Source organism: Chiloscyllium punctatum, chromosome 12 (genome assembly GCF_047496795.1).
Source record: "Chiloscyllium punctatum isolate Juve2018m chromosome 12, sChiPun1.3, whole genome shotgun sequence".
NCBI lineage: Eukaryota > Metazoa > Chordata > Chondrichthyes > Orectolobiformes > Hemiscylliidae > Chiloscyllium > Chiloscyllium punctatum.
In genome coordinates, this window is record NC_092750.1 from 74,228,737 (window position 1) to 74,517,094 (window position 288,358).

At 49.8% G+C, this 288,358-nt stretch overlaps 3 protein-coding genes and 1 pseudogene across 13 annotated transcripts; 3 read left to right on the plus strand and 1 right to left on the minus strand.

Annotated features, from left to right (window-relative positions):
• Positions 1-64,556: 64,556 nt before the first annotated feature.
• LOC140483939 (transmembrane and coiled-coil domains protein 1-like) lies at positions 64,557-169,621 on the minus strand. 8 transcript variants are annotated; one of them, XM_072582790.1, is made up of 5 exons: positions 169,449-169,620; positions 165,893-166,637; positions 84,829-85,754; positions 81,157-81,292; positions 64,557-66,167 (listed from the first exon to the last, which is right to left on the minus strand). In XM_072582790.1, exons 2-5 carry the CDS (start codon positions 166,463-166,465, stop codon positions 65,865-65,867), a joined length of 1,938 nt encoding a protein of 645 aa, XP_072438891.1. In that variant the 5' UTR covers positions 166,466-166,637; positions 169,449-169,620; the 3' UTR covers positions 64,557-65,864. The 8 variants fall into 8 exon arrangements, 7 of the variants coding, with proteins under 7 accessions (XP_072438891.1, XP_072438893.1, XP_072438892.1 ...); XM_072582792.1 differs by having other exon boundaries at positions 165,893-166,425; positions 169,449-169,606; XM_072582791.1 differs by lacking the exon at positions 169,449-169,620 and adding an exon at positions 168,679-169,410.
• Positions 169,622-169,708: 87 nt separating this feature from the next.
• On the plus strand, positions 169,709-208,662 carry abhd14a (abhydrolase domain containing 14A). 3 transcript variants are annotated; one of them, XM_072582798.1, is made up of 6 exons: positions 169,740-169,758; positions 189,508-189,636; positions 190,222-190,507; positions 193,054-193,169; positions 201,912-202,147; positions 207,339-208,662. In XM_072582798.1, the coding sequence occupies exons 3-6, from the start codon at positions 190,245-190,247 to the stop codon at positions 207,516-207,518; spliced, it is 795 nt and encodes a 264-aa protein (XP_072438899.1). In that variant the 5' UTR covers positions 169,740-169,758; positions 189,508-189,636; positions 190,222-190,244; the 3' UTR covers positions 207,519-208,662. The 3 variants fall into 3 exon arrangements, with proteins under 3 accessions (XP_072438901.1, XP_072438899.1, XP_072438898.1); XM_072582800.1 differs by lacking the exon at positions 189,508-189,636 and having other exon boundaries at positions 169,709-169,758; XM_072582797.1 differs by lacking the exon at positions 169,740-169,758 and having other exon boundaries at positions 189,444-189,636.
• A 2,837-nt stretch (positions 208,663-211,499) lies between these two features.
• Positions 211,500-219,662, plus strand: rpl32 (ribosomal protein L32). Of its 2 annotated transcripts, none has more exons than XM_072582801.1 (4): positions 211,500-211,641; positions 214,495-214,595; positions 215,307-215,488; positions 219,483-219,662. In XM_072582801.1, the coding sequence occupies exons 2-4, from the start codon at positions 214,500-214,502 to the stop codon at positions 219,610-219,612; spliced, it is 408 nt and encodes a 135-aa protein (XP_072438902.1). In that variant the 5' UTR covers positions 211,500-211,641; positions 214,495-214,499; the 3' UTR covers positions 219,613-219,662. The 2 variants fall into 2 exon arrangements, with proteins under 2 accessions (XP_072438902.1, XP_072438903.1); XM_072582802.1 differs by having other exon boundaries at positions 211,504-211,641; positions 214,492-214,595.
• Positions 219,663-251,114: 31,452 nt separating this feature from the next.
• LOC140483943 (cyclin-dependent kinase 17-like) overlaps positions 251,115-288,358 on the plus strand; it is a 151,185-nt pseudogene continuing 113,941 nt past the window's right edge.

A 288,358-nucleotide genomic window follows, 5' to 3' on the forward strand; every position in this document is an offset into this window, starting at 1 on the left:
CCCCCCACACAGATTTAATAAAGTGATTTTCACACTTCAAGTGCAATTGTATGATAACTTTTTCAGATTCCCAACTAACCCCAACATATTTCACAAAATAAGCTTTGACATAGTATAAAACTGAAGAAGGCTCACTGGACTTGAAATGTTAATTCTGCTTTCTCTCTCCCCAAGTGCTGCCAGACCTGTTGAGGTTTTCCAGCAACATATACTTTTGGGTCTGATATAACATTAACCCGAGCTAATTCAGTAATGTGTTCGCTCTCTTTGGCTTCATTCTCCAACTTACATCTGGAAATTTGATGAGGTTGATGATTAATTCCCCACATCCTATGGTTATTCCATTAGTTTTGTTACAAATTCTAGTATTTATCAATTAACACTCTAATGATCTGGTAAGTGCTCCCTCCAGCGTTTTGTGCCCCTTGTTATTTCTGATCGCCACCTGTTCTGATTCTACTTCCAGATCGACTGAGACAATGCCCTTCCTCAACACGCTGCTACACCAAGCTTTATTACAGAACTCTATGTTCCATTCCCCATCTATGAAAAGTATCAAGTTCCCTACAATGCATAGTTCAAAAGCCTGATTATTCTGTTTATAATAACTCATTTGGGATCTTGATCAGATGGGCCAATGAGCTGAGGAGTGGCAGGTTGAGCTTAATTTAGATAAATGCGAGGTGCTACATTTTTGGAAAGCAAATCTTAGCAGGACTTATATACTTAATGGTAAGGTCCTAGGGAGTGTTGCTGAACAAAGAGACCTTGGAGTGCAGGTTCATAGCTCCTTGAAAGTGGAGTCGCAGGTAGATAGGATAGTGAAGGAGGCGTTTGGTATGCTTTCCTTTATTGGTCAGAGTATTGAGTACAGGAGTTGGGAGGTCATGTTGCGGCTGTACAGGACATTGGTTAGACCACTGTTGGAATATTGCATGCAATTCTCGTCTCCTTCCTATCGGAAAGATGTTGTGAAACTTGAAAGGGTTCAGAGAAGATTTACAAGGATGTTGCCAAGGTTGGAAGATTTGAACTACAGGGAAAGGTTGTGAATAGGCTGAGAGGTGACCTTATAGGTGTTTATAAAATTATGAGGGGCATGGGTAGAATAAATAGACAGTCTTTTCCCTGGGGTGGGAGAGTCTAGAACTAGAGGGCATAGGTTTAGGGTGAGAGGAAAAAGATATAAAAGAGATCTAAGGGGCAACTTTTTCACACAGAGGGTGGTGTGTGTATGGAATGAGCTGCCAGAGGAAGGGTGGAGGCTAATACAATTGCAACATTTAAAAGGCATTTGAATGGGTATATGAATAGGAAGGGTTTAGAGGGATATGGGCTAGGTGCTGGCAAGGGGGGCTAGACTAGGTTAGGATATCTGGTCAGCCTGGATGAATTGGACCGAAGGGTCTGTTTCCATGCTGTACATCATTCTGACTCTATGTGGATATTGCTGGCTGGGCCAGTATTTATTGCCCATCCCTAGTTGCCCCCTTGAGAAGGTGGTGGTGAGCTGCCTTCTTGAACTGCTACAGTCCACCTACTGAAGATTGGCCCACAATGCCCTTAGGGAGTGAATTCCAGGAATTTGACCCAATGACAGTGAAGTGGGAGATATGTTGACATCAGTCTGTAAGAACTAGGAACAGGAATGGGCACATCAGCCCCTTGAGCCTGCTCCGCCATTTAACATGATCATAGCTGATCTTATCTGGGTTTCAACTTTACTTGCCCCTGCTGGCTCTCCATAACCCTTCAACCGGTTGCTAATTAAAAGCCTATCTCCTCTTCAAACCTACTCAGTGTCCCAGTATCTACTGCTCTCTGGAGTAGTGAATTCCCCAGATTCTTGACCCTTCGAGAGAAGTCATTTCTCCAATCTGCTTCCCCTTCTCCTAAACCTATGACCCATCTAGATAGCCCCATGTGAGGAAACATCCTCTGTACGACTATGTTGGCAATCTCGTTAGTATCTTATTTCTCTCAATTAGATCTCCTCTCATTCTTTTAAACTCCAGACAGTATAGTCCCAAACTGCTTAATCGCTCCACATAAGACAGCCTCTTCACCTCTGGAATCTAGTGAACCTCCTCTGAACTGCCTCCAATACAACTAGGTCCCTCTGCAAGTCAGGGGGCCAAAACTGTACACAGTACTCCAGATGTGGCCTCACTAGTGCCTTGTACAGTTGCAGCAAAATTGTTCTACTTTCACACTCCATTCCTTCAGCAATAGATGCCAAACTTCCATTTGTTTTCCTTATCACCTGCTGTTTCTGCATATTAGTTTTCTGTGGTTCAAGCATAAGGACATCCAGATCCTTCTGCATTGAAGCACTCTGAAATTTCTCTCCATTTAAATAATCAATTGACTTTCTATTCCTTCAATCAAAATGGATAACCTCAGACGTAAACACGTTAAACTTTATCTGCTGAAATTTGGCCCATTTACCTGTCCATATCCATTTGTAAATTCCTTATTTCTTCATTGCAACTTATCTCCAGCTCCTCTAAGACCGTGTTAGGGAACTGGAGCTGGAGTTGGATGAACTTCGGATCATTCGGGAGGCAGAGGGGGTCATAGATCGGAGCTTTAGGGAAGTAGTAACTCCAAAGATTGCAGACAGATGGGTGACAGTGAGGGAGACTGGGAGTAAGCAGCCAGTGCAGGGACCCCCTGCGGTCGTTCCCCTCAATAACAAGTATACCGTTTTGGATACTTGGGGGGGGGGGGGGGGGCGACTTACCAGGGGTAAGCAACGAGGTTCAGGCCTCTGGCACGGAGCCTGTCCCCGTTGCTCAGAAGGGAAGGGCGGAGAAAGGTAGAGTGATAGTTATTGGGGACTCAATAGTGAGGGGCGCAGATAGGCGGTTTTGCGGGGGCGACAGAGACTCACGTTTGGTATGTTGCCTCCCAGGTGCAAGGGTACGTGATGTCTCTGATCGTGTTTTCCGGGTCCTCAAGGGGGAGGGGGAGCAGCCCCAGGTCGTGGTCCACGTTGGCACCAACGACATAGGTAGGAAGAGGGGTGAGGATGTTAGGCAGGCTTTCAGGGAGCTAGGTTGGAAGCTCAGAGCTAGAACGAACAGAGTTTTAGATTAGATTAGATTAGATTACTTCAGTGTGGAAACAGGCCCTTCGGCCCAACAAGTCCACACCGACCCGCCGAAGCGCAACCCACCCATACCCCGACATTTACCCCTTACCTAACACTACGGGCAATTTAGCATAGCCAATTCACCTGACCTGCACATCTTTGGACTGTGGAAGGAAACCGGAGCACCCGGAGGAAACCCACGCAGACACTGGGAGAACGTGCAAACTCCACACAGTCAGTCGCCTGAGGCCGGAATTGAACCCGGATCTCTGGCGCTGTGAGGCAGCAGTGCTAACCACTGTTGTTGTCTCTGGTTTGTTACCCGTGCCACGTGATAGAGAGTCGAGGAATAGGGAGAGAGAACAGTTAAATGCGTGGCTACAGGGATGGTGCAGGAGGGAGGGATTCCGGTTTCTGGAAAACTGGGGTTCTTTCTGGGGAAGGTGGGACCTCTATAAACAGGATGGTCTCCACCTGAACCTGAGGGGCACCAGCATCCTTGGGGGGAGGTCTGCTAGTGCTCTTTGGGAGGGTTTAAACTAACTCTGCAGGGGCATGGGAACGTGGACTGTTGCTTTAGGGTACAGGACCTTGAGTGTAGGGAGGTTAGGAACAAGGCATCGATCTCGAAGGAGGGTGCCGGTAAACAGGAAGGTGGCTTGAAGTGTGTATACTTCAATGCCAGAAGTATAAGAAATAAGGTAGGTGAACTTGCAGCGTGGATTAGTACCTGGGACTTCGATGTTGTGTCTATTATGGAGACATGGGTAGAACAGGGACAGGAATGGCTGTTGCAGGTTCCAGGGTTTAAATGTTTTAGTAGGGTTAGAGGTGGGGGTAAAAGAGGGGGAGGTGTGGCATTGCTTGTCAAGGATAGTATTACAGTGGTGGAAAGGACGATGGAGGAAGACTCGCCATCTGAGGTAGTTTGGGCTGAGGTTAGAAATAGGAAAGGTGAGGTAACCCTGTTAGGAGTTTTCTACAGGCCTCCTAATAGTCCGAGAGACATAGAGGAAAGTATTGCAAGGATAATTCAGGAGAAGAGTGAAAGTAATAGGGTGGTTGTTATGGGGCACTTTAACTTCCCAGATATTGACTGGGAAAGCTATAGTTCGAGTTCGTTAGATGGGTCAGTGTTTGTCCAATGTGTGCAGGAGGGTTTCCTGACACAATATGTAGACAGGCCAACAAGAGGTGAGGCCATACTGGATTTGGTTCTAGGTAATGAACCAGGCCAGGTGTTAGACTTGGAGGTAGGTGAGCACTTCGGGGGCAGTGACCACAACTCGGTGACTTTTACTCTAGTGATGGAGAGGGATAAGTGTGCAATGAAGGGCAACAGTTATAGCTGGGGGCAGGGAAATTATGATGCGATGAGGCATGACTTGGGATGTGTGGATTGGAAAAATAGGCTTCAATTGATATGTGGAGCTTGTTCAAGGAGCAACGATGGAGTGTCCTTGATAAGTATGTACCAGTCAGGCAGGGAGGAAAGGGTCGTGTGAGGGAGCCGTGGTTTAATAAAGAATTGGAATCCCTTGTGAAAGGGAAGAGGGCGGCCTATGTAAAGATGAGGCGTGAAGGTTCAATTGGGGCGATTGAGAGTTATAAGGTAGCCAGGAAGGATCTAAAGAGAGAGCTAAGAGCAGCAAGGAGGGGACACGAAAAGTCCTTAGTTGGTAAGATAATGGAAAACCCAAAGGCTTTCTATAGGTATGTCAGGAATAAAAGAATGACTAGGGTAGGAATAGGTCCAGTCAAGGATAGTAGTGGGAAGTTGCGTGTGGAGGCTGAAGAGATTGGGGAGACACTGAATGAATACTTTTCGTCAGTATTCACTCAGGAACAGGACATTGTTGCCGATGTGAATATTGAGTCACAATTAATTAGAATGGATGGCTTTGAGGTTTGTAGGGAAGAGGTGTTGGAAATTCTGTAAAGGGTGAAAATAGATAAGTCCCCTGGGCCTGATGGCATTTATCCTAGGATTCTCTGGGAAGCAAGGGAGGAGATTGCAGAGTCATTGGCCTTGATTTTTATGTCCTCGTTGTCTACAGGAATAGTGCCAGAAGACTGGAGGATAGCAAATGTGGTTCCCTTGTTCAAGAAGGGGAGTAGGGATAACCCTAGTAACTATAGGCCAGTGAGTCTCACCTCTGTTGTGGGCAAAGTCTTAGAGAGAATTGTAAGGGATAGGATTTATGAACATCTAGATAGGAATAATGTGATCAAGGATAGTCAGCATGGTTTTGTGAAGGGCAGATCGTGCCTCACAAACCTTATTGAATTCTTTGAGAAGGTGACTAAGGAGGTGGACAAGGGTAAAGCGGTAGATGTGGTGTATATGGATTTTAGTAAGGCTTTTGATAAAGTCCCCCATGGTAGGCTACTGCAAAAAATACGGAGGTATGGCATTGAGGGTGAGTTAGAGGTTTGGATTAGGAATTGGCTGGCTGGAAGGAGACAGAGGGTAGTAGTTGATAGTAAAGGTTCATCTTGGAGTGCAGTTACTAGCGATGTTTTGGGACCATTGCTGTTTGTCATTTTTATAAATGACCTGGAGGAGGGGCTAGAAGGTTGGGTGAGCAAGTTTGCGGATGATACGAAAGTCGGTGGAGTTGTTGACAGTGAGGAAGGATGTGTCAGGTTACAGCGGGACATAGATAAGCTGCAGAGCTGGGCAGAAAGGTGGCAAATGGAGTTCAATGTGGGTAAGTGTGAGGTGATTCACTTTGGTAAGAGTAACAAGAAGATGGGGTACTGGGCTAATGGTCGGATACTTGGTAGTGTGGATGAGCAGAGGGATCTTGGTGTCCATGTACACAGATCTCTGAAAGTTGCCACCCAGGTAAATAGTGCGGTGAAGAAGGCATATGGTGTACTGGCTTTTATTGGTAGAGGAATTGAGTTCCGAGTCCTGAGGTCATGTTGCAGTTGTATAAGACTCTGGTGTGGCCGCATCTGGAGTATTGTGTGCAGTTTTGGTCACCATACTTTAGGAAGGATGTGGAGGCAAAGGAACGGGTACAGAGGAGGTTTACCAGGATGTTGCCTGGTATGGTAGGAAGATCCTATGAGGAAAGGCTGAGGCACTTGGGGCTGTTTTCATTGGAGAAAAGAAGGTTTAGGGGAGATTTGATAGAGGTGTACAAGATGATTAGGGGTTTAGATAGGGTTGACAGTGAGAACCTTTTTCCGCGTATGGAGTCAGCTGTTACTAGGGGACACAGCTTTAAATTAAGGGGGGGTAGGTATAGGACAGATGTTAGGGGTAGATTCTTTACTCAGTGAGTCGTGAGTTCATGGAATGCCCTGCCAGTAGCAGTGGTGGACTCTCCCTCTTTATGGGCATTTAAACGGGCATTGGATAGGAACATGGAGGATAGTGGGCTAGTGTAGGTTAGGTGGGCTTTGATCGGCGCAACATCGAGGGCCAAAGGGCCTGTACTGCGCTGTATTTTTCTATGTTCTATGTTGTATGTGTCAAGTGAGCTGTAGTACTTTCTATCTCTGTATCCAAGACATGAATCTAGGTTATAACATTAATGTGACCTAAGGAGCAAAGCCTATAGTAACTGATTTGTTGCATCTTACCATTTATCTTGACTGTCTCTTTTCTGTTGGTTAGCCAATCCTCTATCCAAATTAAAATAATTATTCCTAACCCCAAATGATCTTACCTTGTGTGAGGCACCATTACAAACACCTTCTGAAAGTCCAGATATATTGCATCTACCGGATCCCCATTATACAAATAAAACCATAGAAATCTACAGTGTGGAAGCAGGCCATTCGGCCCATCAAGTCCACACAGACCTTCTGAAGAGCATCCCACCCAGATCCAACCCTCTGCCCAATCCCCGGAGCATTTACCATGGCTAATGCACCTAGCCTGCACATCCCTGGACATTATGGGTAATTTAGCAGAGCCAATCTATCTAATTTGCACATCTTTGGGCTGTGGAAGAAAACATCACTCTTTCCATCTTCAAAGAACTCTAGAAAATTAGTGAAAAATGTTTAATCCTCATAAACACATGATGACTGTGATTTCCAAGTCAGGACGGTGAGTGGGTAGGTGGGGAACTGGGAGGTGGTGTTCTAATCTATCTACTGCCCTTGTTCTTTTAGTTGGAATTGTTTGTGGGTTTGGAAGGTGCTATCTAAGGATTGTTTCTGCGGTGCATCTCATAATTGTTATACACAGCTGCTACTGAGCATCGGCGGTGGAGGGAGTGGATGTTGAAGGTGACGGATGGAGCGATTGGGCTGGCTGTGTGAATATTCTACTCCGGAGAAAATACAATAGACAATAGGTGCAGGAGTAGGCCATTCTGCCCTTCGAGCCTGCACCACCATTCAATATGATCATGGCTGAACATCCTTAATCAGTATCCTGTTCCTGCCTTATCTCCATAACCCTTGATTCCACTATCCTTGAGAGCTCTATCCAACTCTTTCTTAAATGAATCCAGAGACTGGGCCTCCACTGCCCTCTGGGGCAGAGCATTCCACACAGCCACCAATCTCTGGGTGAAGAAGTTTCTCCTCATCTCTTTCCTAAATGGTCTACCCCGTATTTTTAAGCTGTGTCCTCTGGTTCGGCATTCACCCATCAGCAGAAACATGTTTCCTGCCTCCAGAGTGTCCAATCCTTTAATAATCTTATACGTCTCAATCAGATCCCCTCTCAGTCTTCTAAACTCAAGGGTATACAAGGCCAGTCGCTCCAGTCTTTCAGTGTAAGGTAATCCCGCCATTCCAGGAATTGACCTCGTGAACCTACGCTGCATTCCCTCAATAGCCAGAATGTCTTTCCTCAAATATGGAGACCAGAACTGCACACAGTACTCCAGGTGTGCACCAGGGCCCTATACAGCTGCAGAAGAACCTCTTTGCTTCTATACTCAATCCCTCTTGTTATGAAGGCCAGCATGCTATTAGCCTTCTTCACTACCTGCTGTACCTGCATGCTTACCTTCATTGACTGGTGTACAAGAACACCCAGATCTCTCTGTACTGCCCCTTTACCTAAATTGATTCCATTTAGGTAGTAATCTGCTTTCCTGTTCTTGCCACCAAAGTGGATAACCATACATTTATCCACATTAAACTGCATCTGCCATGCATCTGACCACTCACCTAACCTGTCCAGGTCACCCTGTAATTTCCTAACATCCTCATCACATTTCACCCTGCCACCCAGCTTAGTATCATCAGCAAATTTGCTAAAGTTATTGCTAATACCATCTTCTATATCATTAATATATATTGTAAAAAGCTGCGGTCCCAGTACTGATCCCTGCGGTACCCCACTGGTCACTGCCTGCCATTCCGAAATGGAGCCGTTTATCACTACTGTGTTTCCTGTCAGCCAATCAACTTTCAATCCAAGTTAGTACTTTGCCCCCAATACCATGCGCCCTAATTTTGCTCACTAACCTCCTATGTGGGACTTCAATAACAAAATACTTCAATTTAATACTCGCTTATATCAAATTTCATCTGTTGTCGATTTGCCAACTCACTTAATCTGCCCTAATTCATGTTGTAACCCTCAATCACAGAATCCCTACAGTGCAGAAAGAGGCCATTCAGCCCATCAAGTCAGCACTGACCCTCCAAAGGACTTCCCAAACTATATCCGTAGCCACACATTTACTACGGCTAAACCACCTAGTCTCCACATCCCTCAACACTACAAGGCAATTTAACATGGCCGATCCACTTAACCTGCACAACCTTGGACCGGGACAGAAAACTGGAGCACTCAGAGGAAACCCGGGCAGACACGGGGAGAACGCCAAAGGCTGAAATCAACCCCGTGTCCCTGATGCTGTACAAAACACTGAACATTATGCCACCTTTATCCTCGCCACCAACCATGCATTCCTTACTGTCCCACCTCAATCAGCATTGGCCAGAACCCTGGAGATATACTTGTTCCTTCTTTTATCCACCTCCCTATCCATCATGGGAAGTACAGGCTCACTTACAGAGTTTCAGTGAGCGCCACTTGGTCACAGCTTGTCAGCCCAGGTCTCCCTCCCTCACCTTTAGGCTGAGATTGGACCAGCCAGCACCAGGAACTGAGGAGACAACCTGAAAGGTGAAAGGTCCAAAAGAATGAACACAGGGGCTTAAATTACCTGAGGCTTCCTGAGGGACAGGGGACATTGCCCCCAGAGGGCCACCGAGGAGAGCTGTCGAACTGTGATGGTTACCCACAAAGGCCTGACTGAAAGAGGTTGCAGTTTCGATTGGTGACACTGATCTAGTGTTGATTTGTCTTTCTCCCTTGCTCATGTCCTGGTGATCCAAGTCCCATGTCCTGTCGGCCTCAGCTCCATGGCCGGTTGGTCTGTGTCCCTATGTCCTGCTGGTCTCCCATGTCCTGTTGGTCTGTGTCCCTGTGTCCTGCTTGTCTCCACCCCATGTCCTGCTGGTATCTGCCCCATGTCCAGCTGGTCTGAGTCCTGTGTTCTGCTGGTCTCAGCCCCATGTCCTCCTGGTTTCAGCCCATGTCCTGCTGACCTCAGCTGCAGGTCCTGCTGGTTTGAGGCCCATGTCCTGCTGGTCTGTGTCCCCGTCTCCGACTGGTCTGAGCCCTATGTCCTGCTGGTCTGTGTCCCCATACCTGGCTGGTTTCAGTCCCATGTTCTGTCGCCCTTAGCTGCAAGCCCTGCTGGTCTGTGTCCCCGTGTCCTGCTGGTCTATGCCCTACTGGTCTCAGCCCCGTGTTTGGCTGGTCTGAGCCCTATGTCCTGCTGGTTTCAGCCCCCTATGTCCTGCTGGTCTGTGTCCTCACGTCCTGCTAGTTTCAGCCCCCTATATCCTGCTGGTCTATGTCCCCATGTCCTGCTGGTTTCAGCCCCCTATGTCCTGCTGGTCTGTGTCCTCACGTCCTGCTAGTTTCAGCCCCCTATATCCTGCTGGTCTATGTCCCCATGTCCTGCTGGTTTCAGCCCCCTATGTCCTGCTGGTCTGTGTCCCCATGTCCTGCTGGTTTCAGCCCCCTATGTCCTGCTGGTCTGTGTCCTCACGTCCTGCTGGTTTCAGCCCCCCTATGTCCTGCTGGTCTGTGTCCCCATGTCCTGCTGGTTTCAGTCCCCAATGTCCTGCTGGACTGTGTCCCCATGTCCTGCTGGTTTCAGCCCCCCTATGTCCTGCTGGTCTGTGTCCCCATGTCCTGCTGGTTTCAGTCCCCAATGTCCTGCTGGACTGTGTCCCCATGTCCTGCTGGTTTCAGCCCCCTATGTCCTGCTGGTCTGAGCCCCCACGATCTGCCAGACACTATTCTCTCACTGCGCTCACACTAAGCTTGCCTCTTCGTGGGAAAATCCAGTCAGAATGCAATATTCCCAGAAACTGCTGGCTCTCCTCCAAAAAACAATGTCCAAATAAACTTAGCAGATCAGCAATCCCAGCCCCCTCCCCCGTGCTTCTCCCAAACTCCGAGCTCAGACACATCGATCCGAATGCTACTTCCACATTGGAATTATTTATCTCACTAGAAAGGGACCATCAGGGAGTGAGTCGGAACCCCATCCCACAATTGCCACTCCCAGGAAGCCCTGTGTAGGAGGTTGTTAGCCCCTAGATCATTCACTCTGACAGAGAGCAGCAATCCTGTCAATTTCCATCCACCAGGAAATACCATGAACAGCAATCCTGAACAAAGTCCCACGGGCTCTGGGTACAATGTTGAGGGACAGGCACTGCGTCCCAGCACATGGAGCCAAGCTTCCAGCAGCCATACTCCAGGCATAGGTACATTCACCAGCTCCCATTGGAGGCTGCACATTGTCCAGCCTCAGGGTATGATGCTGAGTGGAAAATTCTGCAATTGGGCATTCACACTGGGAAGGCAAGACACTCAGACTGGTCTGATTGAGGCTTATTAGAATTTGGAAGGAATTTGAGAGAGACAGACAGAGAAAGAAAGAGATAGGCCGACAGACAGAGAGAGGGTGACAGACAGAGACAAAGTGACAGAGAGAGAGGGTGACAGAGAGAGAGAGATAGACAGACAGAAAATGACAGAGAGTGACAGACATAGAGAGAGAGAAACATACTGACAGACAGAGAGAGAGACAGAGAGAGAGAGTGACAGAGAGAGAGACAGAGAGAGACAGACAGACAGACATAGAGAGAGAGACAGAGAGAGAGAGTGACAGAGAGAGACAGAGAGAGAGAGACAGACAGAGAAAGTGACAGAGAGACAGACAGACATAGAGAGAGTGATAGAAAGAGAGACAGAGAGAGAGAGTGACAGAGAAGGAGAGACAGACAGACAGAGAGAGAGTGACAGAGAGAAAGAGAGGGGTGGACAGCGTGTCAAGAAGTATGAGGGAAAGAGCCAGAGGGAAGAGAGAGAGAGGGACAGAGACAGACAGAGAGACAGACGCACAGAGAAAGAGTGACAAAAAGAGACAGAGACAGACAGACAGACAGAGGGACAGAGAGAGGGTGACAAAGAGAGAAAAGAGAGAGTGACAGAGAGACAGACAGAAAACAGAGAGTGACAGAGAGAGAAAGACACACCACCAGAGGGTCAGTGACAGAAAAGAGAGAGAGAGAGACAGAGACAGAGACAGAGAGGCAAAAAGGGAGTCACAGAGACAGACAGATGGAAAGACAGAGAGATTGAGGCACACAGACAGACAGATAGTGTAAATAACTGAGAGAAACAGAGAAAGTGTGTACTGATTGGAACAAGGTCAGTCAGGTGGATCACATAGAGTACTAGTCCCCTGATTGGGGCTGTCAACCTAGTCCAATCGGGAGCCCTGGCTGACAGATATAAACAGGAGTGAAATAAGCACTACCGCAGTTAGGGGTAGTGTGGGGGTTAAAAAAATTAAACAGGAGTGCCACAAACTGGCCTTCAACAGGTCGAGGCAGTGGGCCGTGGAGGGAGTCGTTAGGGCCGACTGCCTGCCCCTCTTCCGGGGTTACGTTAGAGCCCGGGTGTCCTTGGAGAAGGAGCACGCGGTGTCCACCAACACCCTGGAGTTGTTCAGGGAGAGGTGGGTGCCGCAGGGAGTGGAGTGCATTATTTCCCCCTCCAACTCTATTTTGATTTAGTCCCTACCCTCCCCTTCACTGTTTTGGTCACACAGCATTGCCCTGTGATGTGAAGGGCAGTGCTTGTCACTGGCCACTCGGGTGTTTTCATATCTTCCTGGTGGTGGAAATTGAATAAAGATTCGTGCACCTTGTGTCTTTCACTGTGTCTCACACCCGCACACACACACAATAAACAGGAGTGCCGGCTCTGAGCTGGCTGGGTCAGTGTCATGTAATGTGCACATGTTAACAGAGGGTGACTTGGTGATGGGTTGCTGGCCTTACTGCAGTGTGATGAGAGAAAAACCTGCCCCTGAAGAGATTCGCTCACAACAGTCATCTTTCAGTTTAAGCATCTCAGGCATCACACTGCTATTTGGGAAGTTTGACTTGCTCAATCCAGCAATTGGAGACTCAGCCCAGTATATGGAATGAATATGATATTTCTTCTGGGCAAATGACATCGGTGCAGACACAAAACAGTGAATAATTCTCCTGACTGCTTGTGGACCCGCAACTTTTTCGGTTACTGGGAGCCGAACTTTCCCTGCAGCATCAGATACTAAAACTTGTAAGAGTTGACGGATTGAGCTAAGAAATATTACAACCCCCAATATTCCTCTAATTCTGAGACACTATTAACAGTTCGAGAACCTGGGGAATCTGTATCGGGAATTTTGACATGGTAAGGACAACTGGCAGAATGTGATTTTGGTTTAACCCTAAGTGAGGTGCAGAGAGACCGTTTGGTTTGTGCCAATGATGATGTAACCATACCACTAGCTGGACTTCGAACGAGCACTACAACTAGCTTAGTCATTGAAAATGTGGTTCGTGGAGGGTATTCAGATGTAAGTGGACACCCTCCCCAGGCCAACTGAACTTGGTGAGGATCTCTTACATGAAGGCAACTGCATGGCCTCACACAGGGCCTATCCTGAGCACAGTGATTCTAGTCGGCCCACAGCAAAACACCAAAACAAAGCCAAGCCTTGGCCCAAATGGCTGACATTTTCCTGACGATCCAGGCCAGTAAGCCATTACAGTTTCTGCAAGTATGTGGACTCATTTGGTCTGAATTGAGTAAGAGAACTCACAGGCCAGTATTCGGGAGAGTGCACACCCTGGAAAGAACACTCTTAGCTGATTTGGAACAGTTACGTTGCTCAGCAATAGCCAAATCAGAACCAATCAAAACAGACGTCTGGTTAAATGGTCAGCCAGTTCAAATGCAGGTTGAAACAGGCATGGCTGTTATCAGTGATTGTGGAACAAGCCTTTCCCGAACATCACTCTGGATTCCAATCCTAACGTTTGTTTAAGCCTTAGGCCAGGCTGAGACCCTGTACCAGGGACCCCTGGTAAGGGGACAACTTCAGTTCCAGCTTCTTGTGAGAAGAAGCTGGTTCAGTTACCACTGACTGGAGTAAGATTGAACTTGATTGGCTCAATGTTTGACTTGGGGACAGCACGATGGCTGTTGCCTCACAGTGCCAGGGACCTGGGTTTGGATCCATCCTCTGTCTGTGTGGAGTTTGCACATTCTCCCCGTATCCGCTCCGGGTTCCTCCCAAAGGTATGGAGATTAGGTCGATTGGCAATGCAAAAGATTCCCATCATGTCCAAGATTGGGCAGGCTGGGTGGATTAGCCATGGGAGTTACAGGGATAGGCTGGGTCTGATTGGGATGCTCTTTTGGGGTGGGGAAGGGTGGGGGGGGGGGGTCAAAGCTGGACATGAGCCACGTGTGCTTGGCAAAACTAAAACATCTGGTGGTGTTGGGGGAAACAAAAAGGTCATCACAACCAGAACTGAAACCCTTCCGGGCCTGGCGAGATCAGACCACTGTGCATTATGACGGTGGGGAGCAAGAGTGATTGTCCAGAGTAAAATTCACCATCAGATATTGACTGAACTCCACTGGGGTCATCAGGGGCTTCCAAAATGAAGATGTTGGTGAGGTATTATACCCGATGGCCAGGAATGGATGCCAACGTAGCCATTTTGGTGGGTCAGTACCCAAAATACCGAGAAAGACAGAAATTGCTGCCAGCAGATTTCCACCCCCAACATTTGTGGAAACGGCCAGGTCGAGCTTGGACTTGGTAACACTTTGACAATGGCAGTCCATTCATGGGCTCTATATTTTTAGTCATTGTGGACGCCCATTCAAAGTGGTTGGATGTGCATAGAGGGATGACAATTGACAAGTTGCGAGCATCCTTGGCAACACATGGACTCCCAGACGTGTTGGTCACAGGCAACAGGCCATCATTTTCCAGCAGGGAATTTGAACATTTCCTAAAGTTGAATGGCATTCGGCATATGAGGACAGCCCCATACCGTCCAACGGTCGGGTGGAAAGAGCGGTCCAAACTTTGAAGCCAGGCTTAAAGAAACAGCCTAAGGGTTCACTCTGTACCAAACTGTCCCGGTTCCTGTTTGATTATCGGACCATCCCTCCTGCAGTGTTGCTAATGAAGAGAAGACTCTGCATTCCCTGATCTTCCCAGACCTGGTGGGGGAGGAATGTGAAATGGCAACAGGAATATCAATGCCGGATGCAAGACTCTTCTGAGTAAGAGAGACGATTTACTTCATGGGATGGTGTTCGGTGCCGACACCATACGAATGGCCCGGAATGGGTCAGAGACATGGTCAACGTGAGGTCAGATCCCGTGATGTAGAAATTTAAAGTATGAGTGGCCGTCCTGAACAAGCACAGAGACCACATGAAAGCTGTAACCTCGCAAATGGGGCAGGAGCAACACCTACCTGGCCCCTCCGAACATCCAGCAAGGTTGTCAAAACCCGTAGCTTGTCCTCTTCTGTCTAGTGTTGAAAAAGCCCTGGCATCTGAGATGGACACAGCCAGGAATCCGTTCCCAGCTGCAGAGGATGGATTTCGGCTTGCTACGGTCAGGTCCGAGTCTGAGTCGAAGGAACCGACTGTTTTTGTGTGCTACATGGGTACACAGCCATGCTGTGTTCTGGAATGTTCTGTCTGTGCTCCATGGGTACACAGCCATGCTGTGTTCTGGAATGTTCTGTCTGTGCTGCATGGGTACACAGCCATGCTGTGTTCTGGAATGTTCTGTCTATGCTGCATGGGTACACAGCCGTGCTGTGTTCTGGAATGTTCTGTCTGTGCTGCATGGAGAGTCAGCCATGCTTGTTCTGGAATGTTCTGTCTGCACTGCGTGGGTACACAGCCATGCTGTGTTCTGGAATGTTCTGTCTGTGCTGGCTGGGTAGGTAGCCGAGCATTCTGGAATATTTTGCCTGTGCTCAAGCAGCTTCCACAGTCCAACACCCAGGGGACGAAGCAATCTTTGTAAAATGAAGACACTGAGAGTGTGCTGTTCTGTGGGGGCTGTCAGTGAGTGGGTGAGTGTTGGTCAGGTAGGAGGCCCCACGCTGTTTCAGACTGGAGCCTGGTTCACATTGCACAGCATGGGATCAGGACTAACCTTACCTGCATTAAAAATTACCTCCCCTTTGAGTGACTGTTCCTAGGGAATCTGGACGGCCAGGCGGATTGCACTCACCCACTGCCTCAGGCACTCCCCAAGAGCACTCTTCCTCAAGTACTCCCCCAGGGACAATGTTTCTGCTCTCTCTCCTTTATAAAGGAGAGGTCTGCTCCTTTATAGACGTCAGCACCACTCTCTCATGCCATTGGCAGGGCTCCCAGTCCCTGTTCTTTCAGCCAGCCTTGCTAATTCCACGCTGGTTACTGGGCAACAACAGATGTTCCCTTGAGGAATTGTACGTAGCTCCAGCCAGGAATACATTCCCAGCTGCAGAGCAGGCCTCAGAACCCCAGCCAAGCTGCCTCAGCAAAGATCATGGAGTGGGAAAAGAACAGTTTTATGTCAACGGCGCTGCAGCTCCTGACAGTGCTCCCGGGAAGATTGGAAGCACAGGCTGGAACTTTGTCATTCGCTGAAGGGGTTCACTGTCCCGAGAGAACAGGCCAGCCGGCAGCTCAAAAAGCAGCGCTACAGGTGGGCGAGGTAGGGGAATGCGACCGTAATGATGATAGCATTGACCCTGCAGTTTGGGAGGGGTGAATGGTATTGCAACTGAGTGAAGGTAACTGCAAAGCTGTGAGGGAGGAACTGGCCCGAGTTGATTGGTGCGGGAGCCTGACAGGGAATATGGTGGAGCAGCGATGGCAGGAGTTTCTGGGTTGGGGGGGGTGGGGGGCGCGGGCACAGCAGCAAGGTATCCCAAAGAAGAAGGCATGCTAAGGGATGGGAGTGGAAGAGGAGAGGAGGAGCAAGGCACTAGAGAACTCAGGGACTGCATAAAAGAAAGAGGAAAAGCGTGCAATGTGGTGGCTATTCATGGGAAAACAGAGGATTGGGAGTCCTTTAAAAACCAGCAGAGGATAACTGAAGAAGTAATACGAGACAAGAGGATGAAATATGAGGGTAAGCTACCTAGTAACATAAAAGAAGATGGCAAAATGTTTTTAGATATCTGAAAGGTGAGAGAGAGGTAAGAGTGGACTTTGGAACACTGGGAAATGAGGATGGAGAAATAATTAAGGTGGGACAAAGAAATAGCAGAGGAACTGGAGAGCTATTTGCCTCAGTTTTCCCAGTAGAAGACACCAGTAACACACAAGAACTTCAACATAGTCAGGGAGCATCACAAAGGGGGGTGGGAGGTGTTGGGAAAGCGAAAAGGTCTGACGGTGGATAAATCAGGTGGACTACACCTCAGAGGTCTGAAGGAGATAGCCGAGCAGATTGTACAGGCATTGGTGGTAACTCTTTTCAGGAATCATTGAAGTCAGGGAGGGCCCAGAGGACTGGACAACGGCTAATGTAACGCCCCTATGGAGGGAGGTAGAAAGCAGGGAATTATGGGCCGGTTAGCCTGACCTCGGTCGTTGGTAAGATTTTAGAGTCCTTTGTTGAGGATGAGATTGCAGATTGCGAGGAAGTACATGGCAAAATGGGTGAAGTCAGTACATTAAAGGGGAGGTCTGACCTGACAAATCTGTTAGAATTCTTTGAGGAGGTAACCAGCAAGTTAGACAAAGGAGAGCCAATGGATGTCATCTATTTGGATTTCCAGAAGGCCTTTGACAAAGTGTCTCACAGGAGGCTACTAAATATGATAAGCCCATGGTGTTAGGGGCAAGATACTAGCATAGATAGAGGATTGGTTGACCAGCAGAAGGCAGAGAGTGGGGATGGAGGGGTCTTTTTCAGGATGGCAGGGAGTGACTAATGGGGTTCCACAGTAGTTAGTATTAGGACCACAACTACCACATTATACAGTAATGATCTGGATGAAGGTACTGAGGGCATTGTTGCTACATTTCCAGGTGGCACAAAGGTAGACAGAGGGATAGGTAGTGTTGAGGAAGCGGGGGGGGGGGGGGACTGGACCTGCTAAGGGAGTGAGCAAAGAAATAGCATATGGAATATAATGTGGGAAAGTGTGAGGTTATGCACGTTGATAGGAAGATTGCAGGCATAGAGTATTTTCTAAAGGGGGAAAAGACTTTGTAAATCTCAAACACAAAAAGGGACTTAGGAATCTTTGTTCAGGATTCCCTTCAGGTTGAAATGCAGGTGAAGTGGGTGGTAAGGAAAGCAAATACAATGTTAACATCCATTTCAGGAGGGCCAGAATACAAGAGCAGGGATGTATTGCTGAGGCTGTATAAGGCTCTGGTCAGATTGCTTTTGGAATATTGTAGGCAGTTTGAGCCCTGTATCTCAGGAAGGATGTGCTGGCATTCGAGGGGGACCCAGAGGAGGTTTACAAAAATGATTGCGGGAATGAAAGGCTTGGTCGAGGACTTTGGGGTCTGTACTCAGTGGAGTTTCGAAGGATGAGCTGGGGTCTGATTGAAACTTTCAGAATACCGAAAAGCCTGGACAGACTGGCCCTGGAGAAGCTGTTTCCACACTAGAAGGAGAGACTGGAACCTGAGGGAACAGCCTCAGAATGAAGGACCGATCCTTTGGAATTGAGATGAGGAGGAATTTCTTCAGTCAGAGGGTAATGAATGTGTGGAACTTATTGTCGCAGGGGGCTGTAGAGACCACGTCATTAAGAGTATTTAAGACAGAGATACATAGGTTCTTGATTAGTAAGTTGATCAAGGATTATGGGGAGAAAGCAGAAGGATAGGGCTGAAACATATCAGTCATGAATGAATGATGGAGCAGACTTGATGGGCTGAATGGCCCCAATTCTATTCCTATATCTTCTGTTTTTATGGATTTATTCTGCATTCCAGGGAGCAGAGCAATCTAAATATTGTAGTGCGTGAGTTCAGGTAAATTAGCGTGCAGGTCCAGCAAGTAATAACGTTATCCTTTATCGCGAGAGGGACTGAACATAAAAGTAAGGATGCAATGCTTCAGTTAAACAGGACAAAGGTGAGACCACATCGCCAAATACTGTGTGCAGTTTTCGTCTGCTTAGTTAAGGAAGAGCGTAAATGCTCAGAGTAGGTCTCAATAGTTTGATAGAGGTAAGCTTTTGCCCGAAACGTCGATTTTGAAGCTCCTTGGATGCTGCCTGAACTGCTGTGCTCTTCCAGCACCACTAATCCAGAATCCTCACTAGTTTGATAGTTGGAATGAGTGGCTTGTCTTGAGAGCTAAGATGGGACAGACTGGGCTTCTTTCTGCTGGAGTTGAAACGAGTCAGGGGATAATTCGATTGAAGAGTTCTTGACAAGTATATTTGCAGACGACACCAAAAATTGGTGGCATAGACAGCAGTGAAGAAAGTTATCTGAGACCGCAACAGGATCTTGACCAGCTGTGCCAAAAGGAATGGCAGATGGAGATTCATTTAGATAATTGCGAGGTTTGCATTTTGGTAACCAGGACAGGACTTATGCCAGTTAATGGTAGGGGAGTGTTGTTGAACAGAGAGATCTAGAGGTGCAGGCCGATAATTCCTTGCAAGTGGCATCACAAGTGGACAGGGTGGTGAAGAAGGCATTTGGCACACTCGTCTTTTTCAGTCAGAGCATCGAGGACAGGATTTGGGATGTCATGTTGCAACTGTGCAGGACATTGGTGAAGGCACTTTTGGAGTACTTCTGGTCGCCCGACTGTCGGAAGGATGTCATTAAACTTGGAAAAGTTAAAAATAGATGTACAAGGATGTGACCCAGACTGGAGGGCTTGCAGCCGGGACTTCTCTCCGCGAAGGATAGGAGGCTGAGCTGTGGCCTTACCGAGGCTTATAAAACCATGAGGGGCATAGCTGAGGTGAATAGCCAAGCTCTTTTCCCTAGCATAGGGGAATTCAAAAACTAGAGGTCACAAGTTTAAGGTGAGAGGGGAAAGGTTGAAAAGGGACCTGAGGGGCAACGTTTTCACACAGAGGGTTGTGCACATATGGAATGAGCTGCCAGAGGAAGTGTCAGAGGCAGGTATCATTACAACATTTAAAAGATCATTGGACAAGTATATGGATAGGGAAGGTTTACGGGGATATGGACCAAACACAGGTAAATGGGACGAGTTCCGTTTAAGACACCTGGGCAGCACAGATGAGTTGGGCCGAAGGGCCTGTTTCCATACTTGTGGGTGAGTCCAGATCTAAACGCAGCTTATTAAAACTCGGGGCACCTTTTTAAGGGCAGAGATGAGAGGATCTATTTTCCTCTGAGAATCGTGTGGCTTTGGAACTCTCTGTCTCAGAAGAAGGTGGAGGTGGTCTTATTAAATATTTTTAAGGTGGAACTGGATCGGCCTGTGTCGGGGAAGGAAATGATGTAATAAGGTAATGTGCTTTTCGGAACCTAAACAGATCATGTTGGACGGCAGCACAGACTGTGAGGGCTGAACGGCCTCCTCCTGCTCCAGTTTTCTATTCTCACCCAGTCTGAGGTTCTATGTGAGGAGCTGGAGCGGTTCGGCGTTCGGAGTGTGTTAGAGCTGGTGTGAGGCTCCACACAGAACAGGATATGGTCTGTACATCAGGGGAGGGAAAGGCCTCCCCCAAGACTGACAGAGTATCAGCAGAATACAGTTTCTGTGTGGAGACAATTGCCTTGTTTTGGATTCTCCGCAAGTCTGGGCTGTGGTCACCCAGACAGGAATGTGCAGATGAACAAGGCTTGTAGTGTCAGGGACTCACAGCGATTTAGTAATAGCCTCAGGAATCTTTCCCATCCCAGGCTTCTACTGATTTCCAAGCCCCAGAGTTTCCTCAATCTTTCCGTATGGGATGAGTGCTTCTCTGTCTGTCTGGGCTTCTATTTAATTGGCTCCTCTTGATCTAACAACAAGGCAGCGACTGTCACTGTTCTGTCTCTTCCTTGTCTTGGGAAGAATTGTCCGATGTTTTCCCCTGCAGCCCTCTCTGCAAATTTTCCGATGATGGCTCAATGGGAATGTGATGGGTGGAGCTTAGCCTGTGATGGACAAGTTGTCCTCAATCCCCCTCGCAGTGACATGAACCTAGCTGGAGACATGTCTGCAGAGGGACAGGGTGAAGATAGTGCAGCGTGCAAATCAGTAATGAGATCCTGAGGAGAAGTTATCCTGCGATCAGCTCGATAGTGGGCACGGTGGCACAGTGGTTAGCACTGCTGCCTCACAGCGCCAGAGACCCGGGTTCAATTCCCGCCTCAGGCGACTGACTGTGTGGAGTTTGCACATTCTCCCCGTGTCTGCGTGGGTTTCCTCCGGGTGCTCCGGTTTCCTCCCACAGTCCAAAGATGTGCAGGTCAGGTGAATTGGCCATCCTAAATTGCCCGTAGTGTTAGGTAAGGGGTAGATGTAGGGGTATGGGTGGGTTGCGCTTCGGCGGGGCGGTGTGGACTTGTTGGGCCGAAGGGCCTGTTTCCACACTGTAAGTAATCTAATCTAAAGTCGTTTCTGTTATGAAATTACTGTGTTAATCAATTGCCTGAGACCTCAGCAGAGGTAGACTCATAGAGGTCTGCAGCCCTGAGAAAGGCCCTTTGGCCCATCAAATCTGTGGTGGGTAGAAACAACATCTAACTATCCTCATCCCATTCTCTAACACTGGGCCCATAGCCTTGTGTGTCTTGACACATTGAAATACTTCTTCAATGTTCTAACAGTTTCTGCCTCTGTCGGCAAATTTCGGGGAAGTGTAAAAGCGAAAGGGAAGTGATAATTGGGGATTTCGACTTGCCCCACATTAACTGGGATAGTCATCGTGTGAAAGGTTTGGAGGGAGCAGAATTCTTAAAGTGCTTCAAGTTTCGCTTTCTGAGACAGCCTGTACAAGGCCCGAAAAGTGAAGGGCCAGTCCTGGACTTAATTTTAGGTGATGAAGCTGGTTAAAGTGTCAGTGGGGCAGTATTTTGCAGACCACGATCATCACTCTGTTCGACTCAAGATCTAACAGAGATCTTGGGCCTGAATTCAAAGTTCTCAACTGGGAGAAGGCTGATTTTAATAAGTTCAGACATGATTGGGTCAGACTAGACTAGGAGCAGATACTTTCAGGTAAATCTGTCGAGTACAGGACCAATATGTTCCAAGAAAGAAAGTGGGTGGGACCGTTAAATTCTGTGATATACAGGATTGGATTAAGAGAAAAAGGGAGGCTTATTGCAGATCCCAAGGGCTCAAAAGAGCAAAAACCCTAAAGGAGCACAGAATACGCAGGAGGGAATTTAAATGGGAGATTAGGAGAGCTAAAAGCAGGTAATATAAAGGAAAATCCGAAACTGTTTCACACGTACATTAAGATAAAAGGATAACGAGAGAAAGCGTGAGGCCCATTAGACGAAAGTGAGGTCTACAGATGCTGGAGATCAGAGTCAAGATTGGAGTGGTGCTGGAAAAGCACAGCAGGTCAGGCAGCATCTGAGGAACAGGAAAACTGATGTTTTAGGCAAAAGCCCTTCATCAGAAAGGGCTTTTGCCTGAAACGTCAGTTTTCCTGCTTCTCGGATACTGCCTGACCCGCTGTGCTTTTCCAGCACCACTCCAATCTTGACTAGAGCCCATTAGAGACTACAGTAATAATTTGTGCGTTGAACCCACATAGCATTTAGGAAGTATTTAATGTATCCTTGCGGTGCCAAGGCGTACAAGGCTATGGGCCAAGAGTTGCAAAATGAGTTTGGAATGTGGGAGGAAACCAGAGCACCCGGAGAAAACCCGCACAGACACAGGGCAAATGTGCAAACTCCACACAGACAGTCACCTGAGGTTGGCACCAAACCTAGATCCCCGGTGCTGTGAGGCATCTGTGCTAACCACTGAGCCACGGTGCCACCCCAATCACAACCCATTTGTCCATAGTGTTCAGGGATGCATAGGTTGGGTGCATTGGTCAGGGGATAATATGTGGGATAATAGGGTGGGGGAATGGGTCTGGATGGGTTACTCTTCAGAAGATCAGTGTGGGCTTGTTGGGCTGAAGGGTCTGTTTCCACTCTGCAGGGATTCGATGATTCTTTGATTCTATGATTCTATGAGGATAGTTTGGTGGTTCTTTTCGACAGGTGCAGTCACAATGGGCTAAAGGGCTTTCTTCTGTGCTGTAGGTCTCTATGAGTCTGTGACACCACAGCAACTTCCAAATTCCCACCACCCTCGGGCTAGAAGTATTTTTCCTCAGATCTTCTTTAAACCTCCAGCCCCTTACCCTTAAAGCCTGCATCAATGATTGAGGGTGTCACATTACTGGATGACAATCACCAACAATCTGTCCTGGTCCAACCACATCAATGTGATGGTCAAGAAAACACAACGACGTCCCTACTTCCTCAGGAGGCTAAGGAAATTCAGCATGTCCACAAAGACTCCTGCCATTTTTATAGATGCCCTACAGAAAGCATCATAATGTGATATGGCAGCTGCTCTTCCTAAGACTGTAAGAAACTACAGAGAGTCATGAACACAGCCCAGTCCATCATGCCAATCAGCCTTCCATTGGTTCTGTCTATCCTTGATGTACAGAGAGATCTGGGAGTTCAGCTCCATTATACCCTGAAGGTGACAATGCAGGCCTGTAGACTGGTCAAGAAGGCATACAGCATGCGTTTCTTCATCAGATGGCGTATTGAGGTACAGAGTTGGCAGGTCATGTTACAGTTGTGCAGGACTTTGGTTCGGCCACATTTAGAACACTACGTGCAGTTCTGGTCACCATGTTACCAAAAGGGTGTGGATGCTTTGGAGAGGGTGCAGAGGTGGTTCACCAGGATGTTGCCTGGTATGGAGGGCGCTACATTAAGATTGTTTTCATTAGAAAGATGGAGGTTAGGGGTGGGGGTGGGGGCGGGGGGGGGAGGCGGTGGAACCTGATAGAGCTCTACAAAATCATGAGAGGTATAGACAGGGTGGATAGCAAGAAACTTTTTCTCAGAGTGGGGGACTCAGTTACTAGGGGTCACAAATTCAAGGTAAGAGGGGAAAGGTTTAGGGGAGATATGCATGGAACGTTCTTTACGCAGAGGAAGTGGGTGCCTGGAACACGTTGCTCATGAAGGTGGTAGAGGTGGGCACGATAGTGTCATTTAAGATGTAAGACAGATACATGAATGGGCAGGGAGCAGAGGGATACAAATCCTCAGAAAATAGGCGACAGGTTTAGATAGACAATTTGGATCGGCACAGGCTTGGAGGGCCGAAGGGCCTGTTCCTGTGCTGTAATTTTCTTTGTTCTCTTTGTTCTCTATACTTCACACTGCCTCGGGAAAGCAACTAACATAATCAAAAGCCCCAGTTATATTCTCTACCACCCTCTTGTATCAGGAAGATTATATAAAGGTTGAATACATGTCTGAAGAGATTCAAGAACAGCTTCTTCCCCAGTATTATCAGACCTTTGAACAGACCTCTCAAGTGTTAATTCTGATCTCTCTGTCTGCACCTTCTCTGTGGCTGTAACACTGTGTTGTGCACTCTGATCTGCTACCCTAAACCACTTTGTATTTTACAATCTGCCTGTACAGCATGCAAAACAACACTTTTCACTCTATCACGTGACAACAATAAATTAATCAATAAATCTACGCCCACCCCCACTGGTCATCGATCCTTCCATTAAGTGGCAAAGCTACTTCCTGTCTACCCTATATAAGCCCCTTATCATTTTATACGTATCAATTATGGCCCCTCTCAATCAGTGAAGAACAGAGATTGAGCTAACTGCTGTTATTTTCCCCTAGGGCACAGGAGACCTGTGGGCATAGATTTCAGGTGAGGGACAGGAGGTTTAGAGGAGATGTGAGGTAACGTGGTTTCATTCAGAGGCAGTGGAAACCTGGAACTCACTGCTGTGCCCTCGTAACATGGAAGAGGTACTCAGATGAACACTCGCATACAAGGCTCTTGGCCAAGTGCTGGAGAATAGGATGAGAATAGATAGGTGGCTGCCTCAGGCGGGGTATTGAGTACAAGAGTTGGCAGGTCATGTTACAGTTATTTAAGTCTTTGGTCGCCACAATTACCAAAAGGATGTGGATGCTTTGGAGTGGGTGCAGAGGAGGTTCACCAGGATGTTGCCCGGTATGGAGGGTGTTACATTGGGATCGTTTTCTTTAGAAAGATGGAGGTTGAGAGGGGACCTGATTGAGGCCTACAAAATCATGAGAGGTGTACAAAGTTAAAAATCACACAGCACCAGGTTATAGTCCAACAGGTTTAATTGGAAGCACACTAGCTTTCGGAGCGACGCCCCTTCCTCAGGTGATAGGACTACCACCTGAGGAAGGGGCGTCACTCCCAAAGCTAGTGTGCTTCCAATTAAACCTGTTGGACTATAACCTGGTGCTGTGTGATTTTTAACTTTGTACACCCCAGTCCAACACCGGCATCTCCAAATCATGGGAGGTGTAGACAGGGTGGATAGCAAGAAGCTTTTTCCCAGAGTGCGGAACTCAATTACTAGGGGCCATGAGTCCAAGATGAGAGGGGAAAGTTTAAGGGAGATGTCATATATGGACATGATGGACCAAAGGGCCTTTTTCTGGACTGTAGATCTCTGTGACTGCAGCTGTTCCTCCTGTCTGTTACCCAGCTATAAACCTTCATTCCTGGAACCATTCAGATCCCCTACTAAATTCTCCGGAGGTATCACATCCTTTTAACGTGTCAGCTGTGAAATTAGACATAATGGTTTAGTTGATGGGGAAGGTGGGGTGCACGCTGCCTTTTTTTTTAACCATTTTAAAATAACTTCCTTGTTTTCATTCTGGATGACTCCATTCATAAAGCCCAGCATCCTGTGTGCTTTACAAAGTGCAGATGGTAATAATCTGTAATAAAAACAGAAAAAAAACAACTCAGCAAGTGAGGCAGCCTGTCAGCTTGGTGGTAACTCGATTGACCTCTCATTATCTGCAATGATTTCTGCTTTTGTGATTATTGCTTTGTTCAACACTCTCTCAACCCGCCCTGCCACCTTCAATTGTTTCGTGTACTGCAATCCCCCTCCAAATCACTGGCCATCCTGACTTGGAAATATATTGCCGTTCCTTCAGCTCGCTGGGTCAAAATCCCTCAGAATTCCCTCCCTCAGGGTGTTGTGGATCTACCTACAGCATGTGGAGCATCAGTTCAAGAGGGCAGCTCAGCACCACCTTCTTAAGGGCAACTAGGCACAGGCAATAAATACTGACACAGCCAGCGATGCCCACTTCCCATAAGTGAATTTTAAAGCCGTTCCACCTCAGGACTTCCTGCAACCCCTTTACCCTACAGCTGATACTTTCTCTCCTACCAAAATGCACCACCTCACTTTCAATACCACATTCCACTTGCCTGCTGCCCCCATATCCTTGTGGACACACTCACAGTTCTTCTCAGTGTTGATCTGTTTTGAGTTTCATGTCACCAGGACTTTGGAAATTTTGCAAGTTTGGACATTTTGTGCCCTGCTGTTCCTCCTCTCAGCTCCCTCCTTCACTGGGGTCCTGTCGCAAGAACAGATCGTCAATTCCAGCATGAGAAGATGATGGTGAGATCAGGCTTGAACCTGAGTCATTGGCTTGGACTGAGAGTCGGCAGGGAGGCTGGGACAGTGTCAGGCGAGGGGGCTGGAAGGAGGGGGGAATGGGTGAACGTTGACTTTGTAAAATATTGAATTGTGAGCTCACATGAATACCGTGAATTGGATGGCTTTTGAAAAATATTTGCTTGTGAGTTGAATGGGCAACTGCTAGGGCGACACGGTGGCTCAGTGGTCAGCACTGCTGCCTCACAGTGCCAGGGACCTGACATCGATTCCAGCCTTGGGTGACTGTCCGTGTGCAATTTGCGCATTCTCCAGTTAACCCCCCACAGACAGAAGGGAAGTGAGTAGCTCATTATTAAAATAATCAGTAGTTGTTCTAGCAACTTGTCTTATCTAATAGAGAGATGAATGGCAGGCTAGCTCTGAGCCCCAACCCCCCTTGGTGGAGTATGCACTGTGTGCTGTTTGAGAACAATGGGTCACGTCCTGTATCCTGTATGTGCAGGAAGTACTATCCGACTGAAGTTTTGGAATTTGAACAGCAGCTGTGGAACCATTGTTGTGTATCTGGTGTGTTTGAGAGCATGGTGTTAGCACCATTTTGGAATTGGTCACTTCACAGCTGAAATGCATGGTGGGAATGTGGCAGCCAACAAGTAATTACAAAGAAACAGGCAGCTTTCTGAATGGAGCTCAATGTCCACCCTTGGGGGGGAGAGGGGAGCGGGGGTGGCGGGGGGTGGGGGGGGGTGGGGGGGGTGGGGGGGAGGAGGGTGTATAAAGAAGATTGGAACAACACCCACGAAATAAATCAACTCAATGGAAGTGCACCAGTATGGGGGTAATACACGAGAATGAATTTATTTTTCCCTTTTCTCTTTTTTATTTGTGGGATGAGGGAATTGCTGGCTGGGCCAGTATTTATTGTCTGTCCCTAATTACCCTGGAGAAGGTGGGGGTGAGCTGCCTTCTGGATTTGCTGCAGTCCACCTGCTGTGGGTTGACCCACAATGCAACAAGGGAGAGAATTCCAGGATGTTGACCCAGCAACAGTAAAGGAATGGCAATATATTTCCAGGTCAGGATGGAGAGTGGCTTGGAGGGGAACTTGCAGATGGTCATGTTCCCATGTAGCTGCTGCCCTTGTCCTTCTCGGTGGACGTGGTCGTGGGTTTGGAAAGTGCTGACTGAGGATCTTTGGGGATTGGTTAACAGGCAGAGAATGAGAATAAAGGGGACACGCTGAGTTTGACAGACTGTGACCAGTGGGATACTACAAGGATCAGTGCTTCTGGAGAAGTGTCATACCAGCCTTGAAACATTAATTCTGTTTCTCCCTCTCTCTCTCTCTCCCCCCACCCTCCCCACAGATGCTGCCAGACCTGCTGAGTGTCTCCTCCACTCTTTGCATCGATTGTAATATTTTGAGGTTTGCTGATGATACAAAACATGGTTGGAACGTAAGCTGTGAGGAGATGCAAAGAGGCTTCAAGGGGATTTAGACTGGGCCAAGTGGGTAAGAATATGATGACAATGGGTGAGGTGTGAGGTGATTCAATTTGTTGGCAGAATGATGGTGCAGAGTTTTCATAACTGTCAATGTCCAAAGGAACCTGGGTGTCCTTTTGGATGAGCCACTGAAAGCTAGCTTGCAGGTTCAGGAAGCAATCAGAAAGGCAAATGGTATAGTGGCCTTTATCATCAAAAGATTTGAGTTCAGAAGCAAGGAAGTCTTGTTTCAATTGTACAGAACTTGGTGAGACTGGAGTATGGCGTACAGTACTTGTTTCCTTGTTTAAGGAAGGAGTGGAAAAGTGAGGACTGCAGATGCTGGAGATCAAAAAGTGTGGCATTGGAAAAGCACAACCAGGCAGCATCCGAGGAGCAGGAGAGTCCATGTTTCAAGCATAAGTTCTTCATCAGGAATGTGGGAGATGAAGAACTCCTGATGAAGGGCTTATCCTCGAAACGTCGACTCTCCTGCTCCTCGGCTGCTGCCTGACCGGCTGTGCTTTTCCAGCAACACCCTTTTTGACTAAGGAAGGGGGGGGAGAGCTGTTGAGGGAGTCTAGCAAAGGTTCACCAATCAGATTCCTGGGAACGTGGGACTATCCTGTAAGAAGAGATCTGAGGAATTTGGAAGAATGAGAGATGATCTCATAGAGGCTTACTCAATCCTTAAAGGGAGAGACGGAGTCAATTAAAATGTGATGTTTCAGTCACTGACTGTGGGCTGTAGGATCAAGGGACACTGTTTCAGAATAAAAGAGAAGCCATTTCAGACTGAGATGAAGAGGAGGTTCTTCAGAGTGTGGCGAATCTTTGAACTAGTCTGTCCCAGAGGACAGTGAGAACAAGGGGGGATAGCCACGGTGGCACAGTGGTTAGCACTGCTGCCTCACAGCGCCAGAGACCCGGGTTCATTTCCCGCCTCAGGTGACTGACTGTGTGGAGTTTGCACGTTCTCCCCGTGTCTGTGTGGGTTTCCTCCGGGTGCTCCGGTTTCCTCCTACAGTCCAAAGATGTGTAGGTCAGGTGAATTGGTCATGCTAAATTGCGCGTAGTGTTAGGTAAGGGGTAAATGTAGGGGTATGATGTGGGTTGCGCTTCGGCGGGGCAGTGTGGACTTGTTGGGCCGAAGGGCCTGTTTCCACACTGTAAGTAATCTAATCTAATCTAAAAAAAAGCTTTAAATTAAGGGGGGGTAGATATAGGACTGATGTTAGGGGTAGGTTCTTCACTCAGCGAGTCGTAAGCTCATGGAATGCCCTGCCAGTAGCAGTGGTGGACTCTCCCTCTTTATGGGTATTTAAGCGGGCATTGGATAGGCATATGGAGGATAGTGGGTTAGTGTAGGTTAGGTGGGCTTTGATCGGCGCAACATCGAGGGCCGAAGGGCCTGTACTGCGCTGTATTCTTCTATGTTCTATGTTCTATAACTCGGTAATTGAGTAAATTCAAGAGGAAGATTGAGAGATTTATGGAGATTCATGACATCAAGGGACATGGGGATAGCACACGAATTGAGGTTGATGATGCAGAATGGCAGAGGAGGTTTGGGGGCTGAATGGCCAGTTGGGGGCTGAATTGGCTCCTGTGCCAATCTTTTAATGATTCGACAGTTTAACAGATGGCTATTGGATAGGCAGGGGAATGAACAGACATCTCATGATGGCGTGTTGGCCTCTTGATGCCAGAGGCTGGCTCTGCAAAGCTGTCTGACCCTGGGCAGTGGAGTGGCTGGTGCAAGCTGACAGCACCAACATCGGTAGAAAGGGAGATGGGGAGCAGAACTTAGGTAAGAAATGAACAGGCTGTGTCATGAAAGTAGTCATCCACAGATTACTCCCAGTGCCAGCAGGTAGAGAGATAGAAGAATAAGGCAGAGTAATGTGCAGCTAGGAATATGGAGCAGGAGAGAATGCTTTAGATTCCGAAAGCATTGGGATCAGCTCTGGGGAAGTTGGGAGCAGTACAAAATGGACAGTTCACACCAAAATGGAGTTCCGGAATGGGATGCTTCACAAGTGCTGTTGGAGACTATTTGAATTAACTTGAAAACTAAAACATGATGCCAGACAGAGATAGTAGACTATTTGGGAGAGAGAGTTAGTACTACAATAGGGATTTATGGATGGATATGGATGGATGCAGTTTGATAAATAAGATTAAAGAGGTACAGACATAGATCACTAAGTGGAAATATGACGTTGTGGTCAATACAGAGAACTGGCCCAAAAGAGAGCAGGACTGGGTGTTAAACATTCCTGGATATTAAGTGCTCAGAGAAGGTTAAGGTGAATATTGCAGTGCAGGAGGCAGAGTAATCCCAGTGGGGTCAAGGACACAATCGATTTGGCAAAAAAAAGTGCAGGTACATTGCAAGGAGTATCAGAAATAAGGTGGGTGAACTTAAGGTGTGGATCGGTACCCGGGACTATGATGTTGTGGCCATCACGGAAACGTGGAGAGAAGAGGGACAGGAATGGTTGTTGGAGGTTCCTGGTTACAGATGTTTCAGTAAGATTAGGGAGGGTGGTAAAAAAGGAGGGGGGGGGTGGCATTGCTAATTAGAAATGGTATAACGGCTGCAGAAAGGAAGTTTGAGGGGGATCTGCCTCTGGAGGTAGTATGGGCTGAAGTCAGAAATAGGAAAGGTGCAGTCACCTTGTTGGGTGTTTACTATAGGCCCCCCAATAGCAGCAGAGATGTGGAGAAACAGATTGGGAAACAGATTTTGGAAAGGTGCAGAAGCCACAGGGTCGTAGTCACGGGCGATTTCAACTTCCCAAATATTGGTTGGAAGCTCTTTAGATCAAGTAGATTGGATGGGGCAGTGTTTGTGCAGTGTGTCCAGGAAGCTTTTCTAACGCAGTATGTAGATTGTCCAACCAGAGGGGAGGCCATATTGGATTTGGTACTCGGTAATGAACCGGGACAAGTGATGGGCTTGTTAGTGGGTGAGCATTTTGGTGATGGTGACCACAATTCTGTGACTTTCACCTTGGTTATGGAGAGAGGCAGGTGCGTGCAACAGGGTAGGTTTTACATTTGGGGGAAGGGTAAATACGATGCTGTAAGACAGGATCTGAGGAGCATAAATTGGGAGCATAAGCTGTCAGGGAAGGATTTCTTGGAAATGTGGAACTTTTTCAAGGAACAGATACAACGTGCCCTTGATATGTATGTACCAGTCAGGCAGGAAAGAGATGGTTGTGTGAGGGAACCTTGGTTGACGAGGGAGGTTGAATGTCTTGTAAAGAGGAAGAAGGAGGCTTACATAAGGTTGAGGAAACAGGGTTCAGACAGAGCAGTGGAGGGATACAGGATAGCCAGAAGGGAGCTGAAGAAAGGGATTAGAAGAGCTAAGAGAGGGCATGAAAAATCTTTGGCGGGTAGGATCAAGGATAACCCCAAGGCATTTTATGCATATGTGAGAAACATGAGAATGACGAGAACGAGGGTAGGTCCAATCAAGGACAGTAGTGGGAGATTGTGTATTGAGTCGGAAGAGATAGGAGAGGTCTTGAATGAGTACTTTTCTTCAGTATTTACAAAGAAGAGGGACCATATTGTTGAAGAGGAGAGTGTGAAACGGACTGGTAAGCTAGAGGAGATACTTGTTAGGAAGGAAGATGTGTTGGGCATTTTGAACAACTTGAGGATAGACAAGTCCTCCGGGCCTGACGGGATATATCCTAGGATTATGTGGGAAGCAAAAGAGGAAATTGCAGAACTGTTGGCAATGATCTTTTCGTCTTCACTGTCAACAGGGGTGGTACCAGGGGACTGGAGAGTGGCGAATATTGTGCCCCTGTTCAAAAAAGGGAATAGGGATAACCCCGGGAATTACAGGCCAGTTAGTCTTACTTTGGTGGTAGACAAAGTAATGGAAAGGGTACTGAGGGATAGGATTTATGAGTATCTGGAAAGACACTGCTTGATTAGGGACAGCCAGCACGGATTTGTGAGGGGTAGGTCTTGCCTTACAAGTCTTATTGAATTCTTTGAGGAGGTAACCAAGCATGTGGATGAGGGTAGAGCAGTGGATGTAGTGTACATGGATTTTAGTAAGGCATTTGATAAGGTTCCCCGTGGTAGGCTTATGTGGAAAGTCAGGAGACATGGGATAGAGGGAAATTTGGCCAGTTGGATAGAAAACTGCTAACCGGTCGAAGTCAGAGAGTGGTGGTAGATGGTAAATATTCAGCCTGGAGCCCAGTTACAAGTGGAGTTCCGCAGGGATCAGTTCTGGGTCCTCTGCTGTTTGTAATTTTTATTAATGACTTGGATGAGGGAGTCGAAGGGTGGGTCAGTAAATTTGCAGATGATACGAAGATTGGTGGAGTTGTGGATAGTGAGGAGGGCTGTTGTCGGCTGCAAAGAGACTTAGATATGATGCAGAGCTGGGCTGAGGAGTGGCAGATGGAGTTCAACCCTGTCAAATGTGAGGTTGTCCATTTTGGAAGAACAAATAAGAATGCGGAATACAGGGTTAATGGTAGGGTTCTTAGTCAGGTGGAGGAACAGAGGGATCTTGGGGTCTATGTACATAGATCTTTGAAGGTTGCCACTCAGGTGGATAGAGTTTGTAAGAAGGCCTATGGTGTATTAGCGTTCATTAGCAGAGGGATTGAATTCAAGAGTCGTGAGGTGATGTTGCAGCTGTACAGGACCTTGGTTAGGCCACATTTGGAGTACTGTGTGCAGTTCTGGTCGCCTCACTTTAGGAAAGATGTGGAAGCTTTGGAGAGGGTGCAGAGAAGATTTACCAGGATGTTGCCTGAAATGGAGAATAGGTAGAACGAGGATAGGTTGAGAGTGCTAAGCCTTTTCTCATTGGAACGGCGAAGGATGAGGGATGACTTGATAGAGGTTTATAAGATGATCAGGGGAATAGATAGACAGTCAGAAACTTTTTCCCCGGGTACAACAGAGTGTTACAAGGGGACATAAATTTAAGGTGAAGGGTGGAAGGTATAGGGGGGATGTCAGGAGTAGGTTCTTTACCCAGAGAGTGGTGGGGGCATGGAATGCGCTGCCTGTGGGAGTGGCAGAGTCAGAATCATTGGTGACCTTTAAGCGGCAATTGGATAGGTACATGGATGGGTGCTTAAGCTAGGACAAATGTTCAGCACAACATCGTGGGCCGAAGGGCTGTATTGTTCTATGTTCTATGTTCTACGTTTGCTGTTATCTATTGGTCAGCTGATAGGAACAATGCAGAAGGACAAACTTGCAAGCAAATTGCAAAATGCAGCAAGAATTATCAAGTATGCAAGCAGTCATTTAGTACAGAATGTGAGCATTGCTGGAAAAAAGATACATTTTGTCAAAGCTATCCATCTTGCACTCAACAGGACTATTCACAAGAATACCAAAGTCACATAGCAGAGGAGAGTGCTGATTGGTTGACAGGTGCACTTTGATGGGCTGGGCATTGCCATGGAGAATTTACCAGTTTGAGTCAAAACAGAGAATTACTGAACAGTTCACCTAGTCATGGGGAAAATGCTAAAGTCTAGTAGAAAACAAAAGTGTGATAACAGAACTTTGGACAAAGCCAGCTTGGGTCAATGAAAGACCAATCATCCTTCTCAAATCTACTGGAGCTTTCTGAGGATGTAACTGGTAGAATAGATAAAAGAGAACCAGTTGGTGTGGTGAACTTGCATTTTCAAAAATACTTTTGATAAGTTCACTCAATAAGAAGTCAGTGGCAAAATGCAAAGGGTAATATATTGGCATGGATTGAGAATCAGGTGATAAACAGGAAACAGAGGAAAGAAATAAATAGGTCTTTTTCTGAGAGGCAGGCGCTGACTAGTGGTTTACTGCAAGGATCAGTGCTGGGGTCCCAGCTATTTTTGATGTACATAAATGACCTGCATGTGGGAACCAAATACAACATTTCCAAATTTGCTAGCAGCACAAAACTAGGGTAAGACTATGAATTGTGAGCAGAATGCAATGAGGCTTCAAGGTGATTGAGGCAAATTGAGTGAACAGATGGCAGATGAACCACTTTGGTGTGAAAACCAGAGGGGCAGAGTGTTATTTAAATGGTGATAGGTTTGGAAGAATGGATAAACAAAGGGCTCTGAATGTCCTCGCTCATCAGTCAATGAAACTAGAGAAGAAGATGCTGCAAAGTCAAATAATATAATGGCCTTCATTGCAAGCGGATTTGAATTATAGATTCATCACTGTGGAAATAGACCCTTCAGGCCAACCAGTCCATGCTGAGCATGTTCCCACACCAAAGTAATCTCATCTGTCTGCATTTGGCCTATATCTCTCCAAAGTTATTTCAACATATTGAATGGGCAGCACGGTGGCACAGTGGTTAGCACTGCTGCCTCGCAGCGCCAGAGACCCGGGTTCAATTCCCGCCTCAGGCAACTCTCTGTGTGGGGTTTGCACATTCGCCCCGTGTCTGAGTGGGTTTGCTCCAGTTTCCTCCCATAGTCCAAAAATGTGCAGGTTAGGTGAATTGGCCGTGCTAAAATTGCCCGTACTGTTGGGTGTAGGGGAATGGGTCTGGGTGGGTTGCTCTTCGGAGGGTTGGTATGGACTTGTTGGGCCGAAGGGCCTGTTTCCACACTGTAAGTAACCTAAAGCTTTTCTGATTAATGAACTTATCCAAGTGTCCTATAAACGTTGTAACTGTACCTGCATCCACCATTTTGCTCTAACAGTCCATTTTACACACAAACTACTCTGTGTAAAACATTTGCCCCTCATTTCCTTTCTAAATGTTTTCTCCCCTCACCTTAAAAATACACCCCCTAGTTTTGAACTGCCCCACCTCAGAAAATAAAACCTGTCTTTCACCTTATCCATGCCCCTCATGATTTTATAAACCTCAATAAGGTCATCCCTCAACCTCCTACGCCCCAATGAAGAAAAGTCCTAGCCTATCCAGTTTACTTTTATATCCCAAACCGTTCAGTTGTGGCAACATCCCGGAAAATCTTTTCTGATCCCTCTCCAGTTTCATAAGATTCTTCCCATTACAGAGCAAGCAGAACTGCACACAATACTCCTCAGATGCCGATGGCTAGCACGAGGGGATGTAGCTTTAGATTGAGGTAGTTTCTTTAATCAGAGGGTAGTAGGGGCGTGGAATGACCTGCCTGCCAAATTTAAGGGCATTTCAATGGTCGTTGGATAGACATATGGATGTAAATGGAATAGTGTAGGTTAGATGGGCTTCAGATTGGTTCCACAGGGCTGCACAACATCGAGGGCTGAACACGCGTTCGATGTTCTAATGTTGAGAGCCGAAGGGTCTGTACTGTTCTGTTCTGTTCTATGTTCTGTGATTGCTTACGATGGGCTGGGCACATTGTCCACATAACCGACACGATACATCCCAATCTTGTGCTCTACTCCCAGCTCCAAAATGGCGGGCGAGCCCTAGGTTGACAGAGGAAGTGCTTCGGTGACACCCTCAAGGCCTCACTGGCAAATTGTAGCGTTCCCACAGACGCCAGGGAACACAGGCCTAAGACCATCCAAAGTGGAGGAGGACTATTTGGGAAGGCGTTGAGCACCTCGAGAAGTTGCCATCAGGAAAAAGCATAAGCCATGGAAAAACAGTGTAAGGAGCGCGCTGACACACCAACAGCCCAGTCAGCCCTTCCTGTTGCCCCAAGTGGGACAGAGTCTGCGGAAGCTGCATCGGCCATCTGCAAACTCACTCTGAGAGTGAAAAAGAGTCATCTTTATCTGCGAGGGACCGCCAACGAATGAATAAATGAAGTGTATCAAAGTGTGGGATAAGTGTGAGTGTGTCAGTGTGTAGGGTCGGTGTGAGTATGTGAGATAAGTGTGAGTGTGTCAGTGTGTAGGGTCGGTGTGAGTATGTGAGGTAAGTGTGAGTGTGTCAGTGTGTAGGGTCGGTGTGAGTATGTGAGGTAAGTGTGAGTGTGTCAGTGTGTAGGGTCGGTGTGAGTATGTGAGATAAGTGTGAGTGTGTCAGTGTGTAGGGTCGGTGTGAGTATGTGAGGTAAGTGTGAGTGTGTCAGTGTGTAGGGTCGGTGTGAGTATGTGAGGTAAGTGTGAGTGTGTCAGTGTGTAGGGTCGGTGTGAGTATGTGAGATAAGTGTGAGTGTGTCAGTGTGTAGGGTCGGTGTGAGTATGTGAGGTAAGTGTGAGTGTGTCAGTGTGAGAGCACCAGGGCATGGGGTATGGGTGTGTCAGGGTGTGAGTGCGTCAGGGTGTGAGGTCAGTGTGTAGGGTCAGTGTGAGTGTGTCAGTGTCAGTGTGTGAGGTCAGTGTGTGGGGTCTGTGTGAGTGTGTCAGCGTGAGTGTGTCAGGGTGTGAGTGTGACAGTGTGTGGGGTCAGTGTGAGTGTGTCAGGGTGAGGTCACTGTGTGGGGTCAGTGTGAGTGCGACAGTGTGTGGGGTCAGTGTGAGTGTGACAGTGTGTGGGGTCAGTATGAGTGTGTCATTGTGAGTGTGACAGTATGTGGGGTCAGTATGAGTGTGTCAGTGTGTGGGGTCAGTGTGATTTTGTTTGTATCGTAGCCAGTCATGTTGACTGACCCTGTCTGCCTGGCTCTTACCATGAAACCTGTTCTGTCTGTTCTGTGAATAGTTTGGGCTGTGGACTGTGGTTTAGCTGCTACTGATTACCTTCCTGGTCTTAGTCTGATTAAACTCTCGGCTCTGGTCTATTTGTGTCAGCTTTGTGGTGAGCTTATTGCTGTTCCAAGGCCACACTTCCTTGTTATTGTGTTTCCCTCCTTCATATCAGCAGGAAACAGGCATTTGTTCGTGTATCTGGGCCAGGAACCTCCCTTCAGAATGACAATAAAAAAGAATCTGTGACAAAACACAGCAGGAGCAGGAAACAGAGTTTGAAGGAGGAATTCAGGAGTGGGATTAGCAAACACTAGGAGCAAAGAAATCAACAACATTTATGAAACAACAAAAACACAAAAGCAGACATTGGAACCTCACAGAAACATAGACCAACTTTAGTAAATGTTACATTGTGTACAAACTGGCAAAATCCTAACCTTTAAATCGATTATATCAGTCAAATTGTGTTTGATTCCAATTCAGATTTTGACACCCTGTGTGTTCACTGGTGATTTCGGGTGCTGGGATTCTCCCAGTTCCTACTGGGACTTTTCCTGTTGCCGCTAGGAATCTCTCTGCCCTGCTGAGATTCTCTCAGCTCCTGCTGGGATTCACCCTGTTCCCACTGAGGGGAATTACCCATTGCTTTCCATTCACCTCAGTGTCAGTTACCCGGAGAAAAAAAAACATTCTTTCTCCATACTGGTCCCAGTCTTCGATGGCGGGATCAAGCTTCCCAAATAGCGGCATGATGTTAAAAATGCTTGCCCCTAATGCTTCACTCCCTCGGCAACGGCTGCAGTGGGAGGAGCGACAGCGAGGACCAGAGGCCTGATGGGAAGGAAGGGGTAATGTTTAAAAAGTTTTTTTAAAAATAGGCAGAGCGCATGAATGAGCAGGAGTGGACATGGGACTGCTGGGTAACTCAGGCTTGATATTTGGGTGGTTGCTTTACCCAAAACACTACTCGGGTAGTGTGTCCCACCCAACCTCCTCCTCTAACCAAAACATATATGTTCTGAGTGCTGGAATGTTAAGGTGAATAGTCTTCTTTTTTCCCTCCCTTTTAGTTTTCAGTAGTCTCTTTGGGAATTTGGAATAGTGGGAATGGAGGTTAGGGCAGTTGAATGTTCCTCCTGCAGAACATGGGAGAGAACAGTTACCTCTGGTGTCCCTGCTGACTGCATCTGTGGGAAGTGCACCCAACTCCAGCTCCTCGAAAACCGTGGTAGGGAGCTGGAGCTGGAGCTGGATGAACTTCGGATCATTCAGGAGGCAGTGGGGGTTATTGTATGGAGTTACAGGGAGGTAGTCACACCTCAAGTAAAAGAAGAAGGTAGATGAGTTACCGTCAGGGGACAGAGAGGGAACCGGCAGACAGTGCAGGGATCTCCTGTGGCCATTCCCCTCAACAACAAGTATACCGTTTTGGATACTGTTGGTGGGGGGATGACTTACTAGGGGCAAGAAATGGGGCACAGGTCTCTGGCACAGAGTCTGTCCCTGTTGCTCAGAAGGGAAGGAGGAGCAGAGCATTAGTCATTGGGGAGTCCATAGTTAGAGGGACAGATAGGAGGTTCTGTTGGAATGACAGAGGCTCATGGTTGGTGTATTGCCTCCTATGTGCCAGTGTTTATGGTGTCTCTGATCATGTTCTCAGGATCCTTGGGGGAGGGAGAGCAACCCCAAGTCGTGTTCCACATCGACACCAATAACATAAGTAGGAAAAGGGATGGGGATTTAAGGCAAACTTTCAGGGAGCTAGGGTGGAAGCTTAGAGCTAGAACAATGAGAGTTGTTTCTCTAATTTGTTGCCCTTCCATGAGTTAGCAAAACGAGGAATAGGGACAGAGAGGAGTTGAACATGTGGCTACAGGAATGGTGCAGGAGGGAGGGTTTTGGATTCCTGGATAATTGGGGTTTTTTCTGGTGTAGATGGGACCTTGCACAAACAGGAAGGTCTTCACCTGAACCAGAGGAGTACCAATATCCTGGTGGGGAGCATTTGCTAATGTTCTTAGGGTGGGTTTAAACTAATTCAGCAGGCGTATGGGAACCTAAATTGTTGTTCGAGTATACAAGAGGTTGAGAGTAGTGAGGTCAGAAATCAGGTTTCAGGGTCGCAAGAAGGCACCGGCAAGCAAAAAGTCGGTTTGAAGTGTGTCTACATCAACGCCAGGAGCATCTGGAATAAGGTGGGTGAACTTGCAGCATGGGTTGGTATCTAAGATTTCAATGTTGTGGTCATTCCGGAGACATGGGTAGAGCAGGGACAGGAATGGTTATTGCAGGTTCCGGGATTTAGATGTTTCAGTAAGAACAGGAAAAATGGTCAAAGAGGGCGGGTTATGACATTGTTAGACAAGGACAGTATTGCAGCTGCAGAAAGGACATTTGAGGATTCGTCTACTGAGGTAGTGTGGGCTGAGATTAGAAACAGGAAATATGAAGTTACACTGTTGGGAGTTTTCTATAGCCCCCCCCAGTAGTTCCAGAGATGTAGAGGAAAGGATAGAAAAGATAATTCTCGATAGGAGCAAGAGTGACAGGGTAGTTGTCATGGGGGACTTCAACTTCCCAAATATTGACTGGGAATACTATAGTACAAGTACTTTAGATGGGACAGTTTGTGTCCATTGTGTGCAGGATAGTTTCCTGACACAGTATGTAGATCGGCCAACAAGGGACAAGGCCACATTGGATTTGGTGCTGGGTAATGAACCAGGCCAAGTGTTGGCTTTGGAGGTAGGTGAGCACTTTGGTGATAGTGACCACAATTCAGTTGTGTTTAGTTTAGTGATGGAAAGGGATAGGTATACACCAGAGGGCAAGAGTTACAGTTGGGGGAAAGGTACGATGCAATTAGATAAGATTTAGGATGCATAGGATGGCGAAGGAAATTGCAGGAGATGGGCACAATAGAAATGTGGAGCTTATTCAAGGAACAGTTACTGTGTGTCTTTGATAAGTATGTACCTGTCAGGCAGGGAAGAAGTGGTTGAGCAAGGGAGCTGTGGTCTACTAAAGAAGTTGAATCTCTTGTCAAGAGGAAGAAGAAGGCATATGTTAGGATGAGATGTGATCGCTCAGTTAGGGTGAGTGAGAGTTACAACGTGGCCAGGAAAGACCTAAAGAGAGAGCTAAGATGAGAGAGGAGAGGGCATGAGAAGTCATTGGTGGATAGGATCAAGGAAAACCCTAAAGCTTTGCATCGTAATATAAGGGTTAAAAGAATAACTAGAGTAAGATTAGGGCCAATCAAGGACAGTAATGGGAAGTTTGTGCGTGGAGTCTGAGGAGATAGGGGAAGCGCTAAATAAATATTTTTCATCACTATTCACACAGGAAAAAGACAATGTTGTTGAGGAGATACTGAGATACAGGCTACTAGACTAGATGGGATTGAGGTTTGCAAGGAGGAGGTGTTAGCAATTCTGGACAGTGTGAAAATAGATAAGTCCCCTGGGCCGGATGGGATTTATCCAAGGATTCTCTGGGAAGCAAGGGAGGAGATTGCAGAGCCTTTGGCTTTAACCTTTATGTTGTCATTGTCTACAGGAATAGTACCAGAAGACTGGAGGATAGCAAATGTTGTTCCCTTGTTCAGGAAGGGGAGTAGAGACAATCCTGGGAATTATAGACCAGTGAGCCTTACTTCGATTGTGGGTAAGGTGTTGGGAAAGGTTATAAAATATAGGATTTATAATCATCTTGATAGGAATAATTTGATGAGGGATAGTCAACACGGTTTCGTGAAGGGCAGGTCATGCCTCACAAACTTTATTGAGTTCTTTGAGAAGGTAGCCAAACAGGTGGATGAGGGTAAAGCCTTTGATGTGGTGTATATGGATTTCAGTAAGGTCTTTGAAAAGATTCCCCACGGTAGGCTACTGCACAAAATAGGAAGACATGGGATTGAGGGTGATTTAGCGATTTGGATCAGAAATTGACTAGCTGAAAGAAGACAGAGGGTGGTGGTTGATGGGAAATGTTCATCCTGGATTTCAGTTACTAGTGATGCACCGAAAGAATCTGTTTTGGGGCCACTGCTGTTTGTTATTTTTATAAATGACCTGGATGAGGGAATAGAAGGATGGGTTAGAAAATTTGCGGACAACATTTAGGTTGGTACAGTTGTGGATAGTGCCGAAGGATTTTGTAGGTTACAGAGGGACATAGATAACCTGCAGAGCTGGGCTGAGAGGTGGCAAATGGAGTTTAATGTGGACAAGTGTGAGGTGATTCACTTTGGAAGGAGCAACAGGAATACAGAGTACTGGGCTAATGGTCAGATTCTTGATATTGCAGATGAGCAGAGGGATCTCAGTGTCCATGTACATAAATCCCTGAAAGTTGCCACCCAGGTTGATAGGGTTTTTAAGAAGACATATGGTGTGTTAGCTTTTATTGGTAGAGGGACTGAGTTTCAGAGCTATGAGGTCATGTTGCAACTGTACAAAAGCCTGGTATGGCTGCACTTGGAGTATTGTGCACAGTTCTGGTCACCGCATTATAGGAAGGATGTGGAAGCTTTGGAAAGGACTCAGAGGAGATATACTAGGAAGTTGCCTGGTATGGAGGGAAGGTCTTATGAGGAAAAGCTGAGGGACTTGAGGCTGTTTTCGTTTGAGCGAAGAAGTTTAAGAGGTGACCTGATATAAGATAATCAGAGGGTTAGATAAGGTGGGCAGTGAGAGCCTTCTTCCTTGGATGGTGATGGCTAGCACAAGGGGACAAAGCTTTAAATTGAGGACAGATATCAGAGGTAGTTTCTTTACTTAGGGAGGATTAGGGGTGTGGAAAGCACTGCCTGCAACAATAGTAGACTTGCCAACTTTAAGGGCATTTAAATGGTCATTGGATAAACATATGGATGTAAATGGAATAGTGTAAGTTAGATTAGCTTCAGATTGGTTTCACAGGGCATCACAACATTGAGGGCTGAAGGGCCTGTCCTACACTGTACTGTTCTATGTTCTATGTTCTAACTCAAAGGCGAGTGTTGCAAGCAAGTTTCTCCAGGAGTGTGTTTTTCTCTTGTCACCATTGAAATAACTCCACACAACGTCACCACGTCATCCTTTATTGACACATGGAGAGCCCTGACCCTAATCCAGCTCTGTCAGAGCCGGCTCTCAGAGTGAACAGAACCTCTGACACACCTGTTTAAATCTTCAATTCCTGATGAAGGGCATATGCCCAAAATGTCAACTCTCCTGCTCCTCGGATGCTGCCTGACCTGCTGTGTTTTTCCAGTGCCTTACCTTTTGACTCTGACCTCCAGCATCTGCACTTCCACCTGTTCCTACCTGTTAGCCAGGCCAGGTTAACAGCCCCATGCAGGGAATTCATATTGGCGAATGGTGCCCATCCTTACTTGGGACTCAATGACCTTGGGACTGGCACTGGGTACCATCGGGACCCCTCCAGCAGAGGGTGAAGTTCCCTATCTGGGGGATTTTATCCACTGAGTGAGTGAGAGTGAGTGAGTGAGTGAGTGAGAGCGTGTGAATGAGTCAGTGAGTGAGTGGCTTTTCTGAGATTTCATTGGTGAATTTCCTGTGCCTCAGAGATTAGTTTCAGAACGTTTAATACACTGATTTCCAACACAGGGCCAGACACTGTCTTACCTTTGAATCCCTAACCCTCCACAACTTGAAGTCTAGCGTTCTGCTGCAGGAGATACAGAAAATTCCAGAACACTGTCGGGAAGCTGAATGAGGATCAAGGAGTTTAGGAGAAACTGAAACTGGGGAGAGGGGAATCTATTCAGGGGAAGCTCAGTAAACCATTAGTGGGCAGGAAATGAAAAGTTGGAAATTGAGTTCTGTCGAGCTGAGGCAGTGAGGAAATGAGCCAGGGTCAGAGGGAGAAAAGCCAAAAATCAAATTCCCCGTTTCCGTGCCAACTAACTATTGTCTTACAATGGGAATGAAGTATAAAAGTAAGGAGCTTTTCCAAAAACAATACAAGGCGCATTGAATACATTGAACAGATTTGATTGGCTTATCTAAGATATAATAGGTTAACTGCGTTAACCCCGAATATGCAAAGATTTTCTTAGGAGTTGAAGTTGAGCAGATTGGGTTTGTACTCATTGGAGTCACGAAGAATGAGAGGCAACCTTATTAAAACAATCAAGATGATTCAAGGACTTGACAGGGTAGACATGGAGAAGTTGTTTCCCCTTGTGGGAGAGTCTAGAACCCGAAGGCATGGTCTCAGGATAAGGAGTCACCCATTCAAGACAGAGACGAGGAGGATCAGACTTGATGGGCTGAATGGTTTCCTGCTGCTCCTGAGGCTAACGGTGACACAATATCTGAGCGCGCGGAGCCTGATCAGACAGCCAACCCATTAGTGTCAGGGTGAGCTGAGTGGAATGAGCAATTCCTGCAAAGCAGGGGGGGGGGGGGGGAAGTGGAGGAGAGGAGAGAGGGAATGAAATGGAGGAATTTTCCATGGGATAAGGAAAGGGGGTAGGGTAAATCCAGCTGCTGAGAATGGCCACACTGGGGCATTTAGTCCTGATGGAAGACACAACAAGTCAAGGCAGAGAGAGTAAAGCCAGATCAGGTATTTGGTCAGAGGACAGTAAGTGTTTGGGGGGGGGGCCAATAGGAAAGCCCAGTCACAGTAGGAAATAATGGAGATGTGCAAACACCTTGAGTATATCTGCGTGTGGAAGTTTAACTCAGACCAGATACCCTGGTCTTGACTGAGTTTTATTCTATTCCGCCAGACTTTCGAGTGCAACAGAAATGTACATAGAAAATGGAGGAGGAGAGGACAGAACGTAGCTTTATGATGGTGAACCAAGCTGGAGTTGGAGAGGATGGGAGAAAGCAGTGGGGCTGGGGGTGGCAGCTGTTTCAGACACCAGACCAACGTGTCAAAGGAAGCCCCTACATTCCTGCCTTTCCCACAATGACCGCCTGCCTGTGCCAACTGATACCAGTCTCTGTATGGAGAGCTGTGGGGTAAGAGCTCAAACTCAATTCACCACTGATCCGTCATTTCAAAATGGCTGACAATTTCAGTACATTCCAGACCCTAACCCCTCGAGTGAATCTCTCTCCCCCCACACTCTCAGACAGTACATTCCAGACCCTAACCCCTCGAGTGAACCTGCCTCCCCCCACACTCTCAGATAGTACATTCCAGACCCTAACCCCTCGAGTGAACCTGCCTCCCCCCACACTCTCAGATAGTACATTCCAGACCCTAACCCCTCGAGTGAACATGCTTCCCTCACACTCTCAGACAGTACATTCCAGACCCTAACCCCTCGAATGAACAGCCTCCCCCGACACTCTCAGATAGTACATTCCAGACCCTAACCCCTCGGGTGAATCTGTCTCCCCCTACACTCTCAGACAGTACATTCCAGACCCTAACCCCTCGAGTGAACATGCTTCCCCCACACTCTCAGACAGTACATTCCAGACCCTAACCCCTCGAGTGAACCTGCCTCCCCCCACACTCTCAGACAGTACATTCCAGACCCTAACCCCTCGAATGAACAGCCTCCCCCCACACTCTCAGATAGTACATTCCAGACCCTAACCCCTCGAGTGAACATGCTTCCCTCACACTCTCAGACAGTACATTCCAGACCCTAACCCCTCGAATGAACAGCCTCCCCCCACACTCTCAGATAGTACATTCCAGACCCTAACCCCTTGGGTGAATCTGTCTCCCCCCACACTCTCAGACAGTACATTCCAGACCCTAACCCCTCGAGTGAACATGCTTCCCTCACACTCTCAGACAGTACACTCCAGACCCTAACCCCTCGAGTGAACCTCCCCCTCCCCCCACACTCTCAGACAGTACATTCCAGACCCTAACCCCTCGAGTGAACATGCTTCCCTCACACTCTCAGACAGTACATTCCAGACCCTAACCCCTCGAGTGAACCTGCCTCCCCCACACTCTCAGACAGTACATTCCAGACCCTAACCCCTCGAGTGAACCTGCCTCCCCCACACTCTCAGACAGTACACTCCAGACCCTAACCCCTCGAGTGAACCTGCCTCCCCCACACTCTCAGACAGTACATTCCAGACCCTAACCCCTCACTATATGAAAAGGATTTTCCTTCTTTTCCCATTCCTTGTTAACCTGAATCCTATGGTTTTGATCCATCCATCAATGCAAACAGTGTGTCGTAACCAGTTCCTTCATGATCCTGAACATCTCAATCAAATCTCTCCTCAACCGTCTCTTCTCCAGGGAGAGCCGTACCAAATTCCCTAATCCATCCACATAACTGATCTTCCTCATCCCTGGAATCATCCTCATTAATCCTTTTTTCACCCCTCTCTCTCTCCATTGCCTTTTGTATTAATTCTAAAGTTAAGGAGAATACTCAGCTGAGGGTGAAAACCGTGTTTTATTTAGAATTTAACAGCATCCCCTTACTCTTATGTTATATGTCCTTATTAATAAAACTCAATAAGCTGTATGCTTTATTAACTACACCTCCAGCCTGTCACTTTCAATGATATTAGCATAAATACCTCCAGACACCTTGACCTTTAAAACTATATCCTATTCAAAATATATCACTTCCCATTTCCCCATATTAAATTTTAATCTGCCATACATTCACCAGCCAGTCTTTATACTGTGGAGGTCTGCAAACTCCCTTCTGCAAACTCAATTTGAAACAAAGCACTGCACAATCTGAAGGAGACCTTTGTAAGTACTGAAAACGGTCATGTCTCGAATCTTTCAAATTACACCCCTGCATGAAATCACGTTCGTAAGTGCAGGTGTTGGCAAGTCAGATCTTCGTGAATCAGGGACCCACCCTTGTGTATCCACATTTGGTATCATCTGTCCAGTCTGAAACTGTGACCCGTAGACCCAAGTCGAGGTCCTTAAACAGTTGGGATGGATCAAACAGTGGTGTGCCTCAGAGAATCAGTGCTGGGGCCGCCTTTATTCACAACTTACATCGATGATTTGGAGTTGGGGACCACGTGTGGTGTGTCAAAGTTTGCAGATGACACTAAGAGAGAGCAAAGTGTGCAGAGCACTGTGAAACTTTACAGAAGGATAGAGATAGTTTAAGTGAGTGGGCAAAGGTCTGGCAGTTGGAGTACAATGTTAATAAATGTGAAGACATCCATTTTGGTAGGAATAACAGTAAAAAGGACTATTACTTAGTTATAGAGTCATAAAGATGTACAGCACAGAAACAGACCCTTCGGTCCAACTTGTCCATGCCAAACAGATATCTCAACCTAATCTAGTCCCACTTGCCAGCATTTGGCCCATATCCCTCTAAACCATTCCTATTCATATACCCACTTGAATGGTAAAAAGGTTGCAGCATGCTGCTATGCAGAGGGACTTGAGTGTCCTTGTGCATGAATCACCGAAGGTTGGTCTGCAGGTGCAACAGGTCATTAGGGAAGGCAAATGGAATTGTGTCCCTCATTGCTCAAGGGATTGAGTTTAAAAGCGGGGAGGTTACATTGCAGCTGTACAGGGTGCTGGTGAGGTCACATCTGGAGTACTGTGTATGGTTTTGGCCTCCTTTCTTGAGAAAGATGTACTGGCACTGGAGGGGGTGCAGAGGAGGTTCACCCGATGTTGAGGGGTTTGGTTTATGAGGAGAGACTGAGTAGACTGGGATTATATTCATTGGAATTTCGAAGAATGAGTGGGTGCGGGGGGGGGGGAATCTTACAGAATTTTTTAACGTTAGGAAGGGAATAGATAAGATAGAAGTGGACAGGTGGGTGAAACTAGGACAAAAGGGCATAGCCTCAAAATTAGGGGGAGCAGATTTAGGACTGAATTAAAAAGGAACTTATTCAGGGCTGTGAAACTATGAAATTCCTGCCCAGTGAAGTGATTGAGGCTTCCTCAGTAAATGCCTTTAAAGCTAAAATAGATGTTTTTTTGAACAATAAAGGAATTAAGGGTTACAGTAAGAGTGTGAATAAGTAGAGCTGAGGTCATGATCTTATTGAATGGCGGAGCGGGCTTAAAGGGCCAGACCATCCTAGTTTGTATGTCCTTATGTTCTTATCTCTATCAGTCAGTCTTTTTATCAATCTATCAAGTCCTACAATTAACCCAGGACTTTGGCAACATCTCTTTCTTCAGTAAATAGAGGTGAAAGGTTCTCATTAAAACCACCTACCTTGATACACTCATTCACCCTCCTCCCATTTCACCAGCCTTTTATTATTTCCATGCTGACTGTAGACTTTGGGATTCCCTGCTGGTGTCATCGAGTCATAGGGACGTACAGCATGGAAACAGACTCTTCAGTCCAACTCGTCCGTGACATCTTAGATAAATCTTGTCCCATTTGGCAGCACTCGGCCCATATCTCTCTGAACCCTTCCTGTTCATACACCCATCCAGATGCCTCTTAGATGTTGTAATTGTTCCAGCCTCCACCACATCCTCTGGCAGCTCATTCCATACTCGTACCACCCTCTGTGTGAAAAAGTTGTCCCTTTGGTCTCTTTTATATCTTTCCCCTCTCACCCTAAACCTATGCCCTGGAGTCTTGGACTCCCCCCACTCCAGGGAAAATACCTGTCTATTTACCCTCTAAGGTCAGCCTGCAGCCTTCAACATGCCAGGGAAAACAGCCCCAGCCTATTCAGCTTCTCCCTGTAGCTCAGACCCTCCAACTCTGGCAACATCCTTGTAAATCTTTTCTGAACCCTTTCAAGCTTCACAACATTCTTCCTAAAGCATGGAGACCAGAATTGCACGCAGTATCCCAACAGTGGCCGAACCAATGTCCTGTACAGCCGCAACATGACCTCCCAACTCCTGTCCTCTTTCTTTGCTTCTCTTGTATATTTTGTTTAGGATATTGTTCACGTGTTTTAAAATAGGTCATTTCCTTTTAGAATACAACTTGTAGTTTTACGAATTAATTCTTTGAACTGTAGAAAGTGGGATGAGGGCAATTGGAGTTTTGAGTCGATTACATTTTTACAATTGGAGCTCTAATGATTTAGGAAGTCAGCAGAGAGACAGAGGTAAGACCATAAAACAGCAGGTCAATTTATGTAGCTGGAGAACTGGTGATGTGATGTGGTGTGATGCAGTCTTTCGAATTAGGAACCAAAATTGTTTCAAAGCCTTCAGGAAGCTCATTTATTTCATCAGATCCAAGAGGAAATTAGAGATATGAAATAATTAACCGAAAGTTTGAGGACAGCACAGAGCAGAGCATTTTGGAGATGGATGGAGACTAGGGAGGTTCTATGGTCTTAATTTATCTGGGCATTTGCTGAGAGTTACTTGTAGTTTGGATATCATGTGACTTGCAAGTCATAGAATAGAATCCCTACAGAGTGGAAACAGGCCCTTTGGCCCAACAAGTCCACACCGACCCTCCAAAGAGTAACCCACCCCCCTACATTCAACCCTTGACTAATGCACCAACCTACACACACCAGGGGGCCACCTTAGTTTGGCCAATTCACCTGACCTGCACATCTTTGGAAGGAAACCCACACAGGCAGTCACCCGAGGCTGGAATCGAAGCTGGGTCCCTGGTGCTGTGAGGCAGCAGCAGTGCTAACCACTGAGCCACCGTGCTGCCCTAAGTCTCTAAGAGATAGCCAAAGTAAATTATCCTGACCTAGTTCTGCACTATAGAGTAGCTTCATCATTGACCATGTGGCATATGGATGAGAATTGAACTGTGTTAGTGTGAGTGGAAAAATCTACAGTGGTCCACCCCCCCACCCCCCAGAGTCTTGTGGTAATGATTGCACCCAGAAGATTCACTTGGAAGCAGTGAAGAAGTAACCAGAAAAGGGGAATGAGGGCCTAATCATCAAAAGAGGGTAAATGAAATCTCATTGGGGCTGAGAAAATCTCAGTGTCATTCTTGGAAACCCTAAAGAGATGAACATCTTTAAGACTGATTCAGACTAATATGGGAATTCTTGCTGAAAATAAGAAGTAAATCAGAGTGGATGGTATATGTGGTTATACACCAAAGTGTGTGGTGCTGGAAGAGCACAGCCGGGCAGGCAGCCTCCGAAGAGCAGGAGAATTGACGTTTCAGGCATTAGCCCTTCATCGGTAATGAAGGGCTTATGCCCGAAACATCGATTCTCCTGTTCCTCGGATGCTGCCTGACCTGCTGTGTTTTTCCAGCACCACACTCTTGGACTCTGATCTCTATCATCTGCAGTCCTCACTCTCTCCTCGTAGTAATAAACCCCGTTGTTAAGTTAATAGTGTTTGTTTTATTTAAATCTTTTATATCCAATAAAGTTTGCTTCGTTATTAAATATAATAAAGTCATGTGGTGTAGCTTGACTTGTTAAAAGAAAACATTCCGAATTCGTTATAAAGCAAGGCTGACTAGACTGGGACATCTTTCACCAGAGTGTAGGAAGTTGAGAGGTGACCTTATGGAGGGTTACAAAACCATGAGGGATATAGAATTAAAGGTAGGTGTCTTTTCCCTAGGATGGCGGATTTCAAGGCCGGGGGGGCATATTTTTAAGGTGGGAGGGGAGAGATTTAAAAAAGACCTGAGGGGCGCATGTTTACCAAGTGGTTTGCATGTTAAATTAATCTTCTGAGGAAATGGTCAATGTGAGCACAGTGTTTAAAGACACTTGTATAAGAACATGAACAGGAAAGCTCTAAGCTCGGTCTATGGGCCAGGAGCAGGTAGGTGGGACTCGTTTATGTTCAGTACAGACTGGTTAGCCTGTAGGGTCTGTTTCCGTGCTGTATAACTCCACCGCACTATCACTCTCAACTGGATCACTATAGCAGCTTTTCACCTCCCCCATCCCTTCACTCGTTTTCCCAGCTTCCCTTTGGGAATTTCCAAACAGATTGAAGATCTCTTGACCTAGTGTGAAAACCTGCAATGACACAGGATCGCCCATAACTTGTCAGAAGTGAAAACCCAGCCAAACGTATGAGGAGCGAGAACATCAAGGAGCAGAACAACCCACTTTAGGCCATTCGTGCATCTTTCTGTGGTCATCGCCAGACAGTCAGTGCTGGTGACAGAGAGAGTATTGAGTGAGCAATAATTCTTTTGTAGCTCAACTGAGAGGGGGGGGGGGGGGGGGTGGGGGGGTAGGGGGGGAGACATCTTCATTCACAGAAGAGGGCTGAACACAATTTAAAAATGAGGAACAGCATAGAACTCCATGGGAGTCTGAAGAACATTCATAAGTTGTGGGCATAGTTTAAAAACAAAGAGAGATGACCTGGTTTAAACTGTGGGAGAGAGAGTACCTGTTCCAAAACAGGGAGATATTGCTTGGACTATAATCCCAGGTCATAGCAAAGAAGAAAGTACAGGGCTTCAACAGATAGTTTAACTTCCTTGATCGTCATTAAAGGGGCGATTAGCTGAGTTGGTAGCAAGGAGTCCCACTGCAAAAGGAAATTCTTGAGATTACAAGTTCGCCAGCTTTGGTAATCGACCAAACAACAACATCTTCAAGAATGGGAAGGAGATCTGAGAGATGGGAGATTCCCTAGGAGAGAACGGATCCATGGATAAGCACTCAAGCAGGAAAGCTATCATTATTTCCATGTGCAGACAGACTGTTTCCTGAGAAAAGTTTGAGAAGACAGACACTTGGGGGAGGTGGACTTGTTATAAGTGTAGTGTAGTTGCATTGGGGATTCTATAACGTGTAACCTATAGGGAGAAAGTTTGTGAGGAAATATAGTATAATTTATTGTTCCTGAGGGGATTAGTTTCCATATTACAGTAGCTTCTATGGACGGTCTTTGGGTGGAGACAATGAGCTCTAAGCTCGGGAGCATCTGGACCATCTCCCTGAGATCCAAGTAGTTATGTCAGAGCAAAGGTAAGCTGTACTTACTGCCATTGTGCACAAATCTTCTATCCATCTCTGAACCGTGCCTCTTCTATAAAGTGTCTCCTCTACTTTAATCATTAGATAGAGCCAGGGCCAAGCAAAGACAAAGGTGGACTCATGGCAGTGAATATCTCTCTTACCCAGTACCACAGTTGTGCAGAGGTGGTAAATACCACAAGGTGCCAGTGGTCATCACCTGGCAAAATACCATCAACACAGACTCTTGTATTCCATGAGCCTCATTGTTTTATTTAAATCTTTTACATCCAATAAAATTTGCTTCATTATTAAAAATAGTAAAGTCATATGGTGTAGCTTGACTGGTTAAAAGAAAACATTCCAAATTGTAAGCTTTTTTTTTAATGTGGCTCTTTGTCAAAATCCATATCAACAATATCTACCATGTGGCCTTCACAGGCCTTCGCTATTTCTTCATCAAAAAAGCTCATTTGGATTGGTCAAGCCCAATCTGTTTATTACAAATTCATGCTCCTCTTAATTCAAACCTGTCTGAGCTCCTGTAAGTGTTTTTGCCCAGATTCCCTTGATAATCTTACCCACCACCGATGGTAAACTTGTAGTTTCTCGGATTGCCTTCGCACCCCTTCTTGAGTAAGGGTGTCATGTTTTTGCCTTTGTCTGGATTGAATTCCATTTGCTACTGATCAGCCCATACCCTTTTGTAATCTATTCTCCTCATTATTTACCACTTCACCAATTCCTGTACTATTGGCGATATCATTTATCAGTAGCTATTTCAGCCTTGCCCATGATGGGACACAAAGCCATCTCTTAATACCTATTTACCTGTTAGATTTCTCGACTCCCTTTCTAGTTCTATTCTCCTAATCTCTCTTCAACGACATAACGTCCCTCTCGGCCTCCGCTCTCTGCTTTTTTTATTTCTCACATGAGGAATTTACCTGACATCCGTCATTGCCTTTTATTTCGTTTAATTATAATCTCTCACGCCCTGTAGGGTTTGAGTGCGCTGTTTCCTGACTTTCTCACGTTTCAGACACCTCTGTCAAAACATTCCAGAAAAGTGGAACGTTTCTGCACTGTGCACAGTTCTGGTCCCCTTACTTGAGAAGGGGTTCACCAGATTGATTCTAGACGCTTGTCATGTGAAGAGAGATTGAGCAGCTTCTGCAGTTAAGAAGAATGAGAGGAGATTTATTTGATGTTGATAAAGACGCCAAAGGGGACTGACAATGTCAATGTCCACCTGTGAGGCAACCGAGGAGAGGTCATAGTGTTAATCTAAGGGGTTGCAGATTTAAAACCAAGATGATTGTGTGAATTTAGGGAGGAGATTTTTAATTAGTAAGGGGTTGGAGGGTTGTTGGGAGCAGGTAGAAATGTGGAGATGGGTCTGAGATGAGATCAGCCATAATTGCATTAAATGGTGGGTCTGTTGCTATGAGACCTGTGGGATTGGCTATGCACAAATGAGAGATGGTGAGCGCTGAGGGATGGGGAAATCTGCTGTGACTCAGTGCGATCTCAGGAGCGGTATAATGCTGACAAGCACTGCCCCGTCCCAGACAGAAAGATGAGGCCATATGTCGGGAACGATGTGAGAGCGAGTGGAAAGGGCAGCGTTACACTCTGAGCAGGCTCACGGTGCCAGCTCCCGAATATGTTATCATAAATCTCAGCACCATGTGTGGTGCCAGGGCAACTGCTGAGCTCTCAGCTGTCAGAGCGGGCTCACACTGAGCTCTCACACGGCATCCTGGTTCACTAGCACAGCAGAGTCCGCAAGCAGTGAACTCACCGGGTCAGAGATGGAGAGGCACAGAGAGATTCACCGAGACAGCATCCGAGATGCAACAAAGACAGGGGCAGAAAGGAAGGTGGAGAAATAGGGACTGAGAGAGATAAAAGAGAGTGAAAATAATATAAAGATGGAGGAAGGAAGATACTGTGCCTGAGTTAGAGAAAAGCGAAGGATCAGGGAGGATAAGAATAAGAAAGAGAAATGAAGACTGAGAGAGAAAGTTTTTTAAAAAACGAGAAAGATAGAGGCGTGTCAGAGACGGAGAGTGAGATTAAGAGAGACAGAGAAAGAAAAATGAAAAATGAGAATAAAATATAGAAGTTAGGGAGGCACGGTGGCTCAGTGGTTAGCACTGCTGCCTCACAGTGCCAGGGACCCAGGTTCGATCCCAGCCTCGGGTGACTGACTGTGTGGAGTTTGCACGTTCTCCCCGTGTCTGCGTGGGTTTCCTCCGGGTGCTCTGGTTTCCTCCCACACTCCAAAGATGTGCAGGTCATGTGAATTGGCCATGGTGAATTGCCCCATAGTGGTCAGGGATGTGTAGGTTAGGTGCATTAGTCAGGGGTAAACGTAGAGTAATAGAGTAGGGGAGTGGGTCTGGGTGGGTTACTCTTCGGAGGGTCAGGGCGGACGTGTTGGGCCAAATGGCCTGTTTCCACACTGTTGGGATTCTATGATATGGAGAGACAAAGAGACGAGGAGAGTGAAAATGAGAGAGAGATGGATACAGACTGAGATTGAGAGAGATAGTCGTAAACACAGCCCAATCCATCGTGCAAACCAGCTTTTCATACATTGACTCCATCTACACTTCCCACTGGCTCGGGAAAGCAACCAACATCATTGAAGACCTCTCCCAAACTGGTTATATTCTCTTGCACCCTCTTCTGTCAGGAAGAAGATATAAAAGTTTGAATACACGTACAAACAGAATCATGAACAGCTTCTTCCCCGCTATTTTGAACGGATCCCTCAAATGTTAATGTTGATCTCGGTCTCTCAGCACCTTCTCTGTAGAATACACTGTATTCTACACACTGTTCTGTTAACCTGACACACTTTGTATGGTATGGTCTGCTGCGGAGCATGCAAAACAACACTTTTCACTGTATCTCAGTACATGTGGCAGCAATAAATCAAACTCAAAGCAGAGCTATCTGAGGGGCAGAGAGAGTGAGAATAAGACACAGAGACTGAGACAGGCAGACAGAGCTGGAGAGAGTGAGAAAGGTATTTGAGGGGCTCAAGGTCCACAAAGTGGCTGGGATTAGGCTCATGAGGGTCCTGATTGAGGCGGTCTGAAGAAAGATGAGAGTGGTGCTGGAAAAGCACAGCAGCTCAGGCAGCGTCCGAGGAGCAGGAAAAATCGACGATTCGGGCATAAGCCCTTCATCAGGAATTGATGGGATCTGAAGAAAACTGAGTGCCATTCTCCATTGGCCTTCTGTTTCTGGATTGATGGGAGTGTGGGGATAACAGATCATGTAGAGGCAGGTCTCTTATTACCTGTTGCCTGGTTGGTGGTTGACTGAGGTGGGAGGTGGGGAACGGTCAACCGTCAACCAGACAGAGCAACCTGTGAATGACAAACTATCTCGCCTTGGGGCTTGGACTCACCGCAGCCTGATAGCTGCTATTCACTTCCTGATATCGCAGTTCCCAATCAAACTCTCTCTCACACTGGCTATTCCTCCTGCTATCGCTCCCTCAAGTTATACTGACGTGAGGATCTGTCTAACCCCTGGGGTTTAACCACGTACTGTTCGATCATGTTGGTCAACATAGAGCCCTCTCAGGGCCCATATTCTATTGCTGAATCTGACCACAATCTCAGGACGATGTCACAATAATTGCCCTTCTTCATTCCACTCCAAACTGTCTCCTTAAACCCTTCACCCTAGTCACCTTCATCCTCACCTTTGGGTCTCCAGCTGAGCATCAATACCCAGTTTCCCTCTCCCATGTAGGAGGCAGAGGGGTGACCTTATAGAGGTTTATAAAATCAGGAGGGTCATAGATAAGGTGAATGACAAAGGTCTTCCTCCCAGGCTGGGGGAAGTTCAAAAACTAGAGAGCGCAATCTCAAGGTGAGAGGAAGAAGTTTGAAAAGGGACCTGAGGGGCAACCCTTTCCCATAAAGGGTGGTTTCTATGTGGAATGAGCTGCTAAAGGAAATTTTTAGATAGATTCCGTACAGGCCCTTCGGCCCAACCAGTCCACACCGACCCTCCGATCCATGTCTCTCTGACTAATGCAGTATGGGCAGTTAAGCATGGCCAATTCACCTGACCTGCACATCTTTGGATTTGAAATGATTGATGCAGGTACAGTTACAACATTTAAAAGGCAGACACATGAACAGGGAAGGTTTAGAGGGATATGGGCCAAATGCAGGCAAATGGGGACAGTTTAGTTGGGGAAACGTGGTCAGCACGGATGAGTTGGGCTGAAGGGTCTGTTTTTGTGCTGCATGACTGTATCTTGGATAGTTGTCCCTCTCTTATCCATGAGGCTGCTATCTTCTCTATCATCTTCGACCCCGGTTAGTGTCCTAAACTTGATAGATTTTTCTATTTGTTTACGGACTTACTCAGCACCTCCTAGCCCAAAAAGTCAATGATTTATTCTGTGTCTCTTTATCATGTGGAAGTGAATCCCCAGTAAATACCCCATCTCTGTACACAGTTAACATACAGCTCAAACACTGATCCCCTTTGTTAATTAATTTAGAGACATGGGTGGCAGTATAATTTCAAAACCCCTTCTCATCATCCCTTGCTCCCCTGCATTAGTTGATTTCGCCCATGTTCTGAAGCACTGTGGGGTGTTTTATTACTGCACAGATATACAATGTTTTTCATTGTTGTACAGCAAAGCTTGAACACTCTAATGGGGCTGTAACTGACAAACTGGCTTTAATTATGGATGTGCAAATATTGGGAGTGGCTCTTGTGTGAACAGAGCGCTTTCAGACACTGGGAGTGTCCAGGCTAAGGAGAGCATAGCAGAGAGTGAGGCACAGATTGTGACAAAGAGAGAGAGAGAGAGAGACAAATACACTTGGACTTGCAGCCCCCTTTTGATGAAGTTCCCCACAGGCTGGGGAATAGAACAATTAAAGCATATGGATTAGGAGGTAATGGGACAAATAGGTTAGGGGAAAAAAAAAGAGAAAGTGAAACAGCACAAGAAAGAGAGAGCAAGAGTGAGAAGGATAGAAAGACAGGAAGAGAGAAAGAAAGAGACAATGATGGAAACAGACAAACAGAAAGGGTAGAGTAAGGCAGTTTCTGTTTGGATCTCTATTTGTTGAGAGCCTGGTGCAGCAGCTCCATCTGGTGGAAGGAGCTGGTAACAACAGGCAAACCACTGGCAGCCAAAGTAGACAAGCATAGAGTCATATAGTCATAGAGATGTACCAGCACAGAATCAAACCCTTTTGTCCAACTCGACCATGCCGACCAGATATCCCAACGCAACCTTGTCTCATCTTCCAGCACCCAGCCCATTTCCCTCCAAACCTTTCCTATTCATATACCTTTTAAATGTTGCAATTGTATCAGCCTGCACCATTTCCTCTGGCAGCTCATTCCATACATGTACCATCCTCTGCCTCTTAGGTCTCCTTTATATCTTTTGCTTCTCACCCTAAACCAATGCCCTCCAGTTCAGGACTCCCCACCCCAGGGAAAAGACTTTGTCTATTTATCCTATCCATGCCCCTCATGATTTTATAAACCTCAATAAGGTCACCCCTCAGCCTCCGATGCTCCAGGGAAAACAGCCCCAGCCTGTTCAGCCTCTCCCTATAGCTCAAATCATCTAAACCTGCCAACATCCTTGTAATTTTTTTCTGAACCCTTTCAAGTTTCACAACATCTTTCCAATAGGAAGGAGACCAGAATTGCACGCAATATTCCAACAGTGGCCTAACCAATGTCCTGTACAGCCGCAACATGACCTCCCAACTCCTGTACTCAATACTCTGACCAATAAAGGAAAGCATACCAAACGCCTTCTTCACTATCCTATCTACCTGCGACTCCACTTTCAAGGAACGATGAACCTGCACTCCAAGGTCTCTTTGTTCAGCAACACTCCCTAGGACCTTATCATTAAGTGTATAAGTCCTGCTAAGATTTGCTTTCCCAAAATTCAGCACCTCGCAGTTATCTGAATTAAACTCCATCTGCCACTTCTCGGCCCATTGGCCCATCTGGTCCAGATCCTGTTGTAATCTGAGGTAACCCTCTTCGCTGTCCACTACACCTCCAATTTTGGTGTCATCTGCAAACTTACTAACTGTACCACTTATGCTCACATTCAAATCATTTATGTAAATGATGAAATGTAGAGGACCCAGCAACGATCCTTGTGGCACTCCCCTGGTCACAGGCCTCCAGTCTGAAAAATAACCCTCCACCACCACCCTCTGTCTTCTACCTTTGAGCCAGTTCTGTATCCAAATGGCTAGTTCTCTCTGTATTCCATGAGATCTAACCTTGCTAATCAGTCTCCCATGGGGAACCTTGTCGAACGCCTTACTGAAGTCCATATAGATCACATCTACTGCTCTGCCCTCATCAATCTTCTTTGTTACTTCTTCAAAAAGCTCATTCAAATTTGTGAGATATGATTCCCCACACACAAAGCCATGTTGACTATCCCTAATCAGTCCTTGCCTTTCCAAATACATGTACATCCTGTCCCTCAGGATTCCCTCCAACAATTTGCCCACCACCGAGGTCAGGCTCACCGGTCTATAGTTCCCTGGTTTGTCCTTACCACCCTTCTTAGACTGTGGCACCATGTTAGCCATCCTCCAGTCTTCCGGCACCTCACCTGTGACTATCTATGATACAAACATCTCAAAGATAGAAAGATACAAGTAAGAGGCCCCACAATCACTTCCCTTGCTTCTCTAGCTTCCCACAGAGTTCTGGGTTCTGGCAGGAGCTCTGTGTGGAGTTTACATGATCTCCCCGTGTCTGTGTGGGTGTCCTCCAAGCGCTCTGGTTTCCTCCCACAGTCCAAAGATATGCTGAGTTAGGTGGACTGGCCATGCTAAAATCAGTCACAGTGTCCAGGGATGTGCAGACTAGGTGGATTAGTCATGGAGGGTTAGAGGGACAGGTTAGGGGAGTGGGTCTGGGAGAGATGCTGTTTGGATGGTTGGTGGAGCCTCGATGGGCCGAATGGTCTGTTTCCACACTATGATTCGATGATTCCAGTGCAGAGAGTCGCCCATGACTGATTGTTGCAGACTGGCATATTCCAAAGGCACTTCTGAAGCTGCTGAAGGGTGGCAGAGGGGTATTTCGCTATGGTATAATGAAGGAGCTGGACACTACAGCCTCGGGCTGTGTGCCATTGGGAAATACTTGACGTGTAGTTGTACATAACAAATACGATCTGTAATGGCGAGCATAATGCAAGTCTGGATATGTAACAGTTTACATATTATTAAATTTGAATACAGATGAACCTCGATTATCCAAATATTGGATTACCCGGCCAGATCACAAGGTCCAGAAGTTTGGCAAAACTATGTTATCCGGCATTCCGTTATCCAGAATTCGATTATCCGAACAAAATATCCCCCACCTGTGACCTTTGGGTAATCCAGGTTCCCCTGTAGTTATATACTGCAAACTATACACACCCAGACCAATTTTAGAAATGAAACATATTTTTTGAGAAATCCATTCTGGTCATAATTTTCGTGAATGAAACTGGGTTTTAACTGGAGAACTTTTCATTCTGTACAGACCATGTCTCACTTTGATTTTGAGCATTTAGAAAAATGGAGTTAAAAGCAGGGTGGAATAAAAGCTTTAATTCGAAGCTTTACTTTTACAGGCCCACACAGACCCCAGAAGAGTCTGGAAATTAAGAAGGCAATTAGAAAGGCAAAGACAAGTCATTATAAAATATTGACAGGCAAAAATCAAAGAAAGCCCAAAGATATTTTCAAAGTACATCAGCATCAAAAGGAAAGAGTAGAACCCATTAGAGACAGCAAGGGTGTGGAGGCAGAACATGTAGTTCTAATTCTTAATGAATATTTTGTCTGTTTTCACAAAAGAGGAAAATGAAGTGGACTTTGCAGCTATGGAGGACTGTTAATTACTGCATGGAATGTACATTAACCGAAGAGGATAAATCACCCAAGAGGAAGTCTCTCCCACGCCACAAAGACAAGCCAGGAAGCTTTACTTTTTTTTTAAACTGCTAACCCCCACACTCCGGCCTAACTGTGGTAGTGCTTATTTTTTCCCCAGCACCCATGGTGTGTGTGTGTGTGTGTGTGCAGGTGTGAGACACAGTGAGAGACACAAGGTGCACGAATCTTTATTCAATTTCCACCACTAGGAAGATAGGAAAACACCCAAGTGGCCAGTGACAAGCACTGCCCTTCGCATCAAAGGGCAATGCTGTGTGATCAAAACAGTGAAGGGGAGGGTAGGGACTAAATCAAAATAGAGTTGGAGGGGGAAATAATACACTCCACTCCCTGCGGCGCCCACCTCTCCCTGAACAACTCCAGGGTGTTGGTGGACACCGCGCGCTCCTTCTCCAAGGACACCCGGGCTCTAACGTAACCGCGGAAGACGGGCAAGCAGTCGGCCCTAACGGCCCCCTCCATGGCCCGCTGCCTCGACCTGTTCCAGGGAGCTTTATAGAAGCTCTGATCATCATTTTTCAATCCCCTCTGATTACAGGCTGACTAGTGAGCTGCTAATATTGTACGCTGGTTTAAAAGTGAGAGATTTGTTTTTATTCATTTACAGCTTGTCCAGCATTTATTGCCTGTCCTTGTGAAGGTGGTGGGGAGCTGCCTTCTTGAACCCCTGCAGTCCATGTGCTGTGAGTTGACCCACAACATCCTTTGGGAGGGACTTAAGGATTTTGACCCAGGAAAAAAAGTGATGGCAAAATATTTCCAAGTCAGGACGGTGAGTGGCTTGGAGGGGAACTTGCAGGTGGCGGTGTTCCCATGTATCTGCTGCCCTTCTCCCTCCAGGGGGAAGTGGTTGTGGGTTTGGGAAATGCTGTCTGAGGGTCTTTTGTGAAATTTGTGCAGGGCATCTTGTTGATAGTACACACTGCTGCTGTCGGTGGTGGAGGGACTGGGTGCTTGTGGACTTGGTGCCAATTGAGCAGGCTGCTTTGTCCTGGATGGTTCAAGCTTCCTGAGTGTTGTTGCAGCTGCAACCACCCAGGCAAGTGGCAAGTACTCCATCACACTCCTGACTTGTGCCTTCTAGATGGTGGACAGGCTTTGGGGAGTCAGCAGGTGAGTTCCTCACCACAGTGTTTCTCGCCTCTGCCTGCTCTTATGGCCACTATTTATATGGCAAGTCCAATTTAGTTTTTGGCCAAGGTAACCCTCAGAATGTTGATATTAAAAGGATTCAGTGATGGTAACACTGTTGAATGTCAAGGGGTGGTGGTTAAATTCTCTTTTGCTAGAGATGGCATTTGTGTGGCATGAACATTACTTGCCACTTGTCAGCCAAGCCTGGATATTGTCCAGATCTTGTTGCATATGAACATGGAATGCTTCAATATTTGAGGAGTCACAAATGATGCTGAACATTGTGTAATGATCGGCAAACTTCTGACCTTATGATGGAGGGAAGGTCATCGATGAAGCAGCTGAAGGTGGTTGCACCGAGCACCCCGAGGAACCCCTACAGAGATGGCCTGGAGCTGAGAGAACTGATCTCCAACAACGACAGCCATCTATGTGCCAACCAGTGGAGAATTTACCCCAAATTCCATTGATTCCAGTTTTGCTCGAGCTCCTTGATGCCACGACTGGTCGAATACAGCCTTGGTGTCTCAGGCTGTCACTTACACCTCACCATTGAAATTGATCTCTTTTGCCCATGTTTGAACCTAGGCTATAATGAGGTCAGGAGTTGAGTGGCCCTGGCAGAACCCAAGCTGGGCCTCGCTGAGTGACTTGGCAGCACTGTTAATGATTGAGAGTAGACTGATGGGAGAAAGTGAGGACTGCAGATGCTGGAGATCAGAGCTGAAAATGTGTTGCTGGAAAAGCGCAGCAGGTCAGGCAGCATCCAAGGAGCAGGAGAATCAATGTTTCAGGCAGGAGCCCTTCTTCAAGAAGGGCTGATTCCTGAAGAAGGACTCATGCCCAAAACGTCGATTCTCCTGCTCCTTGGATGCTGCCTGACCTGCTGTGCTTTTCCAGCAACACATTTTCAGTAGACTGATGAGGCATTGATTGGCTGGGTTAGATTGGTTCTGCTTTTAAGACATAGCTGGGCAGTTTTCCACATAGTCTGGTAGATGCCAGTGTTTTAACCGTACTGGAAAAGCTTGGCAAGAGGAGTGGCAAATTCTGGAGCACCAGTCTTCAGTATAATGACTGGAATACCCTTCCCCATTGCTTCTCCAATCATATACTGCTTCTCTCCACTGTTTGCTGCTGATTGGCTGACACAGCAGTAAGAGTAGGATGGGAAGACCCCCTATTCTACATAATGTCAATGAACAAGGCCTTGATAGGTTGGAAAGCTGTTTTGTGGCCAGTGAGCTGCCTGTATTTGCACTGTTCCCATGACTGATGTCAGGCTAACTGGCCTGCCATTCCAGGTTTTGTCTTGTGCCCCTTTCTTGAATAGCAAAGTTACACGTTGCTGCTTTCCAAGCTAATATATCCATTTCAAAATCTAGGGAAGTCTGAAGAATCACAGTGCCTAATCATGCTCAGAGCCTTCTTGAACCTTTGGTAGCAGGCTATCGGGCCCAGTAGATTTGTCAGTCTTTAATCTAGAATCTCTTTGAGACCTTTCTTCTATAATATCCATCATGTTACGGCCGTGGTCACACTCTGTCTCTGTTCCCGATTTCCTCCACGACATTCAGCACTCCATTTCCTGTGAAGATCCAGATAAGTGATATCTCGGCTAATCCAACATTCCTCGTTATGATTTCCTATTTCTCTGCCTCTAAGAGATCCATGTTTACTTTAGCTTCATTTTAACATACTTGTAGAACTTAAAATCTTTTTAAAAGAAGAGTTTTTCATATTTATCCCTGTTTCCTACTTGCTCTTGGTCATCTTGGCTATTTTTAAAGTATCTTCCTCTCCTCAGACTTCCTACTATTTCTGTCAATAATTGTAATAAGTCTCTTCATCTTTTAGTACCATTCTTGATGTCTCTGACACAGAAATTCTAATTGTTATTTTAAAAATCACTGGAGACCATTCAGCCTGTCTTCACTATACTGGGCAAACAAGTTGTTCAACTTTAACTCCCAATTTGAACATATGCTTGTAGAACTAGGGTCACTGTGTAAAAATAAGGGACCACCTATTTTAAACAGAGATAAGGAGAGATGGTTTACTGCTGAGGGTTCATGAATGTTTGGAATTTTGGTCCTGAAAATGCAATGGAAGAAGACTCCTTGAATATTTTTACAGCAGAGGTTATTGAAGGGCAAAGCAATTTCAGGAAGGGCCAATTGGAATACCCCTATTCCAAATTAGGTACGTTCCAAGTTTTTGATCTGTCACTGCATAGTGAGAGTATTTCAAATGCACGTTTTCATAAATGTGAGGAGAGTTTGCCTCTTTATCACTCTTTCAGGCAAAAGAGTTCCAAATCCCCACCACCCTCTGGAAGAGAGAGAAACAAAAAACACTCATCAAGCGTTCTCTAATCCTTCTAGTAGCCACTTTAAATCTACAACTTCTGGTTATTCATTCTTTCCTCTTGGCTATTATTCTCCAGTCTTGGCAACATCTTGGTAAAGATCTGTGTTCCTTCCCTCATGTGATCACATCCTCCCTGTAATGTAGTCACCATAACTGTACACAGTTCTCCTATGCACAGTGACCCAACCAGTGTTTTAGATCGTTTCAGCAAACATCCTTCCTACACTTCTAGACCGTGTCCAAGAAATGAAACAATGCTAATGTTTTACACAGAGGGAGGTTTGCATGTGAAATAAATTTCCTAAGGAAGTGGTGGATGTGGGTACAATCACAATGTTGAAAACACATTTGGGTAGATACACAAATATAAAAGGTTTAGAGGGATATGGGCCAGGAGCAGGCAGCTGGGACTGGTTTATTTTGGAATTATGTTCAGTATCGACTGATTGGACCAATGGGTCTGTTTTTCTGCTGCATGATTCTATAGGTCTTTTTCATCATCTTACCAACCGTTCTGGTACCTTGAGGGATCTGTACTTTCACTCACATCCCTCTGATCCCCTCCACCTCTCCATTTTCCTCCCATTCACGGTGGGATACCTTTAACAGCTCACTCCTCTCCAGATTGAATTAAACGAACCCATTTAGCTGCCCATCTGCAGAACACTCATTCCATTCCGCAGCCTACAAACAGGAAGTTTACAATCTTCCCTCTTTCCAGGTGATTAAATGGGCCATTTTTTGTATATTCTGCAAATTTCTTAAACAATGTTCCCCGCAATTAAGTCTCAGTCATTGGTATCTGTCACAAACAGTGAGCTTTAATTTACTGACGGTCTGCCACACTAGAACTTGTCAAAAGCCTTGCTAATATCCATCTAACAATCTGACCCTCAACCCTCTTTGTTAACTCCTCTAGGAATTCAATCAAATTAGTCATTCTTTGAACAAATCTATGATGACTGTTTTTGATTAACCTGTACCTTTCTAAGTGATGGTTTATATTGTTTCCCAATAACATGCTCAACATCAGATTTAACTTTACTACCCTGTAATGACTCATGGAATCCGCAACCCCCCACAGCAACGAGAAACTAAATTGGTCTCACCAAATACATCCAGGTCAGACGAGACATCTGTATTAGTGCATACCTGGCCATCCTCTCTGCTTTCACGGATGTAGGTGGTCATTAAAGAAGGAAACCACAGGAGCTGCAAGTTCTCTTTCTCTCCCGCTCTCCATAGAAGGCCTGAGGCACCGGACAAAGTCTCAGTGTCTATGACTACCTTTGAAAGCCTGTGGCCACTTTCCAAAGACTCCGAACCAGCTTGATTTCAATCTGAATTTCTGATCGTCAGTCTACGGCTGTCAGAAATTCAATTTCATCAACAAGAAACCCAGCGTCCCATTGTGCTTGATACTTCATGAATAGGCCCGTGGATCAACAATATTGTTTTTCTTTTGTTTAAAATGTGCATTCTAGATTCTGGTGCCGTTTATGTTGCATGTTTGTTTGGGATTAAGGCAACATAGGTCTTATTCTGGATTATATCAAGAGCGTTTTATAATAAATAGGTTACTTGAGCCCATTAAAGGAGCCCGATGAAAGTATCTTATTCTGGATTGAAATAGAAATGAGAAGAAATCAGCCTTCCCCCTAACTGAACTAACACCTATACACCGATGACGAAGCTGTGGGGCTCAATTACCAGCATATTTCTCCAATCACTCAAAACACAGGAGAAAGTATATTTACAGTTGTGAAAGATCAGGGATAAGAGAGTATCGGGGATAAGCAGGAAGGCAGAGTTGAGGTTAAATCAGATCAGCCATGGTGTCATTGAATAGTGCAGCAGATCTGATAAGCTGAATGTTGTACTCCTGATCTGTATGTTCTTCAAAAGCGATATCAGTAATTCACCAGTAAAACTGGGGGGGGGGGTAAAAAAGCAGCTTTTGTAACACCAGATGGACTTTAGCCATGTAAAAGCATCGTTTGGAATGGAAAACACACTGACAACTTTCCAATGATTAACCAACAAAGTGACTAGAGAATTAAGTAACTGTTTAAAAAAAAACCGTGGATGGTGAAAATCAGAAACAAACATAGAGCTTGCTGGGAAAACTCAGCAGGCCTGGCAGGATCAGTGGAGAGAAAGCAGAGCTAATCTTTCAGATCTGGTGACCCTTCTTCACAACAGAGTAATTGCGTTACCTACACTGAAAACTTGGCTATCTTCAGCCAAACCTTGGACCAACATTTACACCATTTGAACCAACAATTTGAGTCAACTTGGTCATCAGTTGATTGACAGTGAATGTGCCACAGTGGAAATGACAACAGCTGCACAGTGGGGTAAGGCCAGGTCATACCTAGACCTGGTAGAGTAGTTTGGATTTTCCCACGCTGAAGAAAAAAACGCAAAATTCTCCAATATGAGTGGACTTTATCTCTAACCTGTCGAACTCTAGGTTGCCTTTACAAATTTGTAGGAAGGAATTCAAGAAATGTGAAGGGTAAAAAACACATGTCAGAGTGCCTTTGACAATTTGAGAACTGGACCAATTACAACACTTTAGCAGCACTAAATTATGAAGAACCATTCAAACTGGTAGCTGATGCCAGCCATTTTGCCATTTGGATGCCATTTTAGTGGAACGAGTTGGGGATTGAACAACCTGCCAATTATTCTTCTCATTACTAAATGCCTGTTGAGAGGAATATTCAAAGGCGGAAGAAAGGAACAAGCTGAAATTCATTTGCTTTCCTTATTATCTGCTGAACCTGTACACTAATTTTCTGTGATTCATGCAAAAGACACCCAGATCCATCTGCACCAAAGCACTTTGAATTTTCTGTCCATTTAGATAATCATCGGCCTTTCTATTCCTCTAATCTAAAATGAATCTGTATTTGTGCTGGTACTTCTTGTGAATGTAACAGTGGGTAATGCACCAGAGATGATCCATGAGTCAGACATTGAACCTGGATTTAAAACATGCAGCGATACCCTCTCCCCAGTTCCACAAGAAAGGGACAGTGATTAACAGCGATGGTCTTTATTTAAGTACGGTACATGGCCTGCTGCTGACAATCTGAGATAATCAACAAGCTGCGAGGGTCATTGATGGGATGGAGCAGCAAGAAGCTAACCTAGTTGTCACTGAAGGAATTCCAAAGTCTCCCAGCCCTGTTCGCGGCTGAGAGTGCCCCTGCTCCTATTGATGGTTGGGACAGTGTACATTCACAGTTTCACACTCTTGTGCTGACAGGAAGAATATAACTCTTTATTTTGCGTTTCTGTTGACTTAAATTAAACATCTCATTCCAAATGGGCATGTCTTCTGTAGGGTCTCTTAAAACCTCCTTGTTACAAAAGGCAGGAGTGGCTGGTTTTCTGTGTACCCCCTTTGCCTCTCCGGTGCTCTGACAGCCTTCACTCAGTCAACCAGGACTTGGACAGTAGGCACTGGGCTCAATGATACAATTTGTCACTTCATTTGAATTACTCAAACTCTACTTTGCTGCTTGAATGTTAAAAAACAAAACGTCTGCTAAAAAGAAACAGTATATCTCTCACAAGCAATGAGGAAGCCACTGAGGTGCTTTGAGTGTTACACTCTTCAAGTCTGTTAGTTGATACAGAATGGGGTATATGCTCAGGAAGGAGGTGGGAGGGAGTGTGTGTGTGTATCAAGGGAGGAGTGCATGGATTTTGAAGGCAGAAAGGACGGGCCCGAATGGCGACCCCGAATAACTGTGGCATCATCAGTCCACAATACGATCATTTGGATCGGCCCGAGACAAGGCCGTGACTTGCAACGATTACTTCAAGCTCATCCCAGTCTGGAGTCTTTCAACACAGGTGACGGTAGAGAGACTGAAATAACAATCTTGGATCCATTTGCTGACGACGGAATGTGCTCTTATTTCACAGTGAGCTACTTCTCAATAACGCAGGTCAGGGCACAGTCAAAGTAAATACAAAAGATTATTTTTGTTTTAAAAAAAAGTACACCGTGCACTAAATTTTAGGCAATTCTGTTATCGATTCCATACTTCCACCCTCCCCTGAGAGAGATTTGGAGATGGAGTGGGGGGTATTATTATTATTATTATTAAACAATCAAGCTTATAGTCCCTTTGTCCATTTATCTTCATTTAGCCAGTACCTGTGCTGGAGGAGAGTTCCCACAATTATGACTCAAATGCCAAACAGTTCACTTTGAACTTCAAACACTGTCGGCAACTTCCAGTCAGGGATAGAGAAGGTGACTTTTCTATCTGTAAACAAATCCACTCAGATTCCACATATACTCCATTCACTGAGGCCCATGCCCTGGGCTTGGTGTCATGTCAGAAGGGGAGTGAGTTGTCCCAGGGAGCCACTGATGGCCTGCCAGTTCCTCCAGGCCAGGCCCAGAAAAACCAGGAAGAACAAAGTGCTACACGTCCTGCTTCGCGTCTTCATCAGCGGCACCAGGGTGGACACAAACACCAGGAGGACAGCCATGACAGCCAGCAACACGTTGATGAGCTTCCCCAGGAGGGTGCGCGCTGTCCCATTCTCCAGCCCCTCCAGCTGCACCACCTGCTGCTGCTGCTGCTGCAGCTCCATCTTGGAGATTCGGGTCTGACAGGCCTCCAGGGCTTCCTGAGAGGGTGACAACAACAAACACGTTACCCCGCAGGGAAAAAAAACCGTTAAGCAGCGGGTGGAAACCCAATACCCCGCAGGGGGAAATCCAACACCCCTCAGGGGGAAACCCATTACTCTACTGTGGGGAACCCATTACTTCACTGGGGGGGGAACACGTTACTCCGTGTGGAGGAAACCCGTTACCCCGCGGGGGGAGACCCGTTACCCTGTTGGGGGGGGGGGGTGACCTGTTACCACATGGGGGGGGACCCGTTATCCAATGAGGGGGAAACCCGTTACCCTGTGGGGGGAGACCCGTTACCCTGTTGGAGGGGGGGGGGGGCGACCTGTTACCACATGGGGGGGGACCCGTTATCCAATGAGGGGGAAACCCATTACCCTGTGGGGGGAGACCCGTTACCCTGTTGGAGGGGGGGGGGGGGCGACCTGTTACCACATGGGGGGGGGGGGGGACCCGTTATCCAATGAGGGGGAAACCCGTTACCCTGTGGGGGGAGACCCGTTACCCTGTGGGGGGGGGGGGGGGGCGACCTGTTACCACATGGGGGGGGACCCGTTATCCAATGAGGGGGAAACCCATTACCCTGTGGGGGGAGACCCGTTACCCTGTGGGGGGAGACCCATTACCCTGTGGGGGGAACCCGTTACCCCGTGGGGCGGGGAACCTGTTACCCCGTGGGGGGGGGGGGGAGCCCATTACCATGTGGGGGGGGGGGGAACCCGATACCATGTGGGGGGGGGGGGGGAAACCCGTTACCCTGTAGGGGGGGGAACCCGTTACCATGTTGGGGGGGGGACCCATTACCCCATGGGGGGGGGAACCCGTTACAATATGGGGGGGAAACCATTACCCAGTGGGGGGGGGAACCCATTACCATGTGGGGGGGGAATCCGTTACCATGTGGGGGGGACCCCATTACCCCATGGGCGGGGAACCCGTTACCATGTGGGGGGGGGGGGGAACCCGTTATCATGTGGGGGGGGAACACATTACCCCGTGGGGGGCGGAAACCCGTTACCCTGTGGGGGGGGAATCCATTACCATGTTGGGGGGGAACCCATTACCCCGTGGGGGGAGACCCGTTACCCTGTTGGAGGGGGGGGGGGGGCGACCTGTTACCACATGGGGGGGGGGGACCCGTTATCCAATGAGGGGGATACCCGTTACCCTGTGGGGGGAGACCCGTTACCCTGTGGGGGGGGGGAATCCCGTTACCCCGTGAGGGGGAGTCCATTACCCCGTGGGTGGGAACCCATTACCCCGGGAAGGGGGAACACGTTACCCTGTGGAGGGGAACCCATTACCCCGTGAGGGGGAACCCATTACCCCGAGGGGGGGGGGCGTTACCCTGTGAGGGGGAACCCATTACCCCGAGGGGGGGGGAACCCGTTACCATGTGGGGTGAACCCGTTACCTTGTGGGGGGAACCCGTTACCCCGTGGGGGGGGGGGGGGGGAACGACCCATTACCCTGTGGGGGGGTGGGGGAAAAACCAGTTACCCTGTGGGGGGAACCCATTACCCTGTGAGGGGGAACCCGTTACCCCGAGGCGGGAGGGGGGGGGGGAACCCGTTACCATGTGGGGGGAACGCATTACCCCGTGGGGGGGAACCCATTACCCCATGGGGGGGAACCCGTTACCATGTGGGGGGAACCCGTTACCATGTGGGGGGGAACCCGGTACCCTGTGGGGGGGAACCCGTTACCCTGTGAGGGTGGGGAACCCATTACCTCATGGATGGGAACCCGTTACCATGTGGGCGGGAAACCGTTACTATGTGGGGGGAACCCATTAGCCTGTGAGGGGGAACCCGTTACCATGTGGGGGGGGGGAAACCCATTACCTCGTGGGGGGGAGCCCGTTACCATATGGGGGGGGAACCCATTACCCCGTGGGGGGGGAACCCGTTACCACGTGGGGGGGGGGGAACCCATTACCCCGTGGGGGGCGGGAACCCGTTACCCTGTGGGGGGGGGAATCCATTACCATGTTGGGGGGGAACCCATTACCCCGTGGGGGGGGATCCCGTTACCCCGTGGGGGGGGACCCGTTACCATGTGGGTGGAACCCATTACGCCGTGGGGGGAACCCGTTACACTGTGGGGGGGGGGATCCGTTACCATGTGGGGGGGAGATCCCGTTACCCCATGGGGGGGGGGGGGGGGGGATCCCGTTACCCTGTGGGGGGGAGATCCCGTTACCCCGTGAGGGGGAGTCCATTACCCCTTGGGTGGGAACCCATTACCCCGGGAAGGGGGAACACGTTACCCTGTGGAGGGGAACCCATTACCCCGTGAGGGCGAACCCATTACCCCGAAGGGGGGGGGAACCCGTTACCATGTGGGGTGAACCCGTTACCTTGTGGGGGGAACCCGTTACCCCGTGGGGGGGGGGGGGGGGAACCCATTACCCCGTGGGGGGGTGGGGGAAAAACCAGTTACCCTGTGGGGGGAACCCATTACCCTGTGAGGGGGAACCCGTTACCATGTGGGGGGAACCCATTACCATGTGGGGGGAACCCATTACCCCATGGGGGGGAACCCGTTACCATGTGGGGGGAACCCATTACCCTGTGGGGGGGAACCCGTTACCCTGTGAGGGTGGGGAACCCATTACCTCATGGATGGGAACCCGTTACCATGTGGGCGGGAAACCGTTACTATGTGGGGGGAACCCATTAGCCTGTGAGGGGGAACCCGTTACCCTGTGGGGGTGGGGAACCCATTACCTCGTGGGGGGGAGCCCGTTACCATGTGGGGGGGGGGAAATCCGTTACCCTGTGGGGGGGAACCCGTTACCATGTGGGGGGGGGGGGGAACCTATTACCCTGTGGGGGGGGAACCTGTTACCATGTGGGGGGGGGGAACCCGTTACCCCGTGGGGGGGAACTGTTACCATGTGGGAGGAACCCGTTACCTTGTTGGAGGAGACCCATTACCCCGTGGGGGGGAACCCGTTACCCTGTGGGGGGGAGGAACCCATTACCCAGTGGGGGGGGACCTGTTACCCCCCGGGGGGGAGCCCGTTTCCCCATTGGGGGGGGGGGGAGAGCCCGTTACCATGTGGGGGGGGGGAACCCGTTACCCAGTGGGGGGGGACCTGTTACCCCCCGGGGGGAGCCCGTTACCCCATAGGGGGCGGGGGAGCCCGTTACCATGTGGGGGGGGGAACCCGTTACCATGTGGAGGGGAAACCCGTTACCCTGTGGAGGCGAACAAATTACCATGTGGGGGGGGAACCCGTTACCATGTGGGGGGGGGGGGGACCCATTACCATGTGGGGGGGAACCCTTTACCATGTGGGGGGGACCCCATTACCCCATGGGGGGGAACCCGTTACCATGTGGGGGGGAAACCTGTTATCCCGTGGGGGGGAGCCCATTACCATGTGGGGGGGGGGAACCCGTTACCATGTTGGGGGGGAACCCATTACGCCGTGGGAGGAACCCATTACCCTGTGGGGGGGGAAATCCGTTACCTTGTGGGGGGGAACCCATTACCCCCTTGGGGGGGGATCCCGTTACCATGTGGGGGGGAACCCGTTACCATGTGGGAGGGGGAATCCGTTACCATGTGGGGGGGGAACCCATTACCCCGTGGGGGGGATCCCGTTACCCCGTGGGGAGGGGACCCGTTACCATGTGGGGGGGAACCCGTTACCATGTGGGAGGGGGAATCCGTTACCATGTGGGGGGGGAACCCATTACCCCGTGGGGGGGGGATCCCGTTACCCCGTGGGGAGGGGACCCGATACCATGTGGGGGGGAACCCGTTACCATGTGGGAGGGGGAATCCGTTACCCCGTGAGGGGGAACCCATTACCCCGGGAAGGGGGACCCGTTACCATGTGGGGGGGAACCCATTACCCCGTGAGGGGGAACCCATTACCCCGAGAGGGGGGGGGGGAACCCGTTACCCTGTGGGGGGGAACCCACTACCATGTGGGGGGAACCCGTTACCCCGTGAGGCGGAACCCATTACCTCGTGGAGGGGGGGAACCGTTACCATGTGGGGGGAACCTGTTACCATGTGGGGGGGGAACCCGTTACCATGTGGGGGGAACCCGTTACCCCGTGGGGGGGACCCGTTACCCCGAGGGGGGGAACCCATTACCCCGTGGGGGGGGTGTGTGGGGGAGAAACCCGTTACCCTGTGGGGGGAACCCATTACCCCGTGAGGGGGAACCCGTTACCCCGAGGGGGGAGGGGGGAACCCGTTACCATGTGGGGGGGGAACCCGTTACCCCGTGGGGGGGGAACCCGTTACCATGTGGGGGGGGGGAACCCGTTACCCCGTGGGGGGGATCCCGTTACCTCGTGGGGGGGTGATCCTGTTACCCCTTGGGGGGGGAGAACCCGTTTCCCCATGCGGGTGGGGAACCGGTTACCCCTGGGGGAGAATCCCGTTACCCCGTGGAGGGAGGGGAACTCGTTACCATGTGAGGGGAACCCGTTACCCTGTTGGGGGAGGTGGAGAGGAACCCATTACCCCGTTGGGGGAGCGGGAGGGAGGAAACCGTTACCCCGTGGGGGGGAGTGGAACCCGTTACCATGTGTGGGGGAACCCATTACCCCTTGGGGGGGGGGCCCGTTACCCCGTTGGGGAGGAACCCGTTACCCTGTGGGGGGAGACCTGTTACCCTGTGGGGGGAGACATGTTACCCTGTGGGGGGAAACCCATTACCCTGTGGGGGGAGACCTGTTACCCTGTGGGGGGAGACCCGTTACCCTGTGGGGGGGAGGAACCCGTTACCCAGTGGGGGGGGACCTGTTACCCCCCGGGGGGGAGCCCGTTACCCCATGGGGGGGGGGGGGGAGCCCGTTACCATGTGGGGGGGTGGGGGGGGAACCCGTTACCCAGTGGGGGGGAACCCATTACCCCGAGGGGGGGGGCCCGTTACCCTGTGAGGGGGAACCCATTACCCCGAGGGGGGGGGAACCCGTTACCATGTGGGGTGAACCCGTTACCCCGTGGGGGGGAGTGGAACCCGTTACCATGTGTGGGGGAACCCATTACCCCTTGGGGGGGGGCCCGTTACCCCGTTGGGGAGGAACCCGTTACCCTGTGGGGGGAGACCTGTTACCCTGTGGGGGGAGAGACCCGTTACCCTGTGGGGGGAGACCCGTTACCCTGTGGGGGGAGACCCGTTACCCTGTGGGGGGGAGGAACCCGTTACCCAGTGGGGGGGGGACCTGTTACCCCCCGGGGGGGGAGCCCGTTACCCCATGGGGGGGGAGGAGCCCGTTACCATGTTGGGGGGGGGGGGGAACCCGTTACCCAGTGGGGGGGGGGGACCTGTTACCCCCCGGGGGGAGAGCCCGTTACCCCATGAGGGGGGAGGACCCGTTACCATGTGTGGGGGGGGGGGGACCCATTACCATGTGTGGGGGAACCCATTACCCCTTGGGGGGGGCCCGTTACCCCGTTGGGGAGGAACCCGTTACCCTGTGGGGAGAGACCTGTTACCCTGTGGGGGGAGAGACCCGTTACCCTGTGGGGGGAGACCCGTTACCCTGTGGGGGGAGACCTGTTACCCTGTGGGGGGAGACCCGTTACCCTGTGGGGGGGAGGAACCCGTTACCCAGTGGGGGGGGACCTGTTACCCCCTGGGGGGGGAGCCCGTTACCCCATGGGGGGGGAGGAGCCCGTTACCATGTGGGGGGGGGGGGAACCCGTTACCCAGTGGGGGGGACCTGTTACCCCCGGGGGGGGAGCCCGTTACCCCATGAGGGGGGGGGGGGGGGAGCCCGTTACCATGTGGGGGGGGAACCCGTTACCATGTGGAGGGGAAACCCGTTACCCCGTGGAGGTGAACAAATTACCATGTGGGGGGGGAACCCGTTACCATGTGGGGGGGACCCCATTACCCCATGGGGGGAACCCGTTACCATGTGGGGGGGGAACCCGTTACCATGTGGGGGGGACCCCATTACCCCATGGGGGGAAACCCGTTACCATGTGGGGGGGGAGCCCGTTACCCTATGGGGGGGGGGGGGGAGCCCGTTACCATGTGGGGGGGACCCCATTACCCCATGGGGGGGGAACCCGTTACCATGTGGGGGGGGAAACCTGTTACCCCATGGGGGGAACCTGTTATCCCTTGGGGGGGAGCCCGTTACTATGTGGGGGGGGGACCCGTTATCCAATGAGGGGGAAACCCGTTACCCTGTGGGGGGAGACCCGTTACCCTGTGGGGGGAACCCGTTACCCAGTGGGGGGGAACCCGTTACCCTGTGGGGGGGGGGGGGAGCCCGTTACCCCGTGGGGCGGGGAACCAGTTACCCCGTGGGGGGGGGTGGGGGGGAGCCCGTTACCATGTGGGGGGGGAAACCCGATACCATGTGGGGGGGGGAGCCCGTTACCCCGTGGGGCGGGGAACCAGTTACCCCGTGGGGGGGGGGTGGGGGGGAGCCCGTTACCATGTGGGGGGGGAAACCCGATACCATGTGGGGGGGGGGAGCCCGTTACCCCGTGGGGCGGGGAACCTGTTACCCCGTGGGGGGGGGAACCCATTACCATGTGGGGGGGGAACCCGTTACCATGTTGGGGGGGGGAGGGGGACCCGTTACAATATGGGGGGGAAACCATTACCCAGTGGGGGGGGAACCCATTACCATGTGGGGGGGGGAATCCGTTACCATGTGGGGGGGGACCCCATTACCCCATGGGCGGGGAACCCGTTACCATGTGGGGGGGAACCCGTTACCATGTGGGGGGGAGGGAACCCGTTACCATGTGGGGTGAACCCGTTACCTTGTGGGGGGAACCCGTTACCCCGTGAGGGGGGGGGGGGGAACTCATTACCCCGTGGGGGGGTGGGGGAAAAACCAGTTACCCTGTGGGGGGAACCCATTACCCTGTGAGGGGGAACCCGTTACCCCGAGGGGGGAGGGGGGGGGAACCTGTTACCATGTGGGGGGAACCCATTACCCCGTGGGGGGGAACCCATTACCATGTGGGGGGAACCCATTACCATGTGGGGGGAACCCATTACCCTGTGAGGGGGAACCCGTTACCCCATGGGGGGGGATCCCGTTACCCCGTGGGGAGGGGAACCCGTTACCCCGTGGGTGGGAACCCATTACCCCGGGAAGGGGGACACGTTACCCTGTGGGGGGGAACCCATTACCATGTGGGCGGAACCCGTTACCCTGTGGGGGTGGGGAACCCATTACCTCGTGGGGGGGGGGAAACCGTTACCATGTGGGGGGAACCCGTTACCATGTGGGGGGGGAACCCGGTACCCTGTGAGGGGGAACCCGTTACCCTGTGAGGGTGGGGAACCCATTACCTCATGGATGGGAACCCGTTACCATGTGGGCGGGAAACCGTTACTATGTGGGGGGAACCCATTACCCTGTGAGGGGGAATCCGTTACCCTGTGGGGGTGGGGAACCCATTACCTCGTGGGGGGAGCCCGTTACCATGTGGGGGGGGGAAACCGTTACCCTGTGGGGGGGAACCCGTTACCATGTGGGGGGGGGGGGGGAACCTATTACCCTGTGGGGTGGGAACCCGTTACCATGTGGGGGGGGATCCCGTTACCATGTGGGGGGAACCCATTACCTCGTTTGGGGGGGGGGGGGGGGTGGGGGAACTGTTACCATGTGGGAGGAACCCGTTACCTTGTGGGAGGAGACCCATTACCCCGTGGGGGGGAACCCGTTACCCTGTTGGGGGGGAACCCGTTACCCTGTGGGGGGAGACCTGTTACCCTGTGGGGGGGAGGAACCCATTACCCAGTGGGGGGGGACCTGTTACCCCCCGGGGGGGAGCCCGTTTCCCCATTGGGGGGGGCGGGGGGGGGAGCCCGTTACAATGTGGGGGGGGGGGAACCCGTTACCCAGTGGGGGGGGGACCTGTTACCCCCCGGGGGGGAGCCCGTTACCATGTGGGGGGGGGAACCCGTTACCATGTGGAGGGGAAACCCGTTACCCCGTGGAGGCGAACAAATTACCATGTGGGGGGGGAACCCGTTACCATGTGGGGGGGGGGACCCATTAACATGTGGGGGGAACCCGTTACCATGTGGGGGGGGACCCCATTACCCCATGGGGGGGAACCCGTTACCATGTGGGGGGAACCCATTACCTCGTTTGGGGGGGGGGGGGTGGGGGAACTGTTACCATGTGGGAGGAACCCGTTACCTTGTGGGAGGAGACCCATTACCCCGTGGGGGGGAACCCGTTACCCTGTTGGGGGGGGAACCCGTTACCCTGTGGGGGGAGACCTGTTACCCTGTGGGGGGGAGTAACCCATTACCCAGTGGGGGGGGACCTGTTACCCCCCGGGGGGGAGCCCGTTTCCCCATTGGGGGGGGGTGGGGGGGAGCCCGTTACAATGTGGGGGGGGGGGGGAACCCGTTTACCCAGTGGGGGGGGACCTGTTACCCCCCGGGGGGGAGCCCGTTACCATGTGGGGGGGGGAACCCGTTACCATGTGGAGGGGAAACCCGTTACCCCGTGGAGGCGAACAAATTACCATGTGGGGGGGGAACCCGTTACCATGTGGGGGGGGGGGACCCATTACCATGTGGGGGGGAACCCGTTACCATGTGGGGGGGACCCCATTACCCCATGGGGGGGAACCCGTTACCATGTGGGGGGGAAACCTGTTATCCCGTGGGGGGGAGCCCATTACCATGTGGGGGGGGGGGAACCCATTACCATGTTGGGGGGGGGAACCCATTACGCCGTGGGAGGAACCCATTACCCTGTGGGGGGGGAATCCGTTACCATGTGGCGGGGGGAACCCATTACCCCCTTGGGGGGGGATCCCGTTACCATGATGGGGGGAACCCGTTACCATGTGGGAGGGGGAATCCGTTACCATGTGGGGGGGGAACCCATTACCCCGTGGGGGGGATCCCGTTACCCCGTGGGGAGGGGACCCGATACCATGTGGGGGGGGAACCCGTTACCATGTGGGAGGGGGAATCCGTTACCATGTGGGGGGGGGAACCCATTACCCCGTGGGGGGGGGGATCCCGTTACCCCGTGGGGAGGGGACCCGATACCATGTGGGGGGGAACCCGTTACCATGTGGGAGGGGGAACCCGTTACCCCGTGAGGGGGAACCCATTACCCCGGGAAGGGGGGACCCGTTACCATGTGGGGGGGAACCCATTACCCCGTGAGGGGGAACCCATTACCCCGAGAAGGGGGGGGAACCCGTTACCCTGTGGGGGGGAACCCACTACCATGTGGGGGGAACCCGTTACCCCGTGAGGCGGAACCCATTACCTCGTGGGGGGTGGAAACCGTTACCATGTGGGGGGAACCTGTTACCATGTGGGGGGGGAACCCGTTACCATGTGGGGGGAACCCGTTACCCCGTGGGGGTGTGGGTGTGGGGGAGAAACCCGTTACCCTGTGGGGGGAACCCATTACCCCGTGAGGGGGAACCCGTTACCCCGAGGGGGGAGGGGGGGAACCCGTTACCATGTGGGGGGAACCCATTACCCCCGTGGGGGGGAACCCATTACCCTGTGAGGGGGAACCCGTTACCCTGTGGGGGGGGGGATTCCGTTACCATGTGGGAGGGTGAACCCGTTAACCGGGTGGGGGGGGGAACCCGTTACCCCGTTGGGGGGGAACCCGTTACCATGTGGGGGGGGGGGGGGGGAACCCGTTACCCCGTGGGGGGGATCCCGTTACCTCGTGGGGGGTGATCCTGTTACCCCTTGGGGGGGGAGAACCCGTTTCCCCATAGGGGTGGGGAACCGGTTACCCCTGGGGGAGAATCCCGTTACCCCGTGGAGGGAGGGGAACTCGTTACCATGTGAGGGGAACCCGTTACCCTGTTGGGGAGGTGGGGGAGGAACCCATTACCCCGTTGGGGGAGCGGGAGGGAGGAACCCGTTACCCCGTGGGGGGAGACCCGTTACCCTGTGGGGGGAAACCCGTTACCCTGTGGGGGGGAGGAACCCGTTACCCAGTGAGTGGGGACCTGTTACCCCCCGGGGGGGGAACCCGTTACCCTGTTGGGGGGGAACCCGTTACCATGTGGGGGGGGGGGGGGGGGAACCCGTTACCCCGTGGGGGGGATCCCGTTACCTCGTGGGGGGTGATCCTGTTACCCCTTGGGGGGGGAGAACCCGTTTCCCCATAGGGGTGGGGAACCGGTTACCCCTGGGGGAGAATCCCGTTACCCCGTGGAGGGAGGGGAACTCGTTACCATGTGAGGGGAACCCGTTACCCTGTTGGGGGAGGTGGGGAGGAACCCATTACCCCGTTGGGGGAGCGGGAGGGAGGAACCCGTTACCCCGTGGGGGGAGACCCGTTACCCTGTGGGGGGAAACCCGTTACCATGTGGGGGGGGAACCCGTTACCATGTGGGGGGAACCCGTTACCCCGTGGGGGTGTGGGTGTGGGGGAGAAACCCGTTACCCTGTGGGGGGAACCCATTACCCCATGAGGGGGAACCCGTTACCCCGAGGGGGGAGGGGGGGGAACCCATTACCATGTGGGGGGAACCCATTACCCCGTGGGGGGGAACCCATTACCATGTGGGGGGAAACCCATTACCCTGTGAGGGGGAACCCGTTACCCTGTGGGGGGGGGATTCCGTTACCATGTGGGAGGGTGAACCCGTTAACCGGTGGGGGGGGGAACCCGTTACCCCGTTGGGGGGGAACCCGTTACCATGTGGGGGGGGGGGGGGAACCCGTTACCCCGTGGGGGGGATCCCGTTACCTCGTGGGGGGTGATCCTGTTACCCCTTGGGGGGGGAGAACCCGTTTCCCCATAGGGGTGGGGAACCGGTTACCCCTGGGGGAGAATCCCGTTACCCCGTGGAGGGAGGGGAACTCGTTACCATGTGAGGGGAACCCGTTACCCTGTTGGGGGAGGTGGGGAGGAACCCATTACCCCGTTGGGGGAGCGGGAGGGAGGAACCCGTTACCCCGTGGGGGGAGACCCGTTACCCTGTGGGGGGAAACCCATTACCATGTGGGGGGGGAACCCGTTACCCAGTGAGTGGGGACCTGTTACCCCCCGGGGGGGAGCCCGTTACCCCATGGGGGGGGGGGGGGGGGAGCCCGTTACCATGTGGGGGGGGGGGGGAACCCGTTACCCAGTGGGGGGGGACCTGTTACCCCGGGGGGGGGGAGCCCATTACCCCATGGGGGGGGGGGGAAGCCCGTTACCATGTGGGGGGGGAACCCGTTACCCCGTGGAGGTGAACAAATTACCATGTGGGGGGGGAACACGTCGCCATGTGGGGGGGACCCCATTACCCCATGGGGGGGAACCCGTTACCATGTGGGGGGGGAACCCGTTACCATGTGTGGGGGGGGGGGGAACCCATTACCATGTGGGGGGAACCCATTACCATGTGGGGGGACCCCATTACCATGTGGGGGGGACCCCATTACCCCATGGGGGGGAACCCGTTACCATGTGGGGGGGAAACCTGTTACCCCGTGGGGGGAACCTGTTATCCCGTGGGGGGGAGCCCGTTACCATGTGGGGGGGGAACCCGTTACCATGTGGAGGGGAAACCCATTAAGCCGTGGGGGAAACCCGTTACCCCATGGGGGGGGATCCCGTTACCCCGTGGGGAGGGGAACCCGTTACCCCGTGGGTGGGAACCCATTACCCCGGGAAGGGGGACACGTTACCCTGTGGGGGGGAACCCATTACCATGTGGGCGGAACCCGTTACCCTGTGGGGGTGGGGAACCCATTACCTCGTGGGGGGGGGGGGGGGGAAACCGTTACCATGTGGGGGGAACCCGTTACCATGTGGGGGGGGAACCCGTTACCCCGTGGGGGGGACCCGTTACCACGTGGGGGGGGGAACCCATTACCCCGTGGTGGGGGGGTGGGGGAGAAACCCGTTACCCTGTGGGGGGAACCCATTACCCCGTGAGGGGGAACCCGTTACCATGTGGGGGGAACCCATTACCCCGTGGGGGGGAACCCCGTTACCATGTGGGAGGGTGAACCCGTTACCCCGTGGGGGGGGAACCCGTTACCCCGTGGGGGGGGAACCTGTTACCATGTGGGGGGGGGGGGGGGAGAACCCGTTACCCCGTGGGGGGGGGATCCCGTTACCTTGTGGGGGGGTGAATCTGTTACCCCTTGGGGGGGGGAGAACCCGTTTCCCCATGGGGGTGGGGAACCGGTTACCCCTGGGGGGGAATCCCGTTACCCCGTGGAGGGAGGGGAACCCGTTACCATGTGAGGGGAACCCGTTACCCTGTTGGGGGAGGTGGGGAGGAACCCATTACCCCGTTGGGGGAGCGGGAGGGAGGAACCCGTTACCCCGTGGGGGGGGCCCGTTACCATGTGGGGGGAACCCGTTACCCAGTGGAGGGGAGCCCATTACCCCGTGGGTGGGAACCCATTACCCCAGGAGAGGGGACCCGTTACCCCAAGGGGGGAGGGGGGGGGGGGAACCCGTTACCATGTTGGGGGAACCCGTTACCCTGTCGGGGGAAACCCGTTACCATGTGGGGGGCAACCCGTTACCCTGTGGGGGTGGGGAATCCATTACTTCGTGGGGGGGGGGGAACCGTTACCATGTGGGGGGAACCCGTTACCATGTGGGGGGGAACCCGTTACCCCGTGGGGGGGGAACCCATTACCCCATGGGGGGGGGAACCTTTTACCCTGTGGGGGGGGAACCCATTATCCCGTGGGGGGGGGGGGGAGAGAGAAACCCGTTACCCTGTGGGGGGGAACCCATTACCCCGTGAGGGGGAACCCGTTACCCCAAGGCGGGAGGGGGGTGAACCTGTTACCATGTGGGGGGAACCCATTACCCCATGGGGGGGAACCCGTTACCATGTGGGGGGAACCCATTACCCCATGGGGGGGGAACCCGTTACCCTGTGGGTGTGGGGAACCCATTACCTCGTGGGGGGGGAAACCCGTTACCATGTGGGGGGAGAGCCCGTTACCTCGTGGGGGGGAACCTGTTACCCCGTGGGGGGGGAGAACCCATTACCCCATGGGGGGGTACCCGTTACCCTGTGGGGGGGGAAGCCATTACCCTGTGGGGGGGTGGAACCCGTTACTCTGTGGGGGAACCCATTACCCCGTGAGGGGGAACCCGTTACCATGTGGGGGGGGAACCCGTTACCCTGAAGGGGGGGAACCCGTTACCCTGTGGGGGGGGGAATCCGGTACCATGTGGGAGGGGGAACCCGTTACCACGTGGGGGGGGGGAACCCGTTACCACGTGGGGGGGGAACCCGTTACCCTGTGGGGGGGAACCCGTTACCATGTGGGGGAGGGAGAACCCGTTACCCCGTGGGGGGGATCCCGTTACATCGTGGGGGTGTGATCCTGTTACCCCTTGGGGGGAGAACCCGTTTCCCCATGGGGGTGGGGAACCGGTTACCCCTGGAGGGGGAATCCCGTTACCCCATGGAGGGAGGGGAACCCGTTACCATGTGAGGGGAAACCGTTACCCTGTTGGGGGAGGTGGGGAGGAACCCATTACCCCGTGGGGGGGGGGGGAGGGGAACCCGTTACCATGTGTGGGGGAACCCATTACCCCTTGGGGGGGAACCTGTTACCCCGTGGGTGGGAACCCATTACCCCGTGAGGGGGAACCCATTACCCCAAGGGGGGAGGGGGGGGAACCCCGTTACCATGTGGGGGGAACCCGTTACCCCGTGAGGGGGAACCCGTTACCCTGTGGGGGTGGGGAACCCATTACCTCGTGGGGGGGAGGAAACCGTTACCATGTGGGGGGGACCCCGTTACCTTGTGGGGGGGAACCCGTTACCCCGTGGGGGGGGGAACCCATTACCCCATGGGGGGGAACCTGTTACCCCATGGGGGTGTAACCTGTTACCCCATGGGGGGGGGGACCCATTATCACGTGGGGAGGGGGAGAAACCCGTTATCCTGTGGGGGGAACCCATTACCCCGTGAGGGGGAACCCGTTACCCCGAGGGGGGAGGGGGGGAACCTGTTACCATGTGGGGGGAACCCATTACCCCGTGGGGGTGGAACCCGTTACCCTGTGGGGGGGAACCCCTTAACCTGTGGGGGGAACCTGTTACCCCATGGGGGGGGGGGGAACCTGTTACCATGTGGGGGGGGAACCTGTTACCCTGTGGGGGGGGGGGGGAACCCCTTACCCTGTGGGGGGGAACCCATTACCCCGTGGGGGGGAACCTGTTACCATGTGGGGGGAAACCCGTTACCCTGTGGGGGGGGGGGAACCCCTTACCCTGTGGGGGGGATCCCATTACCCCGTGGGGGGGAACCTGTTACCATGTGGGGGGGGAACCCGTTACCCTGTGGGGGGGGGGGAACCCCTTACCCTGTTGGGGGGGAACCCGTTACCCCGGGGGGAAACCTCGTTACCCTGTGGAGGGAGACCTCGTTACCCCGTGGGGTGGGGCATCCATTACCCCGCTGTAAGCAGGCATCATTACCTTACAGTGGACACCCATTAGCCCTGCAAGAAGAACCCTTTACCCCACATGGAGAAAACCACTACCCTCCCATGGAGTACCTGTTGCCCCACGGGTCCATTTACCCCAAAGGGAGGAACCAGCTCCCCCACAAGTGTTCTGAGTTACCTCTCTGAAGAGGAGTGGGACATGGAGGGCAAGAGGAAAGAGGTTAGGATTCGGGTTAGGAAGGGTATTAGTGAATCAGGCACTCATATTCCGGGCTGGGAGCAGTTGGTGATACAGGGTTGATACAGGTACCCCTGCTTTTCGAACGTTCGCTTTACATCACTTCGCTTTAATGAACGACCCGACATTCAGACCAAATTTTGCAAATCCGAAGAAGATTTTCGCTTTTACGAAAAACAGCGATGTTTTTCCCAGATCAATCATATATCTTCGCTTTATGCCATTTTCAGCTGACAAAAGGTTTCCTGGGAACACTCTGGCAGGGGATACTGTGTCCCACTGTACTGTCAGTGTGCTGTGTGAAGATAGTTGCTGCCTGACGAAAGAAATTCAGCAGTGATTGCTGATCCGGCTGGATACAATGACAGATTGCGCACTGACCTGGATGTCCTGGGCTCGCTCGTGAGACTGGTAAGCGATCTTCTCCTCCATACTCGCCAGCTCCTGCTTTAGGTTATGAATCTCGTTCTGGTGAAGCTCAGTCAGATCGTTCAGCTGATCTTCTAGTCGCTCACACCTATATCACACATCAAATGTCAGCGATCAAAGTGAGATACATCCCACTTCAAAGCAGCACCACGCACACAAAGCTATTTACTTTCACTTTAGAATGGGAGGTAGAGAGTCAGACACAAGGAGAGAAAGGGGGGTGGGGGGGGGAGACAGTCGGTCACGGGAGAGGAGGAGGAGAGACAGTCAGATATAAGGTTGCGACCAGGAGGAGGACAGACAGTTGGATACAGGGCAAGGAAGCAGAGGAAGAGAGAGTCAGACATGTTGTGAGAAAGGACAGTCAAGTTATCAACCTCCTCAAAATACTTTTTGTCTGCCACTTGTCTCTGAAGAATTGAAAACCTCAGAATCTCAGTATGGGGGTAGTCTCTCTCTCTTTCTCTGTGTGTGGGGAGTACAGCCTCTCTCTCTCTCTCTCTCACTCAGTCTGAGGATACAATCTCTCTCCCTCAGACTGGAGATAAAGTGTCTCTGCCTCTCTGAGTCTGGGGTGTACAATCTCTCTCTCCCTCAGTCAGGGGGCACTGCAGAGGGTGGCAGACATTTATCAGGATGTTGCCCAGGCTGGAGAACTTCAGTTTTGAAGGGAGATCAGACAGACTGAGCTTGTTTTCCAAAAAGGAGATAGAGAAGGAACATGTCAGAGATGTATAAACTGATGAAGGCATAGATGGGTAGACAGGAAGTAACCTTTCCCCTTGATGGAGGGATCAATAACCTTTAAGATAAGGGGCAGGAGTTTATAAGGAGATGTGAGGAAAAGTGTTTTCACTCAGAGGGTGGTGGGAATCTGGAACTCACAACCTGTGAGGGTGGTGCTGGCAGAAACATTCATTACATTGAACAAGTATCTAGAACATAGAACATAGAACATAGAACAATACAGCACAGAACAGGCCCTTCGGCCCACGATGTTGTGCCGAACATTTGTCCTAGCTTAAGCACCCATCCATGTACCTATCCAAATGCCGCTTAAAGGTCGCCAATGATTCTGACTCTACCACTCCCACGGGCAGCGCATTCCATGCCCCCACCACTCTCTGGGTAAAGAACCCATCCCTGACATCTCCCCTATACCTTCCACCCTTCACCTTAAATTTATGTCCCCTTGTAACACTCTGTTGTACCCGGGGAAAAGGTTTCTGACTGTCTACTCTATCTATTCCTCTGATCATCTTATAAACCTCTATCAAGTCACCCCTCATCCTTCGCTGTTCCAACAAGAAAAGGCCGAGAACTCTCAACCTATCCTCGTACGACCTACTCTCCATTCCAGGCAACATCCTGGTAAATCTTCTCTGCACCCTCTCCAAAGCTTCCACATCTTTCCTAAAGTGAGGCGACCAGAACTGCACACAGTACTCCAACTGTGGCCTAACCAAGGTCCTGTACAGCTGCAATATCACTTCACGACTCTTGAATTCAATCCCTCTGCTAATGAACGATAATACTCCATAGGCCTTCTTACAAACTCTATCCACCTGAGTGGCAACCTTCAAAGATCTATGTACATAGACCCTAAGATCCCTCTGTTCCTCCACCTGACCAAGAACCCTACCATTAACCCTGTATTCCGCATTCTTATTTGTTCTTCCAAAATGGACAACCTCACACTTGGCAGGGTTGAACTCCATCTGCCACTCCTCAGCCCAGCTCTGCATCATATCTAAGTCCCTCTGCAGCCGACAACAGCCCTCCTCACTGTCCACAACTCCACCTATCTTCGTATCATCTGCAAATTTACTGACCCACCCTTCGACTCCCTCATCTAAGTCATTAATAAAAATTACAAACAGCAGAGGACCCAGAACTGATCCCTGCGGAACTCCACTTGTAACTGGGCTCCAGGCTGAATATTTACCATCTACCACCACTCTCTGCCTTCGACCGGTTAGCCAGTTTTTTTTTAGATTAGATTACTTACAGTGTGGAAACAGGCCCTTCGGCCCAACAAGTCCACACCGCCCCGCCGAAGCGTAACCCACCCATACCCCTACATCTACATTTACCCCTTACCTAACACTATGGGCAATTTAGCATAGTCAATTCACCTGGCCTGCACATCTTTGGACTGTGGGAGGAAACCGGAGCACCCGGAGGAAACCCACGCAGACACGGGGAGAACGTGCAAACTCCACACAGTCAGTCGCCTGAGGCGGGAATTGAACCCGGGTCTCAGGCGCTGTGAGGCAGCAGTGCTAACCACTGTGCCACCATGCCGCCCACCAATTGGCCAAATTTTCTATCCAATTGGCCAAATTTCCCTCTATCCCATGCCTCCTGACTTTCCGCATAAGCCTACCATGGGGAACCTTATCAAATGCCTTACTAAAATCCATGTACACTACATCCACTGCTCTACCCTCATCCACATGCTTGGTCACCTCCTCGAAGAATTCAATAAGACTTGTAAGGCAAGACCTACCCTTCACAAATCCAAAGCCTGGATGCCAAAGCCTGCAAGACTGTGAGCCGAGTTCTGGGAAATGGGATTAGAACAAGTAGGTGGTTGTTTTTAGGAGAAAGCGAGGACTGCAAATGCTGGAGATCAGAGTCGAAAGTGTGGTACTGGAAAAGCACAGCAGGTCAAGCAACATCTGAGGAGCAGGAGAATCGACGTTTCGGGCAAGAGCCCTTCATCAGGAATGAGGCTTGTGAGCCAAGAGGTTGGGGGGGGGGGGGGGAGGTAGATGAGAGTGCGATAGGTGCATGGAGGTGGGGGTAAAGGTGATAGGTCAGAGAGGAGGATGGAGCGGATAGGTGGGAAGGAAGATCGACAGGTGGGACAGGTCATGAGGGCGTGCAGAAATGGAAGGTTGGATCTGGGATAAGGTGGGGGGGGGGGTGGAGTGGAGAGGAAATGAGAAAACTGGTGAAGTCCACATTGATGCCCTGGGGTTGGAGGGTCCTGAGACAGAGGATGAGGCGTTCTTCCTCCAGGCGTTAGGTGGTTAGGGAGTGGCGATGGAGGAGGCCCAGGACCCGCATCCCCTCGGCAGAGTGGGAGGGGGGAGTTGAAGTGTTCAGCCACGGGGCGGTGGGGTTGGTTGGTGCGGGTGTCCCGGGGATGTTCGCTGAAGCGCTCTGGGAGTAGTCGTCCAGTCTCCTCACTGTAGAGGAGACCGCATCAGGAGCAATGGACACAGTAAATGACATGTGTGGAAGTGCAAGTGAAACTTTGATGGATGTGGAAGGCTCGTTTGGACAGGGGTGAGGGGAGAGGGGAGGGAGTGGGCACAGGTTTTGCAATTCCTGTGGTGGCAGGGGGAAGGGTGGGTTGTTGGGGGGGACGTGGACCTGACAACAGAGTCGCAGAGGGAATGGTCTTTAAGGAAAGCAGATAGGGTTTGACCAGTGTGGATGTGATGGGCTGAAGGACCTTTTTCTGTACTGTAGGTCTCTATGACTAGTTGATGTCAGGCTAACTGGCCAGGCATTGCCACACACACACACAGCAGACAGGAAAGGTGATGCCAATCAGATGCAGAGTAAATAAACTAACCCAAGTGGAGGAGAGTTGCCTGCAGCATCTGACTGTACCTGTATCGCTCTTCCTGTAGTGTTTGCAACATGAGGGTATAATCCCTTTGGTAGTGAGATTTCAGCCTGTCAAACGACTCCTCTAGTCGAGCTTGGGTCTCCTTCACTTGCTGCAGCTCCTGCAAGATCCCCTCAAAGCCACAGCCAGACAGCTCCAGGGGGTCGGGTTTGGAGGAGGCTGGCTCGAGGGGGGCCCCGGACATGCTGTTGGCCCCTGACCCCGAGGTGCCGCTGGAGCACTCCTCCTCGCTGCTGTACCGCGGGCTGAACTGCAGCTGGCCGCAGATGCCCAGGGCCTCGAGGCACTCCTCCGCCTGGCTGTCGTCCAGCGGCTCCTTCAGGGCCGGGATGTTGTCCGCGCTGCCAAGCCGGTTGCGCAACAGCGACGCAAACTCCCGCGGCTTGGCGGCCACGGCGCCGGCGGCCGTGTGGGTGGCCTGGGAGAAGCTGGAGAGCCCGCCCCGCATGCTGCCCACCACGCCCTCGCTGAAGCCGGTCACCTTGGCGCCCACCCCCCTCAGGCCCTGCTGCACGTCCCGTAGCACGTCCTTGGGCTGCCGGGGGACACCGTTGTGCTCGATCTCCCGCAGCTTGTGGCGGTAGTGCTCCAGCTTGCGCTGCAGGTGCAGGATGGCCTGGGCCGACTTCTGGTTCTTTTTCTCGAAGACCTGCTTGATGCGGCTGCCCTGCTGCCGGTCGGCGCTGCCCGCTAGCTTCAGGTACTCGGCCACGTTGTCATCGCGCGCCGTCTGCTCCACCTTCAGCTGCTCAGTCAGCCGCAGCACCTTCTGCTGGAGCTGGGCGATGGCCGCACGGGTCCTGTGTGGGTCCAGGCCGCTGTCCGCGCTCTCCGCACTGACCCCGCCATCCGAGCCTGACGCCACCCCACCCGACGGTGCCAGGCTGTTCAGCTCCAGCCGCTCGATCTGCAAGAAAACAAGCCCAGGGTCAGTGCCATGGCCTTCTAAACGGCACACAAGTCAGCGAGCCCTCAATACCGGGCTGAAGGAACACTCCCGTGGAATGCACACTCACAATGTTGACAGGCTAGAAAAACTCGGGTCGTTTGCTCTGGCCTGGCAGAGGCTAAAGGGAGACTTGATGGAAGTCTTCAAACTATGAGAGGCGTCGATAGGGTTGACATCAGAATCCTCTTTCCCCCCCAGACCTGAGATACCTAATACTAGGGAGAACGCATTTAAGGGGCAAGTTGATAGGAGATGTTGAGGGGAGGGGGCGAGTTTTTTTTTATACAGAGAGTAGTAGATGTCTGGAACATGCTGTCAGGGGTGGTGGAGGAGGTAGATACGATAGGGGTGTTTAAGGGATTTTTAGGTAAGTACATGAATATGCAGGGAATGTAGAGGTATGGACCAGGGTTAGGCAGAAGGGATTAGTTTAATTTGGCTTCAAGTTCGGCACAATATTGTGGGCCGCAGGGCCCGTTCCTGGGCTGCGCTGTTCTAAGTTTCAGGATTTTGAAGTATCCTTAAGTATTTCGTTCACCTAATTCAAACAAATGGAATCCTGGCACTTATACAGTTGTAGAATGCCTACAGTGTGGAAGCAGGCCATTCGGCCTATCAAGTCCACTCTGCGCTTCTGAAGTGCATCCCACCCAGACCTCACCCCACTACCCTATCCCTGTAACCCGACATTTCCCATGGCTAACCCACCTAGTCTACACATCCCTGGACAGTATGAGCAATTTAGCATGGCCAATCCACTTAACCTGTGCAACTTTGAACTGAAAAGGGAAAACGGAGCACTCGGAGGAAACCCATCCACATATAAACTCCACATGTGCAAAGCCCCCACCTGAGCCGCGAATTGAACCTGGCTCCCTGGTGCTGAGAGGCAGCAGGCCTAACCACTGAGTCACCATACTGCGTTATGGCTAAAGGACTGCATTATAAAAGTTGTGTCGTTGCAATGATATAAGGCGTTGGTGAGACCACATCTGCAGTACTACACCCAGTTCTGGTCTCCTTATGTGAGGAAGAATGTGGTGGCACTGGAGGCAGTTCAGGGGAGGTTCATCAGGTTGATTCCAGAGATGAAAGGGCTGTCGTACGAGGAGCTGAAGAGTTTGGGCTTGCTCTCGCTGGAGTTCAGAAGAATTGGGGTTGGGGGTTTGATTAAGTTGTATCAAATGCTAAAGAGGATGGATAGGGTGTATGTTGGACAGTCTCAAACAAGAGGTAGAGTGAGAGGAGGTAGATTCAAAACCAAGATAGGAAGAAACTATTACCTCAAACGGTTGTGAATCTGTGGAACTCACTGCTCCACAGAGCAATGGAGGCAGAATCAATCAACAGATCCAAGAAAGAAAGATATACTTCTGATGAAAAGTAGGATAAAGGGCTGGTGGAAGCAGGCAGGAAAGTGGATTGAGACTGGGATAAAATCAGCAATGATCAGTGGAATATGCTCAAAGGGCTGAATTGTCCACTCTTGCTCATAATTCCCAGATAATTCAGAGGCCATTTCAGAGCTGATGCCATCATTGTTGGTTCCCTACAGGGCATTTATGAACTGGATGGGTTTTTTTTACAACAAGCAACCTTGCTTCCACGATCCACATTACAAACAGCATGATTCAATTCCAAGTTGATTCACTGAATGTAAACAGCTGCTGAGCTTCGGCCTTTTACCAATGGATTGCCCATCCAGGAACATAACCTACCTCTTACCATCACACCACTACCTCCCCACAATCAACTTCCATGTTTCTCCCGAACCTCAACTAAGTAGATCCGACGTGCCAGGTTGAACTGCTTAGCAACTGGCCAGTATCTGTGCTGTTTTTGTAGAACAGTGATTACACTTCATTAGTGCTTTATTGGCTGTAAAGTATTTTGACATATGAGGTGGCAATGACAATGTAAGTGTCGTGCTTTAGTAACATTTCTGACTTAATAGGTGAATCACATGGAACCGAAAGCAACAAAACAGGCCATTTTGTATTTACCGGTCTATCGATGCCAGAATTTATATTCCATTTATGCTTCCTCATTACATTTTTCTATTCTGTCCCATCGACCTTCTCTCTCATGCATACACCAATCTCTCCTTAAATATTTCACTGTTGTCTGATTCACCCACTCAATTTGACATCATTCTCATCAGCAACAAATTCTTTGATCCATTGATCGTTAGCTGATATTTAAGTGTATTTCATCACGTATTAGACACTTGCTAGACCCCAGCAGTATTGTGTACAGTTCCGGTTGCTACTGAAGAAGAGATTCATTAGAATGGTTGGAGGTATGAGGAACTTCAGTGATGAGGATAAATTTAAAATTCTGGGACTGTTCCCCTTGGTGAGAAGGTGGCAAAGAGGAGATATGATCGAGGTTTACAAAATCATGAGGTGACTGGATACAGCAGACAGGGAGAAACTATTCCTGCTTGTGAAAGGAACAAGGAGCAAGGGTGAAATAAGGAAGAACTGTTTTTGCACTACCTGGAAACACGATAGAAGCAGGTTCCATTGAGGGATTCAAGAGGTTATTGGATGAATATTTGGATAAAATTAACATACAACGGTATGGGGAAGAAGTGAGAGATTGGCACTAGGTAATAATGCTCATTTAACAAACCCGTCAGGTTTGCTGCATCATTCAGTGAGATTGATCTGATCATCCTCAACTCCATTTTCCTGCCTTGATTCCTTTACTGTTTAAAATTCTGTCCATCTCAAAGCTTTGGACATACTTAATGGTCCCGTCTTGACAGCTGGATTCCACAGATCCTCTGCCCTCTGGCAGGCCCCAGCCCAAGCTGCTTTGAGAGTCTCAGCAGCTATGAACTGTCAGCTCCAGTGATGACTTGCTATCATTTACATCACATCTGAACAAGCGTGTGTGGATAACTGGGCTTGTCCAGAGGCTGCACAGGGGTACAAACCCTACCTGTCTAAGAGTCTGAACTGCGTTCACAGAATCCGAAAATCAAAAGCTGGGAACTGCATGACTAACGAGGTTGACTCATATCCTGTAAGGATGTAAAGCTGATGTCCTTAACCAGTGTGGGGCTCTTTGGGACTCCAGCCCACCCTAATGTGCTTGACTCTTAATCGCTCCCTGAACTGGTCAAGCAAGGCACTCAGTTGGATATAACTACCCAAAGGGAATGCAACCAGCTCAGGGCAATTCGGAGTGGGTACATTCTGGGAAACGTTCAGGCCATCAAACAGTTCAAGTGGCCTCAGCACTGACTAGCAATCAGAAATAGTCGAGCAGCAAAAAGACAGCAGAACATGAGCATTTATTTTTCAATTTAAATAGAGATGATTACGAGGGCTTGGAAATACAGCGAGATAATGTGAATTTGCAAACGAGGCTCAAGGGTAGGTCAATAAAGATGCAGTGTCAGACATTAAACTAGATTACAAATGATAGATGAACTCCAACAAGAAAATGGAATTCCAAGGGACAGACCCAGCGTATGTGGTTAATTAGAAAAGTTAAAATAGAATCAAGCTTAAATAGAAAGCATTTAACTGTGCAAAGACGGGTGGTGGGTCAAAAGATTGGACAAATGTAAGAAGCAAAATCAGAAAGTTAAAAGGGAGGGAAAAATTAGAATACCAGAGAAAATGAGCCAGAAATATAAAAACAGGTAATAAGCGTTTCTATAAATAATTGGAAAGCAGAATTGATAAGAGTCCTGCAGAAAGTGAGACTTGAGAATTAATGACAGAAAATGAGGTGCCAAAGAATTGAACAGCTATTTTCACTATAGAGGAGGCCAGTAATGTCCCAGAAATAGCTGCAAATCAGTGACTAAAGGGAGAGAGGAACAGAGGAAAATCACAATCACCAAAGATTGTACTGAGTGAATTGTTGGAGCTGTATACAGTAATAGACTTCCAGACAGTGTACACACCCCCACTAACTACTGTTAGTGTTCCTCCTCCTGGTCTGATTACATATATTAATCATATAAAAGGAATGAGAGTTGCTGTTAAAAAAAAAGACATTTCCTGGATTAGTTTCGATCACCTCATCTGCAGTCAGTCTGCTGTGCTGAGAGAGCAGCTAATGGGCTGCTGCTAATAGAAACCAAGTGATCACATAATACTGATCTGGCAGAGATAACAGGCACAAAGCAAAGAGTAGTTTAACCCTGAGAGTTGACTGAGTTAGAGCAGGGAGCAGCTCAGTTTCGCTTCTCATAAAGAAGTGCGTTAGTCCAATTAAATCTAGAGAATGTGAAAGGCAGGACAGGGTCAGCCAATATTTGTGGGTGAGGGGTCAATATTTCTGGGCATACAGCCTTGTGGCACTGATGAAGGATTTGAAGACCAATTGTCACCGCACACATTGCCGGCAATGCCAGGCGCAGCTTTGGCAGGGTCCAGTCACCAGATCTCAGCGCCCACAGGACTAGAAGCTTTAGACCAAGCGAGTGAGCCAATATTCTAGCTCTTGATTAATGTCCAGTGATCCCTGGGTTAGACAGAGAGAGAGAGAGAGACAGACAGATAGAGGGGGAGAGTGCGCAAATCAGCCATGGATCCTGCTCCTGGTCACTGTCCAGTGATCCCTAGGCGACTGACAAAAAGCAGAAATCAGTGAGATTCCCCGCTCCTGACCTTTGCCCACTGTCCAAATCTCCCTCCATACAGAGAATATGGGAGAACAAGTGTTTCGACATTCTGGATTCAAGGAGGCTGGCAGTAAATGTACCGGGGTGGGAGATAAGGGCCATGAGATATTGCTTTCACAAACACAAACAGATCATTCAGAAAGTACAAACAGACCGCGAATGTGAGCAAACTCACCAGTGAGAAAGCAGGCTTTGTGCAGCTGCTCTGCTTCACCCTCACCTTGTGATACCTCCGTTGCTGTTTCTTCCAGTACATTGTCACCCCAAGAAGGGCGCCCTTGTTCTTCTTACTGAACACAACCCGAAGCTGCACTGTTCACTCACATATCCACACAACTGCTACAATACAAAATCGTGTGAGCCACACGCTCACCTGAAACTATGAAACACCCTACAACCAGCCTGCAGCTAAATGATGTCACCCAGAGCGTGAGCCAAGTCAACATTGTCAGCTCAGGCTCACCTGAGAACTGGCTGGATTGTCTGCACAGAGGGAGGGATGAGGTACAAAACAACACAGCGACAGGGAGCACACTGGCACCAGCAAGGCAAACTAAACCAAGGCACGCACCAAAACTGGGACGACACGCAGGACAGAGAAACAGACTGAGGCAGGCCATGACAGGATGCATACTGGGACAGATACCAGTAACAGTTTCCTTATCAGTACACTCACTGCAGGATGCAAAAATGAGACAGCTCAGAAATAAAAGAAATTTTCTGATAGAAACTGTGTTTGAGACCGCAGCGTAACGCCATCTCAGCCAAAGGTCATCCAGCACACACACACACCAGAGTCTGGGATTGGTACTTTTGGGATTCAAAAAGACTTTTGGTACATTTCCTCGACAAGAAGTCAGTGGGAAAATGTAAACCACGTTGGATGGGCATGGATTGAAAACTGGGTAAAAACAATGACTGCAGATGCTGAAAACCAAATACTGGATTAGTGGTGCTGGAAGAGCACAGCAGTTCAGGCAGCATCCGAGGAGCAGCAAAATCAACGTTTCAGGCAAAAGCCCTTCATCATGGATTGAAAACTGTTTGATAAACAAGAAACAGAGGGTGGGAGTAAACAGGTATTTTTCTCAGCAGCAAACCCTGACTAGTGGGCCCCAACTGTTTATGATATACATAAATAACCAGCAAGGGGGAAACCAAATACAACTTTTCCAAATTTGCTGGCCACACAGAACTAGAGTGGGATTATGAATTGTGAGCAGAACGCAAGGAGGCTTCAAGAGGATTTGGACAAATTGAATGAGTGGATAAACACGTGGCAGACACAGCAAAATGTGATTAAATATGGGGTTTTACATTTTGGGGCAGAGTATTATTTCAATGGTGATAGATTTGGAACAGTGGATATACAAAGGGATCTGAGTGTCCTCACACACCAGTCAATGAAAGCAGACCGGCAGCAAGTAATTATGAAGGTAAATGGTATATTGGCCTTCATTGAAAGATGATTTGAGTTCAGAAGTGGGGATGTTGTACTGTAGTTAAACAGGACCTTGGTGCGTCTCCACCTGGAATATTGTGTGCAGTTTTGGTCCCCAACTAAGAAAGGTCGGTTTACGAGGTGGACAGGGATTCTGGATGAAAGATAAACGGTCAGTCCCTGTAGAATTTTCCCCGATATAAAGTCACTGGGTACATTCAAGAGAGACATTCATACATTTTTTGATATTAAAGTGTTCAGGGAGTATGGGGGGAAAGCAGGAATACAGTACTGAGATCGGCAATCAGCCATGATCACTGAATGGTAGAACAGCCTCAAAGGGCAAAATGGCCTCCCCTGCAGCTTATTTTTATGATTTTGTGCGACTGTGACAGCGTCCTGTAGACACACAAGGCTCTGGAGTCACTGGGACATTATCCTATAGATGAACCAGACCCTGAGGAAACTGCAACAGTGTCGTGTAGACACACCAGACCCTGGGGCCACTGTGACAGTGTCCTGTAGACACACCAGACCCTGGGGCCACTGTGACAGTGTTCTGTAGACACCCCAGACCCTGGGACCACTGTGACAGTGTTCTGTAGACACACCAGACCCTGGGGCCACTGTGACAGTGTCCTGTAGACACACCAGACCCTGGGGCCACTGTGACAGTGTTCTGTAGACACACCAGACCCTGGGGCCACTGTGACAGTGTCCTGTAGACACCCCAGACCCTGGGACCACTGTGACAGTGTTCTGTAGACACACCAGACCCTGGGGCCACTGTGACAGTGTCCTGTAGACACACCAGACCCTGGGGCCACTGTGACAGTGTCCTGTAGACACACCAGACCCTGGGGCCACTGTGACAGTGTCCTGTAGACACACCAGACCCTGGGGCCACTGTGACAGTGCCCTGTAGACACAGCAGACCCTGGGGGCACTGTGACAGTGTTCTGTAGACACACCAGACCCTGGGGCCACTGTGACAGTGTCCTGTAGACACACCAGACCCTGGGGCCACTGTGGCAGTGTCCTGTAGACACACCAGACCCTGGGGCCACTGTGACAGTGTCCTGTAGACACACCAGACCCTGGGGGCACTGTGACAGTGTTCTGTAGACACACCAGACCCTGGGGCCACTGTGACAGTGTCCTGTAGACACACCAGACCCTGGGGCCACTGTGACAGTGTCCTGTAGACACACCAGACCCTAGGGCCACTGTGACAGTGTCCTGTAGACACACCAGACCCTGGGGCCACTGTGACAGTGTCCTGTAGACACACCAGACCCTGGGGCCACTGTGGCAGTGTCCTGTAGACACACCAGACCCTGGGGCCACTGTGACAGTGTCCTGTAGACACACCAGACCCTGGGGCCACTGTGGCAGTGTCCTGTAGACACACCAGACCCTGGGGCCACTGTGACAGTGTCCTGTAGACACACCAGACCCTGGGGCCACTGTGACAGTGTTCTGTAGACACAGCAGACCCTGGGGCCACTGTGACAGTGTTCTATAGACACAGCAGACCCTGGGGCCACTGTGACAGTGTCCTGTAGACACCCCAGACCCTGGGGCCACTGTGACAGTGTTCTGTAGACACACCAGACCCTGGGGCCACTGTGACAGTGTCCTGTAGACACACCAGACCCTGGGGCCACTGTGACAGTGTTCTGTAGACACATCAGACCCTGGGGCCACTGTGACAGTGTCCTGTAGACACACCAGACCCTGGGGTCACTGTGACAGTGTCCTGTAGACACCCCAGACCCTGGGGCCACTGTGACAGTGTTCTGTAGACACCCCAGAACCTGGGGCCACTGTGACAGTGTCCTGGTGACACACCAGACCCTGGGACCACTGTGACAGTGTTCTGTAGACACACCAGACCCCGGGGCCACTGTGACAGTGTCCTGTAGACACCCCAGACCCTGGGGCCACTGTGACAGTGTTCTGTAGAGACACCACACCCTGGGGCCACTGTGACAGTGTTCTGTAGACACCCCAGAACCTGGGGCCACTGTGACAGTGTCCTGTAGACACACCAGACCCTGGGGCCACTGTGGCAGTGTCCTGTAGACACCCCAGACCCTGGGGCCACTGTGACAGTGTCCTGTAGACACCCCAGACCCTGGGGCCACTGTGACAGTGTCCTGTAGACACACCAGACCCTGGGGCCACTGTGACAGTGTCCTGTAGACACACCAGACCCTGGGGCCACTGTGACAGTGTCCTGTAGACACACCAGACCCTGGGGCCACTGTGACAGAGTCCTGTAGACACAGCAGACCCTGGGGTCACTGTGACAGTGTTCTAGATTAGATTAGATTAGATTACTTACAGTGTGGAAACAGGCCCTTCGGCCCAACAAGTCCACACCGCCCCGCCGAAGCGCAACCCACCCATATCCCTACATTTACCCCTTACCTAACACTAGGGGCAATTTAGCATGGCCAATTCACCTAACCTGCACATCTTTGGACTGTGGGAGGAAACCGGAGCACCCGGAGGAAACCCACGCAGACACGGGGAGAACGTGCAAACTCCACACAGTTAGTCACCTGAGGCGGGAATTGAACCCGGATCTCTGGCGCTGTGAGGCAACAGTGCTAACCACTGTGCCACCGTGCCGCCCAAGACACAAGACCCTGGGGCCACTGTGACAGTGTTCTATAGACACAGCAGACCCTGGGGCCACTGTGACAGTGTTCTATAGACACCCCAGACCCTGGGGCCACACCGACAGTGTCCTGTAGACACCCCAGACACTGGGACCACTGTGACAGTGTTCTGTAAACACACCAGACCCTGGGGCCACTGTGACAGTGTTCTATAGACACCCCAGACCCTGGGGCCACACCGACAGTGTCCTGTAGACACCCCAGACACTGGGACCACTGTGACAGTGTTCTGTAGACACACCAGACCCTGGGGCCACTGTGACAGTGTCCTGTAGACACACCAGACCCTGGGGGCACTGTGACAGTGTCCTGTAGACACACCAGACCCTGGGGACACTGTGACAGTGTCCTGTAGACACACCAGACCCTGGGGCCACTGTGACAGTGTCCTGTAGACACACCAGACCCTAGGGCCACTGTGACAGTGTTCTGTAGACACACCAGACCCTGGGGTCACTGTGACATTTTTCTGTAGACACACAAGACCCTGGGGCCACTGTGACAGTGTCCTGTCGACACCCCAGACTCTGGGGTCACTGTGACAGTGTTCTGTAGACACAGCAAGACCCTGAGGCCACTGTGACAGTGTCCTGTAGACACCCCAGACCCTGGGGCCACTGCGACAGTGTTCTGTAGACACACCAGACCCTGGGGCCACTGCGACAGTGTTCTGTAGACACACCAGACCCTGGGGCCACGGTGACAGTGTTCTGTAGAGACACCAGACCCTGGGGCCATTGTGACAGTGTTCTGTAGAGACACAAGACCCTGGGGCCACTGTGACAGTGTTCTGTAGACACAGCAGACCCTGGGGCCACTGTGACAGTGTTCTATAGACACAGCAGACCCTGGGGCCACTGTGACAGTGTCCTGTAGACACAGCAGAACCTGGGGACACTGTGACAGTGTCCTGTAGACACACCAGACCCTGGGGCCATTGTGACAGTGTTCTGTAGACACACCAGACCCTGGGGCCACTGTGACAGTGTTCTGTAGACACACCAGACCCTGGGGCCACTGTGACAGTGTCCTGTAGACACACCAGACCCTGGGGGCACTGTAACAGTGTTCTGTAGAGACACCAGATCCTGGGGCCACTGCGACAGTGTCCTGTAGACACCCCAGACCCTGGGGCCACACTGACAGTGTTCTGTCGACACTCCAGACCCTGGGGCCACTGTGGCAGTGTCCTGTAGATACCTCAGACCCTGGGGACACTGTGACAGTGTCCTGTCGACACACCAGACCCTGGGGCCACACTGACAGTGTCCTGTAGACACCGCAGACACTGGGGCCACTGTGACAGTGTCCTGTAGACACCCCAGACATTGGGGCCACTGTGACAGTGTCCTGTAGACACCCCAGACCCTGGGGTCACTGTGACAGTGTTCTGTAGACACACCAGACCCTGGGGCCACTGTGACAGTGTTCTGTAGACACACCAGACCCTGGGCCTACTGTGGCAGTGTTCTGTAGACACACCGGACCTTGTGGCCACTGTGACAGTGTTCAGTAGACACCCCAGACCTTGTGGCCACTGTGACAGTGTTCTGTAGACACAGCAAGACCCTGGGCCTACTATGGCAGTGTTCTGTAGACACACCAGACCCTGGGGCCACTGTGACAGTGTCCTGTAGACACACCAGACCCTGTGGCCACTGTGACAGTGCCCTGTAGACACCCCAGACCCTGGGGCCACTGTGGCAGTGTTCTGTAGACACACCAGACCCTGGGCCTACTGTGACAGTGTTCTGTAGACACCCCAGACCCTGGGACCACTGTGACAGTGTTCTGTAGACACACCAGACCTTGTGGCCACTGTGACAGTGTTCTGTAGACACACCAGACCCTGGGCCCACTGTGACAGTGTTCTGTAGACACCCCAGACCCTGGGGCCACTGTGACAGTGTCCTGTAGACACACCAGACCCTGGGCCCACTGTGACAGTGTCCTGTAGACACACCAGTCCCTGGGGCCACTGTGACAGTGTCCTGTAGACACCCCAGACACTGGGGCCACTGTGGCAGTGTCCAGTAGACACACCAGACCCTGGGGCCACTGTGACAGTGTTCTGTAGACACACCAGACCCTGGGGCCACTGTGACAGAGTCCAGTAGACACACCAGACCCTGGGGCCACTGTGACAGTGTCCTGTAGACACACCAGACCCTGGGGCCACTGTGGCAGTGTCCAGTAGACACACCAGACCCTGGGGCCACTGTGACAGTGTCCTGTAGACACACCAGAACCTGGGGCCACTGTGGCAGTGTCCAGTAGACACACCAGACCCTGGGGGCACTGTAACAGTGTTCTGTAGAGACACCAGATCCTGGGGCCACTGCGACAGTGTCCTGTAGACACCCCAGACCCTGGGGCCACACTGACAGTGTTCTGTCGACACTCCAGACCCTGGGGCCACTGTGGCAGTGTCCTGTAGATACCTCAGACCCTGGGGACACTGTGACAGTGTCCTGTCGACACACCAGACCCTGGGGCCACACTGACAGTGTCCTGTAGACACCGCAGACACTGGGGCCACTGTGACAGTGTCCTGTAGACACCCCAGACATTGGGGCCACTGTGACAGTGTCCTGTAGACACCCCAGACCCTGGGGTCACTGTGACAGTGTTCTGTAGACACCCCAGACCCTGGGGCCACTGTGACAGTGTTCTGTAGACACACCAGACCCTGGGCCTACTGTGGCAGTGTTCTGTAGACACACCGGACCTTGTGGCCACTGTGACAGTGTTCTGTAGACACAGCAAGACCCTGGGCCTACTATGGCAGTGTTCTGTAGACACACCAGACCCTGGGGCCACTGTGACAGTGTCCTGTAGACACACCAGACCCTGTGGCCACTGTGACAGTGCCCTGTAGACACCCCAGACCCTGGGGCCACTGTGACAGTGTTCTGTAGACACCCCAGACCCTGGGACCACTGTGACAGTGTTCTGTAGACACACCAGACCTTGTGGCCACTGTGACAGTGTTCTGTAGACACACCAGACCCTGGGCCCACTGTGACAGTGTTCTGTAGACACCCCAGACCCTGGGGCCACTGTGACAGTGTCCTGTAGACACACCAGACCCTGGGCCCACTGTGACAGTGTCCTGTAGACACACCAGTCCCTGGGGCCACTGTGACAGTGTCCTGTAGACACCCCAGACACTGGGGCCACTGTGGCAGTGTCCAGTAGACACACCAGACCCTGGGGCCACTGTGACAGTGTTCTGTAGACACACCAGACCCTGGGGCCACTGTGACAGAGTCCAGTAGACACACCAGACCCTGGGGCCACTGTGACAGTGTCCTGTAGACACACCAGACCCTGGGGCCACTGTGGCAGTGTCCAGTAGACACACCAGACCCTGGGGCCACTGTGACAGTGTCCTGTAGACACACCAGAACCTGGGGCCACTGTGGCAGTGTCCAGTAGACACACCAGTCCCTGGGGCCACTGTGACAGTGCCCTGTAGACACACCAGAACCTGGGGCCACTGTGGCAGTGTCCAGTAGACACACCAGTCCCTGGGGCCACTGTGACAGTGCCCTGTAGACACCCCAGACCCAGGGGCCACTGTGACAGTGCCCCGTAGACACATCAGACCCTGGGGCCACTGTGACAGTGTCCTGTAGACACACCAGACCCTGGGGCCATTGTGACAGTGTTCTGTAAACACACCAGACCCTGGGGCCACTGCGACAGTGTTCTGTAGACACCCCAGACCCTGGGGCCACACCGACAGTGTCATGTAGACACACCAGACCCTGGGGCCACTGTGACAGTGTTCTGTAGAGACACAAGACCCTGGGGCCACTGTGACAGTGTCCTGTAGACACACCAGACCCTGGGGCCACTGTGACAGTGTCCTGTAGACACACCAGACCCTGGGGACACTGTGACAGTGTCCTGTAGACACACCAGACCCTGGGGGCACTGTGACAGTGTCCTGTAGACACACCAGACCCTGGGGGCACTGTGACAGTGTCCTGTAGACACACCAGACCCTAGGGCCACTGTGACAGTGTTCTGTAGACACACCAGACCCTGGGGTCACTGTGACATTTTTCTGTAGACACACCAGACCCTGGGGCCACTGTGACAGTGTCCTGTCGACACCCCAGACCCTGGGGTCACTGTGACAGTGTTCTGTAGACACAGCAAGACCCTGAGGCCACTGTGACAGTGTCCTGTAGACACCCCAGACCCTGGGGCCACTGCGACAGTGTCCTGTAGACACACCAGACCCTGGGGCCACTGTGACAGTGTTCTGTAGAGACACCAGACCCTGGGGCCATTGTGACAGTGTTCTGTAGAGACACAAGACCCTGGGGCCACTGTGACAGTGTTCTGTAGACACAGCAGACCCTGGGGCCACTGTGACAGTGTTCTATAGACACAGCAGACCCTGGGGGCACTGTGACAGTGTCCTGTAGACACAGCAGAACCTGGGGCCACTGTGACAGTGTCCTGTAGACACACCAGACCCTGGGGCCATTGTGACAGTGTTCTGTAGACACACCAGACCCTGGGGCCACTGTGACAGTGTTCTGTAGACACAGCAGACCCTGGGGTCACTGTGACAGTGTCCTGTAGACACACCAGACCCTGGGGTCACTGTGACAGTGTTCTGTAGACACACCAGACCCTGGGACCACTGTGACAGTGTCCTGTCGACACCCCAGACCCTGGGGTCACTGTGACAGTGTCCTGTAGACACACCAGACCCTGGGGTCACTGTGACAGTGTTCTGTAGACACAGCAAGACCCTGAGGCCACTGTGACAGTGTCCTGTAGACACCCCAGACCCTGGGGCCACTGCGACAGTGTCCTGTAGACACACCAGACCCTGGGGCCACTGCGACAGTGTTCTGTAGACACACCAGACCCTGGGGCCATTGTGACAGTGTTCTGTAGAGACACAAGACCCTGGGGCCACTGTGACAGTGTTCTATAGACACACCAGACCCTGGGCCTACTGTGGCAGTGTTCTGTAGACACACCAGACCCTGGGGCCACTGTGACAGTGCCCTGTAGACACCCCAGACCCTGGGGCCACTGTGACAGTGTCCTGTAGACACACCAGACCCTGGGGCGACTGTGACAGTGTCCTGTATACACCCCAGACCCTGGGGGCACTGTGACAGTGTCCAGTAGACACACCAGACCCTGGGGCCACACTGACAGTGTCCTGTAGACACACCAGAACCTGGGGCCACTGTGGCAGTGTCCAGTAGACACACCAGACCCTGGGGCCACTGTGACAGTGCCCTGTAGACACATCAGACCCTGGGGCCACTGTGACAGTGTCCTGTAGACACACCAGACCCTGGGGCCACTGTGACAGTGTCCTGTAGGCAAACCAGACCCTGGGGCCACTGTGACAGTGTTCTGTAGACACACCAGACCCTGGGGCCACTGTGACAGTGTTCTGTAGACACCCCAGACCCTGGGGCCACACCGACAGTGTCATGTAGACACACCAGACCCTGGGGCCACTGTGACAGTGTCCTGTAGACACACCAGACCCTGGGGACACTGTGACAGAGTCCTGTAGACACACCAGACCCTGGGGGCACTGTGACAGTGTCCTGTAGACACACCAGACCCTGGGGGCACTGTGACAGTGTCCTGTCGACACACCAGACCCTAGGGCCACTGTGACAGTGTTCTGTAGACACACCAGACCCTGGGGTCACTGTGACAGTGTTCTGTAGACACACCAGACACTGGGGCCACTGTGACAGTGTCCTGTCGACACCCCAGACTCTGGGGTCACTGTGACAGTGTTCTGTAGACACAGCAAGATCCTGAGGCCACTGTGACAGTGTCCTGTAGACACCCCAGACCCTGGGGACACTGTGACAGTGTCCTGTAGACACCCCAGACCCTGGGGCCATTGTGACAGTGTTCTGTCGACACACCAGACACTGGGGCCACTGTGACAGTGTCCTGTAGACACCCCAGACACTGGGGCCACTGTGACAGTGTCCTGTAGACACCCCAGACCCTGGGGCCACTGTGACAGTGTTCTGTAGACACACCAGACCCTGGGCCTACTGTGGCAGTGTCCTGTAGACACACCAGACCCTGGGCCTACTGTGGCAGTGTTCTGTAGACACACCGGACCTTGTGGCCACTGTGACAGTGTTCTGTAGACACAGCAAGACCCTGGGCCTACTATGGCAGTGTTCTGTAGACACACCAGACCCTGGGGCCACTGTGACAGTGTCCTGTAGACACACCAGACCTTGTGGCCACTGTGACAGTGTTCTGTAGACACCCCAGACCTTGTGGCCACTGTGACAGTGTCCTGTAGACACACCAGACCCTGGGGCCACTGTGACAGTGTTCTGTAGACACACCAGACCCTGGGGCCACTGTGACAGTGTCCTGTAGACACACCAGACCCTGGGGCCACTGTGACAGTGTCCTGTAGACACACCAGACCCTGGGGCCACTGTGACAGTGTTCTGTAGACACACCAGACCCTGGGGCCACTGTGACAGTGTCCTGTAGACACACCAGACCCTGGGGCCACTGTGACAGTGTCCTGTAGACACACCAGACCCTGGGGCCACTGTGACAGTGTCCTGTAGACACACCAGACCCTGGGGCCACTGTGACAGTGTTCTGTAGACACACCAGACCCTGGGGGCACTGTGACAGTGTTCTGTAGACACACCAGACCCTGGGGCCACTGTGACAGTGTCCTGTAGACACACCAGACCCTGGGGCCACTGTGGCAGTGTCCTGTAGACACACCAGACCCTGGGGCCACTGTGACAGTGTCCTGTAGACACACCAGACCCTGGGGTCACTGTGACAGTGTTCTGTAGACACACCAGACCCTGGGGCCACTGTGACAGTGTCCTGTAGACACACCAGACCCTGGGGCCACTGTGGCAGTGTCCTGTAGACACACCAGACCCTGGGGCCACTGTGACAGTGTCCTGTAGACACACCAGACCCTGGGGCCACTGTGACAGTGTTCTGTAGACACACCAGACCCTGGGGCCACTGTGACAGTGTTCTGTAGACACCCCAGACACTGGGGCCACTGTGACAGTGTCCTGTAGACACACCAGACCCTGGGGCCACTGTGACAGTGTCCTGTAGACACCCCAGACCCTGGGGCCACTGTGACAGTGTCCTGTAGACACACCAGACCCTGGGGCCATTGTGACAGTGTCCTGTAGACACACCAGACCCTGGGGCCACTGTGACAGTGTTCTGTAGACACACCAGACCCTGGGGGCACTGTGACAGTGTCCTGTAGACACACCAGACCCTGGGGCCACTGTGACAGTGTCCTGTAGACACATCAGACCCTGGGGCCACTGTGACAGTGTTCTGTAGACACACCAGACCCTGGGGCCACTGTGACAGTGTCCTGTAGACACATCAGACCCTGGGGCCACTGTGACAGTGTCCTGTAGACACATCAGACCCTGGGGCCACTGTGACAGTGTTCTGTAGAGACACCACACCCTGGGGCCACTGTGACAGTGTTCTGTAGACACACCAGACCCCGGGGCCACTGTGACAGTGTCCTGTAGACACACCAGACCCTGGGGCCACTGTGACAGTGTTCTGTAGACACCCCAGAACCTGGGGCCACTGTGACAGTGTCCTGTAGACACACCAGACCCTGGGGCCACTGTGGCAGTGTCCTGTAGACACCCCAGACCCTGGGGCCACTGTGACAGTGTCCTGTAGACACCCCAGACCCTGGGGCCACTGTGACAGTGTTCTGTAGACACACCAGACCCTGGGGCCACTGTGACAGTGTCCTGTAGACACACCAGACCCTGGGGCCACTGTGACAGTGTCCTGTAGACACACCAGACCCTGGGGCCACTGTGACAGTGTCCTGTATACACACCAGACCCTGGGGCCACTGTGACAGTGTCCTGTAGACACACCAGACCCTGGGGCCACTGTGACAGTGTCCTGTATACACACCAGACCCTGGGGCCACTGTGACAGTGTCCTGTAGACACACCAGACCCTGGGGCCACTGTGACAGTGTCCTGTAGACACACCAGACCCTGGGGCCACTGCGACAGTGTCCTGTAGACACCCCAGACCCTGGGGCCACTGTGACAGTGTCCTGTAGACACACCAGACCCTGGGGCCACTGTGACAGTGTCCTGTATACACCCCAGAACCTGAGGCCACTGTGACAGTGTCCTGTAGACACACCAGACCCTGGGGCCACTGTGACAGTGTTCTGTAGACACACCAGACCCTGGGGCCACTGTGACAGTGTTCTAGATTAGATTAGATTAGATTACTTACAGTGTGGAAACAGGCCCTTCGGCCCAACAAGTCCACACCGCCCCGCCGAAGCGCAACCCACCCATATCCCTACATTTACCCCTTACCTAACACTAGGGGCAATTTAGCATGGCCAATTCACCTAACCTGCACATCTTTGGACTGTGGGAGGAAACCGGAGCACCCGGAGGAAACCCACGCAGACACGGGGAGAACGTGCAAACTCCACACAGTTAGTCACCTGAGGCGGGAATTGAACCCGGATCTCTGGCGCTGTGAGGCAACAGTGCTAACCACTGTGCCACCGTGCCGCCCAAGACACAAGACCCTGGGGCCACTGTGACAGTGTTCTATAGACACAGCAGACCCTGGGGCCACTGTGACAGTGTTCTATAGACACCCCAGACCCTGGGGTCACTGTGACAGTGTCCTGTAGACACCCCAGACCCTGGGGCCACTGTGACAGTGTTCTGTAGACACAGCAGACCCTGGGGCCACTGTGACAGTGTTCTATAGACACCCCAGACCCTGGGGTCACTGTGACAGTGTCCTGTAGACACACCAGACCCTGGGGCCACTGTGACAGTGTCCTGTAGACACACCAGACCCTGGGGCCACTGTGACAGTGTCCTGTAGACACACCAGACCCTGGGGCCACTGTGACAGTGTTCTGTAGACACAGCAGACCCTGGGGCCACTGTGACAGTGTTCTATAGACACCCCAGACCCTGGGGTCACTGTGACAGTGTCCTGTAGACACACCAGACCCTGGGGTCACTGTGACAGTGTTCTGTAAACACACCAGACCCTGGGGCCACTGTGACAGTGTTCTGTAGACACACCAGACCCTGGGGCCACACCGACAGTGTCCTGTAGACACCCCAGACACTGGGACCACTGTGACAGTGTTCTGTAGACACACCAGACCCTGGGGCCACTGTGACAGTGTTCTGTAGACACACCAGACCCTGGGGCCACTGTGACAGTGTCCTGTAGACACACCAGACCCTGGGGGCACTGTGACAGTGTCCTGTAGACACACCAGACCCTGGGGACACTGTGACAGTGTCCTGTAGACACACCAGACCCTGGGGCCACTGTGACAGTGTCCTGTAGACACACCAGACCCTAGGGCCACTGTGACAGTGTTCTGTAGACACACCAGACCCTGGGGTCACTGTGACATTTTTCTGTAGACACACCAGACCCTGGGGCCACTGTGACAGTGTCCTGTAGACACCCCAGACCCTGGGGCCACTGCGACAGTGTTCTGTAGACACACCAGACCCTGGGGCCACTGCGACAGTGTTCTGTAGACACACCAGACCCTGGGGCCACGGTGACAGTGTTCTGTAGAGACACCAGACCCTGGGGCCATTGTGACAGTGTTCTATAGACACAGCAGACCCTGGGGCCACTGTGACAGTGTCCTGTAGACACAGCAGAACCTGGGGACACTGTGACAGTGTCCTGTAGACACACCAGACCCTGGGGCCATTGTGACAGTGTTCTGTAGACACACCAGACCCTGGGGCCACTGTGACAGTGTTCTGTAGACACACCAGACCCAGGGGCCACTGTGACAGTGTCCTGTAGACACACCAGACCCTGGGGCCACTGTGACAGTGTTCTGTAGACACACCAGACCCTGGGGCCACTGCGACAGTGTTCTGTAGACACACCAGACCCTGGGGACACTGTAACCGTGTTCTGTAGAGACCCCAGATCCTGGGGCCACTGTGACAGTGTCCTGTAGACACACCAGACCCTGGGGGCACTGTAACAGTGTTCTGTAGACACCCCAGACCCTGGGGCCACTGTGACAGTGTTCTGTAGACACACCAGACCCTGGGGCCACTGTGACAGTGTCCTGTAGACACCCCAGACCCTGGGGCCATTGTGACAGTGTTCTGTCGACACACCAGACCCTGGGGCCACACTGACAGTGTCCTGTAGACACCGCAGACACTGGGGCCACTGTGACAGTGTCCTGTAGACACCCCAGACATTGGGGCCACTGTGACAGTGTCCTGTAGACACCCCAGACCCTGGGGCCACTGTGACAGTGTTCAGTAGACACCCCAGACCTTGTGGCCACTGTGACAGTGTCCTGTAGACACCCCAGACCCTGGGGCCACTGTGACAGTGTTCTGTAGACACAGCAAGACCCTGGGGCCACTGTGACAGTGTTCTGTAGACACAGCAAGACCCTGGGGCCACTGTGACAGTGTTCTGTAGACACACCAGACCCTGGGGCCACTGTGACAGTGCCCTGTAGACACCCCAGACCCTGGGGCCACTGTGACAGTGTCCTGTAGACACACCAGACCCTGGGGCCACTGTGACAGTGTTCTGTAGACACCCCAGACCCTGGGGGCACTGTGACAGTGTTCTGTAGACACATCAGACCCTGGGGCCACTGTGACAGTGTTCAGTAGACACCCCAGACCTTGTGGCCACTGTGACAGTGTCCTGTAGACACCCCAGACCCTGGGGCCACTGTGACAGTGTTCTGTAGACACAGCAAGACCCTGGGGCCACTGTGACAGTGTTCTGTAGACACCCCAGACCCTGGGGCCACTGTGACAGTGTTCAGTAGACACCCCAGACCTTGTGGCCACTGTGACAGTGTCCTGTAGACACCCCAGACCCTGGGGCCACTGTGACAGTGTTCTGTAGACACAGCAAGACCCTGGGGCCACTGTGACAGTGTTCTGTAGACACAGCAAGACCCTGGGGCCACTGTGACAGTGTTCTGTAGACACACCAGACCCTGGGGCCACTGTGACAGTGCCCTGTAGACACCCCAGACCCTGGGGCCACTGTGACAGTGCCCTGTAGACACACCAGACCCTGGGGCCACTGTGACAGTGTTCTGTAGACACAGCAAGACCCTGGGGACACTGTGACAGTGTTCTGTAGACACACCAGACCCTGGGGTCACTGTGACAGTGTCCTGTAGACACACCAGACCCTGGGGGCACTGTGACAGTGCCCTGTAGACACACCAGACCCTGTGGCCACTGTGACAGTGTCCTGTAGACACACCAGACCCTGGGGGCACTGTGACAGTGCCCTGTAGACACACCAGACCCTGGGGCCACTGTGACAGTGTTCTGTAGACACACCAGACCCTGGGGTCACTGTGACAGTGTCCTGTAGACACACCAGACCCTGGGGGCACTGTGACAGTGCCCTGTAGACACACCAGACCCTGTGGCCACTGTGACAGTGTCCTGTAGACACACCAGACCCTGGGGGCACTGTGACAGTGCCCTGTAGACACACCAGACCCTGTGGCCACTGTGACAGTGTCCTGTAGACACACCAGACCCTGGGGGCACTGTGACAGTGCCCTGTAGACACACCAGACCCTGTGGCCACTGTGACAGTGTCCTGTAGACACACCAGACCCTGGGGCCACTGCGACAGTGTCCTGTAGACACACCAGACCCTGTGGCCACTGTGACAGTGTCCTGTAGACACACCAGACCCTGGGGGCACTGTGACAGTGCCCTGTCGACACACCAGACCCTGTGGCCACTGTGACAGTGTCCTGTAGACACACCAGACCCTGGGGGCACTGTGACAGTGCCCTGTAGACACACCAGACCCTGAGGCCACTGTGACAGTGTTCTGTAGACACACCAGACCCTGGGGCCACTGTGACAGTGTCCTGTAGACACACCAGACCCTGGGGCCACTGTGACAGTGTTCTGTAGACACAGCAAGACCCTGGGGCCACTGTGACAGTGTCCTGTAGACACACCAGACCCTGGGGCCACACCGACAGTGTCCTGTAGACACACCAGACCCTGGGGCCACTGTGACAGTGTCCTGTAGACACACCAGACCCTGGGCCTACTGTGGCAGTGTTCTGTAGACACACCAGACCCTGGGGCCACTGTGACAGTGTCCTGTAGACACACCAGACCCTGGGGCCACTGTGACAGTGTTCTGTAGACACACCAGACCCTGGGGCCACTGTGACAGTGTCCTGTAGACACCCCAGACCCTGGGGGCACTGTGACAGTGTTCTGTAGACACAGCAAGACCCTGGGGCCACTGTGGCAGTGTCCAGTAGACACCCCAGACCCTGGGGCCACTGTGGCAGTGTCCAGTAGACACACCAGACCCTGGGGCCACTGTGACAGTGTCCTGTAGACACACCAGAACCTGGGGCCACTGTGGCAGTGTCCAGTAGACACACCAGTCCCTGGGGCCACTGTGACAGTGCCCTGTAGACACACCAGAACCTGGGGCCACTGTGGCAGTGTCCAGTAGACACACCAGTCCCTGGGGCCACTGTGACAGTGCCCTGTAGACACCCCAGACCCAGGGGCCACTGTGACAGTGCCCCGTAGACACATCAGACCCTGGGGCCACTGTGACAGTGTCCTGTAGACACACCAGACCCTGGGGCCACTGTGACAGTGTTCTGTAGACACAGCAAGACCCTGGGGTCACTGTGACATTTTTCTGTAGACACACCAGACCCTGGGGCCACTGTGACAGTGTCCTGTCGACACCCCAGACCCTGGGGTCACTGTGACAGTGTTCTGTAGACACAGCAAGACCCTGAGGCCACTGTGACAGTGTCCTGTAGACACCCCAGACCCTGGGGCCACTGCGACAGTGTTCTGTAGACACACCAGACCCTGGGGCCACTGCGACAGTGTCCTGTAGACACACCAGACCCTGGGGCCACTGTGACAGTGTCCTGTCGACACCCCAGACCCTGGGGCCACTGTGACAGTGTTCTGTAGACACACCAGACCCTGGGGCCACTGTGACAGTGTCCTGTAGACACAGCAGAACCTGGGGACACTGTGACAGTGTCCTGTATACACACCAGACCCTGGGGCCATTGTGACAGTGTTCTGTAGACACAGCAGACCCTGGGGTCACTGTGACAGTGTTCTGTAGACACAGCAGACCCTGGGGTCACTGTGACAGTGTTCTGTAGACACACCAGACCCTGGGACCACTGTGACAGTGTCCTGTAGACACACCAGACCCTGGGGCCACTGTGACAGTGTTCTGTAGACACACCAGACTCTGGGACCACTGTGACAGTGTCCTGTCGACACCCCAGACCCTGGGGTCACTGTGACAGTGTTCTGTAGACACAGCAAGACCCTGAGGCCACTGTGACAGTGTCCTGTAGACACCCCAGACCCTGGGGCCACTGCGACAGTGTTCTGTAGACACACCAGACCCTGGGGCCACTGTGACAGTGTTCTATAGACACAGCAAGACCCTGAGGCCACTGTGACAGTGTCCTGTAGACACACCAGACCCTGGGGCCACTGCGACAGTGTCCTGTAGACACACCAGACCCTGGGGCCACTGTGACAGTGTTCTGTAGAGACACAAGACCCTGGGGCCACTGTGACAGTGTTCTGTAGACACAGCAGACCCTGGGGCCACTGTGACAGTGTTCTATAGACACACCAGACCCTGGGCCTACTGTGGCAGTGTTCTGTAGACACACCAGACCCTGGGGCCACTGTGACAGTGTTCTGTAGACACCCCAGACCCTGGGGCCACTGTGACAGTGTCCTGTAGACACACCAGACCCTGGGGCCACTGTGACAGTGTCCTGTAGACACACCAGACCCTGGGGCGACTGTGACAGTGCCCTGTAGACACACCAGACCCTGGGGCCACACTGACAGTGTCCTGTAGACACACCAGACCCTGGGGCCACTGTGACAGTGCCCTGTAGACACACCAGACCCTGGGGCCACACTGACAGTGTCCTGTAGACACACCAGAACCTGGGGCCACTGTGGCAGTGTCCAGTAGACACACCAGACCCTGGGGCCACTGTGACAGTGCCCTGTAGACACATCAGACCCTGGGGCCACTGTGACAGTGTCCTGTAGACACACCAGACCCTGGGGCCACTGTGACAGTGTCCTGTAGGCAAACCAGACCCTGGGGCCACTGTGACAGTGTTCTGTAGACACCCCAGACCCTGGGGCCACACCGACAGTGTCATGTAGACACACCAGACCCTGGGGCCACTGTGACAGTGTCCTGTAGACACACCAGACCCTGGGGACACTGTGACAGAGTCCTGTAGACACACCAGACCCTGGGGGCACTGTGACAGTGTCCTGTAGACACACCAGACCCTGGGGGCACTGTGACAGTGTCCTGTAGACACACCAGACCCTGGGGCCATTGTGACAGTGCCCTGTAGACACACCAGACCCTGGGGCCACTGTGACAGTGTCCTGTAGACACACCAGACCCTGGGGCCACTGTGACAGTGCCCTGTAGACACCCCAGACCCTGTGGCCTACTGTGGCAGTGTTCTGTAGACACCCCAGACCCTGGGGCCACTGTGACAGTGTCCTGTAGACACACCAGACCCTGGGGTCACTGTGACAGTGTTCTGTAGACACACCGGACCTTGTGGCCACTGTGACAGTGTTCAGTAGACACACCGGACCTTGTGGCCACTGTGACAGTGTTCAGTAGACACCCCAGACCTTGTGGCCACTGTGACAGTGTCCTGTAGACACACCAGACCCTGGGGTCACTGTGACAGTGTTCTGTAGACACACCAGACACTGGGGCCACTGTGACAGTGTCCTGTCGACACCCCAGACTCTGGGGTCACTGTGACAGTGTTCTGTAGACACAGCAAGATCCTGAGGCCACTGTGACAGTGTCCTGTAGACACCCCAGACCCTGGGGACACTGTGACAGTGTCCTGTAGACACCCCAGACCCTGGGGCCATTGTGACAGTGTTCTGTCGACACACCAGACACTGGGGCCACTGTGACAGTGTCCTGTAGACACCCCAGACACTGGGGCCACTGTGACAGTGTCCTGTAGACACCCCAGACCCTGGGGCCACTGTGACAGTGTCCTGTAGACACCCCAGACCCTGGGGCCACTGTGACAGTGTTCAGTAGACACCCCAGACCTTGTGGCCACTGTGACAGTGTTCTGTAGACACAGCAAGACCCTGGGCCTACTATGGCAGTGTTCTGTAGACAGACCAGACCCTGGGGCCACTGTGACAGTGTCCTGTAGACACACCAGACCTTGTGGCCACTGTGACAGTGTTCTGTAGACACACCAGACCCTGGGGCGACTGTGACAGTGTCCTGTAGACACCCCAGACACTGGGGCCACTGTGACAGAGTCCTGTAGACACACCAGACCCTGGGGCCACTGTGACAGTGTTCTGTAGACACACCAGACCCTGGGCCTACTGTGACAGTGTCCTGTAGACACACCAGACCCTGGGGGCACTGTGACAGTGTCCTGTAGACACATCAGACCCTGGGGCCACTTTGACAGTGTCCTGTAGACACACCAGACCCTGGGGCCACTGTGACAGAGTCCTGTAGACACACCAGACCCTGGGGCCACTGTGACAGTGTCCTGTAGACACACCAGACCCTGGGGCCACTGTGACAGAGTCCTGTAGACACACCAGACCCTGGGGCCACTGTGACAGTGTTCTGTAGACACCCCAGACCCTGGGGCCACACCGACAGTGTCATGTAGACACACCAGACCCTGGGGCCACTGTGACAGTGTTCTGTAGACACACCAGACCCTGGGGCCACACCGACAGTGTCATGTAGACACACCAGACCCTGGGGCCACTGTGACAGTGTCCTGTAGACACACCAGACCCTGGGGCCACTGTGACAGTGTCCTGTAGACACACCAGACCCTGGGGACACTGTGACAGTGTCCTGTAGACACACCAGACCCTGGGGGCACTGTGACAGTGTCCTGTAGATACACCAGACCCTGGGGGCACTGTGACAGTGTCCTGTAGACACCCCAGACCCTGGGGCCACTGTGACAGTGTCCTGTAGACACACCAGACCCTGGGGCCACTGTGACAGTGTTCTGTAGACACCCCAGACCCTGGGGCCACACCGACAGTGTCATGTAGACACACCAGACCCTGGGGCCACTGTGACAGTGTTCTGTAGAGACACAAGACCCTGGGGCCACTGTGACAGTGTCCTGTAGACACACCAGACCCTGGGGCCACTGTGACAGTGTCCTGTAGACACACCAGACCCTGGGGACACTGTGACAGTGTCCTGTAGACACACCAGACCCTGGGGGCACTGTGACAGTGTCCTGTAGATACACCAGACCCTGGGGGCACTGTGACAGTGTCCTGTAGACACCCCAGACCCTGGGGACACTGTGACAGTGTCCTGTAGACACACCAGACCCTAGGGCCACTGTGACAGTGTTCTGTAGACACACCAGACCCTGGGGTCACTGTGACATTTTTCTGTAGACACACCAGACCCTGGGGCCACTGTGACAGTGTCCTGTCGACACCCCAGACCCTGGGGCCATTGTGACAGTGTTCTGTAGAGACACCAGACCCTGGGGCCACTGTGACAGTGTTCTATAGACACACCAGACCCTGGGCCTACTGTGGCAGTGTTCTGTAGACACACCAGACCCTGGGGCCACTGTGACAGTGCCCTGTAGACACCCCAGACCCTGGGGCCACTGTGACAGTGTCCTGTAGACACACCAGACCCTGGGGCGACTGTGACAGTGTCCTGTAGACACACCAGACCCTGGGGCCACTGTGACAGTGTCCTGTAGACACCCCAGACTCTGGGGCCACTGTGGCAGTGTCCAGTAGACACACCAGACCCTGGGGCCACACTGACAGTGTCCTGTAGACACACCAGAACCTGGGGCCACTGTGGCAGTGTCCAGTAGACACACCAGACCCTGGGGCCACTGTGACAGTGCCCTGTAGACACATCAGACCCTGGGGCCACTGTGACAGTGTCCTGTAGACACACCAGACCCTGGGGCCACTGTGACAGTGTCCTGTAGAGACACCAGACCCTGGGGCCACTGTGACAGTGTTCTGTAGAGACACCAGACCCTGGGGCCACTGTGACAGTGTTCTGTAGACACACCAGACCCTGGGGCCACTGTGACAGTGTTCTGTAGACACCCCAGACCCTGGGGCCACACCGACAGTGTCATGTAGACACACCAGACCCTGGGGCCACTGTGACAGTGTCCTGTAGACACACCAGACCCTGGGGACACTGTGACAGAGTCCTGTAGACACACCAGACCCTGGGGGCACTGTGACAGTGTCCTGTAGACACACCAGACCCTGGGGGCACTGTGACAGTGTCCTGTCGACACACCAGACCCTAGGGCCACTGTGACAGTGTTCTGTAGACACACCAGACCCTAGGGCCACTGTGACAGTGTTCTGTAGACACACCAGACACTGGGGCCACTGTGACAGTGTCCTGTCGACACCCCAGACTCTGGGGTCACTGTGACAGTGTCCTGTAGACACAGCAAGATCCTGAGGCCACTGTGACAGTGTCCTGTAGACACCCCAGACCCTGGGGACACTGTGACAGTGTCCTGTAGACACCCCAGACCCTGGGGCCATTGTGACAGTGTTCTGTCGACACACCAGACACTGGGGCCACTGTGACAGTGTCCTGTAGACACCCCAGACACTGGGGCCACTGTGACAGTGTCCTGTAGACACCCCAGACCCTGGGGCCACTGTGACAGTGTTCTGTAGACACACCAGACCCTGGGCCTACTGTGGCAGTGTCCTGTAGACACACCAGACCCTGGGCCTACTGTGGCAGTGTTCTGTAGACACACCGGACCTTGTGGCCACTGTGACAGTGTTCAGTAGACACCCCAGACCTTGTGGCAACTGTGACAGTGTCCTGTAGACACAGCAAGACCCTGGGCCTACTATGGCAGTGTTCTGTAGACACACCAGACCCTGGGGCCACTGTGACAGTGTCCTGTAGACACACCAGACCTTGTGGCCACTGTGACAGTGTTCTGTAGACACCCCAGACCTTGTGGCCACTGTGACAGTGTCCTGTAGACACACCAGACCCTGGGGCCACTGTGACAGTGTTCTGTAGACACACCAGACCCTGGGGCCACTGTGACAGTGTCCTGTAGACACACCAGACCCTGGGGCCACTGTGACAGTGTCCTGTAGACACACCAGACCCTGGGGCCACTGTGACAGTGTTCTGTAGACACACCAGACCCTGGGGCCACTGTGACAGTGTCCTGTAGACACACCAGACCCTGGGGCCACTGTGACAGTGTCCTGTAGACACACCAGACCCTGGGGCCACTGTGACAGTGTCCTGTAGACACACCAGACCCTGGGGCCACTGTGACAGTGTTCTGTAGACACACCAGACCCTGGGGGCACTGTGACAGTGTTCTGTAGACACACCAGACCCTGGGGCCACTGTGACAGTGTCCTGTAGACACACCAGACCCTGGGGCCACTGTGGCAGTGTCCTGTAGACACACCAGACCCTGGGGCCACTGTGACAGTGTCCTGTAGACACACCAGACCCTGGGGTCACTGTGACAGTGTTCTGTAGACACACCAGACCCTGGGGCCACTGTGACAGTGTCCTGTAGACACACCAGACCCTGGGGCCACTGTGGCAGTGTCCTGTAGACACACCAGACCCTGGGGCCACTGTGACAGTGTCCTGTAGACACACCAGACCCTGGGGCCACTGTGACAGTGTTCTGTAGACACACCAGACCCTGGGGCCACTGTGACAGTGTTCTGTAGACACCCCAGACACTGGGGCCACTGTGACAGTGTCCTGTAGACACACCAGACCCTGGGGCCATTGTGACAGTGTCCTGTAGACACACCAGACCCTGGGGCCACTGTGACAGTGTTCTGTAGACACACCAGACCCTGGGGGCACTGTGACAGTGTCCTGTAGACACACCAGACCCTGGGGCCACTGTGACAGTGTCCTGTAGACACATCAGACCCTGGGGCCACTGTGACAGTGTTCTGTAGACACACCAGACCCTGGGGCCACTGTGACAGTGTCCTGTAGACACATCAGACCCTGGGGCCACTGTGACAGTGTCCTGTAGACACATCAGACCCTGGGGCCACTGTGACAGTGTTCTGTAGAGACACCACACCCTGGGGCCACTGTGACAGTGTTCTGTAGACACACCAGACCCCGGGGCCACTGTGACAGTGTCCTGTAGACACACCAGACCCTGGGGCCACTGTGACAGTGTTCTGTAGACACCCCAGAACCTGGGGCCACTGTGACAGTGTCCTGTAGACACCCCAGACCCTGGGGCCACTGTGACAGTGTTCTGTAGACACACCAGACCCTGGGGCCACTGTGACAGTGTCCTGTAGACACACCAGACCCTGGGGCCACTGTGACAGTGTCCTGTAGACACACCAGACCCTGGGGCCACTGTGACAGTGTCCTGTATACACACCAGACCCTGGGGCCACTGTGACAGTGTCCTGTAGACACACCAGACCCTGGGGCCACTGTGACAGTGTCCTGTATACACACCAGACCCTGGGGCCACTGTGACAGTGTCCTGTAGACACACCAGACCCTGGGGCCACTGTGACAGTGTCCTGTAGACACACCAGACCCTGGGGCCACTGCGACAGTGTCCTGTAGACACCCCAGACCCTGGGGCCACTGTGACAGTGTCCTGTAGACACACCAGACCCTGGGGCCACTGTGACAGTGTCCTGTATACACCCCAGAACCTGAGGCCACTGTGACAGTGTCCTGTAGACACACCAGACCCTGGGGCCACTGTGACAGTGTTCTGTAGACACACCAGACCCTGGGGCCACTGTGACAGTGTTCTAGATTAGATTAGATTAGATTACTTACAGTGTGGAAACAGGCCCTTCGGCCCAACAAGTCCACACCGCCCCGCCGAAGCGCAACCCACCCATATCCCTACATTTACCCCTTACCTAACACTAGGGGCAATTTAGCATGGCCAATTCACCTGACCTGCACATCTTTGGACTGTGGGAGGAAACCGGAGCACCCGGAGGAAACCCACGCAGACACGGGGAGAACGTGCAAACTCCACACAGTTAGTCACCTGAGGCGGGAATTGAACCCGGATCTCTGGCGCTGTGAGGCAACAGTGCTAACCACTGTGCCACCGTGCCGCCCAAGACACAAGACCCTGGGGCCACTGTGACAGTGTTCTGTAGACACAGCAGACCCTGGGGCCACTGTGACAGTGTTCTATAGACACCCCAGACCCTGGGGCCACACCGACAGTGTCCTGTAGACACCCCAGACCCTGGGGGCACTGTGACAGTGTCCTGTAAACACACCAGACCCTGGGGCCACTGTGACAGTGTCCTGTAGACACACCAGACCCTGGGGTCACTGTGACAGTGTTCTGTAAACACACCAGACCCTGGGGCCACTGTGACAGTGTTCTGTAGACACCCCAGACCCTGGGGCCACACCGACAGTGTCCTGTAGACACCCCAGACACTGGGACCACTGTGACAGTGTCCTGTAGACACACCAGACCCTGGGGGCACTGTGACAGTGTCCTGTAGACACACCAGACCCTGGGGCCACTGTGACAGTGTCCTGTAGACACACCAGACCCTGGGGGCACTGTGACAGTGTCCTGTAGACACACCAGACCCTGGGGACACTGTGACAGTGTCCTGTAGACACACCAGACCCTGGGGCCACTGTGACAGTGTCCTGTAGACACACCAGACCCTAGGGCCACTGTGACAGTGTTCTGTAGACACACCAGACCCTGGGGCCACTGCGACAGTGTTCTGTAGACACACCAGACCCTGGGGCCACGGTGACAGTGTCCTGTAGACACACCAGACCCTGGGGGCACTGTGACAGTGTCCTGTAGACACACCAGACCCTGGGGTCACTGTGACATTTTTCTGTAGACACACCAGACCCTGGGGCCATTGTGACAGTGTTCTATAGACACAGCAGACCCTGGGGCCACTGTGACAGTGTCCTGTAGACACAGCAGAACCTGGGGACACTGTGACAGTGTCCTGTAGACACACCAGACCCTGGGGCCATTGTGACAGTGTTCTGTAGACACACCAGACCCTGGGGCCACTGTGACAGTGTTCTGTAGACACACCAGACCCAGGGGCCACTGTGACAGTGTCCTGTAGACACACCAGACCCTGGGGCCACTGTGACAGTGTTCTGTAGACACACCAGACCCTGGGGCCACTGCGACAGTGTTCTGTAGACACACCAGACCCTGGGGACACTGTAACCGTGTTCTGTAGAGACCCCAGATCCTGGGGCCACTGTGACAGTGTCCTGTAGACACACCAGACCCTGGGGGCACTGTAACAGTGTTCTGTAGACACCCCAGACCCTGGGGCCACTGTGACAGTGTTCTGTAGACACACCAGACCCTGGGGCCACTGTGACAGTGTCCTGTAGACACCCCAGACCCTGGGGCCATTGTGACAGTGTTCTGTCGACACACCAGACCCTGGGGCCACACTGACAGTGTCCTGTAGACACCGCAGACACTGGGGCCACTGTGACAGTGTCCTGTAGACACCCCAGACATTGGGGCCACTGTGACAGTGTCCTGTAGACACCCCAGACCCTGGGGCCACTGTGACAGTGTTCAGTAGACACCCCAGACCTTGTGGCCACTGTGACAGTGTCCTGTAGACACACCAGACACTGGGGCCACTGTGACAGTGTTCTGTAGACACAGCAAGACCCTGGGGCCACACTGACAGTGTTCTGTAGACACACCAGACCCTGGGGCCACTGTGACAGTGCCCTGTAGACACCCCAGACCCTGGGGCCACTGTGACAGTGTCCTGTAGACACACCAGACCCTGGGGCCACTGTGACAGTGTTCTGTAGACACCCCAGACCCTGGGGGCACTGTGACAGTGTCCTGTAGACACACCAGACCCTGGGGCCACTGTGACAGTGTTCTGTAGACACACCAGACCCTGGGGCCACTGTGACAGTGTTCTGTAGACACAGCAAGACCCTGGGGACACTGTGACAGTGTTCTGTAGACACACCAGACCCTGGGGTCACTGTGACAGTGTCCTGTAGACACACCAGACCCTGGGGGCACTGTGACAGTGCCCTGTAGACACACCAGACCCTGTGGCCACTGTGACAGTGTCCTGTAGACACACCAGACCCTGGGGGCACTGTGACAGTGCCCTGTAGACACACCAGACCCTGGGGCCACTGTGACAGTGTTCTGTAGACACACCAGACCCTGGGGTCACTGTGACAGTGTCCTGTAGACACACCAGACCCTGGGGGCACTGTGACAGTGCCCTGTAGACACACCAGACCCTGTGGCCACTGTGACAGTGTCCTGTAGACACACCAGACCCTGGGGGCACTGTGACAGTGCCCTGTAGACACACCAGACCCTGTGGCCACTGTGACAGTGTCCTGTAGACACACCAGACCCTGGGGGCACTGTGACAGTGCCCTGTAGACACACCAGACCCTGTGGCCACTGTGACAGTGTCCTGTAGACACACCAGACCCTGGGGCCACTGCGACAGTGTCCTGTAGACACACCAGACCCTGTGGCCACTGTGACAGTGTCCTGTAGACACACCAGACCCTGGGGGCACTGTGACAGTGCCCTGTAGACACACCAGACCCTGTGGCCACTGTGACAGTGTCCTGTAGACACACCAGACCCTGGGGGCACTGTGACAGTGCCCTGTAGACACACCAGACCCTGAGGCCACTGTGACAGTGTTCTGTAGACACACCAGACCCTGGGGCCACTGTGACAGTGTCCTGTAGACACACCAGACCCTGGGGCCACTGTGACAGTGTCCTGTAGACACACCAGACCCTGGGGCCACTGTGACAGTGTTCTGTAGACACAGCAAGACCCTGGGGCCACTGTGACAGTGTCCTGTAGACACACCAGACCCTGGGGCCACACCGACAGTGTCCTGTAGACACACCAGACCCTGGGGCCACTGTGACAGTGTTCTGTAGACACACCAGACCCTGGGCCTACTGTGGCAGTGTTCTGTAGACACACCAGACCCTGGGGCCACTGTGACAGTGTCCTGTAGACACACCAGACCCTGGGGCCACTGTGACAGTGTTCTGTAGACACACCAGACCCTGGGGCCACTGTGACAGTGTCCTGTAGACACCCCAGACCCTGGGGGCACTGTGACAGTGTTCTGTAGACACAGCAAGACCCTGGGGCCACTGTGGCAGTGTCCAGTAGACACCCCAGACCCTGGGGCCACTGTGGCAGTGTCCAGTAGACACACCAGACCCTGGGGCCACTGTGACAGTGTCCTGTAGACACACCAGAACCTGGGGCCACTGTGGCAGTGTCCAGTAGACACACCAGTCCCTGGGGCCACTGTGACAGTGCCCTGTAGACACACCAGAACCTGGGGCCACTGTGGCAGTGTCCAGTAGACACACCAGTCCCTGGGGCCACTGTGACAGTGCCCTGTAGACACCCCAGACCCAGGGGCCACTGTGACAGTGCCCCGTAGACACATCAGACCCTGGGGCCACTGTGACAGTGTCCTGTAGACACACCAGACCCTGGGGCCACTGTGACAGTGTTCTGTAGACACACCAGACCCTGGGGTCACTGTGACATTTTTCTGTAGACACACCAGACCCTGGGGCCACTGTGACAGTGTCCTGTCGACACCCCAGACCCTGGGGTCACTGTGACAGTGTCCTGTAGACACATCAGACCCTGGGGCCACTGTGACAGTGTCCTGTAGACACACCAGACCCTGGGGCCACTGTGACAGTGTTCTGTAGACACACCAGACCCTGGGGTCACTGTGACATTTTTCTGTAGACACACCAGACCCTGGGGTCACTGTGACAGTGTTCTGTAGACACAGCAAGACCCTGAGGCCACTGTGACAGTGTCCTGTAGACACCCCAGACCCTGGGGCCACTGCGACAGTGTTCTGTAGACACACCAGACCCTGGGGCCACTGCGACAGTGTCCTGTAGACACACCAGACCCTGGGGCCACTGTGACAGTGTCCTGTCGACACCCCAGACCCTGGGGCCACTGTGACAGTGTTCTGTAGAGACACAAGACCCTGGGGCCACTGTGACAGTGTTCTATAGACACACCAGACCCTGGGGCCACTGTGACAGTGTCCTGTAGACACAGCAGAACCTGGGGCCACTGTGACAGTGTCCTGTAGACACACCAGACCCTGGGGCCATTGTGACAGTGTTCTGTAGACACAGCAGACCCTGGGGTCACTGTGACAGTGTTCTGTAGACACAGCAGACCCTGGGGTCACTGTGACAGTGTTCTGTAGACACACCAGACCCTGGGACCACTGTGACAGTGTCCTGTAGACACACCAGACCCTGGGGCCACTGTGACAGTGTTCTGTAGAGACACAAGACCCTGGGGCCACTGTGACAGTGTTCTATAGACACACCAGACCCTGGGGCCACTGTGACAGTGTCCTGTAGACACAGCAGAACCTGGGGCCACTGTGACAGTGTCCTGTAGACACACCAGACCCTGGGGCCATTGTGACAGTGTTCTGTAGACACAGCAGACCCTGGGGTCACTGTGACAGTGTTCTGTAGACACAGCAGACCCTGGGGTCACTGTGACAGTGTTCTGTAGACACACCAGACCCTGGGACCACTGTGACAGTGTCCTGTAGACACACCAGACCCTGGGGCCACTGTGACAGTGTCCTGTCGACACACCAGACCCTGGGGCCACTGTGACAGTGTCCTGTCGACACCCCAGACCCTGGGGTCACTGTGACAGTGTTCTATAGACACACCAGACCCTGGGGCCACTGTGACAGTGTCCTGTAGGCAAACCAGACCCTGGGGCCACTGTGACAGTGTTCTGTAGACACACCAGACCCTGGGGCCATTGTGACAGTGTTCTGTAGACACACAAGACCCTGGGGCCACTGTGACAGTGTTCTATAGACACACCAGACCCTGGGGCCATTGTGACAGTGTTCTGTAGACACAGCAGACCCTGGGGCCACTGTGACAGTGTTCTATAGACACACCAGACCCTGGGCCTACTGTGGCAGTGTTCTGTAGACACACCAGACCCTGGGGCCACTGTGACAGTGCCCTGTAGACACCCCAGACCCTGGGGCCACTGTGACAGTGTCCTGTAGACACACCAGACCCTGGGGCCACTGTGACAGTGTTCTGTAGACACCCCAGACCCTGGGGCCACTGTGACAGTGTCCTGTAGACACACCAGACCCTGGGGCCACTGTGACAGTGTCCTGTAGACACACCAGACCCTGGGGCGACTGTGACAGTGCCCTGTAGACACACCAGACCCTGGGGCCACACTGACAGTGTCCTGTAGACACACCAGACCCTGGGGCCACTGTGACAGTGCCCTGTAGACACACCAGACCCTGGGGCCACACTGACAGTGTCCTGTAGACACACCAGAACCTGGGGCCACTGTGGCAGTGTCCAGTAGACACACCAGACCCTGGGGCCACTGTGACAGTGCCCTGTAGACACATCAGACCCTGGGGCCACTGTGACAGTGTCCTGTAGACACACCAGACCCTGGGGCCACTGTGACAGTGTCCTGTAGGCAAACCAGACCCTGGGGCCACTGTGACAGTGTTCTGTAGACACCCCAGACCCTGGGGCCACACCGACAGTGTCATGTAGACACACCAGACCCTGGGGCCACTGTGACAGTGTCCTGTAGACACACCAGACCCTGGGGACACTGTGACAGAGTCCTGTAGACACACCAGACCCTGGGGGCACTGTGACAGTGTCCTGTAGACACACCAGACCCTGGGGGCACTGTGACAGTGTCCTGTCGACACACCAGACCCTAGGGCCACTGTGACAGTGTTCTGTAGACACACCAGACCCTGGGGCCACTGTGACAGTGTCCTGTAGACACACCAGACACTGGGGCCACTGTGACAGTGTCCTGTCGACACCCCAGACTCTGGGGTCACTGTGACAGTGTTCTGTAGACACAGCAAGATCCTGAGGCCACTGTGACAGTGTCCTGTAGACACCCCAGACCCTGGGGACACTGTGACAGTGTCCTGTAGACACCCCAGACCCTGGGGCCATTGTGACAGTGTTCTGTCGACACACCAGACACTGGGGCCACTGTGACAGTGTCCTGTAGACACCCCAGACACTGGGGCCACTGTGACAGTGTCCTGTAGACACCCCAGACCCTGGGGCCACTGTGACAGTGTTCTGTAGACACACCAGACCCTGGGCCTACTGTGGCAGTGTTCAGTAGACACCCCAGACCTTGTGGCCACTGTGACAGTGTTCTGTAGACACAGCAAGACCCTGGGCCTACTATGGCAGTGTTCTGTAGACAGACCAGACCCTGGGGCCACTGTGACAGTGTCCTGTAGACACACCAGACCTTGTGGCCACTGTGACAGTGTTCTGTAGACACACCAGACCCTGGGGCCACTGTGACAGTGTTCTGTAGACACACCAGACCCTGGGGCCACTGTGACAGTGTCCTGTAGACACCCCAGACACTGGGGCCACTGTGACAGAGTCCTGTAGACACACCAGACCCTGGGGCCACTGTGACAGTGTTCTGTAGACACACCAGACCCTGGGCCTACTGTGACAGTGTCCTGTAGACACACCAGACCCTGGGGGCACTGTGACAGTGTCCTGTAGACACATCAGACCCTGGGGCCACTTTGACAGTGTCCTGTAGACACACCAGACCCTGGGGCCACTGTGACAGAGTCCTGTAGACACACCAGACCCTGGGGCCACTGTGACAGTGTCCTGTAGACACACCAGACCCTGGGGCCACTGTGACAGAGTCCTGTAGACACACCAGACCCTGGGGCCACTGTGACAGTGTTCTGTAGACACCCCAGACCCTGGGGCCACTGTGACAGTGTCCTGTAGACACACCAGACCCTGGGGCCACTGTGACAGTGTTCTGTAAACACACCAGACCCTGGGGCCACTGTGACAGTGTTCTGTAGACACCCCAGACCCTGGGGCCACACCGACAGTGTCATGTAGACACACCAGACCCTGGGGCCACTGTGACAGTGTTCTGTAGACACACCAGACCCTGGGGCCACACCGACAGTGTCATGTAGACACACCAGACCCTGGGGCCACTGTGACAGTGTCCTGTAGACACACCAGACCCTGGGGCCACTGTGACAGTGTCCTGTAGACACACCAGACCCTGGGGACACTGTGACAGTGTCCTGTAGACACACCAGACCCTGGGGGCACTGTGACAGTGTCCTGTAGATACACCAGACCCTGGGGGCACTGTGACAGTGTCCTGTAGACACCCCAGACCCTGGGGCCACTGTGACAGTGTCCTGTAGACACACCAGACCCTGGGGCCACTGTGACAGTGTTCTGTAGACACCCCAGACCCTGGGGCCACACCGACAGTGTCATGTAGACACACCAGACCCTGGGGCCACTGTGACAGTGTTCTGTAGAGACACAAGACCCTGGGGCCACTGTGACAGTGTCCTGTAGACACACCAGACCCTGGGGCCACTGTGACAGTGTCCTGTAGACACACCAGACCCTGGGGACACTGTGACAGTGTCCTGTAGACACACCAGACCCTGGGGGCACTGTGACAGTGTCCTGTAGATACACCAGACCCTGGGGGCACTGTGACAGTGTCCTGTAGACACCCCAGACCCTGGGGACACTGTGACAGTGTCCTGTAGACACACCAGACCCTAGGGCCACTGTGACAGTGTTCTGTAGACACACCAGACCCTGGGGTCACTGTGACATTTTTCTGTAGACACACCAGACCCTGGGGCCACTGTGACAGTGTCCTGTCGACACCCCAGACCCTGGGGCCATTGTGACAGTGTTCTGTAGAGACACCAGACCCTGGGGCCATTGTGACAGTGTTCTGTAGAGACACCAGACCCTGGGGCCATTGTGACAGTGTTCTGTAGAGACACAAGACCCTGGGGCCACTGTGACAGTGTTCTGTAGACACAGCAGACCCTGGGGCCACGGTGACAGTGTTCTATAGACACAGCAGACCCTGGGGCCACTGTGACAGTGTCCTGTAGACACAGCAGAACCTGGGGCCACTGTGACAGTGTCCTGTAGACACACCAGACCCTGGGGCCATTGTGACAGTGTTCTGTAGACACACCAGACCCTGGGGCCACTGTGACAGTGTTCTGTAGACACACCAGACCCTGGGGCCACTGTGACAGTGTCCTGTAGACACCCCAGACCCTGGGGTCACTGTGACAGTGTTCTGTAGACACACCAGACCCTGGGGCCACTGTGACAGTGTCCTGTAGACACACCAGACCCTGGGGACACTGTGACAGTGTTCTGTAGACACCCCAGACCCTGGGGCCACTGTGACAGTGTTCTATAGACACCCCAGACCCTGGGGTCACTGTGACAGTGTTCTGTAGACACCCCAGACACTGGGGCCACTGTGACAGTGTCCTGTAGACACACCAGACCCTGGGGCCACTGTGACAGTGTCCTGTAGACACACCAGACCCTGGGGCCACTGTGACAGTGTTCTGTAGACACAGCAGACCCTGGGGCCACTGTGACAGTGTTCTATAGACACAGCAGACCCTGGGGTCACTGTGACAGTGTCCTGTAGACACACCAGACCCTGGGGCCACTGTGACAGTGTTCTGTAGACACAGCAGACCCTGGGGCCACTGTGACAGTGTTCTATAGACACAGCAGACCCTGGGGTCACTGTGACAGTGTTCTGTAGACACCCCAGACACTGGGGCCACTGTGACAGTGTCCTGTAGACACACCAGACCCTGGGGCCACTGTGACAGTGTCCTGTAGACACACCAGACCCTGGGGCCACTGTGACAGTGTCCTGTAGACACACCAGACCCTGGGGCGACTGTGACAGTGTCCTGTAGACACACCAGACCCTGGGGCCACTGTGACAGAGTCCTGTAGACACACCAGACCCTGGGGCCACTGTGACAGTGTCCTGTAGACACACCAGACCCTGGGCCTACTGTGGCAGTGTTCTGTAGACACCCCAGACCCTGGGGCCACTGTGACAGTGTCCTGTAGACACACCAGACCCTGGGGCGACTGTGACAGTGTCCTGTAGACACCCCAGACACTGGGGCCACTGTGACAGTGTCCTGTAGACACACCAGACCCTGGGGCCACTGTGACAGTGTCCAGTAGACACACCAGACCCTGGGGCCACACTGACAGTGTCCTGTAGACACACCAGAACCTGGGGCCACTGTGGCAGTGTCCAGTAGACACACCAGACCCTGGGGCCACTGTGACAGTGCCCTGTAGACACCCCAGACCCTGGTGCCACTGTGACAGTGCCCCGTAGACACATCAGACCCTGGGGCCACTGTGACAGTGTCCTGTAGACACACCAGACCCTGGTGCCACTGTGACAGTGCCCCGTAGACACATCAGACCCTGGGGCCACTGTGACAGTGTCCTGTAGGCAAACCAGACCCTGGGGCCACTGTGACAGTGTCCTGTAGACACACCAGACCCTGGGGCCATTGTGACAGTGTTCTGTAGACACAGCAAGTCCCTGGGGCCATTGTGACAGTGTTCTGTAAACACACCAGACCCTGGGGCCACTGTGACAGTGTTCTGTAGACACCCCAGACCCTGGGGCCACACCGACAGTGTCCTGTAGACACACCAGACCCTGGGGACACTGTGACAGAGTCCTGTAGACACACCAGACCCTGGGGGCACTGTGACAGTGTCCTGTCGACACACCAGACCCTAGGGCCACTGTGACAGTGTTCTGTAGACACACCAGACCCTGGGGTCACTGTGACAGTGTTCTGTAGACACACCAGACACTGGGGCCACTGTGACAGTGTCCTGTCGACACCCCAGACTCTGGGGTCACTGTGACAGTGTTCTGTAGACACAGCAAGATCCTGAGGCCACTGTGACAGTGTCCTGTAGACACCCCAGACCCTGGGGACACTGTGACAGTGTCCTGTAGACACCCCAGACCCTGGGGCCATTGTGACAGTGTTCTGTAGACACCCCACACCCTGGGGCCACTGTGACAGTGTTCTGTAGACACACCAGACCCTGGGCCTACTGTGGCAGTGTTCTGTAGACACACCGGACCTTGTGGCCACTGTGACAGTGTTCAGTAGACACCCCAGACCTTGTGGCCACTGTGACAGTGTTCTGTAGACACAGCAAGACCCTGGGCCTACTATGGCAGTGTTCTGTAGACACACCAGACTCTGGGGCCACTGTGACAGTGTCCTGTAGACACACCAGACCTTGTGGCCACTGTAACAGTGTTCTGTAGACACAGCAAGACCCTGGGCCTACTGTGGCAGTGTTCTGTAGACACACCAGACCCTGGGGCCACTGTGACAGTGTCCTGTAGATACCTCAGACCCTGGGGCCATTGTGACAGTGTTCTGTAGACACACCAGACCCTGGGGCCACTGTGACAGTGTCCTGTCGACACCCCAGACTCTGGGGTCACTGTGACAGTGTTCTGTAGACACAGCAAGATCCTGAGGCCACTGTGACAGTGTCCTGTAGACACCCCAGACCCTGGGGCCACTGTGACAGTGTCCTGTAGGCAAACCAGACCCTGGGGCCACTGTGACAGTGTCCTGTAGACACCCCAGACCCTGGGGCCACTGTGACAGTGTCCTGTAGACACCCCAGACCTTGTGGCCACTGTGACAGTGTTCTGTAGACACACCAGACCCTGGGCCTACTGTGGCAGTGTTCTGTAGACACCCCAGACCCTGGGGCCACTGTGACAGTGTCCTGTAGGCAAACCAGACCCTGGGGCCACTGTGACAGTGTCCTGTAGGCAAACCAGACCCTGGGGCCACTGTGACAGTGCCCTGTAGACACCCCAGACCCTGGGGCCACTGTGACAGTGCCCTGTAGACACCCCAGACCCTGGGGCCACTGTGACAGTGTTCTGTAGACACCCCAGACCCTGGGGCCACTGTGACAGTGTTCTGTAGACACACCAGACCCTGGGGCCACTGTGACAGTGTCCTGTAGACACCCCAGACCCTGGGGCCACTGTGACAGTGTCCTGTAGACACACCAGACCCTGGGGCCACTGTGACAGTGTTCTGTAGACACACCAGACCCTGGGGCCACTGTGACAGTGTCCTGTAGACACACCAGACCCTGGGGCCACTGTGACAGTGCCCTGTAGACACACCAGACCCTGGGGGCACTGTGACAGTGTCCTGTAGACACACCAGACCCTGGGGCCACTGTGACAGTGCCCTGTAGACACATCAGACCCTGGGGCCACTGTGACAGTGTCCTGTAGGCAAACCAGACCCTGGGGCCACTGTGACAGTGCCCTGTAGACACACCAGACCCTGGGGCCACTGTGACAGTGTCCTGTAGACACACCAGACCCTGGGGACACTGTGACAGAGTCCTGTAGACACACCAGACCCTGGGGGCACTGTGACAGTGTCCTGTAGACACACCAGACCCTGGGGGCACTGTGACAGTGTCCTGTCGACACACCAGACCCTAGGGCCACTGTGACAGTGTCCTGTAGACACACCAGACCCTGGGGCCACACCGACAGTGTCATGTAGACACACCAGACCCTGGGGCCACTGTGACAGTGTTCTATAGACACAGCAGACCCTGGGGCCACTGTGACAGTGTCCTGTAGACACAGCAGAACCTGGGGCCACTGTGACAGTGTCCTGTAGACACACCAGACCCTGGGGCCATTGTGACAGTGTCCTGTAGACACACCAGACCCTGGGGCCACTGTGACAGTGTCCTGTAGACACACCAGACCCTGGGGCCACTGTGACAGTGTTCTGTAGACACACCAGACCCTGGGGCCACTGTGACAGTGTTCTGTAGACACCCCAGACCCTGGGGTCACTGTGACAGTGTCCTGTAGACACAGCAGACCCTGGGGCCACTGTGACAGTGTTCTGTAGACACCCCAGACCCTGGGGCCACTGTGACAGTGCCCTGTAGACACAGCAGACCCTGGGGCCACTGTGACAGTGTTCTATAGACACAGCAGACCCTGGGGTCACTGTGACAGTGTTCTGTAGACACACCAGACCCTGGGGCCACTGTGACAGTGTCCTGTCGACACCCCAGACCCTGGGGTCACTGTGACAGTGTCCTGTAGACACACCAGACCCTGGGGCCACTGTGACAGTGTCCTGTAGACACAGCAGACCCTGGGGCCACTGTGACAGTGTTCTATAGACACAGCAGACCCTGGGGTCACTGTGACAGTGTTCTGTAGACACCCCAGACACTGGGGCCACTGTGACAGTGTCCTGTAGACACACCAGACCCTGGGGCCACTGTGACAGAGTCCTGTAGACACACCAGACCCTGGGGCCACTGTGACAGTGTCCTGTAGACACACCAGACCCTGGGCCTACTGTGGCAGTGTTCTGTAGACACCCCAGACCCTGGGGCCACTGTGACAGTGTCCTGTAGACACACCAGACCCTGGGGCGACTGTGACAGTGTCCTGTAGACACCCCAGACACTGGGGCCACTGTGACAGTGTCCTGTAGACACACCAGACCCTGGGGCCACTGTGACAGTGTCCAGTAGACACACCAGACCCTGGGGCCACACTGACAGTGTCCTGTAGACACACCAGAACCTGGGGCCACTGTGGCAGTGTCCAGTAGACACACCAGACCCTGGGGCCACTGTGACAGTGCCCTGTAGACACCCCAGACCCTGGTGCCACTGTGACAGTGCCCCGTAGACACATCAGACCCTGGGGCCACTGTGACAGTGTCCTGTAGACACACCAGACCCTGGGGCCACTGTGACAGTGTCCTGTAGGCAAACCAGACCCTGGGGCCACTGTGACAGTGTCCTGTAGACACACCAGACCCTGGGGCCACTGTGACAGTGCCCCGTAGACACATCAGACCCTGGGGCCACTGTGACAGTGTCCTGTAGACACACCAGACCCTGGGGCCACTGTGACAGTGTCCTGTAGGCAAACCAGACCCTGGGGCCACTGTGACAGTGTCCTGTAGACACACCAGACCCTGGGGCCACTGTGACAGTGTCCTGTAGACACACCAGACCCTGGGGCCACTGTGACAGTGTCCTGTAGACACACCAGACCCTGGGGTCACTGTGACAGTGTTCTGCAGACACACCAGACACTGGGGCCACTGTGACAGTGTCCTGTCGACACCCCAGACCCTGGGGTCACTGCGACAGTGTTCTGTAGACACACCAGACCCTGGGGCCACTGCGACAGTGTTCTGTAGACACACCAGACCCTGGGGTCACTGTGACAGTGTCCTGTAGACACCCCAGACCCTGGGGCCACTGCGACAGTGTTCTGTAGACACACCAGACCCTGGGGCCACTGTGACAGTGTTCTGTAGACACACCACACCCTGGGGCCATTGTGACAGTGTTCTGTAGAGACACAAGACCCTGGGGCCACTGTGACAGTGTTCTGTAGACACAGCAGACCCTGGGGCCACTGTGACAGTGTTCTATAGACACAGCAGACCCTGGGGCCACTGTGACAGTGTCCTGTAGACACAGCAGAACCTGGGGACACTGTGACAGTGTCCTGTAGACACACCAGACCCTGGGGTCACTGTGACAGTGTTCTGTAGACACACCAGACCCTGGGGCCACTGTGACAGTGTTCTGTAGACACACCAGACCCTGGGGCCACTGTGACAGTGTCCTGTAGACACACCAGACCCTGGGGGCACTGTGACAGTGTCCTGTAGACACACCAGACCCTGGGGCCACTGTGACAGTGTTCTGTAGACACCCAGACCCTGGGGCCACTGTGACAGTGTCCTGTAGACACATCAGACCCTGGGGACCACTGTGACAGTGTTCTGTAGACACACCAGACCCTGGGGCCACTGTGACAGTGTCCTGTAGACACATCAGACCCTGGGGACCACTGTGACAGTGTCCTGTAGACACACCAGACCCTGGGGCCACTGTGACAGTGTTCTGTAGACACACCAGACCCTGGGGCCACTGTGACAGTGTCCTGTAGACACCCCAGACCCTGGGACCAGTGTGACAGTGTTCTGTAGACACACCAGACCCTGGGGCCACTGTGACAGTGTCCTGTAGACACACCAGACCCTGGGGCCACTGTGACAGTGTTCTGTAGACACCCCAGACCTTGGGGCCACTGTGACAGTGTCCTGTAGACACACCAGACCCTGGGGCCACTGTGACAGTGTCCTGTAGACACCCCAGACCCTGGGGCCACTGTGACAGTGTTCTGTAGACACCCCAGACCCTGGGGCCACTGTGACAGTGTTCTGTAGACACCCCAGACCCTGGGGCCACTGTGACAGTGTCCTGTAGACACTGTTGCACACACTTTACCCAAAAGTCTGGTTTTGTCAACATGGCAGGGGATGGCAGGAGCGGTTATGACTTTTCCCAGTGCTTGGTGGGGAGAGCCTGCCCTTGCTGTAAGAGCATCTCTCTGCCTGCATCACTCACAATATGAGCAACAGATTTAGTCACACCGCTCGAGGGAAGAACAAACCTGCATTTTGCATTTTTTAACCCTGACCAACGGAATGGGAGCAAGCCCAAGCTTGAACGGCCATTGGCTGCTCCTGCTCTCAGCTGTAAGGCCTTGGGATGATCGAGGAAGAGAAGCAATGAAACTCCACTCCATTACCAGCAATTCCTGAAATCATTGCTGTGTAACTTGCAGACAGACCATGAGCGTAAATCATCACGTTGAGTCAATATCCTGAACAAAAATAGAGGCTTCGGGAAGGGCTTTTCGAATTGGGGCCCAGGCAACTTAAGGCACGTTGGCCAATGGTAATACAATGAAAATCAGAAGAGACTAGAATTCGAAGAATGCAGTGTTCTCAGAGGGATATGGGGCTACAGGGAATTGGGAGAGGTGTAGAGAAACTTGAAAACAAGGATAGCAATATTTAAATTGAGGTTGTGCTTTATTGGGAGCCAGTGTAGGTCAACTCGCACAGGCTGGGGCTGTTTTCCCTGGAATGTCGGAGGCTGAGGGCGACGTGACCCTTTGGAGGTTTCTAAAATCATGAGGGGCATAGATAAGATAAACAGATAAGGTCTTTTCCCTGGGGTGGGGGCAGAACTAGAGGGCATAGGTTTAGGGTGAGAGGGGAAAGAAATAAAAGAGACCTAAGGGGCAATTTTTCATGCAGAGGGTGATGCGTGTGTGGAATGTGCTGCCAGAGGAAGTGATGGAGACTGGTACGATTACAGCATTTAAAAGGCTTCTGGATGGGTATGTGAATAGAAAGGGATATGGGACAAGTGTTGGCAAATGGGACTAGATTAGTTTAGGATATCTGGTCGGCATGGATGAGTTGGACCGAAGGGTCTGTTTCCATGCTGTATATCTCTACGACTGATAGGTGAACTCTGGTCACTGGCATGACATGGGTAACAGAGCTGTAGATGACCCTCATGTAAACGGAAAATGGAGGAAAGGAAGCTGACCAGGAGTGGGGAGAACAGACACACGGATGATGGAGTAGGGGCAGAGAAGCTGAAGCAGGGACTGTTACTCAAGAAGATGGGAGCGGGCTTGGGGGTGACACTATAGTCATGGGAGTCAGAAACACATCTCCGGATCAAACACAAGTCTGTCTGCGGCTGCAAACTGACTGGTTCGGGTGATAAAGGAGGGGTGTCTGCTGTGAGGGAGTGGTCTGCACTGAGGGAAGGAACTGTGCCTTGACAGAGGGGTCTGTGCGGTGAGGGAGGGGACACCCCATCCCTGGGACGGGGGCAGTTTAAAATCTTCCCATCACCAGCACAGGATGGTCCTGACACTGCCGATGACTAATACAGAAACATGAGTCAGTAAATTTAAAACCTGCACTCATCACATTTGCACTGAGCCCATTCCTACTTTTTTTGAAATGGAGACAGAAAGTGAACCCATACACAGTATAAACACCATTGTCAAACTGTCTGCTACATTCTGATAGTTGATCAGTCAACAGCATCCTCCACAGTTCCTGCAAGGCCTGACTGAAACCAAAGCTGGAAGTCCCAGCTCATTCTCGCTCCGAGATGTGGTAGCTAGCCTCAGGAGGGATAACAATCTCCTAATGGCTAGATAAAGCCAGAACTGGTCAATCTCAGTGAAGTACAGCCAACAAACAGCCCACTGACAGTGTTGCTTCCAATCTACACATCTCCTGACACTCCAAGTAACTCGCCCCACATTACCCATTTCCCTCTATATCCTTCTCCCTCACAGATCGACTTGATCCACTCAAATCCAATGATCCCTGTGCTGTTCTGCAGTGTACACCAACATTACTTGCTCCTGCAATGTTGTTAAAGGAGAAAGTAGGTGTCTGAGGAGGGGGACCTGGGGAGTCAGATTAACACTGTAGTAGGCACACTAAATCAGAATTAGATTGGCTTTGTTCCAACAAATGGCACAGCAGAGTAGGAGCATTCTCGATACCTTACCAGTATCAACAGGGGCATTCGGCGGGAAACTGTCTGGCTCCTGGAGTCCAACCGTCTCCAGTTACGAGTCACTTGTTGCTGGGTTTGAAGTTGGTCATTATGAACCTTCACAGCTGAAGTATGAACCGAACAGCTGGACATCTGCAGTGTGTGTGCCAGAAACCGGTCCTAAAAGACCAGTTGCTGATTCACATCAACAGTCTCTCCGACTGTTCAATAGCACGGCACAAAATGACAGTGAAACAGTACATTCCACAGAAAGTGCAGCCTCAGCACCCTTGCTAACAAGGCAGCCCTTCCTATCCAGTAAGCTATTGCCATGTCATCTCTATGCAGCTAAAGTCTGTGGGCAGATACCCAGGAGTGAGTTACAGACTAGAATCTAACAAAGGTCTCGGAGGTGGGATGAGGGGTTTATATGATTACAAAATGACAGATATCTGCATATGAATTTCAGATTGGAATCTAATTGAAGGGTTGGGTGGGTTTATATATAGAATAACAGGTACCTGGGAGTGAGTTACAGACTGGAATCTAATCGAAGGGTTCAGATGGGGTGGTGGGGGGTTTATATATATAAAATGACAGGTGAGTTATAGACAGGAATCTGCAGGTTAGGTGAATTGGCCGTGCTAAATTGCCCATAGTGTTAGGTGAAGGGGAATGGGTCTGGGTGGGTTGTGCTTCGGCGGGTCGGTGTGGACTTGTTGGGCCGAAGGGTCTGTTTCCACACTGTAAGTAATCTAATCTAATCTAAAAAAAACAGGTACCTGGGAATCAGTTACAGACTGGAATCTAGTTTAAAAGTCTCACCTTGGGAACGTTGGTCTTTATATTGTCCCATATCCCTTGAAACTCTTATTGAATAAACATCTGTCAATCACAAGCTTGAAAGCTCTAATATTTTATTATCTGCAACTTCACTGAAGATCTTGTGGAACAGTGGGTAGTGTCCCTGTCTCTGAGTCGGAAGCTCCAGGTTCAAGTACCACTCCAAGACCAGCCTTCTGGTATAACAGCTGCAGATTTCGGCCATGTTTTGTATGAAGGAGTGGCATCCAACATTTGGCCCAAATAGGAGAGCTCTAGCTTTTGACCACACCCTCGTTCCTCCCCCCGCCACACACACACACACACACACACACACACACACACCACGGAAGTCATTTCTTTGGATCTACCCTATTTAACATCTTAAACATCTCTTTCAGGCTCACCTTGCTTTCATATATAATCTGATATTTTTTTACAAAAGCTTCTTGGCAAACTTTGTAAACAAAATTAAGATTTCTGCACTCCTGATGATTATGTACTTGCTGTAGGATTCAGGATTGTGAATGGGAAGGAATGTGGACAATAGGTAAGGGAGGGCCCAGTTGGCACAGTGTGACGTGAAGCAGGTTGGCAACCTGTGGTTTCAGTTAACAGCCTCATGCAAAATCTAACCTGTTTCCAAACTACCGTAGGGCGGACAAGCTTTCTGTCTACACAGTGCACTCGAGAAGCGGGGTGGGACTGGGCTATGGTGCACACTAGATCTGGTCTGGACAAAACAATGCCCACGTTCGTCTGATCTTTCTTCATTTACCGATACTGAAAGGGTCTTGATATTTTGATTTGATTCATAAAGCAACAGGGTGAAGAATATACCATCTCGAACCTTCCAGGATCCACAACATTCTCAGTGCACGGGGGTGGAGTCAGAGCTCAGCTGGATAGAGCTCAGGACTGCAGTGAAACTCAAATCCTTACACTCACCGTCTTTGACAGAACAAAGAAGGCATAGAACAGGAGGGTAATGGTAATGAAACAGGACTTAGAGTGACCTGTACACAGGAGTCAAGCTCATTGTGTTGGACTCTTAAGACGAGTGGGCGTTATGCAATCCTTATTTATTAAGTGCCTACAACATCACAAAACAGCTCAAAACATTACACAGGGCTTCCGAAGGGAGAAGTTTTGTGAGGGAATTCCAGAGCTTAGAACACGGGTAGCTGAAGCCAACACTGGAATGATCATGGAGGCAATCAGGATGCTCAGGGACAGGAGTTAGGTCAGAGTTAGACGCACAATGAATGAGATAGAATTGCAAGAAGTAAAAGATGGGGAGAGTTGAGGTCATGGAGGGATTTCCAAAAATGGAAGAGAAATACAAGATTGAGGCATGGCCATGTCAGGAATCAAGTGGGTCAGACAGTATAGTGGCAATGGGTGAACAAGCCTCAATGCAAGTTAGGATAGCTTCAGAATTTTACATGAAGTGCACTCAAAACTACAGGGAGGAGGTAAAAGAGGTGGGGGAGTGTCATTGCTAATCAGGAATAGTATCACAGCTGCAGAAAGGGATGTCGTCAAGGACAGTTTGTCTACTGAGTCAGTCTGGGTGGAAGTCAGAAACAGGAAAGGAGCAGTCACTTTATTGGGAGTTTTCTACAGGCCTCCTAATAGCAACGGAGACACGGAGGGGCAGATTGGGAGGCAGATTTTGGAAAGGTGCAGGAGTAACAGGGTTGTTGTCACGGGTGACTTCAACTTCCCTAATACTGATTGGAACCTCCTTAGTGCAAGTAGTTTGGATGGAGCTGATTTTGTCAGGTGTCTCCAGGAAGAATTCCTGACTCAATATGTAGATAGGCCACCTAGAGGGGAAGCCATATTGAATTTGGTGCTTGGCAACGAACCAGGTCAGGTGTAAGATCTCTCAGTGGGAGAGTGGTAGTGATCACAACTCCCTGACATTTACTACAGTGGTATGGGAAAGTATTTAATTGGGGGAGGGGGGATTACAATGCTATTAGGCAGGAACTGTGGAACATAAATTGGGAACAGATATTCTGAGGGAAATGCACGACAGAAATGTGGAGGTTGTTTAGGGAACGCTTGCTGCAAGTGCTGGATAGGTTTGTCCCACTGAGGTAAGGAAGGGATGGTAGAGTTGAAGGAACCTTGGATGGCAAGAGATGTGGAACAGCTAGTCAAGAGGAAGATGCAAGCTTACTTAAGGCTGAGGAAGCAAGGATCAAGACAGAGTTCTTGAGTGTTACAAGGTAGCCAGAAAGGAACTGAAGAATGGACTTAAGAGAGCTAAAAGGGATATGAAAATGCCTTGGTGGGTAGGATTAAGGAAAACCCCAAGGTGTTTTACACCTATGTGAGGAACAAGCAAATATACAGAGTGATGGTATGGCCGATCAGGGATTGTGGAGAAAACTTGTGTCTGGAGTTGGAGAAGTCCTTAAATACTTTGCTTCAGTATTCAATAGTAAAAAGGGACCTTGTTGTTTGTGAGGATGCTGACACGCTTGAACAGGTTGATGTTAATGAGGATGTGCCAGAGATTTTGAAAAACATGAGGGATAGATAAGTCCCCTGGGCCAGGTGGGATATGACCAAAGTTCCTACGGGAAGCGAGGGAAGAGACTGCTGTGCCTTTGGTGATGATCTATGCATCCTCACTGTCCACTGGAGTAGTATAAGGTGATTGGAGGGTGGCAAATGTTATTCCATTGTTCAAGAAAGCGAATAGGGATAACCCTGGGAATTACAGACCAGTCAGTCTCACGCCAGTAGTGGGCAAATTATTGGACAGATTTCTGAGAGACAGGATTTGTGATAATTTGAAAAAGCATACTTTGCCGAGAGATAGTCAGCATGGCTTTGTGAGGGGCACTTTAGGGAACATCTCCGGGACACCCGCAACAATCAACCACACCGCCCCGTGGCCCAACATTTCAACTCCCCCTCCCACTCTGCCGAGGACATGGAGGTCCTGGGCCTCCTTCACCGCCGCTCCCTCACCACCAGACGCCTGGAGGAAGAACGCCTCATCTTCCGCCTCAGAACACTTCAACCCCAGGGCATCAATGTAGACTTCAACAGTTTCCTCATTTCTCCTTCCCCCACCTCACCCTAGTTTCAAACTTCCAGCTCAGTAACTGTCCCCATGACTTGTTCGGACTTGTCCTACCTGCCTATCTCCTTTTCCACCTATCCACTCCACCCTCTTCTCCCTGACCTATCACCTTCATCCCTTCCCCACTCACCCATTGTCCTCTATGCTACTCACTCCCCACCCCCACCCTCCTCTAGCTTATCTTTCCACGATTCAGGCTCACTGCCTTTATTCCTGATGATGGGCTTTTGCCCGAAACGTCGATTTCGCTGTTCTTTGGATGCTGTCTGAACTGCTGTGCTCTTCCAGCACCACCAATCCAGACTTGTGAGGGGCAGGTCATGCCTCACAAGGCTCATTGAATTATTTGAGAATGTGACAAAACACATTGATGAAGATAGAGCAGTGGATGTGATGTATATGGATTTTAGCAAGATGTTTGGTAAAGTTCCCCATGGTAGGCTCATTCAGAAAGCAAGAGGCCATTGCATATAGGGAAATTTGGCTGTCTGGATACATAATTAGCTGCCCCATAGAAGGCAGAGGGTGGTAGTTGATAGAAAGTATTCAGCCTGGAGCTCGGTGACCAGTGGTGTTCCGCAGGGATCTGTTCTGGGACCTCTGCTCTGATTTTTATAACTGACTTAGATGAGGATGTGGAAGGGTGGGTGAGTAAACTTGCTGACGATACAAAGGTTGGTTGAGTTGTGGATAGCGTGGAGGGCTGTTGTAGGTTGCAATGGGACACTGATAGGATGCAGAGCTGGACTGAGAAGTGGCAAATGGAGTTCAACCTGGAAAAGTGTTAAGTGATTCATTTTGGAAGGTTGAATTTGAATGCAGATGACAGTGTTAAAGCCGGGATTCTTGGCAGTGTGGAGGAACAGAGGGATCTTGGGGTCCTATAAATCCCTCAAAGTTGCCACCCAAGTTGGTCGGGTTGTTAAGAAGGCATATGGTGTGTTGGTTTTCATTAGCAGGGGAATGGAATTTAAGAGTTGCGAGGTTATGCTGCAGCTCTATAAAGTCCTGGTTAGACCACACTCAACTATTGTGTTCAGATCTGATTGATCACCTCATGATTGGAAAGGTGTGGAAGCTTTTCAGAGGGTGCAGAGGAGATTTACCAGGATGCTGCCTGGTCATAGAGATGTACAGCATGGAAACCGACCCTTCGATCCAACCCATCCATGCCAACCAGATATCCTAACCTAATCTGGTCCCAGTTGCCAGCACCTGGCCCACATCCTTCTAAACCATTCCTATTCATATACCCATCCAGATGCCTGGTAAATGTTGTAATTGTACCAGCCTCTACCATTTCCTCTGGCAGCTCATTCCATGCCCACACCATCCTCTGCATGAAATACTTGACCCTTAGATCCCTTTTAAATTTTTCCCCTTTCACCCTAAACTTATCCCCTCTAGTTCTGGTCTCCCCCACCCCAGGGAAATGACTTTGCCTATTTATCCTATCCATGCACTCATGATTTTATAAACCTCTGTAAGGTCACCCCCCCCCCACCCCCGCTTAGCTTCCGACATTCAAGGGAAAACAGCCCCAGCCTGTTCAGCATCTCCCTGTAGCTCAAGTCCTCCAACCCTGGCAACATCCTTGTAAATCTTTTCTGAACTCTTTCAAGTTTCACAACATCTTTCCAATAGGAGGGAGTGCAGAATGGCATGAAATATTCCAACAGTGGCCAAACCAATGTCCTGTACAGCCGCAACATGACCTCCTAACTCCCATACTCAATATTCTGACCAATAAAGGAAAGCATACCAAACACTTTCTTCACTATCCTATCTACCTGCGACTCCACTTTCAAGAAACTATGAACCTACACTCCAAGGTCTCTTTGTTCAGCAACACTCCCTGGGACCTTACCATTAGCTGTATAGGTCCTGCTAAGGTTTGCTTTCCCAAAATGCAGCACCTCGCATTTATCTGAATTAAACTCCATCTGCCACTCCTTGGCCCATTGGCCCATCTGGTCAAAATCTCATTGCACTCTGTGGTAACCTTTTTCACTGTCCACTACACCTCCAATTTTGGTGTCATCTGCAAACCTACTAACTATACCTCCTACGGTTTCATCCAAATCATTTAGATATAAGACAAAAAGCAATGGATCCAGCACCAATCTTTGTGGTGTTCCACTGGTCACAGGCTCCAGTCTGAAAAGCAACCCTCCACCAACACCCTCTGTCTTTTACCTCTGAGCCAGTTCTGTATCCAAATGGCTAGTTCTCCTTTTATGCCATGAGATCTAACCTTGCTAATCAGTCTCCCATGGGGAACCTTGTCGAACGCCTTACTGAAGTTCATACAGATCACATCCACTGCTCTGCCCTCATCAATCCTCATTGTTACTTCTTCAAAAAACTCAATCAACTTCACAAGGCATGATTTCCCACAAACTAAGCCATGTTGACTATCCCTAATCAGTCCTTGCCTTTCAAAATGCATTTAAATCCTGTCCCTCAGGATTCCCTCCAACAACTTGCCCATCACCAACGTCAGGTTTGCTGGTCTATAATTCCCTGGCTTGTCCTTTCCACATTTCTTAAATAGTGGCACTACCTTAACCAACCTCCAGTCTTCCGACACCTCACCTGTGACTATCAATGACAAATATTTCAGCAAGGGGCCCAGCAATCACTTCCCACAGAGTTCTAGGGTAGACCTGATCAGGTCCTGGGGATTTATCCATTTTTATGCGTTTTAAGACATCCAGCACCATCTCCTCTGTAATGTGTACATTTTTCAAGATGTCACCATCTATTTCCTCACATTTTATATCTCCCATATCCTTCTCAACAGTAAACACTGATGCAAAATACTCATTTAGTATCTCCCCCATCTCCTGTGGTTCCACACAAAGGCTGCCTTGTTGGTCATTGAGAGGCCTTATTCTCTCCCTAGTAACTCTTTTGTCCTTAATATATTTATAAAATCTCTTTGGATTCTCCTTAATCCTATTTGCCAAAGCTACCTTATGTCCCCTTTTTGCCCTCCTGATTTCCCTCTTAAGTATACTCCTACTGCCTTTATACTCTTCTAAGGATTCACTTGATCTATCCTGTCTGCACCTGACATATGCTTCCTTATTTTTCTTAACCGAAACCTTAATTTCTTTAGCCATCCAGCATTCCCTATACCTACCAGCCTTCCCTTTCACCCTAACATGAGCATACTGTCCCTGGATTCATGTTATCTCATTTCTGAAGGCTTCCCATTTTCCAGCTGTCCCTTCACCTATGAGCATCTGCCCCCAATCAGCTTTTGAAAGTTCTTGCCTAATGCCTTCCTAATACCTTCCTCCAATTTAGAACTTTAACTTGTAGATCCGGTCTCTCCTTTTCCATCACTATTTTAAATCTAATGGAATTAATGGTCACTGCATCAAAGTGCTCCCCCACTGACACCTCAAGGCAATACCTGCCTTATTTCCCAAGAGTAAGTCAAGTTTTACACCTTTTCTAGTAGGTATGTCCATATACTGAATCAGAAACGTTTCTTGTACACACTTAACAAATTCCTCTCCAACTAAACCCTTAACACAATGGCAGTCCCAGTCTATATTGAAATTTAAAATCCCCTACCATAACCACCCTATTATTCTTACAGATAGCTGAGATCTCCTTACAAATTGGTTTCTCAATTTGCTGCTGACTATTGGGGGTCTATAATATAATCACAGTAAGGTGATTATCCCTTTCCTACTTCTCAGTCCACCCAAATAACTTCCCTGGATGTATTCCCAGGAATATCCTCCCCAAGTACAGCCGTAATGCTATCTCTTACCAAAAACGCCACTTCCCCTCCTCTCTTGCCTCCCTTTCTATCCCTCCTGTAGCATTTGTATCCTGGAACATTAAGCTACCAGTCTTGCCCATCCCTGAGCCATGTTTCTGTAATTGCTATGATACCCTAGTCCCCTGTTCCTAACCATGCCCTGAGTTCATCTGCCTTCCCTGTTAGGCCTCTTGCATTGAAGTAAATGCAGTTTAATTTATCAGTCCTACCTTGTTCTCTGCTTTGTCCCTGCCTGCCCTGATTGTTTAACTCACTCCTTTTCCCACCTGTATCAGCCTCAGATTGATCTCATTCCTCACTATGTCCTTGGGTCCCACCCCCACCCCACCTTACAAGTTTAAATCGTTCTGAGCAGTTCTAGCAAATCTTTTAGGTGCAATCCGTCCTTCTTGTACAGGTCATTTCTACCCCAGAAGAGATTCCAATGGTCCAAAAATGTGAATCCTTCTCCCATACACCAGCTCCTCAGCCACGCGTTCACCTGCTCTATCCTCCTATTCCTGCTCTCACTAGCTCGCAGCACTGGCAGTAATCCAGATATTACCTTCCTTGAGAACCTCCTTTATAAATTCCTGCCTAACCTTCTATATTCTCCCTTCAGAATCGCATCCTTTTCCCTTCATGTGTCATTAGTTCCAACGTGTATGAAGACCTCCTGCTGGCCCCTCTCCCCTTTAAGAACATTCTGCACCCTCTCCAAGATATCCTTGATCCTGGTACCAGGGAGGCAATACACTATTCTGATGTTTTTGCTGCTGGCTGCAGAAACATCTGTCTGTGCCTCGGACGAGACAGTCCCCTAACACTATCAATCTCTTGGAACCTGACATACCCCTCATTGCATTAGAGTCATTCTTGGTACCAGGAACTTTGCTGTTTGGGCTACATTCCCCTGAGAGTCCATCAAGCATACTTGTTTTGAGATGGGAATAGCCACAGAAGACTGCTGCAGTACTTGCCTCTACCCGCTCCTACCTTGCCTGGAGTTAACCCATTTACCTGACTGTATCTGCAGCTTTTCTCCCTTCCTATAACTGCCACCCATTGCACTCCCTAGCTCCTGTAAATTTCTTATTGCCCCGAACTGCTGCTCCAACTAATCGATGCGATCTGATAGGATTAGCAAACAAAGGCACTTCCTGCAGACACAATCATCAGTAACATGGAAACTCTCCCTAAACACATTCAACAGGAAGAGCATATCACTCTACTAAAGGCCATCTTTGCACCCTCACAATCTACAGACCCAGAAAATAACACTGTCTTATCGCTCTAAAATAAATCACTGCTCCAGGCTAACTTAATACTTAGGGCTTATATATTTAAAATTTCACTAAAAGAGGTGGATGCTGGTACATTTGCAACATTTAAAAGGCATTTGACTCTAAGACAGATCTCAGTGAAAAATATAATCAAAAAAGAACCCACTCCACTCACCAATACAGATTTACAGCAAGGTTCCAGTTATGTGTTCCTGTGCTGTGAGCTCTCCCACACAGGTTCCTCCAAGGTCAGCTGTGAATTTCGCTGTTTGTTCATTTTCCCTGGACACACTTGGATGTCCAGACACACTTGTACTCAAACAGCAAAGGCAGTAACTGTGCAGACTCCCTGCTGTGTCAGAGAGCAGCATAGGTTTGTTTCTCTGACCATTGTCTGTCTTCCTGCTTTTTAAAATGCCATCGTTTTGATCTTTTTCCCCCCAAAGTTCCAAAACAATGCAACAGTATATAAAACAGAAATTACTGCTCCTGGAATTCGAGGAAATCACCTCCAACACCTGAAATACCTCAAAAAAAAAAGGAGCCACTCTTACAGCCACAATGTTTACTGTCCTCCAACTTAGATTACCCAGAACCCTGTCTCATGAAGAAAGGTTGAGGGAGTTAGGGTCTTTCTCATTGGAAGGAAAGAAGGATGAGCGGTGACTTGATAGAGGTGTACAAGATGATGAGGCATAGGTAGAGTAGATAACCAGAGTGGAAGTTGCTATCACAAGAGGGGGTATAATTTTTGATTGGAGGAAGGTTTAGGGGAGATGTCAGAGGGAGGTGTTTTACACAGAGAGTGGTGGGTGCATGGAATGGTAGAGTGGTAGAAGAGTCAGATATATTAGGGGCATTCAAGCAACTCTTGGATAGTACAATGAAGATATGGGAGATAGTAGAATGAAGGGTATATTGGTTAGGTTGCTCTTAGAGTAGGATAAAAGGTCGGCACAACATCAAGGGCCAAAGGGCCTGAACTGTGCTATAATGTTCTACATTAAATGAATATTTCTACACAAGAACCAAAAATGAAAAAACATGTTTTTACAGCAGGAAGTTGTTACCATCTGTCTAACCACATATTTCACACATGCTCACAGGCAGTGTAAACAAGCCCCTATAATAGTCACAGACTCTCTAAGCTCTTCAACCAATCATGAATGATGTTAGACATTTAAACAACTCATTGGAGTAGAAGGATTCATAAGTATCCCCATCCTGAATGATGGGGAAGCCCAGCACATCAGTAGAGAGATGTCGCTGAAGTACAGTCACAATAGAGGTATCTACCTAATGTGGAAAATTGCCCAGGTATGTCCTGTCCACAAAGAATGGGAAAAGTCCAACCCAGCCAATTACAGCCCCTTCAGCTGAACTCGATCATCAGCGAAGTGATGGAATGTGTCATCAACAGTGCTATGAAGCAGTGCCTGTTCAGCAATAACAGCTCAGTGCTGCCCAACTTGGGTTCTGCCAGAGCCACTCTGATTCTGATCTCAATACAGTCTTTGTTCATAACATGGACAAAAGAGCTGAATTCCAGAGGTGAGGTCAGAGTGACAGCCCTTGACATCAAGGCTGCATTTGATGGGAGTGTAGCGTCAAGGAACCATAGCAAAACTGATATCAATGAGAATCAGGGGGTAAACTCTGTGGTGGTTGAAGTCATACCTGTCCCATAGGAAGGTGGTTGTGGTTGTTGGAGGTCAGTCATCTCAGCTCCGGGACATCTCTGCAGGAGGTAGTGTCCTAGTTAGATCTCAAAGAATACAGGGTACTGGCCATTTGGATACAGAACTGGCTCAAAGGTAGAAGATAGAGGGTGATGGTGGAGGGTTGTTTTTCAGACTGGAGGCCTGTGACCAGTGGAGTGCCACAAGGATCGGGGCTGGGTCCTCTACTTTTTGTCATTTACATAAATGATTTGGATGCGAGCATAAGAGGTACAGTTAGTAAGTTTGCAGATGACACCAAAATCGGAGGGTACCTCAGATTACAACAGGCTCTTGATCAGGTGGGCCAAAGGGCTAAGAAGTGGTAGATGGAGTTTAATTCAGATAAATGTGATGTGCTGCATTTTAGGAAAGCAAACCTTAGCAGGACTTGTACACTTAATGGTAAGGTCCCAGGGAGTGTTGCTGAACAAAGAGACCTTGGGAGTGCAGGTTCATAGCTCCTTGTAAGTGGAGTCACAGGTAGATAGGATAGTGAAGAAGGCGTTTGGTATGCTTTCCTTTATTGGTCAGAGTGTTGAGTACAGGAGTTGGGAGGTCATGCTGCGTCTGTACAGGACATTGGTTAGGCCACTGTTGGAATATTGGTCTCCTTCCTATCGGAAAGATGTTGTGAAACTTGAAAGGGTTCAGAAAAGATTTACAAGGATGTTGCCAGGGTTGGAGGATCAGAGCTATAGGGAGAGGCTGAACAAACTGGGGCTGTTTACTCTGGAGCGTCGGAGGCTGAGGGGTGACTTTATAGAGGTTTACAAAATTATGAGGGGCATAGATAGGGTAAATAGGCAAGGTCTTTTCTCTGCGGTCGGGGAGTCCAGAACTAGAGGGCATAGGTTTAGGGTGAGAGGGGAAAGATTTAAAGGAGACCTACGGGACAACATTTTCACACAGAGGGATGTGGAATGAGCTGCCAGAAGAAATGGTGGAAGCTGGTACAATTGCAACATTTAAGAGGCATTTGGATGGGTATATGAATAGGAAGGGTTTGGAGGGATATGGGCCGGATGCTGGCAGGTGGGTCTAGATTGGGTTGGGACATCTGGTCGGCATGGACAGGTTGGACCGAAGGGTCTGCTTCCATGCTGTACACCTCTATGACTCTATCTTCAGCTGCTTCGTTGGCTAATGATTGCACAACGTTCAGCACCATTCGCAACGATATCCAGGTCTGGGCTGAAAAGTGGCAAGTAACATTTGCACCACACAAGAGAGATTCTAACCACTGCCTTTTGACATTCCATGGTGTCGCTATCACTGTCAACATCCTGGGGTTTGCCATTGACCAGACATTGAACTAGACTCGCCATGAAAATACAGTGGCTACAAGAACAGGTCAAAAGGTTATGAATACAGCAACAAGTAACTCACCTTCTTACTCCTCAAAGCCTTTCCACCATCTATTAAGGCACAATCAGGGGTGTGCTGGACAGCACAGCCAGCCAGCACAAAGGAGCCTGCTTGATTGGCACCACTTCCACAAACATCCACTCCCTTCACCACTGACGCTCAGTAGCAGAAGTGTATACTAATTACAAGATGCAATGCAACACATTGACCAAAGACTCTCAGACAGCATCTTCCAACTGACGACCACAACCAAAAGGATAAGAGCAGGAGGTATATGGGAACACCACCATCCGCCACTCAGCATCCGGACTAGGAACAAATATAGCCATTCCTTCACTGTTGCTGAGTCAAACGTTCCCCTTGTGGATTAGCCTACAGAACATGAACTGCAGCAGTTCAAGAAGGCAGCTTGGATTAAATTTTGATTAGATTAAATTCCCTACAGAGTGGAAACAGGCCCTTCGGCCCGACAAGTCCACACCGACCCTCCGAAGAGCAACACACCCAGACACATTCCCCTACATCTACCCCTAACACTACAGGCAATTTAGCATGGCCAATTCACCTAACTTGCACATCTTTGGACAGTGGGAGGAAACCGGAGCACCCGGAGGAAACCCACGCAGACACGGGGAGAATGTGCAAACTTCACACAGACAGTTGCCCGAAAGGGGGATTGAACCCGGGTCTCTGGCGCTGTGAGGCAGCTGTGCTAACCACTGTGCCGCCCACCTTCACCCAGATTCATCCCCTAACCTATCAACTTGCATTTCCTATGGCTAATCCGTGCCGCCCTTATCACCAGCAGCAAGGAATGCCAGCCCAGCCAGCGGTGCCCACATCTCATGAACTCTTTTTTTTTAAATAGCTGCAGGTTAAAGAGAAGGGCAATTGGTAGCTAAGTCTCAGGTCATCAGAGGGAGACAGAGAGCACAACATACACAGCCTCAAACACAAAGAGCTCAACAGAGTCCCTCAGATAATGGGTTTACCACACACAGTTGTGATACTGTTACCGTCTGGAATCTAGCAAAGCAACAGTGTGTACAGAGAGCCTGAAACAGGGTGAGCTACCTTTCCTGGAGACATCCCGTGCCTGCCTCTGGCTTTGCACAGCACACACTGTCAATGGAGCGAGAGTGAAGCAACTGTGCAGTCAGGGAGCGGGTGATTCCGGAGCAGAATACCTCTATTGTATTCCTGGACAAGGAAGTACCCAAAATGTACTTACTGCCGAGCTTAGTTAATAATACACCAGGCAGACTATGCTGAAATCACTGAAGGAATCTGCAACTGTAACCAGCTCCTTGCTCCACAGTCTAACTCCTCCAACCTCCTGTTACAATAGCTGTAGAGGAGGACAAAAGAGACAGGGAGGGGCAAGATTATTTGAACGCAAACGTAGAAATTTTGAAATAAGGCATTTTTTTTTGCAGGAACTAGTGTATGCCTTCAAGGACAGGGATAATGGGTGAACAGAGCAGCATGTGTATGGGGGGGGGGTGGGGTTGGTGGGGAAGGGGGGAGGGGGAGTAATTGGAACTCAATCCTTCGAGTAGTTAGAGCAGTGCAGTGCACTGTAAAGTGAACAATAGCCAGCAGCATAGTGGCCCACAGCATTCACACATAGTTAGAGAAGTAAGCCCAATCCCAATGCCAGGCACCACTCTGAAAGGAGAGACACCCATGGTGGGGCTAGATTAGAGATTTTCAGAGATTCAGTAGAATGGTTCCAAGGTACAGTTACATGGACAGCCCATACAATCGATAACCCAAGGACAGAGATTGAAGGAGATTACCAAAAGCAGCAACATGAGAATAAACTCGTTGCTCCCAGTGAGTGGTTCGGTGTTGCAATGGGTTGGGGGGGGGGGGGGGGGTGCTTGTTGGGTCAGTGGGGTTGGTGACATTCCATCACAGCACATTCGAGAAATACTGCAAGGACAAACACTTGCAGGAACGTTGGGAAAAGAGCGGGGGAGCGAGGACACCGAGATCCCCCTTCAAAAGGGGCATCACAAACCTGATGGGCCAAATGTCCTTCTTCTGCTGTCCATCTACATCTCGATCGTGAAGGAACAATAGCACTGAATGACCAAGGGCGGGGACCAGATTAGCCCAGCTGGGTCCCTCTGCACATGCATCTTGAACAATTCTCATCATCTGAACATGCCAGGAGACTGACACACATGCAGGTCAAAGGGGGGGGGGAGGGGGGGAAGAGAGGGGAGATACACGGACAAGGTAGGTGGGGGAGAAGAAGGGGAGGGGAGGGAGGGAGTACAGCCCTGTTGCTTGAGTTCAGCTCGCGACAGATCAGTTTCAAATAGCAAAAAGGTCACTATGTAATTTAAGACAAACCTGCTGACTGCATGAAATGGAGGGAACTTAGTCCACCAACACGTAAAGACACAAACCCTGGGAATTGGAGCTGTTTCTGCAGTTTTCAAACTCACTGCTAAGTTCCCTCTTCTCATTTCTACTGAGCGAGGTAGGAGCCAAACACTCATCAAATCTCAGACAGCAGAAGTACTATTTGAATTAAATGATCAAAGGTTACAGCCAGGGTTGAAAGATGTAACAGAAAATTCGCAAACTCACCTTCGAGAACTGACGCCTCAAATTAAGGCGCTGTACCATTGTGAGTCTGCAGGAACAAAGCTGGACAGTCAGTCCAACGTGAGCAATATAACGCGACCAGTGGACTTGCGACCACGGTACAGACCAATGCGCACAACTTTCCGGCTCCGAACATCCACAGGCACCAGGTCTCTATCAAGCTCTTCTGCACTTGACCAAAAAAAACAGAGCTGCTTACAGCATCCGAAACCAAGCAGGTTACACGGGTTGGTGAGATTAGCAGGGCTGGACTCCAGAGTCCAGCAAGACAGGTAGGGTGCGGTCTGCTCTCTTCCGACGCACAGCAAAGGCTCTGCAGAATCTGCCCTGCCCCCCACCTCCTCCTTCCCTTCAGCACCAGCTGATATTTATAAAGTGCTGCCCTTTAATCAATGCTGCTGGAGGCTGATGCATTAGCTCAGTAAATCTATCCAACTGCATACGAAAACAGAGCTACTGCCAATTCAGTCTCCGAGGTTGCGGTCCACATGCCTCGATCCTGAGCCAGCAGTTTGCAACTCAGCAGCACCGACGGGACGGTGATAACTGCACAGGAACAGCCGTTTCACACAGAAACTAAACATCCTCCACGCAAACAGCAACACAATAGCTGAGTTACAGTGCAGAGCCAGCTCAGCAGCATGCTGCAATTACAGTGCACTGACCGCAGCTACTACAAGTGGCCAGGACTCACTCTATTTACACTGCAAACACTGAGAGTGATCTAGATTCACTTTGTTAACACCAATGGTGCTGCAGCCTCACTCCGTTTACACCAACAGCGCTCCGGTCTCACTCCATTTACACCGACGGCGCTCCGGCCTCACTCCGTTTACACCGACGGCGCTCCGGTCTCACTCCGTTTACACCGACAGCGCTCCGTCCTCACTCCGTTTACACCGACGGCGCTCCGTCCTCACTCCGTTTACACCGACGGCGCTCCGGTCTCACTCCGTTTACACCGACGGCGCTCCGGGATCACTCCGTTTACACCGACGGCGCTCCGGCCTCACTCCGTTTACACCGACGGCGCTCCGGTCTCACTCCGTTTACACCGACTGCGCTTCGGTCTCACTCCGTTTACACCGACGGCGCTCCGTCCTCACTCCGTTTACACCGACGGCGCTCCGGTCTCACTCCGTTTACACCGACGGCGCTCCGGTCTCACTCCGTTTACACCGACGGCGCTCCGGGATCACTCCGTTTACACCGACGGCGCTCCGGGATCACTCCGTTTACACCGACGGCGCTCCGGCCTCACTCTGTTTACACCGACGGCGCTCCGGTCTCACTCCGTTTACACCGACTGCGCTTCGGTCTCACTCTGTTTACACCGACGGCGCTCCGGGATCACTCCGTTTACACCGACGGCGCTCCGGTCTCACTCCGTTTACACCGACGGCGCTTCAGTCTCACTCCGTTTACACCGACGGCGCTCCGGTCTCACTCCGTTTACACCGACGGCGCTCCGGGATTACTCCGTTTACACCGACGGCGCTCCGGCCTCAATCCGTTTACACCTACAGCGCTCCGGGATCACTCTGTTTACACCGACGCCGCTCCGGAGTCACTCCGTTTACACCGACGGCGCTCCGAGATCATTCCGTTTACTCTGACGGCGCTCCGGGGTCACTCCGTTTACACCGACAGCGCTCCGGCCTCAATCCGTTTACTCTGACGGCGCTCCGGGATCATTCTGTTTACACCGACGGCGCTCCGGCCTCAATCCGTTTTCTCTGACGGCGCTCCGGGATCATTCCGTTTACACCGACGCCGCTCCGGGGTCACTCCGTTTACACCGACTGCGCTCCGGGGTCACTCCGTTTACACCGACTACGCTCCGGGGTCACTCCGTTTACACCGACGCCGCTCCGGGGTCACTCCGTTTACACCGACTACGCTCCGGGGTCACTCCGTTTACACCGACTGCGCTCCGGGGTCATTCTGTTTACACCGACTACGCTCCGGGATCACTCCGTTTACACCGACGGCGCTCCGGGGTCACTCCGTTTACACCGATGGCGCTCCGGGGTCACTCCGTTTACACCGACTGCGCTCCGGGGTCACTCCGTTTACACCGACTGCGCTCCGGGGTCACTCCGTTTACACCGACGGCGCTCCGGGGTCACTCCGTTTACACCGATGGCGCTCCGGGGTCACTCCGTTTACACCGACTGCGCTCCGGGGTCACTCCGTTTACACCGACTGCGCTCCGGGGTCATTCTGTTTACACCGACGGCGCTCAGGCCTCAATCCATTTACACCGACGGCGCTTCGGGGTCACTCCGTTTACACCGACGGCGCTCCGGTCTCACTCCGTTTACACCGACGGCGCTACGGCCTCAATCTGTTTACTCCAACGGCGCTCTGGGATCACTCCGTTTACACCGACGGCGCTCCGGGATCATTCCGTTTACACCGACGGCGCTCCGGGATCACTCAGTTTACACCGGCGGCGCTCCGGGATCATTCCGTTTACACCGGCGGCGCTCCGGGATCATTCCGTTTACACCGACGGCGCTCCGGGATCACTCAGTTTACACCGACTGCGCTCCGGGGTCACTCCGTTTACACCGACTGCGCTCCGGGGTCATTCTGTTTACACCGACGGCGCTCAGGCCTCAATCCATTTACACCGACGGCGCTTCGGGGTCACTCCGTTTACACCGACGGCGCTCCGGTCTCACTCCGTTTACACCGACGGCGCTCCGGCCTCAATCTGTTTACTCCAACGGCGCTCCGGGATCACTCCGTTTACACCGACGGCGCTCCGGGATCATTCCGTTTACACCGACGGCGCTCCGGGATCACTCAGTTTACACCGGCGGCGCTCCGGGATCATTCCGTTTACACCGGCGGCGCTCCGGGATCATTCCGTTTACACCGACGGCGCTCCGGGATCATTCCGTTTACACTGTCAGAGATCTGGACTCACTTCATTTACTGCAGACACAGAGAGTGATGTAGACTGAGTCCGCTTACACTGGACACACACACACACAGTGACCTAGGCTCACTCTGTTTACACTGCAGACAATGAGTGATCAGGACTCACGCTGTTTACAATGAAACAATGACTTGTAACATCAAGCACCCCTGAGAGTACATCATCCCAATGTATTTCACAGGACCCTCTTTCGATCAAATTCATATTGACCAACAGTGGAAGATGCTAAAACTGCTATCCATTACTTCTTGTTGAATTACAAAGCTGGTTTTACAAAGTGTGTTGGAACAGGAGAGAGGTAGAGAGTCAAAGAGGTGGGAATTTAAGAGTTTCCAGCCTCAACAACTGAGAAGACATATCTCCAGTGGTAGACTGCTTAAAACAGGGACTGTGCAAGAGGTTCGAACTGAGGGGATTCGGATATGTGGAGGTTTTTAAGGCTGGAAAATGATACACAGGAAGGGAGGTTAGAGGTCACAGGGGATTTGGCGCAGAAAGAAACAATTGTTCTAATTGCCGCAGCAGTGTCAGATTGAAGCCAATGTATATCAGCAGTAGGATATGGAACTGACTGAGGTTCACAGAGGCTGCAAGGAGGCTTGCTGGCCAGGACAGTTGCGTAGTAGTCTTGGCTGGACAGAGTGCAAGTTCCAGCAATAGACGAACTGAGGTGAGGCTGGAGATGGGTCAGAGAGCAGCAGTAGACAGCATGAGTTTGGTTCAGACAGACAAAGACTGAAGGCAAATGGCTTTAGCCTTTCCAATACAGAACTGAAGTGTCTACAGAGGAGAAAGTGAGGACCGCAGATGCTGGAGGTCAGAGCTGAAAATGTGTTGCTGGAAAAGCGCAGCGGGTCAGGCAGCATCCAAGGAGCAGGAGAATCGACGTTTCGGGCATGAGCCCTTCTTCAGGAATCTGAAGAAGGGCTTATGCCCGAAACGTCGATTCTCCTGCTCCTTGGATGCTGCCTGACCTGCTGCGCTTTTCCAGCAACACATTTTCAGCTCTGAAGTGTCTACTGAGTGAATACTGGAAGCTGAAACCCAGCAGCATGACGACTTCGAGGTAATGCAGAGGTCACATGGCGGTGAGGAAGAGTTGCCAGTCACCAGTGTGAGGGGGTCATTTTGACAGAGAAGCAAATTACAGGTGCTGGTATCTGGACTGAAAACACTGGGGATCACAGCAGGTCTGGCAGCATCCATGGAGAAAGAGAGAGAGAGAGAGCTTTAGGGCAAATGTCAGAGGTAGTTTCCTTACTCAGAGTAGTACAGGCAACAGTAGTAGACTCACTAACTTTATGGGCTTTTAAATGGTCATTGGATAAACATATGGATGTAAATGGAATAGTGTAGGTTAGATGGGCTTCAGATTGGTTCCACAGGGCAGCACTTATAGTGGGAGGGGGTTCGGGTGGAGCGCTGGGGGAGAAAGGTTCTTGGTAATTCAGTAAGAATGGCAGGACAATGGTGTGTCTAACTGCCAGACTGGAAAGAACACAGTCCCACTGGAGTGGGGACAGCGGAGAGAAGACAAGGTGACTGAGAATGCAGCAAGTCAAGCTTAAATTAAAGGCAAGGTGTCTTGATGCTGCGTCTGAGGTGATATCAATGAAAAATAGGAGGTGGTCACAAATCATTCCAGAGGTAACAGGGGGAGGAGAGCCTGTCCTGGAAAATCCAACACTGAGCGAACTGAGATGGGAAGCCAACCCAGAAAGGAATAGTTCATTGCGCCAAGGAGAGGCATTGCAGGATGATGAGTGAGGCACGAGTCATATTCCAGCCGTGCACTGTTTTGTTTCACTCTTATCTGGTACTGTCTGACTCACTTGCTCCCTGCCTGGTTCCACATTCCCACATCATATTGCTTATATGTTGGGGGATGGTGGTGAGGCCAGGTGTGTCAGAAGGCTGCAGACTGGACAGGGAGAGCACATTTTTCTCCGTCACCGCCACAACAGGAGGGTATTGGTGACCTCAAGAAGGGGAGGTTGGGAACCGTGCTGGGGTCTGGAAACTCGTTCGGAAGGAATCAAACAGAGAGCTGCTGGAGACATCAGCATGAATTTGGGAAAGAGGCTCGAAGGGAAATGGAAACTGGAAAAGAGGCAGAAATTTGCACGGTTAAAAGGATCAACGTTTGTTTTTTGTCAGGGGAAATGATAGCAGATTCAAAGGAGAGGGGACTCATTATCAGTCAATGCAGTGTCAGAGAATCCCTGCAGTGCAGACAGAGGCCATTCAGGCCACTGAGTCTGCACTGACCTGCTGAGGTGTATCCCACCTGGAACATTGCATGGGTTTTATTTTACCATGGCTAATCCTATGGGCACATCCCTGGACACAACGGGGCAATTTAGCATGGCCAATCCACCTGCACTGCACATCTTTGGACTATGGGAGGAAACTGCAGCACTCAGCAGAAACCCATGCAGACACGGGGAGAATGTGCAAACTCCGACACAGACACCCAAGGCTGGAATCAAACCCGGGTCCCTGCTACTGTGAGGTAGCGGTGCTAACCACTGAGCCACCAACTGATAGGAAATAGTCTGCAGATTCGACAGGAATAAGCACAAAGGAGCGAGAAAGAGGCCTGATCGACAGGATGACCATAAGACAACATGAGAGACGATCCGAAAGTAGACAAAGGGTGAACTCAAGGTTGGCAGAAGCCCTGGAGAAAGTTTGGCTTGGTGTACAAATGGCTTTTGGAAAGTGATAGTCGCAGCTGAGTGAAGGATCATAATCTCACTGACAAAGGAGGTCTGTGAGCTCCTCACCCTAATTGTGGAGCTGAACAGCCTCTCTCTCTGCGCTGTAAACATTGTGATCCATGGTAGAGGGACTGGCTGGTGTAACGAGTCAGGGCTTTACTGAGAAATGGGGCATCAGGAGAGCGGATGATGTGAATGAGCTTATCGGCAGCTGCAGAAATAGCATGGTGAACAGGGGTTTGGTGAGGGGGGCAGGAATGGGGCAGTTGGATGTACTGGTCTGAAGGAGGCACTGACTAGTATTCCAACAGGCCCTTCAGAGGCCTGAACCATCCCAGGCTCAGCCAGATCTGGCATTGAGCAACCACTGTCCTATGCATCCAGACAGACAAATGACACACACATGAACACAAGCCCACTCCTCCCCCCAGTCACCCACTAAGGAGGTACGCACACACTGGATCCAACTGCATTCTGACAAATCTATTTCAAGCATCACCTCTTCCTCTTGCTTTTATGTCCTTTTCCAGTCCAGTCAGTTGTTTTAATAATCATTACATTTTGTCCAGAGTATTTTCTTGAATGCAAAATTAGAACTGGTTTTGAGATATTTCACAAAATTCCTTACCTTCCACTTCCCCCAATCCCTTCTCATTGTTTCTTTTCAATCAATCCCCCTCTCAGGGGATTTTATCCTCTCCTTTTTAGAGAGTGGAATAGTTCATAAATGTTGGAAGTCAAACACCTTTCTGAAGCAAAGCCTCACCCTGATGGATTGCAGCCATCACACCTCTCCAGAATATGGCTAGTTAATATAAATCCCTATGTTTCTGCTGCCTCTGGCCCAATTGTGCCCTGTGGCTCGTGCCAGTTTTCACATGTACTCTGATTGTACCCAGCCCTTTGTCATTCTTTGTCATTACCACCTCTATCAATGCCCCAAATTTGCCAAATTAAGAGATTGCTTTGTCTGTCCACCCAGTACTAAATCAGCAAAGATTCCCTCCAAATATTCAGAAGCCAATTGTTTTAGATCCTTTGGAAACTTCTGTTTGCAGTCCATTGATTATCCTTTTCCCTCACCCCAATCTGAGGCTCTTTATAAACTCAGTGCCATATCTGACCCACAGAAAGGTTTCAAATCACACACCCAACTCCTTCACAAAGGCCAATGTGCAATTTAGGTGAATTCACACCTAAAAACACTCCAGAAAATTCAACCACAGAGGGTAGAATCATACAGCACGGAAAAAGACCCTTCAGTCCAACCTGTCTACGCCATCCAAGGATCCAAAACCTCTCCCTGCGCTTGGCTCATATTCTTCTGAAACTTTCCTATTCACGTGTCTGTCCAAACATCTTTTAAATGTAGTAATTGTACTTGCATCTACCACTTCATCTGGCAGTTCATTCCACATATTAACTATGCTCTTTGTGAAAAAGTTGCCTCTCAATCCCTTTAAATCTTTCTCCTCTCACCTTAAAATTCTGCCTTTTAGTTTTGAACTTCCCTATCCTAGGCTAAAGATCTTTGCTATTCACCTTATCTATACCCCTCATGACTTTATAAACCTCTCTAAGGTCACCTCTTAACCTCCTACACTCCAGTGAAAAATGTCCCAGCCTATCTAGCCCCTCTTTATAAATCAAACCCTCCAGTCTTGGCAACATCCTTGTAAATATTTTCTGCAACCTCTCCATTTTAATAATATCCTTCCTGTAGCAGGACAACCAGAACTGTACACTGTTCTCCAAAAGCGGCCTCATCAATGTCCTGGACAACCTCAACATGGTGTCCCAACTCCTATACTCAATGGTCTGAGCAATGAAGGCAAGCATTGTAAACACCTTCTTAACTACCCATCTACATGTGACACAGATTTCAAAGAACTATGGACCTGAACCCCTTGATCTTTCTGTTGAACAACACTACCCAGGACACTACCATTAATTCTGTACCAAAATGCATTTATCCAAATTGAACTCCATCTGTCACTCCTCTGCCCATTGGCCCAACTGATCAAAATCCCTATGTACTCTTAGATAACCTTCTTCACTGTTCACTGTACCACCAATTTTGGTGTCATCTGCAAACTTACTAACCATGCCTCCCAAATTGCAGCCAAATCACTTACATAAATGTCAAACAGCAGCAGACCCAGTATTGATCTTTGCAGAACACTGCTGGTCATAGGCCTCCAGTTGAAAAATAACCTTCCACCACCATGTTCTGTCTACTACCGTCAAGCCAATTTTGTATCCAAATGGCAAGCTTGCTCTAAATCCCATGGGACTAAATTTACTGATCACCAAAGGAATACTGCTCTCATATGCGGAAGTAACAGATCTTGCAAGGACCAGATCCTTCAATTCCACACTGTTTCTCTCTTACATCTGCTTCTGATAGGTTCGCCAGTGAATCGTGCATCTCAGCAGCAGGGCTGCTTTGCCATGGATGGTGTCAAGCTTCTTGAGTGCTGTTGGAGCTGTTCAAAGTTTGTGCGAAGATTTGTAGCTCGGGTGCTCATTGTTGTGGTTGTGTTCGCCGAGCATGGAATTTGTGTTGCAGATGTTTCTTCCCCTGTCTAGGTGACATCCTCAGTGCTTGGGAGCCTCCTGTGAAGTGTTTCTGTGATCTTGTAGTGGTTTGAATTTGCCGCTTCCGGTTGTCAGTTCCAGCTGTCCGCTGTAGTGGCCGGTATATTGGGTCCATGTCGATGTGTTTGTTGATAGAGTCTGTGGATGAGTGCCATGCCTCGAGGAATTCCCTGGCTGTTCTCTGTTTGGCTTGTCCTATAATAGTAGTGTTGTCCCAGTCGAATTCATGTTGCTTGTCATCTGTGTGTGTGGCTACTAAGGATAGCTGGTCGTGTCGTTTCGTGGCTAGTTGATGTTCATGGATGCGGATCGTTCGCTGTCTTCCTGTTTGTCCGATGTAGTGTTTTGTGCAGTCCTTGCATGGGATTTTGTACACTACATTGGTTTTGCTCATGCTGGGTATCGGGTCCTTTGTCCTGGTGAATTGTCATCTGAGAGTGGCTGTTGGTTTGTGTGCTGTTATGAGTCCTAGTGGTCGTAGTAGTCTGGCTGTCAGTTCAGAAATGTTCTTGATGTATGGTAAAGTGGCTAGTCCTTTGGTTGTTGGAGCTGTACCCATCCAGCGTATTCCGACACCTGATTTGTGCCTTGTAGATGGTGGACAGACTTTGGGGTGTTAGAAGGTAAGTTACTCCCTGTAGGATTCCTAGCCTCTGACCTGCTCTTGTAACCAGTGTACTTATTTGGTGATTCTAGTTGAGCTTCTGGCCAATGGTAACACCCCCAGGATGTTGATACTGGGGTAATCAATGATGGTAATGCTGCCAATCGTCAAGAGGAGATGGTTAGATTTTCTTTGTGGCGCTGGTCACCACCTGGCACTTGTGTGACCTATTTTACTAAACTGTCGATGATATATACAGAGGAACCGCGATTATCCAGCATTTGATTAACCAAATTTTGGATTATCTGAACAAGATTGCAAGGTCCCGATGCGTGGCTAATTATGTTATCCGGTATCAATTATCCGGCATTTGGCTACTTGAACAAAATAATCCCCCTGCTCGTGTCCTTCGGCAAATCAACGTTCCCCTGTAAATGAAACCTGTTGCCGGTGGTGATTGTATGTGCGGGAGTTAACAGATGACTTCCTGATAGTTCAGTGACAGTACAGATACCTGGAGGGAGCCCAATGTAACCCAGCTCAGCTATGTTGGTCGTAACTATCCTCAGTATTCATGGGCTGGTAGGAGGATCTGGAGGTTAACAGTAATGCACCTGACTGCTCTCAATGGCCCCTCACTGAAGAAGCAGAGAGACCGAATGGATACCTATAAATATCATCAAAACCTGCACTTGTTTTGTACCTTTCCAACTTAAAGCACAATGAGGTACTCCTGAAACAGAGGAGCTCTTGTAATGTGAGAAATGTGACACCCAGTTTATACATAAGACAGCAATAATGGGCTAAATCATTTCATTGGTGTCAGCTGAGAGATAAACGTCATCCCAGAGACTAGGGTCCATAGCCCTAGTTCAAATTGTTCTTTGGATTGTACACATCCACCCAGAGGCTTTTGGTGGGGTCTTGTTCCAGCAGCTTCTCTTACAGTGAGTATGCTGGGTATGGATGGATGTCAGCTAGAGGCAGAGTCCAGTTTTTGTCAGATGAAATGGAGGGTCTCAGTTCAGTCCTGAGAAGTGAGCAAGGGGCTGTAATAACTGCAGACAGGGCTGAACTCCAGCACACATCGGTTCCCTCAGGGCTGAGGGGAGGGGAAGTTGGCCATTAAAATCTAAAACAACACAGTGACACCTCAGTCTCTTAGGTCACAACTTGTGCCCTGAAGTTGACACAAGACTCACTGCAGTGATCTCCTGTTGGGCCAGATGCTGTCGGTTTTTTTAATGCATTTCTGGGATGTGGGTGTATTCTGCTAGGCCAGCATTTATTACCCATCCTAACTGTCCAGTGGACAGTTAAAGGTTACATGGTCACCGGCAGACTAGTTTTCTTTATTCCCTATCTTATTGAATTCAAACGTTACCGTCACCCATAGTTGGATTCAAAGCCATATCCCAAAACATTAGTCTGGATTACCAGCCCATTGACAGTACCACTTCTCCTCTTGGGGCAAGGGTCAGTACCCATCCTGCTGCTGAGCAATGTTAAAGGCAGCACTCGAAGTGAGATACCTCAGCAAATAGCCTCTGTAAATCATACCTCCATTGGAACTGGTATCTACACAATTCAGTCGAGACTAGAGAGATTGGAAAACTGCAATCTAATCAGTGCAGTCATTGAGAAAGTGCTAGATTGTCATTTTGTGCTGTTTGATATCATGTGAACTTTGAGATTAGATTTGAACGCTGAAGTCAAGCCAAGCCACGTTGTTCCCTCTGACAGTCCTAGAAGCAAAACGGAAATGAATTCCTCTCTTGGTATGAGTCTACATCCGGCCTAAAAAAAGCAGGTCGCAAGGACTGTGGGGGACCTTCCCAGGGCATCACCTCTTGGTAACACACGATCCATGCACAATGCCAAGCAGGACAGTCAGACACAACTGCCTGGCATAGGACAGTGAGTAATCTCCACAGCTGGGTTACTAAACACTCCACAGCAATGCCTGCAGCTTGCAGCTGGTGTTCAGCTTCACTATTAGAATCACTCACACAATCTGCTTCATGTCACGCTGCCCTTTCCACTCACATGTACAGTTTTTGCTGCTGGTCATGTGACAACTTGCGTAAGCCTGATTTACCCAACTGGTTTGCTCATCTAATCCTTGAATCTTTGAGTTGCTAGCTGCTTTACAACAGGAATACAATGCCTTACACTGCCTGCTATTCGGAAGGGTCCTAACCGCTGCTCCAATTTCTTCTTGTTTTAAAAAATTGTTTCTTTCTTTCTCTGTTGGCTTCTGGGCAGCCTTTATTTAAAGGATGTGACAGCCTCAAGGTGTTATTGCTAGGCTATTAATCCAGAGACCCACTAATATTTTGGGGACTCGGGTTCAATAAAAATATGAATCTGGGATTAATAGTCTAATGATGACCATAAAACTGTTGCTGATTGTCAGAAAAAAATCTATTTGGTTCACTAATGTCCTTTAGGAAAGGAAATTTGCCATCCTTACTTGGTCTGACCTAGAAGGGCAGCACGGTGGCTCAGTGGTTAGCAAAGCTGCCTCACAGCGCCACGGACCCAGGTTCGCTTCTGGTCTCAGCTGACTCTCTGTGTGGATTTTCCACATTCTCCCCATGTCTGCATAGGTTTCCTCTGGGTGCTCCAGTTTCCTCCCACAGTCCAAAGTTGTGCCGATTAGATGGGTTGGCCATGGTAAATTGCCCATAGTGTCCAGGGATGAGCATGTTAGGTTGACTAGCCATGATAAGTGCAGGATTACAGGGATACGATGGGGGGGGGGGGATGTCCAGAGGGATGTTATTCAGAGGGTTGGTGTGAAGGGCCCAACGGCTACTTCCACATTGTAGGGATTCTATGTCCCTGAGGAGTGCTGCTGAACAAAGAGATCTGAGTGCCGGTTCATAGCCCCTTGAAAGTGGAGTCCCAGGTGGACAGGATAGTGAAGAGGCATTTGGTATGCTTGCCTTTATTGGTCAGTACATTGAGATATAGGAGTCAGGAGGTCATGTTGCAGCTGTACATGACATTGGTTAGGCCACTTCTGGAATATTGTGCGCAATTCTGGTCTCCCTGCTGAAGGAAGGATGTTGTGAAACTTGAAAGGGTGCAAATCAGGTTTACAAGGATAATGCCAGGGTTGGAGGGTTTGAGCTATAGGGAGAGGCCGAATAGACTGGGTCTATTTTCCCTTGAGTGTGAGACACTGATGGGTGGAACAGGTTGTAGGACAACAGATGACAAGGGCAGGGGAGCAAGTATAACAGGTTAAAATTGCAGCTAATTTCGGAACAGCAAGACAGACCACAGAAGTTTATAGACATGTATAAGGGGCATGGATAGGATAAATAGACAAGGTCTTTTCCCTGGGTTGAGAGTTCAAAACTACAGGGCATAGGTTTATGGTGACAGAGGCAAGATTTAAAAGTGACCTAAGGGGCAACATTTTCACAAAGAAAGTGGTGTGTGAGTGGAATTAACTGCCAGAAGAAGTGGTGGAGGCTGGTACAATTACAAGATTTAAAAGGCATCTGGATGGGGACATGAATAGGAAGGGCTTAGAGAGATACGGGCCAGAAGGTGACAAATGTGACTGGACTTATTTAGGATAGCTGGTTGGCACGGACAAGTTAGACTGTAGGGTCTGCTTCCATGCTGTACAGCTCTGACTGTATGACTCCATGTGACTCCTGACCCATAACAATGTGGTTGACTCAACTGCCTTCTGGGCAATTAGGGATGGGCAATAAATGCTTGCCTAGACAGTGACATCCACATCCTGTGAATGAATTCTAAAAAAAAATCAGGATGCTGTCATTATCACCTCCTCCGCCCACATCTGCGATTTATTCACTTTGTCCCAATATCATTTCCTTTGGCCTTATCTTACAAACTCTTTTGCTATTTGTTCTCCCCTGCTCTTCACCCTGTCAGATCTCTCTGTTCTTTTTTTCACCCTTCCACCTGTTCAAATGTGACTGCATGTCTATCTTTCTTCAGACAGGCTGCACACTCTCGTACTGACTTGCTGATTTTCAACAGTCTTAATCAGACAAAAGAGTCTGAATGCAGCCTTGCAGGATTAACGTGTTCCCTTCAATACAAGCACCTCAAACAGAGCAACCATTTTTTTTGAAAAAGAAACCAAATCTGAAATTTAGAAAAAACTTAGCAAGAGAATGAGGAGAGTTTGCTTTAGCTTATACCAGAGTTAGTTGGAACAGGTTGGAGGACAACAGACGACAAGGGGCAGGGGAGAAAGTATAACAGGTTAAAATTGCAGCTAATTTCGGAACAGCAAGACAGACCACAGCCACATAAGACTGGGAGTCAAACTCTTCAGATCTAAACAAAATCAAATGAGTCGTTAATCAGGATTGGGATAATACATCAAAATCCTGGAGGGCTGAATTACTGAGGCCGCATGTAACAGATCCACCAGTAGATAGTTGCAATGTGCAGCTAAGAATTTAAATACGATGTTGTGGTTCTGTTCACCGAGCTGGGAATTTGTCTTGCAAATGTTTCGTCCCCTGTCTAGGTGACATCCTCAGTGCTTGGGAGCCTCCTGGGAAGCACTTCTGTGCTGTTTCCTCCGGCCTGTCTCTGCCGCTTCCGGTTGTCAGTTCGAGCTGAGCACTGTAGTGGCCGGTATATAGGGTCCAGGTTGATGTGTTTGTTGATAGAGTCTGTGGATGAGTGCCATGCCTCTAGGAATTCCCTGGCTGTTCTCTGTTTGGCTTGTCCTATAATAGTAATGTTGTCCCAGTCAAATTCATGTTGCTTGTCGTCTGTGTGTGTGGCTACTAAGGATAGCTGGTCGTGTCGTTTCGTGGCTAGTTGGTGTTCATGTATACGGATCGTTAACTGTCTTCCTGTTTGTCCGATGTAGTGTTTTCTGCAGTCCTTGCATGGGATTTTGTACACTACATTGGTTTTGCTCATGCTGGGTATTGGGTCCTTCATTCTGGTGAGTTGTTGTCTGAGCGTGGCTGTTGGTTTGTGTGCTGTTATGAGTCCTAGTGGTTGCAGTAGTCTGGCTGTCAGTTCGGAAATGCTCCTGATGTATGGTAGTGTGGCTAGTCCTTTGGGTTGCGGCATGTCCTTGTTCCGTTGTCTCTCCCTTAGGCATCTGTTGATGAAATTGCGAGGATATCCGTTTTTGGCGAATACCTTGTATAGGTGTTCTTCTTCCTCTTTTTGCAATTCTGGTGTACTGCAGTGTGTTGTGGCCCTTTTGTGTGTGTTGGGGTGGTTGCTTTCGTAGTTTAGGACTTGGTCTGCGTGTGTGGCTTTCCTGTAAGCCTTTGTGGTGAATTCTCCGTTCAGTGTTCTCTGTACTGTCACGTCTAGGAATGGGAGTTGGTTGTCCTTTTCTTCCCCTCTAGTGAATCGGATTCCTGTGAGTGTGGCGTTGATGATCTGGTGTGTGTTCTCTATTTCTGTGTTTTTAATTATTACAAGGATGTCATCCACGTATCTGACCCAGAGTTTGGGTTGAATTTGTGGTAAGACTGTTTGTTCTAACATTTGCATTACTACTTCTGCTATGAGTCCAGAGATCGGTGAGCCCATTTAAATACGAAGCAGAGGTTCCTCACCAACAGTCATAGCTAGAGAGGTCAAAAAGGCCTTTCAGCCTATTAAGTCTGTGCCAGTCAAAGACAACCGCTGAGGGCTGGCAATCAGCAGTATGGGAGGCACATAGTTCGATATGAAGCAGCAGCTTGATGAAATACACTCTCTCTCTCTAAATTAATCAATGACCTCTGCATTAAGTTAGCAATCAAAATACTGCAGATGTTGAAAATTTGAAAAAAACAGTAGAAGACCAGGAAGACCCAGGCATGAAACACTCAACTTGTCTGTTCTGGCAAATTTCACAGTGCTTCAACAGAACACCAAAATGGGATCTGGTCATCTAGCCTCTCGAGCCTTGGCTATTATCGTGTTAGATCATTGCTAACTGGGATTTCCATTCAGCTTGTCCACCTTGGGCTCCACGTCTATTTATACCAAGACTCACCAATACCGATCATCAGAATATGAAAAGCCTTGGTTATGGGGAAAGAGAACAGATATAAATGTTGTGAACATCCTCTGGGACTTGGCCCAACAACCAGAAGAGCGAGGTGGGAGTGCTGTTGGGGGCTGTAATGGTCGGGGAAGGAAGGGGTTTAGGCGTTGTTAGACTAGATACACCACCATAATTCCTGGCAGGGCATTCCGAACCTAAACCTCTCCGTATGAACAAGTTTATTCATTTCTGCATTTATTTCTTTTGTGAATAATTTTAAACCTGTGTGTCTCATTCCTACAACTATTCTCATAAACCTGTTCTGCACTCTGCAATGGGTTCACAACCTTCCTAAAATCTGAAGAATTGTAGGCAAAACACCAGCTAAGGTCTAACCAGTTTTAAGATAAGCATAACCTCCCTGCCCCTGTATTCTATGCCACTTTTAATGAAGCCTAGAATACTGAAAGCTTTATTAACAGGTCTCTGCAGGGTTATGATGATACCACACTTAGTGAAGTTTTGGTCTCCCTACCCAAGAAAGGATATACTTGCCATAGAGGGGTGACACCAGAGATTCACTAGACTGATACCGGAGATATAGTATGAGGAGAGGTTGATTTGACTGGGCCTGTATTCTGTAGAATTTAGAAGAATGAGAGGAATCTGATTGAAACATATTAAATTATATCAGGGATGGACATACTCGACGGAAAGAGAATGCTCCCCTTGGCTGGGGAGTCTAGAAGTAGGTGACACAATCTCAGGATACAGGGTAGACCAGGTCAGGACAGAGGTCAGGAAATATTTCTTCACTCAAAAGGACACAGGACCTGTGAAATTCGCTCCCACATGGAGGCTGGGTCATTGAATATTTTCATGATCAAAATAGATAACTGTTTAAATTTTAAAAGGCATCACGGGACATGAAGAGAATGTAGAATATGGCATTGAGATACAAGATGAGCCATGATCATATTGAACGGCAGAGGTGGCTCAAAGGGCTGAATGGCCTATTCCTGCTCCTATGTTCTACATTACCTGTCTCATCACCTTTAACAGCTTACATACATACACTATACATCTTTTAGTCTAGTACCCACTATTTCATAGCGCCTGTCTATGTTGTTTACATTAAAAGGCATTACCTCACACTTCTCTGCATTGAACTTCACCTGCCACTTATTCGACTACTCCATCAACTTGTCAATGCCCTTTTGAAGTTCCCCACTGTCCTCTTCACTGTTTAAAACGCTCCCAAGTTTTGTATCATATGCATACTCCAGGTCCTAGGCTGACTCCCGAAGCCCGGATTCACAGGCTGAGCTGAGACTCTATGGCTAGGCCCGGGCCTCTGAAAGAGCAGAAGCATCAGTGAAAGAGGACCCCGATGTCCGGTAGTAGCACCTGGAAGAGTGTTGAATGGGAAACAGGAGGTACGGAACCTGTACATCTCAGATGCATGGCTCCAGCTTGGACGTGGCAGCAGGGAAGGCCTCACTGAGACCCCAGAGCCTGTTACAAAGCACTACTTTGGAGACCCCAGTCAATATCAAGCAGTGACTGGAGGAGCAGCAGTGGGAGGAACAAGAAGAGAGAAAGATCAACTCTATCGCAGTAAAATTTTACATTATTTTTAATGTTTCAAGATGGTGCCACAACATGTCGACACTTTACTATAACATATCAAAATGTACTTGACACTGTATTTTTTAAATATATAACAATAAATCTAAAGCTAAATTTAATCTACTCTGAAATTTCCCCCTACAATGTAAGATATAGATCTTTAATATATATACATATATTAATATATATATCAGAAAAAACAAGAAGGCCCAATGCCAACCTCTGGGGAATTCCCAACTCCTGGGGAATTCCAATATAAATCTTCCTTCAGTCTGAAAAATACCCATTGACTGCCACTCTGTTTCCTAGTATTCAGTCAATTTTGCATCCACACTGCATCGTGCATCTTCTGGAAGTCCAAGAATATGACATCAACAGCATCACCCTCACCATTCTCAGTCACCTTTTCAAAAACAAATCCAGCAAATCAGTTCAACTTGATTTTCCCTCAGAACCATACTGATACTTCTTCAGCAACCCACATTTTTCCTGTGATTAATCATTCAATCCTGAGTAATTATTGCTAGAATCTTTCTCACCATTGAAGTTAAACTGACAAAAAAAAATTGGTCCTAGATGTGTGGAAAAAAAGCCAGAATACAGGAAAGATGTATTTGCCTAAAAGGCAGAATAAACCTGGACATCTGGAAAAGCTCTTTGGTGTTTCATAGATTGCCACATCAAGGGAGCAGGACACTGCAATGTTGGAAATTGGACAAAGACAGATCCCAGGCTCACACAATAGGATTATGCATTACTCATGGCCAGAATACTCAGGAAGTGCTCTGAAACATATTAAATTCCGACACGGTAGGTCAGACTGGGTGCTCGGTGGATATTTCCCCCACACTGGTGAGGGAGGAGTTCAGAACAAGGGGTCATCATTTTAAGTAATGTGGGAGGGCATTTCAGACTGAGAGGAGGAGAAATTTCTTCACTCGGGCTAGTAAACCTATTGAATTCTCTACATAGAATGCTGTGGAAGTCAGTGAGTATATTCAGGAACGATTTCTAGAAGTTAAACATTTCAGAAGAGTGCTCTGTTGACTAAGAGGATCAGCCACTTTTGTATTGAATGGTGGAATGATTTTGATGGGCTGAGTGGCCTGTTCCTACTCCTATTTTCTATGTGCCCATGAGAGGCTGGCCTTTCTTAACCAATGACAGCTCCCACGAAGCAGTCAGAGACAAGCTGTCAGTGGGGAATGTGCCAAGAGCTCTCAGTCATGCATTCAACTATCTTTTGACCACCCTCGTTTACAGTAGAGCTTTCTGAAATGCACATTCACACACAAATATGTACCACTTGAAGGAGGGTTTGGTAAAATCCCAGGTAGACGACATTAATAGCATTTCAACAATACTAAGATAATGGGGGTGGGGAATAAACGCAACAACTATCATTAGAGGAAAAGTACCTGGAAAACAAATGGGGCTAAAGACTGATAAGTCCCTAGAACCTGATGAATGCACTGTCAAGAATAAAAGGAAGTAGCTCCAGAGGTAATGAATGCACTGGTTAGACTCTTCCAGGAACCCTTTAGCTTCTGGAAAAGTCCCAAAGGGCTGGACAACTGCCAACACCCTAATTCAAAAGAGACAGAGACAAAAAACAGAGTAGCTATAACAAGTTAGCGTTACATCTGTCATTATAATGATGTAATAGCAGTGCATTCAGAAATATATAATATGGTCAAGCAGAGTCAGCAGGGCCTCATGAAGAGGAAATCATGCTTGACAAATTTATCTCAGTTCTTCAAAGGAAGTAACAAGCAGGATAGATAAAGGGGAACCCATAACGTTTATGAATTCCCAAAAGCATTCAATAAAGTACCACACCAGACTACTTAATTAGATAACTGCCGATGGTATTGGGGGCCAATGTATTAGCATGGATGGAGGTTTGACTCATCAATAGAATACAGAGAGACAGGATGTCAACCTGTAACAAGTGGCAGTGCCAGTGCTGGGTGACATATATTCACAAAATACATTAATGCCTCAAATGACAAGTTTGTAGTAGGTGGGAAGACAAGCAATGTGGACGACAGAAGGATATATAACAGTGAGGGGGGAAAAGCCTGGCAGATGGAAATACATTATGGAAAAGATGCTGTGATGCACTTGGCAGGAAAAATAGAAGAACTGGATATTATTTAAATGGAGAAAGACAGCAGAAAGTTGCAGCACTGAGAGATTTGGGTGGTTGGCGGGAGGATGGCCAAGGGGAGGTCCTCATTCATGAATCACAAAAGATAGTATCCAGGTTCATGGATAATAGGAAGGACAACTGTATTCCTGGCCTTTATTTCAAATGGAGAAAAAAAGGAAGTTTTGCTAAAACTCTACAAGGCATTCGTCAGAGCATAGCTGGAATTCTGAGAACTTTGGTCCCCTTATCTGAGGAAAGATAAACTGGCACTGGAGTCAGTCCAGAGAAAGTTCCCTGTTATGATCCTCGGTATGGAGGGATCTCCTTATGAGGAGAAGTTGAGTAGTTTGGACCTGTACTCATTGGAGAAGAATGAGAGGAGACCTTATTGAAACATACAAGGCTTTTGAGGGGCTTGACAGGGCAGATGTGGAGAGGTAGCTTACGCTTGTAAAGTCTTGGATCTGAGGGCATAATCTCAGAATAAGGAGTTGCAAATTTTAGAGAGAAATGAGAATGAATTTTTTTCTCTCAGAGGGTAGTGAATCTTTATCGCAGAGAGCTGTCGAGGCTGGGTCATTAAAGACAGACAGATTTTTATTCAGCGAGGTAATCATGACTTTGGGGTTGAAATGGGAAAGTGGAGTTGAGGATTATCAGAACAGCATTGATCTCACTGAATGGTAGAACAAACACGATGGGTCAAATGGCCTACTTTGACTCCTACGTGACTGCAATATGATGTAGCACCCAGATAAAGCAAACCACCAGCTGAAGAAAATCCATAATTTTAAAGAATGATTTCAATGGGATCATAACTTCTCATTTGATTTTGTAGATATAGTCTCTGACTCAAGCCCCTCAGCCACAGGAAACAGAGTTCATGTTGACTCTGTCCTATCAGTGTCTTTGCAATATCAAACACAATATGCGTCACAATCTCCAACAATAACAGACCCAATTTCAAAATATTTCCTGGTCAGTGCATTTCCGCATTATATCTCACCAAGCATCGATTAACAGTCACTCTGGTTCTTTCAGCTCCTTCAGCAGGTTCAATAAGCCCTCAAAGTTAGGATCTCAATGTAATCAGCAAACACTGATTCCTAACAGTCCTGAGGAACACATCACTATTCATGAACAGTACCTCCTCATATGAGCACAAAGGCATTTGTCAAAGGAGCAGTGCTACTGTTGGTGCAGAGATTGGGGGATCTGTTACAAACCTATCAACACTAACACCTCAGCTACTCAAAGTGCAGCAAATTTACGATGCTTGCTTTACAAAGGGCTTTAACACTTAGCAACTGCTCAGAGTCTCCCAACAGCACAGGGACTTGCACCATGATAAAGAGAAAGCAATTACCCGATCCAGCTCATTTCCCGCATGAGGACTGAAGGCCAATGGCTCCGCAAACAACGAGGATGTTGGTGCATCGGTGGTCGAAGCAGATCGGGGTCTACTGGAGTGCAACAGGAGATAGCTCATACCTTCCGAGGCCGACTTGCGGGATATTTGCGGGCTGCCTCGGAGAGGATCCAACTTGCTTCTTCGGCTGTGCAGGCTCGAACCCCGTTTCATCATGGGCGTCACCCGGATCTGCTGCAGGACCCTGTTGAGCGTGGTAGCCTGGCTGGGGGGGTGGTGGGACACGGTGGACAAGCCCAGCTCCGTGGCTGGGCTGGAAGTCTCTGGACTTGGGGACTCCTGGTCAGCCTGAGCATGGAGGCCATCCTGGGGGGAGACAGAAGATCGGCGCCGCTGGGGGTGAAAGAGCTGCTTTAATCCCTGGCTCAGGGAGCCAAAATTCTCCAAAGCGTTCTGCGTTATCTTAGACAAGGAATGCTCGGAATCACTGGGCTTCTTGCACTCAGTCTCGGTGGGCCTGGTCCCGTTGTCTAGATCATTAAGTGAAGGCTCATTGTTAGTTTGCTCCATGAAGCTCTGGTTTGATCTCTAATTTTGTTTTAAGTGATATGTATTTACTGACAGATATATGGCCCAGGCCTCTGCAAATAAGTGGTCTCTTGGTGATCTAGCTTCTACATATCTGTGCAGTCAGGTTTAGGTTTCAGCATGCATACACCTGCCAGTGTCACACCATGCTCGTCTGACAGAAAAGGAAAAAAAGATGCAAACATTACATGTCATGCATATTTCATAAAATTATAAACTGGTGCGAGGTTCAACATTTCTGATCTCTTTGCACTGCTGTCGTTCAAAGTACAGGACTGTGACAAGTACTCCTGCAGCTTGACAATCCTTGTAGCTGCAGCCTTTTACCTAAGATCTCATTTATTCATCGGATTGACCTTCCAGAATCCTTCTCAGATCATGCTGGATGTTTATTACAATATTTATCATCTGGGCTTTGCCCAACATTTACACATTCTGCTTTCTGAGCATGGTTTGCTAGTAGATGATCAGTAGGAAGACAAACGGGATCTTTAAATCTCATGGGGAGAACATATTTATCGATTTACCTTGTGGCAAATATACGGAAAGCATTTGTGCTCAGATTATGGTGATCTGCACTCAAAGTGAAACGAGACTCAGGCATTGACAGATCAAAGAGATGAAGCCAATGCTGAAAGATCAGAAATCTTTTACCTTGCCACTGAGCATCCAAACTTAGATCAGAAGCTATGACTAAAAACAGTTAGAGCAGTGGCAACAGCAGCAATGAAACTAGCAGTCACGTATGCATAATAAATCTCGCAGCCATTCTAATTCACGTCTACAAGCGAGAAAACAAGTCTCAAAGTCAGCTGCATTTCTAATAGCAAGTTGCGTTAACGCTAAAATAGAACAAAGAACTGCGGGTCTGAAACAAACAGAACTAGAGCCGGGAAAAGCAGCAACAACTTCTGCAGCACACTTCACACAACAGCAAAGGTGATCAGTACAGTCACCCAGAATTTTAGGTAAGAATAGCTCCCATCCAGTTAAACTGCAATGTAACCAGGAACTCCATGGGCAGAGCATGTTTTGTGCTGTGCAATAGCAGGGTGATGTATTGCAGAGACAGTGGTGGGAACAAGACCATCACTACATGCTGCTTCTGAGTTATGGAGTAAATTATCCTGTTCGGTGTGGCACAAGCATGCAGTGGTCACTGTCCTTGATCCCCCAACTACCCACAACGGGAAGCCAGAGGGTTCCTCAGCTGGAGCACTAGCAAGACCAACACTCCTTCAACAAATGTCACACCTTTACCTGATCTCACCCTGCTCACCTCACAGCTCAGTGGGTATCCAAGAAATAGGAGTAGACCATTCAGTCCCTCAAGTCTGCTCCATCATTCAGTACCATCACAGCTAACCTAGGGCTACAACCTCATTTTCCTATCCAATCCCCATATCCTGAGATATATGAGTCCTTGGGACACTGTCTACCTCAGCCTCAAACAATAGAGATTCCACAACCCTTTGCTGGGGCACAGAATTCCAAAGGTTCAGAGCCTTTTGAAAGAATAATTTCTCTTCATCCCAACCCTAAATGATCAGTCCCATGTCCGGAGATTGCATACCGTCATTGCTGCCAGGGGAAACAACTTTTCATCGTCTACCCTGTCAAACCTCTTCCCACCTTTCCTTCTTCTAAACTCCACAGAATATTAACTCAATTTGAGGGGCGGATGAAAACAAGACTGCGCACACTATTCCAGATGTGGTCACATAAAAACTCTGTAAAACAAAGTGAGACTTCTTTATTTCAATCTCCATGCAAGAAGGTCCAACATACCATTTACCTTCCTCATTGCTTGAAATAGCTGAATATGAATGTTGCATTCCTTGTAAGTTCCTTTTAATATTAACTTTTCTCAACTTTTAAAATAACGTTCTGGTCTTTTTATTCTCACATATGCCCAAATAGAGTTCTGATTTCCAGAACCAGCTCAATAGCAACACCATCAACTTTCACCTGAGGTTATCCAGCTCACAAGCTCAGCCTACAGTGGTTCCTCTAGCACTACTTCACACTGGGAATAGAGCCTTTAGCAACCTGGTCCCCTAATCTGCCTTTTCAACCACTTTTTCCAGCATCCAGGCTGATGTGATCACCACAAATCTGAAGCATTCAGGAACATTCTGCTGTTGGATAATTGCACGTTGTTTTAAGCAGAGTCCTGATACAATACGAGTTCTTACTGTGGCCACGCCAGACTGACAGCAACTGAAGGTGTCGCATCTGAGTAACATTGACAAGGCCAGTGGAAGCATAAGATGAAGCCCAAACTCAGACTTGCCTGACACTCACAGAGTCACTACATTAGGTTTGAGAAGTCAAAGGCTAGTGTTGACTGGTCAAAGGTGGGGTGGGGGTCAAGTGATTTGGTCAGGGAGTGCTCATGAGGGAGGGGTCAAAGGTCACTAGATAAGTTAGGGTGGACATTAGCAGTAAAGATGGCAAGGGAATCAGCAGTGACTGGATAAGGACTAGGGGAGATCAATGGCCAGGTTTGTGAGGAGTCACTGGAAGATCAGAGTTGCCAATCAAGGTGCTGCCATTGGTCACTGGGTAAGGGGGATGAGAAGCCATCAGTCAATGTCAAGGAAGAAGTCAGGGATCATTGGTCAAGGGGAGGTCAGAGGTCACCAATCAGGGGTCACGGGGAGGTCAGAGGTCACCAATCAGGGATCACCATCAGTGGTCAAGGGGAGATCAGTCATCACTGGTCAAAGTGGGTGGAGGGGTCAACAGTCAGTGATCGAGAGAGGGTCATAGGTCATGGCTCAAGGAGGTCAGATATCACTGGTCAACAGGGGTCATCTTTCAATGGTCAAGAGCAGGTCAGATGTCACTGGTCAAAGGGTACCCGGTGCCATTGTCCGAAGCAGGATGACTCTGTCAGGGATCAGTCAAGCCCGAGGGGGGGGGGGGTGTGTGCTGATGACAGTAAAGCTGAGCTGCTACCTACCGCAGCCCGGGCAGGGTAGCGCCGGGAGACAGCACGGGGAATGAGCTTGGCATAGCCCGGGAGTGCGGGCCGCACGCAGCTGGAGAACTGAAGCGCGGTCTCCGGGAGACACTCGCTCAGGCACCGGGCCCGGCACCGGCGACGGGAGCGTCAACACCGCGGCATGGCGTCAGCACGCACCACCGCCAGCCAATCACCGCCCGCCGCTGCGGAACGTCAGCTGCGTCTTACCGTCATCAGCGGGGGGCGGGGCTCGGGGCTCGTCACCCGTCACCGGGGAGACCGTGGGGGGAGGGGAAACAGTATGAAGGTAATACCAGAGTGAGTGAGAGATACACACACACAGAGACAGAGACAGAGACAGAGACAGTGTGAGTGATAGAGGAGTATAGAGGGAGTGCGGGAGAGGAATACAGAGAGATGGGAATAGACACAGAGAGAGAGATGGGGAGGGGGAGTGTGAGAGAGAGATAAACAGGTGGAGGGAGAGAGAGGGTGAGTGTGAGAGAGACGTAGGTGGAGGGGGGTGAGTGTGAGAGAGACGTAGGTGGCGGGGGGTGAGTGTGAGAGAGATGGAGGTGGAGGGGGGTGAGTGTGAGAGAGACGTAGAGGGAGGGGGACCATGTACGAGAGACGTAGGTTGGGGGGGGGTGAGTGTGAGAGAGACGTAGGTGGAGGGGGGTGAGTGTGAGAGAGATGTAGATGGAGAGAGGGAGGGGGACCGTGTGCGAGAGACGTAGGTGGGGGGGGGGGTGAGTGTGAGAGAGATGGAGGTGGCGGGGGGGGATGAGTGTGAGAGAGACGTAGAGGGAGGGGGACCGTGTGCGAGAGACGTAGATGGGGGGGTGAGTGTGAGAGAGACGTAGATGGAGAGAGGGAGGGGGACCGTGTGCGAGAGACGTAGGTGGGGGGGTGAGTGTGAGAGAGACGTAGATGGAGAGAGGGAGGGGGACCGTGTGCGAGAGACGTAGGTGGGGGGGTGAGTGTGATAGAGATGGAGGTGGCAGGGGGGGATGAGTGTGAGAGAGACGTAGATGGCGGGGGGGTGAGTGTGAGAGAGACGTAGATGGAGGGGGGATGAGTGTGAGAGAGACGTAGATGGCGGGGGGGTGAGTGTGAGAGAGACGTAGAGGGAGGGGGACCGTGTGCGAGAGACGTAGATGGGGGGGTGAGTGTGAGAGAGACGTAGGTGGCGGGGGGGGGTGAGAGTGAGAGAGACGTAGGTGGCGGGGGGGGGTGAGTGTGAGAGAGACGTAGGTGGCGGGGGGGTGAGTGTGAGAGAGACGTAGGTGGCGGGGGGGGTGAGTGTGAGAGAGACGTAGATGGGGGGGGTGAGTGTGAGAGAGACGTAGATGGGGGGGGTGAGTGTGAGAGAGACGTAGATGGGGGGGTGAGTGTGAGAGAGACGTAGAGGGAGGGGGACCGTGTGCGAGAGACGTAGGTGGGGGGGGGGGTGAGTGTGAGAGAGACGTAGGTGGAGGGGGGTGAGTGTGAGAGAGATGTAGATGGAGAGAGGGAGGGGGACCGTGTGCGAGAGACGTAGGTGGGGGGGTGAGTGTGATAGAGATGGAGGTGGCGGGGGGGGATGAGTGTGAGAGAGACGTAGATGGCGGGGGGGTGAGTGTGAGAGAGACGTAGATGGAGGGGGGGTGAGTGTGAGAGAGACGTAGATGGAGGGGGGGTGAGTGTGAGAGAGACGTAGATGGAGGGGCGGTGAGTGTGAGAGAGACGTAGAGGGAGGGGGACCGTGTGCGAGAGACGTAGATGGGGGGGGTGAGTGTGAGAGAGACGTAGGTGGCGGGGGGGGGTGAGTGTGAGAGAGACGTAGGTGGCGGGGGGGGTGAGTGTGAGAGAGACGTAGGTGGCGGGGGGGTGAGTGTGAGAGAGATGTAGATGGAGAGAGGGAGGGGGACCGTGTGCGAGAGACGTAGGTGGGGGGGTGAGTGTGAGAGAGATGGAGGTGGCGGGGGGGGATGAGTGTGAGAGAGACGTAGATGGAGGGGGGGTGAGTGTGAGAGAGACGTAGATGGAGGGGGGGTGAGTGTGAGAGAGACGTAGATGGAGGGGGGGTGAGTGTGAGAGAGACGTAGATGGAGGGGGGGTGAGTGTGAGAGAGACGTAGATGGAGGGGGGTGAGTGTGAGAGAGACGTAGATGGAGGGGGGGTGAGTGTGAGAGAGACGTAGATGGAGGGGGGGTGAGTGTGAGAGAGACGTAGATGGAGGGGGGGTGAGTGTGAGAGAGACGTAGATGGAGGGGGGGGTGAGTGTGAGAGAGACGTAGATGGAGGGGGGGGTGAGTGTGAGAGAGACGTAGATGGGGAGAGGGGGGAGTGTGTGAGAGAGACGTAGATGGGGAGAGGGGGGAGTGTGTGAGAGAGACGTAGATGGGGAGAGGGGGGAGTGTGTGAGAGAGACGTAGATGGGGAGAGGGGGGAGTGTGTGAGAGAGACGTAGGTGGGTGGGGGAGTGTGTGAGGGAGACGTAGGTGGGTGGGGGAGTGTGTGAGGGAGACGTAGGTGGGTGGGGGAGTGTGTGAGAGAGACGTAGATGGAGAGGGGGTGAGTGTGTGAGAGACATAGATGGAGGGGGGGTGAGTGTGTGAGAGACATAGATGGAGGGGGGGAGTGTGTGAGAGAGACGTAGGTGGCGGGGGGAGTGTGTGAGAGAGACGTAGATGGGGGGGAGCATGTGAGAGATGTAGGTGGGGTGGGAGTGTGTGGGAGAGACGCAGATGGGGGGGGGAGGGAGTGTGTGAGAGAGACGTACATGGGGGTGTGGGGGAAGTGTGTGAGACGTAGATGGGGGGAGGCAGTGTGTGAGAGAGACTTAGGTGAGGGGAGGGAAGTGTGTGAGAAAGACATAGATGGAGAGGTGGTGGAGTGTATGAGTGAGACGTGGATGGAGAGGGGGGGGAGTGTGTGAGAGACATAGATGGGGGAGTGTGTGAGAGAGACGTAGATGGAGAGGGGGAAGTGTGTGAGAGATACGTAAATGGAGGGGGGGGGGAAGTGTGTGAGAGAGACGTAGATGGGGGGGGAGTGTGTGAGAGAGACGTAGATGGGGGGGGAGTGTGTGAGAGAGACGTAGATGGGGGGGGAGTGTGTGAGAGAGACGTAGATGGGGGGGTGAGTGTGCGAGAGAGACATAGATGGGGGGGAGTGTGTGAGAGAGAGGTAGGTAGAGGGGGGTGAGTGTGAGAGAGATGTAGGTAGAGGGGGGGTGAGTGTGACAGAGATGTAGTTGTGGGGGGGGGGGAGTGTGAGAGATGGAGATGGGGGGGTGGGGAGTGTATGAGTGAGACGTAGATGGGGGGAGAGTGTGTGAGAGAGACTTAGATGGGGGGGGAAGTGTGTGAGAGAGACGTAGATGGGGGGGGGGGAAGTGTGTGAGAGAGACGTAGATGGGGGGGGGGGAAGTGTGTGAGAGAGACGTAGATGGGGGGGGGGAAGTGTGTGAGAGAGACGTAGATGGGGGGGGAAGTGTGTGAGAGAGACATAGATGGAGCGGGGGGGGAGTGTGTGAGAGACGTAGGTGGGGGGGTGAGTGTGAGAGAGATGTACTTGTGGGGGGGTAGTGTGAGAGATGGAGATGGGGGGGTGGGGAGTGTATGAGTGAGACGTAGATGGAGAGGAGGGAGTGTGTGAGAGAGAAGTAGGTGGGGTGCGAGTGTGTGAGAGAGACGTAGATGGGGGGGGAAGTGTGTGAGAGAGACGTAGATGGGGGGGGGAGTGTGTAAGAGAGACCTAGATGGGGGGGGGGGGAGTGTGTGAGAGAGACGTAGATGGGGGGGGAGTGTGTGAGAGAGACGTAGATGGGGGGGGGAGTGTGTGAGAGAGACGTAGATGGGGGGGGGGAGTGTGTGAGAGACGTAGATGGGGGGGAGGGGGGAGTGTGTGAGAGAGACGTAGATGGGGGGGTGTGTGAGAGAGACATAGATGGGGGGGGGGGGAGTGTGTGAGAGACGTAGATGGGGGGGGGAAGTGTGTGAGAGACGTAGATGGGGGGGGGAAGTGTGTGAGAGAGAAGTAGGTGGGGTGCGAGTGTGTGAGAGAGACGTAGATGGGGGGGGAGTGTGTGAGAGACGTAGATGGGGGGGAGTGTGTGAGAGAAGTAGATGGGGGGGAGGGGGGAGTGTGTGAGAGAGACGTAGATGGGGGTGGAGTGTGTGAGAGACGTAGATGGGGGGGGGGGGGGGGAGTGTGTGAGAGAGACGTAGATGGGGGGGGAAGTGTGTGAGAGACGTAGATGGGGGGGGAGTGTGTGAGAGAGAAGTAGGTGGGGGGGGTGTGTGAGAGAGAAGTAGGTGGGGTGCGAGTGTGTGAGAGAGACGTAGATGGGGGGGGGAGTGTGTGAGAGAGACGTAGATGGGGGGGGGGAGTGTGTGAGAGAGACGTAGATGGGGGGGGGAGTGTGTGAGAGACGTAGATGGGGGGGGGAGTGTGTGAGAGACGTAGATGGGGGGGGGGGAGAGTGTGTGAGAGAGAAGTGGGGGGGGGAGTGTGTGAGAGTGAAGTGGGGGGGGGAGTGTGTGAGAGTGAAGTGGGGGGGGAGAGTGTGTGAGAGAGAAGTAGATGGAGGGGGGAGTGTGTGAGAGAGAAGTAGATGGAGGGGGGAGTGTGTGAGAGAGAAGTAGATGGAGGGGGGAGTGTGTGAGAGAGAAGTAGATGGAGGGGGGAGTGTGTGAGAGAGAAGTAGATGGAGGGGGGAGTGTGTGAGAGAGAAGTAGATGGAGGGGGGAGTGTGTGAGAGAGACGTAGATGGGGGGGGGGAGTGTGAGAGAGACGTAGATGGGGGGGGGAGTGTGTGAGAGACGTAGATGGGGGGGAGGCAGTGTGTGAGAGAGAAGTAGGTGGGGTGCGAGTGTGTGAGAGAGACGTAGATGGGGGGGTGAGTGTGTGAGAGAGACATAGATGGAGCGGGGGGGGGAGGTGAGTGTGTGAGAGAGATGTAGAGGGGGAAGTGTGTGAGAGAGACGTAGGTTAGGGGGGGGTGAGTGTGAGAGAGATGTAGTTGTGGGGGGGGGGGAGTGTGAGAGAGATGTAGGTAGAGGGGGGGTGAGTGTGAGAGAGATGTAGTTGTGGGGGGGGGGGGGGAGTGTGAGAGATGGAGATGGGGGCGTGGGGAGTGTATGAGTGAGACGTAGATGGAGAGGAGGGAGTGTGTGAGAGAGACTTAGATGGGGGGGTGAGTGTGACAGAGATGTAGTTGTGGGGGGGGGGGAGTGTGAGAGATGGAGATGGGGGGGTGGGGAGTGTATGAGTGAGACGTAGATGGGGGGAGAGTGTGTGAGAGAGACTTAGATGGGGGGGTGAGTGTTTGAGAGAGACGTAGATGGGGGGGGGGGGAAGTGTGTGAGAGAGACATAGATGGGGGGGAAGTGTGTGAGAGAGACATAGATGGGGGGGGAGAAGTGTGTGAGAGAGACATAGATGGGGGAGAAGTGTGTGAGAGAGACATAGATGGGGGGGAAGTGTGTGAGAGAGACATAGATGGGGGGAAGTGTGTGAGAGAGACGTAGATGGGGGGGAGGCAGTGTGTGAGAGAGACGTAGATGGGGGGGAGGCAGTGTGTGAGAGAGACATAGATGGGGGGGAGGCAGTGTGTGAGAGAGACGTAGATGAGGGGGGGTGAGTGTGTGAGAGAGACGTAGATGAGGGGGGGTGAGTGTGTGAGAGAGACGTAGATGGGGGGGTGAGTGTGTGAGAGAGACGTAGATGGGGGGGGTGAGTGTGTGAGAGAGACGTAGATGGGGGGGGTGAGTGTGTGAGAGAGACGTACATGGGGGGGTGAGTGTGCGAGAGAGACATAGATGGGGGGGGGAGTGTGTGAGAGAGACGTAGATGAGGGGGGGTGAGTGTGTGAGAGAGACGTAGATGAGGGGGGGTGAGTGTGTGAGAGAGACGTAGATGGGGGGGGTGAGTGTGTGAGAGAGACGTAGATGGGGGGGGTGAGTGTGCGAGAGAGACATAGATGGGGGGGGGGAGTGTGTGAGAGAGAGGTAGGTAGAGGGGGGTGAGTGTGAGAGAGATGTAGGTAGAGGGGGGGTGAGTGTGAGAGAGATGTAGTTGTGGGGGGGGGGGAGTGTGAGAGATGGAGATGGGGGGGTGGGGAGTGTATGAGTGAGACGTAGATGGGGGGAGAGTGTGTGAGAGAGACTTAGATGGGGGGGTGAGTGTTTGAGAGAGACGTAGATGGGTGGGGGGGAAGTGTGTGAGAGAGGCGTAGATGGGGGGGGGGAAGTGTGTGAGAGAGACATAGATGGGGGGAAGTGTGTGAGAGAGACGTAGATGGGGGGGGGGGAAGTGTGTGAGAGAGACGTAGATGGGGGGGGGAAGTGTGTGAGAGAGACGTAGATGGGGGGGGGAAGTGTGTGAGAGAGACGTAGATGGGGGGGGGAAGTGTGTGAGAGAGACGTAGATGGGGGGGGGAAGTGTGTGAGAGAGACGTAGATGGGGGGGGAAGTGTGTGAGAGAGACATAGATGGAGCGGGGGGGGGAGTGTGTGAGAGACGTAGGTGGGGGGGTGAGTGTGAGAGAGATGTACTTGTGGGGGGGTAGTGTGAGAGACGTAGATGGGGGGGGAAGTGTGTGAGAGAGACGTAGATGGGGGGGGGAGTGTGTGTGATAGATACATGGGGGAGGGATGTGTGTGAGAGAGACGTAGATGGAGGGGGGGGAGTGTGTGCGAGAGACGTAGGTGGAGATGTGGTAGAGTGTATGAGTGAGACGTAGATGGGGGGGGGGGGAGTGTGAGAGAGACGTAGATGGGGGGAGTGAGTGTGTGTGATAGATACATGGGGGAGGGATGTGTGTGAGAGAGACGTAGATGGAGGGGGGGGGAGTGTGTGCGAGAGACGTAGGTGGAGATGTGGTAGAGTGTATGAGTGAGACGTAGATGGGGGGGGGGGAGTGTGAGAGAGACGTAGATGGGGGGAGTGAGTGTGTGTGATAGATACATGGGGGAGGGATGTGTGTGAGAGAGACGTAGATGGAGGGGGGGGAGTGTGTGCGAGAGACGTAGGTGGAGATGTGGTAGAGTGTATGAGTGAGACGTAGATGGGGGGGGGGGAAGAGTGTGAGAGACGTAGATGAGGGGGGGTGAGTGTGTGTGAGAGACGTAGATGAGGGGGGGTGAGTGTGTGAGAGAGACGTAGATGAGGGGGGGTGAGTGTGTGAGAGAGACGTAGATGGGGGGGGTGAGTGTGTGAGAGAGACGTAGATGGGAGGAGTGAGTGTGTGTGATAGATACATGGGGGAGGGATGTGTGTGAGAGAGACGTAGATGGAGGGGGGGGAGTGTGTGCGAGAGACGTAGGTGGAGATGTGGTAGAGTGTATGAGTGAGACGTAGATGGGGGGGGGGAAGTGTGTGAGAGACGTAGATGAGGGGGGGTGAGTGTGTGAGAGAGACGTAGATGAGGGGGGGTGAGTGTGTGAGAGAGACGTAGATGGGGGGGTGAGTGTGTGAGAGAGACGTAGATGGGGGGGTGAGTGTGCGAGAGAGACATAGATGGGGGGGGAGTGTGTGAGAGAGAGGTAGGTAGAGGGGGGTGAGTGTGAGAGAGATGTAGTTGTGGGGGGGGGGGAGTGTGAGAGATGGAGATGGGGGGGTGGGGAGTGTATGAGTGAGACGTAGATGGGGGGAGAGTGTGTGAGAGAGACTTAGATGGGGGGGGGGAGGCAGTGTGTGAGAGAGACATAGATGGGGGGGGAGAAGTGTGTGAGAGAGACGTAGATGGGGGGAGGCAGTGTGTGAGAGAGACGTAGATGGGGGGGGTGAGTGTGTGAGAGAGACGTAGATGAGGGGGGGTGAGTGTGTGAGAGAGACGTAGATGAGGGGGGGTGAGTGTGTGAGAGAGACGTAGATGAGGGGGGGTGAGTGTGTGAGAGAGACGTAGATGAGGGGGGGTGAGTGTGTGAGAGAGACGTAGATGAGGGGGGGTGAGTGTGTGAGAGAGACGTAGATGGGGGGGTGAGTGTGTGAGAGAGACGTAGATGGGGGGGTGAGTGTGTGAGAGAGACGTAGATGGGGGGGGTGAGTGTGTGAGAGAGACGTAGATGGGGGGGTGAGTGTGTGAGAGAGACGTACATGGGGGGGGTGAGTGTGCGAGAGAGACATAGATGGGGGGGGAGTGTGTGAGAGAGACGTAGATGGGGGGGGGAGTGTGTGAGAGAGAGGTAGGTAGAGGGGGGTGAGTGTGAGAGAGATGTAGGTAGAGGGGGGGTGAGTGTGAGAGAGATGTAGTTGTGGGGGGGGGGAGTGTGTGAGAGAGACGTAGATGGGGGGGTGAGTGTTTGAGAGAGACGTAGATGGGGGGGGGAAGTGTGTGAGAGAGACGTAGATGGGGGGGAGGCAGTGTGTGAGAGAGACATAGATGGGGGGGGAAGGTGTGTGAGAGAGACATAGATGGGGGGGGAAGTGTGTGAGAGAGACATAGATGGAGCGGGGGGGGGGAGTGTGTGAGAGACGTAGGTGGGGGGGTGAGTGTGAGAGAGATGTACTTGTGGGGGGGTAGTGTGAGAGATGGAGATGGGGGGGTGGGGAGTGTATGAGTGAGACGTAGATGGAGAGGAGGGAGTGTGTGAGAGAGAAGTAGGTGGGGTGCGAGTGTGTGAGAGAGACGTAGATGGGGGGGGAAGTGTGTGAGAGAGACGTAGATGGGGGGGGGAGTGTGTAAGAGAGACCTAGATGGGGGGTGGGGAGTGTGTGAGAGAGACGTAGATGGGGGGGGAGTGTGTGAGAGAGACGTAGATGGGGGGGGAGTGTGTGAGAGAGACGTAGATGGGGGGGGGAGTGTGTGAGAGACGTAGATGGGGGGGGGAGTGTGTGAGAGACGTAGATGGGGGCGAGGGGGGAGTGTGTGAGAGAGACGTAGATGGGGGGGTGTGTGAGAGAGACGTAGATGGGGGGGGGAGTGTGTGAGAGACGTAGATGGGGGGGAGGGGGGAGTGTGTGAGAGAGACGTAGATGGGGGGGTGTGTGAGAGAGACGTAGATGGGGGGGGGGGGGGAGTGTGTGAGAGACGTAGATGGGGGGGGGGGAAGTGTGTGAGAGACGTAGATGGGGGGGGGGAGTGTGTGAGAGACGTAGATGGGGGGGGGGGGAGTGTGTGAGAGAGAAGTGGGGGGGGGAGTGTGTGAGAGAGAAGTGGGGGGGGGAGTGTGTGAGAGTGAAGTGGGGGGGGGAGAGTGTGTGAGAGAGAAGTAGATGGAGGGGGGAGTGTGTGAGAGAGAAGTAGATGGAGGGGGGAGTGTGTGAGAGAGAAGTAGATGGAGGGGGGAGTGTGTGAGAGAGAAGTAGATGGAGGGGGGAGTGTGTGAGAGAGAAGTAGATGGAGGGGGGAGTGTGTGAGAGAGAAGTAGATGGAGGGGGGAGTGTGTGAGAGAGAAGTAGATGGAGGGGGGAGTGTGTGAGAGAGAAGTAGATGGAGGGGGGAGTGTGTGAGAGAGAAGTAGATGGAGGGGGGAGTGTGTGAGAGAGAAGTAGATGGAGGGGGGAGTGTGTGAGAGAGACGTAGATGGGGGGGGGAGTGTGTGAGAGACGTAGATGGGGGGGAGGCAGTGTGTGAGAGAGAAGTAGGTGGGGTGCGAGTGTGTGAGAGAGACGTAGATGGGGGGGTGAGTGTGTGAGAGAGACATAGATGGAGCGGGGGGGGGAGGTGAGTGTGTGAGAGAGACGTAGAGGGGGAAGTGTGTGAGAGAGACGTAGGTTAGGGGGGGGTGAGTGTGAGAGAGACGTAGATGGGGGGGTGAGTGTGTGAGAGAGACATAGATGGAGCGGGGGGGGGAGGTGAGTGTGTGAGAGAGACGTAGAGGGGGAAGTGTGTGAGAGAGACGTAGGTTAGGGGGGGGTGAGTGTGAGAGAGATGTAGTTGTGGGGGGGGGAGTGTGAGAGAGATGTAGGTAGAGGGGGGGTGAGTGTGAGAGAGATGTAGTTGTGGGCGGGGGGGGGGGAGTGTGAGAGATGGAGATGGGGGCGTGGGAGTGTATGAGTGAGACGTAGATGGAGAGGAGGGAGTGTGTGAGAGAGACTTAGATGGGGTGGTGAGTGTGTGAGAGAGACGTAGGTGGGGGGGGTGAGTGTGAGAGAGATGTACTTGTGGGGGGGTAGTGTGAGAGATGGAGATGGGGGGGTGGGGAGTGTATGAGTGAGATGTAGATGGAGGGGATGGAGTGTGTGAGAGAGACGTAGGTGGGGGGGTGAGTGTTTGAGAGAGACGTAGATGGGTGGGAGTGTGTGAGAGAGACGTAGATGGGGGTGGAGTGTGTCAGAGAGACGTAGATGGGGGTGGAGTGTGTCAGAGAGACGTAGATGGGGGTGGAGTGTGTCAGAGAGACGTAGATGGGGGGGGGGGAGTGTGTGAGAGAGAAGTAGGTGGGGTGCGAGTGTGTGAGAGAGACGTAGATGGGGGAGGGGGGAGTGTGTGAGAGAGACGTAGATGGGGGGGGAGTGTGTGAGAGAGAAGTAGGTGGGGGGGGAGTGTGTGAGAGAGACGTAGATGGGGGGGGAGTGTGTGAGAGAGACGTGGATGGGGGGGGAGTGTGTGAGAGAGACGTGGATGGGGGGGAGGGGAGTGTGTGAGAGAGACGTAGATGGGGGGGGTGAGTGTGAGAGAGAAGTAGGTGGGGGAGGGAGTGTGTGAGAGAGACGTAGATGGGGGGGGAGTGTGTGAGAGAGAAGTAGGTGGGGGGGGAGTGTGTGAGAGAGAAGTAGGTGGGGGGGGGGGGAGTGTGTGAGAGAGAAGTAGGTGGGGGGGGGGGAGAGTGTGTGAGAGAGACGTAGATGGGGGGGGGGGAGTGTGAGAGAGACGTAGGTGGGGGTGTGGGGGAAGTGTGTGAGAGAGACGTAGATGGGGGGGGGGGGAGTGTGTGAGAGAGACGTAGGTGGGGGGGAGGAGTGTGTGAGAGAGACGTAGATGGGGGGGGTGAGTGTGAGAGAGAAGTAGGTGGGGGAGGGAGTGTGTGAGAGAGACGTAGATGGGGGGGGGAGTGTGTGAGAGAGAAGTAGGTGGGGGGGGGAGTGTGTGAGAGAGAAGTAGGTGGGGGGGGGGGGAGTGTGTGAGAGAGAAGTAGGTGGGGGGGGGGAGAGTGTGTGAGAGAGACGTAGATGGGGGGGGGGGGAGTGTGAGAGAGACGTAGGTGGGGGTGTGGGGGAAGTGTGTGAGAGAGACGTAGATGGGGGGGGGGGAGTGTGTGAGAGACGTAGATGGGGGGGGGAGTGTGTGAGAGACGTAGATGTGGGGGGGGAGTGTGTGAGAGAGACATAGATGGGGGTGGAGTGTGTGAGAGAGACGTAGATGGGGCGGAGGCAGTGTGTGAGAGAGGAGTAGGTGGGGGGGGGGGAGTGTGTGAGAGAGACGTAGGTGGGGGAGGGGGGAGTGTGTGAGAGAGACGTAGATGGGGCGGAGGCAGTGTGTGAGAGAGACGTAGGTGGGGGAGGGGGGAGTGTGTGAGAGAGACGTAGATGGGGGGGGGAGTGTGTGAGAGAGACGTAGATGGGGGGGGGGGAGTGTGTGAGAGAGACGTAGATGGGGGGGGGGAGTGTGTGAGAGAGACGTAGATGGGGGAGGGGGGAGTGTGTGAGAGAGACGTAGATGGGGGGGGAGTGTGTGAGAGAGACGTAGATGGGGGGGTGGGGAGTGTGTGAGAGACGTAGATGGGGGGGGGAGTGTGTGAGAGAGACGTAGATGGGGGGGGGGGGGGAGTGTGTGAGAGAGACGTAGATGGGTGGGGAGTGTGTGAGAGAGACGTAGATGGGGGGGGTGGGGAGTGTGTGAGAGACGTAGATGGGGGGGTGGGGAGTGTGTGAGAGACGTAGATGGGGGGGAGGCAGTGTGTGAGAGAGACGTAGATGGGGAGAGGGGGGAGTGTGTGAGAGAGACGTAGATGGGGGGGTGGGGGGAGTGTGTGAGAGAGACGTAGATGGGGGGGGGGGGGAGTGTGTGAGAGACGTAGATGGGGCGGAGGCAGTGTGTGAGAGAGGAGTAGGTGGGGTGCGAGTGTGTGAGAGTGACGTGGATGGGGGGGAAGTGTGTGAGAGAGACGTAGATGGGGGGGGGGGGGAGTGTGTGAGAGAGACGTAGATGGGGGGGGGGGGAGTGTGTGAGAGAGACGTAGATGGGGGGGGGTGTGTGTGAGAGAGACGTAGATGGGGGAGGGGGGGAGTGTGTGAGAGAGACGTAGATGGGGGGGGGAGTGTGTGAGAGAGAAGTAGGTGGGGTGCGAGTGTGTGAGAGAGACGTAGATGGGGGGGGGTGTGTGAGAGAGAAGTAGGTGGGGTGCGAGTGTGTGAGAGAGACGTAGATGGGGGGGGGGGAGTGTGTGAGAGACGTAGATGGGGGGGGGGAGTGTGTGAGAGACGTAGATGGGGGGGGGGGAGAGTGTGTGAGAGAGAAGTGGGGGGGGGAGTGTGTGAGAGAGAAGTGGGGGGGGGGGGAGTGTGTGAGAGAGAAGTGGGGGGGGGGAGAGTGTGTGAGAGAGAAGTAGATGGAGGGGGGAGTGTGTGAGAGAGAAGTAGATGGAGGGGGGAGTGTGTGAGAGAGAAGTACATGGAGGGGGGGAGTGTGTGAGAGAGAAGTAGATGGAGGGGGGAGTGTGTGAGAGAGACGTAGATGGGGGGGGGAGTGTGTGAGAGACGTAGATGGGGGGGAGGCAGTGTGTGAGAGAGAAGTAGGTGGGGTGCGAGTGTGTGAGAGAGACGTAGATGGGGGGGTGAGTGTGTGAGAGAGACATAGATGGAGCGGGGGGGGGGAGGTGAGTGTGTGAGAGAGACGTAGAGGGGGAAGTGTGTGAGAGAGACGTAGGTTGGGGGGGGGTGAGTGTGAGAGAGACGTAGATGGGGGGGTGAGTGTGTGAGAGAGACATAGATGGAGCGGGGGGGGAGGTGAGTGTGTGAGAGAGACGTAGAGGGGGAAGTGTGTGAGAGAGACGTAGGTTAGGGGGGGGTGAGTGTGAGAGAGATGTAGTTGTGGGGGGGGGAGTGTGAGAGAGATGTAGGTAGAGGGGGGGTGAGTGTGAGAGAGATGTAGTTGTGGGGGGGGGGGGAGTGTGAGAGATGGAGATGGGGGCGTGGGGAGTGTATGAGTGAGACGTAGATGGAGAGGAGGGAGTGTGTGAGAGAGACTTAGATGGGGGGGTGAGTGTGACAGAGATGTAGTTGTGGGGGGGTAGTGTGAGAGATGGAGATGGGGGGGTGGGGAGTGTATGAGAGAGACGTAGATGGGGGTGGAGTGTGTCAGAGAGATGTAGATGGGGGGGAGGCAGTGTGTGAGAGAGATGTAGATGGGGGGGGGAGTGTGTGAGAGAGACGTAGATGGTGGGGGGGGAGTGTGTGAGAGAGAAGTAGGTGGGGGTGCGAGTGTGTGAGAGAGACGTAGATGGGGGGGGGAGTGTGTGAGAGAGACGTAGATGGGGGGGGGGGGGAGTGTGTGAGAGAGACGTAGATGGGGGTGTAGTGTGTCAGAGAGATGTAGATGGGGGGGAGGCAGTGTGTGAGAGAGATGTAGATGGGGGGGGGAGTGTGTGAGAGAGACGTAGATGGTGGGGGGGGGAGTGTGTGAGAGAGAAGTAGGTGGGGTGCGAGTGTGTGAGAGAGACGTAGATGGGGGGGGGAGTGTGTGAGAGAGACGTAGATGGGGGGGGGGGAAGAGTGTGTGAGAGACGTAGATGGGGGGAGGGGGGAGTGTGTGAGAGAGACGTAGATGGGGGGGGAGTGTGTGAGAGAGAAGTAGGTGGGGGGGGGGAGTGTGTGAGAGAGACGTAGATGGGGGGGGGGGAGTGTGTGAGAGAGACGTAGATGGGGGGGGAGTGTGTGAGAGAGACGTAGATGGGGGGGGGAAGAGTGTGTGAGAGACGTAGATGGGGGGAGGGGGGAGTGTGTGAGAGAGACGTAGATGGGGGGGGGGGAGTGTGTGAGAGACGTAGATGGGGGGGGGGGGGAGTGTGTGAGAGACGTAGATGGGGGGGGGAGTGTGTGAGAGAGACATAGATGGGGGTGGAGTGTGTGAGAGAGACGTAGATGGGGGGGGGGGGGGAGTGTGTGAGAGAGACGTAGATGGGGCGGAGGCAGTGTGTGAGAGAGACGTAGATGGGGGGGGGGAGTGTGTGAGAGAGACGTAGATGGGGGGGGGAGTGTGTGAGAGAGACGTAGATGGGGGGGGGTGGAGTGTGTGAGAGAGACGTAGATGGGGGGGGGGGGGGGAGTGTGTGAGAGAGACGTAGATGGGGGGGGGAGTGTGTGAGAGAGACGTAGATGGGGGGGGGGGGGGAGTGTGTGAGAGAGACGTAGATGGGGGGGGGAGTGTGTGAGAGAGATGTAGATGGGGGGCGGAGGCAGTGTGTGAGAGAGGAGTAGGTGGGGTGCGAGTGTGTGAGAGTGACGTGGATGGGGGGGGTGGGGAGTGTGTGAGAGAGACGTAGATGGGGGGGGGGAGTGTGTGAGAGAGACGTAGATGGGGGGTGAGTGTGTGAGAGACGTAGATGGGGGGGCGGAGGCAGTGTGTGAGAGAGGAGTAGGTGGGGGTGCGAGTGTGTGAGAGTGACGTGGATGGGGGGGGGTGGGGAGTGTGTGAGAGAGACGTAGATGGGGGGGGGAGTGTGTGAGAGAGACGTAGATGGGGGGGGGGGGAGTGTGTGAGAGAGACGTAGATGGGGGGGGGGGGAGTGTGTGAGAGAGACGTAGATGGGGGAGGGGGGAGTGTGTGAGAGAGACGTAGATGGGGGGGGGGAGTGTGTGAGAGAGACGTAGATGGGGGGGTGGGGAGTGTGTGAGAGACGTAGATGGGGGGGGTGGGGAGTGTGTGAGAGAGACGTAGATGGGGGGGTGGGGAGTGTGTGAGAGACGTAGATGGGGGGGGTGGGGAGTGTGTGAGAGACGTAGATGGGGGGGAGGCAGTGTGTGAGAGAGACGTAGATGGGGAGAGGGGGGAGTGTGTGAGAGAGACGTAGATGGGGGGGGGGGGAGTGTGTGAGAGAGACGTAGATGGGGGGGTGGGGAGTGTGTGAGAGACGTAGATGGGGGGGTGGGGAGTGTGTGAGAGACGTAGATGGGGGGGAGGCAGTGTGTGAGAGAGACGTAGATGGGGAGAGGGGGGAGTGTGTGAGAGAGACGTAGATGGGGGGGGGGGAGTGTGTGAGAGAGACGTAGATGGGGGGGGGGTGAGTGTGTGAGAGACGTAGATGGGGCGGAGGCAGTGTGTGAGAGAGGAGTAGGTGGGGTGCGAGTGTGTGAGAGTGACGTGGATGGGGGGGAAGTGTGTGAGAGAGACGTAGATGGGGGGGGGAGTGTGTGAGAGAGACGTAGATGGGGGGGGGGAGTGTGTGAGAGAGACGTAGATGGGGGGGGAGTGTGTGAGAGAGACGTAGATGGGGGGGGAGTGTGTGAGAGAGACGTAGATGGGGGGCGGAGGCAGTGTGTGAGAGAGGAGTAGGTGGGGTGCGAGTGTGTGAGAGTGACGTGGATGGGGGGGGGTGGGGAGTGTGTGAGAGAGACGTAGATGGGGGGGGGAGTGTGTGAGAGAGACGTAGATGGGGGGGGGGGGGGGAGTGTGTGAGAGAGACGTAGATGGGGGAGGGGGGAGTGTGTGAGAGAGACGTAGATGGGGGGGGAGTGTGTGAGAGAGACGTAGATGGGGGGGGTGGGGAGTGTGTGAGAGACGTAGATGGGGGGGGTGGGGAGTGTGTGAGAGAGACGTAGATGGGGGGGGTGGGGAGTGTGTGAGAGACGTAGATGGGGGGGTGGGGAGTGTGTGAGAGACGTAGATGGGGGGGTGGGGAGTGTGTGAGAGACGTAGATGGGGGGGGGGGAGTGTGTGAGAGAGACGTAGATGGGGGGGAGGGGGGAGTGTGTGAGAGAGACGTAGATGGGGGGGAGTGTGTGAGAGAGAAGTAGGTGGGGGGGGGGGAGTGTGTGAGAGAGACGTAGATGGGGGGGGTGAGTGTGAGAGAGAAGTAGGTGGGGTGCGAGTGTGTGAGAGAGACGTAGATGGTGTGGGGGAAGTGTGTGAGAGAGACGTAGGTGGGGGTGTGGGGGGAAGTGTGTGAGAGAGACGTAGATGGGGGTGGGAGTGTGTGAGAGAGACGTAGATGGGGGTGGGAGTGTGTGAGAGAGACGTAGGTGGGGGTGGGAGTGTGTGAGAGAGACGTAGGTGGGGGTGGGAGTGTGTGAGAGAGACGTAGGTGGGGGGGCAGTGTGAGAGAGACGTAGATGGGGGGGGGTGAGTGTGTGAGAGAGACGTAGATGGGGGGGGTGAGTGTGAGAGAGAAGTAGGTGGGGTGCGAGTGTGTGAGAGAGACGTAGATGGGAGGGGGGGGGAAGTGTGTGAGAGAGACGTAGATGGGGGTGGGAGTGTGTGAGAGAGACGTAGATGGGGGTGGGAGTGTGTGAGAGAGACGTAGATGGGGGTGGGAGTGTGTGAGAGAGACGTAGGTGGGGGTGGGAGTGTGTGAGAGAGACGTAGGTGGGGGGGCAGTGTGAGAGAGACGTAGATGGGGGGGGTGAGTGTGAGAGAGAAGTAGGTGGGGTGCGAGTGTGTGAGAGAGACGTAGATGGGAGGGGGGGGAGTGTGTGAGAGAGACATAGGTGGGGGTGTGGGGGGAGTGTGTGAGAGAGACGTAGGTGGGGGTGTGGGGGGAGTGTGTGAGAGAGACGTAGGTGGGGGTGTGGGGGAAGTGTGTGAGAGAGACGTAGGTGGGGGTGTGGGGGAAGTGTGTGAGAGAGACGTAGGTGGGGGTGTGGGGGAAGTGTGTGAGAGAGACGTAGGTGGGGGTGTGGGGGAAGTGTGTGAGAGAGACGTAGGTGGGGGTGTGGGGGAAGTGTGTGAGAGAGACGTAGGTGGGGGTGTGGGGGAAGTGTGTGAGAGAGACGTAGGTGGGGGTGTGGGGGAAGTGTGTGAGAGAGACGTAGGTGGGGGTGTGGGGGAAGTGTGTGAGAGAGACGTAGATGGGGGGGGGGGGGAGTGTGTGAGAGAGACGTAGGTGGGGGGGGGTGAGTGTGTGAGAGAGACGTAGATGGAGCCGGGGGGGGGGAGTGTGTGAGAGACGTAAATGGGGGGAGGTGAGTGTGTGAGAGAGACGTAGAGGGGGAAGTGTGTGAGAGAGACGTAGGTAGAGGGGGGGGTGAGTGTGAGAGAGATGTAGTTGTGGGGGGGGGGGGGAGTGTGAGAGAGATGTAGTTGTTGGGGGGGGGAGTGTGAGAGAGATGTAGGTGGGGGGGGTGAGTGTGAGAGAGATGTAGTTGTGGGGGGGGAGTGTGAGAGATGGAGATGGGGGGGTGGGGAGTGTATGAGTGAGACGTAGATGGAGAGGAGGGAGTGTGTAAGAGAGACGTAAGTGGGGGGGGCAGTGTGTGAGAGACGTAGATGGGGGGGGAGTGTGTGAGAGAGACGTAGATGGGGGGGGGGGGGAGTGTGTGAGAGAGACTTAGATGGTAGGGGAAGTGTGTGAGAGAGATGTAGGTGGGGCGTGAGTGTGTGAGAGAGAGACGTAGGTGGGGCGTGAGTGTGTGAGAGAGACGTAGATGGGGGTGGAGTGTGTGAGAGAGACGTAGATGGGGGTGGAGTGTGTGAGAGAGACGTAGATGGGGGTGGAGTGTGTGAGAGAGATGTAGATGGGGGGCGGAGTGCGAGAGACGTAGATTGGGGGGGGAGTGTGTGAGAGAGACGTAGGTAGGTGGGGGAGGTGGAGTGTGAGAGATGTAGATGGAGGGGGGGTGTGAGAGAGACGTAGATGGAGGGGGGGTGTGAGAGAGACGTAGATGGAGGGGGGTTGTGTGAGAGAGACGTAGATGGAGGGGGGGTGTGTGAGAGAGACGTAGATGGAGGGGGGTTGTGTGAGAGAGACGTAGATGGAGGGGGGGTGTGTGAGAGAGATGTAGATGGGGGAGCGAGTGTGTGAGAGAGACGTAGGTGGGGGGGAATGCAAGCGACGTAGATGGAGGGCGGGTGAGTGTGTGAGAGACACGTAGATGGAGAGGGGGCAGTGTGTAAGAGACATAGATGGGGGTGGAGTGTGTGAGAGAGACGTAGATGGGGGGTGTGTGTGAGGGGGATGTAGATGGGGGGGTGGGGAAGTGTGTGAGAGAGACATAGATGGAGGGGGTGTGTGTGCGAGAGAGACGTAGATGGGAGGGAAGAGTGTGTGAGAGACATAGATGGAGAGATGGAAGGAGAGTGTGTGAGAGAGATGTAGATGGAGGGGGGCAGAGTGTGTGGGAGGGACGTAGATGGAGAGGGGGGAGTGTGGGGGAAAGACGTAGTTGGAGAGGGGGGAGTGTTTGAGAGAGATGTAGATGGAGCTGAATCGATGGGGAGAGAGAGGGAATGTGTGAGTGAGAGAGGAATGTGCGTGAATAAGGGAGAAAGTGTGACAGAGGAATTGATGGAAATAGAGGGTGTGTGTGTGTGAAGAATAGATGTTTGGAGGGAGGGAGGCAGAGAGATGGAAATGAAGAGAGGGAGGGCGGTGGAGAGATGGGAATGGATGGAGGAAAGAAGGCTGAGGGACAGGAATAGAGGGAGGTAGGGCGATGGGACTGAAATGGAGGGAGGAATGTGGACAAATTGGAATGAGGAAGGGAGGGAAGCAGCAGGACTGGAATGGGGGGAGGGAAACAAAGGGACTGGAATAGGGGGGAGGGAGTGTGGCTGGTGGAGGGACTGGAATGGAGTGAGATAGGGTGCAGAGGGCCTGGAATGGAGGGAGGGAGATGGCAAGACTGGAAGGAAGGACAAATTGGATTGAGGGAGGGAGGGATGTAGAGGGACAGGAATAGAGGGAGGGAGGTGGAAGGAATGGAATCGAAGGAGGGAGTGGGTTAGAGGGGGTGGAAAGTAGGGAAGGAGGGAGGGCAGAGGGACTGGTCTCAAGGGAGGGTGGAGGGCAGAGGGACTGGTCTCGAGTGAGGGCAGGGGGGAGGAGGGACTGGGCTCGAGTGAGGGCGGGGGGCGGGGGGCGGAGGGAGGAGGGACTGGGCTCGAGTGAGGGCAGGGGACAGAGGGACTGGGCTCGAGTGAGGGCAGGGGGAGGAGGGACTGGGCTCGAGTGAGGGCGGGGGGCGGGGGGACTGGGCTCGAGTGAGGGCGGGGGGCGGAGGGACTGGGCTCGAGTGAGGGCGGGGGGCGGGGGGACTGGGCTCGAGTGAGGGCGGGGGGCGGAGGGACTGGGCTCGAGTGAGGGCGGGGGGCGGGGGGACTGGGCTCGAGTGAGGGCGGGGGGCGGAGGGACTGGGCTCGAGTGAGGGCGGGGGGCGGAGGGACTGGGCTCGAGTGAGGGCGGGGGGCGGGGGGACTGGGCTCGAGTGAGGGCGGGGGGCGGAGGGACTGGGCTCGAGTGAGGGCGGGGGGCGGAGGGACTGGGCTCGAGTGAGGGCGGGGGGCGGGGGGACTGGGCTCGAGTGAGGGCGGGGGGCGGGGGGACTGGGCTCGAGTGAGGGCGGGGGGCGGAGGGACTGGGCTCGAGTGAGGGCGGGGGGCGGAGGGACTGGGCTCGAGTGAGGGCGGGGGGCGGAGGGACTGGGCTCGAGTGAGGGCGGGGGGCGGGGGGACTGGGCTCGAGTGAGGGCGGGGGGCGGAGGGACTGGGCTCGAGTGAGGGCGGGGGGCGGGGGGACTGGGCTCGAGTGAGGGCGGGGGGCGGAGGGACTGGGCTCGAGTGAGGGCGGGGGGCGGAGGGACTGGGCTCGAGTGAGGGCGGGGGGCGGGGGGACTGGGCTCGAGTGAGGGCGGGGGGCGGAGGGACTGGGCTCGAGTGAGGGCGGGGGGCGGGGGGACTGGGCTCGAGTGAGGGCGGGGGGCGGAGGGACTGGGCTCGAGTGAGGGCGGGGGGCGGGGGGACTGGGCTCGAGTGAGGGCGGGGGGCGGAGGGACTGGGCTCGAGTGAGGGCGGGGGGACTGGGCTCGAGTGAGGGCGGGGGGCGGAGGGACTGGGCTCGGGTGAGACTGTAAGGTTACAATGAGTATTAGTATCCTCAGAAATGCAGCAAGGGAAATGTAAGCAATGGATCATGTGAAGAAGGGAGGAGTGAGAATTAGAAACAAAACTTATTTTTAAGGACTTGTTTGGCTAGAGTCTTGATTAACAAGGGAGTCAGACGTTGCAAAAGGTAGATAGTAAACTGGAGCGACACCACCATCAGATCGATTGGTGGAGCAGGTTCAAGGAACTGAATGGGTTGTTCCTGGTCCCTCACCGATATGTATGTATTACATGACCTATCCTTCACAATTCTAGGTTGGCTCACAAACGTTTCTAATTGCACAGTCACTCTCATTCATTATAAATTACATCAGATTAACAGGTCAACAATATCCTGGTTTCTCTCTTTCATCTTTATTAACTGATATAACTACATGTTTCCAATATAAAGGGACGATTCTTAAATCAAAAGAGGGTTAAAACATCTCCAATTTCCTCACCTCTTCCTTTAAGATCCTTGGTGCAAACCATGTGTTCCTGGAGGTTAATTTCCTCACCTCTTCCTTTAAGATCCTTGGTGCAAACCATGTGTTCCTGGAGGTTGATCATTCATGTTGCTTTAACATTAATAATTTCCAGTTCTTGATAACTGAGAGTGCTGTACCACAATCGCATGCGTGTGAGATGACAGGACCTTTCCACAGAGCAGGCTGAGATACAATAGTCCAAATGTTGAGTTAAACAGGGGCTATAATCTGACAGAGTGAAGGGCTAAAGGATGACATATAGTTAATTTACAGAAAATGCTTTATTGATGGCAGTATTTTGAATCTCTGTCTCATTGATGTTTCTTTGTCATTAACAGATTTTTCTTTGTTGAGGAGAAATATGCACTCTTGTACCTTTAATCGATCCAGATTGCTGGCCTTCCTGCTCGTCGTTGGTGTCACACTTGTCATCTATTACTTGCTTCCCAACACCCTGCCAGACAGCACGAGGTCAGTGGAGCCACTTCGGGCATATGATATGACCACCACTAACAAGCTCATCGTCACTGTCAATGTCACTCTGAAAAAATCCTCAAATCAAATCCAGGTTTTCTACCGGGAAACTCTACCTCTGCAGAAGAGCAGAGAAAGCCACCCGCCAAGGTAAATTAGATCAAGAAAATGAGTGCATTCTATCGCCGTCTGCACCACATGGTACCACTTATGAAGGAACTGGGGATTGTAAGACCAGGTGGAATTAGGAGGAGAAAGTGAGGACTGCAGATGCTGGAGATCAGAGCTGAAAATGTGTTGCTGGAAAAGCGCAGCAGGTCAGGCAGCATCTAGGGAGCAGGAGAATCGACATTTCGGGCATCAGCCCTTCTTCAGGAATGCACTGATGCCCGAAACGTTGATTCTCCTGCTCCTTGGATGCTGCCTGACCTGCTGCGCTTTTCCAGCGACACATTTTCAGCATGTGGAATTAGGGCCAGTCTGTTCAGGAGAGATAAAAGGGAACACTTCTCCACACACACGGTGGTAGGGGGTTGGAACACTTTTTTTTTCCACAAATGGCACCGGATGTCGGATCAGTTGCAATTTTAATTCTGAGATAGATACATCTTTGTTAAGCAAAGATATTAAGGAATATGGGCCAAAGGCAGATATATGGAGTTCAGCCACATCAGCCATGATCTCATTGAACAGTGGCTCAGGCTCAAGGGGCTGAATGGCCTACTTCGGTTCCTATGTTCCTGCTCCATTGCACTCATTGATAGCACATCTACCTTACTTTGTAGAAACAAGGCTGTTTGCATCTTGGCTTTGTACGTGGCTAAAGGCTCTCTCTTGCCAAACTTCCTACTTTTGATTTAGGGCTCATAGACCTCATCCTCAAGCTTTGATTCTGTCTTTGATTTTTAGGTCTTATCCCATATCTCCTTGAGATTTCTCTGTTCTGTTCTTTGCTAAGAGGTTACAGGCTCTTCTACCGTGATCTTCAGGTTGAGGGGATGAATGGCCTCCTCTTGCTTTTAACTCGCCCTCATTTTTTTTTAAACGTTTTTGGGACGTGGGTGCCATTGGCTGGGCCAGCATTTTATTGCCCATCACTAGTTGCCCTTGAGAAGGTGCTTTCTTCTGCTGCAGCCTATTAGGTGAGGGTACACCAACCAATGGCGTTATGGAGGAAATTCCAGGACTTTGGCCCAGTGACGGTGAAGAAATAGAAATATAATTCAAAGTCAGGATGGTGAGTGGCTTGGAAAGGTACTTGCAGGTTTGCTTCCTAGAGTCAGAACAATTTAGGGATTTTTTTTTGTTTTATTATTCTTGTGTGTGATGTGGGTGTTGCTGTTCAGGCTGGCACTTAGTATTGCCCTTGAACTGATTGACTTTAGGTCATTTCAGAGAGCAGTTGGGAGTCGACAGTTTTGCTGTGGGTCTGGAGTCATGTGTCGGCCAGCCCAGATAAGGGCGGCAGATTTCTTTTCCTAAAGGACGTTGGTGAACCAGAAGGGTTTCTCTCTTCAGTCAACCTTAGACTTGCTTTTAGACAACAGGACCTTGAAGCCAACCCACAGTACGGCATTAAACGCTGAGAAATTTGTACCTTCTCCTCACCACAGCTGAAGCTGACAAGATGTGAAATCTTTGTGGATGCACCATCCTGGGGGGGTGCTACGAAATTCAGGAAGAGAGGGGTCTCATTCTAACGTGATTTGCACTGCACCGACGTGTGCTGGGATGTCTGTGTTTGTTGTCTGAGGCTACATTTCCAAGTATTAGACCCTCTTTCTAATCTCTGTTCACCTTCTCTCTGTTTAATGCTTAGACCAATGGCCAATGCAGCTGTCAGTACCTCTGGCTGCCTTGCAGGACCCTCTTTGTGTGCTATGTGGTGTCTTCACAACCACTCCTTACCTTGGTGTCTCAACAGCACAGCTAAAGTTTCACAGAAAAGTATCTTTCTCTCTCCACCACATCTCTGGCTAAACATCCTGAAATAGGGTGATGATTTTAATCAGTGGGAGATATCGATTTTCACTGTCATAACTAAAACAGTGTAAATTCTGCTGTGGAAGGGAGTTATTTATGTTATTGTGTTGATATTTCATAGCTCTGGTGCATAATCTGTTCCAAAATTGTTGTTTGCGCAGTTGACTTTAGGTTCCTTGCTACCGTTTCCAGGAAGCAGAGGTAAAGAAAGGGAGAGGAGTCCTATCCTGTCCAGCCATTGCTTCTGCATCGCCTCCAGGTCCAGCAGGCAGCAGATTGCCCCCTGTTTGCAGGTGCCTTGCGTGAAAACCTAGGCTTTTGGATTACTGCTCCTCAGGCAGGTCAAGGAAGCTGTGCCCGTGATTGTGAATCCCGTGAAAACCATGTACAAACCTGCCCTGCCCCTCTTGCTCTCTCCACAGTATATATTTCAGCTGCTAACCTTCATTCTCCTCCTGCTCCACAGTTCAACTGAGAACAGTCACAGTCATCGTGAAGTTCTGTAATTGATCAACCTCAATAGGTTCAGACAGCAAGACATAAACGCTTGCGACATTTAATAGATCCCTCCTTCCAACCACTTCATCCAGTTCAGAGCTCCTGGTTGAACAGTAGCGTTTCCAAGTGACTTAAACTTTGAACAGTTGAGCACCATATCCTTTCTCCTCTGATGTTATATTTCAGTGGTGCCCGCTATCATTTCTGTTCTTTAGCTTGGAGGTACTGCTGCTACACGGACAGGCCTTCGACTCAAAGACCTGGGAGGGGCTAGGAACACTGAGTCTGCTTGCTGAGAAAGGATACAGAGCTGTGGCAATGGACTTACCCGGTAAGGCGTTTCAAACATTGTTTTTGAACCTGAGTGTCTGGTTGTTACTGTATGTGGCCAATTGCGTGGATGAGTGAGAAGTTATCCACCTCAGTCGGGAAAACCGAATGGTCGAGTGTTACTTAAATGGTGATAGGTTGAGAAATGTTGAAATGCAAAGGGACCTGGCTATCTTTGTGTACTACTCAGTAAAAGCAAGCATGATGGTGCAGCAAGCAGTTAGGACGGCAATTTATATATCCTGTTTGCCTGCATTGCAAAGAGGTTTTCCGAGAGGAGCAGGAAGACCTGACTGCAGCTCTATAGGTCCTTGTTGAGATCATCTCTGGAGTATTACTTTGGAAAACATATACTTACTCTAGATAGGCAGGCCAGCCTGATTCCTGGGGTGGTAGGTCTGTCCTATGAGCAACGAGAGGGTTGACTGGACCTGTGCTTGTTGAAGCTTAGAAGAAACAAGAGGGGCTCTTGTTGAAAGTTCTGACGGGGCTGATTACGCTGGACGCACGTTTCCCCGGCCTGGAGATCTGGACGAAGGGCTGATAGTCTCAGGAAAAGTGGTCGACCTTTATGGAGCGAGATAGGGAGACACTTCTTCACAGGGTAATCAGCCTGCAGAGTTCTCCTCCACAGCGGGCGATGGATGCCGAATCACTGAATATATTCAAAAAAGAAAGTAGATCCTAGACATGAAAGGCTTCAGCATGTATGGAGAGAGAGCAGGAACATGGCGATGGGCTTGATGGGTTGAATGGTCTACTTTTATTTTCTATGATTCCATGTTTCAGTAAGGTATTTTATTGGATTTTATGTGAAACGTTCCTGGAAATGAACACCTGGCACTCAATGAGCTGATTTTCCTGTTTTATATTAGCTGCTCCCTCTCCAGGTTTGCTGACCAAATGTTGAACCTTGCATTACATGGAACATAGAACAATACAGCACAGAACAGGCCCTTCGGCCCACGATGTTGTGCCGAACTTCTATCCTAGATTAAGCACCCATCCATGTACCTATCCAAATGCCGCTTAAAGGTCGCCAATGAATCTGACTCTACCACTCCCACGGGCAGCGCATTCCATGCCCCCACCACTCTCTAGGTGAAGAACCCACCCCTGACATCTCCCCTATACCTTCCACCCTTCACCTTAAATTTATGTCCCCTTGTAACACTCTGTTGTACCCGGGGAAAAAGTTTCTGACTGTCTACTCTATCTATTCCTCTGATCATCTTATAAACCTCTATCAAGTCACCCCTCATCCTTCGCCGTTCCAACGAGAAAAGGCCGAGAACTCTCAACCTATCCTCGTACGACCTACTCTCCATTCCAGGCAACATCCTGGTAAATCTTCTCTGCACCCTCTCCAAAGCTTCCACATCTTTCCTAAAGTGAGGCGACCAGAACTGCACACAGTACTCCAAATGTGGCCTAACCAAAGTCCTGTACAGCTGCAACATCACCTCACGACTCTTGAATTCAATCCCTCTGCTAATGAACGATAATACTCCATAGGCCTTCTTACAAACTCTATCCACCTGAGTGGCAACCTTCAAAGATCTATGTACATAGACCCCAAGATCCCTCTGTTCCTCCACCTGACCAAGAACCCTACCATTAACCCTGTATTCCGCATTCTTATTTGTTCTTCCAAAATGGACAACTTCACACTTGGCAGGGTTGAACTCCATCTGCCACTCCTCAGCCCAGCTCTGCATCATATCTAAGTCCCTCTGCAGCCGACAACAGCCCTCCTCACTGTCCACAACTCCACCTATCTTTGTATCATCTGCAAATTTACTGACCCACCCTTCGACTCCCTCATCTAAGTCATTAATAAAAAGTACAAACAGCAGAGGACCCAGAACTGATCCCTGCGGAACTCCACTTGTAACTGGACTCCATGCTGAATATTTACCATCTACTACCACTCTCTGACTTCGACCGGTTAGCCAGTTTTCTATCCAATTGGCCAAATTTCCCTCTATCCCATGCCTCCTGACTTTCCGCATAAGCCTACCATGGGGAACCTTATCAAATGCCTTACTAAAATCCACGTACACTACATCCACTGCTCTACCCTCATCCACATGCTTGGTCACCTCCTCGAAGAATTCAATAAGACTTGTAAGGCAAGACCTACCCTTCACAAATCCGTGCTGGCTGTCCCTAATCAAGCAGTGCCGTTCCAGATACTCGTAAATCCTATCCCTCAGTACCCTTTCCATTACTTTGCCTACCACAGAAGTAAGACTAACTGGCCTGTAATTCCCGGGGTTATCCCTATTCCCTTTTTTGAACAGGGGCACAACATTCGCTACTCTCCAGTCCCCTGGTACCACCCCCGTTGCCAGTGAAGACGAGAAGATCATTGCCAACGGTACTGCAATTTCCTCTCTTGCTTCCCACATAATCCTAGGATATATCCCGTCAGGCCCGGGGGACTTGTCTATCCTCAAGTTGTTCAAAATGTCCAACACATCTTCCTTCCTAACAGATATCTCTTCTAGCTTATCAGTCCGTTTCACACTCTCCTCTTCAACAATACAGTCCCTCTCGTTCGTAAATACTGAAGAGAAGTACTTGTTCAAGACCTCTCCTATCTCTTCCGACTCAATACACAGTCTCCCACCACTGTCCTTGATCGGACCTACCCTCGTTCTCGTCATTCTCAGGTTTCTCACATACGCATAGAATGCCTTAGGGTTATCCTTGATCCTATCCGCCAGGGATTTTTCATGCCCTCTCTTAGCTCTCCTAATCCCTTTCTTCAGGTCCCTTCTGGCTATCCTGTATCCCTCCACTGCTCTGTCTGAACCTTGTTTCCTCAACCTTATGTAAGCCTCCTTCTTCCTCTTTACTAGACATTCAACCTCCCTCGTCAACCAAGGCTCCCTCACACGACCATTTCTTTCCTGCCTGATCGGTACATACATATCAAGGACACGTCGTATCTGCTCCTTGAAAAAGTCCCACATTTCCACCACATCCTTCCCTGACAGCCTATGCTCCCAACGTATGCTCCTCAAATCCTGTCTTACAGTGTCGTAATTTCCCTTCCCCCAATTGTAGAAACTTCCTTGTTGTGCGCACCTATCTCTCTCCATAACCAAGGTGAAAGTCACAGAATTGTGGTCGCCATCACCAAAATGTTCACCCACTAACAAGCCCACCACTTGTCCCGGTTCGTTACCGAGTACCAAATCCAATATGGCCTCCCCTCTGGTTGGACAATCTACATACTGCGTTAGAAAAGCTTCCTGGACACACTGCACAAACACCGCCCCATCCAATCTACTTGATCTAAAGAGCTTCCAATCAATATTTGGGAAGTTGAAGTCGCCCATGACTACGACCCTGTGGCTTCTGCACCTTTCCAAAATCTGTTTCCCAATCTGTTTCTCCACATCTCTGCTGCTATTGGGGGGCCTATAATAAACACCCAACAAGGTGACTGCACCTTTCCTATTTCTGACTTCAGCCCATACTACCTCCAGAGGCAGATCCCCCTCAAACTTTCTTTCTGCAGCCGTTATACCATTTCTAATTAGCAATGCCACCCCCCCTCCTTTTTTACCACCCTCCCTAATCTTACTGAAACATCTGTAACCAGGAACCTCCAACAGCCATTCCTGTCCCTCATCTATCCATGTTTCCGTGATGGCTACAATATCGTAGTCCCAGGTACCGATCCATGCCTTAAGTTCACCCACCTTATTTCTGATACTCCTTGCATTGAAGTATACGCACTTGAGCCCATCTCTGTGTCTGTAAGTAGTCCCTGTCAGTGCTACCTTCTCCACAGCCTCCCTACAGTCTTGGACATCCTGACACACAGCTAGCTTACTTGCTGGACTACAAGTCCGGATCCCATCCCCCTGCCAAATTAGTTTAAACCCCCCCGAAGAGTACTAGCAAACCTACCCCCCAGGATATTGGTGCCCTTCTGGTTCAGGTGCAACCCGTCCTGTTTATACAGGTCCCACCTTCCCCAGAATGCAGTCCAATTGTCCAAATATCTGAAGCCCTCCCTCCTACACCATCCTTGCAGCCACGTGTTCAACTGCACTCTCTCCCTATTCTTTGCCTCTCTGTCACGTGGCACCGGCAACAACCCAGAGATGACGACTCTGTCTGTCCTAGCTTTTAGCTTCCAGCCTAACTCCTTGAGCTCTTGAATGACCTCCCCGCCCCTCTTCCTACCTATGTCGTTGGTGCCAATGTGTACCACGACTTCTGGCTGCACACCCTCCCCCTTAAGGATTCTGAAGACACGGTCCGAGACGTCTCGGACCCTAGCACCCGGGAGGCAACAAACCATCCGAGAGTCTCGCCCATGTCCACAGAACCGCCTGTCCGTCCCTCTAACTAGAGAGTCCCCTATAACTAGCGCTCTCTTCTTCTCCCCCTTTCCCTTCTGAATCTCAGAGCCACAGACCCCTTCACTGCAGCTTACACCTGCAAGGCTGTCCCCCCCAACAGTTTCCAAAGCTGCATACTTATTTTTTAGGGGAACGACTACAGGGGAACCCTGCACTGCCTGTTTCTTCCCCTTCCCACCTCTAACTGTTACCCAGCTACCTCTGTTCTCTGGCGTAACTATGTCCCTGTAGCTTCTATCGATCACCCTCTCAGCCTCTCGAATAATCCTCAGCTCATCCAGTTCCAGTTCCAGTTCCCTAACTCGTTCGGTGAGGATCAGGATCTGACTGCATTTCCTGCACACGAAGTCGGCAGGAGTATCGGTGGTCACCCCTACCTCAAACATCCTGCAGGAGGAACATTCCACCGCCTGTGCTGCCATGACTGTACACTGTCTCCAAAAACAAGAACACTGAGTCAATAACCTGTGGACTTTAAAGTTAGGTTAGAGGAGGAGGGTGGGAGGGAGGCCCTACGGAAGTAGGACCTGGGGTCTAGAACACACCCACTCAAATACTAATCACTTGCCTTCCCGCCCAGCTATGCGCTCCAACCTCACTTCCGCTGCCCGCTACAGGTAAGTAATTTTGAAACAAACTGTCTTACCTTAGCTGTAGTCTCCCGGGTTCGTTTTTCCTCGGCCGCTGCTCCCACTCAAATATATTTGATATCTAACTTCTGCAAACGAAGAACTTTAGTGTGCCTACTGTCTGACACGTGAATCTGTAAAACCTGCTAAGACTCTTTGATGAATTGAGCCCATCGCTGGCTCAGTGGTTAGCACTGCTGCCTCACAGCACCAGTGTCCCAGGTTCGATCCCAGCCTTGTCTGTGTGGAGTTTGCTCATTCTCCCCGTGTCTGCGGGTTTCCTCCCACAGTCCAAAGATGTGCAGGTCAGGTGAATTGGCCATGCTAAATTGCCCGTAGTGTTAACTGCATGAGTCAGAGGGAAATGGGTCTGGGTGGGTTACTCTTCGGAGGGTCGGTATGGACTTGTTGGGCCGAAAGGCCTGTTTCCACACTGTCGGGAATCTAATCTAATCTAATTATCATTTCTTTGGGATTTAGACAATGAATACGGATGAAAGATGCTTCTGGTCATCACTGACGGAAATGTAGCCCTAGTTTTAGACTGGGAAACAGGAACAAAATTGTAACTCCCTCCTTCAGGTCAGCATGTGTGGCCTGTCCTGACCCAGTCAGACTGGATTAGGAACAGAAGCGCTGTTTGTCATTGTGAGTCATACTGAAATCTCCATGTGTGTGGACATCAGCTGAAGAACAGAGTTGGACATACTGCATTCTACCAAGGAGGGAAATTTGGTTTTGATGCAGAATGAGAAGCAGAATTCTGAGCTCTAACATTCAATCAAAAGCACTTTTTATTTTTGTTTTGACAAATTGGAGAAATAAAGGGCCAATGAGTTGAAACCTTTTTGAGTTTTTTTTGAACTGGTTAGGGTCACTGGTTACAGAGAGGCAAACAATAGCTGAACACTGAATGGGTCTTCAAACAAGGAGGATCTGTGTAACTACTTCACTGCTGTGTACTCAATGGACAGAAGGAAATGCTGGCCTTAGACCCTGTGTTTTTAGGTCCTTTATCTGGCTTCTGTCCTGGTGCTCACTCCTGTCCCTTCGAGTACCAAGTCCCTATTCAGGACATAAAAATATCACTGCATGGGGCATTCAGAAACAATGCAGCCTAAATACAACAGGTAAATTGCCATCATCATTGGTTTTAATCTGCACAATATCCAGTGAGAGTCTTCAATTGCATGAGAAAATAATATTATTACCTGAGAGACCTTCAGGGAGTGGGCCTGTAGCTGGCAGATGAAGTTCAAGGCAGACTAGTGTGAGGTGATATATTTTGGTATGAAGAACATGAAGAGTCAGTAGAAAATGCAGGGTACTATTTAAAAAGCGAGAGCTGGGGATGTATGTGCATACAGTGGGTAGGACAGGGGTGAAACATCTTTCCTTGGGTAAGGAAAACAAAACCCCACACGATTCTCCAGTTGTGGTCTCAGCAAGGCCCAAGACAGCTGCGATACAATTTTCTTGGTCCTGTACTCAAACCCTGTTGCAATGTAGGCTAATATACCTTTTGCCATCCTGACTGCTTGCTGCACCTTCATGCTTGTTTTCTGTGACCGGTGTTAAACACACCACGTTCTTTTGGACATCAACATTTCTCAGTCTGTCACTGTTTGAATAATAGTCTACCCCTCTGCTTTCCCAACTGAAATGGATAAACTCACACCTGTACACGTTAACAAAGCATACAATGTTTGAGGCTACATTCATAAGATCAGAGAGTATAGGAAAAGTGAAGGAGTGATGAATTACTAAAAAAACAATGGTTAGGTCTCAGCTGGAATACCAGAAGAATATTAACACATTTGAAGTGTGTTCAGAAGAGGAATATGAGCATAGTTCCAGGAACCAGGCAGACTGAACTCAAACCGTACTGCATCACCTGGGGTCAGAAACTCGAATTTAATTTTTTTTTGTCACTGACCTTATAAGAGGGAGATTAATAAACTCTGGAGTTGAAAGTGATGGTGAATAGGAGCTGTCATCAATAATCCTAAAAACCCATCTGGTGCATTGATGTCCTTTCGGGAGGGAAATCTGCCATCCTCTGTTTCCATGTAGGAAATGAGAGTTTAGATAGAGAGAAACTATTTCCTGTTTAGCTCAGTCTGGAACAAGGAAACCTTTTTAAATTTGAGCGAGACTATTCGGGGCTGTTAGCGACAAGCTTTCCCGTAAGTAGTATACATGTGTGAGCTCTCCAGCCCCCCAAATACACTGCTGACACTGAATTGAACCTTCAGGCTGATTCCATTCTGTGTGGTGTGTTATTTTTGGTTAAGAGTACCATAAGATGTGAAGCAAAGGCATAAAAATGGAATTGAAATACACATCAGCCATGATCTTACAAGATGACAGGGACCTGAATGGCTTCTCCTGTTTCTACATTCCCTGTAAAGGAGCACTTGCCAAACTGTTTTCTAATGTTGCTTACACTTTAGTACTTGGAAAGGATAGTGATAGTGACATGGGGAAAAAAATGAAACTGTAATGAAGTAGCAAACAACTTTCAGTGGATGGTTATTAAACTTTTAACGATGATAGATCAACATGTAACACATACGAAAATGTGTTCAAGTGCTTGTTAAAATGTTGTGATTTTGTCTTTCTTGGATGTTTTAGCCAAGCTCTCCATATCCCCTAGTGACAAAGTAAAACCCTCCCCAGATGTGTACACGTGGGCAGACACCCCCCTTTCCGTTGTTTCCCACCCCATTTGCATGTCCTATAATCAGCTCCACTACATTCAGCTTCCCCGTGCATGCTAGTGCACATCCCCACACACAGACAAATACATACAGACAGAACAGCATTCACCACCCATACACCCATTGCCCTAACTTTTCTGGTCTTGTTACTAGGGCCAGTGAAGCGTGGCTCGCCTCTTTCTGTTTGATGGCACTGATTCTGTCAGAGTTAATGTTTACTTGTGGCTGATGGAATTATCCAGTTAATGGTAGGGCACTGGGGATTGTTGTTGAGCAGAGAGGCTTCAGTGTGCAGGAATATTGTTCTTTGAAAGTGTAATTACAGGTAGACAGGGTGATGAAGAAGGCATTTGGCGCACTTGCCGTCACTGGTCAGAGCATTGAGTTAGGATGTCAGGTTACGGCTCTACAAGATGTTGATGAGGCTATTTATAGAGTACTGCATATAATTCTAGTCCCCTTTCTATAGTAAGGATGGTATTTAACTGGAAAGGGTGCAGAAAAGATTTACGAGGATTTTGCCAGAAACTGGGGGTTTGAGTCACAGGGAGAGTTTGAATGGGCTGGGAATTTTTCCCTGGAGTGTTGGAGATTGAGGAATGTCCTTAAAGGGATTTATAAAATCATGAAGGGCATGGAGAGGATAAATGGCCAAGATCTTTTCCCCAGGGGGGTGGTGGTGGTGGGGGGGGGGGGGGGCGGGGTTGCAAAACCAAAGGGCAGATGTTTTGGCTGAGAGAGGGAAAATTTGAAAAGGACCTGTGGGTTTTTCATGCAGAGGGTGGTGCATGTTTGGGGTGAGCTGCCAGGGGAAGCGTTGGCAGCAAGTACAATTGGCATTTAAAAGGCAAATGGGTGGGTGCATGTTCAGGACTGATTTAGAGGGATATAGGCCAAATGTAGACAAATGGGACTAGGTCAAGTTGGGATGTCTGGTTGGCATGGATGTGTTGGACTGAAAGGTCTGTTTCCGTGCCATTTGACTGTGCCTACTTAATGCCTTGTTCAATAGGGTATGGGAATACCCCACTGTTGGATATTGATAAAGTGGACAAGGACAGAGCTGACTTCCTGCTGGCCTTCCTGAACGCTGTGGGACTCCAGGCACCAGTCGTCGTCAGTCCCTCAATGAGCGGTCACTTCTCCATTCCATTTCTGATGTTTTACGCCCAGCGACTGAAGGGCTTTGTCCCCATTGCACCTGCTGGGACGAATCTCTACAATGCTGACCAGTATCAGAAGATCCAGGTAAGCTGCTGTCATTCAATCCTCTGTCACTCTGAGCTTCATTTCCTTCTTATCCCTGTCATTGAGGTGAGCAGTTGTACTTTGTGGCCAGGAGGCTAGATCCCACCCGAGTTATGAAAGCCAGCTGTCGAAGCCAAACTCATCCCGGCTGCCTTCTGAATAATGGCAATATCTTCTCACTCGTGAACAAGGTTCTCTTTCATCCATGAGCTTCCTGTGGGTGATTGTGTTGGTAACATGGCTTTAACAGGAACCTTGTAGATGAGTGAGACGTCCTTACGACCTCCTCCTCCCCTGGAATCTCATCTTCTTTCACCTTCCACCTCTCCTGTCCCAGTACATCCAAATACCACGCTAACTCATGACATCTTCACTACTTTCCCTTCCCTGTCTCCGTACTGAGTAACATCTCACTTTGCAGTGAGTTTAAACCTGCAGCTCAGCTCATTACAATCTCTGAGTTCACAGAATATAAATCCTCTCTTAATCAATCCCTGACTCAGGAGCACAGCTTCAACTATGCTATCTTACAGTCCCCTCTTCCTATCACATCAATCAATTTCTGATCACTTTCAGTGAATCGCTGTCCACTCACATCACTCTGTGTCCTCCCAAACCCACTTCCTTCTGTCTGGCCTGGGGGGGGGGGACGTTCTCTAAAACTGCATGTACAAATCCCAAACTCCAGCTTTCATTCACCCTGCTGCTGATCTACTAACTTGTACCCTTATAAATAAAAAAAATTGGCAATATCTTTTCTTCATTGAAACTACGGTGTCTCGGTCTGACCTGGCTCGCTTCCTGTTTCTACTCCTTTTAAGTCCATGCATGATATGAGGAAGTGATGGCGTAATGCTATTATCACTAGACAATTCATCCAGAGACCCAGCTAATGTTTCTAGGTTCAAATCCTGCCATGGCAGATGGTGGAATTTGCATTCAATAATTCAATAATTCTGGAATTAAGAGTGGAATGGTGACCATGAAGCTGTTGTCGATGGTCAGAAAAACCCATCTGTTTCACCTTTAGGAAAGGAAGCTGACATCCTCATGTGATCTGGGCTACATGTGACTCCAAATCCACAGTTGATTCTTAAACTGCCCTCTGAGCAATGAGAGATGGGCAATAAATGCTGGCTAAGCCAATAACGCCTATATCCAATGGGCGAATAAAATAAAGAAGCTTCAAGGTTTATTGTGGACAACTGTTTTAATGTATTTACTGCCAGATCCAACCAGGCAATGTGAAGCACTATCAGGTGCAGCCAAAGTTGCTCACTCATTGAGTCATATAGCATGGAAACAGACCCTTTGGTCCAACTTGTCCATGCCGATCGCATTTTCCAAACTAAACTGGTTCCATTTGCCTATGTTTGGCCCATATCCCTCTTAAACCTTTCTGATCCATGTACCTGTCCAAATGTCTTTTAAATGTTGTAATTGCACTTGCCTCTACCACTTCCTCTGGCAGCTCGTTCCACACACACCACCCCCAATTTGAAAAAGGTGCCCCTCAGGTCCATTTTATATCTTTCCTCGCTCATTTCCACCTATGCCCTCTAGCTTTGAACTTCCCTTTCCTGGTAAAAAGACCTAGGCTATTTGTCTTATCTATGCCCCTCATGATTTTATAAACCTCTTAAATGGTTACCCCTCAACTTCCTACATTCAGGGAAGAAGTCCCAACCTGTTCATCCTCTGCTTATAATGTGAACCCTCCAGTCTTGTTAACATCCTTGTATATCTTTTCTGCACCTAATTTAATAATACCCTTCCTATAGAAGGACAATCAGAAGTGTACACAATACTCCAAAATGGGCCTCGCCAATGTCCTGAACAGCGGCAACATAACATTTTAACTCCTATGCTCAATGCACTGACCAACGAATGCAAGTCAAACGCCGCCTTCACCAGCCTGTCTACCTGTGACGTCACTTTCAAGGAGCTATGCACCTGAACCCTTGGGTGTCTCTGTTTGACAACACTCCCCAAGGCCTTACCATTAACTGTATGAGTCCTATCCTGGTTTGCCTTACCAAAATGCAACACCTTACATTTATCTAAATGAAACCCCTAGGCCCATTGACCCAGCCGATCAAGACCCATTGTGCTCTTCGATAACCACCTTCACTGTCCACTATACCACCAATTCTGGTGTCATCCACAAACGTACTAACCATGCTTTCTATATTCTCATCCAAATTGTTTATATAGGTCACAGAGTCATAGAGATGTACAGCACAGAATCAGACCCTTCGGTCCAACTCGTCCATGCCAACCAGATGTCCTAACCTAATCTAGTCCCACCTTGTCAGCCCCCGGCCCATTTCCCTCCAAACACTTCCTATTTATATACCCATCCAAATGCCTTTTAAATGTTGCAACTGTACTAGCCTCCACCACTTCCACTGGCAGCTATACGCATACCACCCTATGCGTGCAAAAGTTGCCCCTTTATGTCTCTCTTATATTTTTCCCTCTCACCCTAAACCAAAGGAAGTGGTGGAAGCTGGTACAATTGCAACATTTAAGAGGCATGTGGATGGTTATATAAATAGGAAGGGTTTGGAGGGATATGGGCCGGGCGCTGGCAGGTGGGACTAGATTGGGTTGGGATATCTGGTCGGCATGGACAGGTTGGACCGAAGGGTCTGTTTCTGTGCTGTACATCTCTATGACTCTATGGCTTCTGACAAAGGGAATGCGAACCTGACAGCCATTCTCTTTCTTTTTCAGTGTTTTGCTTCACTATATTCTGACAGTGGTAATTAAAACCATTAGGGGGACCATTATTTTTCATACAGATTGGGATACGCATTGGGATACACAGACTAGCACATCATAAGACCATAAGACATAGGAGTGGAAGTAAGGCCATTCGGCCCATCGAGTCCACTCCGCCATTCAATCATGGCTGATGCGCATTTCAGCTCCACTTACCAGCGTTCTCCCCGTAGCCCTTAATTCCTCTAGACAACAAGAATCTATCAATCTCGGCCTTGAAGACATTTAGCGTCCCGGCTTCCACTGCACTCCGTGGCAATGAATTCCACAGGCCCACCACTCTCTGGCTGAAGAAATGTCTCCGCATTTCTGTTCTGAAATGACCCCCTCTAATTCTAAGGCTGTGTCCACGGGTCCTAGTCTCCTCGTTTAACGGAAACAATTTCCTAGCATCCACCTTTTCCAAGCCATGTATTATTTTGTACGTCTCTATTAAGTCTCCCCTTAATCTTCTAAACTCCAACGAATACAATCCCAGTATCCTCAGCCGTTCCTCATATGCTAGACCTGTCATTCCAGGGATCATCCGTGTGAATCTCGGAATCAGGAATTCCTTGGCTGTGTTCAAAGTAATTGTCCGGAACACTATTGTCCGTGCACCAACATGGGAGGCCGGAATAGATTTTGTAATGTAATAAGCCAGATTTGATTAACTACCACATGGTGCATGAACATTTATCTAATAGTGCTTATAGTATCATTATGATCCACATGGTGTTTGAAAAACAGAAATGCAAAACAACTGCAAAGATTTGAGATTTCGGTACAGTTGACTTCAATGGCTTGAGACAGAGTCTGTCCACATTAAATCTGTTAACAGGTAAGATGGTAGAAGAGGTGTTTCGACCCTTTTATTGTGCGGGTTGATGCCACACTGAGTTTCGGGTTGAAACTATTTATTATACATGAATACAAAATACTGCTCTTCATGGTCAACATAGAATACCAGGCTCTAACTTACAGTTAGATTAGGTAAGGTCTTATGTATATTTGTGTTGGTTGTGTTATGACACAGAGGTGAGCCCCTCTGTTAATTAAAACCGGCCACCCAGAAAGGCTCATCTCGTCTTGTAATCTGTTAAAGTATGACTAACAGAGAATCCCCAAATTCCACCACTTAAAGAAAATAACATCAATTTATTTAACTTTAAAAGTGAACATTAAACAGCAATTATTCACCCCCTTTGCCTTAACTGCTTACTATCCGTCTCTGACACTATAACAATATTCTGTTCCACTTAGACACTTATTAAAATTACATCCCAACTTAATTTCTGAGGCTGAGGGGTGACCTTATACAGGTTTATAAAATCATGAGGGGCATTAATAGGATAAATAGACAAAGTCTCTTCCCTGGGGTGGGGGAGTCCCGAAGTAGAGGGCGTAGGCTTAGGGTGAGAGGGGAAAGATATAAAAGACACCTAAGGGGAAACATTTTCACACAGAGGGTGGTATGTGTATAGAATGAACTGCTAGAGGAAGTGGTGGAGGCTGGTACAATTGCATCATTTAAAAGACATCTGGATGGATCTCTGAATAGGAAGGGTTTGGAGGGATATGGGCCGGGTGCTGGCAGGTGGGACTAGATTGGATTGGGATATCTGGTCGGCGTGGACAAGTTAGACTGAACGGTCTGTTTCCAAGCTATACATCTCTATGACTGTGACTCTCTGAATTGTTGTCAAAATAGCAACCTAAACTCAGGTATCCAGTTCATAGCCAAATGTTACATATTTTCAATTTTCCAGTACCTCTGGGATTGCCATCTAGTCATATACACAGGTGCTTGTATGCTCTTAGTTCAGAACAGCATTCTCTCTCTTTTAAAGGTACAGTATACACCTTCAACTTCATAACAATACGCTCTGCATTCCTTCCAGAGAATCTTCTCCCTTGTGTGTCCTCCAGAGTGATCCTTCTGGTCTGTCTTAAGTTCCAACCCTGCCCGCATTGTTCTATTTATACCTAGTGAGGTACATCTCCATAATATCAAAAGTTGCAACAGGGTTCTAATTCAGGGTTACAATGTTCACATCTGTTCAGTAGAATACCCTTTAAGACTGTTGTGATTGATCAGAAATGCTCATTCCAAAATGGACCTCTGCAGTGGAGATTGCAGATTGATGTTGACCCCTCTTGGACCACATCTCTGGCACCAGGAAGTCAATTTATATCCGATTACTTGGTCACTTGTGTGTGCCATTTATGGGATCTTGCCATATGCTAATTGACTGCCGTGATACCTACTTTACAACAGGGACTGCACCTCTAAAATGTTTTATTCATTGTAAAGTGCTTTGGGATGTGCTGATGTTGTGAACGATGGTTTTTTTTTGTTTGTGTGCCTCAGTTGGGTTGCGCTGGCACTATTTCACATGGGGAACTAAATCTACGCTTCTCTTTGCAGACCCCGACCCTGATTGTTTTTGGAGAATTGGACACTAATCTGGGTGTACGGTCCCTGAAAAACTTAAAGTATCTTCCCAATCACTCTGTCTTCAAGATCCCAACAGCTCGTCACGCCTGTTATCTTGATGAACCACACTTGTTCCATACGACATTATTGGACTTTCTAACTAAATTTTAGCTTTGAGTGTTTATACCACTGATGTCACTGGGGACTGTACGTACAAAACAATTAAGAACAGCACCAAACTAGCTTCATCAGCAATTGTTATTAATTTCTCGGAGTCAGACTCTGCAACAGGAGGAACTAAAACTGTAACTATTCCAGATTTATTTCAAAACAACTTCCTCTCTAAAGTTTCAGTATATATTAGTTAAAACGTGAAAAATTCACAGATTGGAAAACATAGTTTCGAAGAGATAAAGATTTAGTTCAGTTTCAGGCCGATTGGGTAAATGTCCCCATATAGACCTGGGAAATTTCGGGTTTGCTCCCTGGCCAAAGCTGAAGAGTCTGAACTCTTTCACTGTAGGACTAAACCTCATAAAACAGACAGGACTAAGGCTTTGGCCTTAGCTTCTGTTTGCTGAGCTGAGTTTAGACTGGAACACAGTAAAAATGCCAAATGTAGGTCCAACATCCTCCACTATTCCTTTTTTCCAACTGCTTTCTGAAATATTAATTCTGCCTCATAGGGGAATTTATTTTATAACCTGATTAAAGAAATTAGGCCGTGCAAGTATTCTTAAAATCCATCAGCTGTCTTCACCTTTTCACTGAGCGTCTGTGATGCTGATGTCTGCTGTTACACGTTTAGACCATCGAGGGGCAGTCATTTATTCTTTGAACCCAGAAACTGCGCACACCTATTTGAACTGATTTTAATCTACCATGTACCTACTTCTCTTTAACAAAATTCCTGTATTTCAAGGAAGAATTGAAACACATTTCAGGATGAGTACAGATTTCACAACATGTGCCTGTCATATTTTAACATTTCACTGGGGAAAAGGCCTTTACTTAAAGCTTGTTGATGAAAGCCCTTGGACCTGATATTTTGACTCAGAGCTTTGACACTGAGAGCTGGTTTTTGGCCAATTGAATTTTCTCCGTTCCCTCTTATTTCAAAATGAAGTGTTGATAAGTTTCAGAAAATGTTTTAAGTTGAGAGACTGACTTGTCTCATGCTATTTCTGGTTGTTGAACAAAAATTAATTTTGAAGCCAGCTAATTATTTGACTGTTTTGAATTTTTAAAAAATACATTATTGCTTAAAGAAAAATCAGTGTCTTTTTTTAAACACATAATTAAACCATCCCCTTGAGTTGTATTCATTCTTTAATTAAATCGGGTGCTTGATCTGAATCTCAATCTCATTTGCCCACTATTCTTCCAGATTCCTCAATGGATGTTCCCAACAAATATCTATCAGTGGCAGTCTTTAACTTTTGTCCCCTGCATTTTTGTGACAGCTGTAATGTAGAGCAGACCAAAGTAAATTTGCTTGTGCTGAGAAAATGGCGCATTGTCCTTCTTGTCACTGCAGCTGCCACGTGAGGCCTTATATCTGAACCCCCCCATCCCCAACACTCTGTGGAACTGCCTGTTATATGCATCAAGTCTCACCAAGCAATCACCCTTTGTTTTCCAGATCTGTATGACCTTCTACCTCAATAGCTCCTTCATAGGAGGGTTATCGGACAGAGGCTACCACTGAGACACATTGAGGTCAGATTTTGTGACGAGGCAGTGCTCCCTCTTTCAGACTGAATATTTAATATGAAATCCTGCCCAGGTCTCCTGAGGCACACCCAAGGTGGTGTTATTGAAAGATGAGTAGGGAGTTCTTCCCCAGTGTCTGGGCCAATAATTGCCACTCAATCAACATTCACAAAAAGAGATAGTATAGTCATGATCAGCTTACAGTTGTGAGACCAACTGATGACCAATTTTCCCACATTATAACAGTGACAGCACGACAAAAATATTTGAACACAGTACTGCCAGATGCTGGCAATTGGAATAAGTGCTGGAAATACTTCAGTGTCTGTGAAAACAAACACAACTGATACATCCAAGAGAGAGTTGGATAAGGATCTGAAAAAAATTGCTGCATTTTGTGGAAGGTGAATGGGCCTGAGAGCTTACATGGTCACAATTGGCCAAATCGCCTCAATTTGTGCTGTGATTAGAGGGGGTACTGCAGAACCTGTTTCTACTGCCTTTTCAAGCCATGTATTCGGAACTCCAAGTTAACAAAATTCTCCTCCTCTCAGAACTTGTTCAAACGGAGATTAGAATTGGGACCACTCTGATTCACGACTTCCAAAAACCAATTGGACTTTGGTACTAGAAGCGCATTCTTAAAATTTCTAATGACAATAAAATCAAATGTTGGAATTAATGGAGAAGAACATATACAAGGTACATTTCACTGGAGCATAGGAGATTGAGGGATGACCTGGTGGAGATTTATAAAATAATGAGGGGGGATAGATTATGTGAATAACAAGGGTTTTTTCCCTCGTTAGAATGGTGGAGTTCAAAACTAGGGGCTGTATTTTTAAGGTGAAAGGATTTTTTTTTACGCAGGGTGGTTTGTATGTGGAATGAACTGCCAGAGGAAGTTTTAGAAGCAGGTACAATTACAACATTTAAAAGACATTTGTATAAGTACATGAATCAGAAAGGTTTGAAGGGCCAAATGTGGTTTGAAAATATGGTGAACGTGGACTTGTTCGAGTGAAGGGTCTGTTTCCATGCTGTACGACTACATGCAAAATGGACATGAAATTGTCAAATGATCTTCAATGGAGGCAAAAATGCCATGTTACACTTTGGTTGGAAGACATTAATTAGATTCCCTACAGTGTGGAAACAGGCCCTTCAGCGCAACAACTCCACACCGACCCTCCGAAGAATAACCCACTCAGACCCATTTCCCTCTGACTAATGTGCCTAACAGTATGGGCAATTAAACTTGGCCAATTCAACTGAAATGTACATCTTTGGACTGTGAGAGGAAACCGGAGCACCCAGAGGAAACCCACGCAGACACGGGGAGAACGTGCAAACTCCACACAGACAGTCACCCGAGGCTGGAATCGAACCAGGGACCCTAGTGCTAAGGGAGAGGATTCCCCTCTGTGGAATCAACGACACTGAGGTGAATTGGTACTACAAAGAAAGTCACCCTGTTTTTCCATGTCACCATGGGTTCTGGATGGGAATATCCAATGGAGATTTTTTCCAACCTGCTATCAGTTAAATCCCACATGTAGTCAATTAACTGTCAATTCAGAGCCTCAGTTCACCATAGGCCTGATCACCTGCCCTAAACTGGACCAATTTAAGGCAGGATTGGGGCAAAGGGATGGCCACTGAATGCCACACTCCTGTCCTCACCTTTGGCCCCACCCTCCTCCCCTTGTAGCCTTCATCCTGCAAAAAACATTTGGCTTCTTTCCATTTAATGCATTAAATCCTGATCGTCTAACAACAATCTCTGCGGTATCTTGCAGAATGAGATTTCAGTATTGAGGCTCATGATTCTCTGCGAAGCTCTGAAGTGACTGGAATTCTTGAATCGTGAGTTTTCTTCGTAGATTAGTGGGAGCGAGTCGTCCCTGAAAATGCCCGAGGACTGCAGGGGGGATTAAAATCTGACCTCAGAAGCTACGTTGGGGGTGGAGGAGCAAAGGGGCAGACCAGCGTAGGATCCCAAGTTGCTAAGAGGCACCGTCGTGGAAAATCTGGAAAGGCTGAACGGAAAAAAAACTGTCCTGGCTCAAATTATGTTATAGAGTTATTGTACTCCCTTGTGAAAGAAAACAAAATTAACAATAGGTGGTGAGGGTGACACAAGAGTGAAGTGAGTGGACAAGGTGGAATATATTGCACTTTGGCCGGAAGCAGAGAGGAGCTCAATATTATTTATGTAGAGTCAGGTTGGAATGTGTATCTCTCATTTCCAGGTGAACAGCAAGGAATAAGTTCAATGGGATCACGAGGGAGAAAAAGGTTCCCGAGTAATGGGGGTTAAATGACACGGAGTCCATGGAGAATAAACATTTACACAGAGTCAGCTGCAGCTGGGTCTGTCCCACACACACACACACTGAGGGAGTCTCCCTTCGATCTACATCCGGGGTATTGCCAGCAGTTGACGGGGCGCCCACGTCACTTCCGCCAGGCCGGTATTTCCCGGCAGCCCCGCCCCGCCAGCGGCCCTTTCTCTTCCGGTCACCCCACCCCCCCCCCTCCCTCATCGCTCCCGCTCCGAGGTGGAGTCGCGCGCTCTCAGGTGAGGCCTGCTCCCGGCTCCATCCGCCGCCATCCGCCTCGGGGGGGACCGCGGGAAGGGCCCTCGACGTGCGGCCCGGGCCGGAGGATGGTGCCCTCCGCGCTGTCGGCGGTGGGGAGGGCTCGGCAGGCTCGGTGTAGTTTACAGAGGGGGATCGGCCTGGGGGGGGGTGGGGGGTGGGGGGTGGGGGGGGGTGGGGGGTGGGGGGGGGGTGGGGGGTGGGGGGTGGGGGGTGGGGGGGGGATCGGCCTGGGGGGGGAGTGAGGGGGGATCGGCCTGGTGGGAGTGGGGGGATCGGCCTGGTGGGAGGGGGATGGGGAGTGTGGGGGTGGGGGTGGGGAGGGGGGGGATCGGCCTGGTGGGAGTGGGGGTGGGGGCGGAGGGGATGGGGAGTGGGGGTGGGGGGATGGGTGGGGGTGGGGGGATGGGGGGCGGAGGGGATGGGGAGTGTGGGGGTGGGGTGGGGAGGGGGGGGATCGGCCTGGTGGGGAGGGGGATGGGGAGTGTGGGGGGGGGGGTGGGGTGGGGAGGGGGGGGATCGGCCTGGTGGGGAGGGGGATGGGGAGTGTGGGGGGGGGGGTGGGGTGGGGAGGGGGATGGGGAGTGTGGGGGGGGGGTGGGGAGGGGGATGGGGAATGTGGGGGGGGGGTGGGGAGGGGGCCGGCTCCGTCAATAGCCTCCTCTCCCCCCGCAGTAATCCTGATGCAGTGCCTCCCTGTAACTAATTGCCCCAGTCCATGTGGAGGCCCCCCCAGGTTTCCTGTAGACTGTACACACTGGGGTGGTGCCTGTCCAGCTCAGCAGCGTTAATACAGAGCAGTGCTCTCCACCCTGACCTGTTGGGATACTGTTATATTCATTACTCCTGTTCTGAGCCCATACCATCAGGAATGACTGCCACTTTACTCTCTTCATTTGCCTCTCCTGAAGGAGCGTCGCTCCGAAAGCTTTTGTTTCCAATTTAAACCTGTTGGACTATAGGCTGTGTGATGGTTTTTTTTTTAAACTGTGTCCACCCTAGTCCAACAGTGGAATCTCCAAACCACTTTTAAACTGTCCGTTGGGTCAACTAGGAGAGATGGGGGTTTCCGTTTAGCTGGTGCTGGTTCTGGGCTCCATACGGCGGCACACATGTTGACTGTTGTTTGCTTGAATGGTGCACCCTCGCTGCCAGACACTTCCCTGGTGAGTGTTCTGTGGCTTTTCCAGGTCCGGCTGGGGAGCAGCAGAGATGAAACCCATTCCAGTTCTAATTCGCCTCCGTAATTAGAGGCTGGAAGAACAATCTGCTACATGCTTGAAAGAAAAAGTAGTTGGCATCAGTATCCAAAGCAATTCACTCGAGCAGAAAAGCTGGAAGTGATGAAGCCAAACAGGTCGTGTACAGTGTCAGTGTTAAACTTTACTCAGTGGTAGCTGTCGTGGAACTGGGAATTGGAGTACCAGACAAGAGCATTGCTGAGTGTTAACCCTGAGCTGGGCAGGCACCATCCCCGGAGTAGGCAACACCTGGGGACATTCAGTTGGAGAGTTACTGGTTCTGGATGGATGGCCCTCCACCTGAACTGGTTATAGTTATAGAGAGACAATGCAACCATATTATTAAAGCAAAGTGGAATAATCATTTGTGGAACCGGGGCATCCTCAAAGACACCCCCTCCACAAGGCTTTTCTCCTCTTTTAAAGGATTGCAGAGCCGGGTTGCAGTGCTGGCATTGGGTGTAAAAGAGTTACCTTTTAGCTGCTATGTCTTTGGACTCTGACCTCTTCCTTTGTGAATGAAGACTGGCCTGTAGATGGGTCGAAAAGTGTGGTGCTGGAAAAGCACGGCATATCGGGTAGCATCCGAGGAACAGGAGGGTCAACCGTTCCTGATGATTCTCTTGCTCCTCAGATGCTACCTGACCTCCTGTGCTTTTCCAGTGCCACACGTTTCAACACTCTCTCCATCTACAGTCTTCACTGTCGGCGTGGAGATGAGAAATGCGAAGAATAACAATTGTCTATTATTGATGTTGATAATGAGGTTGGGCAGTCGTAAAGAAGAAGCTGTTTCTGGATAAAGGTGGATTAAGGGGAACAAGGAAGGGACAGGGGACGTTTGTGACTTTCTGCTGTTTCGGAGCTGACTGACCCGATTTGGCTGGATCGAACAAAGAGTTGCAGGCAAGATGGGCACTTTAGAGGATTACTGCATCAGTATTCAGAGTGGTACGGGTGGGTTGGAGCAGCACGATCATTTGCTGGGACAGGGAGATGAAAGGTCAGCTGTTTTGATTTGGTTGAGGAAAAGTGAGAATGGAGGTGGACAGTAACTGGAAGATGCAGACATGAACAATATCAGCCGACCTGGAGGACGCTGAGAGGGAAAGCTAGAGCGAAAGGTCACTCTTTTGAGGCAGGTTATCCATTCAAGGCATGTGAGACTCTCTCTCCTTTTGAGGGTCAGGACACTCTTGAAAAGGCAGGGAAGTCTGAGTGTTTGAATATTTTTAAAACATAATTGGACAGATGAGCAAGAGGGTGAAAGATTGTCAGGAAAGAGTGTGGGTGAGAGCTTCCAGTTGGATCTTAATCCATGATGGAGCAGGCCTGTGTGCCAATTTGTGTACTAGTACTCCAGTTCACAGAATTAGATCGTTGGTGGGTGAACATTGTACCTGACTGTGATGCCCTCCACAGTTGAATAACGAATTTTATTCGCAGGCCTTCCAGGAAGTCTGTCATGAAACTATCAACACCAACTGTAGATTAGGGTGGCTGAATCCTAGTCAGTCAGTCAGACCATAGGATAGCTGCTGTTGATGTGGAGCTGGTGATTGTGACTGTAACCAGAATGGTTTCTCTCAGCAGGAAGCATGCCAGCCCTAAGACCACTTACCAGGCCTAAAATTGTGAAAAAACGCAGAAAGAAGTTCATTCGTCACCAGTCTGATCGCTATGTGAAGATTGCGGTAAGATTTTCACTCCTTTGTCACTTGAACTATTGTTTGTAAACCTGATGGTTCTTGCACATTTATGACACCGGCTTGGACATTTGCTTTCTTAAATAGATTGACTATTCATGCTAGGAGAGCTCATACATACAGCATGGAAACAGACCCTCCTATCCACACTGACCAGACATCACAATCTGATCTAGTCTCATTTGCCAGCACTTGGCCCAGTTCCCTCCAAACCCTTCCTATTCACGTCCCCAAACAGATGCCTTTTAAATATTGTAATTATACCGGCCTCTTCCACCTTCTCTGGCAGCTTGTTCCATATGCATGCTGCCCTCTGTGTGAAAACGTGACCCCTCAGATCCTTTTTCCCCTCTCACTTTAAACCTTTGACCTCGACTTTTGGACTCATCACTCCTAAGAAAAAGACTATGGCTATTCACCCTAGCCATGCTTCTCACGATTTTATAAACCTCTGTAAAACAGCCCCTCAGGCCCCTACGCTTCAGCGAAAAACTTCCCAGCCTTAAACTCAAACCCTCTGCAACGTCCTTGTAAAACTTTACCGCGTCCTTTGCAGTTTAATAACATCCATCCTGTAGAAGGGTGATCAGGTGAGTTGTTGTTTGACCCAGGGCATTGTCTTGGCCTTTGGTACTTGCCCAGTGTGAATGGATGTGTGGTATTATTTTCTGTTTGAAATCTATTCCTTCCTTTTAACAGCGTAACTGGCGTAAACCCAGAGGGATTGACAACAGGGTGCGCAGGAGATTTAAGGGTCAAATCCTCATGCCCAACATTGGGTACGGCAGCAACAAGAAAACCAAACACATGCTGCCCTCTGGCTTCAAGAAATTTCTGGTGCACAACGTCAAGGAGCTGGAGGTCTTGATGATGAGCAACAAGTAAGGATTCCTTGTGGAACTGTGTGATTATTTGGGACTGAGTGCCACGGTGTCGTGGTCTGGTTGCTGTCCTCTCGGGCCATGTACAAAGAACAAAGAAAATTTACAGCCCAGGAACAGGCCCTTCGGCTCTCCAAGCCTGAGCTGATCCAACTCCACTGTCTAAACCTGTCGCCCAATTCCTAAGGATCTGTATCCCTCTGCTCCCCACCTACTTGTGCATCTGTCCAGACGCATCTTAAATGAATCTACCGTGCCTGTCTCTACTACCTGTGCTGGCAACGCGTTCCAGACACCTCCTACCCTCTGCGTGAAGTACTTGCTGCGTGTTTCACTCTTAAACTTTCCACCTCTCACCTTGAAAGCGTGACATCTCATTGAATCCTTCACCCTGGGAAAAAGCTTGTCTCTATCCACCCAGTCTATACCCTTCATGATTTTGTACACCTCAAATCAGGTCCCCCCTCAATCTCCTTTTTTCTAGTGAAAATAAACCTAACCTTCTCAACCTCTCTCCAAAGCTAGCACCTTCCATACCAGGCAACATCCTCGTAAACCTTCTCTGCACCCTCTCCAAAGCATCCACATCCTTTTGGTAATGTGGTGACCAGAACTGTACACCGTATTCTAAATGCAGCCGAACCAATGTCTTGTACAATTTTAACATGACTTACCAACTCTTATACTCAATACTCCATCTGATGAAGGCAAGCATACCATGTACCTTCTTGACCACTCTATCCACCTGTGCAGCCACCTTCAGGGTACAATGGACCTGCACTCCCAGAACTATCTGCCCATCAACTTTTCTCAAGGCTCTTCCATTCAGTGTATAATTTGCTTTAGAATTAGACTTGCCTAAATGCATCACTTCACATTTGTCTGGATTGAAAGCCATTTGCCACTTTTCCCCCCAACTCTCCAGTCTATCTATATCTTCCTGTATTCTCTGACAGTTCCTTATGCTTTCTGCCACTCCACCAATCTTTGTGTCATCTGCAAACTTGCTGATCATACCAACAGTGCCCTCTTCTAGATCATATATGTAATACAAGCAACAGCGGCCCCAACACTGACCCCTGTGGAACACCACTGGTCACCTTTCTCCATTTCGAGAACTGCACTGGGGAGTCCTGGCTCATGTGCATTGGGCCAGAGGAAAAGAACTGACAATGGCTAGCATGCAGTTTGTTTATTTATTTTAATCATTTCCCTCACAGTCCCTGGTACAGGCCGTCCCTGATTTAGAAACCTACTTACAAACGCAATCCCATATATGGGGTTAATGTTAAAGCCCTGATATACAAACATTTTCTGCATTTACAAACAGTTGCTTTATGTTGAGTTTCTTTGCTTTCCAGCTGATCAGCTTGCAAATAGACTCTGGAGCAGAACCTATTCACAACCAGGAACTGCCTGCATGTGTATTGTACTCAAAAGACCATCCCAGCTCACTCTGTATCTGTGCCATTACCTTAGTCCCTTTCCTTTCAGGGCTGCACCTCTTCCCTGACTCAGTTGGATTTAAACCTTTTGAAAGTGAACAACTGAATATAATTCTTCGCCATTTAGGACAATGTCATTCAAAGTGTTAATTTTGCTATGCTTGTAAATTAATATTCTGCGTTTCACTGCTGCTAAGGGGTGGCATTACAAAGTAGCACAGGGAGGTTTGCCCTCAGTACTAGGTTGGGAATATTCGTGGATGGAAAAGGTTGAATCACCACATCCTCTGGTCATTCTCATTGGCATGTGTTCACTAACAAAATGAAAGAGTCTGCGGTTAAGGTGCCTACATTATTAGCAGGAACAACCTTTTCAGAACAACATCATTTGCTGTACCTGACAGCAGGCAGGCGTAAAAGCAGCAATCTAAGTGCAGGCTCTGTCTCTTTCCTTTTGGGGCATGGGAGAAACACTGGACACAGTACAGGAGGTATTGTCAGGAGTTGCACCAGACATAGCTTAATAGTAACGTGTCAACCTGGTTAAGTTATAAAACCAGACTTATGTGCATGCCGGCAGCAAAAAGCAACGAGTAACAGACAGAGCTAAGTGATCAGTAGCAGCAGTGTACACTGTGTGCAAGCCGCACTGCAGAAATTCACCAAAGCTCCTTAAGAGTGCACTTATGACCACTTCCATCTCAAATGACAAGGGCAACAGATACATGGGGGCACTCGTCTGAATGGTTTGGAGGAATCTTCTTTTTTCCCTATTGTAAAAATCAAAATTGTGGCACTGGCAAAGCACATAATTGAGGGCCATGGGGAGAGAAAAGTGAGGCAGTCAGATTACTTTGGGGATTGATACAGGGCTATGGGGCAGTGGGATTAGTTTTTAGAGTCAGAGTTGTACAGCATGGAAGCAATCTTTCGGTCCAACTTGTCCATGCTAACCAGATATCCTAAATTCAGTCTGATACCACTTGTCAGCACTTGACCCATATCCCTCTAAACCCTTCCTATTCATGTACTCATTCAGGTGCCTTTTAAATGTTATGTTTGTGTCAGTCTCCACCACTTCCTCTGGCAGTTCATTCCATATAGGCACAATCCTCTGCATTGAAAAATTGGCCCTTAGGTTCCCATTTATTACCTTTCCCCTCTCAGCTTAAACCAATGCTCTCCCCTCCTTGGAAAGAGACCTTGGCTATTCATCCTGTCCCGCGTGACTTTGTAAACTTCTGTAAGGTCACCCCTCGGCCTCTTGCACTTCAGGAAGAAAATGTCCCAATCTATTCAGCCTCTCCCGTCGCCACTAACACTCTAACCCTGGCAACATCCTTGTAAGTCCTTTATGAATTCTTCCTGTAGCTGGGAGACCAGAGATGAATGCAGTATTCCAGAAGTAGCCTAACCAATGTCCTGCGCAGCTGCAAAATGACATCTCAATTCCTATACTCACTGACCAGTAAAGGAAGGTGTACCAAATGCTGCCTTCACTATCCTGTCTTATCTGTGACACCACCTTCAAGGAATTATAGCCTGCACCCAAGGTCTGTTTGTTTGGCCACGCTCCCCCGGACCCAACCATGAAGTGTGTAAGCATCTCTCATTCTTCATCCTATCTGATCAAGGTCCCTTTGTATTGAGAGAACCTTCACTGTGCACTACAGCACAAATTTTATTGTTCTTCGCAAACTTACTAACCCTTCCTCCTAAATTCACATCCAAATCATTTATATAAACGATCCTTTGGGGATTGATACAAGGCTACCCAACCATTCCCCCAGTCCATTCTTGCAATGGTCCCTGCCCCACATTGCTGTAGGAAAACTAATCTATTCCTATGCTCTTCTGATTTGCATGTAGCCATTTCAAATCGACAAGGAGGCGGCCATTTGGCCCTTTAATGTTTGTTCTTGCACTTCTAATTGATTGTGTTCCCTAAGTCTACATGGAAAGGCCAACAACCCTCAAGGTAGGGCCTACCAGATCGTTACAACCTGTTGTGAAGTAAGCCCTCTAGCTTTGCACTAGTTGTGAAATTGTTTCCTCTGGTTCTGTGGTCACTGCCAACAACGTGTCTCAAGTCTTCAAACCCCCTCCTAATTCAAACTCTGCATTCTGTCCACTGTTTTTCTAACTCAGCAAACTCTAGTTCAAGCAACTCGAGGCACCTCTGAAACGTGTCCCTCCAAAGTAAGCAGCCCCATTTCCCTTCAAACCCACAGCCCTATGACGCACTGGTGAATTCTGTCCAGAGCTTCAGCCAAGTCTGTGCTTGAGCTTCATTCAACATTGGTATCATCCTAAAACTGGTGTTCATGAGCTGCTTTCTTGAAGTTGAGGGGATCAGTCCTTCGGTTTGTGATGACTCAATTCCACTGACTGCAGACAGAAGAGTTTGGGTGTGTGTCTGTATCCTGTCTGTGCCCCTTCTTGTCAAGTACGTACTGGGTAACTGTGTTGAGGGCCAGCTATTGACTGACTTGCTGCTTAATTAGTGTAGGTTTGTGTACAACTCCAAACATGTTTGTTCTTTCTCCTAGGACTTACTGTGCTGAGATTGCTCACAATGTCTCCTCGAAAAACCGCAAGACGATTGTGGAGAGGGCCGCCCAGCTTGCAATCAAGGTCACCAATCCCAACGCCAGATTACGCAGTGAAGAGAATGAATAGTGTGTCTCAGCAGAGCTTCATCTCTTTAATAAAATTTTAAAATGCCAAAACCTTCTGAACTGTTCTTTCAAAGATGTTTCAGTAAACAGTCCCCAATCAGGTAAAAGCTTTTGTTGCATTACCGGTGATTACACAAGTGGTACATGCGCTATAAAGCATTGAGCAGTGTTCATTCTCTTTTTTATAATATATTTTTATTGAGAAAAAATAGACTTTAAATATTACAAGTACAAAACAATGCAATTCAAAACAGTACAAAAATAAGCCCAAATTTCTTTTAAAATCCCCAATCCACCCTCGTACAAATGTGTAAACATATATAGAAAAATATAAAATTTTTAAAAGCCCTAAACTAGCTATTTAACTAAATAAATAAATAGTAATAACTCCACCCAGCCAAACAAAACACTCATCCATTCACAGTTCCTCCTCTCTGGATATTGGACTCATGAAACAATCGTTACGGCTATATAAAAGCCCTTGTTAGTGTGGCAGATAAATCTGTGTCGTATTCCATGCCTTGTAAAAATAATCAGTTTTGTGGTGTACCATATTTATGAGAAAATCCAGGGGAATATGCTCCATAACAATCTTCCGCCAACCCGACAGGCCTCTTTAGACTCACATGTGAGAATATTGAAAAGTTTTGTTTTTCTTATTATGCACATCTGCTGGAAAGTAGGCCCAAAAGGAGAGAGATAGGGTCCTTCTCCACCCTTACTCCCAAAATCCTCTTCGTTGCGCCTGCCACAGCTCTCCCAAATGTTTTGAAGCCTATGGTGAAAGTGCCCGGGCAGACCTTGCACTTGGGACATGCTGAAGATATCCCTGGTTTAAATTTTGACAAACAGTCCGGAGCCAAGTGGATCCTGTGGGGAATCTTCAACTGTAAAGCATGGGTCCTATTGTAAATAGATATCTTTCTTGCATTCTCCCAAATATCCTCCCATGCCTCTGAGGAGACTTTAACACCCAGCTCTCTCTCCCACATCTTGCAGAGTCTATCAGACTCATCTGAGTTGGCACCCTCCAGTTGATGATATAAAGTACTGACAGTGTACTCTTAGCCTTTAGCACCCCTCTCCCTATGTCAGGTTTCTAGGGATCAGTCAAAAGTGTGGCCTTTTTTTTGAATAAAAAACCTAACTTGGAAAACAAAATGAAAGAGGTCTCTGTTAAATAACTCGTACTTCCGTACTAACTGATTGAAGGACGTCATTATGCCTCCCTCAAATAAATTGTACACACCCCTAGCTGCCCAATGTTTAAATCCTGAATCTATCATACCCAGTTGAAAACCCGGCATACCCACTAAAGGTGTAAACAAAGATGTTTTGCCAATATTACCTTCCCTCTACTGAATTGCCCTCCTAGCTTTAACAGTATTGATGACTATTCCCTATACAGCAATATTCCCTAACTGTCCTCGCCTTGTCCAAAAACAGCAAACTGGTAAGGGGGCACCTTGACTGGGAGACTTCGATATCTAGCCATATTGAAAGAGGGTCCCCACAAACTCAATCACTTACGTAGGTCAAAAGTGAGTTTAATTCGTAATTTTTAATGGCTGGATTCCCCCCACCCCCAATCTGTGAGGTAGTTGCAGTTTAGCTAATTGAATGAGGGGCTGCTTACGATGCCAAATAAAGGAGCTAAACCAACCATTCAGCCTCCTGAGAGTTTGCTTAATGAAAGTCGGGGGAGCATCCCTATAGGGTATAGCAAACAAGGGAGAATATTCATCTTAACAAGCACTATCCGACCAACCATGAGACTGGAAGTGCCTCCCATCTTTGAAGATCTTGTTTAATTTTTCCAAATAATTGAGTAAAATTGGCTTTGAACAGCCAACCTAGAATTGGTGTGATGAATATGCCCCAATACACAAACCACCCCCCATGACCACCTAAATGGGAATCTATAGTCACCCTCAAGAGCCAGCTCCTTTGTCAGACCACCTAAAAGCATAGCATCTTATTTAGCAAAAATCTTGTATCCTGGAAAAGTGCCAAACGCGTGAATGCATTGTATCGGGCGAGGCACTGAGACTGCTGGATTTGTCAAAAAAATTAGGACATCATCTGCATACAACAAGATCTTATGTAATTTTGGCCCCACTTGGAGCTGATATATTGGGATACCTACAAATGGCCTCTGCCAACAGTTCAATCACCAACATAAAAAGTAATGGTGAAATGGGACAGCACTGCCGGCTGCCCCTAAAAATGTTAAAATTGCTGGATCGTACCCCGTTGGTAATGCCCTCAGCGAGAGGTACACCGTAGAGAATCTTTGCCCATCTTATGAAAACTTCGCCCAGACCAAACCGATCTAGAGTATAGAAAAGGCATGGCCACTCAACTCGGTCAAATGCCTTCTCTGCATCTAAAGAAATCACCAATCCCTGTATTGACTGCTGTTGGCCTGCTTGAATTACGTGACGCAGCCTCCTAATGTTATTGGAGGATCTGCGACCCTTAATGAAGCCCGTCTGATCCTCTTTAATAATAGAGGGTAACACAGTCTCCAGCCTTAACGCAAGAGCCTTAGAGAGTATCTTAAAGTCCACATTTAAGAGCGAGATGGGCCTGTATGAAGCACAGTCTTCCAGATCCTTGCCTTTTTAAGGATAAGTGAAATATTGGCCTCTCTCAGATGGTGGGAGACAAACATGACTGTATGAATCATTAAACATATTCAACATCGGGCCTGACAGTATACTTATAAATTCCTTATAGAATTCACTGGGAAGTCCATCAGGACCGGGTGCCCTTTCCACTCGGAAGCTGCCTCACAGCTTCCTGCACTTCTTGCTCTGATAATGGGGAATTGAGAAAGGGCTGTTGTTCGGGAGTCACACCCGGGAGCTTCAGATCTCTAAAAAAGGATTCCATTTTGGCATGTCCCTCCTCACAATCCTCAGATTGGTATAATTTAGAGTAGAATCTCTGGAACGCCACATTAATCTCTTTAGACTCACATGTTAGGTTCCCAGACCCTTCCCTAATCGCTGTAATGGTTTGTGGGGCACTTCTCTTTCTGGCAAGGTATGCTCAGTATTTGCCTGGCTTGTCACCATGCTCGTATAACCTTTGCTTTGCGAAAGCTAGCTCCTTCTTTGCCGTCTGCGTGAGCATGGAATTTAGTGCGGACCGCAGTGCCGTAATCCTCTGTAGTTTGACCAACGAGGGTCTGACAAAATAGGCCTTCGCGGCTGCCTTCAACCGTGCTTCAAGGAGACGTTGCTGCTCACCCTTCTGCCGCTTCCTACTAGTGGAATATGAAATAACTAACCCTCTAGCATAAGCTTTGGCAGTTTCCCAGAGAAAAGATGAGCTATCAACCGAGCCTATGTTGATGTCTAGGAATGCCTGAAATTCCCTAGAGAAATACTCCACAAACCCACTATCCCTGAGGATAAAGGGATCTATTTGCCAGTACCTTGAATCCACTGTAACATCCTTAATTTTAACCATGAGGTACACTGGAGCATGATCAGAGATGGCAATATTACCAATCGTGCAGGATGCCACCAGATCCAGGGTTCCGCAGGGGTCAGAAAAAAATCAATCCTTGTGTGACATATATGCGGATTGGAGAAAAACGTGAAATCCCAACCTGTAGGGTGGAGACATCTCCAGACGTCCACCAACCCTAATTCCCCACACAGACCCAATAACTGTTTAGTTTGTACAGAGGGTATCAAGGGACCTTTGGGTAACCTGTTCACTGTGGGATCCATGAGACAGTTAAAATCTCCCCCTATAGTGTGCCATGACTCGGGATTTATCAATTCTAAAAAAGCATCTACCAAAAAGTTAAGGGGATGAACCTGGGGGACAAAAAGCATTTAAAACACCGTATTCTTCCCCATTTATCAAGGCTTTAAGAATTACAAACCGCCTGGATTGTCTTTAACACATTCCAACAATTTAAATGGGGGATTTTTCCTAACCAATATGGCCACTCCCCTACTTCTTGTATTAAACGATGAAAAATAAACTCGGTCAAAGCCATTCTGCTGTAATTTCAGATGCTCCTTGTCATCCAACTGTGTCTCCTGTAACAAAGCAATATCCACCTTTTCCTTTCTAAGACTCAAGAGTACCTTCTTCCTCGTAATTGGTGAGTGACTTCCCATGATATCCCAGGTACACCATTTAATCAAATCATTAGCCATAATCTTCTGCAATTACATTTAACTTCCAGAGAGGAGGAACCCGAACCACAAATTGCTGAGCCTTAGTGTTGCATGATCCACCAAATATAAAAACTACATAAACTAAAACCACTACATTTAACAAAAGTACAAAATTATTAAAAATAAAAAACAACAAAAACCAAAAAATAGTCCAACATATAAAGCGCCAATAGCGCTGAGTCGGGGAACTCACCCCCTGCCCGGAGAAGGCAACTACCCGTCCCAACCTGCCCATAAATAGGCATCTAACCATCTCAACCACCTTCACTTCTCCCAGCTAGAGCTGCATCGCAAGCACAAGCTAAAAAGAATAAACACCCATAAATATTGAAATGAATAATAAAACATTTTATATATAAAAAAGGCGGAATTAAATACCCCACCTGTCCCTTGGTATATCCTAACTTAGAAATTGAAAATGTACATCTTAACCACCACCAGACATAGTTTAAACCAAATTATTATCAACAGAGGTAAAAAAAGGAAAAATGAAGCTCCAACCTGATTTCCTCTATTTCTTTTACAGAATGATAAACATATACCGGTACAACAATATTTATACATACTACAATTGTCTAAATTAGGTTAGTTTGTCCACAAAGTCTCTTGCCTTCTCCGATGTGTCAAGGAGATGCATGGATCCATCTAAGGTGATCCGAAGCACTACCGGATATCTCAGGGAGTACTGAATCCCAAGCTCCTTCAATCTTCTCTTGACACCATCATACGATTTTCGTTTCTGGATCACCGCCACTGAAAAGTCCTGTCAAAACATGATCTTAGACCCCTCATAAATTAGGGCCTTTGGATCCTTCCCCTGGAGTCTGGAAGCCTCCACGACTCTCTCCTTATCCTGGTAATGATGGAACCGCACCAGGAGAGGATGAGGATGTCGACCCAGACCCGATCTCCACGCTGCAACCCGGTGAGCCCTCCCTATCTTCAGTCCTCTCATCCAGTCTCCAAGTCAAGGAATTTCAGAAGCCAATCCTCAACAAATTCCGCTGGCTTCCTTACCCTCAGGCAGACTGATGATCCAAATGTTTTTTTTCTCCTGCCCCTGGTTGGTTACGCAAATTACAGACCTGCGTCCCCAGGGCTTGGATCCTATCCTTGGATGAACTGGCATCAACTTCCATCACTGTGACCCAGTGCTCCAACTCATCCATCCTCTTCTCCAGGTCTCCCAGCTGCTGCTCACGCTTCTGCAGCATGAGAGAGATTGGAGCCAGCTTCCCTTCAGTCTGCTTCCCTAACATCTCATGAGTCTTCCCGAGCTGGTTCACCAGGGCCTGGAGAGTAATCGGCTCTGAGGCTGCTGCAGGCTGAGCTGCAGGCCCGGCCTTGGATGCTCCTCCTTTTTTCAGCATCTCTGGACAGCTGAAAATAAAAGTAACTTCATTTTTAGACCTTTCTTGGGACTCTGTGATTTTTCCGGAGTCCCTGGGAATCCAGATGACCTGGGTTGGGCAGGTTAAAGGACTGTGAAGCTCTGCAGTGTGATCTTCTCAGATCGCCGCCATCTTTGATTCCCCCCACCCATGTTGATTCTTAAATGCCTTTCATCTGAAAATAAGCCATTCCCACTGATTTCTCTTCTTACTATCACTGAATCAAACTTGTCCTTAATTAATCCACACTTCTCCAAGTGCTATTACATTTTTGTCCTGAGCTGTCCCTAAACGTTTTTTAAAGGTGCACTGACAGGCCTCTTGTTCTTGGCTTTCTCTTTGCACACCTGCCTAAGGTTGTAATGATTGCCTCTATGCCAGGAAAGTTATGGCCACTGTCCTTGCAGTCTCAGTCTGAATGTCCAAGGATGCTAAGTGAAGTATTTAACCCAGTCTTGATGACTTGTCAACCTCTTGAATACAGCCAGACCTCTGCTTCACCTATTTGGTCTTGTTTTTTGCCACTGTTTACCTATTATTATCTATGCTGTTTAACCCTGTGATCTGCCTGCACTTATTGTCACATGTACCGAGGCAAAGCTTTTCACTGTGCCTCGGTACATGTGACAATAAATTCAATTCAATTGTAACCCATCTAGTATCTCAAGGGTCTGTGGCTGAATCTCTCAACCCATAGTACCTCAGTTATGCTCACTGTTCCTTAGTTGTGTTCCTGAAGAAGGGCTCATGCCCGAAACCTCGATTCTCCTGCTCCTTGGATGCTGCCTGACCTGCTGCGCTTTTCCAGCAACACATTTTCAGCTCCTCCTCTTTACCCTTACAAAATGGAAGATTTTACATTTTTGTTAACTGCTGTTCTAATCCTCTTCACCTCTTTCACTTTGAAAAATTCCACGTTTACCTGGGTCTGCCTCATCTTACCAACCTGCTTTCTTGTCCTTGTATCTGTGATTCCTTGCTACAGGGAACTTGTTCTAGGCTGCCTTATCCTATCTCTCAGGGGAATGTACCTCAGCCATCGCTGAACTTTGGCCTCTTTTTAAAACCACCCTATTGTTCAGATGCAATCTTGCCTGGCATTTTTTTTTAATCCCTAGCTATTCAAAACCCATTTCTGACTGACATTGGCTGTCCAGCCAGATGATATTTTCCCATTGATGGCTCCTTAACCATGATTGGTCTCAATATTTCAGAGCAAGCATCACTTTTATAAGGTTAATGAAGCGGCATCCAAGACTTTATTAATGAAGGTAAAATGGTTACGTTAGATCTGTATTGACCCCCTGACCTCAACTGGAATGAGACATAATGGGATGAATTGGAGCAGAAAAACACTCAAGGTCCCAGGGTGAGGAGTGCGGATGGATTAGAGAATATGCAACCAGCTTCCTTGAGAGGAGATTTGTTTGATGGATTTGGACAGTGTTGTTAGGGGGAAAACCTGCCCAATTTACCAGCTGATCAACATAGCCTGAGACCTCTGTTCTCAGTATTAGCGCCACAACTTTTCATGTCTGCAAACTTACTTTTTATGTCTTCTACATTTACAACCAAGTTAATGTAGATAACAAACAAATAGCAAGCATCGTCCTTATTGTTCACTATGCGCGCTGGTGTGACCAACTCATCAAACATGCTATCCACCACATTCCCAGCATTACTTTTGGGTGGTATAGTGGCTCAATGGTTAGCACTGCTGCCTCACAGTGCCAGGGTCCCAGGTTCAATTCCAGCCTTGGGCACCTGTCCATGTGGCACTTGCACGTTCTCCCTGTGCTTGTGTGGGTTTCCTCCCATAGTCCAAAGATGCGCAGGTCAGGTGAATTGGCTATGCTAAATTGTCCACAGTGTTAGGTGGATTAGTCAGAGGGAAATGGGTCTGGGTGGGTTGCTTTTTGTGGGCAGCATGGTGGCACAGTGGTTAGCACTGCTGCCTCACAGCGCCAGAGACCCGGGTTCAATTCCCGCCTCAGGCGACTGACTGTGTGGAGTTTGCACGTTCTCCCCGTGCCTGCGTGGGTTTCCTCCGGGTGCTCCGGTTTCCTCCCACAGTCCAAAGATGTGCAGGTCAGGTGAATTGGCCATGCTAAATTGTCTATAGTGTTAGGTAAGGGGTAAATGTAGGGGTATGGGTGGGTTGTGCTTCGGCGGGGCGGTGTGGACTAGTTGGGCCGAAGGGCCTGTTTCCACACTGTAAGTAATCTAATCTAATCTACGGATGTTCCATCGTGAGTCTATGCGCAGCTCCAAGCACTCTATGGCAACTTAGAAGCTGCAGTTGATAGTGCTCAACATCTGAGGCTACAGTTTAAATCTGGGTTGTTGGTGCGTAGATGGGTGACCTAAATGCTCTGTATAAATTGTGTGAATCTGAAAATTGGGAATGCTGCCTATGTGCATATGAGAGAAAGTCCAAAAGGGGTGAATGGTGTGTGTGAGTCTGCAATCCCTTTTGGAAGTGCTTTGCAGTTACCGTTGACTGAGGAACAATGCCACCCAGGATCACTGATCTGTGTGTGTACCCTTTGGAAAAGCCACAAGAGCAAGAAAGCATAGATTTAAAAGTGATCCTCACAAGAAACAAGGGCGATGTGAGAAAAATTCTTCACCCAGCGTATAGTGAGGGAATGGAATACGTTAGTTCGAAATGTAGAGGAGGCAGGTTCAGTTGAGGCATTCAATAGGGTGTTGATTTAGGTAGAAATGATGTGCAGGGATAGGGGGCAAAGACCAGAGATTGGCATTGTGGAATGACGCTCATTTGAAGAGCCATTTCAGACTCCCTGTGCAGGCTGGGTAATACAGAAACACGTAGAGACCCGACTTTTCACAGGGAAAAGAATGTATTGGATTCCCACACTTCCCTGGCACTCCTGACCCCATTGACCTCCTTGTGCAATGTTCCCAGGAGCAGAGAATGGGAGATTCCCTCTGTTTCCTCAAGCCCCCACATCCTTACAGTTTGCACACTGCGGTGTTAGAGCTCAGTGCTCCTTGGTGCAGGGCTGGACTATTTGACTGCACTCCCTGTTTGGATATCTCAACGGACCTGTCCCTGAGGCAGGGACGTCTGCAGCATTACCTTCTTGGTGACGAAGGGAAACAGTGGCCAGCATATTTCTTCAGAGCAGCTGACCCACACGGAGGGAGTCTGCTAAAGACAGACCTGCATTGTCTTAGCACTTCTCAGGACCTAACGCAGCCAGTGATGGACATCCTGGAATGTAATAACTGCTGTATATGCAACAGCCAGTGCACACAGCACGCTCCCTTCTCCTGCTACAGAAATCCTCAGATATTTTTTCTCAGATGGACAGGCACCATTTTTAATCTCATGGAAACACTGCTCGTTCAGCGCCCCCACTCACTCTTCCTACCTTTATTACCCTGACAATGGTACCTCCCTGCCAATTTGTGAGCACAGCTTCATTCCCCTGAAAAACCTTTTGTGCAGCCTCTGCATTTATCTGTCTGGTGCATGTTTTTCAACAACGCAACCTAGAAAGTTCTAGTTTTGTACTTCCAGCCTTTTCCCTTTTGTAATTCTATTCACATTTTGCCTTGTGCTCCTCTCTCTGTGCTCCCAGCATTTCCCAAAATGTACTAATCTGAACCCTCACACATCCACAGGAGATCTCAGAGAATTGCAGAATCCTTAAAAGGAGAGAGAGAGAGAGAGAGAGAGAGAGAGACCGAGTGGGTGGAGAAAGGATATTTCAGCCAGTGGCTGTGGGATATAGAACAAGGGAAACCATTTCATAGGTTAGAAGTTCGGCACAATATCGTGAGCCGAAGGGCCTGTTCTGTGCTGTATTGTTCTATGTTCTATGTTCTATAATAAAAGGGAAGCCATTTTGGACTGAGATGAGGAATTTCTTCACCCAGAGGTGGTGAATCTTTGGAATTGTCCATCCCGGAGGGCATTGGGAGCTCGGTCATTGAGTACATTCAAGTGAGAGATTTGTAGTTACTAATGCCAGCATGGCTCAGTGGTTAGCACTGCTGCTTCCCAGAGCCAGGGGCCCAGTTTCAATTCCAGCCTCGGGTGACGGTCTGTGTGGAGTTTGCACGTTCTCCCCGAGTCTGCGTGGGTTTCCTCCGGGTGCTCCGGTTTCCTCCCACAGTCCAAAGATGTGCAGGTCAGGTGAATTGGCCATGCAAAATTGCCCATAATGTTCAGGGATGTGTAGGTTTGGTCATTAGAGTAAATGTAGAGTAATAGGGTCAGGGAATGGTTATGGGTGGGTTATACTTCAGAGGATCAGTGTGGACTTGTTGGGCTAAATGGCCTTTTCCACACTAGGGATTCTCTGACATCAAGGGACATTGGAGAGATGGTGTTGACATAGATGACTGATTGTGATCTAGATGAATTTGAGGCGCTGAATGGTCTATTCCTTCTCCTATTTCCTGTGTTCCTTAACTCACACACCAAATATTCTGTCTCCTTGACCTTTCTGCTCCGAGTCTTCCAAAATACCGACCTCAATATTTTACATCCCTCATGGTTTCCCAACAGTAACTCTTCGATAAACAACACAGGAAATGTCTGCAGTACATCTCCAAATTCAGGGAGGTCATATCAGTGCGGGCGTGCATCTGTTGTTATGTAACCCAGAAGCATGGTTTTCTTAATCTTAGAGACCTCGCCAACTTCAAACGCATTTACACATCGTTCTGGAGATGTGCTGTCTGAAATATTAGAGTATCATTGAGGGGCATGTCTCATATTGTAGACTTTTTGGCAATGACAATTAAAATTAAACTGCAGGGAAAATGTTTCATGTGCAAAAAGAGCACAACAGGCTTGATTGATGTCTAAAGGATAACTCCACATTAAGCAAAGAAGCTTTGGGATTATTATTGGATGTTTAACAATTTACTGCCTCTAGTGTGTCATGGTTGCAAAGATAAACTAATATACAGTGACTATAATAGTTGAAGTTAAAATCACACAACACCAGGTTATAGTCCAACAGGTTTGTTTGGAAGGACTGACTTTCGGAATGCTACTCCTTCATCAGGTGGGGCAGGATCATAGGACATAGTATTTATAGCAAAAGATCATAGTGTCATACAACTGATGCGATATATTGAACAAACCCAGGTTGTTATTAAGTCTTCTATCTTTTAGAATAGGTTACAGGTTTCGATTCATTAATATGTAAATCCCAGAATTTCTTTCAAGTCACATTCCTGAGATAAGTTAAAGTTTATTTTAAAAAGTGACATCTCGGCTCAGCTAATGCATTAAAGGTGTGAGACTAGAGTCTGTCTGTATTCCAATCTTGACTCAGACTGGTTCTATTTTCAAAATAGGAATTTATAAAATGTCACATCGATTGACTGCCTACAGATTGTGTGCTTTTTCAACAAAATACAATGTATCTGCAAATACAATTCTGCAAATGCAAATTCACCCCATGGACGTATATATTGTATGTGTATGATCATGTGAGGGAGTGAGAGAGACAGAGTGTGTGTGTGTGCTTGATAGAGTGTGTGTGTGAGTGAGATGGAGTATATGCCTGTCAGAGGATGTGCGCGTGGGTAAGTGTCTGAGAGAGAGGGTTTGTGTGAGTTTGTAAGAGTGTGTTTGTATTGTGTGAGTGTGTGTATGAGTGTATAGTGTAATAGGGTCAGCTGTAATGTGACATGAACCCAAGGTCCCAGTTGAGGCGATCCTCGTGGGTACCATACTTGGCTATCAGCCTCTGCTTGGCCACTCTGTGTTGATGTGTATGCCCAAGTGCCTTGGAGGACAGTTACCTGAACATCCAAGGCTGAATGTCCCTAACCGCTGAAGTGTTCTCTGACTGGGAGGGAACTTCCTTGTCTGGTGACTGTTATGCGGTGTCCATTGATCTGTTGTGGAGTCTGCTTGGTCTTGCCAATGTATCATACCTTGGGGCATCTCAACCTGCAGCGTATGAGATAAAATGAGTACCTGCCACGTACATGGTGGGTGAGGTCCCCATGTGTAATGGTGGTATCTGTGTAAATATAGAGTCATAGAGATGTACAGTATGGAAACAGACCCTTCGGTCCAACCCGTCCATGCCGACCAGATATCCTAACCCAATCTAGTCCCACCTGCCAGCACCCGGCCCATATCCCTCCAAACCCTTCCTATTCATATACCCATCCAAATGCCTCTTAAGTGTTGCAATTGTACCAGCCTCCACCACTTCCTCTGGCAGCTCATTCCATACACATACCACCCTCTGCGGGAAAATGTTGCCCCTTAGGTCTCTTTTATATCTTTTCCCTCTCACCCTAAACTTATGCCCTCTAGTTCTGGACTCCCCGATCCCAGGGAAAAGACTTTGCCTATTTACCCTATCCATGCCCCTCATAATTTTGTAAACCTCTATATGGTCACCCCTCAGCCTCCGACGCTCCAGGGAAAACAGCCCCAGCCTGTTCAGCCCCTCCCTATAGCTCAAATCCTCCAACCCTGGCAACATCCTTGTAAATCTTTTCTGAGCCCTTTCAAGTTTCACAACATCTTTCTGATAGGAAGGAGACCAGAATTGCACGCGATATTCCAACAGTGGCCTGACCAATGTCCTGTACAGTCGCAACATGACCTCCCAACTCCTGTACTCCTGTACTCAATACTCTGACCAATAAAGGAAAGCATACCAAACGCCTTCTTCACTACCTGTAACTCCACTTTCAAGGAGCTATGAACCTGCATTCCAAGGTCTCTTTGTTCAGCAACACTCCCTAGGACCTTATCATTAAGTGTATAAGTCCTGCTAAGATTTGCTTTCCCAAAATACAGCACCTTGAATTTATCTGAATTAAACTCCATCTGCCACTTCTCAGCCCATTGACCCATCTGGTCCAGATCCTGTTGTAATCTGAGGTAATCCTCTTCGCTGTCCACTCCACCTATAATTTTGGTGTCATCTGCAAACTTACTAACTGTACCTCTTATGCTTGCATCCAAATCATTTATGTAAATGACAAAAAGTAGAGGGCCCAGCGCCGATCCTTGTGGCACTCCACTGGTCACAGGCCTCCAGTCTGAAAAACAACCCTCCACCACCACCCTCTGTCTTCTACCTTTGAGCCAGTTCTGTACCTAAATGGCTAGTTCTCCCTGTATTCCATGAGATCTAACCTTGCTAACCAGTCTCCCATGGGGAACCTTATCGAACACCTTACTGAAGGTGGATGCTGGGATATTGTTTCTGTCAGGTAAAAACAATGACTGCAGATGCTGGAAAACAGATTCTGGATTAGTGGTGCTGGAAGAGCACAGCAGTTCAGGCAGCATCCAAGTAGCTTCAAAATCGATGTTTCAGGCAAAAGCCCTTCATCAGGAATAAAGGCAGTGAGCCTGAAGCGTGGAGAGATAAGCTAGAGGAGGGTGGGGGTGGGGAGAAAATAGGACTTGTGGGCACAGCCTTAGATTTAGAGGGGGTCAATTTAAAACGGAAATGAGAGACACTTCTTCAGCCAGGGAGTGGTGGACCTGTGAAATTCATTGTCACGGAGCACAGTGGAGGCCGGAACGTTAAATGTCTTCCACGCAGAGATTGATGAATTCTTAATCTCGCAAGGAATTAAGGGCTTAGGGGGAGAGTGTGGGTAAGTGGCGTTGAAATGCCCATCAGCCATGATTGAATGGCAGAGTGGACTCGATGGGCCGAATGGCCTTACTTCCACTCTTATGTCTTATGGTCTTAAAGGTGAGAAGTGGAGGTGTGGGGAAGGTCTTGGTGAGGTGCTCATCCTCATTGATAATGGGTTGCAGGCTGCGAAGAACATGGCGTGGTTTCTCCGTTCCTGGGAAGTACTGGACAACGAAAGGGTATCCTATCGGTTGCAGCCCGTGTCTGTCTCCTGAGGAGGTCATTACGGTTTCTTGCTGTGGCACGTCGGAACTGGTGATCAATGAATTGAGCATTGTAATCCCTGTATTATGGGGTTGGCCTTCAGGCATTAGGAACCAAAGAGGGTCTTGGTTGGAGAGAGGGTTGGTGGGAAGGGAGGGAGACAGAATAAGAATTCCTCAGTCCACTGTCACCCAATGTGCAAAGTCCTTGTGTATCCTTAATTCCCCTGCTTGTTTGTAATAGCCTGATGCCAGTGGAATCATGAACTTTAGGCTTAACACCTCAAGATCGACAAGTAACAGCAACTAACGTGATATACACAATAATGACCAATCGTTTAGGCAAGAATTGCCTCAGGAACCTTTAACGAGTGGGTTTCTGTGCTTTGGATCTTTCATGAGCACACAACGAAAAATTGGTTTGCCCTGTGGTTACAGCTAGTTGTAGCTGAATAGGTTCAACAATTCCTTAGATTTCCCACAAATATCAAACATATATCAAACATTACAGCGCAGTACAGACCCTTTGGCCCTCGCTGTTACATTGACCTGTGAGAATAATCTGATGCCCATCTAACCTACACCGTTCCAATGAATCCAGGTTGAGAATATCATTAGACACGAGGCCGTAACAACTTTCCACAGTCAAAGTGTGCATTCCCAGTTTCCAATATGACGTTCTTACACTCAGGCCACAATTGTTCCAGCTTATTGCATGCACTTTATCTCCCACACTGAAGGAAATGAACCATCTGGGTTGTTATTGAGGGGAAGGTTGTGGTGTCATGGTGAGGTTACTGAAGGAGTAAACTAGTAATCTCAGTCAATAATGACTGTAACAATTCCTGTCAATTGTTGCAGAACCCCTGGCTGGTTCACTAATGTCCTTTAGGGAAATCTGCTGTCCTTCCCTGGTCTGATCTACTTTTGACTCTAGACCCAAGCGGTGTGATTGACTCCTAACGTCCCTCTGATATGGTTGAATGAGATGCTCAATTCAAGGGCAAGGGAGGTGGGGAGACAATGGCTGGTATTTCTGGTGATGCCCATGTCCCACCCGAGGGTAAAAAGAAAGAGCTGGGTGATGGTTGTGTTCTGCAGAAGTATGAGTCCCAGCAGCGAGCCATACCACTGGGACTGGGAAACAGGGATCTCTCCGAGAACACTTATCCACAAGCGAGGCAAATGAGATGGAGAGCTTGTGATCAGGAAGGGTGGGATAGAAGACGGGCTGTGACTCCTTTCAAAACATCAAGTCCATCACAAATCCTTCTGATGAGGTGTTTGATCAGGACCAAGAGGAATATTTCTAGGAGTACCTTAGAAATAAAGATGGGACAAATGCAAGATCTGCCTGTCCCTCATCTCCCTTTCCCTCCATCTTCCTGCCCCTCGTCAGCCTGTTGTAGCCTAATGTCCCTCTAAATACCATGCATCTCATGTAGCAGTGTCTCCACATAGAACTGAACAATCACCTCATAACTCGCCAACCCGGAGTGAAAGCTAGTTATCCTTGAACCGGACGGATTGGCTAAGGAGGAGATAACTGTATTATCTCCTCCAACCTGATCCATTCCTGATCCTGGTACGTTATTGACCACTAGAGTATTTCCCACATCACCAGTCATCCTCGAAGCAGAGGTCATTATTTGGGGATGCCGGTGTTGGACTGGGGTGGACAAAGATAAAAATCACACAACACCAGGTTATAGTCCAACAGGTTGAATTGGAAGCACACTAGCTTTCGGAGTGTCGCTCCTTCGTCAGGTGGTTGTGGAGGACACAATTGTAAGGCACAGAATTTACAGCAAACATCTACAGTGTGATGTAACTGAAATTCTCCATTGAAAAATACCTTGATTGTCTGTTGAGTCTTTCATCTGTTCGAATACCATGTGTAAATCACAAAACTTTTTTTAAAAAGTTACAATCTCAGGTAACAATTGGTGTTAGCTAGACAATATGTTGGAGGTGTTAGCCCCCCATGTTCTCTGCCTGTGCCATAATGTTTAGACTGATTCTAATCTAAAAAGTGAGATAACACAATCTTCTATTAATTCATGCAGTTTTTGAGCACAGTGCAATGTAACTCTGCAAGTACAAATTCACCCCCAAAACGTATATGTGTATGTGTGCATGTGGGTCTTTGTGTGTGTGTGTGTGTGTGTGTATGTGTCTGGGTTGGGGGGTTGTGAGTGTGCGAGAGAGTGTATGTGTGTGTGAGTGTAGAGTGCCTTAAGTCTGTGAGAGTGTGTGTGTGTTTGTAGGAGTGTGTGTGTATGTGAGGGTTGTGAGTGTCTGTGAGTGTATATGTGTGTGCGTGAGTGTAGAGTGGTCTAAGTCTGTGAGAGGATGAATGTGTGAGTGTGGGAGTGTGAGTGTCTGTGTGTGAGTCTGTGTATACGTGTGTCTGTGTGTACGTGTGTGTATAGGAGTGCCTGTGTGTGTGTGTGTAGGAGTATCTGTGCATGTGTATTGTGCAATGGTGGTCATCTGTAATGTGACATGAACCCAAGGTCCCGGTTGAGGCCCTCCCTATGAGTACCGAACTTAGCTACCAGCCTCTGCTCGGCCACGTTTCGCTGCTGCCTGTCCCGAAATCCGCCTTGGAGGATGGTCACCTGAAGGTCCGAGGCTGAATGTCCTGGACCACTGAAGTGTTCCTCAACTGACACACAGACACTCACACACACCCTAACAGACACACACACTCCCACATGCATCCTCTCAGAGACTTAGACCACTCTACACTCACACACACACATATACACTCTCTGTCACAGACACACACAACCCCCCACCCCACTCCTGTCTGTTGATTGTTGTGTGGTGCCCATTTATCCGTTGTCGTAGCCTTTGCTCAGTTTCCCCAATGTACCATGCCTCCGGGCATCCTTGCCTGTAATGTATAAGATAGACAATGTTGGTTGAGTCACATGAGTACCTGCCATGTACAAGGTGGGAGGTGTCCCCACGTGTAATGGTGGTATCTATGTCCACACTCTGACACGTCTTGCAGCGCCTACCATGACAGGGTTGTATGGAGTTGTCCTGAGAGCCGGGCAGTTTGCTACGAACAACAATCTGTTTGAGGTTTGGTGGTTGTTTAAAGGTAAGTAGTGGAGGTGTAGTGGAGGTGTGGGGAAGGTTTTGATGAGGTGCTCATCCTCATTGATAATGTGTTGCAGGTCACGAAATTCTGTGCCTTACAATTGTGTCCTCCACCACCACCTGATGAAGGAGCAGCGCTCCGAAAGCTAGTGCTTCCAGTTCAACCTGTTGGACTATAACCCGGTGTTGTGTGATTTTTAACCTTGAAGCAGAGGGACTGCCTTTGGTAACGGGAGATTGTCCAGCACACAGAGAGGTCAAATTCAGAAATAAGTTGTGAATTATTTAGCTCTCATTCGCCAATGGACAGAAACATTATATAATTGTCGAATCTCTACAGTGTGGCATCGAGTCCCATCAACCCTCCATTGAGCATTCCACCCAGATCCACCCTATCCCTGTTACCCTGCATCCCTCATGGCTATTCCACCTAACCTGCACATCTTTGGACTGTGGGAAGAAACCAGAGTACCCGGAGACACGGGGGTGGAGGGGGAGGTGGGGGCGGGGGGGGGGGGGGGGGAGTGGGGAATATGAAAGCTCCACACAGTTGCCTGAGGGTGGAAACAAACATGGATCTCAGGTACTATATGGCAGCAGTGCTAACCACTGTCAGCCAGTTCTTCATCAAATCATTGTAACTCGAGATTGTGAATAGCAAAAATTCCTGTGGCAGGGCATTTAGGGATATGGAAAATCCAAGTATCAATAACAAGTATTTTACATGGCCAAGACTTCATAATAACATAGTGCAGTTCTGTAAAACAAGTCAAACATGTCCGATAGTAGGAAAATCTCAATATGTAATTAAACAAGAACTTTTGATATCTGTACCAGTTTCTGAAGAACCGTTCAGTTAAGCGTTAGATTGCATCAGACTTAATCCTGTGACATGCCATTAATTACATCTTGCCAACCAGAAAATGATCAATTCATGCTGACTTGTTCACTCACCAATGTCCTGTTGATGCCAATATGTGATTCCCTGCACAGCAGACTTTTATTTTCCAGAAATGACCTTGATGTGCCACCTGATCAAAAGCCTTGTCGAACTCCAAGTGCAGTATGCCCATGAGGTAGCCTTACATGCCACCTTCTCAACAAACTCAAGTAAATCAGTTAAATGTGATTTCCCCTTCACTAAACTACGTTGAATCTGCCTAATTACCTTGAAATTGTCCAAGTGTCCTGTAATAACATCTTCAGTAACAGCTTCTAACATCTTCCCTGATCCAAATGTTAAGCTAAATGGCCTGTTTTGTGTCTCCCTTCCTCTTTATTACATTTGCTATTTTGTGATCTGGTGGTATGTTCCATGAAACTAAGGAATTTTGGAAAATTAAAATTAATTCATCAACTAAGCTACTTGCCAATCTTTTTCATATCCTTGATAAAGCCGCTTTGGGCTCAAAGACTTGACAGCACACCTTTCCGACAATTTGTACGAGGTGACAGTAATTCCCTTAAGTTCCTGCCTTTCTTCCATTTTCTGATTTAAAGCTATTTCTGGGACATTACTACATCCTCCATGGTAAATCTTAATGTGAAATACCTGTCCAATTCATCTGCCACCTCCTTATTTTCCAATTATTAATTTGCCAGACTCACTTGATATAAGAACAAAAATTAATTATTAATGACTTGCTTTTAAATATCTATAGAAACTCTTAGAACAGTTTTCTATTTTTATCAAGCATTCTCTCATACACTAAACTTTTCCTTTTTATTTGCCTTTTTAGTCATTTTTAGTCATTTTAGTCTTTTTTCTTTTTCTGTCCAAACTTCTGACCTGCTATTAACTTTTGTGCAATTATATGTATTTTTCTTCAAATTTGATATGACCTTTAAATCTTTTAGTTAACCGGGAATTGTGGGTCCTCCCCTTGAGATTTTTTATTTCTCATTGGATTATGTCTATTCTGTGTACTCTGAAATATCTCCTTAAAAGTCTTTTGTCTTCATAGCTATTGATTATGCCTTAACTTAATCTCCCAATGCACTTTGGCAAGAACTGCTTTCATGTACTCATAACTGTCTATTTTTTTATTGGACCCAATCTTCTCTTACTCATAACGAATGTAAAATTCAATTATATCACAGTTGCTGCTACCAGGGGGTAGGGATACATTGCCATAATCCTGAGAATGTGATGTTGGGGGAAGCTTCCCTGATGTTGATGGAGGTGATCGCGTTTATACAGGTTTCCCCTTCACTGGTAAAGCATAGCCTTGGTGTCAGTGCCTCCTTCCAGGGTCTTTGGAATGTTTATGTCCCTCTTTCTCTCCACAAGCCAATTGTCCTCCTCACTCTCCATGTCTTTCTTTCCTCCTGCTCTTCTCTCTTTCTCCCCTCCACTCTCATTTGCTCTCTCTCTCTCCCTGTTTCCTCATTTCTCTGCTTCCCCTCTTCCTCCCCCCCCCCCCCCGCCAAGCCCTCCTTCCTTCTCCTCCTCTTCTGTCTCTGGCCGCTTTCCCTCTTTCTCAATAAGCTCTTAAAGAACGAACAATGCCAGAGATGTCGATACTCGGAAAGTATTCGTATGAGTGCTGGTTGATTTAAAAAGCACACTGTTGCATAACTCCAGGGAAACAGCAAAGTGTTTGAGCCAATAATGTCATGGTTGGAACAATCAACACTTACACGAGGAACAAGAGAATGATCAGAGAGGGAGTAATGCCAATCAGGGTTATTGGAGGGAACTTGTGCCTGGAGTCTGAAGAGATCAGGGAGGCCCTAAATTAGTTTTTTGATTCACAAAACTGGAGAGAGGGGCCGTGTTGATAGTGAGAACACCGTGGACCAGGTTAATAGGCTTGAACAGATTGATATTAAGTGGGTGCTGGAAATTCTGGGAAGCATCAAGATAGATAAGTCCCCAGGGTTGGACCAGATAAATCAAAGGGTACTATGTGAAGCGAGGAATGAGATTTCTATGCCTCTGGCAATGATCTTTGCATTCTCACTCTCCATGGGCAGTAGCACTGGGTGATTGAGGGAGGTGAATGTTGTTCCTCTGTTCAAGAAAGGGAATAGGGAAATCCCTGGGAATTACAGACCAGTCAGTCTTATGTCTGTGGTAAGTAAGGCACTGGAAAGGATTCTGAGAGATAGGATTTATGACTATTTGGAAAACACAATTTAATTAAGGATGGTCAGCATGACTTTGTGAGGGGCAGGTCATGTCTCACAAGCCTTATTTTGAGTTCTTTGAGGATGTGACAAGTTGACAAATGTCCAACAGTGGATGTGGTGTATATGGATTTCTGTAAGGCCTTTGATAAGGTTCCCCATTGTAGTCTCATTCAGAAAGTAAGAAGGTATGGGATACAGGGAAATGTGGCTGTCTGGATACAGAATTGGCTGGCTGATAGAAGACAGCGAGTGGTAGTGGATGGAAAGTATTCCGCCTGGAGGTAGGTGACCAGTGATGTCCCACAGCGATCTGTTCTTGGGTCTCTGCTTGTAGGTATTATAAGTATTATAAGATGAAGAAGCGGAAGGGTGCATTAGTAAGTTTGCCGATGACACAAAGGTCGTTGGTGTTGTTGATAGTGTCGAGGGCTGTTGCAGGCTACAAGATGACATTGATGATGCAGAGCTGGTCTGAGAAGTGGTAGATGGAGTTCAACCTGGATAAATGTGAAGTGATTCATCTTGGAAGGTTGAATTTGAATGCTGATTACAGGGTTAAAGACAGAATTCGTGGCAGTGTGGAGGAACAGTGTGATCTTGGGGTCCACGTACATAGATTACTCTAAGTTGCCACCCAAGTTGATAGGGTTGTTAAGAAAGTGTATGGTGTTTTGGCTTTCATTAACGGGGGAGTGAGTTTAAGAGGCGCGAGGTTTTGTTGCAGCTCTGGAAAACCCTGGTTCGACCACACGTGGAATATTGTGTCCAGTTTTGGTCGCCCTCATTACAGGAAGGATGTCAATGCTTTACAGAGGGTGCAGAGATTTACCATGAATGTTGCATGGATTGGAGGGCGTGTCTTACGAATAGAGGTTGAGTGAGCTAGGGCTTTTCCCACTGGAGAAAAGAAGGAAGAGAGGTGACTTGATAGAGATGTTCAAGGTAATGAGAGGCATAGATAGAGTAGATAGCCAGAGACTTTTCCCAAGGGCTGAAATGGCAGTCACGAGAGGTCATAATTTTAAGGTGATTAGGGGAAGGTATAGGGGAGATGTCAGAGGTAGGTTCTTTCTGCACAGAGTGATGAGTGCGTGCAATGCATTGCCAGCGATTGTAGTAGAGTCAGAGACATTAGGGACATTTAAGCGACTGCTGGACAAGCACATGGATGGCAGTAAATCGAGGGGTGTGTAGGTTAGGTTGATCTTAGATTAAAATAAATGAGACAACATCATGGGCCGAAGGGCCTGTAGTGTGCTGTACTGTTCTGTGTTGTATGTTCTATTCCCTATTTATTTGAAGACAATTATGAAAATTTAATTAAAAATAATCCCCACTGAGAAAGTCTTTCAAATCAAGGCCTGATTGGGTGTATATGGCACATGGTTTCGGGGGCAAACTCTCTGCTGATTGGTGCCACTCCTGGCACATGGGAAGGACATGGGAAGGTGGGCGTGGTTTTCGGAGGTTAGTCATCTCAGCTTCAGGACCTCTCAGGCTGGTATCCTAGGCCCAACCATCTTCAGCTGCTGCTTCCCTCCATAATGGCGGCACAGTGGCTCAGTGGTTAGCACTGCTGCCTCACAGTGCTAGGCACCGGGGTTCAATTCCAGCTTTGGGCGATTGTCTGTGTGGAGTTTGCACATTCTCCCCATGTCTGCGTGGGTTTCCTCCGGGTGCTCCGGTTTCCTCCCACAATCCAAAGAATAGGTGAATTGGCCATGCTAAATTGCCCATAGTGTTCAAGGATGTGTTAGTTAGGGGTAAATATAGAGTAATAGGGCAGGGGAATGGGTTTGGGTGGGATACTCTTCAGAGGGTCGGTGTGGACTTGTTGGGCCGAAGGGCCTATTTCCAGTCTGTACAGATTCTATGATAAGGTCAGAATTGGGGATATTCGTCGATGATTGTACAATGTTCAGCACCATTTGCAACTCCTCAGGTACTGAAACAGTCCATGTTCAAAGGCAACAAGATCTGGATAATATCCACTCTTGGGTTGATAAGTGGCAAGTAACATTCGTGCTACACAAATGTCAAGCTATGACTATAACCAAAAAGCGAGAATGAAATCACCGCCCCTTGACATTCAATGGAATTAGATTAGATTCCCTACAGTGTGGAAACAGGCCCTTTGGCCCAACAAGTCCACACCGACCCTCCGAAGAGTAACCCACCCAGACCCATTTCCCTCTGACTATGGGCAATTTAGCATGGCCAAGTCACCTAACCTGCACATCTTTGGACTGCGGGAGGAAACCAGAGCACCCAGAGGAAACCCACGCAGACACAGGGAGAATGTGCAAACTCTACACAGACAGTCGCCCAAGGCTGGAATCGAACCTGGGACCCTGGTGCTGTGAGGCAGCAGTGCTAACCACTGAGCCACAGTGCCACCCCTAACTACTATTACTAAAATTCCCAGTTTCAAGAGCCTGAAGGTTACCGTTGACCAGAAACTCAACTGGACTCACCACGTAAACAAGAGCAGGTCAGAGGCCAGGAACACTGTGGCGAGTAACTCACCCCCTAGTTCCCCAAAACTTGTCCATTGTCTACAAAGCGCAACTACATGGACCTCCAAACATGCTCAAGAAGCTTGACACCATCCAGAACAAAGCAGACCCCTTGATTGTCACCGCATCATATGTACCCATTCCCTCCACCACTGACGCTCCGATACACTGCAAAAATTCACCAAAGATCCTCAGACGACACCTTCCAAACCCATGACCACTTACATCTAGAAGGACAATGGTTTGATACATGGGAACACCACCCACCGCCACTTCCCTTCAAGCCATTCCCCATCCTGACTTGGAAAAATATCATCGCTCCTTCAGTGTCACTGGGTCAAAATCCTAGAATCCTAAGGGCATCGTGGGTCAATCTGCAGCACATGGACTGCAAGCAGTTCAAGAAGGCAGCTCAGCACCACCTTCTCAAGGGCAACTAGGGATGGTCAATAATTGCTGGCCCAGCCAACAATGCCCACCTTCCATGAGTGAATTATAAAAATCCAAATAGGGAGAGACCGTTCTCTCATTTAAACTTCCAAACATTTGCTAAAATGCCACAGGACCTTTCAAATTGGAGGTGGAGGAGAAGGTGGGAGGAAGAGGTGGAGCAGGAAGTGATGGAGGGAGGCTGAAGTGGTGGAGGAAAGAGGAGGTGGTGAAGGAGAAAAGGAGGGGGGGAGTGGAGATGGAGGAGTGTGGAGGGGGAGAAAGGACTGGAGGGAGGAGGTGGAGGAGGGAGGAGAAGAGAAAGAGAGGTCGAGGAAGGAGGAGAGTGTGGAGGTAGGAGGAGGTGCTGGGGAGGAGAGTGGAGGAGGAGTGAGGATGGAGGAAGAGGAAAGGTGGAAGGAGCTGGTGGAGGGGGAGGAGGTGGAGGAGGCGGTGGAGGGGAAGAGGAAGGAGAAATAAGAGTGAGGAGTGGAGATGGAGGAGCGAAGAGGAATTGGAGGAGTAGAAAGGAGTGGAGGGAGGAGGTGGAGGAGGGAGGATAAGCGGTGGATGGAAGAGGAGAGGGTGGAGGTAGGAGGAGGGGATGGGGAGGAGGGGATGGGGAGGAGGGTGGAGGAGGAAGTGGATGGGGGAGAAGGTAAAGTATAGAAACATCTTTGAGGACACATGCTATAATAGGTAAGGTCACCAATTGAGGTGTGGGAAATCATGTTGGATGTTTTTTTGGAGATCATTGATACCCTGCCCCTATGTCCCAGGAACTCCTCCACTCAGTAACTCCCAGCAGGCACCCGAAAACATTCATCCCAGTGTTAATGTCTTGAAATGTATACTTCTCTGATATTAAATGTAAAAAAAAAGTTTTGAACGTTAATCTGCATGTACGGTATTTCAGCAAATCATCTTTTATTTTCTGTCACGATATCCAAAAGAACCTCACTCCAGGTTGTAGTTTGGAGTTTAATTCTTCTGGACAATCTGTTTCCTTTCATGTCTGGGTTAAAGTCACACTTGTCTATGAATTCCTCTCCTTGCTTGAATCCAGGACAAACACCTCATTGACTTTAATGCTGCTATGTTGCGACTTCTTTGTGTTGCCATCCACACCTCAGAAGCTTTGAGCCTGTCCTGAGTTGTCATATCCACAGGATTTCAGAATCTTGTCTTATTCCAGACAACAAGTCTCTCCCATTCACTGCAAAATCTGACCACCCTCCGTTACAATCAATCAGATTTCTCTTTAGTGATGGATGCAGATGTCTTGCCATTTGAAAGATTTATAACACTGGTATGTCTGTTGTCAGCATTAAAGGGAACTCATGTATCCCATTAATGTTTGAAAGAGTTCAGTTCCTGCTCAGGCCAGGGTTATCATGAATAATTGAATAATTCAGATTATTTTCTATTCAACCACACCATTCAGAAATGCACACTGATCATGTTACCCTTAGAAAGCTGGTGGAGAAAGCAGAGCAGTTCCTGACCAGCGCTGATGATCCCTGAACCCAATGGATTGATCATTGATCCCTCATGTCGTAGAATCCTTATGGGCCATTCAGCCCACTGATTCCACGCAGACCCTCCGTAAAGCGTCCCATTCAGACCCAGTTCTGCAGCCTATCACCCTGCACTTTCCATTATCCACCTCGCCTGCACATCCCTGGACATTGTAGGCAATCTATCTTGGCCAATTCATCTGGCCTACACATCTTTGCACTGTGGGGAGAAGCCAGAGCACCAGGGGAAACCCGCACAGACACGGGGAGAATGTGCAAACTCCACACAGACAGTTGCCCGAGGGTAGAATCGAACCCGGGCACTGTGCCACCCTGACATGTGATGAATCTGTTGACAATCCCATACCTTTTGGATCATTTGCTCACCTCTTGACCCACTCACCGTCATTTGGATGTGTCACTGACCCCTGGCACACTGGATCTATTTGTGGATCTGTCGTTGATTGTTGGATCTGATTGACCTGATACTCTCCGCACAGGATCTGAGTTACAGCTGCTTCATTGCAAGTTGGGGAACGGTTCATAGTGGAGTGGGAGGTCAGTTAGTTCAGTTGGCTGGACGGTTGGTTTGTGATGCGCAGTGATGCCAACAGCACGGGTTCAATTCCCACAGAAAAGCTAAGGTGATTAGATTCCCGACAGTATGGAAACAGGCCCTTCGGCCCAACAAGTCCACACCAACCCTCTGAAGAGTAACCCACCAAGACCCACTCCCCATCCTATCTTTACCCCTAACTAGTGCACCTAATACTATGGGCAATTTAACACGGCCAATTGGAAACCAGAGCACCTGGAGGAAACCCACACAGACACGGGGAGAATGTGCAAACTCCACACAATCGCCCGAGGCAGGAATGGAACCTGGGTCCCTGTGCTAACCACTGAGCCACCATGCCGCCCTAAATCATGACGGACTCTTCTTCTCAAACTCTCCGCTTGTCTGAGGTGTGGTGGCCCTCAGGTTAAGCCAACATCACTTTGTCTCTCTGTAATGAGACAGCATCCCCATTATCCAGTAGGCGCAGTGTTAGGGCTGTTCCTGAAGTGGATTTACAGTTATGTGTGGGACACAATCCTGAAAACTGGGAACGATACAAAACTTGGAAATGATTGTGAGGCTGTGGGGACAGTGTAGGGGGACACAGGTAGGGAGGTGGACCAGGCAGCTGCTGAAACACAACGTGGGACAGAGTAAGGTGGTGCATTTGACAGGAAGGAGATGGGGGGACAGTGTAATGTATAACTCAGGAATAAAAGCTTTTATTCCTGATGGAAGGGCTTTTGCCCGAAACGTCGATTTCGAAGCTCCTTGGATGCTGCCTGAACTGCTGTGCTCTTCCAGCACCACTAATCCAGAATCTGGTTTCCAGCATCTGCAGTCATTGTTTTTACCTAATGTATAACTCAGAAGAGGATGCGGGGTGGGGGGGTGGGGGGAGTGCAGTAGGACCTACAGGTATTGTGAAGTAATGAATGAAAGTTGCAGGACAGGTTTACAGCTCAGTTAGTACAACACAGAGAATTCTAGGCTTTACAAACAGGGGACACAGAGTACATGAGAAAGGTAGTGATGGTAAACTAGTCTTGCTTTAACTGGTGTGACTTCAGCTTCAGTATTGCAACCAGTTCTGAGTTTCATACTTTACCAGTTATGTGAAAGGCAGTAGAGAGGGCGAGGGTGCAGAACGTATTCATGAGAATTATTCCAGGGATAAGGGATGTCAGCGATTTTTTTCTGAACCAGCGTCTCCAAAAAAAGCAACAAACGCAGACCAAATACTTAACTTCAGAAGCAATCATCCCAACACCCACAAATGGAGCTGCATCAAGACATCATTTCAATGAGTCACATTACACTGCAGCACCCAAGAGCTACAAACAAGCAGAAGAAAAATATCTGTACAACGTTTTCAAGAAAAAACAGGTACCCAATAAGCAAAATCCGCCGATTCCTCAGAAACAAACCCAAACAAGCAGACACAACGCAACCAAAAACTCTAGCCACATTACCGTACATCAAAGACATCTCAGAAATTACTTCCAAACTACTCAGACCCCTTGGCATCATGGTAGCCACAAACCTACCAACACACTTAAACATTGACTAATGAACCTAAAGGATCCATTAGATACCATCAGCAAATCTAACGTCATTTACAGGATACAATGCAAGAGCTGTAAAAAAACACTACATCGGACAAATTAGCAGATAACTTGCCACCAGGATACATGAACGCCAACTGGGCCACCAAAAGATATGACCCATTCTCACTAGTTTCCATAGATACAGACAAACAGGTGTCTAGTAAATATGGTAAGACACAACTTGTTAGGTAAAGAATTCTGACATTAGGTGTAACCATATGGGCGGCACGGTGGCACAGTGGTTAGCACTGCTGCCTCACAGCGCCAGAGACCCGGGTTCAATTCCCGCCTCAGGCAACTGTCTGTGTGGAATTTGCACATTCTCCCCGTGTCTGCGTGGGTTTCCTCCCACAGTCCAAAAGTGTGCAGGTTAGGTGAATTGGCCATGCTAAATTGCCCGTAGTGTTAGGTGAAGGGGTAAATGTAGGGGAATAGGTGTGGATGAGTTGCTCTTCGGAGGGTCGGTGTGGACTTGTTGGGCCGAAGGGCCTGTTTCCACACTGTAAGTAATCTAATCTAAAGAAGGACATCAGTTTGACTAGGACTACACACATATCCTAGGACAGGCAAAACAAAGACACACACAAGAATTCTTAGAGGCATGGCATTCTAACCAGAACTCCATCAATAAAAACATCGACTTAGATCCTGTCTAACTTCCCTTGAAAAAAAGAACTGAAAATGACATCATCCACCCTAAGAAACTAAGGCCTATAAATAAAGAGGTGGGATATACCACCAGAGATTCTCACTGATGATGTTACCTAGTATGGTGACGAAACATCTGAAAACAAACCTTCCAGCTCAGTGAGCTAACTTACATGCTTCTAAGGTATGTCAGTTATATGGATGGATTGGAGAATTTAGGACTGTTTTCCTTGGAGAGGAGGTGGTTGAGGGGTGATTTGATGAAAGATATTTGGGATCATGATGGATCCAGGTTGAGAGAGGTTATCATTGGGGGTAGGATCAATAGCCAGAGGGTGCAGGTTAGAGGGGATTGGGAAAAGAAGCAATGGAGACACAAGGGAAATTCTTTTCACTCAGTGGAATGTAATGTGGAAATGTTAGGGTCTGGAATGTACTGTCTGAGAGTGTGGGGGAGGCAGGTTCACTCAAGGGGTTAGACAATAGACAATAGACAATAGACAATAGATGCAGGAGTAGGCCATTCTGCCCTTCGAGCCTGCACCGCCATTCAATATGATCATGGCTGATCATTCCTAATCAGTATCCTGTTCCAGCCTTATCTCCATACCCCTTGACTCCACTATCTTTAAGAGCTCTATCCAATTCTTTCTTAAATGAATCCAGAGACTGGGCCTCCACTGCCCTCTGGGGCAGAGCATTCCACACAGCCACCACTCTCTGGGTGAAGTAGTTTCTCCTCATCTCTGTCCTAAATGGTCTACCCCGTATTTTTAAGTTGTGTCCTCTGGTTCGGCACTCCCCCATCAACGGAAATATGTTCCCTCCTGCCAGAGTGTCCAGTCCTTTCATAATCCTATACGTTTCAATCAGATCCCCTCTCAGTCTTCTAAACTCAAGGGTATACAAGCCCAATCGCTTCAGTCTTTCCGTGTAAGGCAATCCTGCCATTCCAGGAATTGACCTCGTGAACCTACGCTGCACTCCCTCAATAGCCAGAATGTCTTTCCTCAAATTTGGAGACCAGAACTGCACACAGTACTCCAGGTGTGGTCTCACCAGGGCCCTGTACAGCTGCAGAAGCACCTCTTTGCTTCTATACTCAATCCCTCTTGTTATGAAGGCCAGCATGCTATTAGCCTTCTTCACGACCTGCTGTACCTGCATGCTTGCCTTCATTGACTGGTGGACAAGAACACCCAGATCTCTCTGAACAGCCCCTTTACCTAATTTGATACCATTGAGGTAGTAATCTGCCTTCCTGTTCTTGCCACCAAAGTGGATAACCAGATATTTATCCACATTAAACTGCATCTGCCATGCATCTGCCCACTCACCTAACTTGTCCAGGTCACCCGGTAATCCCCTAACATCCTCATCACATTTCACCCTACCACCTAGCTTTGTGTCATCAGCAAATTTGCTAATGTTATTGCTGATACCATCTTCTATATCATTTACATATATTGTAAAAAGCTGCGGTCCCAGCACGGATCCCTGCGGTACCCCACTGGTCACTGCCAGCCATTCCGAAATGGAGCCGTTAATCACTACCCTTTGTTTCCTATTAGCCAACCAATTCTCTATCCTATCTAGTACTTTGCCCCCAATCCCGTGCGCCCGTGGAATGTACTGTCTGAGAGTCTGGGGGGAGGCAGGTTCACTCAAGGGGTTAGGGTCTGGAATGTACTGTCTGAGAGTGTGGGGGGAGGCAGGTTCACTTGAGGGGTTAGGGTCTGGAATGTACTGTCTGAGAGTGTGGGGGGGAGACAGGTTCACTCGAGGGGTTAGGGTCTGGAATGTACTGTCTGAGAGTGTGGGGGGGAGACAGGTTCACTCGAGGGGTTAGGGTCTGGAATGTACTGTCTGAGAGTGTGGGGGGAGACAGGTTCACTCGAGGGGTTAGGGTCTGGAATGTACTGTCTGAGAGTGTGGAGGGAGAGAGATTCACCCGAGGGGTTAGAGTCTGGAATGTACTGTCTGAGAGTGTGGGGGGAGGCTGTTCACTTGAGGGGTTAGGGTCTGGAATGTACTGTCTGAGAGTGTGGGGGGAGACAGGATCACTCGAGGGGTTAGGGTCTGGAGTGTACTGTCTGAGAGTGTGGGGGGAGGCAGGTTCACTCGAGGGGTTAGGGTCTGGAATGTACTGTCTGAGAGTGTGGGGGGAGGCTGTTCACTCGAGGGGTTAGGGTCTGGAATGTACTGTCTGAGAGTGTGAGGGGAGGCTGTTCACTCGAGGGGTTAGGGTCTGGAATGTACTGTCTGAGAGTGTGGGGGGAGACAGGTTCACTCAAGGGGTTAGGGTCTGGGATGTACTGTCTGAGAGTGTGGGGGGAGACAGGTTCACTCAAGGGGTTAGGGTCTGGGATGTACTGTCTGAGAGTGTGGGGGGAGACAGATTCACTCGAGGGGTTAGGGTCTGGGCTGTACTGTCTGAGAGTGTGGGGGGAGACAGGTTCACTCAAGGGGTTAGGGTCTGGGATGTACTGTCTGAGAGTGTGGGGGGAGAGAGATTCACTCGAGGGGTTAGGGTCTGGAATGTACTGTCTGAGAGTGTGAGGGAAGCATGTTCACTCGAGCGGTTAGGGTCTGGGATGTACTGTCTGAGAGTGTGGGGGGAGGCTGTTCACTTGAGGGGTTAGGGTCTGGAATGTACTGTCTGAGAGTGTGGGGGGAGACAGGTTCACCCGAGGGGTTAGGGTCTGGAATGTAGTGTCTGAGAGTGTGGGGGGAGGCTGTTCACTCGAGGGGTTAGGGTCTGGAATGTACTGTCTGAGAGTGTGGGGGGAGACAGATTCACTCAAGGGGTTAGGGTCTGGAATGTACTGTCTGAGATTGTGGGGGGAGGCTGTTCACTCGAGGGGTGAGGGTCTGGAATGTACTGTCTGAGAGTGTGGGGGGAGAGAGATTCACTCGAGGGGTTAGGGTCTGGAATGTACTGTCTGAGAGTGTGGGGGAGAGAGATTCACTCGAGGGGTTAGAGTCTGGAATGTACTGTCTGAGAGTGTGGGGGGAGACAGGTTCACCCGAGGGGTTAGAGTCTGGGATGTACACTCTGAGAGTGTGGGGGAGAGAGATTCACTCGAGGGGTTAGGGTCTGGAATGTACTGTCTGAGAGTGTGGGGGGAGAGAGATTCACTTGAGGGGTTAGGGTCTGGAATGTACTGTCTGAGAGTGTGGGGGGAGGCAGGTTCACCCGAGGGGTTAGAGTCTGGAATGTACTGTCTGAGAGTGTGGGGGGAGAGAGATTCACTCGAGGGGTTAGGGTCTGGGATGTACTGTCTGAGAGTGTGGGGGGAGGCTGTTCACTTGAGGGGTTAGGGTCTGGAATGTACTGTCTGAGAGTGTGGGGGGAGACAGGTTCACCCGAGGGGTTAGGGTCTGGAATGTACTGTCTGAGAGTGTGGGGGGAGACAGGTTCACCCGAGGGGTTAGGGTCTGGAATGTTCTGTCTGAGAGTGTGGGGGGAGACAGGTTCACTCGAGGGGTTAGGGTCTGGAATGTACTGTCTGAGAGTGTGGGGGGAGACAGGTTCACTCGAGGGGTTAGGGTCTGGAATGTACTGTCTGAGAGTGTGGGGGGAGACAGATTCATTCGAGGGGTTAGGGTCTGGAATGTACTGTCTGAGATTGTGGGGGGAGGCTGTTCACTCGAGGGGTTAGGGTCTGGGATGTACTGTCTGAGAGTGTGGGGGAGAGAGATTCACTCGAGGGGTTAGGGTCTGGAATGTACTGTCTGAGAGTGTGGGGGGAGAGAGATTCACTTGAGGGGTTAGAGTCTGGAATGTACTGTCTGAGAGTGTGGGGGGAGACAGGTTCACCCGAGGGGTTAGAGTCTGGGATGTACACTCTGAGAGTGTGAGGGGAGGCAGGTTCACCCGAGGGGTTAGGGTCTGGAATGTACTGTCTGAGAGTGTGAGGGGAGGCAGGTTCACCCGAGGGGTTAGGGTCTGGAATGTACTGTCTGAGAGTGTGGGGGGAGGCAGGTTCACCCGAGGGGTTAGAGTCTGGGATGTACTGTCTGAGAGTGTGGGGGGAGAGAGATTCACTCGAGGGGTTAGAGTCTGGGATGTACTGTCTGAGGGTGTGGGGGGAGGGGGGAAGGTAGGTTGTTTTCAGGGGTTAGGGTCTGGAGTAGTGCTGGGGGGAGAATGGTAGTGTACTGCACTGCTCCTTTAGAGGGCCAGCACGGTTCAGGACGGGGGCCGAATGCACTCCTTCATTGGTCACTACATTGAAACAGCCTTCAGCCGGCAGATGGGGTGACTCCAGCAATAGCCCTGGCCTGACTCTCGGACAGAATCTGCAATGTCAGAGGGTTTGTTTGTGATCTGCTCTGCGCCGAGACAGCGTTCCTAATCTGCTGCATCATTGGTGCAGAGGTAAGGGAGAGCTGGCGGCTGGGAAGCTCAAATCCCCACGGTTTCCCTGGCAGTGACAGTGAATGCAGGCTGAGATATCGCCTGGAGAGAGGGGCTCGGGGTGGGGTGGGCTGGGATGCTGTGTTGGGAAGCTGGTGTGTCTGTGTGTGTGGGGGGGGGGGTCCCTGGGTGCGGTGCCCTGAACTGCAGCCTGGTCTCTGTGCTCCAGGAGCTGGCCTGAGAGGCGTATCCCAGGAACCTGTTTCCTTTGAACAGCTCCCCTCTCGGGGTCTGGCCTTCCAGCAAGTGAGCCGCGGTCGCAGTCAAACGATCGGAATCCTGGGGAAACTGAAGAGGGGCTCATGCGCCCCTTCACCGGACCAAAGTCTCTCGGATCTGCGTTGCAATAACTCCGCTTGCTCTGCCGGTGCCTCCTTTGTACACAGACTAACCCCAGCGTTGCTGCTGCTCTGCTCCAGATCCGCGACCCAAGCTTACCTCAGCTGGAAGGTGAGAGTCAACCCATGAGTTAGATGACAAAGATGCTTCCAGTGGGTGTTGCATGATCTCAGCTCTCTCCTTTTCCCCTCCCCAGTGTAGTCTGAAATGTCAGGGGGTGTTGTCCCACCTCCTGACCCTGGCAAGGGAAGGGTAGTGTAACCCTCAGTCTGATGATCAGCTTCCCTGTTCAGCTTTGCTGGAAAGTAGGTTGTCTATTTACAATTAAGGATACGAGAGTGGTCATCGGTTCCCCTCCGAGAGATGAATTTTGCTCTGTACTGTCTCTGATACCCTGTGTGTGTGTGTGTGTGTGTGCCTCTTCCTATCCACGTGTGGGGTCATCTTGGTCTGTCAACCCAAGGGCATGCAAGTATACCAGAACCAGAGTGAGCACTCGACTCAGACCGCACCTTACAGTTACGAACATTCAGATCTCGGCATAAATTAGGAGGGTTGGATAGACTTGGTGACCAATGGAATTGGGGGCAGCACGGTGGCTCAGTGGTTAGCACTGCTGCCTCACAGCACCAGGGACCCAGGTTCAATTCCAGCCTCGGAATTGACTGTGTGGAGTTTGCGCATTCTCCCCGTGTCTGCGTGGGTTTCCTCCGGGTGCTCCGGTTTCCTCCCACAGTCCAAAGATGTACAGGTCAGGTGAATCGGTCACCCTAAATTGCCCGTAGTGTGAGCTACATTAGTCAGAGGGAAATGGGTCTGGGTGGGTTACTCTTCGGAGGGTTAGTGTGGACCAGCACGGACACTATGGATCAAATCGTCTCCTTTGGCGCCATAATACGTCAGTGATTTTGTGGGGAGTAGACCACTCAGCCGTCAAAGCTGCATTGCTGGTCAACACGATCCTAGCTGACCTGATTACTCCACATTCCCACTTACCCCGTGGTAACCTGTCAGTAAGAATCAATCCACCTCTGCCTCAAGCAACTTTGTCTGGAAGCTAGTGGGGCAGGATCATAGGACACAGAATTTGTAGTCAAAGATCAAAGTGTCATACAACTGATGTGCTGTATTGAACAAACCCAGGTTTGCTGTTAAGTATTTAATCTCTTTACAATGAGGTTGCAGGTTTTGATGCATTAATATGTAAATCCCAGAACTTCTTTCAAGTCACATTCCTGAGATAACTTTAGGTTTTATAGTCCAACTAAACTTGTTGGGCTATAACCTGGTGTTGTGTGATTTGTAGGTAAAAGTGAGGATGGCAGATGCTGGAGATCAGAGTCGAGAGTGTGGTGCTGGAAAAGCACAGCAGGTCAGGCAGCATCCGAGGAGCAGGAAAATCGACGTTTCGGGCAAAAGCCCTTCATCAGGAATTGTGTGATTTTTAACTTGGTCCATCCCAGTCCAACACTGGCACCTCCACATCAAAAAAATTCAGAGAGTCTGGTCCCATCAGCTTTTCAGGAAAGGAAATCTAAAGACTGCCGATCCTCTGAGAGAAAGCAAAACCTTTCTGTGTCTTAAATGGGTGACCCCTGATCTTAAAAACTATGACCCCTAGTTTCAGATTGTCCCACAAAAGGAAACATCCTTCCTACACCCACCCAGTCAAAATTGCTCCGGATCAATCAAACCGCCTCTGACTCTTTGAAACTCCAGAGAATACAAACCTAGCCTTTCTCAGCCTCTCCCCATAACACAGCCCACCCAATCCAGATACAAGTCTAGTAAACCTTCTCTAAACCATTTCTAATGTAGTAACATTCTTCAATGCATACAGTGACCAGTAGTGTACAGAGCACTCCAGATATAGTCTCACAAATGCCGTGTATAACGGCAGCATAACCTCCCTACTCTTGTACTCAATTTGCCTCACATTAAGGCATAACATTCTCTGATTACTTGCTGTATCTGCATACTAACCTTCTGTGAATCATGCACTAGGACACCCAGGTTTGTCTGCATCTCAGAGCTCTGCAGCCTCTCATTGTTTAGATAACAAACTTCTTTACCATTCGTTATACCAAAATGAACAATTTCACACTTTTCCTTATTATACTCCATTTGTGAGATCTGTGCCAACCGACTTAACCTATTTATATCCCTTTGTAGGCTGCTTATGCCCCCTTCATCACTCACTTTCCTATCTTCATATCATCGACAAATCTAGCTCCTGTGCTTTCAGTCTGTTCATCCATCATTTATGGGAATTGGAAAAAGTTGAGGCCTCAGCTCTGACTCCTGTGACGCACCTTGCTAACAGGATAATTACCCATTTCCACCTACCTTCTGATTCTTGTTAACCAGCCAATCTTCCAACCATAACAGTATGTTACCCCTTACACTCCCAGAACAAATGCTGATTGAAAATGTAAAGGCAGCACATCCACTAGTTTCCCTTTACCCCCGATGTAGAGGTACTGGTGTTGGATAGTCAAAAGTCACACAACACCAGGTTATCGTCCACAGGTCTATTTGAAATCACAAGCTTTCACAGCACTGCCCCTTCATCAGGTGAACTGAAGAGAGCACCCAGGACAGACTTTGTAATCAGAGAGATCAAAAGATCATACAAATGGTGTGAGTGGAGTGTCGACAGACTGAATAATAGGTCTCTGTAGGTGATCGAGAGTGTCAGCCAGTGTGAGTAAAGTGTCAACAGCTGAAAAACAAATGAAAGGATTCATTGAGGCAAAGAGATCATTATAAAAAATTAAAACTAACGTGGTGATGGAGACAGACCAAATGACTGGGATAATATGATAGGTATAACAGCACCCTGCCGAAGGCCTAACCCAAGTAATAAAGTAATCCAAAACTGTACAAACTAATTAAAGTAGAGAGATCATCACAAGTCATCAAGCTGATGGTGTCAAAGCAGGACAGTAAGGAAGATTTTACAGATGCAGAACAGTATGGTGGGTTATATGTAGTGCAACATGAACCCAAGTTCACGGTTGAGGTGGGTTTGCAACTTGGCTAAAAGTTTCTGCATTGTTCTGTATCTCAAAGGCTGCCTTGGAGGATGTTTAGCTGAAGATCAGAGGCTGAATGTCCTTGACAACTGAAGCATTCCCTGACTGGGGGGGGGAAACATTCCTGTCTGGCAATTGTTGTGCCACGTCCATTCATCTGTTGCCTGAGCATCTGCATGGTTTCGCATCCTAACCTGCAGTGTATGAGGTAGACAACATTGACCGAGTCACATGAGCATCTGCTGTACGACGGTAGTGTCCATGTTGATGATCTGGCATGTCTTGCAGAGGTTCCAGTGGCAAGCTTTTGTGGTGTTGTGGTCAATGTTGGCCTGAAGGCTGTGCAGTTTGCAGTGAACGATGGTCTGTTTAAGGTTTGGAGGTTGTTTGGAGGTGAGAAGTAAGGATGATCTTGGCGAGATGTTCGTCATCATTGATACCATGTTGAAGGCTGTGAAGAACATGGTGCAGTTTCTCCACTCAGGGGACGTACTGGACGACGAAGGGTACTGTATTGGTCATGTCTTGTGTTCATCTCCTGAGGGGGTTGTTGTGATTTTTCACTGTGGCACATCAGGTGATCGATGATGACTGGAGCATCGTATCCTGTTCTTATGAGGATGTCTTTCAGCATCTTTATGTATCCATCACGTTCCTCCTCATCTGAGCAGATCCTGTAAGGGCACAGGGTTTGTCTGTAAGGGATCACTTTTTTAACATGTTCAGGGTGCAAGTTGAAGCAGTGTAGCATCGTGAGGTTATCCATGGGCTTGTGGTAGAGTGAGGTACTGAGGTGTCTGTCCCTGATGGAGATGTGTCTGAGAATGAGACTGATTCTGCAGTGTTGTCCATTGGTAAGTCTGATGGTGGGATGAAACTTGTTGATATCGTTGTGTAGTTGGTTCAGTGACACGTTTCCACGAGTCGCCAGTTGGGGAACACTTCAGCGTCAGGGACATTCAGCCTCTGATCTTTGGGTAAGCATCCTCCATGGCAACCTTCGAGATACAGAGCACTGTAGAATCACTGAGCAGAAACTGATAGCCGAGTTACTATCCACCTCAACCATGATCTTGGTAATGTTGCACTACATGTTGCCCCACCACACTGTTCTGTATCTACCTTACTGTCCTGCTTTGACACCATCAGCTTGATGACTTGTGATGATCTCTCCACCTTAATTAGTTTGTACAGTTTTGGATTACTTTATTACTTGGGTTAGGCCTTCGGCAGGGTGCTGTTATACCTATCATATTATCCCAGTCATTTGGTCTGTCTCCATCACCACGTTAGTTTTAATTTTTTATAATGATCTCTCTGCCTCAATGAATCCTTTCATTTGTTTTTTAGCTGTTGACACTTTACTCACACTGGCTGACACTCTCGATCACCTACAGAGAGCTATTATTCAGTCTGTCGACACTCCACTCACACCATTTGTATGATCTTTTGATCTCTCTGATTACAAAGTCTGTCCTGGGTGCTCTCTTCAGTTCACCTGATGAAGGGGCAGTGCTGTGAAAGCTTGTGATTTCAAATAGACCTGTGGACGATAACCTGGTGTTGTGTGACTTTGACCCCTTTACCACCAGTAGCTTTACTCCCTCAAAGAACTCCAGTAAATTGCAGAAACATGATTTTCCCTTTCACAAAACCATGTTGGCTCTATTAAAATGGCTGTGCCTGTTCAAATGTTTTTAGCAATAGCTTCCAACATTTTCCCTATGACAGATGTTGAACTAACTAGCCTGCAGTTTCCTGCTTTCTGTATTCCTCCTTTTTTTTTGTAAAGGAGATACGTTCGCTATTTTCCAATCTAAAGGAGCCTTCTCTGAATCTTATGAGTTTTGGAAAATGCCAGCCTAATGCATCGATGATCTCACGAGCTAATTTCTTTAAGATGCCAGGATGAGTCACTTGTCACTTTCTAGTTCCAGTAATTCACCCCCCCCCCACCCATTTCTGACCCATTCTTTTCCCGAGTTATTCCCTCTCTTCCATTTCCTGATTTATACAATCGTGTAGTATCATGGCCCATCAAGTCTGTACTGCCAAAGATACGCTGCTAGTTATGCTAGTCCCACTTTCCAACATTAGGTCCACAGCCTTGAATGTTATGATATTTCAAGTGCTCATCCAAGTACTTATTAAAATCTGTGAGGGCTTCAGCCTCAACTCTCCCAAACAGGGCATTCCAGTCCCTCTCCATCCTCTCGGTGAAAAAGGTTTTGTCCCAAAATGCCCTCAAACCTTCTGCCTTTCAGTTTAAAATTACGCCTCCTGATTGTTAACCCTTCAACTAAGGGGAACAGCTGCTTTCTATGCACCCTGCCCACATTTGTCACAATCTTGTATGCCTCTGTCCCTTAGCCTTCTTTGCTCCAAAGAAGAAAACCTTCCCTTCATTGCTGAACTGTTCCATCCCCAGCAATATCCTTTGTGGACCCTGCAGTGCAAGCACATCTCTTCCTATACTGTGGTGACCAGAACTGCACACTGTACTCCAGCCTTACAAAAGCTTTGTACCGCTCCAACAAGGTCTCCCTGCTCTTATAATCTACACCTTCATTGATAGAGGCAAGTGTCCCATATGCCGCTTAATCACCTTGTCAACCTGTTCTACTGCCTTCAAGGATATGTTCACAAGCACCCGAGATCCCTCTGCTCCTCTGAGCTCCTTCGTTTCCAGTGAAGACTGGTGTAAGATATTCGTTCAAGTCAGTTCATCTAGGTCAAGTTAATTCTCCAGTCTGAAGGTCTGCAGGAGCAACACCCACGTTGTGAACTCTCTTCTTTTTTAAATAGCTATAGAAACTCCTGGTGGGGTTTTGATTTTCAGTTAGCTTTCACAGTGAGGAAACATAAACAGCCATGGACAACCAAAGAGAGAGGGGACAGCAGAAAACCAAAAGGCTTATGAAAATGCCAGAAAAAAAAGCACAGATTCTGTTGATGGAGGAAGATGCAAGGGCCACCAAAGGGCTACAAAATAGCTAACAAGAGCTACAGTGAAAGGGATTATAAAAGGAAACTTACAAAAGGGACGTCAAAATCATTAAGAAGAAATGTTATAGTTACATAAAAGAAAACTGGGTGGTCAGGAGCAATGCTGGATCTCAAAATGGGCATAGCGCCAAGGATTTCAGTAAGGCCTTTGATAAAGTTCCACATGGTAGGCTGCTCTGGAAGGTTAACTCACATGGAATTCAGGGGGAGCTGGCGAATTGGATACATAATTGGCTTAATGGTAGGAAGCAGAGGGTAATAGTGGAAGGACGCTTGTCAGATTGGAGACCTGTGACTAGTAGAGTGCTTCCGGGTCAATGTCACAGTGGTGCTGGAAAAGCACAGCAGGTCAGGCAGCATCCGAGGAGCAGGAAAATCAATGTTTCGGGCAGGAGCCCTTCACCTTCATCAGGAAGTGCCTCAGAGGTCAGTGCTGGGTCCATTGCTGTTTGTTATCTATATCAATGACTTGGACGAGAGTGCCATGATTAGTAAGTTTGCAGATGACATTAAAGTAGACAGTATCATGGACAGAAATTGCAGCAGGACCTTGATCAGTTGGGGAAGTGGGCCAAGAAATAGCAAATAGAGTTTAATCTAGATAAATGTGAGGTCTTGCATTTTGGAAGGTCAAATCACGGTAGGAGTTTCATGGTGAATAGCAGATCCTTAAGGAGTGTAGTGGAACAGAGGGATCTTGGAGTTCAGGTTCACAGTTCTCTGAAAGTGGAGTCACAGATAGACAGGACAGTGAAGAATGGGTTTTGGCACACTGGCCTTCATCAGTCAGGGCATTGAGTATAGAAGTCGGGAAGTTATGTTGCATATATACAGGGTGTTGGTGAGACCGCACTTTGTACACAGAGGAACTTTGATTATCCAGCATTCGATTATCCGAATATTGGACTATCTGGCAAAATCGCAATGTCCCGATGCTCGACTAAACTATGTTATTTGGCGTTCGATTATCCGGAATTTGATTAACCAAATGAAATACTCTCCGCCCGTGTCTTTCGGTTAATCGAGGTTCCTCTGTATTGTGTTCTGTTTTGGTCATCTTACTGTAGGAAGAATGTTATTCAACTGGAAAGAGTGCAGAAGAGATTGACAGGGATGTTTCCAGGACTCAATGGCCTGAGCTATAGGGAGAGGTTGGACAAACTAGGATCGGTTTCTTTAAAGCATAGGTGACTGAGGGTGGACCTTATGGAAGTGCAGAAGATCAAGAGAGACATGGGTAGGGTGAGTGCACTCAGTCTTTTTCCCAGAGTTGGGGAATTGAGGACTAGAGGGCATCAGTTTAAAGTTAGAGGGGAAAGAATAAAAGGGAACCTGGGGGACACCTTTTTGATGCCAAAAGGTGGTACGGATATAGAATGAGCTGCCAGTGGAAGTGGTTGAGGCAGGTACATTAACAACATTTAAAAGGCATTTGGACAAATACATAGATCAGAAAGGTTTAGAAGAATATGGGCCAAGTGCAGGGAAATGGGGTTAGCGTGGGTGGACATTTTGGTCGGCATGGACCAGTTTGGGTCAAAGACCCTGTAGAACTCTGACTTTATGATGGGGAAATGCCAAGCCATGTTGAATAATTACTTCACCTCAATATTTACAGGAAAGTAGGATTGTTTGCCAGAAGCCCCATTCATAGTGGATTGGGAACAGGGACCGAATAAAATTAAAATAAGAACAACATCAAGGATGAGGAATTGAATGGAATTAAAGAGCGACAGGTCCCTGGAACCTGACCCATTGCCATCTGAGGATGTTAAAGGAAGTTGCGGATCAGATTGTAGATGCTCTAACTATAATGATTCAAGATCCCTAGCTACAGGAGTTGTTCATCTGGATTGGGAAATTGCACATAGCAGACTGCTTTTTAAGATGGATGAAACAGCAAAACCAGGGAATTCAGACCAGTTAATGTACCATCTGTGGGGGAGGGCTTGTTGGAATCTATTATCATGGATGGGGGAGTTGTACACCTTGGAGATGTTGTTAATCAGGGAGAGACAGGGATTCATGACAGGTCAGTCATGCCTTACAAACCTTATTGAATTTTTTTGAAGAGGTGACTAAAGAACTGGACATGGGAATGTTTAAGGATGTTGTTTATATGGACTTCCGGAAGTTATTCGACCAGGTTGCACATAAGAAACATAACTATGGTAGGAGCCCACAGAATTGAGGGCAAATTACTGACATGGCTGGGAAAATGGTTAGAACGTAGAACATAGAACATAGAAAAATACAGTGCAGTACAGGCCCTTTGGCCCCCAATGAGTGGCAGTTGACAGAAAGAGGGGGTAAAGGGTAGATACTCAATTTGGCAGGATGTGACTAGTGGGGTCTCAAGAGGATCTGTGTTAGGGCCTCAATTATTCACATAATTTATTAATGATTTGGATAATGGCATAGAAAGTCATAAATCCAAATTTGCTGATGACACAAAGTAAGGCAGCCTTGTGGACAGTGAAGATGATAATGTAAAATTACCGAGGGATATTGATAGACTAAGTGAATGGGGAAAAACTAAGGCCAGATGGATTTCAATGTAAGCAAATGTGAGGTTATCTATTTTATCCATGGTATGATGAACTAGGAGAAAGAAGAAGGCCCGAAACGTCGATTCTCCTGCTCCTCAATTTAGCAGGATGTGACTAGTGGGGTCTCAAGAGGATCTGTGTTAGGGCCTCAAGAGGATGCTGCCTGGCCTGCTGTGTTTTTCCAGTACCACATTTTTCAACTCCATGGTATGATGGTCAATGTAGTGGATATCTAAACAGACTTGGGGTTCAGGCATAGATCTTTAAAATGCCATGATCATGTGCATAAAATAGTCAAGAGAGTTCATGGAATGTTGGTCTTTTATTGAGGATTGGAGTATTACATATGCAGGAATTATGCTGCAGTTGTACAAAATCCTGGTAAGACTCCACTTGGCATTCAATGAGCAGATCTGGGTACCTCAACTTAGGAGGGATATGTTGGTCTTAGAGAGCGCACAACATAAGTTTACAAGAAAGATCTCTGAATTTCAGGGGTTAGGCTATGAGGAGAGATTACTCAATTAGGCCTGTTTTGTCCAGAATTTAGAAAGTTAAAGGTGACCTTATAGGCTCAGTGGTGCAGTGCATTGCAGTCTCACAGCGCCAGGCACCGGGGTTCAATTCCAGCCTGGGGCGACTGACTGTGTAGAGTTTGCACATTCTCCCCGTGTCTGTGTGGGTTTCCTCCGGGTGCTCCGGTTTCCTCCCACAGTCCAAAGATGTGCAGGTTAGGTGAATTGGCCATGCTAAATTGCCGGTAGTGTTAGGTGCATTAGTCAGAGGGGAATGGGTCTGGGTGGGTTACTCTTTGGAGGGTTGGTGGGGCCCAATGGCCTGTTTCCACACTATGGGGAATCTAATCTAATGACCAGATCAAAGTCATTTTCCTTTATTCATTCACGGGTTGAGGGTGTCGCTGGCTAGGCAGCATTTATTGCCCAGAGGGCAGTAAAGAGTCAACCATGTTAATGTGAGTTGGGAGTCACATGTGGGCCAGACCAGGTAAGGATGACAGTTTCCTTCCCTTAAGGACATTAGTGAACCAGATGGGTTTGTCCATCAATGGATTAATGACCATCATTAGATTCTTAATTCCAGATATTTATTGAATTCAAATTCCACCATCTGGCATGGTTGGATTTGAACTAGGGTCCCCAGAACATCCAGTGAGCATACCACTAGGCCGTCGCCTGCCATATATTTAATGTAGTTATAGGAAAAGATGGGGTAGGTATAGATAAACTATTTTGACTGTTGTGGATTCTACAACTATGGGGGGCATAGTCTGAGAAGTAAGCCCAGCCTTTCAGGAGAAGTGTTAGGAAGCACTTAGAAACACAACAGATGGGAGAGGTTTGGAACTCTTTTCCACAAAAGGGAATGGATGCATCATCAGTTGTTAATTTTAAATCAGAAAGAGAGAACTTTTTGTTCAGCAAAGATATTAAGGAATATGGGTCAAAGGTATACGGAGTTTGGCCACAGATCAGCCATAATCTCACTGAGTGGTGGAACAGGTTCGAGGGACTGAATGGCCTACTCCTGTTCCTATTTTCCTACATTCTCACATAATGTAATATTCCCCTCTTTATCAATCTTTTAGTCACTGTTTACTATTGTTTATACTCTGTCCTATCTTCTGACCTGCTGTGCATCTTTGTGCTCCCATATGTTCTTTTCCTAAGTTTACTTAGGAACAGAGTAGGCCATTCGGCCCTAGCCTGCTCCATTTTTCAGTATGATCACGGTAACTCATCCAACACATTCCCTAGTTCCTGCTTTAGATTAGATTCTATTCAAAATGGAAACAGGCCCTTCGGCCCAACAAGTCCACACCAACCCTCCGAAGAGTAGCCCACCCAGACCCATTCCCATACCCTAAATTTACCCCTGACTAATTCACCTAACACTCTGGGCAATTTAGCACGGCCAATTCACTTGGCCTGCACATCTTTGGATTTTGGGAGGAAACCGGAGCACCCGGAGGAAACCCAGGTAGACATGGGGTGAATGTGCAAACTCCACACAGTTGCCCGAGATGGGAATTGAACCCGGGTCCCTGGCACTATGAGGCAGCAGTGCTAATCACTGAGCCACTGTGTCACTTTCTTTCAATAACCTTTGAACCTAAGACAGAATGTTGGAATAGCATTGCTTCATGAAAGGCAGATCATGCCCAACAATTTGTTAGATTTTTTTAAAGAAGGAATAAGCAGGATAGATAAAGAGGAAACATTACATGTAATATATTTGGATTTTCCGAAGGTATTTGATAGGAGAGGATAAGTCAGGGTGAGGAATGGAAACCTTCCAATCCTTCCAGGATCGGATGTCACACATTCAGCTGTTGGCCCATTCCCCCCCCCTCAGTTGAAGCAAAACGCTCAGAGACACAGTGTAGTCTTTTTACCTCCTTCATCTTTATTCCAGGCCCTGGAGGGAGAGAGAATGTTCGCCTATGTGCACAGAGACATGAGTTCATGATCTTCTCTGGAATAGCAGTCTCTTAATGAATTTTATAGTCATTTTACAGGGAGGAGCATCCAGATAAGACAACATAGATATTGATTGGGTGACCCGTTACAATCAATGAGTATCAATAGCAGGGACCAAGCCCTTTCCTATTATACAATGAATGTTCTTAACCTTGTTAATTGGATTCATACGATGGATACTTTTCTCCTTGTTAGCTGACCTTGCATACTGAATACTTCCACTATTGTTAAGTGGCTTTACATAATGAATGCTTTTCCACCTTGTTAACCCTTGCCTCCAGCATCCCATTGTTAACTGTAAACGCTTATCTGATCTGAGTCATAGAACATAGAACATTACAGCACAGTACAGGCCCTTCGGCCCTCGATGTTGCGCCGCCCTGTCATACTAATCTGAAGCCCATCCCACCTACACTATTCCATGTACGTCCACATGCCTGTCCAATGACAACTTAAATGTACTTAAACTTGGCGAATCTACTACCGTTGCAGGCAAAGCATTCCATACCCTTACTATAAGACCATAAGACCATAAGACATAGGAGTGGAAGTAAGGCCATTTGGCCCATCGAGTCCACTCCGCCATTCAATCATGGCTGATGCGCATTTCAGCTCCACTTACCAGCATTCTCCCCGTAGCCCTTAATTCCTCTAGACAACAAGAATCTATCAATCTCGGCCTTGAAGACATCGGAGTATTACTACTCTCATGCTTAGCTGAACCTCTTGTTTCACAAAACTCAGAACTTAACTCTTTCCCTACCTGTTTATACCCTATACACATTCTCATAGCTACTTAATAAGATGATGTTGGAGATATTATATGAGCAATGGTTGAGGATTAGTTAACTCACAGAAATAAGGGGATAAGGAAGCTTTTTCAGAATGGCAACCTGGAACCAGTGGAGTGCCAGATGGATCAGTGCTACAAATATTTACAATATATATTAAGAAATTGGAAGCGCAAAGTGAATCATAGAATCCCTACAGTGTGGAAACAGGCCATTCGGCCGAACAAGTCTACACTGACCCTCTGAAGAGTAACGCACCCAGACCCATTTTCCGACATTTACCCTTGACTAATGTACCTAACTCACACATCCCTGAACACTGTGGACAATTTAGCACGGCCAATTCACCTAATCTGCACACCTTTGGATTGTGGGAGGAAACCCACACAGGCATGGAGAGAATGTGCAAACTCCTCAGACCTGAGGCTGGAATCGAACCTGGGTCCCTGGTGCTGTGAGGCAGCAGCGTTAACCACAAGCCACCGTGTACTGTGGTCAGGTTTGCGGATGACACAAAGATAGTTGGGAAGGTAAATGGCGAGGATGACACACAGAATCTGTACAGGGATATAAACAGGTTAAGTGAGTGAGCAAAAAACCATTGAAATCCCCCACCCAGCCCTTGACCCCTCGCCACCCTCAGTGGATTCAATGTTGAGGATTCCCAGGGCAGCTTTCTGGGAAGGCTGAAGTTGGGAGGGCTGTTTCACAGACGAGTCAAACAACATTCAGCGTTCCATTCCAGATAGCCATCGAGTCATACAGCACGGAAACAGACCCTAGGGTCCAACTGGCCCATGCCATTAGGTTCCGTCACGGAATTAAACTTTCCGATTGCCAAGGTGGGGTTTGACGCTCTGGATCCAGGAGCTGAACTGAAATGGCATGGTGTGAAGTTGATATGTTTTATTTTCTTGCCTGTGCACAATGTCCTGTGGGGATTGGAGTTTTTCCATTCCTCACGCTGACTCTGTCCTCTCTGCAGCATTACCTAGCTCAGCTGCTCTCTGCTGCTACCATTCCCTCTGCCATCAATGCAAATTGATGCATATATCCCTGCACTGCTGTTTGTATAATATAAGCAACATAAACTGGCAAAAGAGCCACGTCAGAATTGTGCAGTATATCAGAGTCGAGAAAGAAAGCCTTGCCTAGCTTCTATCAGGGTGAAAGATTGCGTTGTTTTCCTAAGCTTCTGGACTGTTTTGGAGTGTCAAATCAATGTGCCACACACTTATTTTTGAATTTGTGCAGAGTGGTGTTTTGTGCTGGTTAAATATCTTCACCGTAAAAATCCTTAATTAAGGTGCATCATTCTGATTTATTGATGTCAGTTTAAATTGAAACCTGCAGTCCCTCCTTCATCAACTGTTGTAATTCCCTGGTGCTAGCCAGTCGTTTTGCAAACAGTGTCTAGCACTAGGCTCCAGTTCTGATGAGTATCTCCAGACCAGTCTGTTCCCTTCCCATGACCCCCCCAGGACTGCAAGCAAAGAGAACCTGAACTACACTACAGACAAACCAGAAGTCCCGCTCTCTCATCCAATCCCAGAAGTGGGGGAAATACCCAAAGCGAAACTCAGCCTTGACATCAGACAGTGAGCAATTGACGGAAAGTTCATGCAAAAAGCTGAAAGACCACTGTGAAGCATTTCAGGATCACAGCAGTATTAGGTCAGTAGATTTGCAAGCTCCGCCCCAATCCCAGTATGTCTGACTGTGTCAGACTGTGTGCAGTTTAATTGAGGACTCTGCAATTAGTTCCTCCTACAAACCCAGCGGAATACAGTCATATCTTTCCAGGATTTAATGTGAGGTGATGTCTGGCCTTAAAACATTATAAAAAAAAGAGTCAAATTTATCTTTACTGTGAGCTTCCATTTTTCTTGTGGGTCTATTGGTGAGAATTCCAAACAATCTGTAACAAGGAGTGGAACAAATTGTTAACCCTGCCCCTGGATGTTGTTTGTGGACTTGACAATAATAAAGTAGTGAGAGATAGGGTCAGTGAATGGACACGATAGCAAAGGTACCAAACAGTGAGAGAGGACTACCTGTCAGAGTCACTTGGGTATAAGCTCCCTTTGGAGATGAATCTCTCTGTTTTGGATTGTTCAGTCAGATTTGTTCAGTGTTCAGGAACAATCAGATTTGTTCACGAATGCGTTGTGTTACTTTCTGCGATTGCCTGTGCTGTTCGGGGTGAGTTGGAGGGGGGAGGGGGCGGGGGGGGGGTGGTCTATCTCCTGGTGGGTTCACAATGGGCCTCCCATCTAGCCAAAGAGCCTTTTCAGCAACTCCAGTAATCTGTCCAACTAACCAAGGAAACTGTGCAGAGCAAATTAAAGGAAAATAAAAGGTTTTCAAGGCTCTGTAATATCTCTGCCTTGGACAAGTATCTCAAAGATTAACTCTTAATTCTTGAGCTCACCACTTTAACTCAAGAAGATTTAACAACCCACTAGACAGAAATATGTGCAGGTTATTAGTAATCAGGAATACACTGTGTGTGAGGCCAGTGGTGAGCTGGACTTGCTGGTCTTTCTGTACTGTGGCATCAATATTGCATCAGAATAGCAGAAGCTGATTTCTGTACTGAAGGAGGCCACTCAACCCATTGTGTCCATACTCTATATGACAGGAGTCCTTTCTACAAGAGCACTTTAAGAGTTCTGAACTTGAAGTATTAACTTTTTTTTGACCAGCCTGGACACAATGCGCTGAAGGTCCTTTATCTGTGTTGTATGTCTCCATGCCTTGATAAATTGCTGCCAGACCTGCTGAGTTTCTCCAGAACAGTTTTCAATGTATACATTAGAGACTGTCAAATTCCCTGCATATTCTGTATCTGAATCCACAGCGCATGCTGATCACTGTAACGGATCTAATAGCTTAAATCGTGCCTGCACCAATTTCAGGCAAACCTCATCTCATAGAGTCATAGAGATGTAAAGCATGGAAACAGACCCTTTGGTCCAACTTGTCCATGCCGACCAGATATCACAACCTAATCTAGTCCCATTTGCCAGCACTTGGCCCATATCCCTCTAAACCCTTCCTATTCATATACCCGTCCAGATGCCTTTTGAGTGTTGTAATTGTACCAGCCTCTACGACTTCCTCTGGCAGCTCATTTCCACCATCTGCACGAAAAACTTGCCCTTTACGTCCCTTTTACATTTTCTCCCTCTCACCCTAAACCTATGCCCTCTAGTTCTGGACTCTCCCACCCCAGGGAAATACCTTGTCTATTTATCGTATCCATGCCCCTCATGATCTTATAAACCTCTATAAGGTCACCCCTCAGCCTCCGATGCTCCAGGGAAACCTATTCAGCCTCTCCCTGTAGCTCAAACCCTCAACATTCTTGTAAATCTTTTCTGAACCCTTTCAAGTTTGACAACATTCTTCTGAGAGGAGAGAGACCAGAATTGTACACAGTATTCGAACAGTGGCCTAACCAATGTCCTGTACAGCTGCAACATGACCTCCCAACTCCTGTACTCAACACTCTGACCAATAAAGGAAAGCATACCAAACGCCTTCTTCACTGTCCTATCTACCTGCAACTCTACTTTCAAGGAGCTATGAACCTGCACTACAAGGTCTCTCTGTTCAGCAACACTCCCTAGGACTCCCATTAACTGTACAAGTCCTGCTCTGATTTGCCTTTCCAAAATGCAGTACCTCACATTTGTGCTTGAATGACCCAGTTAGCTCTGCCTAGAACTGTACAATCCAATTTCTGCAGCCTCAGATAGATCATGGACTTTGTAGAGATACCTTTCAAAGTTTGGTAAGTGAAGGCCACCAAAAAAACAAAATAAAGGGTAAAAAGGCAAGAGAGGGAATTTACAATGAGGAACATGAAACACCCTCACAGATACCTTGCAAAGCGGATTCACTTTCTATTGACCTGACCAATACAAGTGATGCATGTATCTGGACCAAGTACTTCCAGGTTAATGAGGGGTGTCATATCCAAAATTGGCTCAGTGACATGAGACAGAGAGTCATGATAGAAGGCTGTTTGTGTGGCTGGAGCCAGTGTGCAACCACAGCGATCGGTGCCGAGTCCCTTACTGTTTGTGATCTTCATAAATGACAGGCAAGAGAATGTGGATGGGATGATCATTAGGTTTGTGGATGACACAATGATTGATCAGGGGTTGTCAGTGAGGAGGAAGGTCTTAGGTTCCAGGATGATATATTAATGGATTGGTACGATGGGCAGTTCAGTGGCGGATGGAATTTAAACCTGATAAACGTGAGGTGATGCACTTTGGAAGAAAGAACAAGACAAGGGAGCACTTGATGAATGGCAGGATGCTGGGAAGCTCCGAGGAACAAAGGGATTCGATCTCATGCTTTAACAAGAGTCTGAGTCACAGGGTGGTTTCAGATAACCTTTATTGCAGCTTTATTTCCAGCAAAGCTTCATTTCACCAGAGCAATAAGGCACCCAAAAAGCTTTGATTGCCTTAACTTATACAGTTTAAACTTAGAGTACAGATACCCCCTTCGTTCACTATTGGTCTGCAGTGCCAAGTTATCCCTTTATAATTGGCTCTGGTACAGCATCTTATACAGTTCAAGCTTGTCTCAGCAATTTATTTGCTATCGTGTACACAGTTTAACTGTTATTAGTCCTTGACCTGAAGGAAGTACTGCTGCACTCAGTAATTTCAATGTATTTCCAACTAAGCTAATCATATCACTGAATGACAAAGATGGACATGCTTGTGGTCCACCCCTGGTCATTCAGGATGTTTACCAGACTCGCTTATTACCCTCTTGAGGCTTTTCACAACGGACACTGTCTCCAAGTACAGCCCTGCCCAGACATTGCTACCTGCACCATGTTAACTGCCAATTAATTAGATACTTTCGTATCACTTCAGGACCTTTTTAATTCCTTATTAACCCCATTAGAGGAAATACAAAATAAAGTTGATATTTACGAATGATTGTAATAAAGTTATGTGGTTACACCTAATGTTAGAATTCTTTACCTAACAAGTTGTGTCTTACCATATTTATTAGACACCTCTCTGTTTATCCTTCGGTGTGTTATAATGTGTTCATTCACCACACATTCCAATGTCTGCTAATGTCTGTACCTATGATACATTTCTCTTTGTAATGATATGGAGGTTGCTTTGACTGTCTGAGACCAGTTAGCTCTCAATTTTATTTGAATATTTTTCTCTAATGCTTTTAGTGATTGGTGAATCTATAACTAATTCAGAATCTATATCTATGATTGCCTGAAGAATCTTAAGTCAAACCTACGATTAGTATTGTAACAGATTAATTAAATAATTAAAGAGAGATTTACTAGTGAAATGTCTTTGCTATGTCTTATGCGTAAATAACTCCAACTGCATATTTTATCTCAGTTCAGTAACCTTGAGAGTACAGAGCTACTATTGTTCTACTTGTGAAGACGACTTTAAGCAAATATTTTTCTCAAGCTCCTTAACTACTGTCATCCATGTTCTCCTGCATTAGCCATGAGCAATTGTCGGCTATTTTGTGCTACTCAGTCATGGGCTTCCCTGATAAGAGGGATAGGATAGAATCCCTACAGTGTGGAACCAGGCCCTTTGGCCCAACAAGTCCACACTGACCCTCTGAAGAGTAACCTACCCAGACCCATTCCGTTACCCTATATTTACCCCTGACTAATGCACTTAACCGACACTATGGGTAATTTAGCATGGCCAATTCACCTAACCTGCATATCTTTGGATTGTGGGAGGAAACTGGAGCAGCCGGAGAACACCCACATAGACAGGGGGAGAATGTACAAACTCCACACAGACAGTCACTCGAGGCTGGAATCGAACCCAGGTCCCTGGCGCTGTGAGGCAGCAGTGCTAACCACTGAGCCTTGAAGGTGACTGGATAGGTAATCTAGATATAAGAAGGCATACGGGATTGCAGTCTCTGGGGTTGCAGTCTCTCCGCCCAGCATGGCTGTCTAATGGCAGCCCATGGCGGTTTCTTGGCCCAGCATGGTGGCCAGTTGGCGGCCCATGGTGGTCAAGCTGATTCCAGAGTGGTCTCCCAGTCTCAGTGAATCCTGGCGAGGCCTGGAGTCAAGGCCTGGCACGGACTGGAGGCTGGCTGCTACATGGACTAGGTTGGAAGCACTGTTGTTTCTGTCTTTTCTAATTTATTCCGACGATCTGTAATGCTGGACTTTTTAATCTCTTTATTTTTCTATTTCATTTTCTAAGAACTTGTACCTAGGCACCTTGTACAGAAGATAGTGCTGTAAGTGGCGAATTGTAAACATTTGAGTACATGTGACAAAAAAGCTCCTGCAATTCAAGGAGATTCACTAGGATGTGGCCTGGGATGGAACAGTTCAGCTATAAAGAGAAACTAGAGAAGCTCAGGTTGTTTACTTTGGGGCAGAGAAGGCTGAGTGGATCCTTGCTAGGGGTGCGTAAGGTTGTGAGGGGCATGGACAGAATGAGTGGAAAGAAACTGTTTCTCTGAGTTGAAGGGCCAGTAACAAATGGGCGTAGTTTTAAAGTGAAAGACAGGAGGCTTAGAGGGGTTTTGAGGAAAGCCTTTTCTCCAAAGGATGCTCTGGGATACACTGCCTGGGAGGACAGTTGAGGCAGGAAACCTCACAAACCTTAAGAAGTACTTGAGTGAGCACTTTAAGTGTCAACATTCAAGGCTAGTATGGGAAAGTGGGACTAATGTAGATTTAGTGTGAAATTGGTGGTGCAGTCCCGATAGGCTGAAGGGCCTCTTCACTCTGTCTGATTCGGTGAATTCCTACTCAGTCTCCCCTTTCACAAATGGTTGGACGTTGGTTGCAAATTATGCCATTCCAAGTTGCTCATCGATTGCTGGTCAGGGTTTTAATTTAGTCGCCGCGGTTTGAATCAGTGTTGAGCCGCTTTGATTTGCCAGTGCTCAATGCAGCAAAATACTGCCAAAAAAAAGGCCTAATTACATAAATCCATTTAATTTAACTGCAGCATCAATGACACCAAAATCTAGGCCCTTTGAGAGTCCGAACGTCAGAAAGGTCCACTGTGACACAGGACCAAACTGTATTTTGGCAAGACAAACTTGGACAAGACTGACCCAGTTAATGGTAGGGCCCTGGGGAGTGTTGTTGAACAGAGAGACCTAAGGGTGAAGAGTTCCTTGAAAGTGGCATCATAGATAGACAGGGTAGTGAAGAAGGTATTTGGCATGTTTGCCTTCATTGCTCAGAGCATTGAGTACAGGAGTTAGGATGTCATGTTATCGCTGTATAAAACATTGGTAAGGCCACTTTGGAGTACAACACAATTTTGGTTGCCCTGCTATAAGAAAGATGTTATTAAGCTGGAAGAGGGTGCAAAACAGATTTACAAGGTTGTTACCGGCACTGGAAGATTTGAGTTATAAAGAATGGCTGGATATGCTGGGAAGTTTTTACCTGGAGCGTAGGAGCCTGGGAGGTGACCATATAGAAGCTTACAAAAGCCCATAATGAACATAGGTAAGGTGAATAGCTAAGGTTTCTTTCCCTAAGGTAGGGGCATCCTAAACTAGAGGGCATAAGTTTAAGGTGAGACGGGGAAGGTTTAAAAGGGACCTGAGGGTCAACTTTGTCACCCAAGAATGTGCAAGTTAGGTGGATTGGTCATACTAAATTGCTCATAGTGTCCAGAGATGCGTTGGTGTGTTAGCCATGGGAAATGCAGGGTTACAGGGAGAGGGTAAGGGGATGGGTCTGGGTGGGATGCTGTTCGGAGGGTGGATGTAGACTTGTTGCGCTGAATGGCCTAAACAGGAAACCCACACTGTGGGGATTCTCTATTTAAAGGGTCGTGCATATATGGAACGAGCTGCCAAAGGAAGTGGTAAAGGCGAGTACTATGAAAACATTTAAAAGCCATTTGGATAAGTACATGGATAGGAAAGGTTTAGAGGGATATGGGCCAAACACAGGGAAATGGGACTAGTTCAGTTTGGGAAACCCGGTCTGCATGGGCAAATTGGGTTGATGAGTCTCTTTTCCTGCTGTTTGACTTGATGATTATGACACTAGTTCCAAGCTGGAGCTTTCGCTGTTGGCCTTCAGGAGCATATACCCCAGATGATGATTATACTTTGGAAAAAGCAGTTTTGTACAGTACTGTAGCATACTGTGGGTGGCACGGTGGCACAGTGGTTAGCCCTGCTGCCTCACAGCGCCAGAGACCCGGGTTCAATTCCCACCTCAGGCGACTGTCTGTATGGAGTTTGCACATTCTCCCCGTGTCTGCGTGAGTTTCCTCCGGGTGCTCCAGTTTCCTCCCACAGTCCAAAAATGTGCAGGTCAGGTGAATTGGCCATGCTAAATTGCCCGTAGTGTTAGGTAAAGGGGTAAATGTACGGGAATTGGTGGGTTACGGGTCGGTGTGGATGTGTTGGGCCAAAGGGCCTGTTTCCACACTGTAAGTAATCTAATGCTACACATTAACTATTAATGCACTTGAAAGGGGTCATCAAAAACTGACCATAGACTGTAAGCAATAAAGAGAAACTTAAACATTTAATTTCTGCTGTTTTAAGAGCATGAGGGGACATGATGCAGACTACTGCAGGCAATTGCTTTTGGGATTTGCCGCAGCATTAGGCTGTTCTGTTGCAATTTCGTTTGAATTTCAAAACTGTGGTGACCACAGACTGGCAACAGACTGGCAACGCTAACCTTGGCCACAAAATGCCTCCCATTTCACCGAGCCTGAGTCAGCCCGCTGATGGTGGTGGGTCAATGGAAACAAAATGAGATCTGAAGGTCACAACATAAGAGCTGGGAACAGGAAAAGCCATTCAGCCCCTGGAGCCTGCTCCGCTGCTTAACATGATCAAGGCTGATCTCATCTCGGCCTCAACTCCCCTTTCCTGCCTGCTCTCCACAACCCTTCAACCCATGACTAATTAAACGGTCTGTCTCCTCCTTAAATTTACTCAGTGTCCCAGCATCCATCGCACTCTGGGCTAATGAATTCCATTGAATCTCAATCCTTTGAGAGACGTAATTTCTCCTCACCCCTGTTTTAAATCTGCTTCCCCTCATTCTAAAACTATGACTGCTCACATGGGAAAAGCATTCTCTCTATGTCTACTTTGAAAATCTCCTTTAGCATCTTATGTATCTCAATTATATCTCCTCTCGTTCTTAAACTGCTCAATCTTTCTTCATAAAATAAACCCCTCATCTCTGGGATCAACAAGTGAACCTCCTCTCAACTGCCTCCAGTACAATTACATCCCTCCTCATGTAAGGGGACCAAAACACTATACAGTACTCCAGTGCAGTCTCACTAATGCCTCAGTCAGTTGCAGTAACAATTCCTTACTATTACAGTCCATTCCTTTCGCAAAAAAAAATGCCAAATCTCCATTCGCCCTCCTCGTCATCTGCTATTCTTGCATCTTAGTTTTCTGTGATTCATGCATGAGTACACCCAAATTCTCTACACTGAAGCACTGTGAAGATAGAACATAGAACATAGAACAATACAGCACAGAACAGGCCCTTCGGCCCACGCTGTTGTGCTGAACTTCTATCCTAGATTAAGCACCCATCCATGTACCTATCCAAATGCCGCTTAAAGGTCGCCAATGATTCTGACTCCGCCACTCCCACGGGCAGCGCATTCCATGCCCCCACCACTCTCTGGGTAAAGAACCCACCCCTGACATCTCCCCTATACCTTCCACCCGTCACCTTAAATTTATGTCCTCTTGTAACATTCTGTTGTACCCGGGGAAAAAGTTTCTGACTGTCTATCTATTCCTCTGATCATCTTATAAACCTCTATCAAGTCACCCCTCATCCTTCGCCATTCCAATGAGAAAAGGCCGAGAACTCTCAACCTATCCTCGTACGACCTACTCTCCATTCCAGGCAACATCCTGGTAAATCTTCTCTGCACCCTCTCCAAAGCTTCCACATCTTTCCTAAAGTGAGGCGACCAGAACTGCACACAGTACTCCAACTGTGGCCTAACCAAAGTCCTGTAGAGCTGCAACATCACTTCACGACTCTTGAATTCAATCCCTCTGCTAATGAACGATAATACTCCATAGGCCTTCTTACAAACTCTATCCACCTGAGTGGCAACTTTCAAAGATCTATGTACATAGACCCCAAGATCCCTCTGTTCCTCCACCTGACTAAGAACCCTACCATTAAGATTCTCTCTGTTTGGATAATAATTGCCTCTCTACTCCTCTGATCAAAATAAATAACCTCACACTTATCTGCGATAATCTTCATCTGCTGAATTTTGGGCTATTCCCCTAATGAGGGCAACACGGTGGCTCAGTGGTTAGCACTGCTGCCTCGCAGCACCAGGGACCTGAGTTCGATTCCCACCATGGGTGACTGTCTGTGTGGTGTTTGTACTTTCTCCCCGTATCTGTGTGGGTTTCCTCCCACAATCCAGAGGTGTGCAGGTCAGGTGAGTCAGTCAAGCTAAACTGGCCGTAGTGATTGGTACGTTTGTACGGCATAAATATAGGGTGGGGGAGTGAGTCTGGGTGGGTTACTCTTCAGAGGGTCAGTGTGGACTTGTTGGGCTGAAGGGCCTGTTTGCATACAGTAGGGAATCTAATCTAACATATCCATTTATAAATTTCTTGTTTCTTCAATTGCAACTTACCTATTTTAGTGTCAAGTGCAGATCTGGCTATAGTACTTTCTATCTCTGCAACCAAGTCATTAATCACATTGCATATTGTTGGGTTAAAAATCACACAACGCCAGGTTATAGTCCACCAGTTGTTGTGGTTGTGTTCACCGAGCTGGGAATTTGTGTTGCAGACGTTTCGTCCCCTGTCTAGGTGACATCCTCAGTGCTTGGGAGCCTCCTGTGAAGCGCTTCTGTGATGCTTCCTCCGGCATTTATAGTGGCACAGAAGCGCTTCCCAGGAGGCTCCCGAGCACTGAGGATGTCACCTAGACAGGGGACGAAACGTCTGCAACACAAATTCCCAGCTCGGCGAACAGAACCACAACAACGAGCACCCAAGCTACAAACCTTTATAGTCCACCAGGTTTAATCGGAAGCACTATCTTTCGGAGTGCTGCTCTCCAAATCATATCGTTGGGAGCTGAGGGCTGAGGCCTATCGTTACATCTTACCAACAAGAAAAAAGGCCCATTTATCTTGACTCTCCTTCTTGTTGATTACCAAGGCAGGATTTACAAATAATGGTAGGGCACTAGGGAGTTTTGTTGAACAAAGGCACCTAGGGTGCAGGTACATAGTTCCTTGAAACTGGTGGACAGGGTGTTGAGGAATGCATTTGGCACGCTTGCTTTCATTGATCAGAGCATTGAGTCTAGGAGTTGGGATGTTATGTTACATCTGTATAACACATTGGTAAAGCCACATTTGGAATACTGAGTACAATCCTGGTCATTCTGCACAGAAAGGATGTAATTAAACTGGAAAGGGTGCAAAACAGGTTTACAAGGACTGGAGAGTTTGTGTTATAAGGAGAGGCTGGATATGCTGGGGCTTTTATTTCCATAGACCGTAGGAGGCTAAGGGGTGACCATATTGGGGTTTATAAAATCATGAGGGGCACAGATAAGGTAAATAACCAAGGTCTTTTCCCCAAGGTAGGGCAGTCCAAAACTAGAGGGCATAGGTTTAAGGTTAGAAGGGAAAGATTTAAAAGGCGACCTGACGGGCAACTTTTTCACGCAGAGGGTGGTGTCCGTATGGAACGAGCTGCCAGAGCAAATGGAAGAGGTGGGTACAATGACGACATCCAAAGGATATTTGGACGGGTACATGCATAGGAAGGGTTTACAGGGACATGGGCCAAACACAGGCAAATGGAACTGGTTTAGGTTGGGAAACCTGGTCGGCATGGACAAAGTGGGCCGAATGGCCTGTTTCCGTGCAGTCTGACTCTCTCATCACCCCTGACCCCCGTGTGATCAAAGAGAACATTCGCCAACCCCCTGTCTCACTGAGTTTTAGTGAGCTGCTGGAGTGGACACTCAGGTTAATGACTGGTGTCGTCTCTGGATAAATGTTTCCTCCAAACCACATCGAGAGAGTGACAGTCATTCCCAACTGCATCCTTTGATACCTTTTGTTTAGCGCAGGCCTGACAGGAGCAGCAGTGAAGCCAGCCTTTATTGTGGAGCAGGGGTAACAGGTCCTCAGTGTAAAGCACTAGGATGACTTGAGTGTTCACGAGAACACTGTCCTATCCCCCTTACTGTGTGCTACGGTGCAGAAAAAGAGTCACGGCCGTCCCATTGTTTGATCAACATACACAGGTCAGTACAAATATTTAACTCTTTCTGAGTACATGTGGTTTAAACAGTGCGACTGCAAAGTTGTCCTTAAAGCCAGGAATGATGTGATGGCACTTGTTAGCAGCCAGTGTCTGTGAGTGAGGATTAATGAGGGAAGTGGGAGGCTAAGAGACTGCTTATAGAGACCAGTCAGAGATTGGCAAACTGCTTCCAACAATGTGCGACCTCTGCAGAGGCAGATCCCACTGTGAAGTGACGGAGAGCAGCTCCATGACCTTGACATGATGTATTAGTGGGAATTTCGACCGTGTGACATCTTGGATTTCAGACATCTAATCCATCAGATACTTTTTGGGGAGGTTTGGACGTCACTGAGGTTGTGATTGCCCAGTTCCTCTATCACGAGCACACAAACGTCCTAACTGTGCTTTTCTTCCTGAAAAGTAAACGTTCACTATTAGCATACCACCACTTGCATACAGTCTGACTTCACTCACAGTAGGGAGTCACACATTATGTTGGATAATAACTGGAGTGGAGGTGAAGAGAGGACATGCTTTCTTTTAATGACATTAGGGATTAAACTCTTGAAAGGTTGTGTGTCCAAGGCCCACTGGGTGTAACACCCCAGTGTGGTGCTGATGGGCTACTGCATTGTTGTGGGTACTGACTGAAATCTTCCAACGTCTGCATTGAATCATAGATTTGTTACAGCCCTGAAGGAGGCTATGCCACCCACACTGCTTGCTCTGCCTCTTAAAAATGAACAATCATTATCTAGTGCCAATCTCCTGCTTTTGCCCATATCCCTGCCCAGGATTTTCATCCACTGATGGTGCTCAGCTCAGGTTGAGACCTATACAGTCTTACCCAAGAATTGTTAACAGCTCATTGTCCCCTGCTCTGACTCAGCAATTACTCACTAACACTGAAGGAAGATCCTCACACAACAATCCACACAGTACACTCCCCCTCCCCATCTAGACTGGACACTCTCCACTCCCACACGATTACCTGCATCGTTCACTCCCCACCCTCTCACAAATACCCACCACGGTCACTCCCCATCCATACAGGTAACTCCCCACCCCCACACAAATACCCACCACGGTCACTCCCCATCCATACAGGTCACACCCCACCCCCATACAAATACCCAACACGGAAACTCCCCACTCCCACACAAATACCCACCATGGACACTCCCCATCCATACAGGTCACTCCCCACTCCCACACGTACCGCATTGGATACTCCCCACCCCCACACAAATACCCACCACAGTCACTCCCCACGCCCACACAAATACCCACCATGGACACTCCCCATGCATACAGGACACTTCCCACCCCCAGTCCCCATCCATACAGGTCACTCCCTTCTCCCACACGGCTACCCACCAGGGATACTCCCCATCCATACAGGTCACTCCCCACCCTCACACAAATACCCACCACGGACAGTCCCCATTCTTACAGGTCACTCCCCACCCCCACACAACTACCCACATCAGTCACTCCCCATCCCCACACAAATGCTCACAATGGCTACTCCCCACCCTCACACAGCTATCCACATTGCTCACTCCCCACCCTCGCACAACTAACCAACCTAACTGTCCCCATCTGTGAACTCAATTGTCCACTCCAGTTCTCTGTATTCCATTAGTTAGCCAGTCCTCCTTCCATGTTCATTGTTTATTATTGACTTGTTGGACAGGGTGTCACTGACTGACTAGCATTTAATGCCATCCCTAGTTGCTCTTGTGAAGGTGAGGGTGAGCTACCTTCTTAAACCGCTGCAGTCCATGTGCTGTAGGTTGACCCACAATGCCCTAAGGGTGGGAATTCCAGGTCTTTGACCCAGTAAGATTGAAGGAACAGTAATATATTTCCAAGTCAGCATGGTAAGTGGCTTGGAAGGGAAATCGCAGATGCTAGTGTTCCCATTTATCTGCTGCCCTTGTCCTTCTAGGTACACATGGTCTTGGGTTTGGAAGGTGTTAAAGGTCTTTAGTGAATTTCTGCAGTGCATCTTGTAGATAGGAGACATTGTTGCTACTTACTGTCATTGGTGGCGGCAGTTCAATTTCTGACCAATTATAACCCACAGAATCTTGATTATGGGAAAATCAGTGATGGTAATGCTATTGAATAACAAAGGGTGATGGTTAGATTTTCTGTTGCTAGGGATGGTTGTTGCCTTACATTTTTTGTGGCTTGAATGTTATTTGCAACTTGTCAGCCCAAGCCTGGATATTGTCTAGTTCTTGCTGAATTTGAACATGGTCCACTTCAGTATCTGATGAGTCACAAATGATGCTGAACATTGTGCAAGCATCCCCACCTCTGACCTTATGATGGAGGGAAGGTCATTGATGAAGCAGTTGAAGATGGTTGGCCGAGGTCATTGCCCTGAGGAACTCCTACAGAGATGTCCTGGAGCTGAGATGACTGACCCTCCAACAACCAGAACTATTTTCCTGTGTCTGCCAGCTATGAATTCAACCAGCAGAGAATGCCCCCCCCCATACCCATTGATGCCAGTTTTGCTCGGGTTTCTCGATGCCACACTTGGTTGAATGTGGCCTTGATGCTCTCATCTCACCTCTGGAATTCAGCTCCTTTGTCCATGTTTGAACTAAGGCTGTAATGAGGTCAGGAGCTGATTGGCTTTGGCAGAACCCAAACTGGGCATCGCTGAGCTGGTTAAATCTGGTTCTCTGAGCAGGGTAGGCCTTGTAGTGTAAAAGCGTGGTCTAAAGTGTTCCCAGCCCAGTATGTGACTAGCATGGGTGTGCAAACGCCGGGAGTTGAACTCAGTGTTGGAGTTTAGGGAAATGGGGGAGGGAGGCATTGCTGTCTAGTTCTGGACAGTTTTGCAAGGGGCTGCTTTGCGGTCAAGGTGCTGCTGGTTAGATCTTAGAGCGGGCCTGGGTGAGGTTGAAGGTTTTGTTGAGGAGGGTAAGCAAGGAAAAGTAAGACCATTTGCTCCCCCTAAGTCTCCTAATTGTTAAAAGGGGCAGAGATGGCAGTCAGTGGAGTCGTATACTCCTTCTGTCAGATGTGAGAGATGGGGGAATAGTTGGTTTTCCCTGGCAACTATGTGTGCAGGAAATGTGGATGGCTATAGCTTCACTCAGACCACATGGATCAGTGGGAGTGGCAGTTAGAGTCACTGTGACGATGCTGTGGCTTTAAGAAGCTATTTTGTCCTTTTTTTAAAAGTGAGGTTTTAAGACAGAGCTGTCCACTTGGAATACCAGTAAAGTAAACAGCTTTCAAGGCCTCGGGCTGTCTTTGAAAGTTGAAACAATAGAAGCAGCCTGAAGATCACTATAAGCGGAGTCATCTGGGAATATATTGAGGTGAAAAATGCCATCTTGAGTGAATATGAGCTACTACCAGAAGCCTGTGGACAACGTTTCAGGAATCTGAGGAGGGACTCTGGTCAAACATACATTGAGTTCGAAAGGATCAATCAAAATAATTTTGATTAGGGCATTGAAAATAGATGAAACATATGATGCTCTTAGAGAGACAATTATCTTACAGGATTTCAGAAATTCACTTTCTGAAGGAGAGGGAAACTCATGGAGAACAGCAGAGATTTAAAACCGCAGGGTCAGCAACGGAAATGGCCAGTGATTATGAATTGATTCATAAATCAAAGATTGGTTTCCAATACTAATTTCAGTCTTGGGGATTTTTAAAACAAAAATTGCAGCCTTGAATGGGTGTGGCCAGCTCTCATAGACCAGGTTTGTTAGTTTTTATTTTAGTTTTAGGGTTAGCTTTAACCAACTGTTGTTGGAGTCTCAGCAGGATATAGGTTTTTGAAGAGCTAGAAGCTGTCTGTCAGCTACAGCTAGAAAGTGGGGTTTCTCTCTGCTGTTGGACTTCCTGTAAGAAAAAAATATTTTCTGAATTTGCCAAGGGGTAGGCTTATGGTTTGTTACTATATTAGAATGGTTAGTTGGCAATAGTTACTGTATCGATTATTCTGTTAGGTTTTCCAGTAGGGTTGTTATTCTAACTTCTTTTCTTTTGACCAACAAAATCCCATGCAAGGACTGCACAAAACACTACATAGGACAAACAGGAAGAGAGCTAACGATCCGTATCCGTGAACACCAACTAGCCACGAAACGACACGACCAGCTATCCTTAGTAGCCACACACACAGATGACAAGCAACATGAATTCGACTGGGACAACACTACTATTATAGGGCAAGCCAAACAGAGAACAGCCAGGGAATTCCTAGAGGCATGGCACTCATCCACAGACTCTATCAACAAACACATCGACCTGGACCCAATATACCGGCCACTACAGCGGACAGCTCGAACTGACAACCAGGAGCGGCAGAGACAGGCCACTATAAATGCCAGAGGAAACAGCACAGAAGCGCTTCACATGAGGCTCCCAAGCACTGAGGATATCACCTAGGCAGGGGACGAAACGTCTGCAACACAAATTCCCAGCTCGGCGAACAGAACCACAACAACGAGCACCCGAGCTACAAATCTTCTCCCAAACTTTGAACTTCTTTTTGTGGTTGTATTTTAATGACATTGTTTGAATAAATTGTGTTTTACTTAACATCGAGTCGTTTGAGGAGTTGAATTGCATTGAGATCACAGCACTTTACATTTGCCTTTGAGATAAGCAAATATTAGGGTTGAGGTTACCTTCTTGAAATATTTTGAGGGGGTCTGGTCAAGTTCATAACGGCATTGAGCAGCATACAGGAGGCAGAGACTGTGATAGTAGCTTCAGAGAGGTGGTCACACTGAAGGTACGGTCAGGAAGATGGATAACTGCTGGGAGAGGTGGGCAGGTAATCCTGGAGTCTCCTGTGGCCCTCCCCTCAAAAGAGTATACTGTTTTGGAGACCGGACATGAGGGAAGGGGAAGGCTGAGGTAGCTTCTCAGGAAACATAGCAGCAGCAGCAGCAGCAGCCAGGTCTTTGGCACCATGACTGGCTCTACTGTAAAGCAGGGTATGGCAAAGTCCAAATTAGTGACTGTGATCGGGGACTGTCTAGTCAGGGACACAGACAGGTGTTTCTGTGACAGCAAGTGGGATTCCAGAACAGCACGTGCCTCCCTGGAGGCAGGGTCAAAGACACCTTGACGCATAGAGTCATAGAGTTGTACAGCATGGAAACAGACCATTCGGTCCAATCTGTCCATGCCGACCAGATATCCCAATCCAATCTAGTCCCACCTGCCAGCACCTGGCCCATATCCCTCCAAACCCTTCCTATTCATATACCCATCCAAATGCCTCTTAAATGTTGCAGTTGTACCAGCCTCCACCACTTCCTCTGGCAGCTCACTCCATACATGTACCACCCTCTGTGTGAAAAAGTTGCTCCTTAGGTCTCTTTTATATCTTTCCCCTCTCACCTCTAGTTCTGGACTCCACGACCCCAGGGAAAATACTTGGTCTATTTATCCTATCCATGCCCCCCATAATTTTGTAAACCTCTATGAGGTCACCCCTCAGCCTCCGACGTTCCAGGGAAAACAGCCCCAGCCTGTTCAGCCACCCCCTGTAACTCAGATCCTCCAACCCTGGCAACATCCTTGTACATCTTTTCTGAACCTTTTCAAGTTTCACAACATCTTTCCAATAGGAAGGAGACCAGAATTGCACGCAATATTCCAACAGTGGCCTAACCAATGTCCTGTACAGCCGCAACATGACCTCCCAACTCCTGTACTCAATACTCTGACCAATAAAGGAAAGCATACCAAACACCTTCTTCACTATCCTATCTACCTGCGACTCCACTTTCAAGGAGCTATGAACCTGCACTCCAAGGTGTCTTTGTTCAGCAACACTCCCTAGGACCTTATCATTAAGTGTATAAGTCCTGCTAAGAATTGCTTTCCCAAAATGCAGCATTTATCTGAATTAAACTCCATCTTCCACTTCTCAGCCCATTGGCCCATCTGGTCAAGATCCTGTTGTAATCTGAGGTAACCCTCTTCGCTGTCCACTACACCTCCAATTTTGACATCTGCAAACTTACTAACTGTACAGCTAATGCTCACATCCAAATCATTTATGTAAATGACGAAAAGTAGAGGACCCAGCATCGATCCTTGTGGCACTCCACTGGTCACAGGCCTCCAGTCTGACAAACAACCCTCCACCACCACCCTCTGTCTTCTACCTTTGAGCCAGTTCTGTATCCAAATGGCTACTTTTCCCTGTATTCCATGAGATCTAACCTTGCTAATCAGTCTCCCATGGGGAACCTTGTCGAACGCCTTACTGAAGTCCATATAGATCACATCTACTGCTCTGCCCTCATCAATCCTCTTTGTTACTTCCTCAAAAAACTCAATCAAGTTTGTGAGACATAATTTCCCACGCACAAAGCCATGTTGACTATCCCTAATCAGTCCTTGCCTTTCCAAATACACGTACATCCTGTCCCTCAGGATTCCCTCCAACAACTTGCCTACCATTGAGGTCAGGCAGTATCTCAATTTCTGAAAGGAGAACTTGAACAAGCAGAGATCATTGTACACTTTGGTACCAACGATATCGGTGGAAATAGGAAAGAGCTCCTGCAGATAGGCAGTTCGGCAGGAGGTTCAAAAGTTGGACCTCAAGGGTTGTAATCTCTGGATTACTCCCAGGGCCATATGCTGATGAGGGTAGGAATAGGAGGATGGGGCAAGTGAATGTGTGGCTGAGGAGCTGGTGCAGGGGCCAGCCGTTGGGATCATTGCATCATTGGGATCTCTTTTTGGACAGAGGCGACCTGTACAAAAGGGACAGGTTGCACTTAAACTGGAGGGGGAGCCAATATTCTGGCAGTGAGGTTTAGTAGAGCTACTTGGGAGGTTTTAACCTAGTCTGGTAGGGGGCAGGAGTTTAAGCAGTAATGGGATGAGAGAAGGTTGAGGCCGGTACAGAAGTTAAAGAGACCAAGTTCAATAGAGCAGGGAGGAAAGAGCACAGCAGAGAACAAGGCAAGAGTTATGAATTAAACTGCACTTATTTCAATGCAAGAGGCCTGACAGGTAAAGCAGGGCATGGAAGGGAACATGGGTCTGGGATCATAGAACCTTGACAGCGTGGAAGCCATTCTGCCCATCACTGACCTTCCAGAGAGCATCCCACCCAGACCCATCCCACTTCCCTATCCCTGGAGCCCTGCATTGCACCTGGCTAACCTGTCTAGCCCGCACACTATCGTCAATTCAGAATGGCCAATCCATCTAACCTGCGCATCTTTGGAATGTTGGAGGAAATTGGAGCACCGACAGACAGGGGGAGAATGTGCAAACTCCATGTAGGGTGGGACCGAATCACGGTCCCTCGCATTGTGAGACAGCAGTGCGAACCACTCAGCCACCGTGCCACCCAGGATATCATAGCTGTTATAGAAACGTGGCTGAGGGAGAGACAGGACTGGCAGCTCAATGTTCCAGGGCATATTTGCTGTAGCAAGGATGTAAAGGGAGGTAAGAGAGGACATTTTTGAGTCGGGAAAACATCATGGCAGCACTTATATTTCTGGAGAATCATCCAACGAAACTATTTAATTGGGGCTGAGAAATAAGACAGAGCATGTAACTGAGGTGTTGGTGGGGGAGCACTTTGGGACCGACGACCATAATTCTACTAGTTTTTAAATAGTTACGGGAAAAGATAGGCCTTGGTCCGCAAGTTAAAGTTTGAAATTGGGACAAGGCCGATTTTGATGGTATTAGACAGGAGCTTGATTATGGGAGGCTGCTTGCAGGTACCGGGACATCTGGCAAGTGGGAGGTTTTCCAAAGTGAGATACTGAGAGTTCAGAGACAGCGTGTTCCTGTTAGTGTGAAAGGCCAGGCTGACAGGAGTCGGGAACAGCAGATGAGTAAGGATATTGAGCTGCAATTTTCCCCAGTTCCACTTCATCCTCTAGCTCATTCAACGTGCTCACAAAACTTACTCTTTTCCTTTCAGGCATCAATGCACACAAGATGCAACAGCTCAGAGATACACACAGCCCTTCGGAACCTCCCTCCCCTTCCGTCTGACTCCATCCCGTCTCCCAACCCTACCTCCGGTCATATATTCACTATCCCTCCTGACCTTCCACCTTCTGATGCTGTACGTTCTATACTCAGCAAAGGTCTCAGTTTTGTACCTTAACGATTTCTGGGTACGACTGACATTGAACTCTTCTACCGTCGTGTCTGCCTCTGTGTCTATTTCTTTGGACAAGAGTCCTCTCCCCGTTCCACAGGCTCCTTCAACCACCTCCAACACTCTCCCTCCACCTGGACCCATCCCCTGACCTTTTATCTGCACGAACTGTACATTGAGAATGGTCAATGTGTCGCTGGTCCTCTTAATTTCTCCGAGTTTCCCTCACCCATTCCAACCTATGCTCCCATGACTGCACTCCTGCTTTCAGATCTGACCCTGACTTTGCAATTAAGCCGGCTGATAAAGGTGGCACTGGTGTTGTCTGGTGGACTGACCTCGAATTGAAGAGACTGAGAGACTCTTAGCTACCTCCTCCTGATCCCCTTGGATCATGACCCCACCATCGAACCTCAGGCCATTCTGTCCACCACGATCACAAACCTTATTGCATCTGGTGTTCACTTCCACTCCATTCCCCCCACAGCCTTGAAGTTGATAATCTCCCCATCCTGCACAGCTCGTGGCTACCGCCCTCTTAAAATCCACAAACAGGACTGCCTGGCCAAGCCCTTTGTTTCTGTCTGCTCCTGCCGCACAGAACTCATTAGAAATAAAACCCAGCTCTGAGGAAGGGTCACTGGAACAGACATATTAACTCTGATTTCTCTCCTGCTGAGCTTTTCCAACAGTTTCTGTTTTCCAACAATTTCTGTTTTCCAACATCTGCAGTTCTTTTGGTTTTTCTTTCGAGATATTGAGGCTCTGGTCAAGGAAAAGGAGGCATATGACAGGTATAGGCAGCTGGTATGAAGATTAGATTCCCTACAGTCTGGAAACAGGCCCTTCGATCCAACAAGTCCACACCGACCCTCTGAACAGTACCCACCCAGACCCATTCTCCTACCCTATGTATTGACACAGAATATGATCCTTGGCTATAAATTCTGTGTCCTATGATCCTGCCCCACTAACTACCTGACGAAGGAGTAGCGCTCTGAAAGATAGTGTGCTTCCAAATAAACCTGTTGGACTATAACCTGGTGCTGTGTGATTTTTAACTTTATCTGAGGAAGGATGTTCTGGCTATGGAGGGAATACAGTAAAGGTTTTACCAGACTGATTCCTGGATTGGGAGGAGAGTTACATGGAGGAGATTAAATTGGTTAGCCATATGTTCACTGGAATTTCGAAGAATGAGGAGGGGGTCTTGTAGAAACCTATGAAATTCTAATAGGCCTGGACAGGATAAATGTAGCAAGATGTTCCCGATGACCTGGAAGTCCAGAATCAGGGGTCCCAGTCTGAGGATACAGAGGGAGGCTCCTTAGGACTGAGGTGGGGAGAAATTTCTTCACCAAGAGCGTGGCGAGCCCGTGGAATTCTCTGTCATAGAAAAGCATCAAGGTCAAAGCATTAAATAGTTTCAGGAAGGATTTGGATATAGTTCTTAGGGTTAGAAGAATCAAAATGGGAATAGGCTATTGAGTTGGATGATCAGCCATGATCAAAATGAATGGCAGTGCAGGCCCGAAGGCCTGAATAGCCTACTTCTAACCGCCCCGTGGCCCAACATTTCAACTCCCCCTCCCACTCTGCCGAGGACATGGAGGTCCTGGGCCTCCTTCACCGCCGCTCCCTCACCACCAGACGCCTGGAGGAAGAACGCCTCATCTTCCGCCTCGGAACACTTCAACCCCCGGGCATCAATGTGGACTTCAACAGCTTCCCCATTTCCCCTTCCCCCACCTCATCCTAGTTTCAAACTTCCAGCTCAGCACTGTCTCCTTGACTTGTCCGGACTTGTCCAACCTGCCTATCTCCTTTTCCACCTATCCACTCCAACCTCTCCTCCTTGACCTATCACCTTCATCTCCTCCCCCACTCACCCATTGTACTCTATACTACTCTCTCCCCACCCCCACCCTCCTCTAGCTTATCTCTCCACCCTTCAGGCTCACTGCCTTTATTCCTGATGAAGGGCTTTTCCCCGAAACGTCGATTTCGCTGCTCGTTGGATGCTACCTGAACTGCTGTGCTCTTCCAGCACCACTAATCCAGTATTTGGTTTCCAGCATCTGCAGTCATTGTTTTTATCTTACTTCTATTGCTATGTTTCAGTGAGCTAATTATTCTGCACTCTGCTCCTGTTTGCAGGCACCACACGCTGTCTGGAGAGCTGATGGATAGGTTACGAATCATCAAACGTAGACTGTCGATAACTCTACGCAGCAGACGGCCTCTTGATGACTCCCTCTCCCAGCTGGCTGAGCAGATCAGTTTGGAGGAGAATAACTCGAAGGACAATGGTGAGCAGTCAATCCCCCCTCCCCCCATGACCCAGAGTGGGAATCCAGCTTCTCCTTTCTGCTGACTCTCAGCTTCGATCAGGAACAGGGTTGAAGGCTGACAGAAAACGAGGTGGAGATGGCCAAGACAAGATTTTCAAGAAGGGTTGGAAAAACAAACCAGGGAATTACAGACCTGGGAATCGTATCTGTGTTTGGGAAACGATTGGTGAAAATTCTGTGGGACATAATTTATCGAGGCAAGATTTGATCAGGGATGGCCAGATCGTAGCTTTGTCAGAGGGAGGGCCTCTGGAACAAATCTGGTGGAATTTTTCAGGGAGGTTACCAAAGTGGGAGTAGAGTTAAGGTAATGTATGTGGATTTTAGCAAGGCTTTTGACAAGGTCCCACTGAGGAACTGATAAAGAAGGTAAAGGTACATAGGACCCAGGGTAACTTAGCAAGTGGATCCAAATTAGCTTGGTGACAGGGGACACAGAAAGTGGTGAGACATTTGTGTGAATGGAGCCCAGTTTGCAACGGTGCACCATATTGGTTGCGGTATTCTAAATGGTGGAGATGAGAATGAGAATATGGGGGAGGACGATAAATAAGCTTGTGGATGGCACTAAGATTAGCCTGGGTGGTTAACAGTGGAGGAAGTGTGTAGGTTACAGTAGGATAGAAACAGATCAGTCAGTCAGGTATTTAACCCTGATAAATGTGAGGTCATGCACTTGAGTGCAATCTGATTACCACACTATAGGAAGGATATAATTGCAATGGAAGGGGTGCCGAGACATTCACCAGGATGTTGCCTGGGATGGAACAGGTCAGCAATGAAGAGAGGCTGGATAAGCTCAGGTTATTTTCTTTGGAGCAGAAATGACTGAGTGGGGGGGGGGGGGGGGTACCTGACAGAGGGGTATAAGAATACAAGGGGCGTGGACTGGGTGAAAAGAAAACAGCTGTTCTGCTTGGTTGAAGGGTCAGTAACAAGGGATCATCATTTTAATGTGAAAGGCAAGAGGTTGAAAGGGGATTTGAGGAAAAGACGTTTTGCTCAGAGGGTGCTGGGGGTCTGGAATGCATTGACTGAGCAGGTGGTTGAGGCAGGAACCTCACAACCTTGAAAAAACCTACTTGGCTGAGCACTTGAATTGTCTTAACGTTCAAGGCTGTTGGTCTAGTGTGGGAACGTGGGACTAAGAGAGATTGAGAGATTTTAGTCAGTGTAGACTAAGGGGGCGGCACGGTGGCACAGTGGTTAGCACTGCTGCCTCACAGCACCAGAGACCTGGGTTCAATTCCTGCCTCAGGCGACTGACTGTGTGGAGTTTGCACGTTCTCCCCGTGTCTGCGTGGGTTTCCTCCGGGTGCTCCGGTTTCCTCCCACACTCCAAAGATGTGCAGGTCAGGTGAATTGGCCATGCTAAATTGCCCGTACTGTTAGGTAAGGGGTAGATGTAGGGGTCAGGGTGGGTTGTGCTTCGGCGGGTCGGTGTGGACTTGTTGGGCCGAAAGGCCTGTTTCCACACTGTAAGTAATCTAATCTAGACTCGGTGGACTGAAGAATCTCTTTCCTGCTGTATGATTCTATCCACATTATACTGCATCTGCCATGCACTTGCCCAATATAGTGATTGGAACAAGGACAGGTTGATCTTATTGACGATGAACTTCTTGATGGGGGGCTGTTAACCTGGGCCAATCAGGGAGCCCTGGTATCATGAACTATGCTCGCAGCTTTTCAATCGTCATCCCTGAGCTTGCTGAATGAACTCTCTGCATGTCCAACCACTTTGAAATGGGCATCCACAATGACCAAGAGCATTAAGCCCAAGAAAGGACCAGCATAGTCGACGCGTAACTGAGCCCAGCTCTTCCCATGAGTCTGCAAGAGATGCCAGCAGTAAGTTTTATCCTTGTTGGTGATCTGGGCACTGTGCCACCAATGCAGCCAATGTCAGCATCCAATCCTGGCCACCAGACATAATTCCTTGTCAGCATCTTCAATTTGGAAAACCCTGGATGACCCTTGTGGAGTTCAGCGAGCTCCGGTGGCAAGCTTTTGCTCGGGACAGTCCCCCTTGCTCCCCATCGTGACATACTATCTGGTCTCGCTGGGTCGAGAAAGGTTCAGTTCTGGTTATGATGGCCTTTTTGTTTCCCACGTCACCACCAGGTGTTTTAGTTTCACCAGCATGGTTCTTTTTGTCTCCCTAAAAGTCGGATATTGTCAGTGGTGACTGGAAGTGTGCCCAGAAAGCTTCAAACCAGAATGGATTCTTTCAGGGAGGCACCACTGGTGGTGTATCTGTCACTGGGAGGCAGCTCAAAACATCTGCATTTACTGCTTGGCCTCCAGGACAGTGTTCCAACTTGTAGTAGCGC

Coding starts and splice junctions, on each gene's coding strand:
- LOC140483939 (XM_072582790.1), bottom strand. CDS start 166,465: ATGGAGCAAACTAACAATGAGCCTTCACTTAATGATCTAGACAACGGG. Junction 81,293..84,828: donor CTACAGGAAGAGCGATACAG/GTACAGTCAGAT, acceptor TGTGTGATATAG/GTGTGAGCGACTAGAAGATC. Junction 66,168..81,156: donor AGCGAGCCCAGGACATCCAG/GTCAGTGCGCAA, acceptor TCACCCTCTCAG/GAAGCCCTGGAGGCCTGTCA.
- abhd14a (XM_072582800.1), top strand. CDS start 190,245: ATGCACTCTTGTACCTTTAATCGATCCAGATTGCTGGCCTTCCTGCTC. Junction 190,508..193,053: donor AGAGAAAGCCACCCGCCAAG/GTAAATTAGATC, acceptor TCTGTTCTTTAG/CTTGGAGGTACTGCTGCTAC. Junction 193,170..201,911: donor TGTGGCAATGGACTTACCCG/GTAAGGCGTTTC, acceptor CTTGTTCAATAG/GGTATGGGAATACCCCACTG.
- rpl32 (XM_072582801.1), top strand. CDS start 214,500: ATGCCAGCCCTAAGACCACTTACCAGGCCTAAAATTGTGAAAAAACGC. Junction 214,596..215,306: donor ATCGCTATGTGAAGATTGCG/GTAAGATTTTCA, acceptor TCCTTTTAACAG/CGTAACTGGCGTAAACCCAG. Junction 215,489..219,482: donor GTCTTGATGATGAGCAACAA/GTAAGGATTCCT, acceptor TCTTTCTCCTAG/GACTTACTGTGCTGAGATTG.